The 288358-nt window shown below is 42.6% G+C and overlaps 1 protein-coding gene across 3 annotated transcripts; it reads right to left on the reverse strand.

The window, feature by feature from the left end:
* Positions 1-9894: 9894 nt before the first annotated feature.
* On the reverse strand, positions 9895-169223 carry FYN (FYN proto-oncogene, Src family tyrosine kinase). Of its 3 annotated transcripts, none has more exons than XM_044288684.1 (14): positions 168747-169223; positions 112168-112280; positions 78718-78790; positions 49120-49377; positions 43251-43347; positions 30817-30915; positions 29595-29698; positions 27061-27210; positions 22903-23058; positions 19897-20076; positions 17895-17971; positions 17661-17814; positions 12652-12783; positions 9895-11515 (listed from the first exon to the last, which is right to left on the reverse strand). In XM_044288684.1, exons 4-14 carry the CDS (start codon positions 49364-49366, stop codon positions 11307-11309), a joined length of 1605 nt encoding a protein of 534 aa, XP_044144619.1. In that variant the 5' UTR covers positions 49367-49377; positions 78718-78790; positions 112168-112280; positions 168747-169223; the 3' UTR covers positions 9895-11306. The 3 variants fall into 3 exon arrangements, with proteins under 3 accessions (XP_044144619.1, XP_044144618.1, XP_044144617.1); XM_044288683.1 differs by lacking the exon at positions 22903-23058 and adding an exon at positions 23311-23475 and having other exon boundaries at positions 112183-112280; positions 168747-169218; XM_044288682.1 differs by lacking the exon at positions 22903-23058 and adding an exon at positions 23311-23475 and having other exon boundaries at positions 168747-169217.
* Between the last annotated feature and the right edge of the window lie 119135 nt (positions 169224-288358).

The raw sequence follows: 288358 nt of genomic DNA on the forward strand, positions 1-288358 counted from the left end.
TGATTGGCCATAATGGAGCTGTTAGTAGGCAGTTAGAAACGTAGAATGTGTCGGCAGATAAGAACCATTTGGCCCATCTAGTCTGCCCAATATACTAAATACTATGGATAGCCCCTGGCTCTATCTTATATGAAGGATGGCCTTATGCCTATCCCATGCATGCTTAAACTCCTCCACTGTATTTGCAGCTACCACTTCTGCAGGAAGGCTATTCCATGCATCCACTACTCTCTCAGTAAAATAACTTCCTGATATTACTTTTAAACCTTTGCCCCTCTAACTTAAAACTATGTTCTCTTTAGCAGTTTTTCTTCTTTTAAATATTCTCTCCTCTTTTACCTTGTTGATTCCCTTTATGTATTTAAAAGTTTCTATCATATCCCATCTGTCTTGTCTTTCTTCCAAGCTATACATGTTAAGGTCCTTTAATCTTTCCTGGTAAGTTTTTTCCTGCAATCCATGTACCAGTTTAGTAGCTCTTCCCTGAACTCTCTCCAAAGTATCAATATCTATCACGATCGGCGTAACTGTCACATACGTGACACGGAGGGAGGAAAAGAGGGAGGCCCTGCCCTAGTGAGAGGGAAGGTGGTGACCCCTGACTCACCTTGCGGCTGGCGCCTGGCTGCCCTGTCGTCCCTAGACGGGTTCCTCACCCGTACGCCGATCACGTGCCTAAAACCCTGGCTTTCCCTAGGATGAGCCCTAGATAGTGAACAGGGCGGTGGGAACACTAGTCCGCACCACTAGCTCTAAAGGAAAACACCAAGGGGAGGACAGACAATACAAACTAAACATATAATCCCAGGTGGGCAACAACAGGAGACAACAAAAGCCCAACAGGGATCCGGAGGGTAGCACTCTGGAACAACAACCAGATTCTCAGCTCCAGTGGGTCAGCATAGATGTCCAGGCAGGAAGCTCTATAACTGGCAACAAGAGAAGTGTGAGAGGAGAATATAAGGAGTTTGGGAGTGGCAGACAAGAAACAGCTGAGGAGGAGAAGCTACGGATCCCTGAGTGAGACAAAAAGGATAGCAAGGCAAACACAGAAAACAAACACTAAGAAACACCGTGATCTTTAGACATAGAGCGCGCAGCCACCCGCTGCGACTTCCTGACCCCGGGTATAACGGAGTCAGACGTGGCTCTTGACACCCTCGTGACAGTACCCCCCCTTTCACGAGGGGCCTCCGGACACTCAGGACCAGGTCTCTCCGGATGAGAGACATGGAAAGCCTGAATCAACCTGTTGGCGTTTACCTCTGACGCTGGAACCCACATTCTTTCCTCGGGACCGTAACCCCTCCAATGCACCAGATACTGAAGAGAGCGGCGGACCCGACGAGAATCAACAATTCTGGATATTTGAAACTCCAGATTACCATCCACAACAACAGGAGGAGGTGGCAGCGGTGATGGTTCTAGAGGTGGAACATACTTCTTGAGCAACGACTTATGGAAGACGTTATGGATCTTAAAAGTCTGAGGTAGCTCCAGGCGAAAAGCCACAGGGTTAATGACGGCTACAATTTTATAAGGACCAATGAACCTAGGACCCAGTTTCCAAGAGGGAACCTTCAACTTAATATTCCTAGTAGACAACCACACATAGTCATTCACTCCTAGGTCCGGACCTGGCGACCGTTTCTTATCGGCCATGCATTTGTATTTACCACTCATATTTTTCAAGTTAGCTTGCACCTTCTGCCATACCGATGAAAGCGATGAAGAAAACCGTTCCTCTTCGGGAACCCCAGAAGACCCCCCCTCTTTGAAAGTACAAAATTGGGGATGAAAACCGTATGCACCAAGAAATGGTGACTTGCCAGTGGATTCCTGACGGCGATTATTTATGGCAAACTCGGCTAACGGTAAATATGATGACCACACCTCTTGGTTTTCAGACGCAAAACACCTTAAATATGTTTCTAGGTTTTGGTTGGTACGCTCAGTCTGTCCATTCGACTGAGGATGGAAAGCTGAGGAAAAGGATAAGTGTACCCCTAAACGGGTACAAAAAGCTTTCCAAAACTTAGAAATAAACTGGGTTCCCCGATCCGAAACCACATCGGAAGGGACCCCGTGAAGCTTCACGATTTCACTGATAAACACCTGAGCAAGAGTCTTAGCATTAGGAAGTGCGGGTAGCGCAATAAAGTGTACCATTTTGCTAAACCTGTCTACTACTACCAAGATAACTGTTTTACCCGCAGACAAAGGTAAGTCAGTGATGAAATCCATTGATAGATGTGTCCATGGTCTATTGGGGATGAAAAGTGGCAATAAAGACCCTGCTGGACGTGTATGAGAGACTTTCGCGCGTGCACAAGTAGAACAAGTAGACACGAAATCTATTACATCCTGACGCAACCTTGGCCACCAAAAACGACGAGACAATAGCTCCAAGGTTGCTTTACTACCCGGGTGCCCAGCAAGTGCCGAATTATGAAGTTCCTTCAATAACTCAAGACGCAGGTTTAACGGTACAAACAATTTCTCTGAGGGGCAAGAGGCCGGGGCGTCCCCCTGGGCCTCTAACACCTTTCCCTCTAGAACAGAGTGTACAGCAGAGACAACCACTCCTCTTTGTAAAATAGGTACCGGATCACTAACATTACCCCCTCCAGGGAAACTACGAGACAATGCGTCTGCCTTGGTATTTTTTGCCCCAGGACGATAGGTGATTACAAAGTTAAATCTGGTAAAGAATAGCGACCACCTAGCTTGTCTAGGGGTGAGACGCTTAGCCGATTCTAGGTACAGAAGGTTTTTGTGATCCGTAATTACCGTGACGGGGTGGATTGCTCCCTCTAAGAAGTGACGCCACTCTTCAAACGCCAGTTTAATCGCCAACAGTTCCCTATTTCCAATATCATAGTTCTTTTCTGCTGCAGATAATTTTTTGGAAAAGAAAGCGCAAGGACGCCATTTGCCAGGAGACGGACCCTGAGACAATACAGCCCCCACTCCCACCTCCGACGCATCAACTTCAACAATAAAAGGCTGGGAGACATCAGGTTGAATTAGGACAGGTGCCGAGGTAAATCTCTCTTTTAGAGAGGAAAATGCAATTTTAGCGGCGTCAGACCATTTAGAAAAATCAGTCCCCTTCCTAGTCATGTCAGTAAGGGGTTTAACGATCACTGAATAATTTTTAATAAACTTTCTGTAGAAATTTGCGAAACCCAAAAACCGTTGTAGAGCTTTAAGGTTCTCAGGAAGATCCCAATCTAAAATTGCCTGGACCTTCCCAGGATCCATACGGAAACCTGAAGCAGATAATAGATATCCCAGGAATTGTATTTCCTGAACGGCGAAGACACATTTTTCAATTTTCGCATATAATTTATTCGTCCGTAGGACCTGCAGTACTTGCCTGACATGTACTTCATGTGTTTTCAGATCAGCCGAATAAATTAAGATATCATCTAGGTATATGACTACAAACCTGCCGATGAGATGACTAAAAATATCATTAACGAAATGTTGGAAGACAGCAGGGGCATTGGTCAGACCGAAAGGCATGACTAAATTTTCATAATGCCCCTCAGGGGTGTTAAAAGCTGTCTTCCACTCATCCCCTTCCTTGATACGAATCAGATTGTAGGCCCCCCTAAGATCAAGTTTGGAGAACCACCTAGCACCCGCAATCTGATTAAAAAGGTCAGGAATGAGAGGAAGAGGGTATGGGTCTCGGACGGTTATCCGGTTTAGCTCACGGAAATCTAGGCAAGGACGCAGGCCCCCATCTTTCTTTTTAACAAAGAAAAACCCTGCAGCCACGGGTGAAGAAGAGGGTCTGATGTGTCCCTTGGCCAGACTCTCGGAGATATAATCTTTCATGGCTTGTCTCTCGGGACCCGAAAGATTATACAACCTGGACTTGGGTAATTTTGCACCGGGAATCAGGTTAACCGGGCAATCATAAGGACGATGAGGTGGTAGCTTCTGACAACCCTTTTCAGAAAAAACGTCCTCAAAGTCCGAAATAAATGTAGGTAGGGAAGCTATGGAGGCGATTAAGCAATTGTTATTTAAGCAATTCTCTCTGCAATGCTCACTCCACTCCAATATCTCCCTGGCCTGCCAATCCACCACTGGATTGTGCGCTACCAACCAGGGAAGACCCAATACCACAGGAGAGGGAAGGCCCTCCAGAACGTAACATGAAAGACGCTCCTTATGGTGGTCCCCTACCCGAAGATGTAAGTTATGGACAACGTGAGTGAGGTTTCTCTGAGACAGAGGAGCAGAGTCAATAGCGAATATGGGAATGGGTCTCTGCAGCGTACAGAGAGACAAACCCATAGTGCGGGCAAAATGGGCATCTATCAAATTTACCCCTGCACCACTGTCTAGAAAAAAAGAAATAGACTCCGTCTTAACACCAAAAACAATAACCGCTGGCAACACAAATTGAGATGTTCGTATGGAGGAAACGTATACCCCCCGGCTGACATCCTCCGCACAGCCTGGGGTTAGTAGTTTTCCGACGGTCTTTTGTTTTTGGGAAAGGAGGGACAGACATTAATGAAATGACCCTTCCCCCCACAGAAAAAACAAGCCCCCCACCTACGGCGAACCTCAGGAGGACGGACCTGACGAGAAGTTCCTCCTAGCTGCATAGGCTCATCCAAGTCAGTACAGACTAACTGCTGCTTGGGAGAGGTTACCGATTGCTCAGGAATTTTCGATCTCTCCCTAAGACGTCTATCTATCCTGATAGAGAGGGACATAACAGCATCAAGGGAAAGGGGGGTCTCATACAGCGCCAGCGCATCCTTAACCCTTTCAGATAACCCAGAGCAGAACTGACTCCTGAGAGCCGGGTCGTTCCACTGAGTATCCGTAGCCCACCTGCGGAACTCTGAGCAATATTCCTCTGCTGGCCGATCTCCCTGTAGGAGTCTCCGTAACTTCGACTCAGCCAGGGCGACACGGTCAGGGTCATCATATGAGACCCAAAGCCCCAAAAAATCCCTCCACTGACCGGAGAGCCTGGGAACCAGGGGGTAACGAGAACGCCCAGGATTGCGGGTCCCCCTGAAGCAGGGAAATAACAATCCCCACCCGCTGTTCTTCATTACCTGAGGAGTAAGGGCGCAGCTTAAAATATAATTTGCAGGCCTCACGGAACAACACAAATTTGTCCCTTCCCCCAGAGAATCTGTCAGGAAGAACAACCTTGGGTTCTGTAACAACCTGGTTACCCATAGCAACCGCTGGGCTTACGGTCTGCTGCATTTGCTGCTGCTGTTGGAGGACAGACGCCTTCAATCCTGCCACCTCCAAAGACAGGCCTTGAAGCTGTTTTGCCAAAGCAGCAATAGGATCCATATTGGATTCTAAGTAGAGAAAAAAAAAAAATGATATTTTTTTTTTTTTCTCAAAAAAAAATAAGGGCCAGTTATAATATCACGATCGGCGTAACTGTCACATACGTGACACGGAGGGAGGAAAAGAGGGAGGCCCTGCCCTAGTGAGAGGGAAGGTGGTGACCCCTGACTCACCTTGCGGCTGGCGCCTGGCTGCCCTGTCGTCCCTAGACGGGTTCCTCACCCGTACGCCGATCACGTGCCTAAAACCCTGGCTTTCCCTAGGATGAGCCCTAGATAGTGAACAGGGCGGTGGGAACACTAGTCCGCACCACTAGCTCTAAAGGAAAACACCAAGGGGAGGACAGACAATACAAACTAAACATATAATCCCAGGTGGGAAACAACAGGAGACAACAAAAGCCCAACAGGGATCCGGAGGGTAGCACTCTGGAACAACAACCAGATTCTCAGCTCCAGTGGGTCAGCATAGATGTCCAGGCAGGAAGCTCTATAACTGGCAACAAGAGAAGTGTGAGAGGAGAATATAAGGAGTTTGGGAGTGGCAGACAAGAAACAGCTGAGGAGGAGAAGCTACGGAATCCTGAGTGAGACAAAAAGGATAGCAAGGCAAACACAGAAAACAAACACTAAGAAACACCGTGATCTTTAGACATAGAGCGCGCAGCCACCCGCTGCGACTTCCTGACCCCGGGTATAACGGAGTCAGGCGTGGCTCTTGACACCCTCGTGACAATATCCTTCTGGAGATATGGTCTCCAGTATGCGCACAATACTCCAAATGAGGTCTCACCAGTGCTCTGTAGAGCAGCATGAGCACCTCCCTCTTTCTACTGGTAATGCCTCTCCCTATACACCCAAGCATTCTGCTAGCATTTCCTGCTGCTCTATGACATTGTCTGCCTACCTTTTAAGTCTTCTGAAATAATGATCCCTAAATCCCTTTCCTCAGATACTGAGGTTAGGACTGCATCACTGATTTTATATTCTGCTCTTGGGTTTTTACGTCCCAGGTGCATTATCTTGCACTTATCAACATTCAATTTTAGTTGCCAGATTTTTGACCATTCCTCTAGTTTTCCTAAGTACTTTCCCATTTGGTGTATCCCTCCAGGAACATCTACCCTGTTACAAATCTTTGTGTCATCAGTAAAAAGACACACATTACCATTGAGGCCTTCTGCAATTTCGCTGATAAAGATATTAAACAATATGGGTCCCAGAAAAGATCCCTGAGGTACCCCACTGGTAACAAGACCTTTGTCTGAATATACTCCATTGACTATAACCCTCTGTTGCCTGTCCCTCAGCCACTGCTTAATCCATTCAACAATATGGGAGTACAAGCCCAAAGACTGCACTTTATTGATAAGCCTTCTATGTGGGACAGTATCAAAAGCCTTACTAAAGTCTAGATAAGCAATGTCTACTGCACCTCCTCCATCTATTATTTTAGTCACCCAATCAAAAAAATCAATAAGATTAGTTTGATATGATCTCCCTGAAGTAAACCCATGCTGTTTTTCATCTTTCAATCCATGGGATTTTAGATGTTCCACAATCCTCTCCTTAAGTATGGTTTCCATTAATTTCCCCACTATTGATGTCAGGCTTACTGGCCTATAGTTGCCAGATTCCTCCGTTCCTCCTATGTCACAATTATGTCACAATTATGTCAGAAAGTATACATAGAGCTGATCAGCTGATATGAATTATGAAGGCAGCGGCAGACATGATTTCTGGTTTGTGCTGTAGTTTTAAATTAATTAATTTTTTTGTGTTCACTATATTTTCTCTGATCTTTACAGCCATGAAGTGTAACTCTGTACATTTTATTATTAAACAAGTTGTATACAACTTTGTTCACACTTGCATTAGGGTTTCCGTTTTTCTGATCTGTCAGAACAGAAAAAAAAAAATCCACTTTATGGTGACCATCAGTTGTGCTCAGTTTTCATCAGTTTTTGTAATTTCTGTCAGGTTTGAGTTATTTTTGACGGAAGAAAAAAAAAAAATACAGCAGGCAGGACTTTTCCTGCCATCAAAAATAATATGGGGGACTGACAAAAACTGATGCAAACTGAGTAGGGATGAGCGAATTTCATATTTTGAAGTTCGTGTGCGGGTTCGTGTTGTGGTATTTACTAAATTGCGTTATGGATTCCGTTACCACGGACCATAACGCAATTCCATGACAGATTGCATAACGGAATGACTTTAGAGGCATTCCGTTATTTATTTAGTCATAATAGAAGTCTATGGCCTGCATAACGGAACCGTCCGGTTTACGTTATGCAGGAGAGGACTCCAGCATAACGTAAACCAGGGATCCGTTATGCAGGCCATAGACTTCTTTTATGACGATATGAATAAAGGAATTCCTCTAAAAGCATTCCGTTATGGAATTGCGTTATGGTCTGTGGTAACGGAATCCATAATGCAATTCAGTAAATACCACAACACGAACTTCAAAATATGAAATTCGCTCATCCCTAAAACTGAGTATAACTGATGCCTATTCAAACAGATAGGGATTAAAATGGATCAGTTTTTGTTCTTTTTATTTCAGTTTTTATGACGGATAAGTGTGAACACAGCCATACCTTATAGAGAAGGATAACCCTTCAAATAAAATAATGTACCTAAATGCAAGTTTTAAACGACACTGTATAGGCTTGATTTTAGAGGTACCTGTATGTTGACTGTGTCATATGCCTATTGTCATCTATTCAAGCTGGTTTCTTATTGCTATCTCACAAGCATATCATTCTTCATGTTGCTAGGGAGATGGCCTTGATTCAGGAGGGAAACATTGTACTGTCTGACAATAAGTGTTATGTCTACTGGGAAACGGTTTTGTGGCAGATATGAAAGACAATGTAAGCTTCCTCATCAAAGCACCATATGTCTAATCAAAGCATTAACATGTATAACTGGCACTCAGGGCTTAGACAGCATACAGTTTTTTTACTATGATACTTCAGCCTGGCATTGGGAAGATTTTAGGCTACCTGCATACATTGCGTATTTGTATGCAGAAAATCCTCATGAAATCCACACCAAAACCGCATAAAATCCGCACTGTTTATTGGAGTTTTGGTGCAGTTTTTGTTGAGGATTTTCTGTCTATGTTAAGAACCCCATTGATGTCTATGGAGAAAACCCCTATATATACATGACGCGGTATTGCACAAACTATTGACATGCTGTGGATTGTAAATATGCAAATTGTAAATGAGATATGAAAGGTGGATGGCATAGGAAAACTGGATTAACATTTCTAAACAGTTTAGTCCGGTAGCACACTTCTCGCCATGTTTGGCAGGTTGCGGCCAGATCTCCGCCGGTCACCTTTGTAGAGAATGGGGCTGGCGGGTGGCAGGCAGCATCTAGCAGTGCCGGATCCAGACATCTCCGGCAGGCTGCTCCCAGCTGGAACAGCCTGCCGGAGGGAGATATAAACATACGGTAAGTGTGAAACTTGCCTTAAAGATGTGCCATGTATTTCAATAGTGTGAATCTGCGACAGAAAAAAAACTCCTTTGACCTAAATACAGGGTGAGGCAAAAGTCTGGACATACCTTTTGGTGTAATTTGTAGACAATTTGTATTCCAATGTGTGAAAGTATTAATTGGGTGTACTATTTGGTGGATAAAACATTTTTTCGACAGCCACAGCCTGGTAGGGACAGGAGCCTTATGTGTTCAAATTAAATCTACATTACCCCTTTTTAATAAATATGAACTTGTACACTATGTCTATGCCCACTGACCAGCGTGGCCAGTGCTGACACTTAGCCTCCCCCCCCCCCTGGCATGCTGACTAATGAACCAGCCGCCGGGAGCAATGCCTGACTAGTCAGTGAGAATATACATAGTGTACAAGTTCATATTTAATAATAAAGGGTAATGTAGATTTAATTTTAACACATAAAGGCTCCTATCCCTACCAGGCTGTGAGAGAGCAGGGCAGGCAGAAGCCCGCAACTCCCGCACAGCCCGTCTCTCCTATGCTGATAGAAGACGGATGGACCTTAGTGACGCTCATTTGAAAGAGCACTGCTAAGGGACATTTCAGCCCCAGTCTACCACAAATAAACGTTTTCCCTAAATAAAGTATATTACAAAAATGTTCCCTGTCACTGTCCCTACACATTAGCAAAAAAAATTATAATAAAAAATTAAACGTCAGTAACTCTTTAAACGACCCCAAAGATAAAAGATAAAGCAAGCTTGTCGTACATTTAAAGTCTCTTGTGTATGCGAAAAAAAACCCGCAATATGGCTTACCTGAAATAGTGAATCCTACAGATTGTTTCCTCTGCCAAATAATGCAGCTTCCCTTCCAATTAATACTTTCAAACACTGGAAGTCAATTTTCTACAAATTACACCAGTTAAAAGGGTGTGTCCAGATTTTTGCCTACATCTGACCATCAGTAATTTCGGCAGTACTTTACCACTGTCTATTATAAAACTAGAGCTTTGGCAGAGATTTTAATATAACAGACAAAAATGATGTGATCATTTCATGACTATAAGAAGAAACAAGCCAACAAAGTAAGATTAGTTTTATTTCCCTACCTCGCATTAAGATACCGATTTTTACCTTAGAGTGGTGTGACAGTCTCCCAGATTTTTTTATAATTCTGTTCTGGGCAGAGGAATAATAACAAAATAATGATGCAAAATGTTCATATTTAATTACTAAATTAATAAAGTTAAACAGTATTCCATGAAAAAATGTAAAGAAATGATAATAGGAAATTAGTTAAGACCTTAAATTGATAACATGATGTAAAAACCAAATGGAAAAGTCAGTTGTTCAATAAACAGAATAAATCTAAGAATGATACAAAGAAACACTGTTTTTATGCATTCCCCATGAAATGTATAGTGCATAGTAATTCCATTGGAGAACGTCTCAAGACAAGTAGAAATAAGTTTTATCAGCTTTTTTTACATTGGTAAATACTACATAGAAAAAGATGAACAATCTGCTTATGTACTCCTGGGTGGTCTTCAGATTGGCAAAGATTACACAGTTGTGTATTGCAAGTGAAAAATAGAGAGAAGTTAAATGTTTTTAAAAATTAAGAAAAAAACAAAACATTTTGTAGGTAGCTATTGTGACAGATGAATTTCCCAGAAGCCACATTTATACTAATTAGAGGGATGTAGAATATAGACAATAAATGTATTAGTCATTAAACTGGCAAATTTGTGGCACTGGTGTGCCACCATTTACCACCACCACCGTCATACCGCATGTTAAAAAGGTATGAGCGTATCCAGTTTATACTATGATTTGGATCAATCTTGAAACCAAGATGCAATATAAAATTGCATTCTTCTAGGATCCTGTGAAATGTTTCTTTGTAATTGGCATTAATGACCCAGACAGGACCCCCCACTCCTTGCGGTCAGTATGTATGGCTGTATGTATGTACCAGATGTACTGCATGGTGGTATGTATGTACAGCTTGCATTATTTATAGGTACATGTACAAAAAGCAAAACAAAAGCATCTACATATTAAATAAAAAGCCATAGAAGTGTATGAGGGCACTTTGAAAAGTAATACTTGTGTAGACTCAAAGGGAAACGCGTTAAAAATGCATGAATTCTTATTTTAAAAAAAACTCTAATATTGGGAATTGGCACAGAGTTAATATTTACAATGAACAGAGGTTTTGCAGTTTACATAACATCAATACAATGCATCTTTCAAGTCTTTGCATGAGAAGTTTTGCCTTTTTTTCCTTTTCCCCATAGTTTTACTGTTTTCAAAAGAGAACATTCAGATTATTATAATTGGCCATGGAAAAAAAAAGTTTTCTTGAAGTTCTGAGCTTCACGCCTACGTGCAACCCACACTGGAAGAAAGAGCTCCTTGTTAAAGGCAGTCATTAAACTGGAAGCAAATTCTAGGATTTCAACCTGGAAATGGCTTGGTGCAGGCAGAACTTTACAGGTTGTCTCCGGGTTGGTACTGGGGCTCAGTGGCAGTGAAGTAGTCTTCCAGGAAACCTTGAAGATATTCAAAAGTTGGGCGCTCCTCTGGGTCTTTTTTCCAGCAGTTAAGCATGAGCTCATGCAGAGAATTGGGACAGTCCTGTGGACATGGCATCCTGTAGCCACGTTCCACTTGTTCCAAAACTTCTCGGTTATTCATACCTGGAGACAAATAAGAGAAACTACAGTAGTATCTTTCAAGACACAATAAATATACAATATATATCCAAAATGCAACTAAAACAATGCAATGATTTGCAAATCTCATAGACCCATATACTTTATTCACAATAGATCATGGAACACATATCAGATGTTGAAAGTGAGACATTTTACCATTTTCAGATTTAAAAAAATAATAATTTAGAACTTGATGGCAGCAACATGTCTCAAAAAAGTTGGGACAAAGACAAAAAAAAAACTGTTGGAGGAGCAATTTGCAGTCACATGACTGGGTATAAAAAGAGCATGTTAGAGAGACGGAGTCTGTCAGAAGTAAAGATGGACAGATGGTTCCCCAACATAAAATTGCAAAGATTTTGAACATCCCACCATCTATAGTACATAATATAATCAAAAGATTAAGAGAAAATGGAGACATCCATGTGCACACAAGACAAGGCCTAAGTTTATGGGGTGGGGATTCACCATGGGGGAATATTTCAAGTCCGTTTCGCTTGAGTCTGCATTGGTGTACTTCATACACATTTAGCAAATGTCACATGTATTTTGATAAATTTGTTTTATCCTTAAACCTAACGCATTTGTCTAGAAAAGCTACTGCAGTTTTCATTCTCTGCCCTCCTCCTGGAGGGATATTGCAACTTATTTTGCGACTTAAAAAATAAATAAAAAATCCTCAGTGATAAATCTGGAGTGCAGCTAGCTCATTAACACACCTAGCCACAGCCACTTTTCCACCCATATTTCAAAACTGGAGCGAGTGGTGTAAAATGCCAAAAGTCACAAAGAAAAGTGAGTCTAAAAAGGAGCAAAAGACTCATTTTGGGACTTTTTGAAGCCAGAATATATTTCTGTGTGTGTGTGTGTATATATATATATATATATATATATATATATATATTATATTTTATTCAGTAGTACATTGAGTGATGTAGAAGGAAAGGAGGCATATGTACAAATCATTATATTCAGGCTTGTGATAATAGGAGGCGCTATCGCACTTTCAACTTTGTATCAAGCAGAAAATTCAATGCATATATATTTCACAACCCAACATACAATTTTATATGGTATTTCTTACAGTTTGGAGAATACATGGAATAATTTGCACTCACCAGGATAGGGAACTCTTCCTTTTGTTACAAGTTCTGTAAGTAAAATACCAAATGACCACACATCTGACTTGATTGTGAACCTTCCATACAGTGCTGCTTCAGGGGCTGTCCATTTTATGGGAAACTTTGCACCTGTGGAAATAAATCACATTCCGGTATCCTATACTGTATCCCATGTAAAAACATATTCCACAGAGCAAGACAAAAATAGGCAACTACATAATAACCTCTACATAATCGCTAACCGGGGGCCGGGCACAGTAATAATGCAAACCTGTCCATTAATTTCCATAGGCCGATATATTACCTAGATTGTAAAGCACATCTATGACTTATTCATGGACTGTTATAACACAATCCATCAGATAAAGAAAAGAGCCTACCTCCGATTTTAAACCAATAACTTGTACATGTCCTAATATACATATTTAATCACAATACTGTGCACTCAACACTAACACGTAACATTATTGATGTATAATTACTATTCATAAAAAAATGTAAAAAAAAAAATCTGGAGATTTATCAAAGACCTGCGTTTTACGCCGGTCTTTGAAATCTCCTGTGCTGCTGAAAAATGCACCTAATCCCCCCCAATCCTCGCCACTCCCCCTGTTCAGAGCAAGGGCGATGAAGAAATGCCACTTGCGACAAACTTTCGACAACAGTGTTTGAGACTTTGTTGCACCACAACAAGTAGCACAAGGAGGTGATAAATCTCCCCCTCTGTGTTTTCCTGCATAAATCTCCATAAATAATTAACAGGAACATAGACTCTCTAGTAACCAAATGTGTTCACATGAAGAATCCTCAGCATAGCAGCGGCTGTAAAATATAGGCTTGCTGTAATGTAAGAATAAGGCTACTTTCACACTTGCGGTAGAGGATTCCAGCAGGCAGTTCCGTAGCCGGAACTGGCGTCCGGATCCCTTAAAACGTATGCAAACGGATGGCATTTGTCAGACGGATCAGGATCCTGATCCATCTGACAAATGCATTGAAATGTCGGATCCGTCTCTCCGGTGTCATCTGGAAAAACTGATCCGACATTTATTTTTTTTCACATTTTTTGCGGTCTGAGCATGCGCAGACTGCAATGCCGGATCTGTTTTGCTGGAACACTCGGAGCTGGATCCAGCATTAATGCATTTCAATGGGAAAATATGACGGATCCGGCATCCCGGCAAGTGTTCCAGAATTTTGGACGGTGATAAAACCGTAGCATGCTGCGGTATTATCTTCGTCCTGAAAAGTCAAAAAGACTGAACTGAAGACATCCTGATGCATCCTGAATGGATTTCTCTCTATTCAGAATGCATTAGGATAAAACTGATCAGTTATTTTCCGGTATTGAGCCCCTAGGATGGAACTCTATGCCGGAAAAGAATAATGCTAGTGTAAAAATACCCTAAAGCAACTATGGTACCTATACTGCATCTATGTTACACATTTGTGAAACCTATATAAAGTACCGAACGCAACGAACAGATGGATTGATGTGAATAAGATGGAGAACACTGGTCCATATGGTGTCATAATAACAACCGAATATCTGTGGGACATACAGTTCATTGTATAATTCTTGATTCCACTGTTTAATTTCATCATATTTCCTACAGTATTAGTCCAGGCTCAGGCACATAAAATATTAGTGACTTAAATAATAATCACGTGTAAACCTAAACGGCGCCCTGTCAATGATAATGCCAGATAATAACGCTAGAGAGCTCAGCAGAGGAACAAACACCATCTGTCAGTGGCAGAAGGTGGGGACCTGAGTGTCAGACAGGACGTGTTTGAGATAATGACCACATACTGTAATTATCAGGGAGAAATATGGCCAACTGTGATGTGTTCTGCTGTATTACAATGAGCAAAAATCATGCAATATTAACATAGACTCGAGGTATACAGATGTAACAGCTATGTATGGGATCGGCTAGAGCTTTGTCTGCTTTCACTCCTACAATTTGGAGTAATCACTTTGAAACAACCTCATAAAAAAGAGAGAAGGCGCCTTAAAATAAGACTGCTGGCAGCTGTGTAACTTGACATGGGATCAAAGCTAGCATGCCTGACAAGCGGCAGAGCGCAGCAGGAGGACACTTATGAGCTAGACATACTTCTCCAAGCATTTCATCACACCTTCATCCCTTTAATTTGTCCGACTTGTTGCAGCATCCACCAATTTCTCTGGCTACTTCAAAGCTCTCTTTAGGTATTTTGATTACTACCTTCAGGAGTAACTGGTTGTTTAACCTCTTCATAACTGGGGACTGTTTATACTTGACAGTCATCAAACTCAAAGGCCTTTCTTGTTCACAGATCAGGGCATACAATGAATGCTGCAAATTTTTGGTGATGTTATTTTTAATTTTCCATGTCACTATATACATTTCAAAAAATCCTAAAATATTGCATGCAGGAATTCTTTTCTACGCTTCAAAAATCTTCCTCTGAGCGGAAACCTAATGACCCTATTAAAGTCTGGGGTCCGTAGGTTTCATTCGGCGCAGTTGTGTGCCAAATTCATCCTGTCTGTTCTTCTGCTCCGAGTGTCTATTAAATTAAATGGGCATTAAAGGGGTTCTCCGGGCTCTCCTATATTGATGACCTTTCCTCAGGATAGGTCATAAATATCAGATTGGCGGGGTTCCAACACCCGACACCCCCACGCATGTGCCGTCTCTCTCTTTCTGCTCAACGCTACTGTCTATGGCAAAGCAGCGGTGAGCAGGAAGAGAGAAGGGAGATGGCACTTGCATGCCGTCTCCTCATACAGCCGTCGATCTGATAGCAATGACCTATCCTGAGGAAAGATCATCAATATAGGAGAGCCGGGAGAACCCCTTTAACCCTTTTCTAAACTTACGGTTTTCACTGTGAGGTCATGCTAGTTAAAAGTGAAATATAAGATGGAGGGGCTGGGAGGAAGAACACATTTCTATGACTTCAGGATATATGCTAACACTGGTTGCAGATGCTTATACAGAAAGAGTTATAGACAAACTTTACTTTGCATGTTATGCTTCTTTTCCGCTCGTTCCACAAGTGGGTGTGGTTTAGCAGGAAATTGGCGTGTTTGCAGAAATGAGGGCTCGGCTTAAGTTGCAACATTATGAGGGGATTTATCATCTCCTTGCACCTCCTTTTTGAAGTTGCAAACAGAAGTTTTTTTAATCGCCATTTGTGCCAAATTTGGTCCAAAGTGGCGTTTCTGCACCATCCTTGCCACTTTCTGAAAAGGTGGCGTGGCAAGAGTGGGGCTAGCGGGTCTGCCACATTTATCTTCATTTGTGAGCTGCCGTAGATTTTATTCTGGCGTATGGACTGCCAGAGGATGCACCTAATTTACCACTAGGCCTATGCTGGCAATACAGGAGATTTCAAAGACCAGCGTTAAATGGTGTCAAAGTTGTGCCACAAAATTCTGGCATAAAATAAGCCAACTTGGTATAAATGTAGACTAGACATTGCGCCAGATAATATATTTGATGCTTCTTTAGACTGTTTCTGGTCTAAACCTAGCCATATACATTAGACACCTGTTGGCTTTCTATCCCGATCCTGCCATGCACTTTATAAACGTTAGATCTTCGGCTGAACCCTCAAGTTTACACTGTACACATATTAGACAGTATTAGTACATCTCCCCCTGTATGGCTATAATGGACACATTATTCTTATGGTAACTGATCTGATGAATAATTTGAGGTACTGTATGTTTTTGGCTGCATACCCATCTCAGTGCAACTACACAAAGTATAGATACAAATTAAAAAACATACATCACAAGGCACATTATATTTGGCACATTTCCCTTTCTTATGCCACTTCATAGCTGGCATACATAAACACCAATAAATTACACCAAAAATAGTGTTTGACTTTGAGGTACGGTAGGTGTAAAAGTGTCAAAAACACATTGAGTTTGGCATGATGAACCGATGGTCTGCATTTTCCATATGCTATATATTTCCGAGACTCGTTGCATTTCACAGTATTTGCATAGGGTTTGTAATGAGTCAGAATAACCTTTATTGACAGGTTATTATCTGCAATGTTATTGGCATGCAATGACAATGCTTCTTGTGATTCTCAGGACTAGAGCTATTTGTTATACATGAGGCAGACTTTCCAGAGATGGCCAACCTGTGGCTCTCCAGCTGTTGTGAAACTACAACTCCCACCATGCCCTGCTGTAGGCTGATAGATGTAGGCAGTCTGGACATGCTGGGAGTTGTAGTTTTGCAATAGCTGGAAAGCCACAGGTTGGCCATCTCTGGTATAGCATATCCAGCCTCTCCACAGACAGTTTACAACTGTACTGCTAATGTCGAAAAGATATGGGCAAGCCGCACTACAACTTCAATATCCCTGTGAAAAATGTAACCAGTCCATATTGAAATGAATACAACCTGCTGCTGTAACAGTAAAGAATAAAGTCTCATGTACATGGCCATGAATTGCAGATTAGTCCTACTGTGCCTGCAGATTGCTATGGGTCCGCCATACTGTAAATGTTTTTTTTCCCCCACATTTTCTCCCTTACTCTCTAGAGGAATGTTCCTGCCCTATCTTGTATACTTCCGGACTGACGGGGTCTTGTGGGGCGCTGCAGCCAATTACTGGCCTCAGCAGTGACGTGGCAGTTTACACGTCTATCCATGGTGTTATGCTGGCCAGCTACCTGTGTGCTCTCATATTAGATAGTGTTTCTCTATGAGATAAGGATATGATCAGGCACAATAGGAAATGTGTTAAGAAGATATCTTGTGTTCACTGTACCGAGGCAAATCCAATTAAAAATGATCTGGCTGCTGATCAGACAGAAACCCAGGTATGGTGCCAATATATGAAATAATCCTGTTACTGAATCAAGAATACAGAGTTAGCCTTTGTGTGGCTAGCTTTAGTGCAAATATGTTCTTTATACACACTGCCCATGCTGATCTGTTTTGCTAATTTTCTATCCCCTTCACAAGTGAAGTCAATGGAAATCCTCTTACCTTGCCTCGCTGTGTACTCATTGTCTTCAATTAATCGAGCAAGACCGAAATCTGCAATTTTGCAAATCAGACCATTTCCAACCAAAATATTTGCAGACCGTAAGTCTCTGTGTATGTAATTCATACGTTCAATATAGGCCATCCCAGCGGCAACCTACAAAAGCAAGGAGATAGTATCTTAAAATGACGTTCTATGGCATTCATGCGGCTTTTATAAAGAGAGAATGGTTTTACCTGGGCAGCCATATCCACTAGGTTTGGCAGTTTCAGGGCTCGTCCTTCGCCATCCTTGAGGAACTCTAGCAAGCTCCCTGCATGAAAACAATATACAAGTATTATTATAGGGCCGTACATTTATAGGGGTGTAATTACATTAGGGTGCAGGGGGCCATGGAAGAAACACCTGCAATTAACCCCTCCCCCACCACCACCTTATAGCTTTGCTGAAACCCATAGTGTACCATTTACAGTTAATACAACCACAGAATATGTTTCCGATGTAAAATATATGAAATTGAGCATCTCATGGAAACTGGAATATAATAAGAACTATGTTATGGAGATGGAAAACTTTACTAGGACTGCTCTTTGGATAAAACCGGTATATCGTTTTGAAATAGCATGCTAAACAACCACAGTGATGAGTGTTACACTCTTCTTGTCATGAATGCATTTGTTGCTAAAGGTTGGCTTTTTACATATCTCAGCTTGTAAGAGGGCTGGATCTCCTGAGGATAACTGTCAAAATGATGATCGGGAAAGCTGGAATCCTTCTTTTAAGGCCTCCTGCACACGACCGTATCTATCTTGGAGTCTGTAAACTGCAGATCCACAAAATATGGTTGTGGTCCATACGCATCCTGCATATTTTTTCGGACCCCATTGTAGAAATACCTATTCTTGTCCAAAAATAGGCCATGTTCTATAACTTGATGCACAGATGTGGATGACATCCACATTTTTGTGCCCTCATAGACATGAATGGGTCTGCTTTCCAAAACGAGGATGCAGACCAAAAATACGGTCATGTGCATGAGGCCTAAGGCAGATTTACACAGGCCTATTATTGGCAGCAAATGTTCATGCAAACGCTCGTTCCTGATAATCGACCTATGTAAAGATGACACAAATCAGATCAGTTGAGATCATCGTTTATGCGGACACCTAAATCATCATTTCTGGGCAGCAGAATGTGCTGTCCTCATACAGAGAAACAATGACTCTGTATGTGGACGAGCTGTAGCAGTAGCATGCACTAGTTTTTTTGCGGTGCAGACCGCGCACCCATTGAAGTGAATGGGCCCTGCGATCGGTGCCCGTGCATTGTGGCCGGCACATGGTCGTATGCATGAGCCCTTAGGCCTAGTTCACACAAACGTTTTTTTTGCGAGTGTACGGGCCTTTTTTGTGTGTTCCGTATACAGAACCATTCATTTCAATGGTTCCGCAAAAAAAACTGAATGTACTCCGTATGCATTCCGTTTCCGTATTTCCGTTCCGTTGAAAGATAGAACATGTCCTATTATTGCCCGAAAATCACGTTCCGTGGCTCCATTCAAGTCAATGGGTCAGCAAAAAAAAAGGAACACATTAGCAAATGCATCCGTATGCCTTCCGTATCCGTTCCGTTTTTTCTGAACCATCTATTGAAAATGTTATGCCCAGCCCAATTTTTTCTATGTAATTACTGTATACTGTACATGGCATACCCAAAAACAGAACAACGGATCCGTGAAAAACGGACCGCAAAAAACTATAAAAGCCATACGTTCATGTGAACTAGGCCTTAAACAGCCTTTCAAATTCTAGAAATTTCTCAACGTAGGGTTTAGCCAAAGGGCTGATCAGGGTCATATACTCATCGGAAACAAAAAAGGTACAATTACACTAAATTTCCATTAGTGACAGAACACGAAAATGACTAACTAAAAGCATCTTTCAGCCAGTACTGCCACATTATTGACAACACTGCTTCATGGATGGATTTTTACAGTGTTGTTATTAAATCATATATTGCGATTACGTTTGTTTATACATTGTCATCATGAATGGTAATTAATATGGTGTAGATATAAACTGGATTTACACTGTAAGCAAAGAAGTGAATGCAGTTTGAGGGGCATGCTGTGAAAATGACAATATTCAGCTTGACGTATTTGATCTATTGCATTTCTATTGATAGTCCACGTTCTGGCAAAAAAGCAACATGTAGACACTACTGATGAGAAGTTCTGACCTTTGCTCATGTACTCAGTTACAATGTAGATAGGCTCTTCGGACACTACTGCATAAAGCTGCACCAGTTTATCATGCTTCAGCTTCTTCATGATCTGAGCCTCTTCCAAGAAAGACTCAGGAGACATGGTACCCGGCTTCAGAGTCTTTATTGCCACCTTGGTATTTCCATTCCATGTACCTGGATTTAGTAATATGTATAAAATTTATATAGGATCAACTCACATTTTCCCTGAATGCTGGACAGCAATGCACAGATCCATGCATATACACACCATTTTACATGCCCAAGGCCCCAACATTAGCATCTGGACAGATCAACTTTCACTTGTAGGTAATGTTTCACTTCTAACACCTCTCCCGTGTACAACTGTGGGCTCATTCAGAGAACCGTATGAACGGGTCTGCATCCATAGTGTCAATTTTCTGTTTATTTTAACAACCCCATTGAAGTCTATGGGGAAAACCACTGTACATAAGGTGCAGAATCACAAAAACAACTGACATGTTGGTGATTTTAAAATCCTCACAGCCGGTCAAGTTCCAGACAGATAGAAAAGGCAAAGTAGATTTGTCAAATCTTATTCACTTTGTTGGTACTGTATTCCACTGTAATTTTTCTACACGAAAAGCCGTGCGGAAAAACTGCATTTAATCCACATTGTGTGCAGTTACCCTAACGCTTTCGCCATCCTAGACCACCAAGGATGCTGGCATTAACCCTTTTTCCAACCTCTACTGCTAAGGATACTGACATTTAACACTTCTCTGCCCTAGACTACCAGGAATGCTGACATAACCCCATTACTGCATTAGATATCCAGGGATGGTATTGGTATAATTAAGGCTACTTTCATACTTCAGGGTTCCGCTTGTGAGTTCCGTTTGAAGGCTCTCACAAGTGGCCCCGAACGGATCCGTACTGCCCCAATGCATTCTGAGTGGATGCGGATCCGCTCAGAATGCACCAGTCTGGCTCCGCTTGGCCTCCGTTCCGCTCAGCAGGCAGACACCCGAACACAGCTTGCAGCGTTCAGGTGTCCGCCTGGCCGTGCGGAGCCAAACGGATCTGTCCAGACTTACAATGTAAGTCAATGGGGACGGATCTGTTTGAGTTGACACAATATGGTGCAATTTCAAACGGATCCGTCCCCCATTGACTTTTAATGTAAAGTCTGGACAGATCCGTCTGACTAACAATTAGACTGAGAATTTTTTCTCAAATATAATGCAGACGTTCTGAACGGATCCCATCATTTGCATTATAGGAGCGGATCCGTCTGTGCAGACACCAGACGGATCCACTCCGAACGCAAGTGTGAAAGTAGCCTAACCTCTTCACTTCCCTAGACCACCAGTGATGCAAACATTAACTCCCTTTTCTAACCTAGACTACCAGGAATGCTGACATTAACCCCTCCACCGCCCTTGATAACCATGAATGGTGTCATAAACCCTTGTTTGAACAGAGGCCATCTGTATTTAACAGTTGTTATACACAAATTCTTCACACGAGCGAGTTTTCCACGTGGGTACAATGCATGATGTGAACGCATAGCACCCGCACCATTCATTTAACTGGGTCTGTGTACAGTTCTGCGTTGTGTGAAAATCTCAGCGTGTTCTATATTCTGCGTTTTTCACGCAACCCTGGCCCCATAGAAGTGAATGGGGCTTCAGTGCAAAACGCCTTGCATCCGGAAGCAAGTGCAGGTGCGATGCGTTTTTTACTGATGGTTGCTAGGAGATGTTGTTTGTAAACCTTAAGTTTTTTATCACGCTTGGTGAAAAACGCATCAAAGCGCATTGCACCCGCGCGGAAAAAACTGAACGCAATCAGACAAAACTGACTAAACTTGCTTGCAAAATGGTGCGAGTTTCACTGAACGCATCCGGACCTAATCCTTATTGGCTCGCTAATGGTCTATGTCTGTACGAAGAACTAAAGCAGCACAGCCATATTAAGTGTATTATGAAATGCTCCACAATATTAATGTTGCTATTTCTGTAACAAATGTGTGTCCAGATATTAATGGTAAGGCAACATATATAAGACTACTGTTCTACTACATACATGCAATCACATACAATAAACAGCTATAAAAGTTAGTTATTAAAGTCCATGGCATGGGATCTTTATCTAGAATTTGATTTGAAATTAAAAATGATTAATGTTCAAAAAATGACCAATGACAATGTTTGCAGTGTGGAGTTGTGCTAACCACTTAACTGGGTTGAGCATGTGGGTGCAACCATAACATAAAAATCTTCAGAAAACCCACATACCCCATAAATACCAGTTAACAGATCCCATACCAAGTTCTGAACGCCAATAAACATAACAGACAATGCATACACAAGAGCACAATACTTTTAATGTCAAATGGTTCTGAGCTGAGGCACGAACAGAAGTCAAGAAATACGACTCGTTTAATGTTTCTACACTTCTTCAACTCATAGGTTTCTCAAAAAAATTCACTTTCTACAGAGTGTTTTATACAATTTCTGCATCTTTGTATATTAGATAAGATGCAACTCATGATAAACACAGAATTAACAAAAAGGCTAGGTTAACGTATTTGTTGGAGACTCCATCCAGGGTCTCCATTGCAGAATCCTACAAGACATGATGGTGCACATGTTATGAATAGATTATAACTAGACGTAGAGTGTAAAATGGCGTTCAAATGTGAACATATTCATCAATTATCTTTCATTTATTTACCTTCTCTTCTGTTTGTAAGAACGATTTTGAAATTAACCAATGTAAAGATGGCCATACACACTACACAAAATTGGACAATCTAATGTGTATAAGGCCAACTGACTCTAGCTAAATGTCTTGTTGGGAAAAAGAGGTACCTTGGATTTCAACATACCAAATTCTTTGTTCCCATGGTAGACAGGTCGCTGTCAGAACTTTGTAAAGGTAGCAACTCTATCTTTGCCCTTTTTTGCTGGAAAAAGTGTCTAACATCTCCTAAACAAAGCAACCGGTCCACCTTACCATACCACACTTCAGCGAAACAGCCCTGACCGAGCTTCTCTTGCAGAAGTATTGTGCTCCGTGACACTTCCCATGCATCTTTAGCCAATCCAACAGTTTGTGGGACATAATTCGGTGCAATCATTGTAAAATTATAACACAAACCATCAGCTTGCTCTAAGGAAAAGGAAATTATGGAAAACCATTAAACCTATAGCATGCAGTAAGAAAGATGGAAGGTGCTGTATACCAATTTAACTTACTAAACAATAAATATTCATTTAGAAGGAGCTAATGTCATGTGACTAGCATGATCGATGTGGAAATACAGCAAGTAATAAAGTTCCCCTTTGGTGCCACTTTCCATCTTTCCTTTCGGTGCTCCACAAAAGAGCAGTTGACTTGGAAGTAATTGTTTTGACTGCGTACCCATCCATACTTCCCCAAACTGCCCATTGCCCAGCCTCTTGATTAACTGGAGGGATTCTCTTGGAATTTCCCAGACATCTTTGGTTTTGACAGACAGGTCAGTAAGCCTTGGCATTCCTTTATGGCAGGGTACTACCAAGCGGCAACACAGACCAGCAGCTCTCTCTAACAGGCATGAAAAAAGAAGGCAGAGTAAAGAAACAATGTCACACACACAACTGGAGCAAGGCAAGATATCTCAAGACAGAAACATATGAATGAAGACAGCTGAAAGCAAAAGGTCATGTTTAGGATGCCTACTTTTTAGGGACCAGGGAAACATGATATTTTAAGGGGTTGTTTGGCACATATATTTTTAACAGTGTAAAATAATAAGAAATGTCATACTGTACCGATCCTCACTCCTGTTCTAACGCATACCGTTCCCCGGCTGATCTCTACTTCCTGGCTTCTCTAGACACACAAGAAAAAGCCTCCCAGCCAATCAACGGATGAAGCTGGTCACTGCCAGTGATTGGCTGAAAGAATATTTCCCGCTCGTTGAGAGTTACCAGGAAACAAAGACCCTCGAGAGACCTGGCAAGCATCTAGACGGGTGTGATGGGGCATAACTTATATTATACCATGCAGAGCCTTTTTAAAAAAAATACATTTAATTTGCTGGTCAACCCTTTGACTGGTTTAAATTTACTGTGGGTAATATAAAAGCAACCAGCATTGAGATTCTTTAAATTTTAAAATAGGTGCACTATTTTCCACATGGCTAAATGGCTATACTATTAAAAGCTGGTGACATTTTGTGTGTGAAAATGTCTATGGCATTAAATGTGTGACCCTGGAATATTAATGAGCTGCTTTACATTCTGACTGATAGCTACTTATAACTGTGTGATTCTCAGTAAGATGAGATGTGAACAATCATGTGTGAGTGAAAGATAAATATACGGTTTGTATAGTTGGTATAGGCTTGTACAACGTCTCCTGCGATTTGGTTTGAATGATAATCAGATGATTCTGAACTGTTGAAAAATGCATTGCAAAAAATGTGTCCTTGGACCAATTTTCAGTGTTAAGGTATATGTCTACAGTAGCTAACAATTGTAATAACTGTATATACTTTTATGCTGGAGGGTAAACATGGAATATAGCATCCTGTGATTTGAGGTCATAGTATATGCTTCCTAATTTACATGCAATGCTACTTTGAGACAGAAAGTAAATTGAGACAAAATGTTAAGCACGCGGGGGCATTTATCATTTATGGCAGTTTTTGTCGCAGTTATGCGTGTCTTTTGTTTGTGCACCTGTGACAAATTTATCAAATAACCCTCGTGGTAAATACATTTAAATGAGCTTATCTAAAAAGCTGCCCTAAAACAAAGACCACTTTGAAAAGCTGCGTGAAATAATGGCAAAACTCAACGTGCGCCAAGGCACGCGGCTTTTTACCACCAAAAAACAGTCGTACATAGAATGATAAATGTCCCCCATTTCCCATATGGACAGAGGGTGGTCCTGCAGAAGATAAGCAGAAGCTTTAGCGTGTGACTGACATATATATATATATATATATATAAAGGGTCCGTAGATCATTGCATTTTGTAGACCAGAATAGGACATGTTCTATAATATGCGGAACAGACATAGAGATGCATAGCAGCAACATAGGTCTCATCTTTCTGTACTACTTTGACTTGAGGTGAAGGTATGTAATAAAGGTGGAAATTGTCCTTAAGGGTGCCCTCACACATTGTTAAAAAAATTTCCTCAACAAAATCATGATTTTCTACAACGTTGTGGATTTTTACACAAGGGAATAGGGCATTTGTTTTCAAATGATGTTGTGGATATATATCTGGATTAAATCTCCATTGAAATTAATGGAGACAGTCAACTACAGGAAATCCACAACAAAATATTATTTGTGTTCTGTTCCGCTGCAGAATTAATACTCCACAGCGGAACAGAACACAAGTATTGACGCTTTTTCTCCCCATAGGCTAACACCGGGGATGTCTTTATGTTCTGGATTTTGTTGGCGGAAAATTCTGCAACATGTGAGGGCACACTTACTGTTTCAGGTTTCCAATGCAATTAAATTTCAAATAATTAATATTTTAGCTATGGTTATGCTTACAATATACAGGGTGGCCCATGAAAAAGTAGCTTCCCTCCAGCAATAGTATGACAAGATGAACACATTCTCACAAGATTACCCACAAGTCACATTCTGAAAGTGGTCCCACGTCTATGCATCTTTGGGCAGGTCGGATTATGTCGGCTGATACTGCTTGTGATGCTACGGATAGTGTTTGTGATGTTTTCCTTGGGTTCATCCAGGGGATGTGGATCGTTAGAGGACACTTTCTGGTTTACATTTCCTCGCAGATAAAATCACACATGGACAAGTCTGAGGATCGTGGTGGCCATAACCCCTTGCTCACAGTTGGCTCCTCCGTAAACAGTTCATGAACCCGTCCAGTGAGTTCTGTGAGGTGCGGCATGTTGTCCCATCTTGTTGGAAAAAGCAGAACATTTTTCCTTCTGCAGCATCACTGCTGAAGACGTGCCCATAGATGCATGGACGTGAACGGGGACCACTTTCAGCATCTTCTGTGACTTGTGGGCAATTAAAAAAACAATCCACTTGCTCGTTCAGCTTGTCATACTATTGCTGAAGGCAGGCTACGTTTTCGTGGGCCACCCTGTATAATATTTTATATCATGTTTCATTTTAGATTTTGCAAGTAAATCTGCCATATACTTCCTTGGACGTTATGTCCAATTTCCATGCAGACAGCTCCTCTAGACTCCAGATTCAGTATACCGATTTGTGAAATCAATACAATGTGTTCTATGGATCTGTACACTGATACACTAGGAACAAGCACCAAGAAGAGTAGGGGGAGCGTAAAAAGGAAATGAGGGGCAGCATAAATGTGTAACACGAGATAACCTTCAAAGATTCAATTAACACAACTGGCAACTAGCAAAAGATTGCAAAACATATTTTTCTGCTGAAAGCTTTGAGTGAACAGCAAAACAGATTTGCATTATGAAATATCTGCCTCCTGGAAACATCTGGTTCAACACATTAGAGGATTCCAGACTCTAGAATCCTGATATGACCCAGGGACTCAAACAAAGGCTGGTAAAACTATAAAATATATATTGTGTTTCCACTGCAATGGAAGAGATGATATCACTAGCTGCGCGAATGAGTCACCAGCAGACAGAAATGTCTTATGCTTGATGATGAAAGCCGAGAACGGTTTCATGGGAATCACCATAAATATAAAGCTGCCCTACTGTTTCAAAGAACAACTTGAACAGAGTTACAATTTATCAAAGAGGATATAAAAAAAATAATCTGTGAGAGCAGGGAAAATGATAAAAACAATATCACTCACCTGATAAATCCCCCACCGATCCAGCACCGCCGCTCAAGTATTCCCTGCTGGCCTGTTTACTTTGCTGTACATACATGGGACTGCTGCAATTACTAGCCCCAGCATTCTCCTGCCGTACATGCAGACATCCCTGCTGAGACTGTACATATGTGATTGCTGCAGCAAAGTAAAGACTGGCAGAGATGAGTAGCGCTGGAGTGGCGGGGCATTTACCAGGCAAGAATTAATATGATTATTTTATCACATTCCCACTTGCACATTTTATTTTTTAAATAATGGATGACCCTTTATGGTTTTTGTGTACAGTACAGTATACCGGTAATATTGATAGGAGCGATACCTGAATAGTGATGAACAAGCTGCTGAAGGGTTTCAAATTGGGCCCTCGTTGTTATGTAATATCCGCCACTGTCAAGTTTCCGGATCTTATAGTGTTTGACATGATCTCCTTTCATGTCATCCCAGTCACGAATAGACAATGAATAGGCACCTGGAATGTTGGTCAAAGGGGGGTTTAACCACATTGTTAGGGACCATTGATATTTAAAAAACATTCACTAATAGACAGTTTCATGTACAAATAATCTGCCCTGACGGTGTTTCCTGACTAGAGATGAGCAAATCGATTTGTACGAATTGATTCATCTCATTAAGCAGAGTGCAGCACCTGTGAAGGGGTGTCCCCGAAGCTGAGGACGCTCCCCTGCTGCGTGATTTACAGAGCCGGCCCTGCCAGTCTCACGCCTGCCCTCCTGCTCTGAGTAACGGCACAAGCACAGCGACTCTGCTTCTGCTACTCGGAGAAATGGAGAGCAGCAACAAAGGCGTCAGATTGTCAGGGTTGGCTGAGATGTCTGGCACTGTCAATCAGGCAGTAGAAGAAGTGTCCTTAGCTTCGGGGACATCACAGGCACAGGACGATTCACAAATCGACTCACTCATCTCTATTTCTGGTCTTTTGCTTTAGCGGTGAAAAAAAAAGCATTATATATGTTATATATATATATATATATATATATATATATATATACAGTTGTGTTAAAAATAATAGCAGCGTGATTAAAAAAGTTAATAAAGCTCAAAATCCTTCTAATAGCTTGTATTTCCATACACACTAATGCATTGGGAACACTACACGTTCTATTCCAAATCAAAACATGAAGAAAAATATATCAAATTTGTGTTGTTCCTCAAAAAAATTTGAAGAAAAGTGAATATTAGACTGTTCAAAAAAATAGCAGTGTTTGTATTCTTCTTTACAAACTCAAACATTCTCTATATAAACTGAAAAATGTTTGTAGATTTTGCTTTCCTTTGAATCACTTAACTAATATTTAGTTGTAGAACCACTGTTTCTGAGAATTGCTGTACATCTGTCTTGCATGAAGTCAACCATCTTCTGGCACCTGTGAACAGGTATTCCAGCCCAGGATGATTGGACTACATTCCAGTTCTTCTCTATTTCTTGGTTTTGCCTCCGAAGCTGCATTTTTGATGTCACCCCACAAGTTTTCTATTGGATTAAGATTCAGGGATTGGGCTGATCACGCCATAACGTCAATCTTGTTCGTCTGGAACCAAGATGTTGCCCGTTTACTGGTATTTTTGGGGTCATTGTCTTGTTGGAACACCCATTTCAAGGGCATTTCCTCTTTAGCATAAGGCAGCATGACCTCTTCAAGTATTCTGATGTATTCAAACTGATCCATGATCCATCCTTGGTATGCGATAAATAGGCCCAACATCCCCATATCATGATGCTTGCGCCACCATGCTTCACTGTCTTCACAGTGTACTGTGGCTTAAATTCAGTGTTTGGGGGTCGTCTGATAAACTGTCTCCGGCCACTAGACCCAAAAAGAACAATCTCACTTTAATCAGTCCACAAAATGTCTCTTTAGACCAGTCAATGTGCTCTTTGGCAAATTGTAACCTCTTCAGCACATGTCTTTTTTTCAACAGTGGGACTTTGCGGGGGCTTCTTGCAGATAGCTTGGCTTCACATAGGCATTTTCTAATTGTAACTACTCACAGGTAACTTCAGACCTTCTTTGATCTTCCTGGAGCTGATTGTTGGCTGAGTCCTTGCCATTTTGGCTATTCTTCTATCCATTTGAATAGTAGTTTTTTCGCTTTCTTCCACGTCTTTCAGGTTTTGGTTGCCATTTTAAAGCATTTATGATAATATTAGCTGAGCAGCCTCTCATTTTCTGCATTTCTTTATATGTTTTCCCCTCTCCAATCAACTTTTTAATCAAGGTACGCTGTTCTTCTGAACAATGTCTGGAACTACCCATCTTCCTCAGAATTTCAGAGAGAAATGCACTGTAACCAGCATGTACAACATTTGCCGCCTTCCTTAAATAAGGGCAATAATTGCCACCTGTTTTTTTTAAAGAATAAATTACCTCACTCATTGAACTCCACACTGCTATTATTTTGAACATGCCCCTTTCAATAAGTGATTGAATTACACAGAATCATCAGCATGCATGGCATGACTGTTGGGTTTCTATTACTCTACTACACCTGCTAGTAATTTTTTTGCCATGTAGAAATATAATTTCTATTAAAAACAGTGATTGATCAGGTTAGTGATGTCTGACTGCTATTATTTTGAACACAACTGTGTGTGTGTGTGTGTGTGTGTGTGTATGTATGTATATATATATATATATATATATATATATATATATATATATATAAAACTACATTCATGGTGGTAGATGAATCACATTACTGCAGTCTACATCCATACACTGAGTGGTATGGAGTATACAGTTTACTACTAAGAATTATATCTGTAGCAGCTGGAAATGGCAATGGCAAATTGAAGCTACAGCAAAATCGGTTTTAGCTATTATGTCCACTCACCTTTGGTGGTTTCACTTTCACGTATTAAGTAGGTTCCCCTTGGATTTCCAAAGGATAACAATTGTCTCTCTGCATCCTTTCTTCCCAGTTTGCCAAAGTACCATCTAGAAAGATAGAAATTAAGAAATGTGAATGATTATAGTATTAGTTTCATAGACAATATATTCTTCAGTATCTTCATATGATGAATGTATCATGGCTTCCATTTATAACAAAGCTATGACAGATGCTGCTCTGTAACTATGGCCTGCAGAAGGACTCCATAGGAATGGATTCAATCGCCCATATGGGACAAGCAATCTAACAATCGCATGTTCAAGTTCCTTGAGCGGATTTAATATGTGTAAAAAAAATATAATAAAAAAAAAAAATAATAATAATAAAAAAAAAAATAATATATATATATATATATATATATATATATAAATTCTAATTGCCCTCTGTCCCCATAATAAAAATAAACAATAATAAAGATAATTTGCACTGCTGCATCCCAAAATGCCCATACTATTAAAATATTTTCCCCTGCAGTGAATGTCGCAATCTAAATATTTTTTTTTAACACATTACGGCCTCATGCACACGACCGTTGTGTGCATCCGTGGCCGTTGTGCCGTTTTTTTTCGCGGACCCATTGACTTTCAATGGGTCCGTCGAAAAATCGGAAAATGCACCGTTTGGCAGCCGCATCCGTGATCCGTTTTTCCTGGCCGTGAAAAAAATATGACCTGTCCTATTTTTTTCACGGCCAACGGTTCACGGACCCATTCAAGTCAATGGGTCCGTGAAAAAACACGGATGCACACAAGATTGTCATCCGCGTCCGTGATCCGTGTCCGTTTTTTCCTATCATTTCAATGGCAAACTTGACTTAGATTATTTATTTTTTTTTCATGTCCGTGGATCCTCCAAAAATCAAGGAAGACCCACGGACGAAAAAACGGTCACGGATCACGGACGTACGGACCCCGTTTTTGCGGACCTTAAAAAAAAAACGGTCGTGTGCATGAGGCCTTAAGCACAAGAAAAACTATAAAAATTTGGTATTGTACTGGCCTGGACAATGAAGGTAACAGGTCACACATAGGGAATGCATTGTAGGTAAAAGATAATGGGGCTTTTGGAAAGTACAACTTATCCCCCCCCCCCCCCAAAAAAAAAAAAAAGATAATAATAAAATAGTTTCTACAATAAAGAATAAACATATAAAACAAATACATACTCTTCAGCTTGAATGGAATCCACTGGCGCCACATAGTTACTTGGGATATAACCAGTCCCACCAGTTGTCAACGAGCGCGCTTCCCACCAATCGCCTTCACTGCAGAGAGACATGTAAAAAGAGATCAACAGAAATGTACAATACAGAAGGTATATATGGACTACAATAGTATTGAAATAGAAAACATCCATGCAAAAACATTTACTCAATGATCATTTCTCAAGTAAGTGCATTTTAACAGTCAAAGGAATCTAAAATAAAAACCACTGAAGGAAGCAACAATCCAAATAATCTACTGTTCTGTGTACACAGCAACTATGTCAATTTAACCGGCTTCACGATTACAGAATAAATATGAGCGCCCCACAAAGAAACCCTCTGCGATTAGACCTATCCTGCAGTCATCTGACATTCTCCTTTAGCTGTCCCTCCCCGCTTTTCTTGTTAGCCGACTATGTGTGGTGGAATATTAAAGGGGTTATCCCACGACTGATGAAAAAAATGAAACTTGGACATCACATAGTACGGGACAATCTCTTGCAAAGCTAGAAAGAGCCCTGTACTTCATATGGATCCTGAGATCCCCCATATTTTGCTCTAGTGGCCTCCTATATTTATTTCAAGCTGGCAACTCAGGGAGCATGTCCTTTCTCAGAGGTGTGTGTCCTTTCTGCTACAGCTCAGGAGGTGCGTCCTTTCTGCTACAGCTCAGGAGGTGTGTCCTTTCTGCTACAGCTCAGGAGGTGCGTCCTTTCTGCTACAGCTCAGGAGGTGCGTCCTTTCTGCTACAGCTCAGGAGGTGCGTCCTTTCTGCTACAGCTCAGGAGGTGCGTCCTTTCTTCTACAGCTCAGGAGGTGCGTCCTTTATGCTACAGCTCAGGAGGTGCGTCCTTTCTGCTACAGCTCAGGAGGTGCGTCCTTTCTGCTACAGCTCAGGAGGTGCGTCCTTTCTGCTACAGCTCAGGAGGTGCGTCCTTTCTGCTACAGCTCAGGAGGTGCGTCCTTTATGCTACAGCTCAGGAGGTGCGTCCTTTATGCTACAGCTCAGGAGGTGCGTCCTTTCTGCTACAGCTCAGGAGGTGCGTCCTTTCTGCTACAGCTCAGGAGGTGCGTCCTTTCTGCTACAGCTCAGGAGGTGCGTCCTTTCTTCTACAGCTCAGGAGGTGCGTCCTTTATGCTACAGCTCAGGAGGTGCGTCCTTTCTGCTACAGCTCAGGAGGTGCGTCCTTTCTGCTACAGCTCAGGAGGTGCGTCCTTTCTGCTACAGCTCAGGAGGTGCGTCCTTTCTGCTACAGCTCAGGAGGTGCGTCCTTTCTGCTACAGCTCAGGAGGTGCGTCTTTTCTGCTACAGCTCAGGAGGTGCGTCCTTTCTGCTACAGCTCAGGAGGTGCGTCCTCTCTGCTACAGCTCAGGAGGTGCGTCCTTTCTGCTACAGCTCAGGAGGTGCGTCCTTTCTGCTACAGCTCAGGAGGTGCGTCCTTTCTTCTACAGCTCAGGAGGTGCGTCCTTTATGCTACAGCTCAGGAGGTGCGTCCTTTCTGCTACAGCTCAGGAGGTGCGTCCTTTCTGCTACAGCTCAGGAGGTGCGTCCTTTCTGCTACAGCTCAGGAGGTGCGTCCTTTCTTCTACAGCTCAGGAGGTGCGTCCTTTATGCTACAGCTCAGGAGGTGCGTCCTTTATGCTACAGCTCAGGAGGTGCGTCCTTTCTGCTACAGCTCAGGAGGTGCGTCCTTTCTGCTACAGCTCAGGAGGTGCGTCCTTTCTGCTACAGCTCAGGAGGTGCGTCCTTTCTGCTACAGCTCAGGAGGTGCGTCCTTTCTGCTACAGCTCAGGAGGTGCGTCCTTTCTGCTACAGCTCAGGAGGTGCGTCCTTTCTGCTACAGCTCAGGAGGTGCGTCCTTTCTGCTTCAGCTCAGGAGGTGCGTCCTTTCTGCTACAGCTCAGGAGGTGCGTCCTTTCTGCTACAGCTCAGGAGGTGCGTCCTTTCTGCTACAGCTCAGGAGGTGCGTCCTTTCTGCTACAACTCAGGAGGTGCGTCCTTTCTTCTACAGCTCAGGAGGTGCGTCCTTTCTGCTACAGCTCAGGAGGTGCGTCCTTTCTTCTACAGCTCAGGAGGTGCGTCCTTTCTTCTACAGCTCAGGAGGTGCGTCCTTTCTGCTACAGCTCAGGAGGTGCGTCCTTTCTGCTACAGCTCAGGAGGTGCGTCCTTTCTGCTACAGCTCAGGAGGTGCGTCCTTTCTGCTACAGCTCAGGAGGTGCGTCCTTTATGCTACAGCTCAGGAGGTGCGTCCTTTATGCTACAGCTCAGGAGGTGCGTCCTTTCTGCTACAGCTCAGGAGGTGCGTCCTTTCTGCTACAGCTCAGGAGGTGCGTCCTTTCTGCTACAGCTCAGGAGGTGCGTCCTTTCTGCTACAGCTCAGGAGGTGCGTCCTTTCTGCTACAGCTCAGGAGGTGCGTCCTTTCTTCTACAGCTCAGGAGGTGCGTCCTTTCTGCTACAGCTCAGGAGGTGCGTCCTTTCTTCTACAGCTCAGGAGGTGCGTCCTTTCTGCTACAGCTCAGGAGGTGCGTCCTTTCTGCTACAGCTCAGGAGGTGCGTCCTTTCTTCTACAGCTCAGGAGGTGCGTCCTTTCTGCTACAGCTCAGGAGGTGCGTCCTTTCTTCTACAGCTCAGGAGGTGCGTCCTTTCTGCTACAGCTCAGGAGGTGCGTCCTTTCTGCTACAGCTCAGGAGGTGCGTCCTTTCTGCTACAGCTCAGGAGGTGCGTCCTTTCTGCTACAGGTCTCTCCATGTAACTGTCACAAATTCTAACAGTAGATATGACTGGTGGCAGTTGAAGGATGTGGATGTGCACAGAATTATACAGATTGAAAACCAAGGGTAAAGAAATACTCACAACTGAAACATTTTTGTAACAGAAAGTAACTTACAAAAGGAACTATTTTTTCACATTGAAGTATGTTAAAATGACATTTAATTGTGGCAGTACACCTTCAATACCTATCTCTCCTGACTGTGTTTTCAAATGGGCGAGAGGAGAAAGCTGCTGCCAGACACCCCTGGTGACTGCTTATCTTCTGGGGAAACAAGAGGATGGGGCATTGAAATTCAACAGGCCTGATCCTTCTCTCCCCAGCGAGGAGACATTATACTGCTAGACAGTAATGCTGAAAAAGGTGGTTTTGGCTGACTTTTTTAGATTTCTTATGTGAAGCTAAAATATGTGACAGGTGGTCCAATGCAGCAATCGGCACTTTCTTGAAGGAAGTAAGATTACCGTGTATTGTGTTCTATGATGGCAGCTCATCATCCTAAATCATGAAATAATGATGGCAGCTGCATGGATCTCAGAAGATGGAATGAATGGGTAGGGTATTTTTATAAGGCAAGCTTTCAGCTCTGTGCTGAAATAATGTAACTATATTATGAGGGTTTCTCCAGAAAGGGCACTGTGCCTCTTAAGACTATCATGTACTATGACACAAATCTAGCACATTTCTACTGTTCTCCTACACAGAAGACAGCAGATAAAGAACCACCTACTACTAAATGTTACAATCTTACCAGAGTGTGCGGATTGGATTCTAACCACAGCAGATACTTATAGACACTTTCTCAGCAAGTTTGACTGCAATTTTCAGTTTTATCTGAAGCCAGATTTTTTAAAACCTTTTTTTTTTTTTTTGCATTTGAGGAGTAAATAAAATGCTGCCTTAAAGGGGTTGTCCAGACAACATAAAAAATAACAGGTTTATAAAAGAAGTGATACTGACCTCACGGATCCACATCGCTGCGGGTTCCGCGCTTCTTGGGTGCCCACTGGTATTTACTTCCCTCTCAACATACAGGAAATAACCGCTCAGCCAATCACTAGCTGAGGCAGGTCACTGACTGGATGAGCTGTGCTGGGTGGATAGGTCCATACCAGCTTTACATTTGTGGACAGGGCATTTTTCACGTGATAAATCCTTTACATCATTATAATGCTGCCCTTGGTGTTCAATCTGTATAGTAATGTGCACATCCACCTACTGAGGTGGTCGCACATGCTCAGTTAAAAAAAAAAATATATATAACAAACTGGCATCTCACCTAAGTCCTATGTTCATTCCTCCTCCATCTCATAATGCATGGAAACAAAAGCAGGGCTGGTACGATATGAAAGGTGCACGTTCAAGCACAAGTCCAATAAAATTCCTATATTTTTCACATGGAATAAATCACATTAAAAACACTGAAAAGACCTACCCGTTTCCTGCGCACAAAGCGCTCTTGGTCACAGTGTTTTTAATGTAATTTATTCCATGTGAAAAATAAAGGAATTTTATTGGGCTTGTGCTGGAACGTGCACCTTTCATACCGCACATGCTCAGTTCCATCCTTCAACTGCTATCAGTCATATCTACTGTTAGAAGGTGTGACAACTACATGGACAGAGCCATGGCAAAAGGACATGCCCCCTGAGCTGTAGCAGAATGGACATGCCCCCTGAGCTGTAGCAGAATGGACATGCCCCCTGAGCTGTAGCAGACTGGACATGCCCCCTGAGCTGTAGCAGAATGGACATGCCCCCTGAGCTGTAGCAGAATGGACATGCCCCCTGAGCTGTAGCAGACTGGACATGCCCCCTGAGCTGTAGCAGAATGGACATGCCCCCTGAGCTGTAGCAGAATGGACATGCCCCCTGAGCTGTAGCAGAATGGACATGCCCCCTGAGCTGTAGCAGAATGGACATGCCCCCTGAGCTGTAGCAGAATGGACATGCCCCCTGAGCTGTAGCAGAATGGACATGCCCCCTGAGCTGTAGCAGACTGGACATGCCCCCTGAGCTGTAGCAGAATGGACATGCCCCCTGAGCTGTAGCAGAATGGACATGCCCCCTGAGCTGTAGCAGAATGGACATGCCCCCTGAGCTGTAGCAGAATGGACATGCCCCCTGAGCTGTAGCAGAATGGACATGCCCCCTGAGCTGTAGCAGACTGGACATGCCCCCTGAGCTGTAGCAGAATTGACATGCCCCCTGAGCTGTAGCAGAATGGACATGCCCCCTGAGCTGTAGCAGAATGGACATGCCCCCTGAGCTGTAGCAGACTGGACATGCCCCCTGAGCTGTAGCAGAATGGACATGCCCCCTGAGCTGTAGCAGAATGGACATGCCCCCTGAGCTGTAGCAGAATGGACATGCCCCCTGAGCTGTAGCAGAATGGACATGCCCCCTGAGCTGTAGCAGAATGGACATGCCCCCTGAGCTGTAGCAGACTGGACATGCCCCCTGAGCTGTAGCAGAATGGACATGCCCCCTGAGCTGTAGCAGAATGGACATGCCCCCTGAGCTGTAGCAGAATGGACATGCCCCCTGAGCTGTAGCAGAATGGACATGCCCCCTGAGCTGTAGCAGACTGGACATGCCCCCTGAGCTGTAGCAGAATGGACATGCCCCCTGAGCTGTAGCAGACTGGACATGCCCCCTGAGCTGTAGCAGAATGGACATGCCCCCTGAGCTGTAGCAGAATGGACATGCCCCCTGAGCTGTAGCAGAATGGACATGCCCCCTGAGCTGTAGCAGACTGGACATGCCCCCTGAGCTGTAGCAGAATGGACATGCCCCCTGAGCTGTAGCAGAATGGACATGCCCCCTGAGCTGTAGCAGAATGGACATGCCCCCTGAGCTGTAGCAGAATGGACATGCCCCCTGAGCTGTAGCAGACTGGACATGCCCCCTGAGCTGTAGCAGAATGGACATGCCCCCTGAGCTGTAGCAGACTGGACATGCCCCCTGAGCTGTAGCAGAATGGACATGCCCCCTGAGCTGTAGCAGAATGGACATGCCCCCTGAGCTGTAGCAGAATAGACATGCCCCCTGAGAAAGGACATGCCCTCTGAGCTGTAGCAGAATAGACATGCCCCCTGAGAAAGGACATGCCCCCTGAGCTGTAGCAGAATAGACATGCCCCCTGAGAAAGGACATGCCCCCTGAGCTGTAGCAGAAAGCACTCTCTTGAGGTAAAGCTAGCAGACCACTAGAGCAATAAATGGGGGATCTCAGGATCCATATGAAGTACAGGGCTTTTTCTAGCTTTGTAAGAGATTGTCACGTACTATGTGATGTCTGATTGGATAAGTTCAGACCACTCTGGCTATATGGGTGAGTGTATAGCTATGCAAACATGTATTGTTTATGCATTTATCATTATTTTTGGTTTAAAAAAGTATATGAGTAAATGATATATGCATGTCCTGAAGTAGTGGCCTTCGCTACTGAGTATCCGTATAGAAACCCACCAAATGGACACTCCTCGGCCCACATCTGCCCCACAGAAGCCTATATACTGTACAATATACTTTTATCACTATTGCACCCTCTAGTCACTAGCTTTTTGTGCTCTGCCATTATTTAGTGTTGCTGCATAATAACACATTAAGAAGTCCAAGCTGAAGGGGAGCGCGCCACTGTAAATCATAGGAAATACTTGCCCACAAGTGAATGAGTGCGTTAGTATATTGGCAATTATTTGCTGGATAGAAATATCCAATACACTTTGATGTTTTAGACAGGTGACTCGACATTTACTGCACATCAGAATTTACGGATCAATAGCTGGCAGCTCTGTTGGTGGATTTTAAAGGTGATTCCGTGAGCGATAAAAGCAATTTAAAAAAGGTAATAACATGAAGTTAGTATCTCCTGGGAATGGCAGATATTACATTTTCTGCACATGACTGGAATCTGACAGTGACTATGTAGAAACATACAATGCTGTAAAAGGATGGATCACTGATCCATCATTGATGTCACATTTCTCGGTAGTCTCTGTTTTCCTACTAGGAACCAGAAAACACTCAGGACGCATGCTGGACGGTAGCGACACAACAGTCCTGGAGTCATAACTGGAGGGAGCTCCTTATTCCAGTATTATCTATATGCAGCATATACCACCCTGAAAAGGTTGTGACTGTGAAAGATGGAGTCCCCCACTATGAGTCGGAGTGGAGGCCTGCTCAAAAAGAAAGGCTCTTGTGGATCCGTGTGTTACACGGCTGGCCATTCATTCATCATGTCTGGCCAGAGATGGTCTATGCATTTTCAGATGAAGGCCAGGCCTGCTTTAATTTTTAACATGGGATGTCCGCTTGAAACAATCCCCGAAACTTTTTATCTTTTTTAACTAGTAATACTTTTTGCTTCGCCTAAAGAACAGAATATTATTATTATTACTAATTTCAAGTTTATTACAGAGTAGCAACCACCATGCGCTACTGCAGAAACAAAAGGAATAGACAAAATCCACAGTGAAAACGCATGAACCGTACACTAGATGGCAGTATTTTACTACCGGAACGCTAACACCTATTACGGCTCTTTTACACATCATGTCTGCAGTGTATGACATGTAGAGCAGGACAGCATATCAGTCAGCATTTTGGCAGGGTGCTATATTTATCAGTGTCTGCTGCATGCTGCAGAAAAACTACAAGCTGGCACCAAACACTTCCAGAATTTTCATTTGCATAAAACACAAAGGTATGCTTTTGAAGACTGAATGACAAAATTAAAGATTTTCTATGTATGCCTTCCAACAATCAGAGTCCCAATAAACAATATAGGGCTCCCAAAAATGACTGCACTCCGTATCTTACATATCAACCATAACACCTACAACAGAACACAATGTAGCGCTATCCAGATATAAAAAATAAATTTTTATCAATTCAAATAAATATACATAAAATAGTAGAAACGGTGGCGGTCAAAGACACGGTCAGCAAATACATATCAGAAACTACTGGAATAAGAATAGTAATCAAATTACTAATCGCTAGTCCCCAGACCTAGTGTCCCAAACAACATAATAAGGTGCATAGTGCAAGACATAATATTCCCAATGGTACATAAGATCAGGAAAAAATAGAAGAATAACACAATACTCAAAATTCCAGCAGCAAATTACATAAAATTCATACCGACCAGTGATCATATACCCCGACGCGCGTTTCGCTTCTTCAGGGGATAAACAATCAAGTAGGGCTTGTTCACATCTGCAAGGGCTCCATTAGGGGCCTTGGTTGCACAAAGTAGTGCAGCACGTTGTGCTTTTTCTTAGGAAAATATCAGACACCATAGGACGAATCCCATTACAGTAAATAGGGTTAGTCAGGCACCACTGGTGACCATCATAGGACGGATCTGGCGCTGCCGTTCTTTTTATCAGCTCATTCAAAGTAAATAACGCTGATGTGAACGAGCCATCACAAAACACAAATATGACCAATATGTCTACCGCTATAGAAAACAGAGAATCTTGTGTCAGGCTTTGGAAAGAATCCAGAAACAAGCGTCCTGCACTTCTGGGTCTGAGCGCAGTAAGGAACAGGGTGGGAACAATAAAAATGTCACGCCAATGTATAGGCACATTCTATTTTACAACCACCACCAACATTCTTGTTAAATTTTATGTATTTTCTTTTCAAAACACTGCCGAATGTATTCTCATTGATGATGATGTATGAGAAATGAAGGCTAGCCTCGGCCTTCTCTATCCCGCTCGCACTGTACATCTGTGCTTTTATACTGTATGGGCCACCGCTGTGGGTTCGCAGTGTGACTGTGGGGTATCAGTGCTCCTTTTTGGCCAACATTGTAATTAGGTGAAAACAACTGTAGGGGGTTTGCCTATCTCTTGGGGTGCAGCTTTGTTGCCAGTCATGATCTCTGTTGCTCGGTAGTGAATATAAGGCGGCTCTGACGGGCACTTAACGGTAAGCATGCAGAGAACTGCCTGGAAATTACAAGGGGGTGAACAGGATGTAGTGCATTAGGGAATTTAATGTAACTGCTTTGCTTGCTGCACTGCAGAAATGTTGCTCCAGCAGCTTACTAGAGCATTGGAGGACTAAGGGAGTATATTTGGGCTACCTAGTAGATGACAAACAAAAATAAAGTAAAAGCAGCACTGTGTAAGGCTTCAGTATTTTGAATCCATGTCCGATCTACATTTTTGGCGGATCGCACGCCGACCCATTCTTTTCTATGGGGCTGCAAAAAATGTGGACACAGCAACACGAATATCGTCCGCATGCTGTCCTCATCCATTCGAACATGTCCTATTCTTTTCCGTTTTGCGGACAAGAATAGGTATTTCTATAATATGGACTGAGGAAAGTGCGGGATGCACACGGCCATTACCCAGTGTGCATGAGGTCTAAAAAAGATTCAGGGTACTTAATACAAGGACTAGGACCATGCAGTCCCATCAAATATCCAAACAACTGAAGAATGGCAGCACCCCCTAATAGGAAAAGTGTTTATTCAAACATTGCTAATTGGAGTGCTGCCGTACTTCAACTCTTTAGTAGAGAGCACAGGTTAAAGCGGTTCTCCGGGAATTAAGAAAATCAAAATATATAAATACCGTATTACTTTATTATAAATATATTTGCGGACCACAAAATGGCCAATGGTTGTGTGCATGATCCCTTAAAGGGAGTCTGTCACCAAGTAATTAATTGTTAAACCAGGCACAATGCCTTGCAGGGCTATCTCAGTTGAATGTAATGATACCTTCGACTTAGCAATCCATCACTTCATTCTAGAGAAAAAATACTTTCAATCCTTATAGAAATTATTTACATCAAGCTGACAGCTCCAGGGGGCGTGTCTTTTCTGCTGCAGCTCAGGAGGCGTGTCCATGCTCCCCAATCACAGCTCAGGAGGCAGTTGAAAGATGAAACTGAGCATGTGCGGCCTTCTCAGTGAGCAGGTCAAAGAAATAAGAAATTAAGTGGAGATATACAGATACACTTTACTGAATAATTTAGTAGCTATACAACATTTTTAATTACATGCAATTACAAAAGTATTCAGATCCAGGTGCCGGTCTGAAAACTGTAGAATATTTGAAGCAACAGATCGCTAAGTGAAAGGTATCATTCATTACATTCAGCTGATCTAGGCCTACAAGGTATTGTATCTGGTTTACCACTACATTTCCTGGTGCAGACTTCCTTTAAAGGGAACCTGTCACAGGGATTTTGTGCATAGAGCTGAGGACATGGGTTGCTAGATGGCCGCTAGCACATCCGCAATACCCAGTCCCCATAGCTCTTTGTGCTTTTATTGTGTAAAAAAAACCTGAGATGTGTCCTGTACGTGAGATGAGTCAGTGACAGGACTCATCTCAGGTTAATTTGCATATGTATCAAATCGTTTTTTTTACACAATAAAAGCACACAGAGCTATGGGGACTGGGTATTGCGAATGTACTAACGGCCATCTAGCAACCCATGTCCTCGGCTCTATACACAAAATCCCAGTGACAGGTTCCCTTTACTGTACAATTTATGCAAACAGGCAAATCAGGACAGTTCAACCAGAGTTGAAGAAGAAAAGTTGAGGAAGTGACCAGCAGGGCTGTGTCCATTATGCTGTGACCCCATCTACAAATGCACCATGTGTTTTCTTCTACAAAGATCATGTTTTTCAGCCTTGTCATGCATTCCACAAATATCTCAAATGTGAGAGGAACACATAAAAAGACAATTGTGAACACAGCAGTGTACGTACTGTATGCTGCACGGCTGCCAATGTCCCACAGGTGTGACATCTAAAGTTATATCAGATAGGTTAAGTAGGCAATAGGCACTGCTCCTACAGGTATGTCACAGATGTATGGCAGACCCTGGTAATGCTCAGTGGTATAGGAGAAGCTCCAAGCAATCCAGCATAAGGGTACATTCACATGACGACTGTTAAAAACAGCAAAACAGTCAATTTTTAAAGGCCATTTTTTTTCACTGATGCCTTTCTGGAAAACGGCCGTTAAAAATGGTCCCCTTCAAATGTGTGGGGGCAGTTGGGTTAGTGAAAACAGAAAAAATAGGACGTCTTTTTTTTTTTTTTTTAAGTCCATGTGAATAGAACCATAGACTGCAATTACTGCAATGGTTCTGAAGGCAGCTGTGTGACATTGTGTCAGACAGATTATCACGGCACTCAACATGAGAGATGAGTGGAAGTCTGTATTGCAGCTGCTACATGCAGGTAATACAAGTGGGAATCAGATGCAAAGTGTTAGCCATCTAAAGTTACGTCTATTTGATTTACTTTTATATGCAACATATCTATCTATCTGTCCATCCATCTTTCTTATCCCATATCCATCCATCTGCTGGTGCATCCTTCGTTTAGGCTTGGTTAGGTAGTTGAAGCTATCTTGAGGCATTTTGTACAATGAAATAATGCAGAGGAACAGGCCAGACCTGTTGTAGTCATTTTACACATGAAACGGCAGTTTGTGCACGCGGTATTCTGTGCCATGCAAGAAATAAGCAGAGGCAGACAGCCAGTGACAGCTGGCTAAAGCCTCCTTCACGCACATTTTTCTGTGCTTTTATAGTGTTTTGGGTAGCACTATTTTGTGGGACAAGTTGTATTTTTTTTTTAAATCAGATATTTTTATTCGATTTTCACAAGCATATTTAGAACAAAGGTAACCCTATTCCCCCCCACCGCAACTCCCTCCTCCTTTTGTTTAATTTTTTAAGGAGCACAGCAACAAAAAATAGTGAATTTCGATTTACATTTTTTCCTCTCTTATGGCATTCACCGTACAGCAAAAATATGATTATGTTTTAATAGTTCAGATATTTTTGAATGCGGTGGTACCAATTATGTTTACTGTTTATTTTTATATGTAAAACTGGGAAAAAGGGTGATTAGAATTTTGTGTTTTTTACATTTTTTTAAAATATTAAAACATTTTTTTTTACTGCAATTTTAGTCCCCTTAGGGGACTTGAACATCTTCTGATCACTTGTACCACAGAGTATGCTATTGCAGTCTATGGGACTTGCAACCGACTGGAGCCTAGCAATTTTGCCACAGGTATTCTGATCAGAGGGCAGAGGGCCTTCCCTGTGTCTAACGACTCAGATGCTGCGGTTGCTATTGATGGGGGCATCTGAGGGGTTACATTACTGGGAATAGAGTTATCTCCAATCCCGGCCATTGCGGCCAGGTTTCAACTGTATTACACAGCTGTCATCTGCCACATATGGAGCGGGATCACTCGCTCTGCCCACCCATGACGGATATATCCATCATGGGCTGTTAAGGGGGTTACTATTATTACATTTGTATCATTCAGTTTTTCTGGTGTTTTCCAAGCCATGTAAGAGAAGCCAATGGAAAAAATGCCAGGAAAAAACATCATGCTAAGAGAATGCTGCAAACCCCAAAAACTGCCACAAACCTCAAAACAGCTAGAAACCAAAATGTTTTGTATGTGGTGTGTTTTATATTTCACTATAGACTTTAATATAACTTCACGTTTCCTCTCTTGCTGTTGTTTTTTTCATGACTTGTAAGTTAAGCAGTGGCGCAACATGAAATGATATAAAAAAAAATTATAAAAAAAAAGAAAACCAGATCAGTACTTACGAGCTATTCAGTATCTGGAACTTCTCTCCTTTTTGAAAACTTAGGTCATCTTCCGTTCTTGCTTCATAGTCATAAAGAGCCACAAAAAGTGTAACTCCTGGGGAATGAAAGCAGATCACATATTAAGTGGCATTACTTTAGCTCATACATTAAGCAGTTCTGGCACCGATCGACGGCAGCAGTTACATATAGCTCATTCTGATTCAAGCCATATGTGATGGCTTAGTATAGCCTCTACCGGTTTCGACAGGCTCGTGCTGAACGTAATTTCTCCTTTAATCGGTGGAGACTCATTTTCTTTGCGGAGATTTTGGACTGTGTAACTATTACGTTTAACAAAGATGGAATTTAGAATCTAGGATTTTAATTCACTAAATGTTCTGCAGAAAAACGATTAGTATACTGGAGCCATTTTTTATTTTTTCTGGGTTTGGTTGTCCTGGGTAATGTCTTGGCAGCAACATTTTTGTGCAAGCACAAATTCTATTCTAGTTGGGACCATATTTATCAGAAGAATTAAAGGCTCATGTTCCATATAGTTTTACCTAAAATGAGAACATGGTTATTTATCATTGTCACCAATGTGAATAATGTCTCAGAGCCAGGAGCTACACCAGAATGGATAGTAAATTGCTAGATAAATACATCTTCTATTATTCAGGCTTGTTACTATGTTGTTGCTTTTTCTTTTTTTTTTTTTTTCTCCATGATGTTATCAAGAGTAGGATAGGCGAAGTTTCATGTTGTTTACTGGATTGTCTAGCATTAGAAAAATGTAGTGTCTGTTCCAATAGATACTTTAAAACATCTGTGCACATGTGGACATTGCATTTGTGTGCAGACATATGGTTCGTAGAATGACACAATGGATGCTGCTGATACTGGATGGAAAGTGCACTGAATACAGTCATATTCCACTATCCAGCACAGCCTGATTAGAGGGAGATAATACCATCTCTGTTTAAACTGTACAATATCTGGCCACTTCATTCATCTATCCCTTGTGCAAGCTGTAACGTATATACTAGCTGCAGTAAATCTATGTCTATAACATTGGTTATGTACATTATATTAAAGCTGGCTGATTGGTTGGTGACCTAATTAACTATCCCCCGATGGCAGACGTCAGAGGAATGAAGAATTGGCACGGCAGTTTGTTCTATTATTCTCATTGAAATTAAACATGTACTGAGCATGCAGGCTTTGTGTAGAGTCGGGAGAAATATCCTTCACCTAAAATTTAGGGCGAGCTCAAAAAGTACCCACATTTTTGTTTATAATATTGAATGGATGACTACCACCCCAACCGTCCATCAGGATTATAGCAAAAATGTATTGAAATCTGTACTTACAAAGGAGAATATAAGTAGTAATATATAAAAGGCCTTTAGTGCACATTAAAAATGTAAAAGCTCCGACTAAAAGAGGCTTTTTCCAGGCTACAGATATTGATGACCCAGCCTTAGGATAGGTCATCAATATAAGACAGGTGGGTGTCCAACACCTGGCAGTTGGTGGAAGTTTGGGAGGCCCATCCCAATATAATTGGCCAAAATGTATCTAACGTGTAACTGACCATAACAATCACCCAGATTTTAATGTTCATATTTCATATCACTTTGGAAAATGGCACAGCAACCTGATTGATAGCTATAGGCGGTTTTGAGTGTATATGTCAGGACATTAAGATAGATTGTTATCTCAGTCCTCAAATTGCCTGTATGGGAAGGATGGACAAGACAGAAGATGTAAGGAGAACCTGGAAGCCTCTGACTTTAGCCTACTTACTGTAAGAATGAGTAACTCAGCATAGAAAAAATTTAGATACCAACAATAAGGCCTCTTGCACACGACTGTATGGCTTTTTCAGTATTTTGCATCCGCAAAAAATACAGATGACGTCCGTGTGCATTTCCGTTTTTTTGCGGAACTGAACAGCTGGCCCCTGATAGAACAGTACTATCCTTGTCCGTTATGCGGACAATAATAGGACATGTTATATCCTTGAACGTAACGGAAATACGAAAACGGAGGGCATACAGAGTACCTTCCGTTTTTTTGCAGATCCATTGAAATGAATGGTTCCGTATACGGAACGCCCAAAAAAATGGAACGTAAACTGAAAAAGTAAACGTTCGTGTGCAATAGGACTAAGGCCCGTTGTGTAAAAAAAACTCTGCTCCTAATATGCCATCACTCTGCAATCTGGGTGCCATCTCTCTGTCCCCAGTATACTAACACTGTCCTCTGGCCCCTGGGTATTCCACTACTATGCCCTGTGTGTCACCACTCTGCCCCTGTATGTTGATTGTGCTAAAAAATACAATGGGCTCTAGAAAACTCCTGTTGGTAATTTCTTTGGAAGCATTTACAGGATGATAATCCTCCCACGGCACAAGATGTGGAACCCCTTCCGTGTGTTGCTTCATAGTTTTTTCTATTTTATTCTATTTTTATATATTTTGTTTGCTTCCCCCATATTTATTTTACTGACTGTATCCACACACTGACCTCCAGATAGTGATAGAAACCCCCCATTTGTGACTTAATTCTTAAAGAAGGCGGCGCAAGGCAACCTGCTCTTTACCCATGCCTGGAGCTTACATTGCTTAAAGGGAACCTGTCACCAGTTTTATGGTGTCCTAACTAAGGGCAAGATAAATAAGTGACTGATTCTCTTAGCAAAATGCTGGGTCACTTTCTTTAATTGACCCAGTCAATCTGCCAACATCTTGTATTGAAAAGCTCCAGCTGATAATGATGAGTCATGAATATTCATGAGCTCCTGACTCTCCCTGCCCACCTGCTGCTGAATGACAGTAATTTTCCATATGAATCAGCAGCAGGTGACTCAATGACATCACGCTGGACTCCAATCAGCTCATTAGCATGCGGCATGCGGCATCTTTGTGTGTATATTATGAGGTAACCATCCCACCAGTAAGTGAATACATCTAAGGCACTTTTTAGTAGTTAATGATTGTATATAATTAGTTAGATTATAATCAAATATCCACATGACAGGTTCCCTTTAATACCCTTTTGCTGGTGTAATGCAGCTTACTCTAACGCCACCCACCAATATACTTATTGCTGTTGCGAAGGACTAAAGGGAAAAAGGGTTACTGAGTAGTAGGCTCCTGTCTAAAAAAGAGTAGTAGGCTCCTGTCTAAAAAAAAAATGTTTATTGCCCCAGCACAGCCCGGCTTTCATTTCTTAAAATGCTCTGGTAAAATGAAAGCTGTGCTGATTGTTTGCTGCGGATGTTTTTGATAAATCTGCTGTGCCAAATAAAGTTTACATGTCAAACAGCACATTTATTAGAACAGTCCATGCAGGGAGATGATTGGCAGGCTGAGAAGCCTTGCCTAAGCAGTTATAGTTAGCACTGGGTATGTCAACAGGCCACTGGATAGCTGAAGAGGTTACACCATGTGACTGCTGCAGCCAAACAACGAATAAATGAGTCCTTGGCAACAGGGCTTTCCTTTTATATACTAGTATAATTCTTAATGGACCTGAAAATATAGGTGTTACTGCAGTTACCCTGGTATACCTTTTTATATCATACTCAGTCGCCCAAGAAATAATAACTATATATTTATTCTACAAGAAGATCTTATGTGTATTGGTAATATTCTTTCCATGACAAACAAAATAATAGGTCTACTAGGGCAAAAATCCATTTTTGGCTCCTTAAAGTTTTCAGGTCTTTAATATTGATGACTTATTTCATGCATGTGAATGGAAGCAGTGCTGTAGTAATCAGGAATGGCCGCTACATAGTGGATGGTGCTGTTCAATTGCCTAGTTCTGGTGGCAGAGCAGTTCCTGCAAACAGATGAATGGCAGGGGTCCAGGAATCAAACTCCCGCCTATGTTTAATTGACAACCTAAGGCTAGTTTCACACTAGCGTTCGGCTGTCCGCTCGTGAGCTCCGTTTGAAGGGGCTCACGAGCGGACCCGAACGCTTCCGTCCAGCCCTGATGCAGTCTGAATGGATGCGGATCCGCTCAGACTGCATCAGTCTGGCGGCGTTCAGCCTCCGCTCCGCTCAGCAGGCGGACACCTGAACGCTGCTTGCAGCGTTCGGGTGTCCGCCTCGCCGTGCGGAGGCGTGCGGATCCGTCCAGACTTACAATGTAAGTCAATGGGGACGGATCCGTTTGAAGATGCCACAATATGGCTCAATCTTCAAGCGGATCCGTCCCCCATTGACTTTCAATGTAAAAGTCTGGACGGATCCGCTCAGGCAAATTTCACACTTAGCTTTTTTTGCCTATATAATGCAGACGGATCCGTTCTGAACGGAGCCTCCGTCTGCATTATTATGATCGGATCCGTTCAGAACGGATCCGATCGAACGCTAGTGTGAAAGTAGCCTAACTTAAATATAAGTTGTCAATATAAAGGTCTTGGAAAACCTCTTTAAGGCCTCATGCACACGGCCGTTGTTTGGGTCCGCATCCGAGCCACCGTTTTGGCAGCTCGGATGCGGACACATTCAGTTCAATGGGGCCGCAAAAGATGCGGACAGAACTCTGTGTGCTGTCCGCATCCGTTGCCGCTGCTCCGTTCCTTGGCCCTGCAAAAAAAATAGAACATGTCCTATTCTTGTCCGTTTTGCGGAAAAGAATAGGCATTTCTACAATGGGCCGTCCATTCCGTTCCGCAAATTGCGGAAGGCACACGGACGGCTTCCGTTTTTTTGCGGATCCGCGCTTTGCGGACCGCCCAAAAAAAAAACGGCACGGTCGTGTGCATGAGGCTTAAGGCCCCATGCACACGGCCGTGTTTCACGGCCGTGTGCGGGCCGTGGAACCGCGGCCTGGATCCCTCCTGAGAGCAGGAGCGCACGGCGTCACTGGTTGCTATGACGCCGTGCGCTCCCTGCTGCCGCCACAGTACAGTAATACACTGGTATAGATCATACCAGTGTATTACTGTATTGCGGCGGCAGCAGGGAGCGCACGGCGTCATAGCAACCAGTGACGCCGTGCGCTCCTGCTCTCAGGAGGGATCCAGGCCGCGGTTCCACGGCCCGCACACGGCCGTGTGCATGGGGCCTAAGCCTGTAAGACATTTTAGCTTCATAAGCCTTCTGAATGTGACATTGGTTAGGTCATACTGGGATACAAATCTATTTTGTTTCTAGGGTTTTGAGTAAATCTAATAATTTCACCTTTCCATATGTGTCTAGTCAACAGCACTATAGAACACCAATGATACCAATATTCCAATTTTTTTCAGAGTACAGGCTTCCAACTCTGTCCTTCCTGGTTGCAGCAGCCATGGATGGTTGAAACCAAAGAAAGCAGTCAAGAGCTCTTTCTGTGACTCCCATAGAAGTAATAGGAACTACAGAAACAGAGTAGCACAGTCCTAACCAACGCTGGCCGCTACATCCAGGCAGAAGGAGGTCAGAGGAAAGGGGGCGTTCTGAGATGGGAATGTCTCTTTAAGGATTAATGGTTCTTTTAATATGTGTATTTTTCTATTTTACTCAAGCCCAAATACACCTTCCCTGAGATCTGCCACTACAATTCCATTACTGAGATTTGGGAGCTCAGAATACATACTGCCACTTTTCTCACCATGTGTTCTTACAAGTCAGACTGTAGCCAGATTCTGAACCTCAAATGTCAGAAATGATATAATCATGTAGATAAGGTGGACTTGAGCTTCAAATTGAATTCTTACACTTGTCCAGGCAAATTGTCAGTTAATGTAAAGGTTGACAAGTGTCACCAACTCTCCAGTATTTATGACAGCTCATCCCGTACTGTAGCTGTAATTGGGTCACTTGAGTTAGTGCAAAGGCTTAGGTTAGTTTGAGCCACATGAAAATGACACAAGGATTGGTCTTACCTGTTCCTCCTCTTGTACGCAAGGTTCCTGTGTGTGACGAGGAGTTCACGCCCCCAAAGACTGTAAGTCCCTGCCCTGCATTTCCATGGAAGTTGTTGTAATTTGGAATAGTGGTCACAGGGAAGCTGGGATAGTGCTGTGGAGTGGGATCTGTCCCATAGCGATACCCTAAGCTCTGAGTTAAACTGTTATCCCTCTCATCTGTCAGTTTGGTTGCATCTTTATCCTTACATTGCACACAGCCCATTATCTATATCCCTGAAAAACATAAAGATAAAACATGTTGTTAAGCAATTATGTGTCACTGTGAAACAAAGGCCTTCAGCATGGCAGGCTGCTATCACGATGATAGTAATTACATTCTGCGATACATTACTAATTCTGTTTACACAGCACGCTATCTATCCATTAGAAACCTACATACGGCATACGTACCATATACCGCTGAAGCTGTGCTGCAAATGCTATAATTCTGTACATGATATGAACACTGGACTAAAAATATGTGCCTTAGGTAACCTTAAAGATGAGCTGACCTAGAAAAGAATGTTAAAGGGAACCTGTCACCGGGATTTTGTGTATAGAGCTGAGGACATGGGTTGCTAGATGGCCGCTAGCACATCTGCAATACCCAGTCCCCATAGCTCTGTGTGTTTTTAGTGTGGGGAAAAAAAACCGATTTTATACATATGCAAATGAACCTGGGATGAGTCCTGTCTCTGAGATGAGTCAGGGACAGGACTCATCTCAGGTTAATTTGCATATGTATCAAATCGTTTTTTTTACACAATAAAAGCACACAGAGCTATGGGGACTGGGTATTGCGGAGTGCTAGCGGCCATCTAGCAACCCACGTCCTCAGCTCTATACCCAAATACCCGGTGACAGGTTCCCTTTAATATATAATATTACCGTATATTATATTTATAATATAATATGCTACACAACCCCATTCTTCTTCATTTAGAACAACATATGCTCCCATCCAGATGCCGTCTCTTTCAGGGAAGGCCAGACAATGCTAAGCCACATACTGAATCCATCACAGCAGCATGACTTTACAGAGAAGAAGAGTCCGGGTGCTGAACTGGCCTGCCTGCAGTCCAGACCTTTCACCAATAGAAAAAAATTGGGCACATGCAAAATCCAGCAAAGATGGAGGAATGTTGAGCCGCTAGAATCCTACATCACACAAGACTGATACAATATTCCTCTCCCAAAACGCCCAGTCTCCGCACATTCCAAAGGTTCACGGACTGTTGATAAAAGAAGACATGCCCCTGTCCCAACTTTCTTGAAATGCGCTGCTGCCATCAAGTTCTAAATCAGTTATTTTTTTCATGAAATGGTAAAATGTCTCACTTTCAACATCTGATATGAGCTCTATCATCTATTGTGAATAAAATATGGGTCTATGAGATTTGCAAATCATTGTATTCTGTTTTTATTTCTTTTTTTTTTTTTACATTTTATACAGCACCACAACTTTTTTGGTATTGGGATTGTATTTACTCTTACGTTTTTTTCAGTCTGCTGTATTTTCTGCATGATCCTGACATAGTTTAATCATCTGCTGATCTCTTCCGTAATCGGCTGGTGGCTAGGTAAGAGGTGGAGCTTAGCAAAGGGGGTGGGGTTTACCAATCGTTTTGTCCTACTCTGGAAAAGGGCACAGCAGGAAGGCTTCTGCTCAAGTCAGTTTTCTCACAGCCAGACAAGAAAGTGAGGAGGAAGAAGGGGGATATGGTTGAGCTTTAAGGATCCATACACGATTTTTTGAAGACATTTCTCAGTTTTAATTGTAATTTGAGACAAAATAAGAATAAAAGAAAGGATGAGAATGTAGTAAGAAAGTGCTGAGCTAAATTTTTGCATGCTTTTTCTGTGTTTTGTGTTAAGGATTATTACAAAACAAAGTTGTTTTCTACTCTACAGAGAAAACCCTTTCCTGAGCCTTCGTCTCCAGGTTTCTACTGGTACCCAAATGAAGAGAACATCTGCAGGCCAATAATGGTCTGAAGGTTGTCTACCTGTAAATATGCCATCCACACCTTAAATCTCCAATAAATATAGACTAGCCCTAGGTGAAAGAGACTCAAGTTGTGTCCACTTGATACTGTACTGAATTCTGTGAAGATATGGCAACTCAATAAAAATATAGCTCCATGAGGCACAGCAACAACCAGACTTTATGTGCCTTCAACATTCTTCAAGTGTGTTTGATACTGAGGGTAACTAATGATCTTGGGATCTGCTTAAAAGGTGTCTTGTTTCAGATTCCATGTAGTGTCCCTTTCTCAAGATCTAAATTGACGATTTTCCTGCAAAAAAGAACAACTCAGTAGACAATGCATAATACATTTGCAGCCCCAATATGATATGTGAATTACCCTTTCACACAACACAGAGAAAAGTAATCCTAAAATGTAAGCTGTGGGGTTATTACTTGCATCCACCCACTGCTTAAGGATGACAATTTTACTCTGTGCCAAGTGAAAAGCAGCCAAAGGAGTGAAATGTGTCTGCAGGAGGCACTTTGCCACGCTATATACACTAATGAACGTGGGATGAGGCAAGGGAATGTTCTGTACAAATCAGCACTCGGAGATCATGTTATTCTCTAGCAGGATGCCATCATTTACTGCCGTGAATATAGGCAAGAGCACTGACAATCATGTATAGAGGAAAATAACACCCAGATGCTACAGCACCTGCAGCGTTTACATGGCTGCGCTGTGTAGAAATGTCACGTACCAGTTATGTAGGTGTACAGAACGTGACTTTCTTTCCCTGACAAGCAAAATAGCTGCTTAGCAATGTTAACGCTGACCTGCTGGTCTCACATGTCACCCTATCTAAATGCAATGTGTGATAAAGAGAAAGATAAGGCATCTCAGAGAAGATTGATACGTATTTAGAAACACAGAAGATTGACGGCAGAAAAAAATAATCCTATCGTCTTTATATTATTTCTTATTTATCTTGGGATAGACAGTGGGGGAGATTTATCAAAGTGGTGTAAAGTAGAACTGGCTTAGTTGCCCATAGCAACCAATCAGATTCCTCTTTTCATGTTTCACAGCTCCCTTGGAAAATGAAAGGTTGAATCTGATTGGTCGCTATGGGCATCTAAGCCAGTTCTACTTTACACCAGTGTGTTTATACCATGGTTAAATTCACTCACTGTAGATTTCTCAACCACATCTGATCACAGCTTCTTCAGTGTAATAATATTTGCTGACATTGGTTTTGGTTCCCTGCAACTAGTTTCAGATTGTGCCCCCTTGTTCTTGTGATTAGTTTTTATTTAAAACACTTATTTATACCGTAAACATATTTACAGGTTTCGATCATGCTTACCCTTTTCCTTTCTTCCTCAAGGCTATACAGATTAAGTTCTTCAAGTCTTTTCTAATATGTTTTATGCCTCAGACCCTCCACCATTTTAGCTGCATTTGAACCTGTTCCATTTTAGTCTACATTCACACGAACGCATTTTGTTTCCCTGTCTGTTCCGGGTTTTTTTTGCGGACAGTACACCATGTGCTATCAATTTGCGGACCGCAAAACACGTTCGTGTGAATGTAGCCACATCCGCCGTTTTGGTGGCGCGGATGTGGACCCATTAATTTCAATGAGGCTGCAAAAGATGCGGACAGCACTCTGTGTGCTGCCCGCATCCGTGGCTCCGTTCCGCGGCCCTGCTAAAAAAATATAACATGTCCTATTCTTGTCCGCGCTTTGCGGACAAGAATAGGCATTTATATTGCCGGCGCCCGTTTTGTTCCGCAAATTGTGGAAGGCAACACGGGCGCCTTCAGTTTTTTGCGGATCCGCTGTTTGTGGACCGCAAAAAACGGCACGGTCATGTGCATGAGGCCTAATCCACATATTTTTATAGGTGGGGTCTCCAGAACTGTAGACAGTATTCAGGTGTGGTCTCACTAGCGCTCTAGTATATATTCTTTTTATAACGTCAACTTATGAAAATATAGCTGTCATGCACTAGGATGTGTCTCAGCTTGGCTATGCTGAGGGTTGGTACTAGTTAAGGCCACATTCACACAACCATAAGTGTTTTGTGGTCCACAAACTGTGGATGCACAATACTTAGTTACCGGATGTGTGCACGCCGCATCACCCATCTGACCTAAGGATAGGTCACCAATATTGAAGTCCCAGAAAACCCCTTTCATTTTCTGCCTGTTATCTTTGTGGTGACATGTTGTTATGAACTTGGGTGGTCTCAATATGTGGACTACTTATTTTTATATAAATAAGCTCTTCGGCATTTATAACAGAGGATGCTGGAGAATTACTTGCCAGCAATCTACAGTGCATTTTGTTAGCTACTTGTGCAAAAGTAAATAAATAAATAAATAAATGTTCCAATCAAGTTTTCCCCATCAATATGCACTCAATCCCACATAATGAGGAAATGAAAAAAGAATTTCAAAAAATGTTTTCTAATGTATTAAAAAAAGAAAAACTTAAATGCTATCACATTAGAAATTTAGCTCTAGGGGTCTCCTTTTTCTCTTGAGATATTTCTAGACCTTGATTAGAGTCCATCAGTGGTAAATTGTGTTGATTGGACATTACTTAGAAAGACATGGCCCTGTCTATATAAGGTCTCCCTCATTTTTAGATAGAAGAGGTTTGAATCAACCAAGACTCTTCCTGGAGCTAGCCTCCCCACCAAACTAAATAATTGGGGGAGAAGGGCCTTGATAGGAAAGGTGACAAGAACCCAATGATCACTCTAGCAGAGTCCCAAGATCTTGTGTTCAGAGGGGACAAACTTCCAGAAGGTCAACTCACTGCAGCACTCTACCAATAAGGGCTATATGGCACAGTGGTCAGAAAGAAACCTCTCCTCAGTAAAAGACACATGAAAGCCCACCTGCAGTTTGCAAAAAGCACCTATAGGACTCTCAGACTGTGAGAAATAAGATTCACTGGTCGGATAAAACCAAGGTTGAACTGTCTGGCCTCAATTCTAAGCATCATATCTGGAGGAACAATGCACTGCTCATCATCTGCCCAGTACCATCCCTACAATTAAGGGCTCGTTCACATGAACGTATTTTGTATTCCGTATATGGGCTGTTTTCTGCGTTCCGCATATGGTCTGTATACGGAACCATTCATTTCAATGGGTCCGCAAAAGATGCGAACAAGTCCTGTCCTATTCTTGTCCGTTTTGCGGATAAGAATAGGCATTTCTATAATGGGCCTCCTGTTCTGTTCCGCAAATTGCGGAAGGCAAACGGGCAGCATCCGGTTATGGAAAGCCTGAAAATAATTGTCCACTGACGGTTCCCATCCAACCAAGCTTGAGAGCATCTGCAGAGAAGAATGTCAGAAAATCTACAAATCCAGGTGTGCAAACCTTGTGGCATCATACCCACGAAGGCTGTAAGCTGTAATCTCTGCCAGAGGTGCTTCAAGTACTGTAAAGGGTGTAAATATTTGTCATTGCAAGATTTTAGTTTTTCCTTTTCAGTAAATTAGCAAAGATTTAGAAAATTATGGGGCACATTTATTAAGACAAGCATTTTAGATGCCAGTCTTAAGGAGCCCTATACCTGGGGTGTAACCGCCGGAGTTATGAAGAGACGCCGAAATAACTTTGGTGGATCCACCACCGCTTCTAAATGTAATATGGCTTCCTAGCTGTCTTACATTTAGACCAATTTCTACGAACAGGTGTAGAAAATGTTAAATGTCGGTCCGTCCCCTTTCCCGACACACTCACCTTTTTAGACCTGTTAGCGGGGAGAAGTCGCAGATTGCGCCACAAAGAACTTTTGTGCCGCAATCTGCACCAGAAATATGTCTAATTTAGGCGTATTTCTGTTTAAAAAATGACTCCCTATGTTTTCACTTTTGCATTATGGGGTAGTCAGTGCCAGTTGCGTAACTAGAAATGAATGGGCCCCACAGCAAATTTTTGAACAGGGCCCCACAGCAAATTTTTGAACAGGCCCCCCCAAGAAACTTTTTCGCAACCCCCTCCTCCCGTGTAAGATCGTTCTCTCAGACGAGGCCCAGCAGCCGCTCCATCCGTTTCCTACAGTATCACTATTTATAATGTCATTGTGTAATACTGTTGCACTGACTATAAAATCTTTTAGTCCTCCTCCTGGTTTCGGGCCCCAAAGCAGCAGCTTCCCCTATAGCTACGCCCCCCTGGTGAGTGCAGAATGATGGGGGAAAACTAGATTTTTTTCATTTTGGCACAGATCAACAATCTAAAAAATGGAAAAAACGTGAAAAGGGTCTGAAGACTTTCCGAATATATAGCATTCCCCTGTTTTGTGTTTCCACATGGATCTTAGCAGATGGTCTTATAGGGTAGTCATTAATTGTCATTTGGCAACACCTCACTATGACATCACTATGTGTTATCTGTTCTTCTAAAAATGTGGGTGTCCGCGATTAGTTAACCATGGCTAGTTTCTTCCAGATAGAGCATCTGGTATAGCTCCACTAAAGTAAATAAGGCTGAGCTGCAATACCACATGCGTGGACTGCTGTGGGGCTGTTTCTAGAAAACCTCAGCCGTGTTTTTCTAATCCTGGACAACCCTATTAAGTTTTCATCCAGAATTAAAAGAAGAAAATAAAAGCTGATTTTTATTTATTTTCAGAAAAACACCACATTTGTCAATGGACTGTGTATGTTCTAGGAGTCCAGCCTCAAGTGAGTTACAATGTCAGATAGAAACTATGGACAAGTGTGGTGTGTTTCTATAATTCTGGACAATCCTTTTAATCCAGAGAGTCACTACATTGCACATAAATTCAACCTTCATATCTCTGCATCCATATGCATGACATCCTTTCTTTGGACTGTTAGCGATCCATAAAATAAATCAGCAAGCAGAAATAAAGGGACTGGTCTTTTCAGGAGCCATGCATAATGGGGGACACAAAACTGGTGTAAAGGAAAACTGGCTTAGTTGCCTACAGCAACCATTTAGATTCCACCTTTCATATGCCAAAGGAGCTCAGAAAAATAAAGGGTAGAATGTGATTGGTTGCTATGGGCAACTAGGCCAGTTTTTTTTTACACCAGTTTTGATAAATGTCCCCCAGTGAGTCATAGATGTACACAGAAGCCATATAGCTATCCACTTAGAATAACTTACAAATTAGCATAGAGATTCTCAGACACTGACAGACCAGTCTTACATGCGTGACCGGACAACTGGAGCAGTCTCTCAAAGCAAAACCACAACAGGAAATCTTGAGGGCAACTGTGAGAATTGCCTGAATGTCTGCTCATCCCCTTAAAACATTCAGTTAGACCTCAATTTAAACTTTATAGCAAGGATTGCACAAGTAGGCCCATTGTATAACTGTGTGGAAGAGTTTACCGGTCAAAAAAACTATAAAACATAATTCACTGTTTAGTTTAATATTAGACCCTAATGTAAGTCATTTGGATTGACACAATTGTGATGCTAAGGTACCAAGTGTCTAAGTACTAATGGAAAGAGTGACTGTCTCTAAGCGCTGTGTAGCATATTATAAATTCATCAGCAAGGTTGTGGAACATCAAGAAAATACGTTTGGGCTACAACTGTCCTCACTACTGTAAGTCACAAGGAGTACGGGCAGCCACATGGCTAATGCTGTTGCCCTGCAGTTCTGAGTCCGAATTCACCAGTCCTGACATGTCTGTTTTAATAGTTTCATGCATTCCCTATGTAATAACAATTCTGGAACATCAATTCTTATGGCTCTATGGTGTGCCATTCCTTTATTATTCCTGCTAGAAGTTATGAATGAATTGCTAGCAGTCTGCAGAAAGGGTACAGAGGGAGGTAACCAGTTGGTGGGTGCACCTGCACAGTCTGACTCTATCCAATCAATGCTGCCATTTTCAGACTGTGCAGGCACCCCCCCAACTGGTTACCACCCCACTGTACCCTTACTGCAGACTGCTAGCATATCACTCATAACTTCTAGTAGGAATAATAAAGGAATGACACAACATACAGGCATAAGAATAGATGCTCCAGAATTGTTATTACATGGGGAATGCATGTAGCTATTAAAATTGGCACGTCAGGAGTTGACCTAATATGATAACAGGTCAACACCCCTGCTGTATGGCGGCGCATACAGCAGAGGTCCGGCTATCAGTCACTGCCGGACCCTGCAGCTGATTAGGAGGCGCAGCTCCTGCACCCGCCCGTTCAGCATGCCATAGTACTAAGGTGCTGGTATTTAAGCCAGAGCAGCCACCGCTGGTAGGGAACGGGTTTATCTTTATTTGGCTTCATGTAAAAATACATCTCCACAAGGAAAGCGGTACGCAACCAAAGCGTTTCAATCTAACAGATCTTAGTCAGGATGGGACCAATAATCTCAGGATCTCACTAAGGCCTCATGCACACAAACTTATTTTGTTTCCGTGTCCGTGTCCGACACCGCGTGCTGTCCGCATCAGTATGTCCGTTCCGTTGCTCCGCCCAAAAATTGTGCATGTCCTATTTTTTTCTAGTTTGCGGACAAGGATAGGCATTATTACAATGGATCCGCAAAAAAAAAACTGATCCGCAAAGAAAAAACGGATGCCATACGGGATGTCCATGCGGACCGCAAAACACGTACGGTTGTGTTCATGTAGAGGGTTCATTCACACTTCAGTATTTTTACCTTTCCAGACGTTCCTTTTTTTTGCGGATCCGTTTTTCCGTACAACCTTCCGTTTTTTTCACTAAAGTGCTTCCGAATCCGTTCTGTGTTTCCGTTATTCCGTTTTTTTGTTTTGTTTTTTTCATCCATTTTCCTGTCAACGGATCCACAAAATCGGATGACATTCGGATGGTTTCGTGCATGTCATCCGCATTTATGCGGATCCATTGACTTGAATGGACAATGGACCCGAAAAACGGACAGAAAGTAGGACAAGCTTAATTTTTTTTCAGGATCCGCATACTCGAAATTAGGAAAACGGAATGGATTCCGTGATTCGGACAGCACTATGATTGGTGTCCACATTTTTGCAGAGGCAATTGAAATGAATGGATCCGAAAAAAAAAATCTGATTTAAATCGGAACGGAAACGGAGTGTTATAACGGACGTGTGAATGGACCCTAATCCTGAGATCATTGGTCCCATCTCTCCATCAGAATAGGGAACATGGGACCAATGATCTCAGGATTAATGGGGTTCACAGCGCTCTGACCCCCACTAATCAGTTAGTTATTCCCTACCCCTTTAATAACTTTCATAGACGCCCATGTAACATCTGGATCTGGCATGTGTTGCCTAAATTAAATGTGTCACCAAAAATCTGTTTTTATTTTCTAATTACAGATAGTTTTATTCTATTTCCTGAACCTGATTATAGGGGCGGTGATCATGTGTGAGCTGTTCTAAACCGCATTTAGAAAGCATTAAGAAAATTGTTTTACAGCAGCCACATGGGTCACAGACACAGTGCTCTGGATCTGACTCTATGGGAGCGTTTTCTAGGCATTCTCTTTGACCTGTGCAGAGGCCATTGCACAAAAACAAAAAGAAAAGATAACCTTTGTGTCAGGATCACCTTCTTAGGTTCAGGATGGGTGCCTGCAGAGTCACGCAGGACTTCCCTCTGTCAGCTCTCTCCTCATCAGAAACTAATCAATGTTAGCTGCCACCACTCATTATATCCGGTAATAACGCCCAAGTATACTCTACAATTAGCATTCACAGGTTAATAAATCAATATAGGTAACGCTTCTTCTAAGGTCATGGACCCGTTAGAATACAAGACTCTTGTTTAAGTGAGGTTTTTATATAGAAAAAAGGACAGTGCGTACAAACAATGGGGTTATTGTAGAAAATACAACATAAAATACATAGACATATAATGCAACATAACAGTTTTGAAAATAAAAGGGATTAAAACAGAACTTAATACAGTACGCAATGGAAAAGTCCGATTGCCTGAGGAAGCACAAATATCGTCAGTCCATCAAGCTAGTGATCCCCAAAGAAATGACAGTTTTCTATCCTGCACATGTGTTAAAAAGGATCAGCAATATTGTTTGGTCACGTGCCGCATCGGATAATGTGACTGCTGAGGACAACAACTGGATGCAGCAGTGCATGTGACCACAGATGGAGCATCACACTTCTGGTCACACATCCAGCAGGGATGGCAGCACTACTGCTGGAATGGAGCGGCATTCAAAAGGGGATTGTCTTATTGTCTTTATTTTAAATACTTTCTGGCCCCTTTATTTTTTTCTTATTTCAACGCTTTATCATTTTAATATTTAACCTGGAATGGTTTGTGTCTACAGTCATGTTCAGACTACATAGTTAGCCATACAGTGATAGAAATATAGCTAGTTAGCCATACATGTAGATTTTTTAGGGCAGATATCTTAGATTTTGACAGGAGGTGGGTGAAAGAAGAATAGTGTATTCTATGCATACATGGTGACAGCATCGTTTTTTTACCCATAGGCTGCTTTCACACAATCCGTTTTTGAACTGTGATTTTCATCAGTGATTATGAGCTAAAACCAGGAGTGGAGCCTACACAAAGATAAGGAAGAATGGAAAGAGTTCCTTCCTCCTGTTCTGTGTTTTGGACCTGTACCTGGTTTCGGATCACAATCACTGAAGGAAATCACTGATCAAACACTGACCAAACACTGGGCCTCATTTATCAAAACTGTCTAACCAATCAGAGCTCACCCCTTCATTTATTAAAGTGTTCTGAAAAATGAAAGGTGAGCTCTGATAGGTTGCTATGGGCAACTAAGACAGTTTTCCTGGTAGACAGTTTTGATAAATGAGGCCCACTGTCTGTATGAAAGAGGCCCTAGCTGGGTATGCTTGTGAGGCAGATGTCTGTTGGACTATAGCTATCCTTTAAAACACCAAATTTATATGGAAGAAAAAAAGAAAAAGATTCCAAACGAAATGCTGCAGTTGAATCTGCTGAACATAAATATGACTTAATTCATGTGCAAAATATTTGTATAAGAAAGTGAAATATCTTACAGCTACACAAGAAGATAAATGAACACCACAAAACAAGTAAACAAGGAGGTAAGATGCTACCACCTACATGCTGTGTTTCTAAATGTCCCTTCTCATAGGTTTTAGGTAGAAGAGCTATTTACTGCACATGGAGAATTCTCAAGGGATCCTCTATAATAAGATGGTTTGGGAGCTGACTGCGACCTGCGCTTGTGATGCCGATATCAAAACCCAGTCTTTGTCTAAAGGGTAATCACAACAACACTCCAAAGCCATACTGATAGGGACCTTAGATTGTGAGCCCCATTGGGGACAGTTGGATGCTAATGTCTGTAAAGCGCTGCAGAATATGTCAGCGCTATATAAGTGCATAAAATAAATAAATAAATATATGCCATGGACAGCACATAAACCAGCAGTGAAAAGAATCTCTTGGTAGTTGTAGGATTCATTTCACTGTGCAAGAGAATGAAACATGTTAGACAATAAATGCTAATTTAATTTACAATCAAAACTACATTGCTAGTTGTGTTGATATACAAACAGAGGAAAGAGACCCCAACACTGTTCACTGACCACTGTATGTGTACTGCTATAGGACCCCCAGCACTTTTCACTGACCACTGTATGTGTACTGCTATAGGACCCCCCCCCCCAACAGGTTTCTATGGGCAACTGCTTCTATAGGACCCCCAGCACTGTTCACTGACCACTGTATGTGTACTGCTATAGGACCCCCAGCACTCTTCACTGACCACTGTATGTGTACTGCTATAGGACCCCCAGCACTCTTCACTGACCATTGTATGTGTACTGCTATAGGACCCCCAGCACTGTTCACTGACCACTGTATGTGTACTGCTATAGGACCCCCAGCACTGTTCACTGACCACTGTATGTGTACTGCTATAGGACCCCCAGCACTCTTCACTGACCACTGTATGTGTACTGCTATAGGACCCCCAGCACTCTTCACTGACCATTGTATGTGTACTGCTATAGGACCCCCAGCACTGTTCACTGACCACTGTATGTGTACTGCTATAGGACCCCCAGCACTCTTCACTGACCACTGTATGTGTACTGCTATAGGACCCCCAGCACTGTTCACTGACCATTGTATGTGTACTGCTATAGGACCCCCAGCACTGTTCACTGACCACTGTATGTGTACTGCTATAGGACCCCCAGCACTCTTCACTGACCACTGTATGTGTACTGCTATAGGACCCCCAGCACTGTTCACTGACCACTGTATGTGTACTGCTATAGGACCCCCAGCACTCTTCACTGACCACTGTATGTGTACTGCTATAGGACCCCCAGCACTCTTCACTGACCACTGTATGTGTACTGCTATAGGACCCCCAGCACTCTTCACTGACCACTGTATGTGTACTGCTATAGGACCCCCAGCACTCTTCACTGACCACTGTATGTGTACTGCTATAGGACCCCCAGCACTGTTCACTGACCACTGTATGTGTACTGCTTCAGGACCCCCATCACTCTTCACTGACCACTGTATGTGTACTGCTATAGGACCCCCAGCACTGTTCACTGACCACTGTATGTGTACTGCTATAGGACCCCCAGCACTCTTCACTGACCATTGTATGTGTACTGCTATAGGACCCCCAGCACTGTTCACTGACCACTGTATGTGTACTGCTATAGGACCCCCAGCACTCTTCACTGACCACTGTATGTGTACTGCTATAGGACCCCCAGCACTGTTCACTGACCACTGTATGTGTACTGCTATAGGACCCCCAGCACTCTTCACTGACCACTGTATGTGTACTGCTATAGGACCCCCAGCACTCTTCACTGACCACTGTATGTGTACTGCTATAGGACCCCCAGCACTCTTCACTGACCACTGTATGTGTACTGCTATAGGACCCCCAGCACTCTTCACTGACCACTGTATGTGTACTGCTATAGGACCCCCATCACTCTTCACTGACCACTGTATGTGTACTGCTATAGGACCCCCAGCACTCTTCACTGACCACTGTATGTGTACTGCTATAGGACCCCCAGCACTCTTCACTGACCACTGTATGTGTACTGCTATAGGACCCCCAGCACTATTCACTGACCACTGTATGTGTACTGCTATAGGACCCCCAGCACTGTTCACTGACCACTGTATGTGTACTGCTATAGGACCCCCAGCACTCTTCACTGACCACTGTATGTGTACTGCTATAGGACCCCCAGCACTCTTCACTGACCACTGTATGTGTACTGCTATAGGACCCCCAGCACTGTTCACTGACCACTGTATGTGTACTGCTATAGGACCCCCAGCACTCTTCACTGACCACTGTATGTGTACTGCTATAGGACCCCCAGCACTGTTCACTGACCACTGTATGTGTACTGCTATAGGACCCCCATCACTCTTCATTGACCACTGTATGTGTACTGCTATAGGACCCCCAGCACTCTTCACTGACCACTGTATGTGTTCTGCTATAGGACCCCCAGCACTCTTCACTGACCATGTATGTGTACTGCTATAGGACCCCCCCAACAGGTTGCTATGGGCAACTGCTTCTATCGGACTCCCAGCACTCTTCACTGACCATGTATGTGTACTGCTATAGGATCCCCAGAACTCTTCACTGACCATTTTATATTTTCTGCCATGGTTTCTTCCCCCAGGCCATAAAACAAATGAGAACAATGGGGGTCATTTATCAAACTGGTGTATACTAGTAGAACTGGCTTAGTTGCCCTTAGCAACCAATCAGATTCCACATTTCATTTTTGACAGCTCCTTTGGAAAATGAAAGGTGGAATCTGATTGGTTGCTATGGGCAACTAAGCCAGTTCTACTTTACACCAGTTTGATAAATGACCCCATATATGTATTCATCACAGTATTTTGTCTGTCTGTCCTAGATTTACTCAATGTAGTATATAACACCTGGAAAAGCAGTGATCTATTTTTAAGGTCTTGAAATCAAGACAGAAAGAAAGAGAACATCATTATTAATCAGTTATTACTGAAATCTTGCTTTAGAATAGTTTTTCATGCTTGAAAGTAATATTCATCCACCCCAAATTTCGGTAAAAATGGGAACGCAGCCTTTTGAACAGATGCTCCTTATTAGTTACACAAAGAGACAATGACCTTCCCATGACGACTGCACAAATAAGCTGGACAAGATAAAACCCACAATGTGCGCAGCGGCTGTGCTCACTTCAGTGGAGTTCAGCAATAATGTAACATTTGTAAATGTCTGGCAGAACTACTATATTTCAGGCTTTTCTACCAAACTTATAACCCAGCAGAAAAGTTTCATGTACAAAATGTCATACAATAAAACCCGCCACCCAAAATCTATGTAATAAATGCTATTATATAATGCTTCAAATGCACTTTTCACTTTCGTGTTAAAACGCTAAAAAGTGTGTGTTCAGGAGCCCTAAAGAAAAAAAATGTAGGCAGTCCTGTGGACAATTCCTACATTTCCTACAACATCTTCTTCAACTGGTTCAGGCCCATGCTATTTTGGGTCTTAAGGACCAGATACAGTTTAGCCATTTTTAATAGGTACTGGTTTAATGGCTATACCTTTTTTTTATTTCTGTTTCATTATCAGTTTTTTTGTGGTATTTGTGGTGACCCTTGCAGTTGTCCTTATCCACATTTTTGCATTTTTTAAAAAAAAAAATCTGACTTTTACTTTTGAAAAATAAAAAAAAATCCAACACATTCTAGTTAACTTCTCTGGTAATCATTCAGAGTTACCCTAATGTTGGGCTTTTTAATTTGTGTTAATTATTCATTATTTTATATACCAATACATTTGATGTCTTATATATACCAATACATTTGTTGTCTCTTTTAGGGCGTTGTGATACAGTGTTACCACAATAATTGGTAGGGACGGTCTTTTTTATTTTTATAGTCTACCTCACAAAAAAGGAGGTAACAGAATCTCTTTAAAGAGGACCTTTCACCTGGAAAAACATTGTGAATTAAGTATCCTGACATATACAGCGGCGCTGTCACCACCAGTCATCTGAGAAGCTCTGTCAGACGTTCTTCAGAACCTCCTGCTTGAGGTTCCTTTTGTTTTGCTTTCGTTTTCTCATCTCGTTAGCCTCTCTCAGCTGTCATGTAGTTGCACTGATTGCATCCCTTTAAATGCCTTCCCATACTGCATCACTTTGCGGTTTATACAACTTCCTGGAGTGTGTGCATGCTGGATGCTACTACTGAGTCTTCTACAGATAAGTTTTGTTCATTCATTTGTGTTTTCCTGTTTGCTGGATCCCAGATGACCCTGACTCCCTCCGTGTCAAGTGTAGGGAGCCGGTGGTCGTGTCCCCTCACTATTATAGGGTGTTCAGGTGTTATACAGTCGAGGAACGAGGATATGCGATCATCTACCATTGAGATTTTTGCATAGGCTGAGCAGTTAGGGAGAGAGCCAGGTCTGTTGCAGGGCTTTCCCTTTGGTTCCTTAGTTTTGGATCCAGTCAGTCGGATCTTCATTTTGTGTCTTCTAGTTTTCTGTACACCTTCCGTGACAGGCGTCCAAGGATCTCACTGCACTTACTATTATCCCTGGGCACCGCTCCGTTCTCCCGCTATGCCCTCCGGTATGTTCGGGACTTGGTTATAGTAGGAGGAGACTGCCCTTGTTCTGCTGGGCGTCTCCTCCTCCTAGGCTGTAGCGCTGGCCAATCGCAGCGCAGAGCTCACAGCCTGGGAGAAAAAAACCTCCTAGGAGGAGGAGACGCCCAGCAGAACAAGGGCAGACTCCGCCTACTATAACCAAGAGTCCTAAGTCTCCGCCTACTATAACCTACTGAGCGAAGATACCGGAGGACATAACAGGAGAACGGAGCGGCGCCCAGGGATAATAGTAAGTGCAGTGAGATCCCTGGGCGCCGCTGTATATGTCAGGATACTTAGTTCACAATGTTTTTCCAGGTGAAAGGTCCTCTTTAAATATATTTGACGTATTATTTCATTGTATGAATTTATACTAAAATCAAAGCATACTTAAAGGGGTGTGATTATACCTCTGAAAAAGTGACCATAAGACTTAAGGAATGGAACAAGAGGATGTTGGGCCCATGAAGTGTGCCCCTATGAAAGCACCTATATAATATAAAAAGTGTTCCTTCCTGGAGAGAAGTAAGGGGGTGGCTTGTTCCCCACAATTGGGGCTGTGTGTATATTATATAGTAGCACCCCATTGTAATTCCAGCCTATCTTGCACTGTTTTGTAATAGCATAGGACCCCATTAAAATCTGTACTGCGCAAATCCTATCGCCATGAAAAACGTCTACCTATGTACATAATTTTTCTATTGATTTATTCTAGTTTACAGAAAATAGAGCACATCTTTAACACATTTAAATGGAATCTGTCACCAGTTTTCTGGCATTCTAATTAAGGGCAACATAATTAAACAGATCCCCTGACCAAGTCATTTTCTTTAATTGCCCCAGCTATTTTGATAAAGTGATGTACTGAACGGCTCCAGCCCATGCCAATGAGTCCTGATATTCATGAGCTCCCAAATCTCCCCTGCCACCTGCTGCTGACTGTAGTGTGAAAAAGCTGTCAATCAGCGGCAGGGTGCAGGTAGAGCCAGGAGCTCATGGATATTAGCACTCATCCGCATGCCCTAGAGCAGTTAGGGTTTAAAAAATTAGAGTAGCCTAAAACCGGTCACAGGTTTCCGTTAAGAAAAAGCACCTTACTATAGACAGAATATAATTGATCGGCATCTCTTATTGTGTCTGATTTGCTCAGTATGAGCTGACAATAGTCACATACAATAAATCAATGTGTAATATGAAGGAGGAACCACGTAATTCATACACATTTCATCAGCACATAACAAAATGCATGCTTCAAAATAACTAAAAGCTGCTGCTTTCCCGAGCTACGAGTTGGTATCAAGTCAACTGACCGTATAATGGTGCCCATCATTGCTGCTCTAGGGGTTGGTATCAAGTCAACTGGCCGTATATTGGTGCCTATCATTGTTTAGCTGCTCTCCCGAGCTAGGGGTTGGTATTAAGTCAATTGACCGTATATTAGTACCCAATCATTGTTTAGCTGCTCAAGGGGTTTAGCTGCTCAACTTACTGTATAATGGTGGCCATCATTGTTTAGCTGTTCTCCCTAGCTAGTGGTTTCAAGTCAACTGACCGTATATTGGTGCCTATCATTGTTTAGCTGCTCTCCCGAGCTAGGGGTTGGTATTAAGTCAATTGACCGTATATTAGTACCCAATCATTGTTTAGCTGCTCAAGGGGTTTAGCTGCTCAACTTACTGTATAATGGTGGCCATCATTGTTTAGCTGTTCTCCCTAGCTAGTGGTTTCAAGTCAACTGACCATATATTGGTGCCTATCATTGTTTAGCTGCTCTCCCGAGCTAGGGGTTGGTATTAAGTCAATTGACCGTATAATAGTGCCCAATCATTGTTTAGCTGCTCAAGGGGTTTAGCTGCTCAACTTACTGTATACTGGTGGCCATCATTGTTTAGCTGTTCTCCCTAGCTAGGGGTTTCAAGTCAACTGACCGTATATTGGGGCCTATCATTGTTTAACTGATCTCCCGGGCTAGGTTTTGGTATCAAGTCAACTAAACATATAATGGAACTCATCATTGTTTAGCTGCTTTCCTGAGCTAGGGGTTGGGATCAAGTCAACTGACAATATAATGGTGGCTATCATTGTTTACACTTCTCATCATGATATCTCATCTGCTCTACTGTGATAGCAAAACCTGGACTAGTGAGGCCTACTTATTAATACTCAATTTTAGGCCTCATGCACATGTGTTCCGTTCCGCAAAATGGGGTTCCGTTGTTCCGTGATCCGTTTCCGTGTGTCTTCCTTTATTTTGGGAGGATCACCAGACATGAAGGAAAGTTAAAAAAAAGTCAAGTTTGCCGTGCAAATGATAGGAAAAAACGGACGTGGGTACGCGGATGACAATCTTGTGTGCCTCCGCGTTTTTTCGCGGTCCCATTGACTTGAATAAGTCCACGAACCGTTTTCCGTGAAAAAAATAGGACAGGTTATATTTTTTTGACGGACTGGAACCACGGATCATGGATGCGGATGACAAACAGTGCATTAGCCGAGTTTTCAACGGACCCATTGAAAGTCAGTGGGTCCGCAGAAAATCACGAAAAACGGAACAACGGACACGGAATGAAACAACGGTCGTGTGCATGAGGCCTAAATGTGCAGTAGGGGGCAATGCCATATTCACAACGATTAAATATGAGTCACTATTGTCCAACACCTCTTTCAGCTGTGTACCAGTTTTCCTGACAGCCTTAAGAGGATGATATTGCTCCAGGCTGTGTCATGGACGATTAATTAAACTTCACTAAGATGTACATTTATTGATTGCTGTGAAAGCTAGAGCTCCTCTTCCATCCAGCACTAGCACACTTGTATGAGGTATGCGTGGGAGGTAATGCCAACAACATGCAATAGGGACATGTACTATATATGCTGTACTAGAAGGACTGTGCTGTAATGTTGGATCAAGATGTTCCCTGTAGGTAGAAATTACTGTATTTTAGGATTACCTCTAGTCAGCCCCTAAGAAACTCACACTGAAATTGTTTCAAATTGCAAAGCGTAAAAATGATTTGTATTAATATATTGCCCAAAGAAAAGTCACTGTTGCATCCGGTCCCTAACAGAGGCTAAAACTGACTTCACTTGGCGAGATTATTTAAGGAACAGTTGTTGTGGCAGAACTGGCCTACTGCCGAAAGGTCAGGGGGTTGGCTGGCAAATCCGTGCGGAAACACATTAGCACAAAGCTGCTGTTTGAGCAGGCAGAATCCCCCCCTCCCCTTAATGGAAGAAATGAAAGACGAGTAGATTTTACCCTCCGGAAATACAACAAAGAGCCACTCTGCCGTCTTTTCTTTTTCGTTATTACTTTTAAGGAGTCCCCTTGTCAATGGATTCTGTGAATATTATGCGATCATCTCTTTTAAAACAATGGAGGACTTCTCCTACTCAGTGGTATAGCTGCTGCTGTCCAGAAATCAGCTAGGCCCGAGCATAATGGTGGCTGATGTCTCCACAAATATGCTTACTATTAGCTAATCTGTAAAATACTGCTGGAGAGAATATCTCCCTAAACCCAGCATGAGTCCTCAAAGATCACATGAGGGAAAAGCTCCTGTCGTAGACATCAAACAAACGCACTTTGGCAGTATACGATCACTTAAGAGGGTGAGAGAGCGGTCACGTCTTTATCCTTAACTCTCTAGTAAAATTCCAAGCAATGATATAAAGAGTTTAAAAGGCTACATAAGTGTCCAAAATAATTACCACAATCATTTCTCTAAGGCTTCTATAATAAGACGGTTCTGTCTTGCACCATTACATTACTATTAAATTACACCGCCTTATAGCATAGCTAGCTGGACTGAGACCTGGCGGTTCCAACTGCTACCTGTGCAGCCACTAAAGTTATGCCGCTGATTTCTTATTTCAGACCTACATATAACTTGGCTAAGGCTAGATTCACAAAATTCCAGCATTCTGTTCCAGTATAATAACAGAAGATCGGAATCTCCAAATCCGGCCTATGCCGGGAATCACCAATGCCTGATGGATCCTATTCACTATATTGAAGTTTGTCGGGTTTCCTTCATTCTGCTGGACAAAATACAGTTGCACGCAATGGTTTTTTATCCTGTTTTTTGCCATTATTGCCAACGGAAGCTCCTTCTGGAACCTCTGCTGCAGAACCCAGAGTAACTAGTAAGGGCTCATGCACACAGCTGCATTATGGCTCCATACATCCTGTCAGTTGTACAAAGCGTGACAAAGTATAAGGACTCTACTATAACTCCGGTTTTTATATAGAGAAAAACAGAAATTGGGGGCTGATGAGAGGCAATAGGGCTCATATGGGGGCTGATGAGAGGCATGGAGGCTGATGAGAGGCATGGGGGCTCATATGGGGGCTGATGAGAGGCATGCAGGCTGATGAGAGGCATGGGGGCTGATATAGAGGGCTGATGAGAGGCATGCAGGCTGATGAGAGGCATGGGGGCTGATATAGGGGGCTGATGAGAGGCATGCAGGCTGATGAGAGGCATGGGGGCTGATATAGGGGGCTGATGAGAGGCATGCAGGCTGATGAGAGGCATGGGTGGCTGATATGAGGCAATGGGGGCTGATATCAGGCAATGAGGGGTGATGAGAGGCATATGGGGGCTGATGAAAGGCATGGGGCTCTTTATCTGAGGTCTAATTGGGGGTCATTCACATTGGGGTCTGAGCTGAAGTCTGATTGAGGGTCTGATCTAAAGTCTTATTGGGGTCTTATTAACATTGAGGGTCGGATTGGGATTGTCAGCTGAGGTCTGATTAACATTGGGGGTCTGATTGGTGGTCTGACCAGAGGTCTAATGAAAAATATTTTTTTCTCATTGTCCTCCTCTAAAACCTAGGTGAGTCTTATGGGCCGGTGCGTCTTATAGGGCGAAAAATACAATAAGTATACTTGAAAGTGAAAAAAGAAAAAAAAAAAAAAGCAAGTTTATTCATACAATCCTTTCACCTTGCTCCAGTCCATGTGGATCAGAGATCTACACTATGATAAATTTGGTTCTGCTTTATTTCAATATAATAACATTTGCAAATAGAGGTGCACTCTGCGGTCTTACTAAACCCTCATACTGATGTTAAAATTGAGAGATTAGCCAACATATCCTACTGTGGAGGACATGTCTGAGCCCGAACACCACGCCAAGGTTTCTCAAGTAGCTCGGGACCTAACACTCACCTACCTATGCCATATGGGCAATACCAGGAGTCAGTTGGCGAATTACAGGAGCGTAAGGTCCGACTCATAGCCAACTCCCCAGTTACCTCCAGATCCTGGTATTGCCCATATGGCACAGGTAGGTGAGTGTTAGGTCCCGAGCTACTTGAGAAACCTTGGCACGGTGCTCGGGCTCAGAAATGTCCTCCACAATAGGATATGTTGGCTACTCTCTCAATTTTAACATCAGTATGAGGATTAGTAAGACCGCAGGGTGCCCCTGTCTTTGCAAATGTTATTATATAGTTATATTGGTTATCACATCCACATAATTGCTATCTTGTGTAGTATGTCTATTGTGGTACTTGTGGTCCGCTGCGGGCATCCTCCACTGTATGCATTTTTGCTTGGGAATGCCATTAGCAACGGGCTACAAGTGCAGGATTTGCTCCCCTGTATACACATCCACAACTGCATATGGGCTTGAGCACTATCTGCCTGTTTAACACCACACCATTTTTTCTGTTGGTTTGTATATAGATCTGCTTTATTTCAGTTCAGAATAGTGCGGTGTAAGAGTGAAGAGATTTAAATCACTCAGCCGTGGGCAGTTGTTCAATATTACAGATCTGTTGTGACAGGAAAGAGCGCCATACAAACAGCACGCCGCGATTCTTGGTCCTTACAGAGTACACAAGAAAGACATCATAGAAGATGCAACTGTCTCCCAGGTGGCATCCTATTAATCATGTAGCAGAATGGAAAACACTTCATACAGAGAAGGCCACAGGTGGAAGGTCACAAGCTTCATTCTGCATTCATTTGCCATCGCAAATCATGCCCACAGTTACTGTATATACGTAAAGGGGTTCTGCAGTTTGCTTAAACTGATGATCTATCCTTTGGATAGATCATCAGCATCTGATCGGCGGGGGTCTGACCCCCGGGACCCCCGCCGATCAGCTGTCTGAGAAGGCAGCGGCGCTCCAGCAGCGCCGCGGCCTTCTTACTGTTTACCCCTGGCCCAGTGACGTCACAACTAGTATCACTGGCCTGGGCAGGGCTAAGCTCCATTCAAGTGCAGAACCCCTTTAAGTCATTCAGAGACAGTGTGGTCCCCGCTGTGCAGTTTGTTACAAGATGTACTAGAAAGTACCTATATCGATTGATTCATCAATAATTACAACTGTTACATGCATACGATCAACAAATTGAAAAGTGAGGACATCCTTTTCTAGATATTTTAACTGCCCACAATATAGTACGTGTATATTTAAAATATTTCCACCCAAAATGGAAAAACAGTCGTATATTATGAAATCAAAGTGACAACAGAAACAGTGATGGCCAGTTCGCCGTGTTGTCACATTTGAATTTCCATCTCAGTAACTGACACCAAACTTTTCAACATCTGTGATCTATAAAAAAAAATTAACTAAAAATTAAAACATGATAGATGCATTACCAATCCCTTAGGGCTCATGCACACAAACATATTTTTTGTCCATGTCCATTCCATTTTTTTGCGGCCCCTATAAGGAATCATTCACTTCAACGGTGCTGCAAAAAAAAACGGAAATGACGGATAGGACTGTTCTATTGTGGCCCTGATGTTCCATTCCAAAGAATACAGAACGCACGCGGCCGGTATCCGTATTTTGCTGATCTGCCATTTGCGGAACACAAAACAGGCAACAGTCGTGTGCATGAGCCTTTATATAGTATGCTAGGAGATAAAAATAAATAAAAAATCCTAGTATAAATTGACTTGTGAAGCAGATTTCATGTAGTTACTATCTGCATAAAATCCACAAGAATAACGTCTAATATGGATTTTCTGGGAATTTGCCAAGGATCTGGATGCAAAAAAATAATAAAAATGTATCAACCATGGTGAAAACACACTGACAAACATCTGTTATACTGGAAGGGTTTATATAAGAGGTCATAAAGAGAGAGTATGGCCCTGATTTATCAACGCCAACATGTACTACAGCCTTGATATCGGGCCTCTTCTGCCAAAGGAGGGAGGTACAAGCTGCTGTAGATTTCAAAGCCCTTACTCTGCCCTCGCCATGCCCCCTTTCTGTAGACTTGGCAACCGCGACATAAAATGCAGATTGCGACTAGAAAAGTCACTAATGCGTTCAAAAGTCGCAAATCCACCAGATTTGCAACTTTTCTATGCCAAAAAGAGGAGAATGACAAATTCCCCCCTATGTCTGATTGCTCTGAAGCCTCCGAGATGCATACTCTGCCTAGTTTGGTGAGCTGTACAACAGACATCACCTCTGGTCTGACAGACGGAGTCACACCATTAGCTACTATGCTGCAGAGCTCGGCCTCACTAATACACTACTGACTAGATGAATATTAATTCGAAATCTTGTGTAAAGCCTTTCTAGAGGAGGCAACCAATTCCATATCAATGCCCATGGTGTTGCAAGGTTACATGGAATAAATGGATGAAATGTTCCATTATTCACATACTTCTGAGTAAAGAATTAGCTGGGCATGGAGAGAAGATAAATAGGGAGAGACTCATCATTCAAACAGACCAGGTCTGGTAAGCGCCGCACGGCTGACTCTTCTCCTAGTGCCTGGTGGTTTTCAAACCTTTGCAGCATGGAGCAGATGATAGGTCCCTGCTTTCTTTTTGTGCTGACACATGCATTTGAACTGATTTAGGTCGGTTTCATTTCTCTTTTATTTGATTGCCTTCCTACTTAACTTTGGGAGGAGGCGCAGATGGACGCTACTCAATAAATAACTCATGGAAAACAGATTTATCTCTTCAATGATTTACAAACATTGATTGCCAATTGGCCACACAGACTTTTTCACTAATCTTGTGCAAGTTCTGCATACTCTTCCAATGGATCGAAACACAGCAGAAACATATAAAAGGCAATCTACCATAAAATCACCAGCAAATATTAATGTCTCGCGTCTTCTTCTGTAAATGAAAATACTCTTCTGTCACTTCTTGTTTATATCTGATACTAGGAAAGCTATTTGACGACCCCATGGCTGTCTTTACAACTCCTATAGATAATTCTGACGCTGACAGAAGAAGACAACTGAAAGACTTTGAAATTCCCTTCAGGTAGCATAGATTTTCCAACTTCTTAGGTTTATAGCCTCTGTCACATAACATGTTTTTTGTGAGAAGGAGTGGGCAATATGGACCTTGAATGAGGCAGCTTGGGTCCACTTCCATGTCCCACATACAAAACCGTGAATGAACATGACTGAAAACCAGACGCATTTGCACAAACAACACCATAATCCCACACCTTTTTTTTTACACTTAACTGTAACTGTTCACCCTCACATGAAGACAACACAAATATCATACTGCAGGAAAATATATGACAAATGTATGTGGGCGCAGGCCTCTCTTGATGACTGTAGCTTACTGTGTGGGTTTTAACGATAATGAAGTAATAAAATTTGTTTTGATATAGCTTTTAGGCTACTTTCACCCTAGCGGCAGCCTTCTTCGGCGGGTGACATGTCGTAGTCTTATTCCGGCCGCCTCTCGGCATGTTTGATGTGATGCCGTCGGAACTCCAGTATTATAGTCAATGGGGCAGGAGCGGACCTCCGGCGACCCTCGTGCACTAGCGGCAGCACGGAGAAGGCTGCTACTAGTGTGAACGTAGCCTTAGTTCAAATTGTAATGATATATCAAGAGATGACTGTATTTAATACAGATACATGTCAATTACAAGTAGAACTATAACTCTATACTAGAATGACACATAATACCAGTGGCAGAGTACAGAAATGAGAAGACATTTCATCTATATCTTCAGCAGTTACGTTAAATAGGCAAAATGTATAACAACATAGTATTATACATTCTTGGAAACAGAAATATGCCTTGGCATTAAGATGGTGCTGGCACATCCCTACCCTTTGCTATCCTATCCATACAAAGAAGGTAGGCTGAAGATTTGTGATTTGAGGACAACACATTTTCCAGGTGTTCATGCAAGTCTTAACAGAAAGCTACATATCACATCTTCATATGTATTCTGATCTATTATTAAGTACCCAAGATAGCAATGCCACAAAACATTTATAAAAAAGAATACAACCAATGCCCCATGACAGAAGCACCAAACATACATCTTTGACTCACTGAAGCCATCCTAAAGAACAGTAGGGATGAGCGAACTTGTGGTTTCAAGTTCGGCGTACAAGGTTCGGGTTATCTAAGAATTCCGTTATGGATTCCGCTACTAAGGGCCATAAATTATGGTTCGTGGTAGCAGAATCCATAATGGAATTATTAGATAACCCGAATCCGAACCTTGTGCGCCGAACTTGAAAACACAAGTTCGCTCATCCCTAGTAGAATTCCATTTGACACCATCTTACAACAACCTCAGGTCTGAACTGCACTTCCTGCTTTCATTTTCAGACTAGAATTTACAGGTTTTAGCTTCACCTATGTACACCAATTTAGTTTCCATCTAGATATAGTGTAAGCTGTAATAAAAAGGATCAATACATATTTTGCTGAATGTCACTGGAATCTGTAGAAATGAGGGAGATTTACATAGCTAAGGCTACTTTCACACTAGCGTTCGTCGGTCCGCTCGTGAGCTCCGTTTGAAGGAGCTCACGAGCGGACCCGAACGCCTCCGTCCAGCCCTGATGCAGTCTGAATGGAGCGGATCCGCTCAGACTGCATCAGTCTGGCGGCGTTCAGCCTCCGCTCCGCTCGCCTCCGCACGGACAGGCGGACAGCTGAACGCTGCTTGCAGCGTTCGGGTGTCCGCCTGGCCGTGCGGAGGCGTGCGGATCCGTTCAGACTTACAATGTAAGTCAATGGGAACGGATCCGCTTGAAGATGTCACCATATGGCTCAATCTTCAAGCGGATCCGTCCCCCATTGACTTTACATTGAAAGTCTGAACGGATCCGCGCAGGCTACTTGCGCACTTGCGAATTTTTTTAAAGTTATTAATGCAGACGGATCCGTACTGAACGGAGCCTCCGTCTGCATTAATATGATCGGATCCGTTCAGAACGGATCCGATCAAGCGCAAGTGTGAAAGTAGCCTAAATAAGTTGTAATTTTGGCTCAATTTGCAGCAATAATTTACTTAGATACATGACTTTCACTACATTTATGTTTTAGACACTTCTGTATCTCGCTAGATAAGCGATGTGGCTTTAGGGGAAATGGGTTTGGATTAGCAAGGAGTGACTTAAAGGGGTATTCCCATCTCAGACAATGGGGGCATATCGCTAGGATATGCCCCCATTGTCTGATAGGTGCGGGTCCCACCGCTGGGACCCACACCTACAACGAGAACGAAGCGAGGAGCGCTGTGGCTGGAGGACACCGGATTTCCCGGGGTCCGCCCACCACCAAGCACTTCTCCCATAGAAGTGAACGGGAACGCACCGCACTGGCTATGAGCGGTGCGCTCTGATTACATGTGCTCACAGCCAGGGAGAAGAGAATCACTCCAGTCTCCGCCTAGTATAACCAAGTCGGCTAATTAGAATATAAGGTGCCGAAATCAACGGGGGCCAACAGCGGACGGTCTTTGAAAAAATCTAAAAGTGTGATGACATCAGTGGGGGCGCCCTATAAGGTAAGACCCTAATTAGACTAGGGCTAAACAGATGAAAGGTCCTCTTTAACCTTGTTTGAATATTCCTAAACATTAATGGCTTAGCTTTAAGGGGTTAGACCATCTCGCAATTTGGTGGCAGATCACTAGGATATGCCACCAATGTCTAATAGGTGTGGGTACCACCTCTGGGACCCTTATGTATCTCTAAAACTGGGCCCTCAAAGTTAACAAGGGTGCACTGCATAAGCACGGCCACTCTCCACTCACTTCTATCGGAGTGCTAAAAAATGGCTGAATGCCGACTTGACTATTTCCAGAATATCCAGGCGGTTCACTCTCAATTCACTTCCATGCGAGTTCTGGAAATACTGTAACTCAATACGCTGAACTCCAATAGAAGTGAATGTGCAGTGCACTCTCCTTCGCTTTGAGGGCCCTGTTCTAGAGATAGATATGGGTCCCAGAGGTGGGACCAGCACTTATTGGATATTAATGGCATATCTTAGTGATATGGAAATGTGCGAGATCGACTAACCCCTTTAACTTTAGCTTTGCAATGCGCCTTGCAGTCTTCCACTTTACATTACTATACAGTAGAAAGATTTTATATCCAGAAAGAAAATGAACAGAACATACACTGTGCAAACAGTAAATCTGTAGGTAGTACTGGGAGATCAAGTCAGCTTAGGATCCCGGAGAACTGTAAATGCATGAGCTATAAGGGTCCATTCACACGTCCTCAAAATTGCGGAACAGGTGCGAACCCATTCATTTTCAATGGGGCCGGAATGTGTTGTCCACATCTGGATCACGCTTCTGGATCCGCCCTTCCGGATCTGCCAAAAAATCGAACATGTCCTATTCTTGTCCGCAATTGTGGACAAGAAAAGGCATTTTCTATGAGAGTGTCGGCGATGTGCGGTCCGCAAAATGCGGAATGCACATTGCCGGTGTCCATGTTTTGCGGATCCGCAAAACACATATGGACGTGTGAATGGACCCTAATACAGATTGTAACACAAGACCAGGAAAAGGCTGTGCTCGTTTTGTCGTGGTATCTGACTGTTGCCTATCGAAGCTAATGGGATCTGTGATGCAGCCGCTAAAGCAGATGGAAACAGACAAAGCTTTATTAATGGGACGTATTTGGAAAGTTTCAATTCAACATGCTATCAATTCTTAATCTAATAGCAAATGAATGTCAGCTATAGAGACTGACTGCTTAAAGAGGACCTGCCACCTCTCCTGACATGTCAGTTTTAGTAACTACTTGCATTCCCTATGTAATAATAATTCTGGAGCATCTTTTCATATAACTCTGTATTGTGCCATTCCCCTATTATTCCTAGTAGACGTTATGAATGAATTACCAGCAATGTGCAATAAAGTCCAACTTAGTGTTACCAACTGGTGGGGGGTCCCTGCACAGTCAGACACTATCCAAGCAGTGTTGCCAGTGTCAGACTGTGCTGGGATCCTCCTCTTCAATTGGTAATGCCCAGTTGGACTTTTTGCTGGCAATTCATTCCTGAACTGCAGGTAGGAATAATAAAGGAATAGCACTGCACACCATAGTTACAGTATATATATATATATATATATATATATATATGTATAATGCTTTAGAACTACTTTATGGAGGATGTAAGTAGTTACTAAAACAGACATGTCAGGAGAGGTTACAGGTCTTCTTTAAGATTGGCAAATACATCTCCACTATGTCTTACAGTATACTGACAACAGTTCAAGCCCCTTACTATTTTGAAACTATTATCTGCAGTTGATCAGAAGAAGGGTGAGCTGTCCTAGAGGGAGGTAGTGACTTTCTTCACTCATTTGATTCAATAAGTATCTTACTATGCTAATGAGGGAGGATAAGTTGTTAAATATGTCTCTATGAGGCAGAAAATTATACATTCAGCCCCTAAATTAAATTAATAGATGATGTTTTTGGAAAGAAAGCCGGTAACTGTAGACAATTCTGGATACAGAAAGTGAGCCCCCATTATTACCTCTGAATACTTTAATAAAGAATACAGGAAGAGGTTGTCCTCAGAGTCCACATCTTTATTTTATAAAGAGATTAATTAGTAATGGATGGATAATAGTGGAGTACTACTAAAGTCTAACCGTCTAAGAGAGGTGCAATTTAAACCTGAGAATAGATAGTTATACATTTACTGCCTGGTAGGGCTCATTATGCAGATTACAACGGTACCTTTCCCTTGTCTGTATGATAAACAGCTGCAGAGAAATCAGTGTTTTTATTTTCTGTGCACAATTATGGGGGCAGCCATCTTCCTGAGCTTCTGTTAACAGCATTTAAAGATGTGCTTTACAGTAGCCACACGGACTACAGAAAATTGCAGACTGCAGATGACTCATTGACTTGAGCATGCTGTGGCCTGTGCAGAGGTCTACTTGCAGGTGGGGAGGAGCAGAGCTGTGAACATCAGCTATTGTTAACAGTGTTATTCATAGACAGATGTTATCTTTCACTGTAATCCTGCATATGATCATAATGAGATGACTGTGGAAACAGTGATAGAACTGATCTCTACAGAACAGGGAGTGTCAGCCTATTATGAGGCTCAGTGGCCAGCATGAAAACTGCTGTTTTTTTTTTTTGTTGTAATATAGTGATATGAAAACCTAATACAACATTTTATAAACAATGGGGGTAATATATCAAGCTCTATATACCGCTTTTCTGCCATAAAAATAGCTAATTTTAGGGCATACCATTTTTGTGCAAAAAAACAAATCAGCTTTCTGTGCTTTTACACTGCTCTCACCATTTCTGGATATTGGGTGGGAAAGTAGCCATGGTTAGCTCAGCGAGTACCGTATATATGCTAGATTTAACAAATGTGACAAAAAATGTTGCAGTCTTTCTCCAGAACAGGTGACGTACAAACGGTAATAACATCTCTAGCCATATTTAACGAGGGGACCAATTAATCAAACAACGGGCAACAATTCACACATTTGGTGCAAATTATGGAAATGTAGAATCAAGCAAAAATTCCCCTTACTATAAATCTAACCCAAACACTTGATTTAAACAAGAGGTTATTTTCTGATTATACATTCCTTTAGCTATTCATTGTGACCAATTATATTATCCTTTCGGAATTTTCTATCAGCATCGTAGATGACATGTACACATGTAATAATAAGTAGCAATAATTATTACGAAAGCTGTGACTTACCAATATTTCCTAAACTACTGGTACTATAACTTGATTTCACCACATTTCTTCAAGTGCAACTGTAGTAAAGACCCTGAAAAGTAATACAGGCATTTAGTTTTCATATTATTCACACAATCCACCATCTACTTACACCAGAAAATCTGTAAGAATAAACTGAAGGAAAAGAAACTCATTCATAAGTCGTAGCACATACGCAGATCATATTTTATTGACACTGCTAGGTAAACCCCACGGCTCTGTCAGAATACTGATATAAGGCTATGGCGAGTAAATATAGAGTAACATGGGTGATTTTTTTTAATGAATTGAATTCAGATTTCAATTTTTGGAATAATATACATTATACTAGCTGCAAGAGTATTCCTACATATGTAAAAATAAAATAAAAATTATTGGGTGGTGACAGTGTATATTTAGGATTTTCATGCCATGTTACTGTGTAAACAGTGAAAGAGATGGTACAGTGTTAGGGGCAGCTCACATCTCATTTTAACTTTTTTTTGAGCATACATATGTTTGAAAGCAGTAAAATCACATTGAAGCGTATCTCTTGATGTCCACATACACTATGAATGACATAGTGCACACTACGTTCATCCATGTTCATGTTTCTGTATGCTGTTTTTGAATAGCATACCACATTATTCTTAAAACTTATACTTGACGTATACTTTTTTTTAGCATTGCAGTCTTACGTTTCCATCCGCTCAACATATCGTTTTTCAACTATTAGTGTCTGGGAAATTTTGCTAAAACATCTTAATTTCCACGTCCTCCCTTCTTCCTTCGTCTTTATTTAAAAACAGGTTTTTTTTGCAAAAAAAAAAAAAAAACAACAACAAAAAACAGACACCAACATATCAAACTGTATGACAATATGTTAAACACGTGCATGAAATTACATACATATATGCATGTAAAACATATACAGAAAATAGGTATGGCATTTCATGCATGTGTCTTAGATTTTAAAACATACCGGTATATAATAAATGTACAAGAAGTGGTCAGCCCCTTGGAGAAGATCAGTTATAAAACGTTAAATCGTCCATATATTGGAAATATTAATTTCAGAAGGTGATCACTTTTAGCGCCTCTGAAACGACAGTACATCACTCTTTATTTGGAGTGCTTGTGTGGTTCAGTCTATATCTGACTGGCCTAAAAGTTTTGCATAAAAATAATTTCCTACGGTGGAATATTATGTCTAAATGAACACAACTAGGTCACAGATGAAGAAGAGGATCAGAATGAAAGATATTCAGAATAGTAACCTTCATCAAGTACGCTGCGTTTCATTCATAGAGAAATCATTGGTGTCACTTATGCCAAGACATGCGCCCACCTAAGGAGCAATTTAGGCCAAAAGAACTGACTCACTTTCTTCCCTCCTACTCTGACATGTGTATGGTGTTTTTGCACAGGCCGGGTAGGCAGCATGGCACATGTCAGTGGAAAAATATTAGTTGTTACTGCATCAAGGCAAAATGTACTATTAATATGCAACTTCTCAAGGTTCATTTATTTTCAAAATGGCTTCTACTACAGATTGGTATACTGGTATGGCTGACATACTGTGATATATTTGAAAGCCAAGTTATGGTGATACTGTAAATGATGTGCAAACCTGAACCTAATTTGAATGACACCGGGTCAGAGGAATGGAACATAAAAATCGCCTTGAAGTTTTACTGGTGTAGCCAGGATAATAACACGTTAGGAAATGGCAAACATTTCAAGAGTTTGATGTAGTTTTCATCATTAAGGGGTGGTTTACAAGTATGTTTTAATGGCATTTTTGTGCATTTTTACTGTTCTAGTGATTTTTTTTTCTTGCACCTATGGTTTTTGGTATGGTTTTGCAGTAAAAACATGAGATCCAGGTGTTAGCAGAAAGACAATGGGAAATATGAAACGCAGGAGACACAAACTATTTTTTGCTACTGGAGTTTTTGTTAATTATGCAGCAGTTAATGGGTCCTTTTTTTAAATAAAGGATGTTAACTTTTTGGCGTTTTGACATCTCCTCTATAGAAAAAAATATGTGGTTCATACAGTTGTTCAGAAGAGGTATTTAGAAAACCCATGTAGCATGGCAAAAATGTATCTGTTTCTATGGTATTTCTTTAGTGAGCAAAAAACACCAACAAAAAGTTGTGTGTGAAGACTCCCTACAGGTGCCTTAACATGCATCGATAACCTATGCAATTTTGCAGATCTCTTGTGGATATCAATTTTGGAAACTTGAAAAATGTGAATGACGTGTTTACAGGAAATTGGTAGAACAAGTGTGAAAGGAGCCTAACAGATCACTCATCGTAGTTTATGTATCTATACATTCAACTAAGCCTCCTCAACCTCTTCTACAGTGTATTATTTTATGCTGAAACAGACCAAGTGATATAACTCAAATATTAAATATAAAAAAACAACCATCAGAGCTTAAATTAAATTTTCTAAACAGCACTGGAATCACCAGCTCTGATTTCTATGGGATACTTTTCTAGTGGTTTTAATAAAAAAGACTCATAATATCTAATCCCATCATTCTTTTCTGGCCATTGTATGCAGTTTTCCCCTGCTACCATTGTAAGACTTCTAATATTGAATTCCTCCAACATTGTAGCAGATGTACAAGTGTTTTTTTTACTTCCTATATAATCTGCTAATTTAATAGCACAGAAGAAAACAAGTTATTTTTTCCAAGTATTTTTTCTTAAATGTACTGGGGGACAACTGCACATCCGTTCTGAACGTCTGGTAGAGCTAATTAAAAATGAAATGCTTTCCTATTCCCTATATATGATGTAGATATAAAGATATCTAACCTCAAAGATCAACTGATTTCACCCTCCCAAGATTCTTACAAGTTACTGATGGCTCCTAGAGGTTGCTGCATGTTTTACTATATGAATCTAATCCATTTACTCCTAAACACTGATGTAAATAATATAGCCAATTAGATGAATACCAGGGGTCCATAACTTATTTTAACCCATTCTTTTGATTTCAGATCGTTATTTACTCAGTATAATCACACTGACCATTTAATACATAAATCCTACTTTACAAGAATGGATTAAAATATCAACATCTTCTCTCTTTACGTCTATTCTCTGCACAAAAATGACCTTGGGTCCATTCATTCTGCATCCAGCAGAGGTAAGTCTGCATTTACAAAATGAGCTTAAAGTCTACGTACACCTTTGGGGGCATTCTTTTATTATTACATTGTACTTACTTTGAGCTAAAAATATTTTTTTCTATTGGTCTTTATTAAAAATGTGGCATCCTTTTTTCTGTATAGAGCTGAGATGCTCTAGTAGCACCCTTTGGATTTTCTGTCTTTTACCTCAGACCAGGAGCTGACGGACTCCATATCTCTGCTATCTGACATTATAAACGCTCATTATAGCTCAGTTCTTATCTTACTGATAAGAATGGGGCTTAAATAAGTGTTTATAACTTCTCAATAGTTTAGAGAAAGGTTTATTAGATGACCAAAGTGAAAGTGAAAGTTAACCCTTTCTGACAGAACAGCTCAATATTTTTAATAAAGGCCAATTGAAAAAATTATTTTGAGTATTATTTTGCCTCCGAAGGTGTACAAAGCCTTTAATTCTGAAATATTTGTTAAAATTAATTACATTTTCCAACTGTAAGCAAAACAAAATTATTTGAGCAGTGTACAGTGGATATAAAAAGTCTACACACCCCTGGTGAAATGTCAGGTTTCTGTGCTGTAAAAAATTAGACAAAGATAAATCATTTCAGAACTTTTTCCACCTTTAGGCCGAATGCACACGGCCGCTTTTTTAACGGCCGTGAGCGGTCCTTGGAACCGCGGCCTGGATTCCTGCTGAGAGCAGGAGCGCACGGCGTCATTGGTTGCTATGACGCCGTGCGCTCCCTGCTGCCGCTGCTGTACAGTAATACACTGGTATAGATGATACCAGTGTATTACTATATTGTGGTGGCAGCAGGGAGCGCATGGCGCCATAGCAACCAATGACGCCGTGCGCTCCTGCTCTCAGCAGGAATCCAGGCCGCGGTTCCACGGACCGCTCACGGCCGTGTGCATTCGGCCTTAATGTGACAAACTAGAATCTTTTAGGTGGAGGAAACAAAACAAAACAAACTATAATAATGTGGCTGCATAAGTGTTCGTAACTGTGTTCATAATTAAGAAATCACATTCCAAATCATGTTATATAGGAGTCAGCATACACCTGCCATCATTTAAAGTGCCTCTGATTAACCCCAAATAAATTTCAGCTGCTCTAGTTGGTCTTTCCTGAAATGTTCTTAGTCGCATCCCACAGCAAAAGCCATGGTCCACAGAGAGCTTCCAAAGCATCAGAGTGATCTCATTGTTAAAAGGTATCAGTCAGGAGAAGGGTACAAAAGAATTTCCAAGGCATTAGATATACCGTGGAACACAGTGAAGACAATCATCAAGTGGAGAAAATATGGCACTAAATTGATGAAAAAACGAGAAGAGAACTGGTCTGGGAGGCTACCAAGAGGCCTACAGCAACACTAAAGGAGCTGCAGGAATATCTGGAAAGTACTGGCTGTGTGGTACATGTGACAACAATCTCCTGTATTCCTCATATGTCTGGGCTATGGGGCAAGACGAAAGTCTTTTCTTACGAAGAAAAACATCCAAGCCAGGCTACATTTTGCAAAAACACATCTTAAGTCACCCAAAACCAAGTGGGAAAAGGTGTTATGGTCTGATGAAACCAAGGTTGAACTTTTTGGCCATAATTCCAAAAGATACAGTACAGACCAAATGTTTGGACACACCTTCTCATTCAAAGAGTTTTCTTTATTTTCATGACTATGAAAATTGTAGATTCACACTGAAGGCATCAAAACTATGAATTAACACATGTGGAATTATATACATAACAAAAAAGTTTGAAACAACTGAAAATATGTCATATTCTAGGTTCTTCAAAGTAGCCACCTTTTGCTTTGATTACTGCTTTGCACACTCTTGGCATTCTCTTGATGAGCTTCAATAGGTAGTCACCTGAAATGGTCTTCCAACAGTCTTGAAGGAGTTCCCAGAGATGCTTAGCACTTGTTGGCCCTTTTGCCTTCACTCTGCGGTCCAGCTCACCCCAAACCATCTCAATTAGGTTCGGGTCCGGTGACTGTGGAGGCCAGGTCATCTGGCGCAGCACCCCATCACTCTCCTTCATTGTCAAATAGCCCTTACACAGCCTGGAGGTGTGTTTGGGGTCATTGTCCTGTTGAAAAATAAATGATGGCCCAACTAAACGCAAACCGGATGGAATAGCATGCTGCTGCAAGATGCTGTGGTAGCCATGCTGGTTCAGTATGCCTTCAATTTTGAATAAATCCCCAACAGTGACACTAGCAAAGCACCCCCACACCATCACACCTCCTCCTCCATGCTTCACGGTGGGAACCAGGCATGTAGAGTCCATCCGTTCACCTTTTCTGCGTCGCACAAAGACACGGTGGTTGGAACCAAAGATCTCAAATTTGGACTCATCAGACCAAAGCACAGATTTCCACTGGTCTAATGTCCATTCCTTGTGTTCTTTAGCCCAAACAAGTCTCTTCTGCTTGTTGCCTGTCCTTAGCAGTGGTTTCCTAACAGATATTCTACCATGAAGACCTGATTCACAGAGTCTCCTCTTAACAGTTGTTCTAGAGATGTGTCTGCTGCTTGAACTCTGTGTGGCATTGACCTGGTCTCTAATCTGAGCTGCTGTTAACCTGCGATTTCTGAGGCTGGTGACTCGGATGAACTTATCCTCCGCAGCAGAGGTGACTCTTGGTCTTCCTTTCCTGGGGCGGTCCGCATGTGAGCCAGTTTCTTTGTAGCGCTTGATGGTTTTTGTGACTGCACTTGGGGACACTTTCAAAGTTTTCCAAATTTTTCGGACTGACTGACCTTTATTTCTTAAAGTAATGATGGCCACTCGTTTTCTTTACTTAGCTGCTTTTTTATTGCCATAATACAAATTCTAATAGTCTATTCAGTAGGACTATCAGCTGTGTATCCACCTGACTTCTCCACAACGCAACTGATGGTCCCAACCCCATTTATAAGGCAAGAAATCCCACTTATTAAACCTGACAGGGCACACCTGTGAAGTGAAAACCATTTCAGGTGACTACCTCTTGAAGCTCATCAAGAGAATGCCAAGAGTGTGCAAAGCAGTAATCAAAGCAAAAGGTGGCTACTTTGAAGAACCTAGAATATGACATATTTTCAGTTGTTTCACACTTTTTTGTTATGTATATAATTCCACATTTGTTAATTCATAGTTTTGATGCCTTCGGTGTGAATCTACAATTTTCATAGTCATGAAAATAAAGAATACTCTTTGAATGAGAAGGTGTGTCCAAACGTTTGGTCTGTACTGTATGTTTGGCGCAAAAACAACACTGCACATCACCAAAAGAACACCATACCCACAGTGAAGCATGGTGGTGGCAGCATCATGCTTTGGGGCTGTTTTTCCTCAGCTGGAACTGGGGCCTTAGTTAAACTAGTGGGAATTATGAACAGTTCCAAATACCAGTCAATATTGGCACAAAACCTTCAGGCTTCTGCTAGAAAGCTGAACATGAAGAGGAACTTCATCTTTCAGCATGACAACGACCCAAAGCATACATCCAAATCAACAAAGGAATGGCTTCACCAGAAGAAGATTCAAGTTTTGGAATAGCCCAGCCAGAGCCCAGACCTGAAGCCGATTGAAAATCTGTGGGGTGATCTGAAGAGGGCTGTGCACAGGAGGTGCCCTCGCAATCTGACAGATTTGGAGTGTTTTTGCAAAGAAGAGTGGGCAAATCTTGGCAAGTCAAAATGTGCCATGCTGATAGACTCATACCCAAAAAGACTGAGCGCTGTAATAAAATCACAAGAGGCTTCAACAAAGTATTAGTTTAAGGGTGTGCACACTTTTGCAACCATATTATTTTATTTTTATATTTTTTCTTCCCTCTACCTAAAAGATTTCAGTTTGTTTTTCAATTTAGTTGTACAGTTTATAGGTCACATTAAAGGTGGAAAAGTTCTGAAATGATTTATCTTTGTCTAATTTTTTACAGCACAGAAACCTGCCATTTTACCAGGGGTGTGTATACTTTTTATATCCACTGCATATACAGCATAAAAGTTAACTGGTACGAAAACAGAAGACAGACATACTTGAAATGGTGGAACTGACAAATTGTCCTGAAGAGTTAATCAAGTGAGAGCTCTTTGTGAAGCTATTTGGAGGAGAGCTGCTCATAGACAAGGCTATCATAATGCACTGCAGTTTGCAACCCCCCAATTCGTATTCAGGACTCTGAAAAGTGGGCCCTTTTGACGCCCACTTCTTTGACTCTTGATATACATTATGAACATGATACTTATATTGCGCAGAAGAAAGTAGAAAGGGAAGATGTACAGCGGGTTCTATTGGTTCCTACCACTATGAAAAACCTTAAACATCAAGGTCGGACTTGGGTTCCTTGGGCCCAACAAAGAAAATTATTCTTGGGACCAACCTCCATAACATTAATAAAGTCTAATATGTTTTGATTGAAAGAAATAGACCATAGTGGCAATTCAAATATTTTCTTTCTCCTGGACCTTTGGAGCCCATCAAGATATCAGAGCCTGGGCCCACCAATGGATCCTTTGGAGGGCCAGTCCGATGCTGTTAAAGAAGACCTGACACCTTTTCTGACATGTCTGGTTTAGTAACTACTTGCATTCCCCAATAACAATTCTGGAGCATCTATTCTTATAACTCTATATTGTACTATTCTTTATTATTCCTGCTCAAAGTTATGAATAAATTGCCTGCAGTGTGCAATGAAGGTCCAGCTGGGTGTTACCAACTATGGGTGTGTCCCTGCATATTCTGACGCTATCCGATCAGTGCTAACAGTTTCAGACAATTTCAATTTGACTTTAGCATATGGGTTAATACTGGCATGTTGTCTTGTGTACTGGGGAACTCATGGACAATTTTATTGTCATGCAATCTTTTCCAATCTCTGCTGCTCATGGGAGCGCTAGGCACCAGGATGACAACCGTCACTTTCCTTCATTATGATCTCCTGAATGATGAAAATGACATTCAGCTTCACTGCGGTCATTCTAAAACAGGAACGTGATCTGGTCATGCAATCTATAAATACAGATATGAAGGAGGGGGAGTTCTGCAGATATGTATAAAGTAAATATAGGTTTTATATGTAGTCTATTGGTAAAGCTCATTTCCCTAACTACATCTTAAAAGCAAAACAAGCGGGTGACTAAACCGTGAATGAGTCCTACCGTATCTATTTTGACACTTTTAGAATATAAATTAAATATCATTTTCCTCTTATCTTGTTCTGACTTTGTTTGAGTCACTCAATACTCTATTAACAGCAATCCACGATGAGTCACTTAGCTTTGATATCAAAGCATCTTCAGTGACAAACATGTATTGCCTTGGAGATGATACTATAAAATCAAACTATGAAAGGAACATTAAAGGAAATCTAACACCAAAACAGACCTCTTTATGTAAGAGCAACTATTAGAAAGCTAATGCACCGGCTGAAGTGTGCCTCAAGGTCTCATTTGGACTAGTAATTTAAAGCACAGTCTATGTGTAAATTGATGAGAAAAGTCACCAACATGTGATGCCTCCTGGCAAATCAGATCTTGAGACACCTTAATTTACATGCAGCGTACACACTAAATGGGTGCTCCAAATGAGGATTTAGTGCCCTGCTGTACCCGTAAGGTATCTCTAGACTGTTATGGTCACGCTCAGGGGCAGATTGGCCGTAGACCCTCATGGCCGTCAACCAGGTACATAATGATCTGATTCTCTCTTACGCACCCGGCCAGCAGCCACAGGGGCCCTCCTGAATTTGACTGTATCAACGTCCTCAGGACAGCTATACAGTTGAAAGCCGCGGAGCAGGTGGCAGTATTTTGTGGTGCATTGTGGCATTTGGTTCGGCTGGGGTGGTATATTGCTCTGCCCTAAGGTATTGCTGGCCCTGACGACTTCTATTGCCCCAGCCTTCATATATTGGCTTTGCCTAATTATGTTGCCTTGTCAATTTGGACCCGCCTGCAACACGGGGCCACTTTTACGTTATTTTCCAGGGCCACTTTTGGTTCCCAGTCCGCCCCTGGTCACGCTGGGTGACATCTCCTCTCCAAACCTAAAGTCTATATTGTCAATGTGCATAAGCTGTTAACTCTAACCTGTCTATACACTATAGATAACTGTTGTGGAATGACTGTTCGGCCATCAGTTATTTCTCCCAACTCACCAAAGACATGCACTCTCAGCTTGGACAATTGTACATGTGTTTTCCATGGGGAGAAGGGAATGAGACGCTACCTTCAACAATGGCTTATCTTCCACAGAAAGAAGAGATCAGACATGTTGATACTACCATTGTGGTACAGTCTGGTGATCCTGACACACATCACATGAGCTTTAGCTAATGCATATGGGCATCTTTGGATATGCAGCTCCAGTACAACTTTACAACGGGAAATGGTGTGCACAGTATAAAACTAGACATGCCATGCAATTGACGGTTTAATGATATCGCGCTGAACAATCTGAGATCAAAACAACCTAAATACAAGAGACACCGACTGCTGAAAATACAATCTGTAACAATACGTGTGGAAACAAACACAAAAATATTTGAATGTCTCGAGACGTGTTTGTAAGACAGGAACATATGGACATTATGTTTAGCTTGTTTATTATCAAAAGCATGCAGGCGGAAATTCCATTTCACAGCAGAAAGGGTTAATCGTATTCATAGATGCCGCCCTGCTGGGGTGAAGGAGACCGCTGCTGCATCAGGCCTCTGTGGACATCTGAGATGGGATTGAAAGCACTAAGACTTCTGCAGCCACATCTGGATGAGGAGGAGCTCGCTTTACACTTGGGTAAACGACGTAAATGCTTGATTTCCTACAATCTAACATTCAATGCTTCAGACCCAAAGGGCAGCAGGAACGTGCATTTACATCTGAAGTATGCTTGAGATCTGAAATGGGAGGAGAGGAAACTCGGATTTTCTAACCTTCCATTAAGACTACAGAGATAGAATCTACATGCTTTATGGAGATGAGCTGTCACCCAATATTACTTTATGTGACACATAAACATTAGAAAAGATATTATGGATAGTGTTATCATGATGGATCGGTCTTCAGCAGGGAAATTTGAAGGGATATTTTTTTTAACTAATATTCATAGAAAGCATTTTGGCTGTGTTTCTTTTTCATTTTGGCAATACTATGCCATTGAGAGTTAACACATCCTGTCCTTCTGTAGAAGTCAGCACAAATGATAAGACCTCCTATATGCAATCCATTATCAGTTTGCTGCTGCTGTGAGGGGAAGATGTTATCTGCAAGCTAATCCTCATTATAATGGAAGGTGTAGAATTGGGATAACAGTATGACAGCTCTATTGTTCTGTTGATAGACATGGATAAAGATGCCCACAGAAGAGCACTGCATCGGTGCTATGTGTGGTGCACCTTGGGCCCACCAGAGGAAATTATTCTCAAGGCCGAATCGCTATATCATTAATAGGTTTTGATTCAAAGAAATTGAATTGGCTCCAATGATAGTCCAATGTTTTTTTTTTAATCCTGGACCCCTGGGACCCATTATGGTAACAGGGCTCTTCAGGGGATCCTCTGGTTTTCTAGTTTGATCCTAGCTGTAATTGAGTCACTACAGTGCTATCTGGTTGCAGAAAAACGTGAGACTGGTGTTCTCAAAGTCCAAAAGCCAGGACATGAAGCAGAATATATCAAGTGACTTTAATGAGGTTTACTGCAGGATTTCACATTAGTTTTGTTACCACCAATGAATAAAACTAAGGAAAACTGATGCAACATAATGTAAGCTCTGGCATGCCATGAGTAAGACCGCACAGTGCGGTTGAAACACGTCGGCTCTGGAGTGTTAACAGGAGCACTAGTGTATGTGGATTTTATTATGTGGAAATAAATTATAAAGAATTTATTGCATGCTGGATTCAACACTTTTTTTTTTCTTCAGTTTTGAGCGCTTGAACACGCGATTGGATCCGTAGTGTGAAATGCAAAAAAGATGAGCTGGCTATTTGTTACAATAATTTCTGTGCTTGCCTGGACATGGAGTAAAGGCGCTTAGGATTAGGTAAAGGGACAACTAATGGGGGGATCCTGCCCACTAACACCACAAACCTCAGCTTCCTTGACTCTGATGAGTCTGGCTTACAAAAAGAGTAGGCCCCTAGGCTGTCAGGTGTAGCTGGAGATAAACTTTAAAAGGACTCTTCCATAAAAAATGGGGAATTTTTTTAAACTCAATAATCATAGAAATGTTTTTGCTATTTTTTATCTCAGCATTACTAGGCCATTAGAAACTAAATATGACATACTGGGGGAGATTTATCAACATGCTGTAAAGTAGAACTGGCTTAGTTGACTATAGCAACCAATGAGATTCCACCTTTCATTTTTCACAGCTACTTTGGAAAATGAAAGGTGGATTCTGATTGGTTGCTATGGGCAACTAAGCCAGTTCTACTTTACACCAGTTTGATAAATCTCCCCCACTGTCCTTTAGCAGTCAGCATAGAGAGATAAAACTCCTGTAGGGATAGGGATTGCATTGTTATTGTACTGCTACTGTGAGGCAAAGATGTTATCTGTTAGTACAATAGTACATTAGTAGAATTGGGATAGCCATATGACAGCTCTATTGTTCTCTTCATAGGCCAACGTAAAGATGAGCACTGTACTTATCAGTGTAACCTATGATACTCTAGCTGAGTCACTGACCCTCTTCCCTCTCTGGTCACAGTGGACTGTCTGAGAGAGACTGCTGTGCTAAAAGTCTGAACAAAGGAGGAAGTGCATACATGGAGTTACTTTAAAAAACTTTATCCAGAAAACCATCAACTATTTTTTTTTTTAATACATAGAATATTCACATATGGGCAGTTAATTTTGTGATTAAACCCATCTAATGGTAGTGTCCTTTTACAAACCCAATAAAGAAAATGTATTCAATAAATATTAATGTTTTCTTAGAAAATTAATGTGGCAAAGAAGAGGTTATTTACTTCCCATTTTCTGACCTAAGATTAATTTTGACCCAGACAGAAGTGCATCCTGTTTGCTAAAATACTTGAGGCAATGGCTTAAAATGTTCAGACTTTGCAGTGATGCCACGGATGTTGAAAGAGTCACCAAAAGGAACATTCAGCCATGAAGTATTGAGCACAATTATCTCAGTAATAAAGACTACAATGTGCTTCTGTTCTAAATCTTGACGGAGATAGTGGAGTATTTTACGACAGACATTTCAAGTCGTAGCGTTCCAGTATACTACTCATGAACCCAAAGGGGCTATGAAGCCACGTCTATGTTTTATGACACTGAAGGCCTCGAGAGAAATCAGCGTCTCTCTTTCATTTTATTAGTGTCATCCCAATTAGGACACAAATGAAAACCAAATACAGAAGAATGAAGGACCATCAACGACTGTCACCTAACCATTCATGGAACGTCATGAACATTCACAGTCTATACTAATCATCTCTCTGACCAGTATATAATCCTATGTAAATCACTGCATATGGCATATCATTTAATGAATATTCTTGGTTAAATCCGCAGGAAATGAACACTGCAAATGCAAACGATTATTTCTACTGGGAACTGCAAGTAATGCTGCCCAGCTAATGGAAACGAATGCCTACCTTCCAATGAGTGTCTTCAGGGAAATTAATTAGTATAGATAATTGTCCTATACCTAGGTAAATTTCATATTAGTAGAGCAGAAAACCCATAAGAAAAACCTCACATGTATCTTCTTGATATACCATATCGACTGCACTTCTACATCACAAGATGCATAAAATAAAATATTGCAGCTAAAGGGGTTTTCTGCGATTTTTTTTTACTGATGACCTATCCTCTGGATAGGTCAACAGTATATGATCGGTGGGGGTCTGACACCCGGGACACCCGCCGATCAGCTGTTTGAGAATGCAGCAGCACTCCTGTGAGCGCCGAGGCCTTCTCTCTGCTTTTCCTAGGCGAGTGACGATCACGTGGCCTAGGAGCAGCTCAGCCCCATTGAATGGGGCTAAGCTGCAATACCAAGCATAGCCCCCATAGCTATACAATGTACGGCGCTGATACTGATTACCTATCTAGAGGATAGTAGAAAAAGCTCTGTGAAAGCAGCACTAGTATACCTTCCAGACCTCTTTTGGAATGCCCAGCCAGTCAGCAACCACCGATCCTCTACGGTTGCTCCTTACATAATCCAAACATAGTTGACGGCAGCATGTCCTTCAAGGATTTCTTGAGAAAGACTATGCTATAGTCAAAACGAAGCACAATCTTTGGCACTTTTTGTAAATTTTTATGGACTCGATTTGAATATTAAAGAAATCCTTAAAGGACATGCTACCGTCGACTATGTTCGGACTATCCAGAGGATAGGTCACTATTAAAAAGTTCTTGGAAAACCCTTTTAAATACTGATACATTGTATAGCGGTCGTGTTTGGTATCTCAGCCCGATTCACTTCTTTGGAGCTGAGCTGCACCCAGGCCATGTGACCGATGAACGTGTTGTCACTTGGCCTAGGGAAAGCTGAGAGAAGGTCGCGGCGCTACTGCGAGCACCATTGCCTTCTCAAACAGCAGATTGGTGGGTGTCCCGGGTGTCGGACCCCACCGATCAGATATTGATGACCTATCCAGAGGAGAGGTCAACAGTATTTAAGTCTCAGAAAACTCTTTTAAAGATGTATAAAGAATGAGTGAACCTAAGGAAGTTTCTTCCTGATTTTCGCCCTATAATATAGACAAACATCTGTCTAAACATGTGATAAGGGCAACATTTCAAATTTAATAATACTCCATATTGAATACAACAGGTTCAATTCAACAAGTGAAGCAAGAAGCAGGTGGTAAATGGACAACTACTCAACAGGTGATACAAGTAGGTGACAAACACCTTTGCCTTACAGTACTGCTGACCGATGCTACCAAAACTTCCACTCTCCTATGATGATGCCAGCCAGTACTAGTACTGGAGAGATGAGATGTGGTATTTTGGGCTATTGTAATTTTTTCAGTGGGGTCTAGAAGGTGACATCTCCTTTCTATTAGAGGTTTTCTAATAAACTTAGTCATAAAGGAACAGATGCTAATGAATGCAATTTGCTGTTGTTTGAAATTAAATTAAAATGATACATTTTAAAATTAGATATCCATTTTTTCCACAAGAGAATTAACATTATATTAAAGTGTAACTGTCATTTCAGTTTATTTTTTAACATTGTGTAAGACATGGATGTTAGACATCTTTGTAATGTACTTTATTAGGGAAATCTTGCTTTGTACTAGAAAACAAGGTATAAACAGTCTTCTTAGCAAAGCTCTAACTGAGTGTTGCTAAGGATAGTCTATCTTCATTGTTCTACTGAGTGCTGAAGATGCCTGGGTGATGGGCAGTGATAGTTATGGCACATGTTGTACAAAAAAGAGCAAGGATTTAACAAGGTAAAAAATCTCATTTTATTCAATATAAATCACATGATCATTACAGGTGAGACTCAAAAGGGACAGGACATGGAGACTGGGCCACAAAAGGGCTCTACAATGTGGAGACTCACAATGGGGGATAATGTGACCATATAAAGCAGGTAACAGACAATTGACAGAAGCTGTGAATATTGGAGTAGTTGCGGGTGCAATTGCTGTTCCCTAGTGTTGAACAACTACCTGACTCTTATTCACAGCGTCCAAACAATGGATGCTGCAGGGTATACTAGGACGGTGCAATACTACTCATAAAGATGGCATATAACAATAACTGCAAACCACTAGTCCCACCCTAATCCAGATACCATGTTACCTACCCATGTTGCTGCTGAAAAGTGGTGACACGGTTCCCCCACTGCTTCAACCTCGACACGTGTTTCGCCACGTAGGCTTCGTCAGGAGGTATAGTTATGGCACATGTACATGGATAAGTGATAAGAGGCAGCCTGGAAGCCTCTGTATGTTACAAACGGGTGTCTTCAGAACTCAACAGAACTGAAGACTAACTCCCCTTAGTAACACTCAGTTAGACCTTTGCTAAAAAGGCTTTTTATATCCTGTTTTCTAGCACAAAGAAACCATCTTTCCCTAATAAAGTACCGTATTTTTTTATTTTACCCCCAAAAGTGTGTGTGTGTGGGGGGGGGGGGCAGTGCTTCTTATAAAGCGAATACTAATACCAGTGCACGTAGATGTGCACTATGACCTGATGCTGCACGATGTCAGATCACAGCGCGGGGCCCAGAAGAAGACCACGGAGAGGAGAGTGCAGTAATACTGTGCCATCCAGAGTAGGTGAGGTAATTTCATTTATTTATTTTAAGGGTCCATTCACACGTCCTGTTTTTTTTCATCCTGAAAAACGGTCCGTTTTTTGCGGATCCGTTGTTCCTGAAAATGTTTCCGTATGTCATCCGTATGTCATCCGTTTTTGCGGATCCGCAAAAAACGGGAACATGTATACATTTCAATAATCAAATAAAGTTGTTTGGATTTCTTTGAAAAAAAATTGAAAAAAAAAAATAAAAATAAAATTTGTTATGTGTTTCCAGGAACGGAATCCGCAAAAAACGGATGACATACGGAATGACATCCGAATGTCATCCGTTTTTTGCGGATCCATTGACTTTGTATTGTACCAGGATCCGATTTTTCAGGACAAGAATAGGACATGTTTTATATTTAAACGGACATGCGGAACGGAACAACGGAAACGGACAGCACACATTGTGCTGTCCGATTTTTTCCAGGACCCATTGAAAATGAATGGGTCCAGATCTGGTCCTGATCTGTTCCTGAAAAAACGGAACAGATCAGGAAAGAAAAAACGGACGTGTGAATGGACCCTAAGTCTGATCTGCGGTCTGATGAGGATTGGGGGTCTGATCTGAGGTCTCATACAGATTTGCTAGTCTGATCTGAGGTTTGATACAGATTGGGAGGTCTGATCTGAGGTCTGATACAGATTGGGGGTTTCATTGAGGGGTGTGATCTAAAGTCTGATACAGATTGGAGGGATCACATCTGAGGTCTGATAAAGTTTGAGAGTCTGATTGGAGGGTTTGATAAAGCTTTGGGGGGGTCTGATCTGAGGTCTGATGAGGATTGGGGGTCAGATCTGGGGTCTCATACAGATCTGAGGTTTGACAGAGATTGGAAGGTCTGATCTGAGGTCTGATACTGATTGGGGGTCTGATTGAGGGGTGTGATCTAAAGTCTGATAAAGATTGGAGGGGTCTAAACTAAGGTCTGATAAAGTTTGAGAGTCTGATTGGAGGGTCTGATAAAGCTTGGGAGGGTCTGATATGAGGTCTGATGAAGATTGGGGGTCTGATCTGAAGTCTGAAATATTTTATTTTCAGATTTTTATCCTCTAAAACCTAGGTGTGTCTTAAAAAGCGAAAAATACAAAATATAACAAAAATATTTAACAGTTAAACTTTAAGTCTTAGAAAGTATTGTTCAGGACAAGAGGTCTGATCAGCAGTGAACAAGCTAAATGCTGGACTGTAGGAAGCAGATGCTATGATGAACACACAGTGAGTGATGGCGATATCAATGATGCACTTATTCTGTTATATAAAGCCCCGGCCTCTTGGGTATGGGAGTGAGCTGCACTTGTACTGCTCTGTCTCTCATTGACACAGATTGTCCCCTTACAGTGACTCTGAATAAATCTACTCTGTAGTCTACAATGTGTAATTTGTATCGTCACATACAAGTGCAATAATAATATTGGGAAATATTATGAACAAAGAGGTGAGTACAGCAGAAGACCAGCAGCATGTCTACTCAAGAATGCAGTGATACTTGCAGATCAACATTTTTGTCAGTTCTACCACAATGGACGTTATGAAGTTAGTGCATGACAAGGGCATGATAAATATCACAGCAATGAACCAACAAGAAAGGTAGATCATACTATCTAACATGTAATCCGAAATATTATGTAACAGTGGAAAAGTCCATGTCTTTCTTACTATGATACACACCTTACTGATACAGAGAAAACAGACAATTATGTGAATCACTTTAACTTGTCATCTGTCATTAATTTACAGATTGAGAACATATAATCGGTGTAACGGCCTGGAAGCTATGAACTGGCAGACATTTATTATTTATGCCAGCTTATGGCGTTAATGATAGTAAACCTATAGGGCAGTGGGAGGTCACAATAAATGTGCCTAAATGTGTCACTTTTTACTGCACAGTCGAACGGCACAAACATGATCCCTGGAAAACAAAGGTGCAGTTGTGTGTTTTCCCCGTTGTATAAGAAGCTGCTGCTCACTCCTCTGAGCCTCTTCTTTTTTCGGTACAAAGCAAATATCTGGCATGGAAACGGATCATCAAGCTCCACAGATGGGTATCTCTTCTCTACCCAACCTTCCTGTAGGTAATCAAGGAATCACAACCATAGTGAAGCACTGACTTCCTCCATACATTAAAAATGTTTTATTATACTCACAAGCAAAAACTTGATTAAAATGTATGTATAAAATCACAAAGGTGCACAATCACAGGTATCACGCGACCCGGGTTTCGCTTACACTCTTCTTCAGGAGAGAACACCTGCACTCCAAATGACCAACCTTATAAACCCCTCATAGTCCCACCCCTTATCCACATTATTTAATCATACACAATTAAAACCACAAATCAATATAAACAAAGAAATTAAAAACAAAAACATCCTCACTAATCTATTTTTACCCTACACTCTTGTACATAATATTAGCTATAAAAGAAATACGCCGGTATCATTCACAAAGGTAACCGGTCACATGATAACACACGTGATCCAGGTCACCTGACAGAATCCAACCAATCACTGCTTGGTACCACCCCTTACAACCGCAGGTCCTACCTCAATAGAACTGCCGGTATGTAACATATAGAACTAAATTAAGCATGGTTTCAAATTGCACTCAATATTTAGTTCATTGGGTTGTAGTGTCCCCAGATTATACAGGTCCTTCAAAAAAAATTAGCATATTGTGATAAAGTTCATTATTTTCTGTAATGTACTGATAAACATTAGACTTTCATATATTTTAGATTCATTACACACCAACTGAAGTAGTTCAAGCCTTTTATTGTTTTAATATTGATGATTTTGGCATACAGCTCATGAAAACCCAAAATTCCTATCTAAAAAAATTTGCATATCATGAAAAGGTTCTCTAAACGAGCTATTAACCTAATCATCTGAATCAACTAATTAACTCTAAACACCTGCAAAAGATTCCTGAGGCTTTTAAAAACTCCCAGCCTGGTTCATTACTCAAAACCGCAATCATGGGTAAGACTGCCGACCTGACTGCTGTCCAGAAGGCCATCATTGACACCCTCAAGCAGGAGGGTAAGACACAGAAAGAAATTTCTGAACGAATAGGATGTTCCCAGAGTGCTGTATCAAGGCACCTCAGTGGGAAGTCTGTGGGAAGGAAAAACTGTGGCAGAAAACGCTGCACAACGAGAAGAGGTGACCGGACCCTGAGGAAGATTGTGGAGAAGGACCGATTCCAGACCTTGGGGGACCTGCGGAAGCAGTGGACTGAGTCTGGAGTAGAAACATGCAGAGCCACCGTGTACAGGCGTGTGCAAGAAATGGGCTACAGGTGCCGCATTCCCCAGGTCAAGCCACTTTTGAACCAGAAGCAGCGGCAGAAGCGCCTAACCTGGGCTACAGAGAAGCAGCACTGGACTGTTGCATGTCATTCGGAAATCAAGGTGCCAGAGTCTGGAGGAAGACTGGGGAGAGGGAAATGCCAAAATGCCTGAAGTCCAGTGTCAAGTACCCACAGTCAGTGATGGTCTGGGGTGCCATGTCAGCTGCTGGTGTTGGTCCACTGTGTTTTATCAAGGGCAGGGTCAATGCAGCTAGCTATCAGGAGATTTTGGAGCACTTCATGCTTCCATCTGCTGAAAAGCTTTATGGAGATGAAGATTTCATTTTTCAGCACGACCTGGCACCTGCTCACAGTGCCAAAACCACTGGTAAATGGTTTACTGACCATGGTATTACTGTGCTCAATTGGCCTGCCAACTCTCCTGACCTGAACCCTATAGAGAATCTGTGTGATATTGGGAAGAGAAAGTTGAGAGACGCAAGACCCAACACTCTGGATGAGCTTAAGGCCGCTATCGAAGCATCCTGGGCCTCCATAACACCTCAGCAGTGCCACAGGCTGATTGCCTCCATGCCACGCCGCATTGAAGTAGTCATTTCTGCAAAAGGATTCCCGACCAAGTATTGAGTACATAACTGAACATAATTATTTGAAGGTTGACTTTTTTTGTATTAAAAACATTTTTCTTTTATTGGTCGGATGAAATATGCTAATTTTTTTAGATAGGAAATTTGGGTTTTCATGAGCTGTATGCCAAAATCATCAATATTAAAACAATAAAAGGCTTGAACTACTTCAGTTGGTGTGTAATGAATCTAAAATATATGAAAGTCTAATGTTTATCAGTACATTACAGAAAATAATTAACTTTATCACAATATGCTAATTTTTTGAGAAGGACCTGTATATCCACTCCACCTCCCTCTTATTAATTTTTGTTACATAATCGCCCCCTCGCCAATGAGTTTTAACTAATTCCACACCCATAAAACGCATTCCCTTAGGGTTCTTCTGATGGCATCTCGCAAAATGAATGGGAACACCATGCATTTCTAGTCCTTTCTGTATATTGTGTATATGCTCTTGGAGTCGGACCAGAGTCTTAAGTTTCCTAGTGGTTTTCCCTACGTACTGGAGGCCGCAAGAGCATTCCAGTACATAGATCATCCCTATACTTTCGCATGTGATGCTCCCCTTTACCTTAAACACTCGTTCACTTCTACTGGCACATATCACCTGCATTGTCTGCAATCTATCATTCCTGCTCCTATTTTTGCAAGGGATACAGAATCCACACCAGGTACATTTATCCACTCTTTTCCTCTCATCACTCTTACATTCAGCACTATGTACTAACTGCTGCTGAAGATTGTGTTTTTTTTTTTTTTCCAATTTCACCCCATTTAGAATATTAAATGGTGCCAACAGAAATTACATCTTGCCCCACAAAACACAAAGCCTCATAAGGCTATGTGATTGGAAAAATAAAGCTGAACCCGGACATACCTCCATTTTCACTCCGGCAGCTAAATCGCGCAGGGCAATCCGGTGACGTACCGGGGCTCTCCATGGGGCTGCCAGGAACCCCGGTGATGTCACCGGCACTGATGGGCGGGATTTAGAGCTGCCCTAGCCAGTAAAACGGCTAGGGCAGAGCTAAAGCCCGCCCATCAGAGCCGGTGACGTCACAGAACACATGAGATGCTCCGATGCTAGCCTCAGGGGGGCTGCCTGGATGAAAATAAGGGTATGTCTGGGTTCAGCTCTGAACCCGGACAACCCCTTTAACCTATAGAGTACTGCCAGTGAGTAGGAAGCATCTGTGTCCACAAGTGCAAATTTACAGACGTCTCCCATGGTGTATATACAGCTCTAGTTAAACATTTCATTAAATGGACATTTTTTTGGAGATATAAAAGTGAGATAAGCCTACATAATATGCCCTGTAGCTACTTGCAGTACTCTTCATACACAAGGGTGTGCCTATTGTAGAACTAATGACCTTTCTGTGAGCTCTGAGAAACACATGTTAACATACTGAACAAAAGGGGATGAGATTCATTTTATTCCTTAAAGGGGTTCTGTGGGAACATAAAAAATCTTAAAACATCATCTAAAGATCATACAATCTGCTATGGATTAGAACCTTGTAACTGTCAAGCAATTTTGCTTCCACAATTCATACTTCATGTTCCCAGTAAATCCTGTTGTTTACAGCCCTGAAGTACTTGGTAGTGGGAGTGGATTAGCTTCCAGGCATGCTCAACCTGCGGCCCTCCAGCTGTTGTAAAACTACAACTCCCACAATGCCCTGCTGTAGGCTGATAGCTGTAGGCTGTTAGGGCATGCTGGGAGTTGCAACAGCTGGAGGGCCGCAGGTTGAGCATGCCTGGCTTAGACCAAAACAATTCCCATAGTTCTGTGAGCCTCCAGTTCAAGCCAGTTTGTAAACGCCCACTACACCTTTCCTGTTAGTGAAGTTTAAGCCACTACACCCTCTGTAAATCAGCCCGGGCTGTTTCCTCCCACACAGCTTCAGAGAAAGTGGACTCCGCCCACCCCTGCTTCTGGAACAGCAAGTAAATTGGTAAGTAGCAGGGCATGGCTGGGGAGAGTGAATGGAACATAAAATAGTGAAAGTGTAGAACCCCTTTAAGTCTCTTAGTGCTAAGTAAAGGACAGCTTGTGCAGCCTGCTTTGCAGTTTTAGCACAAGCTTTTTCTTTATACAGCACATTTCTTTCTATGAGATGTTTGTTTCTGAAGGATAAAAAGCTCAATTGTATTATACTAAACAAAGCTTACAAAAAAAAATCTCCTTGAATATTAAAATGTCTTCGTTCCATTTGGCATACACTCACATCAATAATATACTCTGTACAAAGAGATGATGCCATGTTCCGTTTAAATGTCTTTTCTTGCAATTTTTGCAAAAACTCCACCATACAATAACTTAAGCCAGAGCTGTAGATATTTCTTCACCTGGGGTAAATAATCTGTGCGGTGGTTCCTCACCCGCAACTGAAAGGTAACCTAGCACATGCAGTGCATACCTATAATACAAATTATACAACACTGTACTTTTTTAATTATTTTAATTTAACAAAATTACATAATGTCATAATACAATTACAACCCACTTGCACTGCGCAAAGTTTGTTAGAGATTTCCATGCTGTGGGTAGAGACCCACAGCATGGAAATCTCTAACAAACTTTGCGCAGTGCAAGTGGGTTGTAATTGTATTATGACATTATGTAATTTTGTTAAATTAAAATAATTAAAAAAGTACAGTGTTGTATAATGTAAATATTCAGGGAAATCCCCAAATGGATTGCACTATTCTACTACAGTGTTCACTTTCTGGGTTATATGTACTTTATCATCATGATTATGACATGACAGTGAAGAGATTCTCCCAGGCACATTCCCAGAATTCCATTGTCAAACTGGACCAAAGCAGGGTTCCCTTTGAACTCTCAGCATACGCAATGTAATTGGCCAGGATGTCTACAATGTTTGGTAGAGTACCTCCACATGGGATGTGTACACTCTGGATTTGCTGTTGCGGATTTGTCATAGCACTTCTGTAGTGTTTAAAAGTACCACAAAAGCAGAGCGGACTGGGAACTTAAAGTGGCCCTGGAATAAAAAAAATAAATAAAAGTGGCCCCATGTTGGAGGCGGGTCCAAATTGACAGAAGGCAAAGCAGCAGAAGTAGGCGGGGCCATCAATAACATAGTAGAGAACATGCTGCCTCCCACGCCTCAGTATGAAACTATATCATCCTCCTGAGGACGGCAACACGGTTGAATTCAGGAGGGCGGCCGCTGGCCAGGTGCTTAAGTGCCTCATGCTCCGACATTAATTAATGCTGAGAGTATTAGATCTTTAAGTACCCGACTGGTGGCCAAAAAGAAGGCATAGGCGGCGCTCTGGGCATCGGCCCACTGGGAAATTTCACCAATGCAGCAAAGTAATACAAAAACATCTGCAGTGTCAATAGAGCTGCGAAACAGATTTCAAATCCACAGCATGCCAGTTTATACAACTGATTTCCACTGCAGATTCCACCCTTTGTAAATGGAATGTACAGCAAATCTACAACAAAATCCTTGGAAAAGTCGTTCTCCTTGTAAAATCTCCTGTAGAAATTCCATTGCAGAAAATACTCCTTGCGTGGCCGTACCTCTAGGAAAATTACAGTAGCCTTGTGTGAAGAAAATCCACAGCATCTACAAGGGTAGTAAAGTGGATGAGATTTTCATAAATCTCATCCACAGGCTGAAGACATTTTCAGCATTTTCACGCGGTATTGACCTTAAATCTGCCAGCCAAGTTATGTGTGCCTTTGTGGTTGTGGATTTCTGCCTTGGATTTCACTGTGCCTTTGTGGTTGTGAATTTCTGCCTTGGATTTCACCCTTTGTAATGCAAAGGGTGAAATATGTAGCAAACCTGCTGCATTTCCACAACAGAATCCGCTATAGTGTGGCCGCACCCTTAGGGTCCATTCACACGTCTGTGTCCATTTTGCAGACAGCAAACTGCTGATCCAAAAAAACCTGAGATACCAGCCGTGTGCACGCTGCATCATGGTGCAGATCCATTGACTTCAATGGGTCTGCAATCCGCAAGATGCGGCCAAAAAATAGGAACATGGCTTATCTTTTGCTATGCTGCCGCACAGACCCAAGAAGCACATGGAAGGGCTTCATATCCGTGTTTTGCTGTTTGCAAAATGGACACGTCGTGTGAATGGAACCTTGCACACAATTTTTTTCCTCCCTAATATGGTGTTATATGAGAAATTTGCTTCCTTTTCTCACTCTAAAGAAATATCATATAAAATTATATAGACCTCTGATTATATTTATAACTCACAATGTATATCTATGTAAGAGACTGCCACAGGCCAAGGCCAATCCACCAGTTGCGGTCTAGCTCTTCACATCATACAAAAAGGTGAATATACAGTATGTAAATCAAGATACTGTGAATGGAAATTAAACAAAGTAGGGGAAATTCTTTACAAGCACCCTTTTTGATAGCGATTATTCAAGATGATTTCATCTGCATTTCTAAAGCTAAGCATCTTCCATCCTATTAGGCAACAATTGATATTTTTTCCGCCCAGATGTGGGTCTCTGTGTGTGACAGATGGTACGGCAGCACTGACACGGCACACAAAGGAGAGTTAAAGGATGCTTATTTCAGATTATACGTGGAACAGCTGACGCTAAGATTTACTAAAGGACTGTTAATTGTTTTTGTCTTATGCCTGGTTTATATGTAAAGATTTTAGTCCTAATCAGACAGGCATCCTGATAATTACTGGAAGGACTTTTTTTTCGGAGCCTCTCAGTAATATTTCTGTAGGATTCATACAAACTTGCGAGAAAAAATATTCTCAATGTGGCAAGCAGGTCCCTGTCATTGTAAAAAACGGGACTGGATCATAGTTTTTATGCAGGTCTCCCAACTAGTACAAGCGACTGACATTACATGCGTGCATATAGCGGCTCAGTGGTCAACACTGTTGCCTGCTGCACTGGGGTTCAAATCTGACCAAGGGCAATGTCTGCATGGAGTTTGCATGTTCCTCCCACACTCCAAAAACTAATCATTTGAAATTTAGATTGTGAGCCCCAAGGAAAACAGTGAGTAATGACAATCTCTGTACAACGCCGTAGAATATGTTGGTGCTATATAAATGCATAATGCAATAATAATAATAATGTTCCTCCATTTCGATGTATCCATGCATTTTGCATAGTAAATTCCGCATGGCCGTGTACACAATGGGTACTGACATGCAGGTATGGTAATGCTTACCTTTCCATCTGGTTTCTATAATTATAGATCCGGAAGAACTGAATTTTGAGCATGTAATACAATTACTCCGCACTTTGTACACAGTATAATAGATGAAAGAGTAATGCCATGATTGATGTAAAAAAATGAAAATCGGACATCATATATTACTTGACAATACCTTTCTAACAAAGCTACAACCAGCCCTGTACCTCACATGGATCCAGAGATCTCCCCATTGCCCCAATTGCTCTACTAGATTATCTTCCGCCTGGCAGCTCAGGGGGCGTATCCTTTCTGCTGCAATTCTCTCCCTGTAAGGGTACTTTCACACTAGCGTTAGTGTGATCCGGCAGGCAGTTCCGTCGTCGGAGCTGCCTGCCGGATCCGCCAATCAGTGTGACAACTGACCGCATTTGTAGACGGATCCAGGGATCCCGATTGGAGTAGCGGGACAGGTCACGCATATGCCTGCGGAATCTTCGGCTCCGACTCCTTTGCTGGCGGACGTGGTTCGCTTAAGCGTCCGTGTCCACGCTTGAAAGGAGGTTTGCAAAGGGTTATGCGGCCGAACGTACCCGCATCTTATTCGCTACGCTGGCCGCTGACGGGGAATATACCTGTACATAAACTTAGTAGATTATTGGGCAGGCATGGGTTAAGTGATCAATGACCAGCGAGGCTGCACGAGTGTCAGGGATTAGGATCATTATATGACCTATGAGGAATAGACACATGGCACTCTGTGATTGTCTAGCAGGTGTGTAAGAGGTGATCTCCCTGGCTGCTCAGTGCCCACTGTTGTTTTGACAACCCGGGTGTATGTTGCGGTTCATGTTCTTTCAGATTAACTCTGCATGACCTCTGACTTCCTCAAGCCATCTCTAGAGACTGCCTGTGGGAAACTTCTATACGGAACAGTTTGTCTCGTGTTGGACCTCGGATCGGACCCTGGAAATGTCTCCTCCCTGGGTACTACGTTACACGGACTATTTCTGTGCATATGAACTTTGGCCCGGTCTGGCTGTCCCTTGTGAGTTTTCCTGCACAAGTTATTATTTGGATTGATTACCTGCAAATGATTTCTGGACTGTACTGCCGTCATTAACTAAATCCACCATTGTTTGGGGGTCTGCACCATTACATGTAGAATGTTTTGTGACACAACCCCTTTAATTTTGTTGTGTGTGATAAACCATATGCACGTGTGATATTTAACTATTATAAATTTAAAGAGGACTAGTCACTGCTTCTGACATGTCGTTATTAGTAAATATATGTATTCTTTATGAAATTACAGATCTAAGGAATCATTTCTTAGAACTCTGCGTTGTGTAGCTCCTTGGTTATTCCTCTTAGGAATAAATGATGGCTGAAGAAATAGGAGCATGTGAGTGGCTCCAATCCCTCCCGCTGGTTTTGTCTGACTGCAGCAGTGACACGCTCTTTACCTCCCAGCCTCTTACTGAACTGCTGAGACCAGTGATTGGCTGCAGGGGTCACCACTGCAGCCTTGTAAACACAGACTGGGTGACAGCACTGGAAATGGCAGGAAATATTTTACTACATTTAGTGACTTTGGGAAGGTACTAAAAGAACTTGGATAACCCCTATAAGGGTGTGGATAATCTGCATTCAGATAGTGGGTCAAAGGGAAACAGTAATAGAAAGTGTACATTGCGGTGTAACCTTTTACATCAATATGTGCCCACTGTTTCTGGAGAAGATAGCATACCCTAAGTACTGCAATTTGATCTTTGTATTCGCTTTCCAGAAACATACAAGCAGTAACCCTAGATAAAATGTCATGGAGGTTAGGGGGAACCTCAGTAGAGTCATTCTGCTCTAACTGTGGGCAATATGAAATACAGAGCAGCATTTCAGAGAAGAGCTGGGCACAGAGAGGGATGTCTGCAGGACGGCATCGTCTACCACATGCCTCAGCTTGGTTGAAAGGTCCTTGCCTATGTCCTAATCGAGATAGACCTGTCAATCTAACCATTTTTGGCTCAGGACCAGGATTGTGATGATCGTGTAACCCCTAAATATAACCAATGGAAAGCAGTCGGAAGTTGACAGTCCTCTAAAAAATAAAATCTATGATTGGACAGTTCCTTACTTCTAAACCAACCATTTTACTTTTAAGAAGTATTGTTCCATTTGTATCAAACCATTGGAAACCATTGATCGTTTTCCATTAATTCAAAATATTAGAATCCATTATACTGGATGTACTTTACACTGTCTGCAAAGCTTTCTTGGAAAATCAGCCTAGATCAATAAGATGTATAACAGGGACAGTATGTATTAGTGCAAATCATACACTTCCACATATAGACAAGAAAGACACTTACTCACTTCCTTATACAGGAAGAAACATATTAGCAGACCGTCGTAGTGCATGCCTGTCTGATTGCTGGGGAAACTATTATTAGAAACGACATATCCAAAATCGTCCACTATGTATGTGTGTATATATAAATACATAGTGCTGTATATATAGTCTGTCTATCTATCTTCTCTCTATATTAAAAAGATGAGATAGCACTCCACGTTGGGTGAAAGGGTGTTGACCCATTTATTCCCAAAGCAATGGTTCAGCCCAGTTTTGGGAATAAACTGGTCAACACCCTTTCACTCTATTTGGAGTGCTGCCTCATCTTTTGAATTTGAATGTATTAGTGGATGACTAACCTATCTACCCAGAGGGATTGCACCCAAACTTTCACTAATTGACTGTGCTGCTGTTTTCTTTGCTTTTCTAAGTATCAATATATCTATCTATTCATCTATCTTTCCTTATCGTGCTTCAGGCAGCACACACAAAGGGTTAATATCTTACTCCTCCCATCTAGGACGGAAGACCAACCATTAGTAAACTAGTCTAAGGCCTCTTTCACACTAGCGCTTGCGATATGGCAACAGCCTGCCAGAGATCTCTTTGCATTCTGGCATTGCTGGAAGACTTTTTTTTTTTTTCTTCTGTCCAGGATCTATCTATCTATCTATCTATCTAATATTATATCTATTATCTATCTATCTAATATTATATCTATCTATCTAATATTATATCTATTATCTATCTATCTAATATTATATCTATCTATCTAATATTATATCTATCTATCTCATATCTATCTAATATTATATCTATCTATCTCATATCTATCTAATATTATATCTATTATCTATCTATCTAATATTATATCTATCTATCTAATATTATATCTATTATCTATCTATCTCATATCTATCTAATATTATATCTATTATCTATCTATCTAATATTATATCTATCTATCTAATATTATATCTATTATCTATCTATCTCATATCTATCTAATATTATATCTATCTATCTCATATCTATCTAATATTATATCTATCTATCTAATATTATATCTATTATCTATCTATCTCATATCTATCTAATATTATATCTATCTATCTATCTCATATCTATCTAATATTATATCTAATATTATATCTATCTAATATTATATCTATTATCTATCTATCTCATATCTATCTAATATTATATCTATCTATTTTATATCTATCTAATATTATATCTAATATTATATCTATCTATCTCATATCTATCTAATATTATATCTATCTATCTCATATCTATCTAATATTATATCTATCTATCTCATATCTATCTAATATTATATCTATTATCTATCTATCTCATATCTATCTAATATTATATCTATTATCTATCTATCTCATATCTATCTAATATTATATCTAATATTATATCTATCTATCTCATATCTATCTAATATTATATCTATTATCTATCTATCTCATATCTATCTAATATTATATCTAATATTATATCTATCTATCTCATATCTATCTAATATTATATCTATTATCTATCTAATATTATATCTATCTAATATTATATCTATCTAATATTATATCTATCTAATATTATATCTATTATCTATCTAATATTATATCTATCTATCTATATAATATTATATCTATTATTATATCTATCTATCTAATATTATATCTATCTTTATTACCGCAACAATGTTTTTTCTATACAGCAATAAGTGGGACACAATGTCCTTGTGAGTGATCAGCTATAAGGACATAAAAGCCACAAACAGCCATGGTACTTACAACCTGCTCCTAAGGCCACTTTCACACTTGCATATTATGCTCAGTAGTCAAATCAGTATTTGTATTTGACAAAATCAGGTTTGGAACGTACACAGAAAAGGTATAATGAAAATGGCTTCTAAATACTGATGTAAAATACGAGGCAAGTGCTGCTGTGTGAAAGAAACTTAAATACGTGAAGACTTTCTTATTGAAAGAAGCTGGAAAGCAGCATTCTACTACTATTTATTATACTCACTTGTGTAGCGCTGACATATTCTGCAGCGCTGTACAGACTTTAGCATCAAACTGTCCCCAATGGGGCTCACAATCTAGTTCCCTATCAGTATGTCTTTGGAGTGTGGGAGGAAACCTACACAAACACGGGGAGAACATCCAGACGCCATGCAGATGTCCCACATGCCCATTGTGGATAGATTTCCTGTAGAACACTGCATGCTGCTCTGACAGGACTTCATGAATGTAAAATAGCGCCACTAACTAATTCTAAAATGTAATTTACTAATATATAGCCAGTTATAGTATTTATTAGGAAAACCTAGTACCAAGGTTGAAAACAGGCCTTTGGAGTCAGAGTTGTGAAGTTGGAAGGAATGTACTGACTCCAACATATCACAGGATGGTGATGAAAAGATTGAAAATCCTGATGTTTCCATCATTTTAGTAAACTAAATGTATTATTACTAAGTAATATGAGTGAGCCATTTAGGAGGGAGTTGGAGCTGGATTCAGAGTTGGAAGTTTGGCTTACTGACTCCTGGTTGAGAACCTAGACAGTGGAGCAATAAAAAGTCTCAGTGTAACCCTACCTTGACATACTAAGTATAATGCTCTAAAACTTCTGTGAAAAATAACAGGCCAGATGCAACTAAGGCTAGTTTCACACTAGCGTTCGTCGGTCTGCTCGTGAGCTCCGTTTGAAGGAGCTCACGAGCGGACCCGAACGCCTCCGTCCAGCCCTGATGCAGTCTGAATGGAGCGGATCCGCTCAGACTGCATCAGTCTGGTGGCGTTCAGCCTCCGCTCCGCTCGCCTCCGCACGGCCAGGCGGACAGCTGAACGCTGCTTGCAGCGTTCAGCTGTCCGCCTGGCCGTGCGGATCCGTTCAGACTTACAATGTAAGTCAATGGGAACGGATCCGCTTGAAGATGACACCATATGGCTCAATCTTCAAGCGGATCCGTCCCCCATTGACTTTACATTGAAAGTCTGAACGGATCCGCTCAGGCATCTTGCGCACTTAGAAAATTTTCTAAGTTATTAATGCAGACGGATCCGTACTGAACGGAGCCTCCGTCTGCATTAATATGATCGGATCCGTTCAGAACGGATCCGATCAAGCGCTAGTGTGAAAGTAGCCTAAATGGAAACACGGACAACTTTTCCAACCACTGAAGAACAGCTTGTATTCTGAAGAGTCATTTTTAGGGATTTGGATCTTCACCTCAAAGCCTGACTTCTACCTATTGCTCTAGTGGAAGATGTGGGCAGCCAGCTGTGCCGATGGCAAATGTAAATGGATGACCTTTCTATTTACCAAATGTGTCACTGGTAATGAGGGTTTTCATCATGGCACAATCGATAAAGATCAGTGCTAAACAATAGTTTTATTACTGATGTTTGATCTTCTGTATGCGCACTGGACAATTACTATTACGACTGCTAGAAATAAATTCCAGCTTCTTGTAAGTAATGCTAATGACAACGTCTATTGTCAATCACAGTAAATATGACTTTGATTTGTGCTTCCAAACACTTTTCAGAAATGAATTTACCATGCTCTTATGGAAAATGTAATTAAAAAGATAATTTGAAATAAATAGGTTTATGTTTCTTCCATTAAATGTATCAAGGCAAACTAATTACATATCTCAATTCATTTCATGGGTAGCTTTATTTTAGCTTTGTTATGACTTTGTTAAATAATACATCTTATTTTCATTTTTGTTTTCTATATTACTTTGGCATAATAGTTAATTATGGGCAAAATGATTTCCATTCCATCTTCAGAGTATCCTAGACAACAAAAACATACTCAAAATCAGGCAGTATATTTTCTCATGGTTTGTGGCTGCATAGAGCCAGCAAAAATGGTGTTCATAAAATAAAAAGGTAAACTATTCCCTTCCTAAAAGATTTGATGCATGTAGACTTCATCTATTACAAATTTTCAAAAATGAGCTGGTGTCTCATAGTTCCACAGAAGACACTGGTCGTCTGTGGAATGCTAATCTCATTCAGGTAGGTAGTGATCCTCCATTGAACTCCATGGTACATTTGTAGTTATAGGTTGGGTTTTGAATAAAACCTTAGTCACACGTCAGTGCTTTGGTCAGTGATTGTGAGCCAAAACCAGGGGTGGACCTCCACAGACATAAGGTATAAGGGAAAGATCTGCACCTGTTCTGTGTTTAGAAACGCACCTGGTTCTGGCTCAAAATCACTGATAGAAATCACTGATCTAAGGGCTCGTTCACACAAACGTGTGATTCCCGTTGCCGTATTGCGGACCGCAAATCCGGACATGTGGAACGGAACACTACGGAGTGCTTTCTGGGGTTCCGTTCCGTGCTTCTGTAAAAAGATGGAACTCTAACTTTTTGCGGAACGGAAGGATCGCGGACCCATTCAAGTGAATGGGTCTGCGATACCCATGCGCCTGCCCCACAGACGGTGCCCGTGCATTGCGGACCGCAATTTGCGGTCCACAGCACGGGCTTCACACGTTCGTGTGAACGAGCCCTAACACTGACTGTGTGAATAAGGCATAAATTAAATGAGTTGAAGTCAAACAACTATTGAATTACTGGAATAAAATTTTAGTAACCTGGAGATGTATCGGGAAACAGTTTCCCAAAATTTCAATTTTCATTGCACAAAACAGAGTGACAATTTTCTAGAATGTGACCTGTTGTCGATCTACTCTACAATACGTTTGAGCCAACATTTTCCCAGTTTACTGACATTTTCTTACTTTTACAAAGAGGGGACAAGATTGTAAAGCTTCAGCTGCCAGTCCTTGCTTCTACTGTTGCTCACGTTCTTTTTCATTCCTGTTGTGCTGTTTAAGCAAAACGCAATTGAAAGACTCAATGTATGTTCCTACTGAAAAGAACAGCAAGGTACATCTACAAGCACAAAAGTGCTTGGCTGGCAGCTGAAGTTCACTAATGGTAGTCTAGAACAAAGTAATGTTTGTTATCTAAGTCCTTAGTGTACAAAGTAAATGACTATTGTAATTAAACGCTTCAGTATCCAGAAAGCCTAAAGAATTCTTCAAGTGTTTCCAAATGCTATGTTTTTTTCCCTTTGCGCAGATATTCACACAGCTCAGCAAGTCTCGCCGTCAAAGAGACATGTGGCATTAAAGGGAACCTGTCACCTGGAATTTGTGTATAGATCTGAGGACATGGGCTGCTGGATGGCCGCTAGCACATCCGCAATACCCAGTCCCCATAGCTTTGTGTGCTTTTATTGTGTCAAACAAACTATTTGATACATATGCAAATTAACATATAAGAGTCATATCTTACTTGTGTGACCAGAGAAGAGTCATATTTTCAAGCTCTGACTCATCTCAGGTTAATTTTCATATGCATCAAATCGTTTTTTATACACAATAAAAGCACACAGAGCTATGGGGACTGGGTATTGCGGATGTGCTAGTGGCCATCTAGCAACCCATGTCCTCAGCTCTATACCCAAAATCCAGGTGACAGGTTCCCTTTAAGGCTACTTTCACATTAGCGTTTTTACTGGATCCGGCAGGATTAAGCAAAAACGCTTCCGTTACTGATAATACAACCATCTGCAGCCGTTATGAACTGATCCGGTTGTATTAACTTTAACATTGCCAAGACGGATCCGTCATGAACTCCATTGAAAGTCAATAGGGGACGGATCCGTTTTCTATTGTGTCAGAGAAAACGGATCCGTCCCAATTGACTTGCATTGTGGGTCGTGATGGATCCATCTTGCTCCGCATCCCAGGACTGAAAGCAAACCGCAGCATGCTGCGGTTTGCTCTCCAGTATGAGAACAGAATGCATTTTGGAACATTCCGTTCTGTTCAGTTACGTTTTGTCCCCATTGACAATGAATTGGGACAAAACAGATGACGGATCTCAATACCAGAAAATATTAACGCTAGTGTGAAAGTAGCCTAAGACTTTACATTCCCTTTACCAAAAGGAAACAAGCTGTACCTAAACTAGCTGGAAACGTGTGGATCTTAAATGTTTTTCTGTTTAAATGCTTGTGGATCGTATATGCATGTGTTTAGTCTAATGGTCTGTAACTATTTAGTTGACTTAAAACCACAACTTCCAGCATACTCTGGCAAACAACTGGCTAAGGCGCTGTTCACACTAGCACTGTTCTCTATTCTCTTGGGTCTCTCTTCAGTTTTAACAAGAATAACGTAGTTCGCAGTGCTAGTTTTTTGGGTAAAAAACACTAATCCTTGATGTTGTGATCTGTCACCACCCAGGATGGTAGCCAAAGTGAAGAAAGAATATTTATAGGCTGTATTCTGTATGGAGCGAACACAGGCCACAAGTATGGGAGTGTAAATAATGTGTGTGAATGCCTCCTCACTGGTGGATGGCTACCATATAGTTAAAGCAGATCTGTCATCAGGTCCTAATTGCAAATAGATTGTATAGTGCATTAACTTTTATATGGAAAATCGAAAAAGCAGAGAAGAGAGTGGAAAATAAGAAATTACTTTGAAAGCTCTGACCAAGTCTTCAGTGAAAATGGATCTCCCGTTGATCTCGGCGTTGAAGTCAGATGTCAGCCTCCCACACTGTTGACATGATAGTTCCGCCTCTTACAAACCTTTAGGAATAGAAAAGAAAAGTCAAAATGTTAAAGAAAACGCCTATTCAAATGGATGTAAATGAGAAGCAGATATCTGTCAGCTCCAAAACATCCTCCAAACTAGATTAATTGGTCAGTTAATTGGTCAGTTATTTAGCGCCAAAACCAGTAGTGAAGCCTACTCAGAGATAAGGTATAATGGAAAGATATTCACCTCTTCTGTGTTTTTGACCCAAACCTAGTTTTGGCTCTCGAAAAAATGATGGAAATAACTGAAGTGTGAACTCAGCCCTAGCGACGTATAATGTAAGTGACGTAGAGTCTGGTAATGCAGTAAAATGCAGTGAGCAGACACTTCGGTGCTCACGCACATATTTGAGAGGACTCAATGAGGAGTCCTCTCAATGCATTTTACTGCTGGTTTGTGGGAACACAGAACTGGAATACAAGTGAGTATGAAGATAAAAATTACATAATCAGCCTCAGCACCACTTACACTGCTTACTCTATTTTGGGGGGTGATTTGGAGCTGACAGATTCCCTTTAACATTGCCGGCTGCAATCATTTAGAAATATTGTGAAACAAAGCAACATTTGGAGTTAAGTGTAACGGTCATTTAATTTATTTATTTTTTGCAAATTAATAGTACATATATCTTATTTAAAAAAAGACGCTTTCTCTCCTGCTCCCCTTCCACTTTATAAAATCCAATGCTCAAATCTGTGTTCAGTGGAGATGGCCTGCCTGCTCACTGAAAGATTAGATTACATAAAGAGACTAATTTAGTCAGTTTTAATTAACTTTTGTAGTTACATCTGAATAAATATGATGTCCACCACTACTGCTGTTGCTTTTAAGGGTGTGCTACACAGAGTCAGGAAGCAGGATCCCTTATTTATCTATGTCCTCTGTATGGGCAGACATAAAACAAGCTAGTCCAGTGGTGGAAAACCTATGGCACGGGTGCCAGGGGCGGTACTTGGAGCCCTCTCTGTGGGCATCTGCGCCCTGGAAAAAGTCTATGGTGTACCAATATGCCTTAGACTTTTCCTGCCATTCATCAGCGCAGGACGTAATATGAACAGCACAGGCAAGCGCATTGAATGTAGGCAGGCTATTATAGCTAAATGATAAAGTACATGGAAGATATACTATAGTGGACTGTAGTAAAATTGCTGTGTTGGCACTTTGTGATAAATATGTGGGTTTTGGGTTGCAGTTTGGGCACTCGTTCTGTAAAAGGTTCACCATCACTAGCGCATAAAAAAATAAAATTACTGATTGCAGAGGGAAAACATATATCAAATCATATAATGTTATTCCTCATGTACACCCAAATGACAGCTTAATCTGAAAAATTACACTGTAAAAAGGAGGATGTGAGCCATATTGTATAATCTTTAAGAATCCATGGAGATGGCCTTTAGTTTGTGATGTGATTCTGTTTAGATTTAATTTAAAAAAACGTGGGTTGTGTACAGACACGGCAAAAATGATTGGAGCCAGGGATGCAAGTAGGGAGAATTATGCATTTTAGCTCAACAAAACTGAAAATAAGCATATAGAACACATATTTAGTCACCTTCACTATAAGGTCCTGGTAGAAGTCAAAATGTTAGGATCCCGAAAATCCCATTTGGAGGGATCTTCATGGGATTATGATTATCCCCATAGTTAGTGTAGATAATTTTTGGCGAGAATTTTCGGTGTGTCCATGTGTGTTTTTTATTTTATCATTAGTAGGTTCAAGTTGGGTGAATGGGGTTCAGTATAATCTATAATCCCATGATATGTTTTCGCTGTTAGGTAATTGGAAAGTGCTATTAGGCTTCAAACTTTCATATGAATCAGGTCTTAACTCAGGGTTAAGATCTCCTTTTTACTAGGTCAAACTTGATGAAGGCAAGTCTTGGAATAAACTAAAGGTGGCCATACATTTTAGATGAATTTCAGCAGAACCTACAGTTTTTGGTGAGAACGGCCAACCCTCTAATGTTTGTCGGGGAGTTCTGACTCTACCCCAATAGCAGATGTCCCAGGAAATAAGGAACCATAAAACTTTAAATGATTGTCAATTGGGACATCCCTTTCCATGCACTCTTTTAGGACATATGGACATCATACGAAAGATCGGCTTCTTCTATGAGCCAGAGCAGTAAGCCACTGCAAAGAGACATGGCGTAACAGTTCGTAACAGTGAAAATGAGCAGCTGCATGTAGCTTTCCCCACTAACCCTAACAATTGATAAGTGGAGATTAGATAAGCGATCAGCTGGTAGCTTGGACAGTTTCATCTTATGACGAGGTTGTCCAGTTGAGACAACCACTTTAAAGAGTCACTGTACTGTCACACATTATCAAAATATTCATAAGAGAATGGTGTAAGTAGCAAATTTCAAAATGACCTTAAAGGGTTTCTACCACTTCAGTTTGACCAAATTAGCTTTCAGACACTAGTGATCTGCTAGTGTCTGATCTCCATAACCATGCAATTCTTAGACCTTTGTGTGGCGCCGTTTCATTAAAAAACTAACTTTTATTCCTATGCAAATGAGCCTCTAGGTGCTATGGGGGCGTCTTTTCATCACCTAGAGGCTCGGTCTACTCACACTGTATGCCCGCTCATCTCGTCTTGAATGCCTGCCTCCATCACAGCCATCGGACGAATTCTCGCGCCTGCGCCGTTCACTTCTGTCTTCTGACTTCATGACAGATGTGCGCCGACTACGTCACAGTGAGGAATGCCGGCATCAGGAGAGCGGCCTTCACTCACTGCGCCTGTGCCTAAGACAGAAGTGAATGGCGCAGGCGCGTGAATTCGTCCGATGGCTGTGATGGAGGCAGGCATTCAAGACGAGATGGGCGGGCATACAGTGTGAGTAGACCGAGCCTTTAGGTGCTGAAAAGACGCCCCCATAGCACCTAGAGGCTCATTTGCATAGGAATAAAAGTTAGTTTTTTTATGAAACGGCTCCACACAAAGGTCTAAGAATTGCATGGTTATGGAGATCAGACACTAGCAGATCGCTAGTGTCTGAAAGCTAATTTGGTCAAACTGAAGTGGTAGAAACCCTTTAAAAAACCTGCCTGCTTCCACCTGTAAAGAAGCTGTATGGCCACTTGGGGTCTCACTTCCACCTAATTTGCAGTTCACTGCCTGTTGTCAGGCAAGATCTTTCCCTAGTAAAAGAGACAGAGTTAGCGAGAGAGAGAGAGCTAGCTGAGATCCTGAGTCTGGTAAAAGCACTGTTTCTACACTGCTTCTGAAGAGCAGAGAAGCTCCTGTGTGTCTGATTTCCACCTCCTTATCTGTTCTGAGAGCTGAAAACAAACATAGTGGGAAGTAAGGGAAAGGACGTCACAGTAGTACAGTGCTGGCAGATTTCACGGAAGGGATACGCCTCCTGCTTATCAGTGAAATGCATCTAGCTGCGCAGCTGAAACTGGGAATAATATGGCTGAAAAAGGCTTTAGGGAAGCCCAAAAAAAAAAAAAACGTTCCTTCACATTTATGATAGTACAAAGGAGCATAGCCATTATGCAAACTTTTTTGAAAATACAGATACGCTAAGGAAAAAGAGTCTGCCAACTTTCGAAACCATGCTAAAAGTAGCCATAAAAACACAAAAGGAGAAATTTAGCAAAGACCAATGTTTTACACCGGTTTTTGAAATCTCCTGTGCTGCCAGGGGATGCTCCTAATTTGTGACGAGGCTTACGCTTCATCATAAATTTGTCACATCCTCCATCAGTCTGTGTTTTGAAATTAAATGTACGGGAGCTCAGAGCTGCCATGGATTCCTGTCATCATTTGCTCCAGGCGCAAATGAAAATAAGTGTGATGGGCCGGCAGGCCTCACCCCTCCCTCACTTGTCACGCTCCTTTTTTGGAAAGTGTCAGGGGTGGTGTAAAAACGCCACTTGTGACAAAATTTGTGAGAAGTTGTGTTTTACACCAGAAAAGTGGCACTGGAAGATAATAAATCTCCCTCAAGGGGTTTTAAGGGAGTTCCTCCTAATGTGTTCAGCCACATGTACAATAAACTAAACATATGTACATAAGATATGCTTAGTAAATAAGGGGAAAGGCACCAGGACTTTACATAAGTCAGGGATCAGCAACCTTCAGCACTCCAGCTGCTCTGAAACTATAACTCCTAGCATGCACACTTTCTTGGCTGTTCTTGTCACTTCCAGAGAAGTGAAAGGAGGACTCTGGGAGTTGTAGTTTCAGAACAGCTGGAGTGGCGGAGGTTGCTGACCCCTGACACGGCTGATGAGGGACACCAAATAAAATCTCTGCAAACATTGTGCTCAATGTCTAAGCAGTGAAAATAGCCTTTCAGCACAACTTAGAAATAGGGTCAATAAAATAACACTTAGAAGGAACATAAGCAGCCTGCTGACCCATGCAAAGTCATTTCAAATGTCATTAGCGCAAAAAACGCAATTAGCAGCCCGCGCCGTTATCACCGCTGTATGCAGCTACTGCCTGGAACAAGCAGATAAATAACTTTATTTATAAGAAAACAAATGACATTAGCTTTGTCATTCGAAGTTCATACATCACTCCGACATCTGTCCACGCTTCTACCAGGTAGTGAGAGCGTACAAAAAAATCAAAAGATATTAAATTACAATTCATTTAATTAACACGACATGGCAGAATGAATCCATAGATCTGTACTCATTATACTCAGGCTTCCAGCATTTTCTTCTTTAAGAGGAGAACACAATGCGTCGCCTTGCAATGTTTTTTCCCCTTTTTTTTTGTTCTTCTTTTTGCCAGAAGGTATTTGTGTTCTGTGACCCCGCCATTTAAACCAGGACAGAGCAGCCTGTTTCTTTTCACAGATGGCAAAAGATGCAGGACATGTCTTCCCTTCCTGTTCCTTTCATCAGCCACTCGCTATTTCCTACAATACAATTCCCTCCGTTTTTAACGGAACTCTTCCACGGTTTCTGACATCGCTGCTGCATACTTGGGTTGCCATGTGTCAGGGAAATCATTTGGCAGCCTGGAACAGGACAACAGTGACTGAATGTGCCTAATCTGCAGATTTGCTTAAAACGCAGCCTCGCATTTCCTTAGAGGACAGTGAGCTGTTTGTTACAGAGATTTTGCTGCAGCCAGTCTAATCGACAAACAGGAGATTTGACAAATCCTGCAGAGATTATTACCACGCTCCCCCCCAGACCACCCCCCAACCATGCTGGAGATTTGTACACACATTTATCTAAAACAGAAATGACACTTCTATTAAAATGTAAATTTAATAATGTACAGTACATTTTAGGGTGCTTCCCCCCTGTATTTTGCAGTCCATCAAGGGTATTTATCAGGAGAGCTTGTAAACGATTACCGTTCAATGGATGCTTCTGCAGATTCCATTTACCATCAGCCGCTCCCATGTCTACTTACTGCATGCCTCTGTAAAGAACAGCACAGCCGTCTGCATTATTCCACACAGCAAAAAAAAGATGGAGGACACACGTCGGGGGAATGGGAGCTTAGGAATACATTTGATGTAGGCGCAGTGAACCTTCCTGCACTTACGGCAGACACTACAAAGCACAGTGTGAAAGCACTTTAATCCTCAGGATAGGTCATCAGTATGTGATCAGTGGGAGTTCAACACCCAGGACCCCCACCCCCCCGCCAATCAGCTGTTTGAGAAGGCACCAGCGGTCGCAGTAGCGACACGTTCATCAGTCCTGTGGCCTAGGAGCAGCCCATAGAAGTGAATGGGGCTGAGCTGTGATACCAAGCATAGCCCCTATATAATGTATGACACTGTGCTAAGTGAGCAGGGAGAAGGCTGGGGTGCTCACAGGAACGCTGATGCCTTCTCAATCAGCTGATCGGCAGGGGCCCTGGGTGTTGGACCCCCACCGATCAGATATTAATGACCTATCCAGAGGATAGGTCATCAGTATTAAAGTTTTGGAAAACCATTTTACATTTTTAAAGGGGTTCCTCATTTATTGCTACATGGATATTTGTGCACACAAGAATCATATAAAGAACCTCATGGACATGGCAATATCTCTATTGTAAAGATCGAAAAAATTGAGCCAGTAGACTGCTATGGTTCCATACTATACTTGCCTCAAATTTACACGTGTATGATTATGAAAGTCATAAATAGTGAACTGAAATCCACGGTCCTCAAGACTGGCTGGAACCTAGGTATTCAAACTAGATGTATACAGTCAGGTCCATAAATACTGGGACATCGACACAATTCTAACATTTTTGGCTCTATACACCACCACAATTGATTTGAAATGAAACAAACTAGATTTGCTTTAACTGCAGACTGTCAGCTTTAATTTCAGGGTATCTACATCCAAATCAGGTGAACGGTGTAGTAATTACAATAGTTTGCATATGTGCCTCCCACTTGTTAAGGGACCAAAAGTAATGGGACAATTGGCATCTGAGCTGTTCCATGGCCAGGTGTGTGTTATTCCCTCATTATCCCAATTACAATGAGAAGATAAAAGGTCCAGAGTTTATTTCAAGTGTGTTATTTCCATTTGGAATCTGTTGCTGTCAACTCTCAAGATGAGATCCAAAGAGCTGTCACTATCAGGGAAGCAAGCCATCATTAGGCTGAAAAAAACTAAACAAACCCATCTGTGAGATTGTTTGGAACATTTTTAAAAAGAAAGTGAGCTGAGCAACACCAAAATACCCAGAAGACCACGGAAAACAACTGTGGTGGATGACCGAAGAATTCTTTCCCTGGTGAAGGAAACACCCTTTACAACAGTTGGCCAGACCAAGAACACTCTCCAGGAGGTAGGTGTATGTGTGTCAAAGTCAACAATCAAGAGAAGACTTCACCAGAGTGAATACAGAGGGTTCACCACAAGATGTAAACCATTGGTGAGCCTCAAAAACAGGAAGGCCAGATTAGAGTTTGCCAAACAACATCTAAAAAAGCCTTCACAGTTCTGGAACAACATCCTATGGACAGATGAGACCAAGATCAACTTGTACCAGAGTGATGGGAAGAGAAGAGTATGGAGAAGGAAAGGAACTACTCATGATCCTACTAATGAACTACTTCACAGTGCAGATGGACAATGACCCAAAGCATACTGCAAAAGCAACCAAAGAGTTTTTTTTAAGGGAAACCATGCAATGGCCAAGTCAATCACCTGACCTAAATCCGATTGAGCATGCATTTCACTTGCTGAAGACAAAACTGAAGGGAAAATGCCCCAAGAACAAGTAGGAACTGAAGACAGTTGCAGTAGAGGCCTGGCAGAGCATCACCAGGGATGAAAGCCAGCCTCTGGTGATGTCTATGCGTTCCAGACGTCAGGCTGTAATTGACTGCAAAAGATTTGCAACCAAGTATTAAAAAGTGTAAGTTTGATTTATGATTATTATTCTGCCCCATTACTTTTGGTTCCTTAACAAGTGGGAGGCACATATGCAAGCTGTTGTAATTACTACACCGTTCACCTGATTTGGATGTAAATACTCTCAAATTAAAGCTGACAGTCTGCAGTTAAAGCACATCTTGTTCATTTCATTTCAAATCCATTGTGGTGATGTATAGAGCCAAAAATGTTAGAATTGTGTCGAAGTCCCAATATTTATGGACCTGGCTGTATATTGTGATGAGTGCTTTAAAGGGCATCTTATGAAACTGGCTGAGCTGTTACATGTGCACTTGGCCGGTAAAGGCATCTGTGTTGGTCCCATGTTCATATGTGCCTACATTGCTGAGAAAAATGAAGTTTTCATATATACAAATGAGCATCTATGAGCAATGGAGATGTTTCCATTACCCCTGGAGTCTCAGCTTTCTCTGCAACTGCTGTGCCCTCTCTACTTTGATTGACAGGGCCAGGTGCTGGGGTAGTGAGTTCCAGAGTATGGAGGGCGCATGTGAGAAATCTTGTAGACGATTGTGTGAAGAACAGACGAGAGGAGAACAAAGAAGAAGGTCCTGTGACGATGGGAGATTACGCGTGATGATATATTGGGAAGGCAGGCAACAGATGTAAGGAGGGGACAGGTTGTGGACAATCTTATGTGTAGCTGTTAGTATTTTAAACTGAATTCGCTCAGGAATGGGGAGGCAGTGAAGGAATTGGCAGAGGGGAGTGTCAGAGGAGAAACAAAGGGAAAGGTGGATTTACCAGGCCGCAAAGTGGAGGGGTGATAGATAGGAGGCTACAGAGTAGGCTGTTGCAGTAGTCTAGGCGGGAGATTATGAGGACATGCCCTGGCAAATTAGTTGACTCAGGGGTGAGGAATAAGCGAAATCCAGAGATGTTCTTGAGTTTAAAGTGGCAGATGGAGGTAAGGGTTTGGATGTGTGGCTTAAAGGACAGGGCAGAATCAAATGTTTACCCCAGGCAGCGGACCTGTGAGACTGGAGAAAGCCAATACATACTTACAAATCCTGCAATTTATGGACCAGTATGCCTTTTCCTGTTAACTTTGCTGTCGTTCTTTATTGTGTGCGTCAATGAGCAATATGAAGCTTGACTAGCTGATCTTCCTGAATTAAAGATTTCATTTGGTTTACTATTTTAGTTGATAGATTACCTAACTCCACAAAAAATGGTTGTGAATCTGTGTGGCCATCATCTGATCTAGTATCATTTCATGATAATATTGCATAAGCATGAGGTTAAATATGTGGCGTAAATTCTTATTCTAAATGTTTTAAGTTGAAAGGAACAATTTCAAACAAAAAATATAGCTTACAAAAGAAACCCGTAGTCTTATAGGAGCTGAGAGTCCATTTCCTACAACTTTCCTATGCTTAGCCTCATTTAGGTAGAATTATTTTCTTGTTTCTTTTTCTTAAAAACAAAAATAGCAGAAAAATGATAAATCAATCAGAAAAACAGAAATCACAAGACATCGTGTGGGGAAAAATCATTTGCTCTGCATTCCAGTCTTTTCCTGTTTTTTTCAAGATAAGGAATACACAAAAACAGTAAAAGCATTCTGTGCACAGGCCTACTTTATATTCAGTTCCATGCGGCATTTTTTAACGTCACGTCCTGACTCATAGAAATCTATTTACTCTTTGTCTTGCCAAAGTGCGATCAGTAGAAGCCTACTAAGGTTGAGGCTATAAGGCAACATTCATGGAGCAAGACTATTGTCTCATAAATCAAATGTGCCCAACAAGCAGTGTAGTCACAGGAGCTACACTACCACTGCTGCCAAAAAGAAGATCATCCAGGTGCATCCAGCAAAGTTGGCAGTCGCAGCCTGAAAGCTCTCTCCGTGTGATGAGAGTACACTACCACTTTAACTAATGTCCATCCTCTAACAATATATCAGAATATATTTACATTAAGTCAGGCCCAAAGATGTGGACTTCCTCTGTCTATATGCTCTTTTAGAGTCCAAATATCAACTAGAGAGGAGGGCTGTGACCTTAGAGTGACCATGCATTACATGCTTATTCATTCATTTGAATGGGTGCTGAATAGTACTACATTTCTACTGGTAATATAAGTTGATGATCTGGGGCTTTTAGCATTTGAACTCCATCTGTCCGCCCCCAGCATCTCCATAAGCAGCTAAACACCATGTATGTTTCATTTAAAAATAGTGTTGGCCTATCTAGATGTCCCTTTTGAGTGCATGTTTTTTAACATTTAACAATCCATGCTATTGTGATGTGGTTATTAGATCGACTTGAGCATCGCTATGACTCGAGTCAGTGTATTTAAATCTAATTTAGCCTCTATTTCTATGCAGAAGATTGCTGTACAGTGAGGGAATCCCTCGGTGTGAGTCCCTGCTCTGACTCCATATATAGCTTTGTCCATATATAGAGTCAGTGCTTGGGGACACCCCAGTGTATTTAAATCTAATTTAGCCTGTATTTCAAAAAAGTTTCTGCCAGGATTCGAACTCACGACCTTCTGTATTAGAGGCAAGGCACTTAACCACTCAGCTATAATAGCTGCATAGCCAGTTACTTTAAAAATAAAAAATAAAATATGAGACTTCTACTGTGCTGTACTTCTACCGAGACCTATACGGTAGAAGTATCATTATTTCTGAAGTTTGTGACAGGATTTGAACTCACAGCTTCTGCATCACAGCCCAGAACTTTAACCACTACACTATATAGCTGCATAGCCAGACACTTAAAATAAAAAAGATACTTCTTTTTTTTTTTTTTTGTAACTGGCTATGCAGCTACTATAGCTGAGTGGTTAAATGTCAAGCACTGACTCCATATATGGACATAGCTATATATGGAGTCAGGAGCAGGGACTCCTAAGCCGAACTAGATTCCCGACACCCTCCCCTCTTCAAAGCAGGGGGTGCCTGGGGTTCTCCAATTGACTTTCATTGTGCTCGGGTGCTCAGTAGAACACCCGAGCATTGCAAAGTGTTCTATACGAGCACTTTGGTGCTAAATCAACACTAGTGGTTATGCATTGTCTTGCTGAAATATGCCAGGCCATCCCCAAAAGAGACATTGTCTAGATTGCAGCAAAATCTCTATAGATACTGTTCAGCACTGATAGTGCCTTTCCAGATGTGTAAGCTGTCCAAATCATAATACAACCTCATACAGAGATGAAGGCTTTTGAACTGTGTGCTCATAAGCAGCTGGTAGTCCCTCTCCTCTTGAGTCCACTGGCCACAGCGTCCATGGTTTCCAAAAAGAATGCCTCAGTCCATTTTAAATAAGCTTTGGTCCAGAAAAGACTAATACGTTTCTGAATCCTGATGACATGATACAGTTTTAACTTGCATTTGTGGGTTGCATTGAGAGCTGTGTTCACAGACAATGATTTCTGGAAGTGTTCCTGAGCCCACGCACTGATTTCCAGTACAGAATCAAGTGTTTTTAATGCAGTGCCATCTAAAGGCCACAGATCATAAGCATCCAATACAGACTGTCAGCCTTGTCCTGTTCGCATATGGATTTCTCCAGATACTCTGAATCTTCTGATGATATTATGTACTGTAGATGGTGGAATATTCAAAATCTTTCCAATTTACGTTGAGGAACACTTGCCTATCTTTGCTTCTGAGGCACTCTGCCTTACTGGTAAAGGTAGCTTTACACTGCCTGATTCTCAAGCAGACTATCAGAGATGAACGTTTGTACGAAAGCTCGTTCCCAATAATCTGCCTGTGTAAGGTGCCGAATGAACGAGCATCGGGTGAAACCATCATTCATATAGTGTCACAACCAGACAGCTGAGAAGCTCTGACAGAAGCCTTTCAGAACCTCCTCCTTGAGTTTTCTTTGTTGTGGTGTTCAGTTCCTCATCTCGTTAGCCTCTCTCAGCTGCCATGTAGTTGGACTGATTGCATCCCTTTAAATTCCTCCCCATAATGCATTACTGGGCGGCTTATACAACTTCCTGGAGTGTGTGTATTTCCCAGTCTGCTACAAAGTTAAGTGCTGTACATTTATCTGTTATTTTCTGTTTGCTGGATCCCAGGTGACCCTTACTCCCTCCGTGTCTGGTGTAGGGAGCCGGTGGTCGTGTCCCCTCACTATTGTAGGGTGTTCAGGTGTTATATAGTCGAGGTACGTGGATATGCAACCATCCACCTTTGGAATTTTTGCATAGGCTGAGCAGCCAGGGAAAGTGCCAGGTCGTATGCAGGGGTCTCCCTTTTGGTTCCTTAGCTTTGGATCCAGTGAGTCATATATTCATGTTGCATTGTGTTGTTTCCTATACACCTTCCGTGACATATAGACACCTAAACCATTGTTTCCCAACAGCAGATTGTGCTGTCTAAACAGTGATCTGCTGTCCAGAAGCAATGAATCTGTATGGAGATGATAATGGCAGTACTGATCACTTATCCCCATACAGTGGAGGGGATCGCTGCATTTAATTTCAGGACTTCAACTCCACTAACAAGAAGGCGATTGCCAGGAAGGAAGCGTTCGAATCGCCTGCTTTATCGGGCCGTGTAAAGGGGCCTTAAGTATGTTGTGTGGATATTGTATCAATATATATTCTACTAGTGTTTTCCTCATTACATGCATTACAGATGTATTTCCTGTTGGAAACCACCCTCCTCCCTGCAATGACGTATTGCATTTCCTGTATTCTTCCCATGCTGTATTAAGCACATAGTAATCTCTATAAGGACAATGGAAAATGTGGGTTTTGTTGTGTGAAATAAGCATTTCCTTTTGATTTTTCTTATGAAAAGAACAACCTACACATTACAGCATAATCTTCTATCGGTTACACACATACATAACTATGCTGCTACTGTATAATGAAAAATAAATGAGTAAAAAAAAGAACATGCAGACATTGTCATATTTATTGTCAGGCTCAGTGCGTGGAAATATACATCTGACATACAGATCTGCATAGGTATATATATATCACTTAACCACAGAGCTCAGGAGCTCATGTTCCTCTCCTCTCCGTTAGGCTCCAGTCACACCTCCGCAAATGGGTCCGCCTCCGTTCCGCAATTTTGCGGAACGGGTGCGGACCCATTCATTCTCTATGGGGACGGAAAGGATGCGGACAGCACACACTGGGCTGTCCGCATCCGCATTTGCGGAGCGAGGCCCCAATCTTCCGGTCCGCAGCTCTGCAAAAGATAGACAGTGCATTTCTATAGGGGCTGCATGCGGGGTGTGTTGCGGATCCGCAATATGCGGGTCCGCAACACACCACGGACGTGTGAATGGACCCTAATATATATATACTGTATATAGATAGCCTGCTGAGCTGTTAACAGGGTTAGTTAGATGTTCATGGCCTATCCTCAGGATTGGCTCTCAATATCAGATTGATGCAGATCCAACACCTAACATCCCAACCGAACATCTGTTTCTCTGTGAGGCTAACTGGGCTGTTAATGGAGTTTTCCGGAACTTAGATACTGATAGCCTCTCCTCGGGATCAGATCAGTGCAGGTCCAACAGCTTTTTGGGGCAGATGCCAGAAAAATCTTGAAGATAGGCCATCAATAACTCAGTACCGGAAAACCCCATTAATAGCTGCATCTATCTGTCTATCTTGCTGTGAAATTGTATTCAACCCTATAACTTTATTTCTCAGGGTCCCTGTGTCTTATGTTACATTTTGTTTTAAGAAACCATTTGGTGTGACAAATACACAGTCCCATGAGAAGGGCTCAGAAACTTCCCACTGAATTTAACTATGCACTATGTGCTCTCCGCATCCGCATTTCCGGAGTGCGTCCCCAATCTTTTGGTCCGCAGCTCCAGAAAAAAATAGAACATGTCCTATTCTTGTCCGCAATTGCAGACAAGAATAGGCAGTTCTATGGGGGTGTCGGCCGGGTGCATTGCGGATCCGCAATGCACTACGGACGTGTGACTGGACTCTAAGACAGCAGCACTGTACGTGTCAAAGAAAAAGGATCCGTTTGGCTCAGTTTCGTCAGACGGACACCAAAACGCTACAAGCAGCATTTTGGTGTCCGCTAAACGGAACGGAGGCAAACTGTTGCATTCTGAGCGGATCCTTTTCCATTTAGAATGCATTAGAATGCAAACTGATCCGTTTTAGACCGCTTGTGAGAGCCCTGAACGGATCTCACAAACGGAAAGCCAAAACGCCAGTGTGATAGTAGCCTTTTCCTTGCTGGATCACCTTTCTGCAGCTAATTGTCTATGTTCTGTAATATAGAAGATTTAACATATTTCAAATAAAAGTAATAATAGTTAATTACAATAGTCTTCACGTGTATAGACTCGCAGACGACTACTATAGATAATTAAGACAGCGACCAAAAAATGCTGATATCAGCAAATCACAGCGTATAAATTCAATACTCTATGATCGCGCAAAACCACGATTTCTCCTTCACCACAATAATGAATAAACGTTGCTTAATTCTTTAACATGAGCTTCGGTTGCGCATATTCCACACCAAGGACATTGTCTTGCCCACTGCTCTACTCAGTAAATGTCACAGCCTCACTGTCTGTGGGCATTGTCAGGTTTCATTATATTTGTTATTTGTAGTATGATTTAGGGCACTCGAAGCAGCGGTGCCATATATTGCTGGCACTCGACATTCCTGTCTGTAACTGCCAAGAAGCGTCTGCATGTTGAATGGACTACTTCACTTTTCAAAGATATTTAGCAATATTACAGTTTAAAGCTACAGAAAAAGTAATATGACTAGTGACGCTATTCCACTGTCTTACCAAGCATTCGTACATTCCGGGGCTCACGTGACAATTCTACACTGTTAGGCCCCTTTCACACGAGCGAGTTTTCCACGCGGGTGCAATGCGTGACGTGAACGCATTGCACCCACACTGAATCCGGACCCATTCATTTCTATAGGGCTGTGCACATGAGCAGTGAATTTCACGCATCACTTGTTCGTTGCGTGAAAATCGCAGCATGTTCTATATTCTGCGTTTTTCACGCCACGCAGGCCTCATAGAATTGAATGGTGCTGCGTGAAAAAAAAGTGCGAATGCGGTGCGATTTTCACGCACGGTTGCTAGGAGATGATCGGGATGGGGACCCGATCATTATTATTTTTCCTTATAACATGGTTATAAGGGAAAATAATAGCATTCCTAATACAGAATGCATAGTACAATAGGGCTGGAGGGGTTAAAAAAAAATGATAATAATAATATAACTCAACCTTATCCACTTGATCGCGCAGCCCGGCTTCTCTTCTGTATTCTTTGCTGTGCACAGGAAAAGGACCTTTGATGACGTCACTGCACTCATCACATGATCCAACACCATGGTAAAAGATCATGTGATGAGCACAGTGACGTCATTAACGGTCCTATTCCTCAAAGAAGACAGAAGAGAAGCCGGGCTGCGCGAACAAGTGGATTAAGGTGAGTTAAATTTGTTTTTTGTTTTTTTTTAACCCCTCCAGCCCTATTGTACTATGCATTCTGTATTCAGAATGCTATTATTTTCCCTTATAACCATGTTATGAGGGAAAATAATACAATCTACACAACCTTGAACCCAAACCTGAACTTCTGTGAAGAAGTTCGTGTCTGGGTACCACATTCAGTTTTTTATCACGTGCGTGCAAAACACATTGCACCCGCGCGATAAAACTGAACAACGGAACGCAATCGCAGTCAAAACTGACTGCAATTGGGTACCTACTCGCGCGGGTTTGCCGCAACGCATCCGGACCTTATCCGGACACGCTTGTCTGCAAGGGGCCTTATGGTGGCCATATACCTTCTAGAGCTGTCAGCCAAACACTTGCTTAGCTACAAGCGGTTCCTCCCAGCCCTCGGCTCAGCTCCCGTGAGAACAATGGATCGGGCATATTGTCATCCAGCATGCTCATTATTTCCTTCCTCTGGCATCTGTCGGGAGAAATGGGACTACATCACAGTTAGAAATTCAACCTGTCCGCCAATCCGTGGGTTCAGTTAATGTTATCTACTGTAATGTCTATGGGCATCTTTAGGTTACATGTCAGACACCAGAGTAAAGATAAACCAAGGGCAACAATCAGAATGTAAAAAAGAGTTAGGTATCTAAAGAAAGCTAGATAAATAAGAATAAAATATGTAATGCTAAGTATTTGCAAGTGTACTTAAAGAGGTATTCCGGTTGGTTGAAGTTATCCCCTATCCGCGCTGTACTCTGCTATCCCCAGAACTCCCATAGAAATTTATATATCGGCTTCACGAATGTGCAATCGGTCGCTCCGGTCATTTCAGGGGAGCTGCAAGGGTTACGGGGCCCCGTTCTCATATCTGGTGGGGTCCCAGCAGTAGGACCCCAACCGAACTGATAGTTATCCTGTATCCACATAATTTTAAACAACCGGAATACCCCTTTAACTTCTAATGGAGATTTGGAGTATAAGGGCTCATGAACACAAATGTATTTTCTTTCCGTGTCCGTTTCTTTCTTTTTTTTGTGGACCGTATGTGGTACCATTCATTTTAATGGGTCCGCAAAAAAAATGAAGTTACTTCACTCCTAGAGGTGCAGCTCTCTCTGCAACTTTTGGGCCCTTTGCACTTTGATTGACAGAGCCAAGTAGCGAAAACATAATCACGTCTGGCCCTGACTTCTCCTATAGTCAAAAAGTGGAGAGGGAGTGGCAATTGCAGAGAGAGCAGAGCCTCTAGATGTAATGAGAACGCGTTTCTCCTAGAGGCTCATTTGCATATATTAAAACTTCAGCTGCCAAGTGCACATGTAACAGGTCAGCCAGTTTTATAGGTACACTGACAGATGCCCTTTAATATGGCATGCCATGGAGTGTGCCACAAATCCCTGAGAAGAAAACGCTTATGTGCTGTAAAATGGAGGTACAATATGGGCCTACAAAATTCTACCCTTGAAATCTAAACTCTGACTGGTTGCTGTGGGTGGCAGATCTCACCCGACATAAGAGTGCAATGCCGTCCTACTACATCCCAACTAGTGACTGTGAAAGTAGTCATGTTGTGAAATGTAACTTTCTGTGACCATGACCCAATAGTGGCCAGAAAACCAAGCGTCACCAGGTTCACTCTCATTAGTTCTGACTGGCAGCATGGAATCTGCCATTTTGATGTTGCACAATCACAAGTCTTATGGTGGGTTAAGATAGGGCCAGGAGCAGCCAATTATCAGGATGGAAGCATTCTTTCCCGACAGTTGGCTGCTTGTTCAGTGGAAGTGAAGCGTTGCATTTGCATGCAGCAATCTCCTCCACAGTATGAGGAATCGGTATTGCGCATCCTGATATAGCTGCATTGTGGCTGGGCAGCAGATCGTTGTATAGACAGCACGATCTGCTGCCCACAAAGGATAATTTATTTGCTTCCACAAACAACAGTTTTAGGCCCCATGCACACGGCCGTGTTTCACGGCCGTGGAACCGCGGCCTGGATCCCTTCTGAGAGCAGGAGCGCACGGAGTCACTGGTTGCTATGACGCCGTGCGCTCCCTGCTGCCGGCACAGTATAGTAATACACTGGTATAGATCATACCAGTGTATTACTGTACTGTGCCGGCAGCAGGGAGCGCACGGCGTCATAGCAACCAGTGATGCCGTGCGCTCCTGCTCTCAGGAGGGATCCAGGCCGCGGTTCCACGGCCCGCACACGGCCGTGAAACACGCCCGTGTGCATGGGGCCTTACCCGATGAACGAGCGTTTCACTCATTCATCAGGTGATCAGCTGCACCTTTAGACGGGCAGATTATGGGGGACGAACGTTGGGCCGTGTAAACCCAGCATGAGTGTTAAAGAAATGGCCGTTTGATTATGTGGTCTGCCATTACGATTAGGTCTACTTTCCCACTTTTCCGTTTGTGAGATCCGTTCAGGGCTCTCACAAGCGGTCCAAAACGGATCAGTTTGCATTCTAAATGGAAAAGGATCCGCTCACAATGCATCAGTTTGCCTCCGTTCCGTCTCGCAGACACCAAAATGCTGCTTGCAGCGTTTTGGTGTCCATCTCATGAAACTGAGCCAAACAGATCCGTCCTGACACACAATGTAAGTCAATGGGGACGTTTTTACTGGCACAATAGAAAACAGATCCGGTGTTCAAGACGGATCCCTCGTGGCTATGTTAAGGATAATACAAACGGATCCGTTCTGAACAGTTGTAGGCGGATGCATGACGGATCCGCACAAAACGCGAGTGTGAAAGTAGCCTAACATATGACATGCTTCTTCACTAAGAGAATTTCAAGGACACATTGCTTAATGATTCTTATAAATGCCGATGCTAAAGCCCCCACTAAAACCTTTATTAACATAACGGTCGTGATGTATAACTGGTGGTCTTGTGTGTGAGTATTTACTTCATGGATTTTTCTTCTACAAGTCTGAATTCACTGAAATGTCACCAAATTACTGGGAAGGGTACAACGGTGAATGGTCAATACAATTGGCAGGCCTGTGTTTCTTTGTTTTTCACATGGACGACTTCTATCAGCGGAGTCACCTTCAAAAGCTTTTTGCATTACAAGAGATATTTCCTTCATTTTTATCTTAGGAGCATCTGTTGCCGCTTTATGGTAGTGTTTTATCTTACACTATATTCTCTTGAGACCGCTCACTGAAATGAGCTTTAATTAATGATGTCCTTTTTTATAGACATTTTACTATCTCTGAACAAGTCTGTGGGGCGGAGCTTGTAAATGTGTTTAGCGAGGGCCCTGACTAATCATATTCACTGTTACTAAGAAGTGAATATAACGCCACATGACAAGCCAATCAGCCGTCATCATGTACATACATTCTATGAGGGCCGGACAAGAGCAGAACCCATATTCATCAGTAGCCGTACAGGAGAACTGATATTCTGTCTTCTACAACAGACCACATTTAGGGTCCATTCACACGTCCGTTTTTTCTGGACCCATTCATTTTCAATGGGTCCTGGAAAAAATCGGACAACACAATGTGTGCTGTCCGTTTCCGTTGTTCCGTTCCGCATGTCCGATAAAATATAAAACATGTCCTATTCTTTTCCGCAAAATTCGGATCCTGGTACAATACAAAGTCAATGGATCCGCAAAAAACGGAAGACATTCGGATGTCATTACGTATGTCATCCGTTTTAAATCCTGAGGTAACACATACACATAACTAGACTTTTTTTTTCAATTGTTTTTCAAAGAAATCCAAACAACTTTTCCAAAATTTATACATGTTTCCGTTTTTTGCGGATCCGCAAAAAACGGATGACATACGGATGACATACGGAAACATTTTCAGGAACAACGGATCCGCAAAAAACGGACCGAAATTCGGGATATAGAAAAATACTGACGTGTGAATGTAGCCTTATTCCTTGCTTCATTTACTTATTTACTGGCAATATCTGGGGTAGATTTATCAAAACTGGTATAAAGGAAAACTGGCTTAGTTGCCCATAGCAACCAATCAGATTCAGCCTTTCATTCTTAACAGCTCCAGCTCCTTTGGAAAATTAAAGGCAGCATCTGATTGGTTGCTATGGGCAACTAAGCCAGTTCTACTTTATACCAGTTTGGATAAATCTCCCCATTATCTTACTCTCGATTATTAATCAGCACTACCGAATCATTAGTCAGCACTTTCTTGGATCCTTAAAGGGACAGTGCCAACCAAAATGAATCATTATTTATATACCAAACTTCCCAAGTCTCAGACACAACCATTTACAATTGTAAGAGTACTGTATGGCTTCTACAGAAGATACAACTAGTAAAATGTTCATGTTGCAGCTCTAAAGAGCCCATAAACCTTTGAAGCTCTGCCTATAGTTTTGACACAACTTTAGGCAAAGGCCTAGTGATTTCAATATGTAAAGCAATATTTAGAAATTAAAGGCTATGTACACCTTCGGGGGGAATTTTTCAATGATTGCATGTTACTCATTTTTGGCTACAAATCTTTTTTTTTTTCAATTGGCTTCTATTAAAAATATTGAGCTGTTCTGTCACGAAGGGTTAACTATTTTTCTAGCTGTGTGACAGGTATTTTCACTTTGTGCTGGTCATCTAATAAACCTTATCTCTAAACTACTGAGAGGCCATAAACACTTATTTAAGCCACATTCTTATCAGTAAGATAAGAACAGAGTTATAATGAGTGTTGGTAAGGGCAGAGAGCAGAGATAAGGAGTCCGTCAGCTCCTGGTCTGACAGAAAAGACAGAAAATCCAAAGGGCGCTACTAGAGCATGTCAGCTCTGTACAGAAAAAAGGACTCCATATATTTAATAAAGACTAATTAGAACAATTATTTTTAACTCAAAATGAGTACAAAGCAATAATTAAAAAATTGCCATGACTCTTGGGGTCATTTAGCAAACTGGTGTAAAGTAGAACAGGCTTAGTTGCCCATAGCAACCAATCAGATTCCACCTTTCATTTTTGACAGCTCCTTTGGAAAATGAAAGGTGAATCTGGTTGCTATAGGCAACTAAGCCAGTTCGACTTTACACCAGTTTGATAAATGACCCCATCTGTTCTCTATGCAACTGCCGCACCCTCTCCACTTTGACAGGGCCAGGCAGTGAAAACATAATCTATGGACCTGTCAATCAAATTTGATGTGCAGCTAGACACAATCTGACTTGGTTCACTTGGTGAGGGATCACATTTGGTGGGGTTGCTTGAAATTGTCTATTAAAAAGTATATATACTGTATATAGTTATACTGAAAAACAACGTTTCAATACATTTAAAGCAACATTGTACCAATGTATACTGACCACACATACGATATTAACATGTATAGGTTTGGTGATTTCCAGACAAATACACCAAACATTCACCTCCAATCTAATCAGCCCCCTTGATCAACACACATATTGCTGCGCGTATCACAGATACTTGAGCCTCCAGAAACATTTTGCATACGTATTTGAGAATCAAATTAGCAGCTGTATTTAGGAGATATACTTGTAGACTGCAGGGCTAATAACTTGACTCTTAGGCCTCTTGCACACGAACGTTGCGGGTCCGTTTTGTGCATTGGGGACCGCAGTTTGCTGTTCCCAATGTACGGGCAACGTCAGTGTGGCGGCTGGGACGGATCGAGACTAATTCAACTTGAATGGGTCCATGATCCGTCCGCTTCCGTGGGGTTCCGATCCATGCTTCTGTTCCGCATTTCTGTGATTGTGGACCCATTCAAGTGAATGGGTCCGCATCCGTGTATTGCGGACCCGGGCACACAACGTTTGTGTGCAAGAGGCTTTATCCTTGCAAAGTCTCTTTCATGGAAAATAAAAACTGTCAGAAATATACAAATTCGAAGTTTTATTGTTTTTACAATCTCAGGTATTATATAAAATGTGCATTATTGCATGCTGACTATGAACTTATTAGGAAGTCAACGGGGGAGGGATATTTCATCTTTGCTATGTTTTACCTGCATCTGTACCTAGAACAAAAGAGAACCAGACTGAACAAACATACAAAACGACGTGACTCTCAAACGTGCTTACAAATGTAAAGCAGAGGGTCATGGCACTCTGTGTAAGAATCAAAGTCAAGAACAATTGCTGTCACGCTTCAGTGCTCTGCCACTGGGATCTCCAGGCTGGTCCGGAGGTAGGGGATGGTGCACACGCCATCCACAAATGCATTCCACAAAGGCCAGACAGCAGGTTCAGAGGGAGAAACCAAAATGCATATGTATGTCATTAAAAGCTGGCGTGCACACGACCAGGCAATGAGCAATAACACTCTAAACACTATCAAAGCGACACAACTGCTTAAGCAAAACTAATCTAATAAGCCAAGAAGTAAGCATTAGTGAAATGACTTCTCCCGTCAGGTCGCAAGACATTCAATTCGCGTATTAGTCAAGCGTGGCTAGGTTCAGTGCCTTTTATACTGTTATAGAGAGATGCACTGGAAACAGGCAGCGTGATAACGTGTAGGCCTAGAAAGCTAGACAGCTTGTAGGTCATCTGGTAACCACTCAGAATCCGGTGAAGCCCTGATTGTAAGCACAGGCTTTATCCTTCCTGTTGCATTACTATTTAAAGTTAAAGTGCTATATTATTTAAAGATCAGTCAGATTAGTTCATGTAGTAAAGGGACACTGCCATCAAAATGTTATGGCTTATTAGCAATATATATGTGAATATTCTATGCATTTTTTATTTATTTTTTACAATAAATGGGTGAATATTTTTCTGGAGAAAAGTCACTTCTGTGGACATCTTTATCTAAGCCTATCAAGAGCTAACAGAGCTATCATACTGTCACCATAAATTCTACATCTACTATTATACTATCAGATAACAGCTTTCACAGCAGCAGTACTATAAAGAAGGACGATATCTTGTATTCAAAAGAATTGTGTCAGTGTTAAATGCAATTTTTTTCCAATTCAGAATACTTTTTTACATTTTGCTCCAAATATGCTTCAATTGCGAGATAATCTCTTTACTTCATTATAATGGCACCCCCTGGTGTTTAATCTCTATCTAAATGTACATGTCCGCCTACTGAAGTGGCCACAAATGCTCAGTTCCATCCTTCACCTGGCACGAACCATATCTATTGTTTAGCACTTTCACAGTTAAAGCATGGCAGATTTTGGCCCTGGAATCTTGGTACAAACTTTGCACCAAAATACCGGCAGGGGCCACGTGATGTTAACCTTCTATTGTTTTCAATGGTAGACAATGCTGCAGTTCACGTAGCTGGTGCTTTAAAGCTGCAACTACACCAAGAAGGGAAATGTCCCTCTTTGGCACGGCGTCTGGACAGATGGAGCTTGAAGCCATTGGAGCAATGAATGGGGGAAGGGGGGGGGGGAGGGGGGATTCTAGATTCCTGTAAGCTCGTAGCTTTGGTAAACAGAGATAGTAATGTACTATATGTCTGATTTTCATTAATTTTTAATGGCAAAGTACTGCCAAAATTAAAAAGAAAAACAGCCTAAAATGATTTAAAAAATTGTTTGCTATGAATCTGGAGCTTAAAGAAATATCCCTTTCTGATGGAAATGTACTTTTGAAGTAAAAGCAAAAGCAAACACAGTGTAACAGAACTCTGCAAACACAGAACATATACTACATATACAGGACTAATACTATATTCACTATGTAAAATGAATATGAGGTACAGATATTTTCATCAAAATCATCTGTGCCCATCCACCACGGCAAGGTAAACTCATTCTGTATGGCAACCTACGATACCTCTCTCTCTCTCTCTGCCAATCAGTCTCTTAATTCAGGATAAGCAGGCTTCAAATGTATACATTTTGAGTTATACAAATGTCTGCTCAATTTGTTACTTTTCTTTGTACCAGCAGGCCTTAAGTGTATTCAGGGAGGACAGACTACAGCTACTGTATATATACTGTACTTATTAAAAACAGCCTGTGGAAAGGATAAGTTACTTAGGAGTGCATGAAAATGGAAACCGCCACACCTCCAAATGCTTACTGCAAAGACAAAAGTTGGTCAGCACCTCCTGCAAAATGAAGTAAATGTGCAGGTGCATGCCAGCCATTATGGCTGAAACTGCAAACTGCAGAAGTAAAAGCAAACACGATACAATAGCACTCTGCAAACATACAATATAAGAACTAACACTATATACACTATATAAAATTGAATATGAGGTACTGAGTAGGTATAGTATACATGTGGAGCCTGCTTACCCTGAATAAAGAGGCCGGGTGCCATAGAGAGAAGTATCATAAAGTTCCCATCCAGATTGAGGTCACCTTGCCGTGGTGGATGGGTACAAATGATTTTGATCAAAATATATTTGCTAAGGCCTGTTACTGATTATGAGTTTCGCTTGATCGTTCAGTTCCACTTCACTTCCATAACAGTGTACAGAAATCTCTGCTGCTGAAATGAAGCATATCTGCTTGTACAACATTCAGTTCACGCTTTGCATTGTTAGTAAAAATAAGACTAATAGAAAAACTCATGAAGCTTGTAATTATAAATCTCTTTCTTTTCAGCTCTACTCTTGCTTTTTGCCTAGAAAAATAAGCATTCCTGGAAAAATAAAACATCAAAACTGCAAATTGTAGACTGGGTTTAAAACTGTTTTCTGATGACCTATCTTTAGGATAGGTCATCGGTATGAGATCAGTGGGAGTCCAATTTCTAGCACCCCACTGATCATCAAGGGGGTGGCCTCTTTCTCACCCTATGACACCACATTCACTGGACACATGGGTCTTCTGTAGCTTAGTCCCATTTTAGTGAATGGACTGCCTTGGACTAACAGGCACAGCAGCTGCACAATGTCTGGTATACAATGAAGAGGCTGCAGTGCCACAGGCCCTTCAAAAAGCCGAGTCGGATCCCCGCCAATCTGATACTGATTATCTTAAGGACTGGCCATTAATATTTAAGTCTTGGAAAATTGAATTTGCTTGGAATATGTTTTCTTCTAGAGGTTTTGGTGAAATGATATTTCCATTCAGAATAATGTTTTCCAAATTATCCCCTCCAATACCTTTTGGTATATTACACAATTGTTAGAGAAGTAACTTCCTGATATATTCACTAGACTAGAGGATTAGGCAATAAGGAAGAATACAAAGTACTTTCCTAGGCTTTTTTTGGAGGGGATTATTTGGAAAACATTATTCTGAATGGAAATATCCTTTCACCAAAACCTCTAGAAGAAAACATATTCCAAGCAAATTCAATTTTCCAATATACTTATGTTTCCAAATAGAGAAATGTACCTAACTTATTGGTCTAATAGGCTTGTATTCTTGTAAAACATGTATATCTTCAGAGACTAACCTGTCGATCAAACCAAAGTGGCAACCACAGACCTCAGTCAGCTCTGTGCATTGTAAAAGGAGTAACAGCAAGTAATGATGCAGATGGAAACACATTTTAACCCCTTAATGACCAGCTGATTTTTCATTTTTTGCCTCTTCATGTTTAAGCAGCCATAACTTTGTTCTTCATTAACATAGCTGAATAAGGTCTAGATCTATGCAAGAGAAATTTTATTTTTTTGTAAGTACGCATAAATTACTCCATAATTTATAAGTACTCTTTTTGCGTTACAGATACAGATAAAGCAATATTTTGACATTGCTTTTTTATTATTTATACATATTTCACACTAAATAACTTTTTAAATGATATGTTCAGATTATTTTGGTCACGTGGATACTTAATACGTTTTTTTTTGCTTCTAAGTATGCACAATAAAATGTATTTTCTGAAAAAGAATTGCCTAGTTGTTATTTTTAGCAAGCTTTTTAAATTAAAAGATTTTCAATACATTTTTGTATTCCATTTTTTATAATCTCTATAATCTACTGTTATACAAAATGATCTTACATTGATAACGTATTAGCCTACTCTTGTATAGGGAGTCTGTCACCACATTTTAGCATGTTAGACCGTTAAAATAGGGTTATGTGATCCAGCCAGAACATAAAAACGGTACCTTTGTGGTAGAAAACGGACTTTTCAATTTGCAGAAAACGAACTTATAAGATTATCTTCTGAGCCCTCTCAAGTGCCCAGGGCGGTCTCTCAATCCTCGGAGCCCCAGGCAGGCACCTCCTAAACGGCTGATAACTCCGCCCTCCGTGCGCCTCTGCCTGCCCGTTTACTCCCCTCCCCTGTCCCTTTCCACTGCGGCTGTGCGGTACAAATCGTAGCGGGCGCATGCGCAATGCGATGCCCGCTCCTGGCAGGGCATCGCAATACCTATTGCGCATGCGCCCGCTACGATTTGAACCGCACAGCCGCAGTGGAAAGGGACAGGGGAGGGGAGTAAACGGGCAGGCAGAGGCGCACGGAGGGCGGAGTTATCAGCCGTTTAGGAGGTGCCTGCCTGGGGCTCCGAGGATTGAGAGACCGCCCTGGGCACTTGAGAGGGCTCAGAAGATAATCTTATAAGTTCGTTTTCTGCAAATTGAAAAGTCCGTTTTCTACCACAAAGGTACCGTTTTTATGTTCTGGCTGGATCACATAACCCTATTTTAACGGTCTAACATGCTAAAATGTGGTGACAGACTCCCTTTAAGTTATGCTCTGTGTCTCTATGCCACAGGCTGTGGTTAGGGCAACACTAGGGTGCCCGAATAGCAGGATTACTATACTTACAAATCTGTGGTCCATTCTAGGTCCTCAGGCCTGACTGCAGAGGGTTTTACTCAGCCGACGATCAGATCAATGGGACCCAATCAGAGGGGGAGATCCCCTTTGATCATGCTTTGGTCACAGACAGTGGCAATCAAAGGGTTAACAGTTGGGATTGGAGCTACGGTCGATCCTGGCTGTAGAGTAAAAGGCTGCTCTAAGAACAAACACGGTGGGTGGTCCTTAAAGGGCTTGCCCCACAAAAAAATATTTTACATTTTTCCAACCAGCACATGGATCTGGATACTTTTGTAATTGCATGTAATAAAAAATGTAGTACAGCTACTGAGCTATTTAATTAAACATATACCTTAGCTACCTGAGGTGGCCACACATGCTCAACTTTCACCAGTCATATCTTCTGTTAGAAGCCGTGACAGTTACAGGGAGAAAGCTACAGGAGAAAGGACACCCCCTGAGAAAAGATATGGCCCCTGATGCCAGCCTGAAATAACTGCAGCAAAGAAATTGGAGCACTGAATGAGGAGAGCTCTAGATCCATGTCAGGTACAGTGCTGGTTCTAGATTTGTTAGGAAGATATTGTCCTATACTATATGATGTCTGATTTTCATCTTATACATAAATCATGGCATAACCCCTTTAAGGGGTTAAAGGTGCTTGTAGGAGCTAATTGTGTAAGATGGTAACTGAGCAAAACATCAACCTAGCAAGATCCATTAGCTTGCCTAATGTAATGCTTCCAATGAATATCATACAACATAGCTTTTGGGTTATTTTCAGGAGGGAGGACAGGACCAGGGTTGAGCCGACTTCATGCCATAAATAAAAGTCACTGATGAGATGTAGCTTGCTCTGAGGAATTTATAAGGCCATGTTCACATGATTTTGAATAAATGAAAACACCACACTTCTCCTGTTTTGGATCCAGTCCTGACTTTTACAAAAATGCATGAAAAGCCACAAATGTCACCATCGCCTACACCGTTTTCAGTTCATGTATCTTACCTGTGTTTTAGCCATATTTAGGTTTCTAAAGGCTTAAGCTATATATTTAAGATGAAAGTGATCTCTTAAAGAGATGGTCCCATCTGAGATATTCATGGCCATAAGTATCAGAGTACTTGGCTATTTTCAGAGGTGTCGATGAAGTAAATGGAGAGAGAAGTACATGCACATCCACCTCTCCATTCTGGCCATGAAAGGACGCTGTTCTGGAAATAAGAGCGGGTCACAGAAGTGGACAGAAATCGGACATTTATGCATATCCTGTTGATATGCCATAAAAGTCCCAGATGGGAATATCTCTTTGAAGTGCTATAGCGCATACACCAGTGAATGTACACAATGGGTGAGATTTACAAAGCGAAATGCTCCAGAATTCTGGCTTTATTTATTTTTTTACAATGGAAATCAGGTAGGTAGGTTCCTGAAATGACCGAAGCAGCTGGTTGCACATGCCTGCGGCAGTTCCATTTACTTCTATGGGAGTTCCAGAGATGGCCGAGTACAGCGCTCACCTATCGCTGGAACTCCCATAGAAATGAATGGAGCGGCCGTGAGCATGTGCGACCAGCGGCTCCGGTCATTACAGGGGAGCAGCAGTGGGCCTGCAGGGGGTATGGGGCCCTGTTCTCATTATAGGACCCCCACTGATCTGATAGTAATCCCCTATCCTGTGGCTACCTTCAGGAATAGCCCTTTAAGCTCAGCGCCATACTCATTGACATCTCACCATCTAATGTGTATGGGGGCCTCCCGATAAAGGTTGGGCAGGTAGGATTTCAAATGACTGATCCTTTTATTCCTTGAGAATCGGGAGAGGCAGCTGTTGGTGAAGGAGAGTTCAGCTGACAGATATCTTGTCTATAGGATAAAGTGCACCAGGTTGTGGAATACAACAGGGCACGTCATTGCGGCAGGACACTGAAGTAACGGTAAGACAAAGCGGTATTATTGTCAGCAAACAATGCTGTATCTGTAATTGCCATCTACAGGGGCCTCGCTGAATAGCTTTCATGTGAACGGTTCAATCAAAATAAGCTTTTTCTTTTGCTAATGAAAAGACAACCCACGAATATTGACTTTAGTACATACACTAGACTGCATTGTATCGCTATATAAACAAGATAATAACTTGATCAAATGTCATTCATTGCTGAGTAAACAAAGTTTCACTGGCAACAATATTATGGGGAAAAAAAACACATTTTACATTGGAGAAATCTGACTATATTAGGCTACTTTCACACTAGCGTTCGATCGGATCCGTTCTGAACGGATCCGATCAAAATAATGCAGACGGAGGCTCCGTTCAGTACGGATCCGTCTGCATTAAAATTCTAAGTGTGAAAGTAGCCTGAGCGGATCCGTTCAGACTTTCAATGTAAAGTCAATGGGGGACGGATCCGCTTGAAGATTGAGCCATATGGTGACATCTTCAAGCGGATCCGTTCCCATTGACTTACATTGTAAGTCTGAACGGATCCGCTCGCCTCCGCACGGCCAGGCGGACAGCTGAACGCTGCAAGCAGCGTTCAGCTGTCCGCCTGTCCGTGCGGAGGCGAGCGGAGCGGAGGCTGAACGCCGCCAGACTGATGCAGTCTGAGCGGATCCGCTCCATTCAGACTGCATCAGGGCTGGACGGAGGCGTTCGGGTCCGCTCGTGAGCTCCTTCAAACGGAGCTCACGAACGGACCTATGAACGCTAGTGTGAAAGTAGCCTAAGTCTTCTCTCTCTCTCTGTCAATATACATATATGGGGTCAAACTGGTGTAAAGTAGAACTGTTTTAGTTGCCCATAGCAACCAATCAGATTCCACCTTTCATTTGCCAAAGGAGCTGTCTAAAATGAAATGTGGAATCTGATTGGTTGCAAGGGGCAACTAAGCCAGTTCTACTTTACACCCGTTTGGTCAATGACCCCAATAGAACAAACAGCAACAATAACGCCAGAAAACGGAATGAAGGGGAATCCGTCACCAGTGACCTCCCTGTCAAACATAGCAGTGGTTCACCTTTTTAAAATGCAGTTATTTTTTTTGTTCCATTCCAGAGTTATGATTCATATTTCTTAATATGTAAATTCAGCCTTTGGTGCAATGAGGGCGTCACCATTGCTCTTGTTGCACCCAAGCTCCAGTCATTGTTGTGCCAGCCCCTCCCTTGTTGCTTTGCCACTGCCTGTCCTTGCCAATCAAAGCACAAAATAACAATGCCTCATATGGCTATGTGAATGGAAAAATCTAAAGCGAAGGCAAGGAGGAAATGATAACGTAAAAAAAAATGAAAATTGGCTGTGATGGGAAGGATTTAAAAGAGAGCTAACCAATCAACTAATACGCAGGAGATGATGAAACAACAGGAGAACTCCTGCTGCTCATAAGTAATGGGGGTTCTCAAAGCTATTTAGGGGGCACTAGGGTTTCTGTAAAAAGGGGCATGCAATGTACCCATCCCAGGTCAGGCTGGCAAGTCAAATAACTTAGCCCTTACAAAAATAGATCCCATACTAAAAAGTCTGGCCACTCCTCATCTCTTTTAGATGTGGAGAAGGTACGGTATTTCTCTCAGGAAATATATAGAGAATTTATTTCCTTTAGAAATAAAAAGCTAATCTGAAAATTACCAGATTGAAGGAAACGGGTGATATCACAGTAGTTATTTTTTAACTTAGTGTTAGCATGTTAATCCAACCATATCTTTATTACAAACCCCCCAAGCTGAGTGCAGTAATTGAAGCTTAGAACTCGGCTGAGCGTTGTGGTGTATGTGCCTTTCACATTCCAGTATAACAACCCACATCAACCATTACTGCTTCTGCAGAAATAGCCTAGTATGTGCTTTACCACAAATGATAAAGTCAAACAATACATGTCCTAACATTATCGACAACTAGTAATCACTGAATATATGTGCATTACCAATATAGTCACTAAGGGTACTTGCTTGGCACTAGCGGCAAGAAACTCCGGCAGGCTGTCCCGGCGGGTGAACATCCTGTCGGATCCGTGCCGTGCTATGTCGTAGTTTTATTCCGGCCGCCCCTCGGCATGTTTGCCGTGCTGCTGCCGGAACTCCAGCCCGCCCCCATTATAGTCAATAGGACCGGAGAGGTAATCCGGGGGCCACGCGTGCGCTAGCGGCAGCACGGATCCAACAGGCTGTTAACCCGCCGGAACAGCCTGCCAGAGTTCCTTGCCGCTAGTGTGAAACTAGGATTTAAATGACAAAAATACGTGGTCTCAAAAAGCAGGAAATGCTCAACCCCAAATGCAGCTGTGCATTTATGCTCGGGGGAGGAGATACTGCGCTTGTGGTCTGTTGCTAAGGGCGATCCCCAGCAAAAAATGCATACAGTGGAGGATGCCCGCAGCAGACCAAGTGCCACAGAGACATCCTACACCAGATGGTAAAATGTGTGGATGTGGAATGAGTTGGAATAAATAGGTACAAGAATAGCTGCACTACTGTGGCGGATGCAAACAGTAACATCTGACTAAACCCTCACACTGATGTTAAAAATGAGACTCTAGCCAGTATATCCTTATATTAAGAACATACCTGAGCCCGCACACCACGCCAAAGTTTCTCAAGTGGCACGGGACCTAACGCTAAACCTACCTGTACCGTATGGGTAGTACCAGGAGCCAGTGGGCAAATTACAGCAGCGTAAGGTTCGACTCACAGCAAACAGCTCCCAGTTCCCTCCAGTGTGACTAACCACACATACAATGGGAGGAGGCTTAGAGTCCTACCCATGGCTGGCTGATATGTTGCAGGCCTCACAGGTGCACCTAAACAGACCACAAGTGCAGTATCTGCTCCCCCAAGCATAAATGCACAACTGCATTTGGGGTTGAACATTTCCTGCCTTTTGAGACCACATATTTTTGTCATTTAAATTGTATATTTATATGTGGAGGTGTATAAACTGCAATCTAAATGCACCTTGATTACCATCCATAGGCACCTGTGGGGCCTGCAACATATCAGCCAGCCATGGGTGGAACTCTTAGCCTCCTCTTATTGTATGTGTGGTTAGTCACACTGGAGGGAACTGGGAGCTGTTTGCTGTGAGTAGGACCTTACGCGAAACCTTCTCTTTATTGTTTACCTGCTCGCCGACAACATTGCAAGGGTGAGCAGGTGTAATTACAAGAAGCCGTCCCATTTACTTCAATGTGACTGCTCGTTCCTATACACTTGAAAGGGAAGGATCTGTCCCACTGAAGTGAATGGGACGGCTTCTTGTAATTACATCTGCTCACCGCTGCTGTTGCAACGGCGAGCAGGTAAACAATGAAGAGTAGGCTGTGCTGGCATGGCGCGCACCTTCTCTTCAGCTTGATAGGTCATCAATAGAAATAACTTGGACAACCCCTCTACTGTTTCCTGCTGTGGGTCCGAGGCTGTTTTCAAAGCACTTTGGTCCCCACATGTAAACTTCTGGCACAGACAGCTCGTGTGTGCGGCTGCAGTCAACGACTGGCCTTAGCGGTGATGTGTCCCCAAGTGGTACATGACCCAGCAGTGCTGCTTTGGGACACATCACTGCTGAGGACAGTGTCCATGCCATGTTTTCATTACTGAAGTGCCATATAAACAGCCTGGGTCCCACAGAGCTAGAACTGAGCGGCAGGGAACAGCTATCTATTCTTCACTGGTCTGGCAAGGTTGAAAAGCAATTTAAAGAGTCGATTCTAGACAACCCCTTTGGCGTGCTTATACACATGAGATAAAAACCGGCTAAGCTCGAGTGGCCAACCATCTAATGTGTAAGTGAGTCTTTCAACTCTCCCCCAATGGCAGATACCGGGGCAAAGAAGGATCAACATGATAAATGTTGACACCTTTGTTTTCACAGAATATAAGTCACTGCAAAAGATGCGTGGCAGTAACTTATATCCTATCTACTGAGAAAACGTGTACTATGGGGGGGATCAGGTGGAATAACTGTAGACACAAGTCTAAAGTGCATGACCCCCTTACAGCATATACACTATCAGCTCCTAAATCTAGTGGCAGCTTGAAATGTGTGTACTTAGATGAGAAATACACAAAAACATCTCCTCTCTTACCCCAAACCATTAATTCACTGAATTTGTGGTTCCCAATATAGTCAGTCAATAGGGAAAAGTGATAGATTTGTTCTAACAGACGGTGAAATGAACAAGATGACTTCTGAGAGGCGTAAAACCCATATACAGGGGTAATCCCATAAACCTCAAGAAACTACCAAAGAAATTCCTACGGAGGTCAACATGCATATCAAACTCATCTTTAGAGGGCTACATACAAAAGCAATGGAAGATTTTGGCTCGGGACAGGGCTTTTTTCCATTTGGAAACAACAGATTGTGGTCTACGGCAGCCAATGGGTGCCAAGCTGTTCTCCTCTGATCTGCATTGAAAAATGAGGCATGGCTGATATAGACATGAAGGCTTGAACACAGGGTGGATTTGATTTAAATCAATTTAAATCACGATGTAAATTGCGATTTAAATCACTAGTCAGTAAGGCTTGATTTAAATCATAGTTTTCTACATAAAGACTAATTCTCGCTGGTATAACTTATAATATGCAAGTAGTCGTAGATGAAGATTTTTAGAATAACAACTTTTCATATTAGTTTGATTAGGTTGATTCTGTATTCATAGGTTTGTAGAAGTTAGGATTAAGGTATTTTTCTCAACTCTGTTCATGTTATAACATTTTTGCTGTAAAGAAGAGGCATGTGATCTCTGCTGAGTCAAATTCAGTTTTGAGAACTGCAAAAGTAAACCAAGCATCTGTGATAATATCTTGTAGGCAGAGAAACTGCCCAATAATCTTACAAAAACCTCTGGAAGAGCATGACATTGTGAATAGATTGATGGAATTTATTTACCAAAACAATTAAACATATACAGTGGTCCCTCAAGCTACAATATTAATTGGTTCCAGGACAACCATTGTATGTTGAAGCCATTGTAAGTTGAGTAATCGCTTCCACAGCCCCAAAATGTCATCCAAGATAAGAGAAAATGAAGATTTAGGAAAAATAAGCAGCTACCTAAGACAGATAAAACAAGTCTTTACATATAAGGGCTGTTTCACACGAGCGGATGCCGAGTGTGACATCCGCTGCGTGAAAGAGTGCCAAGACCCGATGCGGACAGCAGAAGCACGGAGCATAATGCTCTGTGCCTCTCTGTGATCTCTTTACTACGAAATCACAATGACAACTTTATGTCTCTGTGATTTCGTAGTAAAGAGATCACAGAGAGGCACGGAGCATTATCAATCGTGTTAATGCTCTGTGCTTCTGCTGTCCGCATCGGGTCTTGGCTGTCATTCACGCAGCGGATGTCACGCACGGCATCCGCTCGTGTGAAACAGCCCTAACAGTCTGGAATAGCTGCTAACTAGCTACTAATACAGCTATTTTACCAGAGAAGTGGACAAGATTCGTTGGGTCTGAGTCTGAGACATTGTATGTTGAGTCTGGTTTCAACTTAAGATGGGTCAGAAAAGACCGTTGTATGTTGAAAATATTGTATCCTGAGGCCATTGTATCTTGAGGGATCACTGTACAGTCTTATTCTACATATATAAAAAACGGATCTTTTTTTTATGATGGAATAACCTTTGGATGGTAATATATTTTCCTCAAAAAGCATTTAATATAAAAAAAATCCGGAAAAAAAAATCCGATTTAAATTAATTTTTTTTTTTTTTTTTTTTTATCATTGATTTTTATCCACCCTGCTTGAACATGAGGCTCAATGTATTCTCAGGGTACCCATAAAGAAATGACTGCATTCCTCAATAGAGGTTGTATATTAAAGTTAGACCCAAATCTGAAGAGTGAAATCATCTGAACAGTCAAGGTTCTCCTTTTTGGCAGAATGGTAAAACAAAATCACACGTTGTGTCTTCCTACTGTGTTCTCTAACAGCTTGCAGAACAGAAGGTCTATGTGTGTGCACAAAACGCTTCTTCATAGACTGCAGTGCATAGCTAATATCCTCAGTTGTAACAGGTTCCTGAAAACTATTCATATTTAATAGCCAAATAGAAAACGGATGAGTCACCGAAAATGTTCCATTCTCATAAGCTACCAAATAGGTTCCGTATCGATAAGTCCAAGTGGTTTCTCCAGAAGTCTCCTAGTCTGTGCCCATTACAATGGAGTTTTAGGCAGTAATGTGCGCACATTCAGTCGTGTATTGAGGCACTGTCAGCAAATCAATACAGGCTCACAACAAGACGACATGTAGAACATGGTACATGTGGATAGTAAAATCCTGGGAAGAAAAATGATTCTAGGAAGCCGGAGACAGCTGTGCAGAATCATTATTCAAGACGTGACTGCAGTCGAGTAACCACAGCCATTTTAGAACAGCAAGGTGCATTTCAGGATATTGATGAGACCTGAAGTCAGCACTTTATCTTCACCATATACACATAGTTTAAGAAATGCACTACCTTACGTTAGGTTTAAAAGGGTCTCCAGAATTTAAATACTCATGAACTATGCTCTGGATAGGTCATCAGTATCTGACTGATGGCGGTCCGACACACGGGACCCCTGCCAATTAGCTGTTTGAGAAGGTACAGGGTCTCCTGTGAGCACCGCAGCCTTATCCGTGCCCATTAAGCACAGCGCCGTATATTGTATAGTAAAGGGTAGTGATGGCTAACCTCCGACACTCCAGCTGTGGTGAAACTACGACTCCCAGCATGCTCCACTCATTTCTATGGAGTTCTGAGAACAGCCAAGCAAGTGTACATCTTGGGAGTTGTAGTTTTACCACAGCTGGAATGCCGAGGGTTAGACATTACAGGCCAAGGGAAAGCTGAGATAAGGCTGCACTGCTATTATGAGCACCGATCCCTTTTCAAACAGCTGATTGGTGGGGATCCTGGGTGTCGGAACCTCACCATTCAGATACTTTCTTTCTAACAGCCCTACTAATCTGAGAGCTATAAAGTAAATCTGAATACAGTGGCATTGACCCAGGGGCAGAGTAGGATATCTGAAATCACAGGCTATTAGTGCTCCATGTGGAAGCAACAGAGGTTAAACATGTTCTCGACTTACACTACTTTTATTTTTGGCAAAATCTGATAAATAAGGCTGGGTGAGAATGCTATGTTTAAAGAGGAGTTGGGAGTAGTGTCTCGGGTGTATTCGCTCCCTGATAGGGGTTTCCAGCAATTAAAAGAAATTAAGCTAAAAACAAAGTACTGTGACAAATGCAGCCGATCACGGGCCTTAGAGGTCTGGTGCCAAACATGCAGTCATCACCGCTGAAGCCAATGACTGGCTGCAGTAGTAACGTGGGAGTATGGTACGTCAACGAAGACCATCAGAGCGGCACTGCTGAAGTGGCAGGAAATATATCAGGTAATACTTTCTTTAGGGCCTCATGCACACAACAGTATTTATGTTCCTCATCTGATCCACATTTTTTTGTGGATTGAATGCGGACCCATTCATTTCAGGGGCCGCAAAAAATGCGGACAGCACAGATTTAACCCATCTAACTTAAACATTTGCTAATGTCCAGGCTCTATTTGCCCCAAAAACAGGTTTTTAAAACCTGTCAATCACTTACTTAAGGTGCCCAAGGGGAGGTCCATTAATACAGGGTGCCCGGCCGCACCCCTCGCCGTCCGGTGCCCAGCGCCGCCTTCCCTGTCTTCAGCTCTGCCTCCGCAATCCTCCCCGTCCCTCTGCCAGATCCCACGCCTGCGCACTAGGCTCAGCCTGATGCGCCCGTGCGGACTCCTGGCAGCGGCTTCGTTGAGCAAAGTGCGCATGCGCCGGCATGATGCGCACTTCTCTCAACCCTGATATAACCTGCAGATTGGCGCCAACCTCTCACAGCCCAGGAAAACCTGTCAGGAGCCGGATCACGCCCACAGACAGCAGGAGACAGGCTTGTTTTTGATCCCTTTCTATTTCAACAAAGCCGCTGCCAGGAGTCCGCATGGGCGCATCAGGCTGAGCCTAGTGCACAGGCTCGGGATCTGGCAGAGGGATGGGGTGGATTGCGGAGGCAGCGCTGAGCTCTAGAAGGTGGCGCTGAAGACAGGGAAGGCGGCGCTGGGCACCCTGTATTAATGGAACTCCCCTTGGGCACCTTAAGTAAGTGATTGACAGGTTAATAAAAAAAACTGTTTTTTGGGCAAATAGAGCCACAGTGAGGTTTAATAAGGCCAGCTTAGGATTCTTCTTATTAGTCTGGACATGAGCATATGTTTAGGTTACAGGGGTTAAATCTGATGACAGAATCCCTTTAAATCACACTACTTCCCTGAATCCAACAGGTCCTTTCAGGTCCCCCCGCCCCATTACCAAGATATGGCCCACAGTTTTTATGGCGCCCAAAATGTAAATAGGTCTGTGGTCTGCCAGGGGAGTTGTCTAGAGTCCTTTCTCTCCGGAGGTGGAGTCTTGCTGATCACTCTTGCGCTGTCTAATAAGCAAAGACAGAATCAGAGTGGCATCCTCCCGGCTGGAGTCAGTATGCAGGGAGCGTGATTTAAGGCAGGTGGATGGTTTACTTCCAAACTAGCGACAGGTCCCCTTTAAGGCAAGGCTGCTTTTTCTCACCTCTCCATACATTTGTTTCTGCAGTATGTCTTGAATTTCTGTTAGACCCATTTGGATAAATGGAATAGTTGCAAACACTTCTGCAACAAGTCTGCCATGTGTGAATATATGCGTGAGATCTGGAATCTGTCATGTTCAATATGCGGTCGTATCTCCGGCAGCAGCTCATGGAGCAGAAAATGCTGAGCAGATTGATATATAGTTTTGTGGGAAAAGATTGAGTATACCTTGTATTTCATTCATTCATTCACTGGACTCCTAAGGACTGAAAGAGCAGGGATTTAAAGGAATATATTACAAGATACACAGAATCTTCCCCTATATATCACTCGGTTCAGCTCCTTTTGCTCTGCCCATATCTTGCCCGCAATTCAGAATGTGACACGTTTCCCTCAAGTTATTGGAAAAGACAGAAAAGAAATTGGGAAAGGTTGTGTAGGATAATGAATGTCTGTCCATTTAAATCAAATGCAATTGTCTGTGTGATAGGGTACTAAAATATTAGTAGAAATTAAAGTAAAATATAGGGTTAATACAGGGGGTGCTTAGTGCACCCACTAAATGGCACCTTGAACTGCAGTTTTGGGAAAGCTCAACTAGGGGTTAAATTGACCGCTGGAGGCAGAGCGATGTAAAGGATTCCCTTCTCACTCCTGCTCTTGGCCAGTCATCTCTCTAAGGCCTCCTGCACACGACCGTAGGTGTCCCATTGCCGTATTGCGGACCGCGGATCCACAATACATGGGCACCGTTCCGTGTGCATTCCGCATCACGGATGCGGACCCATTCACTTCAATGGGTCCGCAAATCCGGAGATGCGGAACGGAAGCACGGAACGGAACCCTACGTAAGCACTACGGAGTGCTTCCGTAGGGTTTCGTCCCGTACTTCTGTTACGCAAAAAGATAGAACATGTCCTATCTTTTTGAGGAACAGCGGGGACCGCGGACCCATTAAAGTAAATGGGTCCGCGATCCGCTGCGGCTTCCCCACGGACGGTGTTCGTGCATTGCGGCCACGGGGCGCCCATGTTCATGTGTCGGAGGCCTAAGGGTACGTTCACATCTGCAGCAGGAAAATCCAGTAATCTGTTCCGGCGGAGGAGCAGACTACCAAAGTTACCATTATCTGACATAGCCAGACACCATCGGATCCCCATTCGCTGTAATTCGCATTCTGCCAGAAAAATACCGCTGATATCTCACATGAACTGTGAAAAACTGATGTTTTTGCATGCAAGTTTAATCCGTTTTGTCTGAGACTGCATTCAATCTTTCAGTTTTTCCATCAAAATTGAATCCGTTTTTTACATGCCTGAAGAATAGCACACAGCAACTCCTGGCAACCATCAGTAAAACTGGACTACACCCAGATGCTTTCCGTTTTTTTTTTACTGATCTATTGACTTGAAGGAACCAGTCCGGTGTGAAAAATGGATTGAACAAGCTGTGATTTTTCCTAAACGGACAGTTGGTCATTGAAAAACAATGCTCATGTGCATGTACGCAGTGAAATGAATGGGTAGGAGTTGGAAATCTCACTTGTGTGAAACAAGCTTAAAAGGGTTTTTTGAGATTTTTACACTATGGATAGGTCATCAGTATCTGATCAGCAGGAGTCCAACACCAGGGAACCCTGCCGATCAACTGTGAGTGCCGCGGCCTTCTATGGGCTTTTGCTAGGCCGAGTGACATCACGTTGATCGGTCACATGGCCTAGGTGCAGCTCAGTCCCATAGAAGTGAATGTGGCAATACCAAGCACAGCCGCTATACAAGGTAAGGCTACTTTCACACTGGCGTTTTGAATTCCGTTTGTGAGATCCGTTTCAGGGCCCTCACAAACGGTTCAAAACGGAACAGTTCAGCCCCAATGCATTCTGAATGGATAAGGATCCGCTCAGAATGCATCAGTTTCGCTCCGTTCAGCCTCCATTCCGCTCTGGATTCGGACACCAAAACGCTTGCAGCGTTTTGGTGTCTGCCTGGCGATGCGGAGCCAAACGGATCCATCCTGACTTACAATGTAAGTCAATGGGGATGGATCCGTTTTCACTGACACAATATGGTGCAATTGAAAACGGATCCGATCCCCATTGACTTTCAATGTAAGTCAGGACAGATCCGACTTTAAAAAAAAAGAATAATGCAAATGGATCCGTTCTAAACGGATACAAGCATTTGCATTATAGGTGCGGATCCGTCTGTGCAGATACCAGACGGATCCGCACCTAACGCAGGTGTGAAAGTAGCCCTAGGCTACTTTCACACTCACGTTTACATTTTCCGGTATTGAGATCCGACAGAGGATCTCAATACTGGAGAAAAACGCTTCCGTTTTGTCACCATTACTTGTCAGTGGGGAAAAAACATAACTGAACAGAACGAAATGCTCCAAAGTGCATTCCGTTTCATCTGGTTGCGTTCCCAGACCGGAGAGCAAACCGCAGCAAGCTGCGTTTTTTTTTTCCATCGTGGGATGCGGAGCAAAACGGATCAGTCGTGACCCACAATGCAAGTCAATGGGGACGGATCTGTTATCTTCATCTTGGCTATGTTAAAGATAATACAACTGCATCCGTTCATAACAGATGCAGACGGTTGTATTATCAGTAATGGAAGCAGTTTTGCTGAACCCTACCGGATCCAGCAAAAACGCTAGTGTTAAAGTGGCTAAGGCGTTGTGCTTGTTAAGCTGTGAGAAGGAAGCGGTGCCTTCTCAAACAGCTGATCAGCAGGGGCCCCGGGTGTCGGACCCCTACCGATCAGATACTGATGGCTAGATAGGTCATCAGTATAAAAATCTTGGAAAACCCTTTTAAGGCTCTTTTTACAATGCATTTTACATTGTCCCCTGGAATGGAAAACTCTGATTTATATCTCTATGATGGATGTGACTGTACAGGCATACAATAGTATACATCACACATCTCGTTACAAAAATACCACGCTTTATACTTTTTTGCTATGGAATAGCATAGCAGACTGGGAAAGCACAGTCTGCTCTGCTATTCCATACATCAAAACATCAGTATCCCTGACCTATAGGAAGGTGGCCACAAGGATACTGTTTTTGTAGCTTCCCTGGGGGATTGTCACACTACAGTGTTCAGCTGCTTAGTCTTGGGGTGGCTGGGGGTTTTGTGGGTGAAGTTAGGGCCTTCTTCGCCAACAAACTTCAGAGTGCATCTGTTTGACGATTAGTTCACAGGGAGGTTTTTTCCTTACAAATTCTGTCGTTTCTCTGAAATCCGAGCTCTTCAGCTGTTCCCAAACCACATGCACCAGTGACACAGTACAACGGCAAGCTGATTTATACCATTTTATACGTCGCCTAGAAATATGGGAGACTTTTACCTGTCTTCAGGTACACTTTTCAAAAAGATCCATTTTTGCTCTTTCAGAGGGTCTGATAAAGTAAAAGAAAGTTGCACGCGTTTCAGTCACGTAGACGAAAGAACCATGTGCTCAGTTGAACGCTAGACCACAAATGTAAAAAAACACCCAGCCTTGCCAAAGGAATGCTCAGGATGGTTTATTGTTACAAAGACAGGATCTGTGTGTTCAAGCCTTTTAGCTGTAAAGGGAGGAAATTCACCCAACAGGGGAGCAACAGTTTGGGCAGGAGTTCAAGTTAAAAAATTACTATGAATGGCATATAACATTTATCTTATTACTATTTCTCCTTGACTTTATTTGGTAAAATGCCTGCCTACAATAGATGTACTGCACATAGGATAAGGGATGTCAGGTACAGGACACATCTAAATAGGTTCTATATTATTACTGTAATTAATGTATCTACCTGTATACAGGTATCTATGGTGTTGGTGTCTATGATGTTTTATGTCAGGCCACTTAGCAGTTTTACTTATCTGTATACTGTGACATGTTTTTTTTTCCCCATTTGTTTGCCCTTGATGAACTAATTGGGGGGGGGGGGGCAACATGTGAGGACATTATGGGTGATTTAACAGGGTCCATAAGGGAAAGGACTGTTGGCACAAAGAGGAGTGAGAATCACCTTGCATTGGTGGACGGGCACAGATGATTTTGAAGTAGCATATCGCTAGGATATGCCCCCATTGTCTAATAGGTGCGGGTCCCAGAGGTGAGAACGAAGCGGGGAGAGCTGTGGCTGGAGGACCCCGGATTTCCCAGGGTCTGTCCACCACCAAGTGCTGTTCCCCCACTGATCCCATAGGAGTGAATTGGAGTGCACATCGCACTCGCGGCACCTGCTTCCATTTATTTCTATGGGGCAGACGGAAATAGCCGAGCCAGCGCTCGGCTATTTTCAACGGCCCCATAGGAATGAATGGAGGGCGGCTGCGCATGCGCAGCGCGCCCTCCGTTTATTTCCCCACTCCGTTCTTATTGTAGGTGTGGGTCCCAGAGGTGGGACTCGCACCTATCAGACAATGGGGGCATAGCCTAGCAATATGCCCCCATTGTCTGAGATGGGAATACCCCTTTAAGGTGACCACTAAATTATGCTATAATCTAAGCACAGATCTGGAGGTCACACAGTTTGTTGCTACCGTATGTAGTGCCAACCAGGAATTGTAGGAATATATTGTTATAAAAAAATAAAATGAAATCATTGAAAAAAGACGACACTATTTAAGTCCATGTGCTAAAGGAAAAACATTTCTGGGAGTGCTTCCTTAAGCAACATAAAAAAACCTAAACGAATGGTAAATCTTTCAGATACCTTGGAATGTTAAGCAGCTTGTTCTTGAGTATTTGCTGCTGAATGACACTTTACACATAATGTTGCATGGCAGGAACACCTCAGTCGAGAGCTTGTACTTGACTATCTCCAGCATTTGGCTCGTTCATCGGATGATCTGCGGCACATTTAGATGGGCAGATTGTCGGGAATGAGCATTTGCAGAAACGTTCCTTCCGGATAATTTGCCCGTTTATCAGACAGTGTAAATCCATAACATGGTTATAATGGAAAATAATAGAATTCTTTAATACAGAATGCAAAGTATAATGTCAATTAAGGGTTAAAACATAATAAAAACGTAAGTCACCTCATCCACTCGATAGCGCAGACGGCATCGTCTTCTTTCTTCTTCTTTCAAGACCTGCAAAAGGACCTTTGATGATGTCACCGCGCTCACCACGTGGTGAGTGCGGTGATGTCAGCGCAGGTCCTGCTGAATAATGATAGAAGATCCTTCTATCTTCATTCAGCAGGACCTGCGCTGACGTCAACGCGCTCACCGCGTGGTGAGCCCAGTGACATCGAAGGCTTCTATCTTCATTCAGCAGGACCTGCGCTGACGTCACCGTGCTCACCACGTGGTGAGCGCGGTGACGTCATCAAAGGTCTTTTTGTAGGTCCTGAAAGAAGAAGACGATGCCGACTGCGTGATCGAGTGGATGAGGCGAGTTAATCTTATAATTTTTTTTAGCCCCTCAAACAACATTTTACTAAGCATTCTGTATTAAGAATGCTATTATTTTCCCTTATAACCATGTTATAAGGGAAAATAATAACATTTACACAACACCGAACCCAAACTTCAGTGAAGAAGTTCGGGTCTGGGTACCACATTCAGGTTTTTATCACGCGCGTGAAAAACGCATTGCACCCGCGCAATAAAAACTGAACGACGCAACGCAATCGAAGTCAAAACTGACTGAAAATGTGTGTGCACTTGCGCAGGTTTCCCGCAATGCACAACGCATCCGGAACAAATCCGGGACCCCGTCTGAAAGAGGCCTAAGAGTCCTTTAACATGGGTCGTCGCCAGACCATAATGAGCACCAATCAGTGATACAAAAAGTGGATCAGCACTTTAGACAGGCAAATATTACTATGATGATTGTTCATCCCCAATACAGTTTGAATATTGTCAGAAACACATTCCTATTTATGTGGCGATATGCTGCCGATAACAGTGATTTTGAGGCCTGCATAAAAGATGTGATCAGCCAACAAATGCACAATTGCCGGTTATCACTCTGTAAAAGGACCTTGTGGTGCTTATTCACATTAGAGCACAGGCAGAATATGCCGATGTCAGACCAGCTAAATGGCTTATGTGACTGGGGGTGTGTACCTGAATCTGAAATCTTCGACAGTCAGGAGCAGGTGTACTGTAGATTTCAGGTGTAGCTTGCTGCAGAAAACTTGTGCAAGGCATCTTAAGGCCTCATGCACACGGCCGCTGGGCGTCCGTGGCCGTATTGCGGCCCGCAAACGGCGGGTCAGCAATCCATGGCCGCCGGCCGTGTGCACCCCGCATTCACTTGAATGGGTCCATAATTCCGCAGATGCGGAACGGAGTCACGGAGCGGAACACCGGAAGCACTACGGAGTGCTTCTGTGGTGTTTCTTTCCATTGTTCCACAGCGCAAATAAATATGACATGTCATATTTTTTTGCGGTGTGGACAGACCAAGGACCCATTCAAGTTGAATAGGTCTGGCCCGCTGCACGGATGTTCCCCGTGAATTGGGGACCCTCGGAACGGCCGCACAACGGCCGTGTGCATGAGGCCGTTGCTCCGTTCCGTGATCCGCAAAAAAAATATAACCTGTCCTATTCTTGTCCGTTTTGCGGACAAGAATAGGCAGTTATATCAATGGTTGTCCGTGTCATTCCGCAGATTGCGGAACGCACACGGACGCCCTCCAAAACACACAACGGTCGTGTGCATGAGGCCTAAATCTGTTGGTCCGCGTAGGACCTGCCTCCTGTCTGCCCACGTTGTATAAAAGAGGCAATGGTGGCGTGAAAAGTCGCTAGTGGGCTTGCACAAAAATTTGGGACTTTTCTGTGCCAGAAAACTGGCATAGATCCTTTAACACACCCCTGCATTGTGACTTTATTTAAAAAATTATTAGTAGCTATTTTTTAGGATAAATGACAGATTTTTTTTTCTCTTAGATGTGCTCTGTATATGACACATCAAACCAGTCAGGGCCAGAAGCGCAAAATTAAAATCATTAGAAATTTTCTTTATCTGTGATAAAAAGATGTCAAGAGTAAGCGTTCATGACTTGAAGATGATACATTTTAGGAAAGAAATCACAAGACAGAAAAGCCTCCGAGAGAAGCTGCTGGATTTTTTCGGGGGAGAGAGTTGGCTGTTTCCAGACAGATTAGTTGGCACTGGTTTGTTCCGAAATGCTACTGCAGCACAATTATGACATAAAAGTGATCTTTAGCTCTTTGATACAAAACCAGGAGTGTATAGTTAAAGGGGTTTCTGGTACTTAGGATAAGACATCAATATCAGACAGGCAAAGGTCCAATTCCCAGCACCCCGCTAATCAGCCGACTGCAGAGCACACAGCACACCAGAACCAGACACCTCTCCATACACTTCATATGGTTGTGCTTGGTTACTGCAACCCTCTCGCCATTCACTTGTATGGGACTGAGGTGCAGTAACCAGGCTGCTGATCAGCAGGGGTGTCCTAAGGTCATTAATAGAAAAATTCTAGAAAATCCCTGTATATAAGTGGTCTGAGTTTCTTTATTTTACCAAAAAGCCAGAAGCCTGGTAAAAAAAAAAAAAACATACCTTAACTTCCTGCACCTATTCCAATTCTGCATTGCCTCTCGTGCTTCCTTCCTGGGCTGCAGGCAGTGCTGTATTATTGGGGCTGTAGCAGTGACATCCCGTATGGTGCTGCAGCCAATCACCAGCCTTAGTGGTCTTGTGCTGTACACTGGTAAGGCCAGTGATTGGCTGCAGGGTATACAACACATTACGGCTGCAGCCAAAACAGTACATCACTGGCTGCAGCACAAGGAGGAAGACAGAGTGGCTACACTGGATCGGAGCAGGTACAGGAACAAAAGGTGCGTTTTTTTTACTTATTTTCCCCATGCAAAAAAACTTGGATAACCCCTTTAAAGAGGACCTTTCACCTCTCCTGACACTACTGTTTTTATAGCTTTGTGCGTTCCCCATGTAATAACAATTCTGGAACATCTATTCTTATACCTGTATGTTGTGCAATTCCTTTATTATTCCTGCTAGAAGTTATGAATGAATTGCTAGCAGTCTGCAGTAAGGGTAACCCAACTGGTTACCACCCCACTGTACCCTTACTGCAGACTGCTAGCATATAATTCATAACTTCTAGTAGAAATAATAAAGGAATTGCACAACATACAGGCATAAGAACAGATGCTCCAGAATTGTTACTACATGTGGCATGTATGCAGCTATTAAAACGGACATATCTGGAGTGGTGAGAGGTCCCCTTTAAAGTTTCTTAGAAATTGACAAAAATATTTTCTACAGGAGAAATATCTGAGCAGTGCATGAAAGGCAATTCCCTAATAAATTATTGGAATTGTTCCATTTACAAGTAGCAGTGATGGGAAAATAACCTGCAAGGGCTATGGGGAAGTTCACATTTCCAATATTAACCCTGTGCAGGAGCTATCAACTGGATACAGGCTATGTTCTCAAATCGATGCTCACAGAGAGAGACGAGATTTTTATCCTACTTCTGATGGGAAGGAATCTGACAGTGGCTATATAGCGTATAAGGGAATTGCTAATAATACAGATCTCATATATAATCTTTACAGAGACTAAAAACCAGAAGAAACCTTCCAAGCTTCCAGACATACCAGGCATTGATAATAAATACAATGTAACCTTCAACCCCTCAAAGCTAATTTCATATGACACAAGCATATAGTAACTATGGATGAAATGAAGACCTTGGTTTACCTCCCACTGGTGTGACTTTTGTATCACTGCAGGAATCAGATCTCAGTTTTTATGCCTTAATATTTTTAGCATAGAAATAGAAGCTAGAAATATTACCTTATTAATTCAAAAGTAAGTACTACCACTAATCACTTATACCTTCCCTTAGAGAACAAATATAGGACGGAACTTATAACAGCATTGAATTGTTTGAAGAGGATTTCCCTCTAAAAATCTAGAAATATAATTCTCAATTTTCCTTTCTGCAAGGTCCTTCAATATTCTATTCAGCTCTTTTATCCTGGTCCTCACAACCGTGTTACAGATGGTGGCTGGCATCCACTAATGATAGGCGTCCCTAAGGTTTATTTTCCAAAGACAATAGCAAATAAAAAAGGGTAGTCTCTAAAGACAACCCCTTTCCATATGTCCTATTAGATGACATGGACATCATAAAGGGAGGCCCCCTCTCAGGACACCCTCTATGAGCCAGCCGCTCTACAAGAGTGGTTCCCTTTCTGGTGGACTTCTTCAGCCCTCTGTGCATTACACTTATCTGAATACCGCCATGTAATACTTCACCTGCAGCAACCGCAACAGCTGCCATTACTTAAAGCTGCATAAAATCACAGCTGATTGGTCATGTCTTCCCTAAGGAAAATCACCAGTTGGCTGGAGCTGAAGGGAGAGAGACCCTGGATGATCAGCTGAGTGTTCGGCACCCGCATTCTTAAAACGGGCTGTCTCTGATGAGACAAACCTCTAAAACCTCTGAGGGTGAAGTACATAAGATTATCTCATAAAAAAAGTACACATGTTAAGGGCTGGCATATATTAGGCAGCAAATGAAAAATCAGTTCTCAAAGCTGATAAGTTGTAAGCATGAAAAGTGATCGAATATAAGGGTCTGAACAAAAATGACAAGAGCCAATCAGTGATGGCTAGATAGCTGGGTCAGAACATCTACAAAATAGCAGGTGTGGTGGGGTGTTCTCCGTTTCCAAAAACTAGTACATACCAAAAACTGTCCAAGCAAAAACAGGGTCATGAGTGCCCAAGCCAATTGTAATGAATGGAGAGCCGGTGGTGCACGACCCTATCCAGCTATGCCGGATACTGTGAAATCTGTTAGGATGTTCCTCTGCTTGAAGAGACACACGGGACCAACAGCGGGTGTCATGGTGTAGGACGCCATTAGCTAACATGGCCATTCTCATCTGGTATTCGTGGAGGGAACATTTGGTATGTCCAGAACATTGTGAAACAAATATTACTGCCTTTTTTGACTAAGGAGGTGCGCTGTTCTAACAAGGTAACATAAGTCCACACACTGCCCGAACTAGACAACGTGATCTTCAGGTTAACCAGCAGGTCTCATCACTCGATCAACGGATCTCTCCCCTATCAAGAATGTCTGGGACCAGATGGGGTGATGGATCCTCCATGCACGGTGGAGGAAAACCACCTTGCCTGAACTACGGCTCCAAGTTGAAAGAGCTTGGAATGACCTACCACAGGAGGATATCCAGCATCAGCATTACCAAACCAGCAGTGTATCACACCAAGAGGAGATGCCACCCAGTATTAATGTGACCCTGCCTCAATATATACCCTGCTGTAGAACCCAAAATAAAGGGTGCGACACCTTGGTTGTGTTCTCACTGACCGAGCACCACTAGCAGTGATAGAGATACATTACCGTAGATAGACATGTTTAGACCCAGGTCTTTAGAGAGCTCTTTCACTTTGGAACAATTTACAGTCTCCACATGCAGTGCGGCTGTCAAGACGACTTCCTCTGGTATATCTGCCTCTTAAATAAACATCACAGACCTGGTTGCTAAACCTGAAGCAAAATAAGCCACCTGTCTTTCTGGAGACATTTTCTGACAGTTTGCCAAAAGCAATAATGAAGGCATTCCTATACGATTCCGATTACCTGCAGTAATATCACAGGGTCCAGTGTCTCCTTGTGCTTGATACTATTGCAGAGAGAAATTCCAGGCTGCCAGCAGTGACTGGAAAGATAATAAGATGTAGAGAGCAAATGTCCCCTGCGCTGAGAAAGGTCAAATGCAGGATGATCCGGCCAGACGCAACATCACAGAACATGGCCCTAGAAACCATCAGAAACACTACAAAATACATTTCCTGCATGGCTGTGTCTCCAAAGCACTGGATGGAGGTTTCAGATCAGACACCCAAGATCACTGACCTCCCAGAAAACCTCATGTAAACTGAACAATCCATTAGAAGACTTAATTATATATAGACATCGGGCAGATGTATAAAAAGTGTCTAAGACTAAAACTGCCCGAGGCCACCAATCACAATGCAGCTTTCATTTTTCAAGAGCAAAGTATGAAATGAAAGCTGCACTGTGATTGGTTGTTAAAAACCAACAAAAACATTTCATCTTTTTGACAGTTTCATACATTATCCCTTTAATAATCTATTCATAAAGAATTAAGTAAAAATGTTGAGAGCATGTATCTTTCATTCAGACAGCTGAAAAAATGGGACAGCTGAAGAGACTGTACGGCCATTCTTTCAAAGTGTGGGTTCACCTTAAAGGGGTTGTCCCTACAGTTTTCAAACCAGCACCTGGATCTGAATACTTGTGCAATTGCACGTAATTAAACATTAAGTGCTATTCAATAAAATCTACCTGTACAGCGCCACCTGCTGTTTGTTTTTTTCTTTGTCCTACTTACTGAGAAGGCCACACATGCTCAGTTTCATCCTTTGACTACCTCCTGAGCTGTGATAGGGAGAGAGCTACAGAAGAAAGACACACCCCCTGAGAAAGGACACTCCCCTTGAGCTGTCAGTTTGGTATAAATCTAGCAGAGCAAAGGGAGCAATGAATGGTAAATCTCTGGACCCGTGTGAGGCAAAGGGCTGGTTCTAGCTTTGTTAGAAAAAGACTATTATGTACTGTATTATGTCTGATTATTTTTTTTTCGATTAATCATAGGATAACTCATTTAAGGCACTGTTCACACAGCAGATTTTGCAAAGGCAAAACCGCCACATATTCCATGGCAGAAACTGTTGTGATTTCTGCTACAGTTTGTCAGTTTGAATGCCACAGATCCACTTGTGGTATATCCCCATTGAATGGATCTAAGGTGCCGAACGGACACCCACCACAGCTTCCAGCAGCATCTGTCTGGACACCACGCCATGATCGCGGCTTTCAACCGCCAACCTCACAAATGGCAGTGTGACCTCCCACAAAAAACAATAGGAGGTGGATTAGGCAAAGCTGCTGCAGAAGAGGGGGGGGGGGGGAGGCTTAGGGTACATTCACATGAAGCAGATTTATTGTAGAAATTTCTGGGACTGAAAATCAGTTCCATTCATCTTAATGGGGTTGGCCTGGTATCAAATACATGGATTACATGCCCTATTCAGATATTTGCAACATTTCAAGATCAACTCTGCCAAGTCTGAATTCAGCTGTCCCTGGGCGGGGCTAACCCAGTCCGTAAGTAGGCATTTCCAGGCAGAATTGGGGCATCACCAGGGGTGTGATTTTGGGTTCCCTGATTTTACCAACCTAAACGTTGGTAAGTAGGTAAGTATGGTATGGGGGTCTGATACAGAGGTCTGATGGAGCTTGGGGGTCTGATCTGAGGTCTGAGGAGAAATAGGGGTCTGATCTGAAGAGGAATGGAGGAGTCTAATCTGAGAAGGAATGGGGGTCTGAAACAGAGGTCTGGTGGAGTTTGGGGGTCTGATCTGAGGTTTAATAAAAAAAAAATTTTTTCATATTTTCCTCCTCCTCTATATCCTAGGTGCATTTTATGAAGCGAAAAATATGGTAACACACACAAGGTCATTGCTCTTTACTCCTGTCTGCGGAAGCACGGTACAGGCTGTCATAAAACATCTACTAGTACTGCTGGTGAACAGAAGGCTATAACAGGGAAGTGTGACGTTTTCAACAGCATTTCATAATCATAACCATTTTAGTAGCACATTATACTATAGTACGCCCCATATTCTTGACAGTAGGATGAGTGTGACCCTACAGAGCAGCCCCTCTGCTCTGTAAATGAAGAAATATAGCAATATATTGTGGGGTAACTAGGAATGTAATAACCTAATATATGTTTTATTGTCTGAGAGGTGGATCTTAATTTTAACGCTACATTACCTCCCTCATAACTGTATGATCGCTATGTCTTTATGGTGTAGGATTATGATGATTACCATGGTACATCAGAGAACTTCACAATGTGGGCTAATGAATCATGAAATTAGCCCAAAACACATATACAATATGTATACGCAACATCAGTGTAACTGTAATTCATTTATCACATCATACCTGATATGGGAGTGTAATAACACACACTATACCAGAACAGACATCCAAAATGAAAAAGGACACATACATATACACAATGGTCACCAATGGCGTCTCATTACTGTGCATTACATCCGGTTACTGGCTGATGTATGTCAGTAATCACACAGAAATACCGCCACTGGCCATTTGTCAGTAATTGTGCAGTGGAGCAAATAATTCCATGCGCACAGGCGCATGAAAATAAAATAGCACCCGCAATAATAGTATAAAAGAAACATTCCCACAGAAAAGTCCTATTTAGTAGGCCACACACTAGAAATGGTGAGGGAAGGGTATTTTCACACAGTGGGGTTTTGGCACTGTTTTTTTTACCATGGTTTTGATGTATAAAAATGGAAGGCTGCGCTGCAGTTCATGTGGCCAGGGATTTTTCACGTGCGGATTTCCAGCCCACGTCATGACTATATATGACCACCAAAAAAAGCTGAGACGGCTGCCTGCTCATGATTTACCTCCATTCAATGGAGCTACACTGAAAATAGACCTGCAGAATGAAAAACCACAGCAGGAACCAAAGCAGTTTCTGCCATGAGATACACGTCATGGAAACATACTCTAAGATGTCCATTAGAGGCTTTGTCAAAGCATTCTGACAAACACATACCAGCATATAGGGCCCTTTGGCTGGCCATTAGATGGCTATCAACCGAACCTCTGGGGACGTGAGGATTGGCCAACTGGATCTCTACAAGCCCAATCCTTTAGTTCTCAGAAGATAAAGTGCCATCAGAGATGTCTACCAGCAGCTTTCTCCACTCTAATTGTTCAAAACTAGAGATGAGCGAACTTCTGTTTTAAGTTCGGCGTCTAAAGTTCGGGGGCGGGTTAGCGGAGAATCCCGATCTGGAACCGGATATGGATTCCGACTTCCGTTGTGGTCCGTGGTAGCGGAATCAATAATGGCCGATTATTGATTCCGCTACCACGGACCACAACGGAAGTCGGAATCCATATCCGGTTCCAGATCGGGATTCTCCGCTAACCCGCCCCCGAACTTTAGACGCCGAACTTAAAACAGAAGTTCGCTCATCTCTATTCAAAACCCATGTAGAGATCCCGAGAATCCCATTTGGAGGGATCTGCATGGGATTATAATTATCCCATAGGTTGCTTAGGGCATTTTTGGTGGGAGTTTTCCTGCCAAAAATCAGGGTAAAGAAGGCTAATTTTAGTATGGTTGCTGGGTTGGGGGGGGGGGCAGATTACAGGGATTGGCTAGTTGGGTTGTCCTAAACTGGGATTGTAGCTGAGGATGGGAAGTTTAGGGTGCCCAGCAACAGTTAGGGCACTGGTGGATAGGTTTGGGGTGGTGTGGAAAAGGTGTATATAATGCGGTGGCCGCCAGCATTAGGCTGTCTGCCAAGCCACATCTTTGTTCAGCTGCCCCTCCCGCCCTCCCCATTATTTTGTCCTGTCACGGCCACTTTATTAGAAGGAGGGGTAAAGTCGCTCGTCAATAAGTGGCGAGTGGACGAGTTTGTTCAGGTATTTAGGCCGAGCTTATGGCTGGTCTAATTCAGTGGTTGATATTAATCTTAAATGTATGTGGTTATTTATTGTTTGAGCTGTTCTTTAATAAAGTTGGCCGTGGCCTAAGTTTATCCATTTATAATTGTGTCCATGTGTCTTATTTGTAGCATTATTGGTTTAATTTAAGAATGGGTGTAATTTAATCTATAATCCCATGCCTGCTCTATATTTGTATGGGGTGGGTTTGGGGTGAGACAGCTTGTTCACCTGAAGGGTATCTCTTGTGTATAACCAGCTTTAAGTTCAGGCCTAATACCTGTGGACACCGCTTCCACATAGTGTTTGGCAACAGCTACCATTACTTACAGACGCATACAATCAGGCACACAGACATGCGGTCTCCATAGACAAATATTAGCAGTAGAATGTAATGGGAAGCTCAGTGACTTTGAATATTGCACATTAGGAGGTCACCATTCCAACAACAAAGTTTCTGCCCTGGTAGAGCTTCCCTGGTCAAAATGAGAGCTTCAATGGTTTCAATTGGCGAGCAGCTGCACACAAACGTATGGGCCCCAATAGTACTGCCATACAGTGGTTGCCGCTGGACCCTCTAGATTGGACTCGGATTAATATATACTTATCTTCCTGGCTGCAAAAGAAAACTGCTCCATCAGCCATCAAGGAATTGAAATGGGTATGCAAGAAAAACAAGAGCTAAAAGATATATAGCATGTACTGTACATTGTAGAGAACACCAAGATACAGTAAACTCATAGGGAGGAATGTATTAAAACTGGCACTTCTGATTCCAGTCATTGGTGTACAAAGGCCCAAAATTATTAACCAGCATGCCTGTATCCTTAGGGGATCAATGATCCAGAAAATTGAATCAACATCAGCAAGGATCTGGCATAGATTTCCAGTGTAATGTGTGCCAGTTTTCCAGTGCACATGTCGGGCCATGGAAGTTGGGCCAGCCACCTCCAGGACTTCCACCAATAATCTGCTACTTTTCTTCTGACATAGAAGTTTGATGCAGCTACAACAGTTTTTTCAAGATCAGCCAAGTTCTGGCCTCCGAGAAGTAAAGCATGTTTCCGTTGAGACTCTATAGTACTCATCTCCCTTGCAGTCAGGATGTACTGGCAGTTCATACAAGATATATTTCATTAGATAAAACACCACATAAAAATATAGAAGTCTACTGCCTACTCAAGAACATGTCTTGCAGAACCTGCAGGGCATGACAGGCGGGAAAAATGTATAAGAACCTAAGAATGACAGTCATGTTGAGACAACCCTTTGTTAAAATGAAGAATGCCACCAGATGAAGTGGCGGCCGGCCAGACATTTGCTTTGCAGTGGTTGGAGAAATACAGTATCATATTCGCCCAATCACATAAATGATCCAACATGTAATACAGGTGTAAACTCTATTGACTCTTTGCTGTGTAGGACTCACCTCTATGATGTCTAGATGTCTATCTATGTGGCGGTGCAGGGTAATCGCAGCTTTCTCACCCATTCAAGTGAATGGGCCAAAAAGCTGTAACCTGCACCATTACCTCAATATGGTCAGGCGTGCAGGCAAACACTGTGGAGGATGGAGCACTTGAATGAGCACTGCGTTCTCTTCAAACATCTGATCGGTGGGGGTGACAGGAGCCACGCTGATCTGATATTGATGACTTATCCCGAGGATATGTTATCAATATCATGACACCAGAATACCCCTTTAGTTTTTTTTTTGTGAAGGTATGCAGATATAAAAATTTGTAGAATATACTGTTTTGTAGAATATACTAGCTTTCAATCCAACATAATCCTAAATATGTTACAGCAGCTTTATGACTATAGTACAAGATAAAAAGGGGTATATGAACAGGGGTTAAAAGGGTATTCCCATCTCGGACATTGGGGGCATATCGCTAGGATATGCACCCAGTGTCTGGTGCGGGTCCCACATCTGAAACCCGCACTTATACCTTGAACGGAGCCTGCACAACGCCGGTGGGCACACCGCACATGCGCAGATGCCCTCCATTAATTCTTATGGAAGCGCCGAAAGTAGCCGGATAGCACGCTTGGTTATTTTTGGAAGTCCCATTGAAATGAATGGGAAGTGCCCTGCGCAAGTGCAGCCATCTCTCCATTCACTTCTATGGGGCTAACGGACATAGCCGAGAAAGCTCCTATAGGTATGAATGCATGCGCGGTGCACCCTCCAGCACTTTGCGGGCTCCGTTCTAAGTATAGGTGCTGGTTCCAGAGGGGGTACTCGCACCTATCAGACATTGGGGGCATATCCTAGTGATATGCCTCCAATGTCTGAGATGGGAATACTCCTTTGAACTCCTTGAACGCAGCATTTCCATACAGCCTCCACTTGGGGGAGCTCGATGCAAAGCGATTTTTACAGCTTCCATTGCATTCAATGTTAACTGTATAAATTCCTATGGACTGAGCCCCCCCTAGTGGTGACTTCAGGGAGACAGGTTTACAATATAGCAGCAGACATAGAGCTGTATGGGGAGATTTACCAATGTAAATGCACTGAGAAATCTGGTGTTTGGAATGAGCGCCATCTTTATGAAGCACCTATTCCACATAGACGTCGGGTAAAGTGGGCGAGGTTGAGCTTAAATTTCTTATTTTACTAAAGATTTTCTCCAGTTGATAAAAAATAATTTGGCAGAAATCTCATGGGAAGGGGGGTGGGATGGGGTTGGCTATGGAGCGCTATGCTATCTGTGTAGGCCCTGATGCCACCATCTGATCAGGAACACACCTCCTTAAGAAGGGGAAGGGTAGCACTTGTCAACTAATTCATGCATATTCAGGAGGAATAACAGAGGAACGACACAACACAGAGTTCCGAGAATAGATGGTCTTGAATTGTTATTTCACCAGGAATGCAAGTAGTTAATAAAACTGAGAAGTGAGGAGAGCTGACAGGTCCTCTTAAATCACAGCATTACCTAAAGCCATGTGCAAAAAAGGATCTAAATGTGTTTATAAGCTGAAATTAGATGTAATGGGGACACTTGAATCTCATCTGCATTACTTATCCAGACAACTACCTAAACTGCCATTCATCATCTTCATCACTGGTTAGCCGCATTAGAAAACTGCCTTCTGCGCAACGCTGTAAACTGTCGCTACAACAGAATACAGGCTGCCATAAACATTGCCTGCGTTCTGCTGATGGCGCTTACATTGACCTTCCTCACAGCTATGCAGATGTATTAGGCTACTTTCACACTAGCGTTTTCAATTCCGCTATTAAGATCCGTCATAGTATCTCAATAGCGGGGGGGGGGGAAACGCTTCCGTAATGTCCCCACCAGAATGCATTCCGTTCTGTTTGGTTGCATCCCCAACGTGGACAGAATAACGCTGCAAGCAGCGCTATTCTGTCCGCGATGTGGTGTGGACACACAATGTAAGGCAATGGGGGCGGATCCGTTTTCTCTGACACAAAACAGATCCATCCCCTAATGACTTTCAGTGGTGTTCATTACGGATCCGTCATGGCTATAGAAGACATAATACAAACGGATGTGTTTATGACGCATGCATGCGGTTGTATTATTGTAACGGAAGTGTTTTTGGAGATCCATGACGGATCCACAAAACAACGCTAGTCTGAAAGTAGCCTAAGGGTTCATTCACACGTCCGCACTTTGGGTCCGGATCCGTTCCGCAATTATTCAGAACGGGTGCGGGCCTATTAATTTTTAATGGGGACAGAAAATATGCGTCCGCATTTCCAGTCCGCAGCCCGGAACTTACAGTCTGCGGCTCCGCAAAAAAATAGAACATGCCCTATTCTTGTCCGCAGCTGCGGACAAGAATAGGCATTTCTATTGGAGTGCCGGCCCGGTGTTTTTTTGCGGATCCGCAAAACACTGCGGACGTGTGAATGGACCCTTATGTGAATTGACCATTCCTGTAAAAACAAGGATTCTGGCGTTAAGGGATCCAGAGGTAAAAATCTAGATTGTTTCCGCCAATGGGAGTTTTGGAGCGACCTTCAAACACTTCCTATGCATTAGCTAGTGAGCCATCACCGCTGATATCATCTGCTCAGAAAAGCCAATGGCTAGATATAATGATCACTTGGATACGGGTTTCCTGGTCTACTTTAAGGGGTGGTAAAAATGATTGGGAAAAGGTTAAAAAATCAAAAAAGATGTGATAGGGTCTCCACCAGTTTCTCCTTCCTGGTCCCATCTTGGCATAGGGCAACTGTCAAGCCAGTCACTAACCGCAGGGCGGCCATATCCTGTGTGTCGAGACGGGACTAGGAAGTAGAGGCCAAAATCGGAGCGGGATCTGTGAGGTGAATTTTTTTTTTTTTTACCCCAATAATCTTTCCCTATTGGACAACCCTTTTAATTATACGTATGTGCTAAAACTTTGTAATATAAGATGTTCTATATTTTGGGTCCCTCAGGGACCAAAATCCAGCTTGTCCATGGACAACCCTACTGACCCATCCCTCATCCATGTACACGTGCAAGTGACAAGCACAGTCGTCTGTAGTCATGGTCCTGGCGGTTGGCACTAGTGATCCGTTAAATGACCCTTATTGACTAGGTTCGGAGAACCCTTTAGATCTGCTGTCGTCATAAATTGCTCTTAAAAATGGAAACCAATTTGTTAAAGTAGTACATTTGATATGGGTGTGGAAAGGACCCGAGGAGAGGAAAAAGTAATGCTGGAAACATAGCTTATCGGGGGAGGAAGGATGTGGGAGTTGATGAGTTGAAAACAAGCAGGAAGACACAAGGTCTCAATAGGCTGCTATACTCCACGTCTTGTACGGTTCGTGTCCCCGCTTACATTGTTACTCAGACTTTTTGCAAATCTTGCACTAATAGAGGCACTAGTCTCGACCACGGGTGCCCCTTCATACTGTTTGCCCCTACAGAGAACTAAACTATGAAGAGGAAAGAAATCTCTCGGCTTCCTCTGCCCACGTCTAGCTCTGAGGAGGATGACCTGGAGGAAAGCTGGGTGACAACCCTTGGGTTAGGCTGTGGCGGTTGTCACCCAGCTGGAGATGGTATGGGCACGCTTTTTACTGTGCCCAACAGGGAGGCCAGGATTTTGGAGATAATACACATTCTCCTGCACCCACCACCCTGGGAAGATATCAGAGAGCAATGGAAGCAATTTACATGAAACCCCCCCTTCTGCATCTAGACTGCAGATGGGCAATGACAGCAATGGGGCAACACATAGGAACCAGCCAAAACAACAAATCCTTGTATAATAGCCCACTGCACTGGGCATTTTGTGTCGGGAAATGAAAGGGGGTTTTGTCTGCCACCCAGATTTAACTGGCAGCTATGCCTCCTTATTCCTGAATGAAACCTCAGGCCTATATACGTGTGTGGGATCTATGGCAGAGCCACCATGTAACACTCCGTCCGCATGGTTGAAAATACTGCAACGTGGTGCTTGCCCCATCATGCCAAGGTGCCACCTGCTGAGCCTATACACCTTGCCCGCAGAGCAATAGATACTGTAGATAAGGTCATCAGTCATAGTGTGCCACAGGGCAGAGCAGCCAGTGCCTCCAGAAACAAGCAGTGCCCACTGGTCAGCAGCAGGGTGGCAATACAATAGTATCAGCAATGACAAATGCACCCATTCACAAGGCAGACAATGCTGGTACCAGGCTGAGGGCCCAGGGGAGACTGGGCGGCTGTGCCCTGTCCTCAGCCACGTCTATTGTACACAAAGGAGCAGGAACACGGGGGACAATGAGGAGACAATAACCCCCCACCCGGGCACAGGGTATTAGCTGGGTACCTGCAGCAGACGGGCCGGCTCTGCAATCACATCATCATCGTCGTGTGCTGCCGCAGCTGCTGGGAGTCCTCCTCTTGGCGGGTGTAGCGGGCGTCACACCCGGAGCAGTGAAGGGAGAAGCCCGGCTTGTCGTGCAGTGGAGCAGCGTCTGACAGCAGCTCCCTCCTCCTCCTCCGCCGTGTGTGTGACCAAGAGAGGGGGCTGCAGAGACCAGGCGCGTGCCCCCGCTGGAGGAAATCCCTGGATCCCGGCTCCCCTTCCTCAATGCCACCACTACAGGCGGGTGACAAAAGCCGCGGATCCCCTCGGTTGTTTTTTTTTTTCTTCTTCTTGCTTTTCCAAGGCTCTGAGTATGATGGGCACTGAACCAACCCCAGCCCGTTCAGCCCACTGCTAGGGAGGGTCTTCCTCATCCTATGCATCACATTACTCCTCCTCTGCTACTCGCTGGAGACCACCACTCTCCCCCTGTGCTGGCTGGGAGCACAACCACATCTGCCATGGATGAAAGGAGAAGAGAGCAGCCATGTGAGGGGGTGGCAGCATGGCAGACTTTTCTGTGGAGATGCCCTAGACACTGCAGGAAGCAGCCATGTTGTCATAGCTGGCTGTAGATAGGGATATGTATTGCACAAGCAAGGGCTTCTTCCATGAGGTGAGGCTTGTGCCTCAGGTGGTACTTTCCTGGCTGCATGGGGACAGCTATATAGCCCACCCACAGACAGCCCACCTTCCTGACTCCGGCTTCATGCATATGACTGTGTGCTATCTGCACATATACATATACATTCATTTCTTTGTAGCATATTTTTGGTGGCTCTACATGGCTTTTTCACACATTTTAGAACATGGTCACCGTATGGCCAAAAATAGCGCTTTTCTTTTCACCATCTGCACATGTAAACTATCGGAATTTTGCTGATCCCTTTGCAGACTGAAATATGGTGTGTCCATGAAGCCTTAGGGCATATGTTGGTCAAGAGAAATATATGGTAGTAGGTAGGGTTGTTTCGATACCATAAAAAAGTATTGCGATATTCGACCCCACGGCAAAAAAATTAAACGCCAAAAAAGCCGCGTGCATTCCGCATTTTATGGAACGTCCGGGCCATAATCAAACAGTCCACTCCTATTTTTTTGGGTGGACAAGGTGACTAAAAAATGGCGAAATACGCAGTTTTTTTTTTTTGACGGCGTTCACCACATAGGAGATTTTTTTAATATTTTAAATAGTTTGGACTTTTCGGACATGGCGATATGTAATATTTTATTTTATTTGATGTTTATAAATTTTATATGTAAAATTGGGAAAGGGGGTGATTTATACTTAAAGGGGTTGTCCGGGTTCAGTGCTGAACCCGGACATCCCTCCATTTTCACCCCAGCAGTTCATGCTCTGATGCTCTCCTTTGCCCTGCGCTAAATTCCGCAGGGCAAAGGCATTTTGTTGAGTTCCGGTGACGTACCAGGGCTCTCCATGAAGCTGCCAGGAACCCCGGTGATGTCACCGGCACTGATGGGCGGGATTTAGCTCTGCCCTAGCCAGTAAAACGGCTAGGGCAGAGCTAAAGCCCGCCCCTCAGAGTCGGTGACATGACCGAACACACTGCCGGGCGGACGTTTCCGCCCGGCAGTGTGTTATTGAAAACAAAAGAGCCCGTGCCCTGCGCGATTTAGCGCAGGGCAAGGGAGCGCATCGGAGCATGAAATGCTCCGATGCTAGTCTCAGGGGGGCTGTCTGGGTGAAAATAAGGGTATGTCCAGGTTCAGCTCTGAACCCGGACAACCCCTTTAATATTTTGGTGTTTTTTTTAACTTTTTTTGCACAGTTTATTTAATAACTATTTCCCCCCTTAGGCGCTAGAACAGTGATGGGCAAACTGCGGGCCGTATATGGCTCGGCGGACCTTTTTATCCGGCCCGCAGAGCTGTCCGGAGGCAGCAGGAGTGGAGATGAGCACTTCCATTGTGGAAGCGCTCATCTCCATATTCATCTGTATCGCCGTCCTCAGGACAGCTGTACAGATGAATGGTGCGGAGGAGCAGGGGAGTCTCCCTTGCCCGTTCCCCTGATAGGCTACAGGCCTAGTGCCTGTAGCTTATCAAGAGGCTGGTGCAGGTGGCACGATGAGGTCATCTTGCCATCTGAGCCGTACATAGTGGGACACAGGTCGGAAGAGGCCTGCATCGCATCACTGACAGCAGCATAAGGTAAGTATATGTGTTTACTGTTTTTATTATTTATAGTATACTGTGGCAAGAAGGGGGGTGGGGGCCCTATATACTGGCACAATATGGATTGGTACTATGGAGAAGAGGGGAAGCACTATGGGGGCCACTATGGAGAAGAGGGGAAGCACTATTGGGGCCCTATATACTGCCAAAATATGGGGGGCACTATGGAGAAGAGGGGGAAGCACTATGGGGGCCACTATGGAGAAGAGAGGAAACACTATGGGGCCCTATATACTGGCACAATATGTGGGGCACTGTGGAGAAGAGGGGAAGCACTATGGGGGCCCTATATACTGGTACATTATGGGGGGCATAATGGAGAAGAGGGGAAGGAGCACTATGGGGGCATCTACTGGGGGCCCTATGTACTGGCACGCAGTATGGGGGCTCTATGGAGAAGTGGGGGGTAAAGGAGCACTATGGGGGCATTTCTGACAACTGTGTACATGAACTACATTATGTTTCATCTTGGATGATAGACATAGCATGATGTCATAATCCCCCCAAATAAACTTGGAAATATAGACTACCACACATTGAAGGTTTAACAACGAATATATTTATTTGTTGGTACTTAAAAGGTACTTAACGATTAATTAACCAAACCAAATATATTAATTAAACTCATCAGCATTAACCAATTTTACCAAATCACCATTATACCTTACAGTCCACTCAAGAGAGTGACTTAACCCCCACATCGCCAAATCGCAAGCGAAGTGGCCGAAGAAGCATTGCAGGCCAAATCATACTTTTCAATCATATTCTGGAGGTCAGAGACGAATATGTTGCAACCTATGTCGGATAAACGGTCCTGTTTAGAATGATAAAGTCCTCTCACAACCCCTCCAGTTCAACGTGTCTATAAGAATATTGACCTATCTCTCACATGAAATTCTCCATCTTTTTGTTGATTCTTATTCTGATCTTTTCCATAAATGATTGGTCTGACTTGTACCAAGCATAATTGGGGATGATATCAGAAAATAACGAGAGAATTACTCAGTAAGTGGCGTATTCTACCCAATGTCTCTTTGAGTTCGTAAACAAATAAATTAGTTTTGATTCTTCCTAATTCATGTGCACCAACGTGTAAAATAATTTAGTCAGGTATAGGCATATTTGACAACATGTATTTTACTTCATAGAATATTTTAGAAATTTTTAAATCCGGTAATGCTCTCCAGATTATTTTATATTCGCTAGGAAAACCCAAATTTAGAGTAGATTGTCTAACTGCAGATCTTCTCTTTGCAAAAGCTATGAGTTCATCACCCAGAATCCACACTACTTTCTCATTTCCTGAGATTCAATTAACAAGTAGATTAGGTTGGATGTAATAGTTAAAACAATTGAATTTCTATCGGCCTATACGTTTTATGTTGTTATGGTCTAACCCAATTTGAGCTGCGTAAGTCGCTGCTCCTATTCTAAATGAGTGTGCGGAGAATTTGAAGTCATTGTATCCTAATGTATTCAAACAGTTCCAGAGAACATAATTGAATTGATATTTGGATAGGTGTGAGCCATCGGACTGGACAAACAAAGAATAAGACTTCCAAATTCTCACCCGCAACCAATTCTTTAAGTTTTCTACAGGACAAATAGATTTTACAGGAAAGCTATTCATGTGTAGCCAAATACCTTTTCCCAATTGATCCGTCTTGGATTTCTTGACCAGTAATTTTATATGGCTGTTTATAATTACTATGTCAGAAATTAACAATGGCGGATGGGAATGTTTATTCTCTGCAGCAAAGAATGCTAATGAAAAAGCTGCTGTAAATAAATGAACTTCATATTCAGAATAGGAGACGACAGATAATTGACCTATAACTTTCTGCAATAGGTCAATAGATAAAGGTCTTGTTTTTGCCCTAGGAATAGACAGTTTTTTAATACCTTTAATAATCTGTTTAAACTTGAAGTCGTTCCATATGGAGTTAAAACCCCTCAATTTAAAGGAAATACCAGATATCTTTTTAGATATGGATTCGGCCTGTAGACCCTTTTCCCGCATATATAGAATAAAATATATAAATTGCTTCTATATGAATTCATAAGGGAATAAATTATTAAATTCACAGAATTCCTTCCATTCAAGCCATGCGGCAGAATAAGCTGTCCATGTATTCTTGACTAACGAGTTGGATATTCATTCGCTAGTTAATCTTCCGTTATGTTCCATAACTGAATTGGACATGGAACTCCTGTTCGGGAGGCTTGTGGTGCCATTGTGAAAAACTCGCTGAAGCGCTTTCGAGATAGTCAGCGAGAGAGTTATCTTTCCCTGGAATAAATTTGGCTTTTATCCAAATATTGTATTTTAGGCAATGAAAAATTAGCTTGCGTAACAAGGAATAAACTATTGGAGATTTGGAAGATAAGCAGTTTATGGCGAACACTACTCCTATATTGTCCGAGTGTAAAAGAATTCTCTTGTTCTAAAATTCATTAGACCAAATTGTCAACGAAACCAGAACAGGGAACAACTCTAGAAAAACTATATTTTTTGTGTATTTATTAATGATCCATGTGTCAGGCCTCCTTTCTGCAGACCAAAATTTGTTGTAATATGCCCCATATCCAATTGCATCGGTGTGCAATGATAACATATCGGAATTAACAAACTCTTCTTGCCAAATTGTATGACCATTAAAATCGTTTAAAAATTGTAATATTAAAAATATTAATATTGTCTTTTAATTGCTTTGTGATACGAATATGTGAATGAGGTGAAGACTTACCTGACGTGGCTGAATATAATCTTTTAGAGAAGACTCTTCCCATGGGAATCACTCTTGAAATAAAATTCAAAGAACCTAGTAAAGACTGTAACTGTTTGAGGGTAGTTTTTTCTTTTTTGCATAAAACCGTTAACGACTGAATAGTTTGGACAACTTTTTCTCTTGGAATACTGAATTCCATGGATTCTGTATTAATATAAATACCCAAAAATCTTAAACAAGTAGTAGGGTAAACCGTTTTGTCCATAGCCAAAGGGAATGTTAAAATAGTTGGCAATTACCATGAATTTGTATAAAACATTAGCACAATCCTCAGAATGTTTACGACCCATAAACAAGAAGACATCCAGGTAGTGTAAAATGAATCCAACTCCTGAATTTATTTCTACTACCCAATGTAAAAATGTCAAGAAAGCCTTGAAATAGTAACATGAAAGAATGAATCCCATGGGAAGGGCCATATCGTATACGAACCTGTCTAGGAAAGAAAATCCCAAGGAATTCTATCCTATAGGGTTTATTGGTAATAATCTGAATGCTGACTTAATGTCTACTTTGGCAACAAGAGCATGCTGACCCGCCTTTTCAAGAAATGACAAAGCTTGGTCAAAAGACGAATATTTAACACTATCTTTTTTTTTTATCTACTTCATCGTTTAAAGAGTTCTGTTTTGGGTAAGATAAATTATGGATTAAACTATATGAATTAGGTTCTTTGTTTGCTACTAAAGCCAAAGGGGATATGCGAAAATTGGGAAATGGAGGGGAAACAAATGGACCAGCTATTCTACCTGCAGAGATTTCAGGTAAAACATTTTCCTTAACTATAGCTACATTTTGTTTAACAGATAACGCATTGTCGACAATAACACAACTTTGGCCAGTAAATTCAGGTATGAAAAAACCTTTTGAGAAGCCTTCAATTAAAAGAGTGGCCATCCACATGTTTGGATAATGTCTTAGCCACTGGATTATTCTTGACAAATTTAGAGGAGTCACCTTGTTTAATTGATTGTAAGTCTTTGTTGGAGTGTGATAAGTGAATTCCATGTTTTTTAAAACATTTGGAAGCCAGATGCGATCCCGATGCAGAGAACGAGCATTCGTGGCGATATTTACAGTTTGACTGCCATCTACAAATTGATTCGTTGAATGCGAAACAAATACCTTTTTTGACTTGTGAGGGGATGTTTGGTTGTTGACAAAAAAAGATTATTTTTATTTGGGAGCAGGAGGCTTAACCATAGCCCTTAGTCTTTATTACCCCAATTGAGATTAGGCTATACTGATAGTTTCTGACGAAAGGATCCGTTGTATAAATACCAACCAAATCCCCTGAAGTTCTTATAGGCTTCTAAAATAGAATCAATGTGATAAAATAAGCCCGTTCAGAGGTTGGGATATTTTTCTCCCAATACAGCTGCATATACAGAATGCTTGCAGCCAGTTTAAGAAAGATTTCTGATGCGGTCTCTTTTTATCATCATTGTCAGATTTTTTTCCCCTATCTGTGTCAGTTTTCAAACTCTCACTGGAAGAGGGTAAAAGGGAAAATATTTCAATGTAATCCCTCTTCCAGATTTTTTCCTTTACACTTTGTGGTAAGTGGAACCCTAAAAGTGATATCTGACAGGCTAAAACTTCTTTTACGGATGTTTCTTTGATACCTGTGCCATGTTCTAGCTCAGGAATAAAGATTAGGTCAGGTGATGTAGTAGCTAAATTAACCGATGGTGTAGGCAATGAAATGGGCTGTGTAAAATTGGAGGGTTCAGCCCAAACATTACAAGATGTATCAGACTCTTTTGATAAAATTTTTTAAAATTCTTTAAACAGTTGAATCTTCTCAGCTGCTGGATACCCTGAAGAGCATGTTGTGTACTACTGGCAGTGTGTGGGTGAGTGCTATCTTGGTGAAACACCACATCTGACTGAGTCAAAAAAGGCAGTAGGGCTAGTTTTATGATGTTCTGGACATACCATAGGCTTGTCAATGTTTCCTCCAAGAATACCAGACAGGAGTGGCCATGGTAGCTAATTGCGTCCCACACCATGACGCATGTATGTACAATGCACTTGGAAATTCTTCCGAACCTTTAGCTTTTTTTATATATATATATATATATATATATATTTTTTAAAGTTTTCCCCCATCATTCTGCACTCCGTAACCCATAATGAGAAAGTGAAACCAGGACTCAGGACTTAGTTGAAGCACTTTTGGCAGTGATTACAGCCTCCAGTTTTCTTGGATATGATGCCACAAGGTTTGCTAACTTGGATTTGGGGATTTTCTGCCACTCTTCTCCGCAGATCCTCTCAAGCTCTGTCAGGTTGGATGGGGACTGTTGCTGGGCAGCCATTTTCACATCTCTCCAGAGATGTTCAAATGGGTTCAAGTCAGGTCTCTGGCTGGGCCACTCAAAGACATTCAGAGTTGTCTCTAAGACACTCCTGTGTTGTCTTGGCTGCAGCGGTGGACTGGCCATAGACCCTACAAGAAATTTCCCGTTGGGCCGATGCCCAGGGGGGTCGTCCGATCCCTCCTCACGGCAGCCGGCTGGGTACATGACGATCTGATGCTCTCAGCATTAAAGCAAATGTGTCACAAAAAATTGTATCTGCCAGTCAAAACCAGATAGTGAGACATCTCCTTTTTCAAATCTGTTTTTATTTTCCGATAGTAGATTTTGTATTCTATTTCCTGAACATTTTTATGAGGGCAGGCCATCTTGATTGAGCTGTTCTTAACATTTACACAACATAAAAAAAATGCTTTACAGCAGCCCCTTGGTCCATAGACACAATGGTCAGGAGGGGGCCCTATTGACTTCTATGGGAAAGTCTTCTAGGCATATTCTGTGACCTGTGCAGAGGTCATTGTACAATAAAATAATAGATAAGATTGGGCAATCACTGATTGTGAATGGAGGATCCTTTCTTATCTATGCACAGAGGTGATATCTCCTTATCATTACAGGCAGGTTTAGAATAATATATAACTGCAGTAAAATTATCTAAATAGACCAAGTGGTGCCAAATATTCGACATAGTGGCCAGTGGGAAAACTGCAGGATTTTTAGGTTTTAGTTTAAATATAAAAAGTGACGTGAAAAATTAAAAACATAATAAAAAAAAATATATATTAAACATAGAAATGTGATTTAAACAGCAGGACACATTCCCTTTAGTTAATACTGGAAGCATCGGGTACCTATTCACCTGGTCAGCAGCCATGTGCCCTCCTGCATTCAACTGTATCACCATCCTCAGTGTGGTCATAGGGCAGTATTTTATGCTGCACTGTAGTATTTGGTTTTGCTGGTGCAGTATTTAGTGCTGTAATGTGTTTTTTTTTTTTTTTTTTTTTGCTCCACCTACTTCTTTTGTCCTTGCCTGCTTGTGGCTTGTGTTGGACCTGTCTGTGTTGGCCCGCCTTCTGAAACTTGGAGCCACTTTTATTTTTTTTACATGGCCACCTCAGCTCCCCTAGCTTAAACCCCCTTAATGACCAGACCACTTTTTACAATTCTGCACTACACTACTTTCACGGTTTATTGCTCGGTCATACCACTTACCACCCAAATGAATTTTACCTCCTTTTCTTCTCACTAATAGAGCTTTCATTTGGTGGTATTTCATTGCTGCTGACATTTTTACTTTTTTTATTATTAATCGAAATTTACCAAATTTTTTGCAAATAAATTACATTTTCACTTTCAGTTGTACATTTTTTTAAAATAAAACTACATTTATATATACATTTTTATCGAAATTTATTGTTCTACATGTCTTTAATAAAATAAAATGCAATAAGTGTTTATTTATTGGTTTGCGCAAAAGTTATAGCATTTACAAACTATGGTACAAAAATGTGAATTTCCGCATTTTGAAGCAGCTCTGACTTTCTGAGCACCTGTCATGTTTCCTGAGGTTCTACAATGCCCAGACAGTAGAAACACCCCACAAATGACCCCATTTCGGAAAGTAGACACCCTAAGGTATTTGCTGATGGGCATAGTGAGTTCATAGAACTTTTTATTTTTTGTCAATTTAGCGGAAAGTAATGATTATTTTTTTCCTTACAAATTTTTTTTCCTTCCTCTCATATTCCACTAACTTGTGACAAAAAATAAAAACTTCCATGAACTCACTATGCCCATCACGGAATACCTTGGGGTGTCTTCTTTCCAAAATGGGGTCACTTGTGGGGTATTTATACTGCCCTGGCATTTTAGGGGACCTAAGGCGTGAGAAGTAGTCTGGAATCCAAATGCGTAAAAAATGCCCTGTGAAATCGTAAAGATGCTCATTGGAATTTGGGCCCCTTTGCGCACCTAGGCTGCAAAAAAGTGTCACACATGTGGTATTGCCGTACTCAGAAGAAGTAGGGCAATGTGTTTTGGGGTTTTGGGGTGTATTTTTACATATACCCATGCTGGGTGAGAGAAATATCTCTCTAAAAGTCAACATTTCCCATTTTTTTATGCAAAGTTGTCATTTTAGAGAGATATTTCTCTCACCCAGCATGGGTATATGTAAAAAGACACTCACGCTTTAGGGCCCCTAAAATGCCAGGGCAGTATAAATACCCCACAAGTGACCCCATTTTGGAAAGAAGACACCCAAAGGTATTCCGTGAGGGGCATGGCAAGTTCATAGAAGTTTTTTTTTTGGCACAAGTTAGTGGAAATTGTTTTTTTTTTTTTTTTTTTCTCACAAAGTCTCCCTTTCCGCTAACTTGTGACAAAAAGTTCAATCTTTCATGGACTCAATATGCCCACTCAGCGAATACCTTGGGGTGTCTACTTTCCAAAATGGGGTCACATGTGGGGTATTTATACTGCCCTGGCATTTTAGGGGCCCTAAAGTGTGAGAAGAAGTCTGGAATATAAATGTCTAAAAATTTTTACGCATTTGGATTCCGTGAGGGGTATGGTGAGTTCATATGAGATTTTATTTTTTTGTCACAAGTTAGTGGAATATGAGACTTTGCAAGAAAAAACAAAAAATCTATTTCCGCTTGTGACAAAAACTATAATCTTCTATGAACTCGCCATGCCCCTCAAAAGTGATCTTTTTATAGCGCCGCAGCGATTTTACGTTGTTTTTGCACTGATCAGAAAAAAAAAATTCTGTCACTGCGGTGGGGCAGACTGAACGCAAGTGTGCACACAAGATCAGACCTGATCGGGCAAACACTGCGTTTGTTGTAGAGCCTATAGAACATGCCCTATTCTTGTCCATAATTGCGGACAAGAAAAGGCATTTTCTATATAGTTCTTGCAATGTGCGGATCCGCAAAATGCGGAAAGTACATTGCCAGTGTCAGTGTTTTGCGGATTCGCGGTGTCCATTTTTTGCGGATCCGCGGATCCGCAAAACACATCCGGACGTCTGAATTGAGCCTTACAGGGGGGTGATCAGGGAGTCTATATGGGGTGATCACCCCCCCTGTAAGGCTCCATTCAGACGTCCGTATGTGTTTTGCGGATCCGCAAAACACATACGGACATCTGAATGGAGCCTTACAGGGGATTGATCAATGACGGGGGTGATGAGGGAGTCTATATGGGATGATCACCTCCCTGTCATTGATCACCCCCCTGTAAGGCTCCATTCAGACGTCCGTATGTGTTTTGCAGATCCACAGATCGGATCCGCAAAACACATACGGACATCTGAATGGAGCCTTACAGGGGGGTGATCAATGACGGGGGTGATCAGGGAGTCTATATGGGATGATCACCTCCCTGTCATTGATCACCCCCCTGTAAGGCTCCATTCAGATCCCCCTGTATAGTGAAGAAAGCCAGGATCTTGTCTCGGCTGAGACAGTGATCATATACCCAGACTGAGCCCTGCAGCCTCAGCTGGATGACAAGAAAGCAGACGAAAGCCTTCCCTGAGAAACTATCTGTGAGTAAAGTCCAGAGATCTAGGAGAAGTCGTATTCCTCCTAAGCTAGTCAGTCCCCACAAAGCAAAAGATAGAGAGAAGCGCAGAAGTTAAATTCCTGCCACAGTTATAGCGCTACTAAGCAGACGTCTTTTCCTGCAAGCTCCCGATTTATAGTGCAGAAGATTTATTCCTGCCAACCATTACCAAAACCTGCTGGGACCAAAGACCAAAGCTGTATTTTGCTTGGATACAAGTTGTCTTTAGTAAAGAAAAGTTTGAACTTCATCTAAAGGCCTGGACAACTTATGCTGCAAAACTCCTCTATTACTCCTACTATCACTACACTCAATTTATTGCAAGTGAGCCAGGAGTCCGGCCGTTCCCAGGTAGGAGATACCGTTGACACCATTATCATCACCATACAGAGACATTATAGGCCATTACACCACTCAGGCATTCCTACTCTGGGACGTGCGTTATAACACCTTCTGAGGACGCTGTGATAGTACCCTGTGCACGCTGCAATTGGCGTCACGAACAAACTATAGACTATTACCACCTATATCCTGACCCACTGCATAAGTGGCGTCAGTGCGTTCCTCATGTCCGGTCACTGCATGTACCGTTCCTGAGATATTCCCAAAAAATGACCTGCATTAGCCAATACAAGCCTGCAAGTCTTTCTCTTCATATCCCAACTGCCATACACATGGTCACATATCCCTTATCAGCCAATAGAAGCTCACAGGCCCTTATTTTCCACATACACACAGTTTTACTCCAGGTTTCCATAACAACCCAGCCATTTTTCTTCACTGCTGTAGGTCAGCTTAATGCTAGGGCTACACAGCAACATGTGTTACGCGACAATAAGTCGCATGACACATAGGGCACTACTGCACTGCTACATGTGTTGCGCGACATTGATGTCAAACCAATGTAGCGCAACAATTTTTTATAATAATAGTCTATGGTGTTGCACTGCGACATGTGACATACTGCGACGCGACAGTCGCAGAAAAATCAATCTTGGATGGATTTTTTGCAACTGTCGTGTCGCAGTCGCAGCATATCACATGTCGCAGTGCGACATCATAGCCTATCATTATAAAAACTGTTGAGGCAAAATGTTGTGCGACACATGTCATCGTGCAGCCCTAGCATTAACCACCTGCCGCCACGCTAACGCCGAAAGGCGTCATTGCGGCGGCTCTCCCAGGTCACACTAACGCCGATTGGTGTCATCTCACATGAGCCGAGATTTCCTGTGAACGCGCGCACACAGGCGCGCGCGTTCACAGGATCGAAAGGTAAGCGAGTGGATCTCCAGCCTGCAGCGGCGATCGTTCGCTGGCAGGCTGGAGATGTGATTTTTTTTAACCCCTAACAGGTATATTAGACGCTGTTTTGATAACAGCATCTAATATACCTGGTCCTCTGGTGGTCCCTTTTGTTTGGATCGACCACCAGAGGACACAGGTAGCTGTGTAAAGTAGCACCAAACACCACTACACTACACCCCCTGTCACTTATTAACCCCTTATGAACCCCTGATCACCCCATATAGACTCCCTGATCACCCCCCTGTCATTGATCACCCCCCTGTCATTGATAACCCCCCTGTAAGGCTCCATTCAGATGTCCGTATGTGTTTTACAGATCCACACATCCATGGATCGGATCCGCAAAACACATAAGGATGTCTGAATGGAGCCTTACAGGGGGGTGATCAATGACAGGGGGGTGATCAGGGAGTCTATATGGGGTGATCACCCCCCTGTCATGTATCCGTGGATCCGTAAAAAAACATATGGACGTCTGAATGGAGCCTTTCAGGGGAGTGATCAATGACAGAGGGGTGATCAGTGACAGGGGGGTGATCACCCCATATTGACTCCCTGATCACCCCCCTGTAAGGCTCCAGTCAGACATTTTTTTCTGGCCCAAGTTAGCGGAAATACTTTTTTTTTTTTTTTCTTACAAAGTCTCATATTTCACTAACTTGTGTCAAAATATAAAATCTCACATGAACTCACCATACCCCTCACGGAATCCAAATGCGTAAAATTTTTTAGACATTTCTCAGACTTCTTCTCACGCTTTAGGGCCCCTAAAATGCCAGGGCAGTATAAATACCCCACATGTGACCCCATTTCGGAAAGAAGACACCCCAAGGTATTCCGTGAGGGGCATATTGAGTCCATGAAAGATTGACATTTTTGTCCCAAGTTAGCGGAAAGGGAGACTTTGTGAGAAAAAACAAAAAAAATCAACTTCCGCTAACTTGTGCCAAAAAAAAAAAATTATATGAACTCGCCATGCCCCTCATTGAATACCTTGGGGTGTCTTCTTTCCAAAATGGGGTCACATGTGGGGTATTTATACTGCCCTGACATTTTAGGGGCCCTAAAGCGTGATAAGAAGTCTGGGATCCAAATATAAAAAAATGCCCTCCTAAAAGGAATTTGGGCCGCTTTGCGCTTCTAGGCTGCAAAAAAGTGTCACACATCTGGTATCGCCGTACTCAGGAGAAGTTGGGTAATGTGTTTTGGGGTGTCATTTTACATATACCCATGCTGGGTGAGATAAATATTTTGGTCAAATGCCAACTTTGTATAAAAAAATGGGAAAAGTTGTCTTTTGCAGAGATATTTCTCTCACCCAGCATGGGTATATGTAAAATGACACCCCAAAACACATTGCCCTACTTCTTCTGAGTACGGCAATACCACATGTGTGACACTTTTTTGCAGCCTAGGTGGGCAAAGGGGCCCACATTCTAAAGAGCACCTTTAGGATTTCACTGGCCATTTTTTACAGATTTTGATTTCTAACTACTTACCACACATTTGGGTCCCTAGAATGCCAGGGCAGTATAACTACCCCACAAGTGACCCCATTTTGGAAAGAAGACACCCCAAGGTATTCCGTGAGGGGTATGGTGAGTTCCTAGAATTTTTTATTTTTTGTCCCAAGTTAGCGGAAAATGATGATTTTTTTTTTCTTACAAAGTCTCATATTCCACTAACTTGTGACAAAAAATAAAAAATTTCATAAACTCACCATACCCCTCACAAAATACCTTAGGGTGTCTTCTTTCCAAAATGGGGTCACTTGTGGGGTAGTTATACTGCCCTGGCATTCTAGGGGCCCTAATGTGTGGTAAGTAGTTTGAAATCAAAATCTGTAAAAAATGGCCGGTGAAATCCTAAAGGTGCTCTTTGGAATGTGGGCCCATTTGCCCACCTAGGCTGCAAAAAAGTGTCACATATCTGGTATCACCGTACTCAGGAGAAGTTGGGAAATGTGTTTTGGGGTGTCATTTTACATATACCCATGCTGGGTGAGATAAATATCTCGTCAAAAGACAACTTTTCCCATTTTTTTATACAAAGTTGGCATTTGAAAAAAATGTGATGGGTTTCAGCCCGCACTACCTGTATGCAGGTGCTCATTGCTATGGCGAAATACAGATACAAACGTAAAAACACAAATGCAATCGCACTCTGCAAACCAGCACTCTGCCCTGCCTTTAAGCTGGATGTTAAATGAGGCATTGGTGTACATTTTGGCCAAAGCGTAATAAGCCACTCACCGCGTCAAGGTCGCCTCATGAGTGGTCCCTAACACTAGTTCCTACCTGTTGTTGGCCACAGCAGCCACACAAAATCCAGGGAACGCAGGTACAGCATACACGCCAGGCACACTCTGCTTCTAACCCCGTCCGGTGCCATTACAGCTTTCATCGGATCCAGGGATGCAAGTACCGACATGCTTGCTGAACCCACTATATACTTCTCCTGGAGCCAAAATGGCTACTGGTAGGTGCTATATAAGCAGACTCAGTTTTATACTGACTTTAAAACCAGCCGCCAGGGCAAATTAACTAGTCAGGTGTGCACGGCTGCATGGAGATCGCCACGCCTCCAATATATACTGCAAAGAAAAAAATGTGATGGGTTTCAGCCCGCACTACCTGTATGCAGGTGCTCATTGCTATGGCGAAATACAGATACAAACGTAAAAACACAAATGCAATCGCACTCTGCAAACCAGCACTCTGCCCTGCCTTTAAGCTGGATGTTAAATGAGGCATTGGTGTACATTTTGGCCAAAGCGTAATAAGCCACTCACCGCGTCAAGGTCGCCTCATGAGTGGTCCCTAACACTAGTTCCTACCTGTTGTTGGCCACAGCAGCCACACAAAATCCAGGGAACGCAGGTACAGCATACACGCCAGGCACACTCTGCTTCTAACCCCGTCCGGTGCCATTACAGCTTTCATCGGATCCAGGGATGCAAGTACCGACATGCTTGCTGAACCCACTATATACTTCTCCTGGAGCCAAAATGGCTACTGGTAGGTGCTATATAAGCAGACTCAGTTTTATACTGACTTTAAAACCAGCCGCCAGGGCAAATTAACTAGTCAGGTGTGCACGGCTGCATGGAGATCGCCACGCCTCCAATATATACTGCAAAGAAAAAAATGTGATGGGTTTCAGCCCGCACTACCTGTATGCAGGTGCTCATTGCTATGGCGAAATACAGATACAAACGTAAAAACACAAATGCAATCGCACTCTGCAAACCAGCACTCTGCCCTGCCTTTAAGCTGGATGTTAAATGAGGCATTGGTGTACATTTTGGCCAAAGCGTAATAAGCCACTCACCGCGTCAAGGTCGCCTCATGAGTGGTCCCTAACACTAGTTCCTACCTGTTGTTGGCCACAGCAGCCACACAAAATCCAGGGAACGCAGGTACAGCATACACGCCAGGCACACTCTGCTTCTAACCCCGTCCGGTGCCATTACAGCTTTCATCGGATCCAGGGATGCAAGTACCGACATGCTTGCTGAACCCACTATATACTTCTCCTGGAGCCAAAATGGCTACTGGTAGGTGCTATATAAGCAGACTCAGTTTTATACTGACTTTAAAACCAGCCGCCAGGGCAAATTAACTAGTCAGGTGTGCACGGCTGCATGGAGATCGCCACGCCTCCAATATATACTGCAAAGAAAAAAATGTGATGGGTTTCAGCCCGCACTACCTGTATGCAGGTGCTCATTGCTATGGCGAAATACAGATACAAACGTAAAAACACAAATGCAATCGCACTCTGCAAACCAGCACTCTGCCCTGCCTTTAAGCTGGATGTTAAATGAGGCATTGGTGTACATTTTGGCCAAAGCGTAATAAGCCACTCACCGCGTCAAGGTCGCCTCATGAGTGGTCCCTAACACTAGTTCCTACCTGTTGTTGGCCACAGCAGCCACACAAAATCCAGGGAACGCAGGTACAGCATACACGCCAGGCACACTCTGCTTCTAACCCCGTCCGGTGCCATTACAGCTTTCATCGGATCCAGGGATGCAAGTACCGACATGCTTGCTGAACCCACTATATACTTCTCCTGGAGCCAAAATGGCTACTGGTAGGTGCTATATAAGCAGACTCAGTTTTATACTGACTTTAAAACCAGCCGCCAGGGCAAATTAACTAGTCAGGTGTGCACGGCTGCATGGAGATCGCCACGCCTCCAATATATACTGCAAAGAAAAAAATGTGATGGGTTTCAGCCCGCACTACCTGTATGCAGGTGCTCATTGCTATGGCGAAATACAGATACAAACGTAAAAACACAAATGCAATCGCACTCTGCAAACCAGCACTCTGCCCTGCCTTTAAGCTGGATGTTAAATGAGGCATTGGTGTACATTTTGGCCAAAGCGTAATAAGCCACTCACCGCGTCAAGGCCAACAACAGGTAGGAACTAGTGTTAGGGACCACTCATGAGGCGACCTTGACGCGGTGAGTGGCTTATTACGCTTTGGCCAAAATGTACACCAATGCCTCATTTAACATCCAGCTTAAAGGCAGGGCAGAGTGCTGGTTTGCAGAGTGCGATTGCATTTGTGTTTTTAAGTTGGCATTTGACCGAGATATTTATCTCACCCAGCATGGGTATATGTAAAATGACACCCCAAAACACATTGCCCAACTTCTCCTGAGTACGGCGAGACCAGATGTGTGACACTTTTTTGCAGCCTAGGTGGGCAAAGGGGCCCACATTCCAAAGAGCACCTTTAGAATTTCACAGGGCATTTTTTACAGATTTTGATTTCAAACTACTTCTCACGCATCTGGGCCCCTAAAATGCCAGGGCAGTATAACTACCCCACAAGTGACCCCATTTTGGAAAGAAGACACCCCAAGGAATTTCGTGATCGGCATAGTGAGTTCATGGAAGTTTTTAGTTTTTGTCACAAGTTAGTGGAATATGAGACTTTGTAAGGAAAAAAAATCATCATTTTCCGCTAACTTGTGACAAAAAATAAAAAGTTCTATGAACTCACTTTGCCCATCAGCGAATACCTTAGGGTGTCTACTTTCCAAAATGGGGTCATTTGTGGGGTGTTTGTACTGTCTGGGCATTGTAGAATCTCAGGAAACATAACAGGTGCTCAGAAAGTCAGAGCTGCTTCAAAAAGCGGAAATTCACATTTTTGTACCATAGTTTGCAAACGCTATAGCTTTTACCCAAACCATTTTTTTTTTTTACCCAAACATTTTTTTTTTATCAAAGACATGTAGAACAATACATTTAGAGAAAAATGTATATATGGATGTCGTTTTTTAAAATAAAATTTACAACAGATAGTGAAAAATGTCATTTTTTTTGCAAAAAAAACGGTAAATTTCGATTAATAACAAAAAAAGTCAAAATGTCAGCAGCAATGAAATACCACCAAATGAAAGCTCTATTAGTGAGAAGAAAAGGAGGTAAAATTAATTTGGGTGGTAAGTTGCATGACCGAGCAATAAACCGCTAAAGTTGTGGAGTGCCGATTTGTAAAAAAGGGCCTGGTCACTAGGGGGGTATAAACCTGTGGTCCTTAAGTGGTTAAAGGGGCAGGCAGCTAAGGAGGTCCCCCGCCAATCAGCTGTTTGAGAAGGCAGCGGCGATCCAGGAGCACCGCAGCCTTCTCACTGTTTACCGCAGGCCCAGTGACGTCACGACTAGTATAAACTGGCCTGGGCGCAGCTAAGCTCCGTTCACTTTGCCTACGGTAAACAGTGAGAAGGCCGCGGCGCTCCTGAATCGCCACTGCCTTCTCAAACAGCTGATCGGCTAGTCTCCCTGTCCCAGCCACTGGAAAATATCCCTACAGCATGATGTTGCCATCGCCATGCTTCTGTCATGGTAGGGGAAAACCCCCCACTGTACAATGTCAGGTATAATAGGGAGGCAGCTAGTCCAGGATGCCAGAAATCAGGTAGCAGATCACCTCCTAATGCGTCCCTAATCCTCACCCTAACTCCTCACTGTATGAGCAGACCTGGATGGTAGGAGGGCTCATACCAGGATACCTTTGTCCCAGAGTCGCCCTGATAATCCCTCACATAGAAGCAGGGGAGAGACAACCTGTTCTTCCCAGACACGGATGAACAGGAGTCTCAAATGGCCTAGCAGCAGGGAAAGGAAAAGACCATATGCAGCAACAGATTCGGCAGGTAAGAACACCAGAAACACACTTACCTGCCGCAGCCACTACGACTGGAACCCGTGCAAAAGTACAGGTGCCCACACACCAAATAGGATACCATACAAACAACACCACACACAGGTATCCAGCCCTCCTGATTCTGCCTGGGCCTGAAACAGCAAGGTGCACTGCAGCCCCAGGCAGCACTACATACAGACTTATGGTTCACCCCTCCGGGAAACCAGCCCCCTTCTGGAGGTACAACACACACAGGGTAATGTCTTGCACACATGTAGGGAAAAACACCAACAACATCCCAGACATGTAACAACAAACAAGACATACAACAAACCCTAAACATAAATCCACACCTAACATAAAAAGTGAGGTTGGGTACATAGGGGATACAAGGGAGACAAAGGAATGACATTGCAGATGACATCGATGTCCTACAAGGTGGCCCTCAAGGACTGGTCAGATAGAACACCTTGGACTGGAGCAGAGCTCCAGCACCAACGACAGCTGAAGTACAACTGACTCCAGCCAGGAATCCACAGGAGATAAAAGCCAAGTGACCACACCCAGTCAGTGAGTTAACCCTTATAGCACCATACAGAGGGAGGCTACAACTTAAAGGGGAAGTGCACACACAAGCATAAAAAACAACCCGTTGACGCAGGCAACAGCATGTGTGGCAACCATGTCACGGCGCACACAACAAAGGCTGTGACACTGCCCCGACATGCCATAACAACAATACGTTGCCAACAGCAACTGCAAGTGTGGCAAAAGTGTCAAGGTGCACACAGCAAAGGCTGTGACAGCTTCACTGTGCGCAAGTTTTAACACCAGTGTAATCCATACAAGCTAAATCCACAATAGTCCCTTAAAATGCAGAAAACTTGTGCGGCTATGAGTACCCTTTAGAAGAAGAGTCTGGCATAGACTCACATGCCATAGCTATGTTTCAGAGAAACACCCCCTTTTTACAAGCACAGATAGGGACATCCCACTGTGGCATTCAAAGGTCAGAAAAATATAACAATGAAATAACAAAGAAACATGCACAAGTAAAAATTGTGATTCTGTGAACATACGTCATATAAAAGTTGAACAGAAAGTTTCATTTTGGTGTTTTGGAGTCTCCCCAACAAGGGAATAGATGAGAAGGTTACCCTTGAATGTCAAATGAGTACCAATAAAGAGATCTATTTGATATAGTTTTACTAGAATATGATGACTGTAGAGAGGATGGGCATCTAAACTTGATGGACGTAAGTAAAATAGATGAAGGAATGCCCATTGGCGTCTCCATAACCTGGGCAACCTCTGGATGTCTAAAGAAAGCCAAGTGAGGGGAAAAAAGGCGAAAACGCATTCACACATGCCTGATAGAGCCAAGACTAGCATCTTTTGGGACCAAGCTGACCACTAAGGTAATACAGATCAGTACGTAGAGTGTGCCACAAAATGGCTGACTAAATTCTAACTTCAAGTACACCGTGACAGTTTCAAGTGTGAATACCAGCAATGGGTGTCACGTCTGTACTGCTTATTTCTGGATGACTCGGCCTTCTTTATCAATAAGCTTCTTTGTTCGAACATCAGCATCATTCTTATAACAGAGATGAGTGAAAGGGAGAAAATATCTTTAACATGTCAGTTCCTCCCAGTTACTGCAGATATGTACTATCAGGTTTGTTTCCATTCTTTAGCTTGCTGGACTGCTCTTACCATGAATGGGATAGTGACTTATAACAATGGAACAGTATTATCCAGTATGCAAACTCATATATCGCCCCTTTTGTCATCCAATCTAACTAAAACTAAATTTAAAGGGGTTGGCCATTTTTTGGTAACAACTGACCAAGATGATTATATGGCACTTACTAATATAGTCTTTGTTGAAATTATGTGCCATTTTCTATATTTCCTAATATATGCACCCTTGTTTTCTGTCTTTTGTGCTGTCCTCTAAGAGGCCTTTCCATAAGATGGCCGCTGATGGAGGGTCATGTGACCAGACATATCACTCAGTCTCCTCCATTCAGAGACACTGCACTGCAGTAAACTCCCAGCAGTGTAAGTATGCATGTTGGTACTTGCATCCCTGGATCCGATGAAAGCTGTAATGGCACCGGACGGGGTTAAAAGCAGAGTGTGCTTGGTGTGCATGCTGTACCTGCGCTCCCTGGACTTTGTGTGGCAGTCATGGCCCATAACAGGTAGGAACTAGTGTCAGGGACCACTCATGAAGGCGACCTTGACGAGGTGAGTGGCTTATTACGCTTTGGCCAAAATGTACACCAATGCCTCATTCAACATCCAGCATAAAGGCAGGGCAGAGTGCTGGTTTGCAGAGTGTGATTGCATTTGTGTTTTTGCGTTTGTATCTGTATTTCGCCATAGCAATCTGCACCTGCATAGGGTTGTGCGGGCTGAATCCCCCATATTTTTTCTTAAGTATGGAAGGTGCAGTGTTTTTGATTGGAAGAGACATCACATGGAGGTGATTTGACCGTCCATCAGTAGCCATTTTATAGTTAAGGCCTCTGTGTGGACAGCACAAAAGACTTGGCAAACAAGGGGCCAAATCTAAAAAAATATAGAAAATGGAACAGAATTTCCACAAAGGTTATATTACTAAGCACAAATTTATCTTAAAACACAATAATAACCACAAAGTGACCAATCCCTTTAACTGGAGAACCCTATTAAACGCTACGGTAATTGGATTTCGAGTTTGGACTGATCGAGATGATTGGTTAGATCAGTAGCTTTGGGCTGAGGGAGAAGCTGTCTAATAATAAAACTGTCTTTTGCCTATAGCAACCAATCACAGGACAGTTTTCATTTTGTATTGTCATCTTAAAAAAAATGAAAGCTTCACTGTAAGTTTTTCCTGTAGACAGTTTTCATAAATCTGACCCTACTAATACATTTTCAACTACTTTTAGGCTACTTTCACACTAGCGTTCGATCGGATCCGTTCTGAATGGATCCGATCATATTAATGCAGACGGTGGCTCCGTTCAGAACGGATCCGTCTGCATTATATTGGCAAAAAAAAGCTAAGTGTGAAATTAGCCTGAGCGGATCCGTCCAGACTTTTACATTGAAAGTCAATGGGGGATGGATCCGTTTGAAGATTGAGCCATATTGTGGCATCTTCAAACGGATCCGTCCCCATTGACTTACAGTGTAAGTCTGGACGGATCCGCACGCCTCCGCATGGCCAGGCGGACACCCGAACGCTGCAAGCAGCGTTCAGGTGTCCGCCTGCTGAGCGGAGGCTGAACGCCGCCAGACTGATGCAGTCTGAGCGGATCCGCATCCATTCAGACTGCATCAGGGCTGGACGGAAGCGTTCGGGTCCGCTCGTGAGCCCCTTCAAACGGAGCTCACGAGCGGACAGCCGAACGCTAGTGTGAAACTAGCCTTAGCTTGTTGTGGTTGAGAGGAAAAGGCCAAAACTTTGCTCTCTATTCCCATAAATTGTATTTTAATAAGATGTCCCTAATGCCCTAATAAAACTTTTTCTAATATACTTTATTCATGGATTTTTTTTTAAATTATACTTTTCCCTACCTAATGCTCACCTTTCCCTTTGCGCCTAAAACTGACATTTCCGTACACCACTGACAGCGATGAACGGAGTAGGGCTCTACACATTTTATGAATGGGGCCGCAGCGCAGGGAGTACGGGCAGGAGCGCATATTGCTGCTCCTGCCCGTGCCCTCCGGAGGTTTACTAACTCCTGGCATAGCACATGGGTACCCTGTATCCATATACTATGCCAGGATTAGCTGAGCACAGCGGGCTCCTGCTTCTCCCTGCTCCGCAGAGCTAAGAGCTGTGCCCAGCTAGTTAATAGCTGCTATGACACGCCCATGGACATAACATCACAGGAAGTAAGAAAGAGCTGTATGGACATGGTCATGTGACCACATCCCAGAACGGAAGATAGGAGCAAGGAAGGTAAAATAAATACATGACAAAATTACAGCTTCTTTCATAAATGATTATTTAGCAGGATATTAATGCAAACTGGAAAAACTCCTTTAATACTGTATATTATTTGAATAAGAATGAGAAATTATGATAATTTTTTCCTGAGAGAAGCCTTACATGTCGACAATGTTGACGTACATAATAGGAGCTGGCCATCCCTTTTGAAGAGCCAGCATCTAAGCCTTTGATGTAAGACATACATACACCATATTTATATAGTATATCATTATTCTGCTATATTTGTAATCTCTTTCACCACAACTGAGTGACCATAAGTTACCACAGTCATATGTCTACTCTGTTATTTCAGGCTGATGTGGAGCTCTGTGTGATAGAGAAGAAGTGAGGAAACATTACTAGTAAGCTTCAGTGAATTGACCTTTGGATCACAGATATGAAGACGATTCGTTCAGATACTTCGATTGTAATGCTGTTTCTGTACGGCATTAAAATGTATTGGCTCCGTGGAGCCAAAGTTTGTTTCAATCGAAGTCGCGCACAACTTCAGTGAATTACTACTGTATTCATATCTGCGTATTTAAAAGTAGGAATCCGAAGTGGGCTTTGGTACTTGCTGGTACCTCAGTACCAAAGCCCAGTTCAGATTGCTATTTTAAATAGTTTTTCAATACGCAGATAGGAAAACACTAGGAATTCACCAAAGTCTTGCGCAACTTCAGGCGAGAAGAACTTTAGCTCCACAGAGCCAATACATTTTAATGCTGTATGTAAACAGCAGCATTTACAGTACAGGCAAAAGTGGCTGAAATTTTAGAAATCCTGTACACACGGTGCAGAGAAAACCTGCAGTGTAAAGTGACTTTCACACTGCAGCATGTCAGTTCAATTGCTATGCAAAGTTTTTAAATTTGTATTGGTTTATAATATATTTTAAAGTTACATTAATTTATTTTTATGTGGTTAATAAATATTAATAAGCAAAACTTTTACAACAGTTTCTTTGGTTTTGTGCAAAGGTTAAAAGCTGCAGAGAATCTGCTGCAATCCCAGGGGCGATGCCAAAAACAGCCCATTTCTGGTGCTTTTGTGGCAACGTGTTTTTCTCCCAAACCACAGCAGATTTTCTAATTCCCTAAGGCCCCTTTTACACGGGCGAGTTGCGTTGAGTGAAAATCGCAGCATGTTCTATATTCTGTGTTTTTCACGCAAGGCAGGCCCCATAGTAATGAAAGGGGCTGCGTGAAAATCGCAAGAATCCGCAAGCAAGTGCGGATGCGGTGCGATTTTCACGCATGATTGCTAGGAGATGATAGGGATGAGCAACCCCAGACCCCATTAAAGTAAATTCAGTGTTCTTACTATCTTTATTCAGCAGGACCTGCGCTGACGTCACAACGTGGTGAGCGCGATTATGTCATCAAAGGTCCTTTTGCAGTTTCTGAAAGAAGAAGAAGAAAAAAGACGATGCCAGCTGCGTGATCAAGTGGATAAGGTGAGTAAATATATATATTTTTTTAACCCCTCAATTGATATTTTAGTAAGCATTCTGTATTCAGAATGCTATTATTTTCCCTTATAACCATGTTATAATGGAAATTAATAAAAATCTACAGAACACCTAACCCAAACCCGAACTTCAGTTAAGGTTCGGGTCTGGGTACCACTTTCAATTTTTTATCACACGCGTGCAAAACACATTGCACCTACGCGATAAAAACTGAGCAATGCAACGCGATTGCAAACGGAAATGCATTTGCAGCTTATTTCTTGTTCCTTCCTTTCCATTGTACCTCTGTATTAGTAACTTGCCTGCAGTAAAATGTTTATATTTATAATGTCCAGGTGAGATACCTTCCAATAATGCCCAATGCACACAGCAGACCGGTGACCACGCAGCCTGTACTGCTCCCTAGTACAGGCTCGTACTTCCCCTGCCATACTCGCTCTGTTGGTTGTGGTATGTAAGGCAATGCTTCTGGGGAGAAAACCTCTGTACTGTATATGTTACAGCATGCCACTTTTCATTTTTTTGTTGAATTTATACAGAATTTAGAATCAACCATGACAAATCTTCCGCATGGGAATACAGTGTAAACCCTTAGGCCCCTTTCACTCAAGCAAGTTTTCCGCGCGGGTGCAATGCTTGAGGTGAACGCATAGCACCTGCACTGAATCCTGACCCATTAATTTCAATGGGTCTGTGTACATGAGCATTTTTTTCACGCATCAGTTCTGTGTTGGGTGAAAAATGCAGCATGTTCTATATCCTGCGTTTTTCACGCAGCCCTGGCCCCATAGAAGTGAATAGAGCTTCAGTGAAAAACGCCTTGCATCCTGCTACTGAGGAAGGGGACAGCGTTTCCCCGAAACGCGTCTAGCGTCACACCTTTGGACGAATACCCCATCTTCTACCAAGTGCACTACAAAGAAAAGAAAAAGAAATCCTTGGATTTAGTGTTGGAATCATCACAACACGTCATCCATCAGCGCTGATAGAGAAGGACTTACCATCCTTGCATCCGGTTCAAATTTCCCGCGGAAGACACGTGGGACGCGAGCAGCTCTATAGCCGGGACGCCGGCCGATTTAGCAGAGCAGGAGCTCGCATTCAAGCCTTTACTTTTGCCCGACGGTTCCAATAAAGGTAAGCCCACAACTCTAGTGGGTATAACATCCAGATTTACCTTCCTGAACACCGACTGAATATACTGCTTGTGACGACTGAAATAATCTGAGCAGCGATAAACCACAAATACAGTATAGCAGTCGGCAGGTGCACACGTGCAGCATTGGCTTGTGGTGGCCGAGTTGTGCGTATCCTTCTTGGTATTGACATTGTGTCCAAAATTGACTTGCACAGGCTATCTGAGCCATATGCTATAGCATTAGGAGAAAGAGCGGACAGAATCTACTTTCTATTCACAAGGGAGTGGGATTACAACCTTGTTATATACATGGACCTTTGATATATCCGTTGGAGACCTATCCCCTACATCATATGGCTGATTGATTCACTCGATACTGTATCTAATCACCGGGTGGATACTACTTGTATCAATCTGTCTCTCACACATCAGATCACTGAATCTAGGTGGAGACATTTTGACGCTGTTATTGTCCAATATTGGAATTGTCATTATCTTTTGTCATATAAACCATATGACAATTGAATAGAGAACAGATATAGGATATTGTTTTATATATGTATGTATCTTTTATTCATGGTTCTGTATTTTAATATATATTAATAACAATATTAATAAAACAAACACCCTATATTTCCATATAAGAGTGACCAATCCGTTTTTTTTTTATATTTTATCCAATACTTTGAGGGGTGACTCAATTTTGGATTGGAGCACCTGTCCTGAGAGAAACAGAAGTGAGCGGATCCCCTTGTTTTTACATATATGCAAAGATGTCAGTCGGTTTTGTTTTACTGACAGTTCCAGGAACTACATCCCTTGAGTGTCACATAGAGGAAGGAGAAGGCGCTAAAGGCATGGCCTGTCTTCAGGAAAACAACGAAAAATGTCCAGCATGGAGATGCATAAACGTATTCAATCTTTATTCCATAAATTTAAAAGAATACAATTCTTCACATGGACAGCGGTAACGCTACCAATGCATTTCGATCCATCAGATCTTAATCATGGTATGGGTCAAATGCAAGTATAGTACTCTTACCTGGTTTTCTACAAGATAGCAGAGACGTTCTGTGCAGTTTTTCTGATTTATCATGGAACAGAGAATTCTGTTGGTTGACATGTGATGCCATATCACTCTATGCATCAATACCTTATGATGTGACACTTGTAGCACTGAAACATCAGTTGGAATTTTGGAGTGATTACACCACAGATTTATGTGAATACATAATATAGGCAGTTGCTTTTTTAATAAAACATAATTACTTCTTCTTCCATGTTCACTTTTATATGCAGGTCTCAGGTGTGGGGGCAAAATATTCGCCTTCGCTGGCAAACCTGGTAATGGCCTATTGGGAGAATCAAGCCATTTCAGTTAACAAGGTTAATGAACTTTATTTCAGCGGTTTAAAAACTTCCAACACACGGATAATCTTGTGACGCGTTTCAGACCACTCTCAATATAGGTCCTTAATCATGACAATTTGTCATTTATATGATTCTGTGTTCTCTTTGCAATAAAAAATATATATGTTGCACATCACGAAAACTTAAAACCTGTATTTTAGAACATCTTAATGACATCATTAATCAAAAAACTAATAGGAACATATCAAGTATATCCAAACATTTTTTACAGGCACATAAAGGTTCACTAATGGGGCTGCAAGTGATTTGTATGGAAAAAAATAAAAATGTTTTAGGGTGGGGGGGGGGGGGGCAATGTCAAAGATCTATTGCATAATAGGGAGGCACATTGGATATTTCAATGCAACACAATAGCCCCTAACGGTCTAAATATGAAGCGTGAAATAATGTATCACTACTAACCCGATTGGCCTACAAAAATAAAATATAATATTTAAAACACCCTGAGGTCATTCGCCATTGTACACGACACACAATTTAATTTTGGAATGTATCTTGTGAAAAATGTATGGGGTATAGATGAGTTGCTGTACAATGTCATGGAATTCAATATAGAGGCCCTGATATGCTTATGTGCTTCAGTAGACCCTGCCCGAGTCAGAGAAATAATGTTATTTCCCAGAGCTATGCATGCTTATATATGCTCATGTAATATCCCCGTTTATAAAGGGCAATTTCCTTGTGGATGTTTGGATTTGCTTCATCAAAGTTTAACAGGGTGTCAGATGTTCTGTTTATTTTATTTTATATATTTAGACCAACCAATAAGAAAAACTCTGATAAAGTGCATACAATACACTGGGGTCTAGCATAAATTACTATAACCAAAAAAACCGAACCAATAACCCCATAAGAAATGAGGAGAACACTCATATAAAATCTATGTAGTTTTATTAAGATATAAAGTAAACACACAGTGACATAAGACACAAGGCAATGGGGGGATGGGGCACCCCGTGTATTGGAGCCGTCGAACCCCCACCCTCACATATAGCGTACTGACAGGGGAACGTGCCAGAAACACAAGGTGCTGAACCACACTATAGTGGGTGAGATGTAAAATCACCACAAATCACATGTAGATAAATGCATACCACAGATGTACACGGAATAACCTAATCACACATACCATGGTTGCCCACCACAATAAGTGGCAGCTGTGGCCTGCCTATATAGTAAAGCAGAAAACCAGGTAACAATAGATGATAAAATCATAACACAGCAACAAAGGCATGTGCAAGAAGTAACAGCCAAATAAAAGCACAGAGCATAAGCAAGTTAAATTGCCATGTTGGCACTTTACTATAAATGTGTGGGTTTTGGGTTACAGTTTGGGCACTCAGTCTGTAAAAGGATCACCATCACTGTGATAGACCCTCAATCGCTTTTATCGACAATGCCCATAGTGCTCATAAGGTCCTGATGCTAGCCTAGCATCAGGACAATCTGTGCAGGCCCAACCCTGACTCTGCCTCCTCCTTCTTGCCATGCTGAGTAGGAGGTCACAGCAGAACTGCAAGAAGGAGCAGGTGGCACCAGCAGAATGTCCTCCTCCTGTTGACCTTACCGAGCATTGGGCCACAAGGCACAGGCCAGGCTGAGGTAACATCTACTACATTATGTGCACTGAGAGAGTTATCACTGTGTTATCTGTGGTGTTACATAGGACTGCAGGTGATATCTGCTACATTATCTGTACTCAGAGAGTTATCACAGTTTCATCTGTGGTGTTACATAAGACTGCAGGTGATATCTACTACATGATTTGTACTCAGAGTTATCACTATGTTGTCTTTGGTGTTACATAGGACTGCAGGTGACATATGCTATATTATCTGTAGTCAGAGAGTTATCTCCGTGTGATCTGTGTTGTTACATAAGACTGCAGGTAACATCTACTACATGATCTGTACTCAGAGTTATCACTTTACTGCATGTGGTGTTACATAGGACTGCAGGTAAGATTTTATGGCACATCCACAGGAGTCTGATGGATGCAGGACAGGTCCCACCGCAGGTCTGGTTCTTCCAAAGACATAATTGGAGAAAGTCATGCAGGTGGAGCCACATCTCCATACACTTCCGTAGACAAATGAAGTCAGAGATGGGAATACACCTTTACATGATGATGATCACACAGGATTGCAGGTTTTCCCCGTGGTTGCTTTATGAGAATGCACTCTTATTAACAGCTTGCCCACCTTTCACAATGTATTGCCCAGCAGCTACAAAGCCTTGGATGGAACATTGGACACCAGTGCACCCAGTGATCAACTGCAATAGGCTACATGCACACGAATGTTGTTTATTCCCGTGTCAGTTTTTTTTTTTTGCGGATAGGATGCGGACCCATTAATTTCAATGGGTCAGCATGTCCGTTCTGTAGCCCCGCAAAAAAAAAAAACTGAACATGTCCTATTCTTATCCGTTTTAGGCATTGTTACAATGGATCCGCCAAAAAACGGATGGCATATGCATGGCATCCGTTTTTTTTGCGGATCTTCAATTTGCGGACTGAAAAATACATACGGTCGTGTGCATGTAGCAATAGTCACATGTCTGTGTTAAATACCAGCAGCAAAGGCCAGGATACAGAGACCATTGGATGATCCAGAGAGTGGCAGCACTGGAGCCGTAGGTGATTGGTAAGGGAAGTATTCATTTATAGCATTCTAAACATTTTGCAAAAAAAAAAATTCAGGAGGCCGGACACCGCATTTTATAATAGTAAAATGATTCATAATACATAACATTTGCCTTTTCTATATATTTAGTATTTTCGAGACCTCCTTGTATGTTACATTCTACAATACTGAAGATTTAGAGGAAGTGGTGAGTTTTATCAAAGCTGTAAAACCAAGTAGCGCTTTAGCTGCTGACACCTCACCTTGCATGCTTTGCACATGCTTGAAAGTGTATGCTCAGTTTTTGGGTTAGGCACCTATCAGAGAGTTGACTAATCTCAACCAGCTTGCAAACTATGCATGAGAACAATACGTTCACACTAACCACATTTAACACATTTGTCGACTATACCTGACCTGAATTCTTTAAGTTTCATTAGTTATGAAATTTGTCTTGCTGGCCTTTTGAAATAAATCATTCTAAAGAGTGAAAGATAAAGCCTGGCTGACCACTTTCTTTTTTAGGCAATATTCAAAATCTTTTAAAAAGAATCTCTATTTTGCTATAAATATTACATACATGCTATAATACTGCAACCCTAATGTGGCAACGCCTGCATTTGAATGTTGAGCAGTTTCTGTCTTGCACAGGGGTCTGAAAATAAAATATAAGGGGTATTAACTGAAATACTGTATATATGGCAAATTAAACATACAGTATATACCATTAATGGGTAGTTACGCCTCCAGGATTCCCATCTAACGGGAGAATACATGAAAAATACAAGTGAGCAACCACAAGACATAAACATACATGCCTATTACCAGATGGTTAAGGGCCGCACAGAATGGTATCATGGGCCGCATGTGGCTCCCAAGCCTCAGGTTTGCACAACCCCTGAAGAAAAAGTGTGCAATTACATGTAGCCTTTTTATATCACTGTTGAAAACTATTAAAATATTATTTTAGATTGTATATTCAAGTCAAACACTCTTTCTGTCACGGTCTCTCCTGTGACAGTGATCAGAAGATCTAAGAGACTGGCTGCACGTGATGCGATCTGACAGCCTCTTTGATTTCACTTGTTTCTGTGTTGTTGCTGGGTATGACCACACCTCTTGTCTCAGGTGTAGCTTAAGTGGTCATTCCAACTACTCTATTTAATCTGGCCTCACCCTTCATGCTATGTGGTTGATAGCTCCTTTGAGCTCTCAGTTCTCCTCTGAGTTCCTGCTCGTCCGTGTTCTTCAGATTTAAAGGGTTTCTGTCATCAGAAAAATCGTTATGTAGCTGGCTGACATTAGCGATGTGCTAATGTCAGCAGAACATAACTGTATGACTTATATCTTCCTGACGCCGTTCGCGCTAAATAATGACTTTTATAATATGCAAATGAGCCTCTAGGTGCTAGTGGGGCGTTGCTGCAGAACCTCGAGGCTCCGTCCTCTCACCCTTTGGCACTCCCTTGTAAAGGTCCATTTTAGTATTAGGTGCAGGCGCAGTGAGTAGACAGCAGCGGGCGAGTGTTCTTCACTCACTGCGCCTGCGCCTAATACTAAAATGGACGGCGCAGGCGCGGGATTTGCGGGCACGGAGGAGACCGAGGATGTCAATCACCCTTACAAGGGCGTGCCAAACGGTGAGAAGACGGAGCCTCTAGGTGCTGCAGCAACGCCCCACTAACACCTAGAGGCTCATTTGCATATTATAAAAGTCATTATTTAGCACGAACAGCGGCAGGGAGATATAAGTCATACAGTTATGTCAGCCAGCTACATAACGATTTGTCTGATGACAGAAACCCTTTAAGTGTCTTCCCTTATTTCTTGTTTGTTGTATTCCCCTATTTTTTGGCGTTAGGCCAGAGGGAGTCTCCTGTTCCTTCAGCTGGGAAGGAAAAGGACTTCTTTGTCCTGATACTATTTCCAGGGCACTTTAGGGTCAGATAGGGCTCTAGGTTCGTGCATATGAACATTCCTTTCATTGTGGTCTGTAGTCAGGGCTCGGTTTAGGGATTCACTAGGTGGCGACCTTTTCCCTTTCCCTAGTTTCAAGGCCTAGTACCTTTTCCCTTCCCTCTTGTGTTCGGTGTGGAGTTTATTACCCACACCGCGCGGTGACACTTTCATGCCTAACAACATATTTTCAAAATTCTCACTAGGGATGTACGAAGCGAGCTTCAAATGCTACACCTGAAGTCACTGCATAAGGGTAAGGATACTTTCACACTTACGGCAGAGTGATCCGGCAATGTGCATGCAAACGGACAGCATTTGTAGACGAATCCGGATGTGGATCCTTCTCACAAATGCATTGCAAGAACGGATCCATCTTTCCGTTTGTCATACGGACAAACGGATCCGTTTCTATTTTTTTTTTACATTTTTAAAGGTCTGCACATGCACAGACCGGAAGGACGGATCCGGCATTGCGGTATTTTTAATGGAAAAAAATGGCGGATCAGGCATCCAGGCAAGTGTTCTTTTTTTTTTGGGCCGGTATTATCTCCGTCCTGAACAGTCAAAAAGACTGAACTGAAGACATCCTGAATGGATTTCTCTCCATTCAGAATGCATGGAGATAAAACTGATCAGTTATTTTCCGGTATAGAGCCCCTAGGACGGAACTCTATGCCGGAAAAGAAAAACGCTAGTGTGAAAGTACCCTTAATAAATTCCTACCAGCTCTCAGTTGGAGTTCCTGAGAGCATATGTGAAGCTTTGACAACTGTTCACATGGTGGTAGCCATCGCTGCTGCGGTGCTGGTGGATTGGTGTTGTATGGCTGCTGTGTCCCGCTGCCTTCTGGCACAGTGCTGCGGCATCAGTGGTTGCCATGTGGTGTCAAATTAGAGTAGGTTCCCATTCGAGGAGGCAGCCTTGTCGTGGTGAGCGGGCTTATGCTTTTTGATTAAAATGTATAGTAATGCCTCATGTAAGCATGCAACATATGGGCCCGTATACTATTTATGACGCTGAGAAGCGATGTTAATTATGCTGAGAAGCAGTTATAGATAGCATGTGGATGTGTGATCCAGGTTCTCTTTCTTTTTTCGTATACATCTGAAGTCACTTCGCTAAAAATTCGTTTTGATGCTGTATGGAGATCCGTCTCTGTGCACCATTAAAATGTACAGGCCCTGATGAGCCGAAGTCAGTTATTCTCAAAGTCGCGTGATACTTCGTTGAATAACTTTAGTAGTTGATTTTTAAAGTGGAAAACCACTTAAACTTGGAACTGAAATCGGCTTCGATTCCGACTGGTACATCGGAGCCAAAGCAGAGTTCGGTTCCAACTTTTAAAGTGGTTTTCCACTACCGAAGCTATTCAACGAAGTCTCGCGTGACTTTGTGAATAACTGACTTCGGCTCACCGGAGCCCATACATTTTAATGCTGAACGGAGATGGATCTCCCTACAGCATTAAAACGAATGTTTTTAGCAAGGAGACTTCGGATGTAGCATCCGAAGCTCGCTTTGCTCATCCCTGATTCTCACCTCTTTCAACAGCGTCTATCGTTCTAGAATTTTCTGCATAAGCTGTTGTGTGGGTGTACTTGAATAGTAACAGTGTTTCTGACTGCACGGTCATCTGTATGGTACAGTTTCTCAGCAGTTTTCCCGCTCTGCAGGCTCCATTCCTAATTATCAGTTTATCCTGAGTTCCAGCTCCTGGAGTGTTGCTTCCTGTCTCAGTGCTAGACCAGTTTAATCTCTCCCCCACTTGGTATAATATAGGGGACTCCTAAAGTTTGAACTACTTTCATGTTGTTTTTCAGTTTCTGAACAGCTAGTGACAGTGTAGTAGCTTGTAATGGTGGAATAGGTCCTGATATGTGGACAAAGAGGAATTTTTAGCGAGAATGATCATCTAAAATTAGCTTATCACAGGGTATCTAATTAAGTTTGGAGTCTTCCAGAGTCAGAGACTCTTCTTTTAGACACTCTTCCCATCTTTAACTTGTTATCTCACTTCAGCAAATGGCATTTATCATGTAGACAAAGCTATTACAAAGCACTTACTAATGTATTGTGATTGTCCATATTGCCTCCTCTGCTGGCTTGATCCATTTTTCCATCACATGATACGCTGCTTGTTTCCAGGGGTTGTGGTCACTGCTGCAGCGCAGATACGAGGTGGTTGGGACAGAAGCTGCTGCGCATGTGAGCTTCCATGGTCCCAGCCACCAGAGAGGCCAGCACTTTTTCCTATAGTGTACAGGCACAGCCACCACTGATGGATTGCAGGGTGGTCTTAACCATGGAAACGAGCAGTGTATAATGTGATGGAAAACTGAATCCAGCCAGCAAAGGAGGCAATATGGATAATAACACATTAGTAAGTGCCTTGTATCAACTTTCTCTACATGATAAATGCCATTTACTGAAGTGAGACAACCTCCGGCACTGGAATCAGAAAGCTCTTTCTTTCAACTTTATATTGAATTGTGCTTGCCACTACTTGCTACTCCCATTGATCATCGAGGGTGCATAGTGTCGGACACCTGCCAATCAGCTAATGATGGCCTATCTGGGGATAGTCCACCACTTAATAAAAGGTGGACAACCGCTTTTAAAGGAAAACTTCTGAAAGGGATATTTTTTGTAATCTCAATCGCCCACATTTACAAATGCGCATGTAGATTCTGGCGTAAATTTGGCACATCTAAGTTTATAGAAATTATCTGTGCCTAGCCTGACAAGGTGGCATGACTAACAGAAAAAGGGGTGTGAATTGAAAAAGGCATGTCCTAATATGTGACATTCAACACAATTCTGGTGTAACATTTTTGTCTCAACTAAGCCAACCAATAGCTGGTATAAAGTTAGACAAAAGTGTCTATCCTTGCACCATATTTATCATCCAGCCTGAGCATCTAGACATTCTGTCTAAGTTTACACCATCTAGTAAATGTGCCCCAATACACATAGAAATTTTATTGAACATTTTTTTGTTTTTTAACCCTTTCGCTACCAGTGCCATACATGTACGGCGCTGGAGAGGTAGGCAAACATGGCGCCCGCTCGCACGTGCGGAAATAATGCTGATCGCGGTAATTAAAGCCTTTAGATGCTGTGATCAAATGAGATCACGGCATCTACAGTGTCAAAAACCAATGAGGATGCTGGTAATTGGTTTCAATGAGCTCAGCCTCGCTGAAGAGGCTGAGGGCATTGAATGTGTAATTCTTATTTTGGCCAGCATAAGAAATGGGGTATCTTTGTAATCATACTGACCCAGAGAATGAAGGGCATGGGTCAGTTTTGCTACAAACGGAAAACCGTGGGAATTAAAACCCCAAACCGGTGGAGGGATTGCGTTTGTTTTCCAATTCCACCCTATTTGGAATTTTATTTACCGCTCTCCACTACATTGTATGCCATAATTATTGGTGGCATTAAAAAGTTCAACTTGTCCCGCAAAAAATATGCCCTCATACAGCAATGTGAAAGGAAAAATAAAAAAGTTATGGCTCAAGGAAGATAGGGAAGAAAAATGAAAACGCAAAAACGAAGAAACCTCTGGTATCCTAAGGGTTAAATTATGACAGTAGTAAGTCATAAAATTAAAATGCAACATATTGTCCTTCTGTAGCAGGAAATCCTAATTAGAATAATAGGTGTGGGATTGGAATTACTGACAGAATGACAGCTCTTTTGTTCTGTACTGTAGTCCTAGCAGACAAAGGACTGCACATAGATTAGTGTAATATGAGAAGTCCTGACATTCCACACTACTGGTATAGCATATAGGAAGTGTTGTTATCTCATTTAGCCATCATCCCTTACTCCTCCTTGGTCTGACTGATAGTATTCAGTACTGGAAGTCTAGAGAAACAAGAAATTAAAGAATCTGGACTTGAACAATTATACATGGGGTGACTTACATTTTTTGTTATTTGGAATCCATCCACCTTTTAAAAAAAAAAAATACATAGAACATTTACATACACATAAGGCTGTTCACAACCTGTCCCTTCTGAGCATATCTGAGCTACTTTCCCTACACGCACTCTCCGATCCTCACAAGACCTCCTTCTCTCCTCTCCTCTTATCACCACTTCCCACAATCGCCTCCAAGATTTCTCCCGTGCATCCCCCATACTCTGGAACTCTCTACTCCAACATATCAGACTCTCACCTACAGTGGAATCCTTCAAAAGAAACCTGAAAACCCACCTCTTCAGAGTAGCCTACAACCTACAGTAACCCTGCTGCTGGTATACCCCTATGACCAGCTTTACCCTCACCTACTGTGTCCTTCTCCCATATCCTGTAGATTGTAAGCCCTCAAGGGCAGGGTCCTCTCTCCTTCTGTACCAGTTTGTAACTCATCTTGTTCATGCTTATTGCATTTGATTTATATTATGTATGTACACCCCTTTTCATATATACAGCACCATGGCACTATAATAATAAATAATAATTGACATATAGGTAATGTGTGATGAAACATTAATGGAGGTGTCCCTTTAAATACATCAGCACAGTCAAATTTTCTAAAGTTCCTCAACTAATATTTAATAGTATGCATTCATATTTGAAGAGCTAAAATCTCTAGTCTACAGTATTGGAGATACAGATGAGGGGACTGCGTTGACCACTTCAATTTTCATTTTGCCAATATTTCTTTATTTTAAAGGGGTTTTCCGGGATTCTGATACTGATGACCTATCTTATTGATAGGTCATCAGTATCTGATTGGTGGGGGTCCAACACCTGGGACCCTGCCTATCAGCTGTTTTGAGAAGGCACCAATGCTCCTGTGAGCGCCTTCTCCATGCTTACCAAGCACAATGCCATACATTGTATTGTGGTTGTGCTTGGTATCGCACTCAGCACGCAAGCGCCAGTACCTTCTCAAAATGGCTGATTGGTGGGGGTCCCGGGTGTTGGACCCCCACCGATCAAATACTGATGACCTATCCTGAGAAAACCCCTTTAATATTGACATGGTCTAGAAAAATTACCCAATCTGTAACACATTTTCTAAAATATACCCAGTTTGAAACTTTGGATATTCTAGTGAATGGAATGTTACCGTTTCCCATTTGTGTTAAACAAGAAACACTACACTTATTCATGTTAGTTTCTTTCATTTCTAGATATAGATTAACTGAAACTGACAATAGGAAATTACTCTTTAAATACAGGAAGACACAGTTTAAGATGTAAAGTGGCTCATTTTTCTTGTCTAGTAATTCTGAACACTTAGTCTTATTTCACACAGGCAATACAAAATGAGTCAGGTTCTGTTCAGGGAGAATTGAAAATAGTTTTGAATCAGTCTGCAATTGCTTTTAGTGTTTCAGTTTTTTGGCACTGGAGAAAAATGGAAGAATAATACTTAACATCTCCTAGCAATCATCAGTGAAAAATGCACTGCATCCGGATTGCATCTGGATTTCCGTTTTCACCAAGCACCCCATTCGTTTTTTATGGGGCCAGAACTGTGTGAAAAATGCCCAATATAGAACATGCTGCAATTTACACAGAGCCATTTAAAGGGAACCTGTCATTAACTTTATACTGACCTCACTGAGGGCAGCCTAAATTAGTGAAAGAAATGCTGATGTCAGCGGTGTGTCAATAATGAGCTAAAGTAAGTGGTTGCCAAGAACCAGCATCATAATCATTGCAGCACAGGCCTTGAAAAGAGTCAAATCTACCTGAGAAGAGTCCTGGTTATTCCTAATCTCCTGCTATCTCGCCCATCTGCTGATAATTGGCAGTTCTCTCCTAGAGAGAAAGGGAGAAAACTAGGTAGAAGACTGTCAGCCATCAGCAGGTGGGCAGGAGAGCAGGAATTCATGAATAACCAGGACTCTTCTCAGGTGGCCGGGAATCTTTTCCAGGCTCAGTCTGCAATGATTGTGGAGTTGGTTCTAGGGAACCACTTGCTTTTAACTTTTAAATGATGGACCTCTGAAATCATCTCACCTGTCTCTACTTTATGCTGCCGTTAGAATGGGCAGCATAAAGTTTATGACAGGTTCCCTTTAAATGAATGGGGCAGGATTCAATCCAGATGCTATCCATTCACAAAATGCATCACATCCGGATAGAAAACTCGCTTGTGTATAAGAAGCCTTAGGCTAATTTCACATGCGTGAGTTTTCCATCTGGATGCGTTCTGTTTTGTGGATCATCCGAACTGAATCTTGACCCATTCATTTCAATACGTATATGTATAGGCATTGTTTGTCATTGACCATCTGTGCGTTCAGGAAAAATCACAGCATATTGAATATTATCTGGATGCAATGCATTTTTCATTGATGGTTGGCTAGAGAAGTTGAGTGCTTTTCTTCAGTTTTTCTTTATGTGTGTGGAAAAAATGAAAACACTTAATACAGTTGCACACAAAAGTGATTGAACTTGCATGAAAAAACTGCAGTTTTTCACTGAACATACCCTGACACATTCCATATTGTTTACCGTATTTTTCACTCCATAAGACCCACTTTTTATTCCCTAAAAGTGGGGGGAAATGGCAGCGCATCTTATGAAGCAAATAATAATAAGTGCTTCCATTACAGAAGCAGTCATTAGTATGCAGGAGGCATGGTGTGCGTTTAGTGCAGCACTGCTAGTGCTCGCTGTACTCACTGCTCCCTGTTCTTCCTGGGGACATGCTACATGTGTCCTGACTGCCTAACAGTGTCAGTATATAGGGCACGTGGTGCACACTATGACCTGACGCTGTACAACATCAGCTCACAGTGTAGCATGGGCTGGAAGAAAACCAGGGAGCAGTAAATGTGGGACAGACCATCTGGAACAAAAGAGGTTAGTTAATTTATTGTTTTTTGTCTGATCTGAGACCTGATAAAATTTTAGGGATCTGATGGGGGGCTGATTTTGGGGACTGATGGATTTTGGGGGTCTGATTTGAGGTTTGATGGATCTTGGGGTCTGATCTGAGGTCTGAAGGATCTTGGAGGTCTGATGAGAATCTGTACTGAGGTCTGATGGATCTTTGGGGTCTGATGTGAGGTCTGATGAATTTTGGGAGCCTGATTAGGGTCTGATCTAAGGTCTGATTGATCTTGGGGCTCTGTTCTGAGGTCTAAAACATCTTGGGGGTTTGATGGGGGTCTAATCTGAGGTCTGATGGATCTTGGGGGTCTGATCTGAGGTCTGATAAGGGTCTGAACTTTAGGTCTGATTGAGCTTGTGGATCTTCCCTGAAGTTTGATGAGGAATGGGCTTCTGATTTTGGGGTCTGATCTGAGGTCTGATGGGAACTGATGATCTGATGAAGATTGGGGGTCTGATCTGAGGTCTGATGAAAAATATCTATTTTTTTACATTCCTCCTCTATATCCTAGGTCCTTATGGTCTGGTGCGTCTTACGGAGCAAAAAATACGGTATGTGAAAGAGGCCTTAGAACGTGACGATCAGATAATGTAAATCAGTCTTTCCCAGCAAGAGTTTTGTAGACTCTAATTATGAGTTCCCTGGCAGAAAGTATCACTTTAAATGGAGGGTTGATTTTCAACTTGTGATTTTCCCAGAAATCCAATGTTGTGACTAAATAGAGTTCCTCAATCCTTTTTTTTTTTTTTAAAGAAAATGGCTCTTCAACTAGAGGATCACTGTCATATTTCCAAATTTTCTGCAAATTTGCATCCTAAAATATTGTGATGAGCTAATATGGTAATGTGATTATAAGATTAGTATCTTAGACAAGCAAAATAAGATAAAGCCCAGAGTAAATAGCAGAACTTATCAAGGGAATGGAAACGTGGCACTATCGCCCAACAGGAATTTCAGTCTACACCAGCAAGAAGTTAAATACAGAAAAAAACCTGCAATTTTCTCTTTAGATGCATTTGAATAATAGACCAATTGCCAAAGTAGTGTTATAGAAGTGTAGCCTTCTGATGAGCTTTAGGCAGATCAGATGACTATAAATGTATTTGTTCATCAGTGTAGAAAGTTCATTTGTCTGAAAAATCCATGCCAATGCACACTGCCGACATTCAGAACATATTTCATACTATGCAGTATTATACAATGGGGTCACTGACATTGTATATTTAAAGTGACTCTGGTTCAAGAAAAAAAAATTACCATTAACTGGGGAACGAACAGAACATTTATATGGTGACCTCATTTTCATCTTTTCAGATGCAGATCCACTAATCCTCAGGCTCTTCTTCTGTCATCCAAGATTGCCGCACTGCTTTTCAGAATATCTGATGCATACTGAGCCCAAGACACTTCTTATTTGTCCAGCCCTGGTCTTGGATTGGCTAACAGTATTCACATGAGCAGTACTGGCCAATCCAAGAGCAACAGGAAGTGTATCTTGGGCTATCATATGTGCAGAATGCATGAGTTTGTGTAAGAATCAGTGCAACCATCTTGGATGGCAGAAGAGGGGTCTGAGAATTAGTGGATCTGCAAGTAAAAAGATGAAAGAGGTCACCATTCAAGTGTTCTGTTGATTCCCTAGTTAAAAACGTTTTTTTTTTTTTTTTATTAACTGGGGGGTCGCTTTAATTTATATTATATGCTTTTGTGGGAAAGGAAGGCTGGGGGTTGTGATATGGTGAATATCATCCTTTATCTATCAAGGTAAAGTTCAATATTATGCCCATTTAGTGAAGCAAGAAAAAAAAGGATAAAACCAAAACTTATGGTGCAATGTTTGCCTATAGCAATGGGAATACTTCTTGATTCTAACCAATATTCTCATTTTGTGTAGTACAGGCCCACTTATATATATGTCCTTTATATACGTAACTGCATTTCCTTGTACTCATGCAAGTCTGTTGGATTGGTTGTTGCCAGTGCATTTAAGAACTAGCTGCTATTTATCTGCCATTTTCATGCAAGAGAGATTGCTAATTCCAAACCCTTTTAGATATTGTCACAATCGGTAGGGATAAGGGCAGCCCTGAGCTCCACCCACACCACTATCCCTACCTACTTGCTTGGTCTGTCCTAACCGAAGGTGCACAACTGGATGGCAATACCTGGCTTAAGTACGTGCAGGGGCCTACAGGAAAGGAACAAGGTGGAAGAAAACAAGAGACTAAGACAGAAAGGTAAGCTACCAGGCTGGGTAGAAACTAAACAAGCAAATAACAAACCGTAAGCGAAATTAGAACACAATGGAGGTCAAGTGCCAGGAGGTCACATCAGTACAAAGGAATAACAAATGATCAAGGTCAAATACAAATCGAGGTCAGGAACCGGGAGATCACGTCAATACAAAAGGATTACACAAGATCAAGGTCAAATAGAAGCCGAGGTTGAGTTAAAAAAATCACACATGCAAGAAAAGTGAGTAGAAAGACCAATCACAGGCAACTTGTGGCCAGCAAGTTGCTTGTTAAATAGGCCAGACTGAATGGTCACATGACGTGGCCACCGTCATGTGACCCTCGTCAGCCCCAGCCAAAACTCTGAGTGCCGACTCATATCCGTTGGTGCTCGTCCCTGCCCCTGCTCGTTGCCTAGGGGATGGAGGACGCCGTCCGCGCTGAGGAAGCGTGCGCCGCTGGGTCCTCCCCACCCCCTTGTTACCAGGGAGATGAGGACGCCGGCCACGTCCGAGGCTCCTCCTCCTTCTCTATCAGCAGGACGGCGGTGGTGCTGCAAGGATGGAGCGCACCGCCGGCTCCCTGTTACAGATATAATGTCTTCTTGTCACCTGTGACTCACAAAGAACCAGGTGACGACTCGGGAGTTGTTCATCCATATTATCGGGTGCAATAGGTGAAATTGTGTCATCTGGTTCGATCGTTTTCTGAACATTGGTTCTATAGCATTTTGACCACACAAATTGTTACATAATGGAAAATTGACTACCTCATTGTATCATATGAGACTATTTGATAGTGGAGTTTCGCTTTAAATGGTTTCTTGGAGTTTGGGCAAAAACATTGCTGCTCAAATGTGATAAAATGATGAAAGTGCCATTATACCCCACTGTTCCAGTGCCCCCACTCTGGCCTTCCCAGCCGCCAGTCTTTGTATACTTGCAATTGTGTCATAGTCATATACCCACGTGAATGTCGCAGCCAATCACTATGGCTAGCATTGTTATACACTCTACCTAATCATTTAGCTAAATCCCCAAATTAAATTCTCATACATTACAAGCTTAGAAATAAATCGAGCTTGAGCTTCAGTGTGTTGTAGAGCATGTAGCCTAGTATCGACATAGTAGTAGTTCAGCCCAGCGTGTTAAAACTTCAGGATTAAAAAGGTCACTGACCAGACACCTGGAGGGTGGTTAGATGTGAGTTATAATATTCTGAAAAGCATGTAGGTGAAATAGGCAGCTTTACGGCAAGACATCAGCCTAGCATGTTGAAGTTTTAGGTGAAATACTTTGACCAGAGACTATCATGACCAGGGGCGTTGCTAGAGTCTGAAGAGATCTGGGGCACGAGCCCAGGTGAAGCCACGCCCCCAACCCATGAAGCCACACCCTCATCACCACCGGGGGGGCCTTAACAGTAGTTATTAACCCCTTTCAGCAGTCCCCCCTTCAGTGAATGGGGGACTGCTGAATGGGGTTAATAACTACAGTGACCCCCAGATCATCCATAACAATGTCATCCACAGCTCCCCCCATAAGTGTCATCCACAGATCCCCCATAAATGTCATCCACAGATCCCCCATAAGTGTAATCCCCAGATCCCCATAAGTGTCATCCACAGATCCCCCATAAGTGTCATCCACAGATCCCCTTCCTCTGTAATCTCGCACAGGCGCACTGGCAGAGGCATCGTCTAACGAGGTGCACTGGAAGACGGTGCATGCGCACTTTGCTCGACGATGCCTCTGCCAGTGCGCCTGTGCGAGATTATAGAGGCAAGTGAAGTGAATACATTAGCTAGGAGGCAGCGCTGGGCGGGGAGGGGATCTGTGGATGACATAGGCAGTGAAGTGAATAAATTAGATAGGAGGCGGCGCGGGGCGGGGAGGGTATCTGTGGATGACACAGGCAGTAAAGTTATTAAATTAGCTAGGAGGCGGCACTGCGGCCCCCTGCCGGCCCTGCATTCGGGGCACTGAACAAAACATCCGGAGCTCCAGCCCCGAATGTTTTGACCTGACGCCCCTGATCATGACAGTAAGGCTGGGTTCACATCACGTTTTATGCCTCCATTTGACGTATATGTTACAAAAAAAGTATACAAAAACGCAGCACGCCACGTTCTTGTATCCTGCACAGTCCTATGTTTTTTATATTCGTTAAACGGTTCAGAAAAACGTGATGTGCACCCACCCTAAGGCTGGGTTCAGACCTGAGCGTTTTACAGCACGTTCCTAGAACCAATGATTCCCTGTGGGAATGGTTCTCACCTGAGCATTTTACAGCGCGTACGACCGCACTGTAAAACGCCCGACGCCCCAAGAAGTACATGAGCTTCTTTGGGGCGTCTTGTCGCGCGTTCCCGTACATAGACTTCCGGGAATGTGCGACAATGGGCGTTCGCTTGTCTCTGTATGCGCGATTGCAAACGCCGGTACAATCGCGCATACAGAGCGCTCCATCGCGAAAGCTCAGGTCTGAACCCAGCGTAAGACACGACAAGTAGCACACCTGTATATTAAGAAACCAGGTCTGACCGCACATTGACAAAGACTTGTGCCTGTTCTGTGTTTTTGATCTGAACCAGCTCTGAGTGCACATTGACATAATTGGTTTGCTGGACAGAGCCTAGGGCAGGTTAACATGAATCTGAGTCTGTGTGGTAACATATCGCGGGGTAACATATCGCAGATCTCTGCAGTCTTAATACTCCTACACAACTTTGGAGGGTCATTGAGACAAGGTAGATTCCTAGGTATCGATAGAGGGACTCTCTATTTCTGCGATGTGTCTACTTTTAGCCCAAATGTGGTAACATAGGGCTATACACAGATGATTTTATATTTAACTGAACAATAAAATAATTGAGATTTTTTTGTGGTTTTTTTGTGTTCAGGGAGCTAAAACCAAGAGTAAAGGCTACACAGGGAAAAGGTATATTTAAAACAATTGCACCTGTTTTTTATGTTTTTGACCTGATCCTGGTTTTGGTTCACAATAACTGATGGAAATTACTGGTCAAACATGGACTGTGTGAAAGCGGCTTTAGTATTAAAATACCTTCTGACAATTAGCATTGGTTACTCCACCCTTTGGATCACTGTTCACTCTTTCCTGATTTCCCATCTTGATTTCCTTGGCTGTCCTTTTTGAAGGGAATGTGTCATTAGAAAAAGACCTATTGCTTTAATCAAGTTTTTAAGGTAAACATATATTTTTTAATTTAAATATTTTCTTGCTATGTTATTTAAAATAATATTAAAATCGTGTAGTTTTTGCACTGACCACAAAGCCTAAAATATATCCAGACTTCTTGTTTCTTTGAGAGTAGTCGTATAGGCCATAGACACAACAGATTGGAAGGGAACACATTGACTTCTATGGGAGAATTTTCTAGGCATGTTCTGTGACCTGTGCAGAGGTCAGGAGGGAGCATATAAGTCTACTTTCACACTCCTGTTTGTGAGATCCGTTCAGAGCTCTCACAAGCGGTCAAAAACGGATCAGTTTGCATTCTAATGCATTCTGAATGGAAAAGGATCCGCTCAGAATGAATCGGTTTGCATCAGTTCCGTCTCCATTCCGCTTTGGAGCCAGACACCAAAATGCTGTCCGTCTGATGAAACTGAGCCAAATGGATCCGTTCTGGCACACAATGTAAGTCAATGGGGACGGATCCGTTTTCACTGACACAATCTGGCACAATAGAAAACGGATTTGTCTCCCATTGTCACATTGGCGTCTTGGCTATGTTAAATATAATACAAACGGATCCGTTCTAAACTGATGCAGACAGTTGTATTATCTGAACGGATCCGTCCATGATCCATGAGTGTGAAAGTAGCCGAAGTTGTGATATCACCTATTGTGAATGATGGGTCTTATGTTCCCTATACAAAGCTGATATCTCTCATTGTAATTCTGCCTGTGATAATAATGTGATGATATACCATAAATAATTATTTAGGTTTTAGGATTTTGTTTTAAACATAGACAGTGCCATACATGAAATAAAAAAAAAGTGGCAAAGATTGTAAAAAAATATGTTTAACATAAAAATGTGATTTAAACAATAGGTCTTAACACATTCCTTTTAAATATGAGTTAATTATTCTATTGCACCCTTGAGGCTTCATGCACAGACCAAACAAGAATCGTTTACGGACATCTTCATAGATGAACCATTGACCATCTTGATACAGATGTCACAACAGACATGGATGTGTGTAAAAGGCCTTATTGTACTGCAGAATATTTGGTTTCTTTTTTGTGTGACTGATGGGGCTTTCTTATTATTTACAATTGCAGGGTTATCAATTAAATTGGTAAGTTTTAAAGTAGTTTGATATTATAATAATAATTATCATCATCATCATAATAATATTTACAGCAAGAATTAACCTTATGTAACAAATGACGTTGCTGTATTGACAAAAACAAAAACCCTATTTAGCTTTACATGGATCGTCCTCTCTTAGCTTTAGATCCCACCTCTGTATATGGATGATAATCATTAAGATACAGAAATATTGAAGTCACAAATGTAGATATGGCCAAGGAAGAACAGGCACAAATTAGTGGCCGAGGAGAAATATTATTAGTTTGACATAGCAGATTCTGACTGACAGGAACGTATTAATGCCTGAGCACATGACACCCATGCAAAACCTGTTTTCTTTCATGCAGAATTTGTAAAAATGGTGAATGTGGGTTTTTCACATTTATTCATTTTTATTTATTTCTTATATTTTTTTTTACTTTTACTGAATTAATTCATTATTTAATTACTATTTTACTATGGAGGCACAGGTGAGCAGGGAACATATTATCGATTTGGTCCTTGCTATCACATATGCAGAGAATATGAACAGTTGGTAAGGGGGTGGCAGCACCCACCTTGCAATTGAATGTTAATTTCTGCATTCCATTTAATGTGTTGATGTGTATGGACATGTTGCTGTATTTCACCATCTCTTAGAAAGGACTCTCTGGGTTGGAGAGGGTTAATCAGTTGGCAAAATGTATGTTTACTAAATATTTGTAGACAACGATGCCGGTTCTTCACAGGGTATATACTGGAATCGGTAGCATAGAGGAAGGAGTGGCCCTCCTAGTGGCCACCTACTGCTTGCTGTGATGTTGGAGATGTCTCCCACCAAAGAGGATGGTGGCACAGTGCAATGAAGTGTAGCTGCTGAAGAAAATATGTAATTACTGTAGGGGTGGAGCTCTGGTAGCGAACCCATATTGTCACAGCTCCTGAAGAGAGGTCCGGTAGAGAGAGAGGGTCTAGAGTGAGAGACCCGAAGAAGTATCAACTCACAACAATCAATGAAAGTAACCAATGCACCATGCAAGAACACTGTGAAGGACCAAGAGATGCCAGCCCAAGAGAGCCATGATGTCATAGTCAGCTCCAGATATACTTGAATTTCTGCCATCCCATTCTTTGTAAAGTTTGTTAAGGAGCTGTACCCTCATCTGTAATCATTATGCTTAAAGCCTCTTCGTAGTAAATAAGACAGTTCATATTGCAGTATTCTGATGATTGTGTCTTCTGCTGTGTGCCAGTTCTGGACTTATCAATGGCGGCAGTGCCAAAATTGCAGTACCTGCCGTCACGTACCATTACCCCCCCTACAGGCCCAGACTGAGACTGAAATTAAGCCCTGGCATTTTAAAATCGACAGACCAACTTGCTGTGTGATGTATTTAAAATATGTTTGTGCGTCTCCCCCCGAATCAACCGCCCCCTCCCTGCCCACCCCAGTGCTAATGGCATATTTGGATAGACATTATATTCAGCACTACAAAAAATGCAGAAGTATATAGCACTACTTACCTATTACATCCAGAGAGATCTCCTCCCCTTGTTCTTCATCTTCTAAATTGACAGCAGAGTGCACTGATGACATCTTTCAGCCACATCTTTTCTTTGTGAAGTTTTCCACTTGGACATCTTAGATTTCTCACTTTCCCATCATCCTATCCCTCCCTCTTGGTGTCCCAATGGTGTTATCCTGCTACTACCCCCAATACTGCTGTGCCTGCTGTGTTCCCCAATGCTATCAAATATTATACTACGTCTCTCACAGAGTGCTCTCATTCCGAATAGTCCCCCCTACAGTGACAATGCTCCCCCATTACTAGTAGTGCCCTCCATATTGTGCCCAATAATAATAATGCTCCCCACAGTACCACTGTTAGTAATAATGCCCCATAGTGCCCCCAGTGGCGATAAAGCTCCCCAAAGTGTTCTCAGTAGTTAAAAAGTGCCCCTAGTAGCAATAAGGAACCATAAAATGCCCCACATAGTAATGTAGCCCCTAAAGTGCCCCCAGTAGTATTAAGGGTCCCTAAAGTGCCCCATTAGTAATAAGGCCCCTTACATTTTCCCAGTAGTAATAAGGCTCCCTAAAGTGACCCCAGTAGTAATAATGCCCCCCTAAAGTGCCCATAGTAGTAATAAACCTCCCAAAGTAGTCATAAGCCCCCCTGTATTGCCAAAGTACTTATGTCCCCCTATATTTCCCCCAGTAGTTTTAATGTCCCCATGTAGAGCACCCAGTATTTAGAATGTCCCCCTTTAGAGCCCCAGGTAGTTATAATGTCCCCATGTAGTAACCCAAGTAGTTATATTGCCCCAATAGTTATAATGCCCCCTGTATTGCCCCTTTAGTTCTAATGCCCCCCTGTATTGCCCCAGTACTTTTAATCATGACCCCAGGTGTTATACTGTGCCCTGCCATGCCCCCAGTAGTTATAATTTTGTCCTGTTGTGCCCCCCAAAATACTCACCCAAATCCTGCTTCATGTTTTAATCTGCGAAGCACTGATGTCACCATAACCGCCTGAGACCCGGCACAGGTGGTTGTGATGATGTCATCCCTTTGGGACTGCCTGCGCTGTTTTATACAGTGAACGGCGGGGTCAGGCGCCATTGGCTTCTGTGCCTCACCACACTATTCAACTGTATCACCATTATGAGCAAAACATTCAGAGCCTAAGCTCTGGATCTTTTGGCCAGCAATGCCCAGAGTGGCCCTCTCCAGCACTGGCCCATCTGACAGATGGGCAGTCTGACTCTGGCCCAATACAAGCCCATAGATCACTGCTACCAGTGATCTTCATAGACACCATGCAGGGAAGATACAGATTGCATCTAAGCCTCCTCTGCATGGTGAATCCCTGTGACTTCATTACTGATGTCACCGGGTTTCCTAGCAACCACCTGAATGTGGAAGCAGCAGTTTTACATTCAGTTTGACAGCTCAATCCTGCTGATGGCACTAGGTCAAGGAGTGCACAGTGGCATTAAACTCACTACATAAATTAAAGGGGCACCGGAATCAGTTCATCAGTTTATTAATTTATCTGGTGTGGTTGGAAAGAAGTTAAAGGTTACACTTGAGACCAGGGGTGTAACTGAGATTTTGGTGCACCTGAGGGGGCCCAAATGCCCCATTAGAGGACAGTAGGACACTAATACTATTATAGATTTGTCACTTCTTACAGATAATTCATTGGAGTCCTAGAGCTTTACGATATTCCAGTGCTGGTGAACTTTTAGACATACTGCTTTAAAAAAAATTCTATGTTGGGTGCGCAAAGAAGTACTCTGATGTGGTATGTTTTCAATGCCAGGTTCCCAGTTTTGAAGTAATGTATTCATCTATTTGATAATTTCACCCTCAGTTTTCCATCTGTAGACAGGATCTCTCCTTCTACCTTGTGGAAAACATAAAATATGACTTGTTTTGTGCTGGTACTTTAGCTAAATATTGCAAGAATTCATACTTGGTCACATTTGTGTACTAATGCCCTGTCGATGAAACTCATGGGAGAGATAATGGACCACACTGACTTTTTGTATGGGAAACACCTGCAGCAGATAGGAGAAGGAAATGAAGAACATCTGCATTTTCCTGACATGATCATCATGGAGGGAATTTCTTTTATAAGCCATTTTATGTATCTGAAAAAAAAAAATGTTAATTGGATGTTCTTCTTCCACACACGGTTGTGCACCCCTGTATCCACCATACTTTTCACTTCCACTTACGTGGTCTTTCCCACGCTATAGGCCACCCATCACTTCACTTTATTTTTCCCTTTTAGGTTCGTCACACGCCTTGGATCATAGAATTGGGTCCTCGTATGTTTAATTCTATTGTTTATTATTATATATCATCAACTTGCTCTGTAGGAAAGTATATTGATATCATGGCAAGGATATGATTGTATATATTTATTCAATTCTCCATGATTATTTCATGTATTGTACACAGGATGTGAGTCATGTATGTATTTACTGCTCAATGCTTGACCCCTTATATTTGCATTCATATCTATGCATTCATATCTATGCAGATACATGGCTGCTTCATTATAGTGCCTTTACATATATACAGTGGAGGAAATAATTATTTGACCCCTCACTGATTTTGTAAGTTTGTCCAATGACAAAGAAATGAAAAGTCTCAGAACAGTATCATTTCAATGGTAGGTTTATTGTAACAGTGGCAGATAGCACATCAAAAGGAAAATCGAAAAAATAACTTTAAATAAAAGATAGCAACTGATTTGCATTTCATTGAGTGAAATAAGTATTTGAACCCTCTAACAAAAAAAGACTTAATACTTGGTGGAAAAACCCTTGTTTGCAAGCACAGAGGTCAAACGTTTCTTGTAATTGATGACCAAGTTTGCGCACATTTTAGGAGGAATGTTGGTCCACTCCTCTTTGCAGATCATCTCTAAATCCCTAAGGTTTCGAGGCTGTCTCTGTGCAACTCTGAGCTTGAGCTCCCTCCATAGGTTTTCGATTGGATTAAGGTCCGGAGACTGACTAGGCCACTCCATGACCTTAATGTGCTTCTTCTTGAGCCACTCCTTTGTTGCCTTTGCTGTATGTTTTGGGTCATTGTCGTGCTGGAACACCCATCCACGACCCATTTTCAGTTTCCTGGCAGAGGGAAGGAGGTTGTCGCTCAGGATTTCACGATACATGGCTCCGTCCATTTTCCCGTTTATGCGAATAAGTTGTCCTGTGCCCTTAGCAGAAAAACACCCCCAAAGCAAAATGTTTCCACCCCCATGCTTGACGGTGGGGACGGTGTTTTGGGGGTCATAGGCAGCATTTTTCTTCCTCCAAACACAGCGAGTTGAGTTAATGCCAAAGAGCTCTATTTTGGTCTCATCAGACCACAGCACCTTCTCCCAGTCACTCTCTGAATCATTCAGGTGTTCATTGGCAAACTTCAGACGGGCCTGCACATGTGCCTTCCTGAGCAGGGGGACCTTGCGAGCCCTGCAGGATTTTAATCCATTGCGGTGTAATGTGTTTCCAATGGTTTTCTTGGTGACTGTGGTCCCTGCTAATTTGAGGTCATTAACTAACTCCTCCCGTGTAGTTCTAGGATGCTTTTTCACCTTTCTCAGAACCATTGACACCCCACGAGGTGAGATCTTGCGTGGAGCCCCAGAGCGAGGTCGATTGATGGTCATTTTGTGCTCCTTCCATTTTCGAACAATCGCACCAACAGTTGTCACCTTCTCTCCCAGCTTCTTGCTAATGGTTTTGTAGCCCATTCCAGCCTTGTGCAGGTCTACAATTTTGTCTCTGACATCCTTGGACAGCTCTTTGGTCTTTCCCATGTTGGAGAGTTTGGAGTCTGCTTGATTGATTGATTCTGTGGACAGGTGTCTTTTATACAGGTGACTAGTTAAGACAGGTGTCCTTAATGAGGGTGACTAATTGAGTAGAAGTGTCTAACCACTCTGTGGGAGCCAGAACTCTTAATGGTTGGTAGGGGTTCAAATACTTATTTCACTCAATGAAATGCAAATCAGTTGCTATCTTTTATTTAAAGTTATTTTTTCGATTTTCCTTTTGATGTGCTATCTGCCACTGTTACAATAAACCTACCATTGAAATGATACTGTTCTGAGACTTTTCATTTCTTTGTCATTGGACAAACTTACAAAATCAGTGAGGGGTCAAATAATTATTTCCGCCACTGTATAACAAACGGCTCCCATTGTAGGTATGATTATTATATTATATCATATCATTTATCATATCTACAACATTGCCCTATTGTGTAGCATGACCTCCCATATCCCCTCCGGCATACTGGGTTGCTTCTGGCCCTCCCTCCTGTGTGTGGAACGCATCGTGAGCTCCACTATTTCCTGTGGAGCGCACCATGCGTTCCACCATGCGTTCCACTGCGGCATCCTACTTCCGGTCATGTGTTCTTACACATCCGGTCTACGATCCCCGCAGTTACATGTTAACCAGCTATGCTGGTACATTCATGGTGCCATATTCAACAATAAAACCTTATAAAATAAATAAATAAGACAAACTTCAATATGGATGAAAAGGCCGCGGTCTTTATTAAATTCTTGGGGGTTACATAACTCAACCATTTTCAAACCAATATAAAATTCATATTGAATAAATATTAAAATCCGTTACTGAAATAATTTAAGTCCAGGGCCGTCTTTACCAAGGGGCAAAAGGGGCAGCTGCTCCAGGCCCAGTTGCTCCTGGGGGGCCCAAGGCAGCTGCCTCTTGAGCCCTGCTAGCTACTGCCCCGGGTGTCAGGCTGTCAGCTACACAGGCATCATGAAGGTCCTACTGTGTTGAAGTTGTGATCTAGGACCTTAATGACATCATTACCATGTGACCAGTAACCTAGCAATTACTGATCACATGGCTATGAGGTCATCACAGGTCCTACTGAGTGTTGCAGAAGTTAACTGTGGAGATTTTTTGTGTAAAGATTACATCAGAAAAAGGTGACAGGGGCTGTTATGTTAATATACTGTAAACTACTGTATAGTGGGGTGCTGTATATTGTGTGGGGGCCTGTATACTGTGGGGGGCTGTATATTGTGTGGTACTGTATACTGTGGGGGGCCTGTATACGGTGTGGTGGGCTGTATACTGTGTGGTGGGCTGTATATTGTGTAATGGGCTGTATATTGTGTGGTGGGCTGTATACTGTGGGGGGGGGACTGTATACTGTGGGGGGGGCTATATACTGTGGGGGGGCCTGTATACTGTGGGGGGGGCCTGTATACTGTGTGGGGGCCTGTATAGTGGGGGGGCCTGTATAGTGGGGGGGCCTGTATAGTGGGGGGGGGGGCTATACTGCTGTACTGTATACTGTGGGGGTCTGTATACTGTATACTGTGGGTGCGGTATAGTGTGGAGTGCTATACTGCTGTACTGTATAGTGTGGGGGGCTGTATCGTGTATAGTTTAGGGTGCTGTATACAGTGAGGTGTTGTATACCGTGAGGTGCTGTATACTGTGGGCTGCTATACTGCTCTACTATATACTGTGGGGTACTGTATAGTGTGGGGTGCTAAACTGCATACTGTGTGGTGCTGTATACTATAGGGTGCTATACTGCATACTGTGGGGTGCTGGGGTGCACTGTAACACTAGGGTGAGCCGAGCCCCGGTCTCCTTCCTGCAGAGCGGTGCCCACTTCCAGCCTGAGCCCAGCTGCCCAGAGCACTGACCCTGAGCCGCTGGAGTCTTCAGAACTGGAAGTATTTACAGTCATTCACTGTACTCTACCAGATGTGTGGATTTTTTGTGTATGTGTTGTGGTGGAGGGCGTGATTGCCTGCTAAGGTGTGGGAAAGCGGGATCCAGGGGGCCCAAGTAAATTTTTGCCCAGGGTCCAATCAATATTAAAGACGGCCCTGTTTAAGTCCACCCAGAATTCTGAGCGAGGGAGGGCGGGACAAGCTTCCTCTTGGCTCTTGACGCGTCGACTGCTCTTCACAGGTAAGATGCCTCAATAAATAGCCTAAATTCCCGCCACAGCTCCCTGCTAACCAATCCAGCATCAAGATAAAAATAGTAACTAGCCCAGCAACCGGACAGCAACAGATTTCACCAATAGAAACGCTGACCCATAAAATAATTGACCAATCCTGAAGCTGTCCAGAATCTCACCGGCTCACTTAACCTGAGGAAAATAATAAGAAAAGAAACAAGGGGGAGGGGGAGGGGTAGAAACACCACAAAAAACATGTTTCAATGGCACCATGAGGTGCAAAGCCCATTCAGGCCATGCCCCTATCATTCTCTCACTACTGAGCATAAGTTTTAAACTTAGACATGTTTCCCATTATGGATTTTATTAGATCACAATGTTTGTTCCTCCCCACTTGCAATTGTCATGTGTGGCTGTGATCTGACAGGTGGAACACATATGCGTTCCACCTGCCGATCATGTGACTTCTACACTTCCGTTTTTTGGACATGGAACACTTGATATGCCTCCACACTGTTTACATCACCCTGCTGCACAGGTGAATCGAATTTTATCTCATTAACTGCCCTTTATACTGTGATACCCTAACATACAGCTCTTTACCCCTGAGGAGGCCGGATCCCTCCGGCGATACGTGTTGGGCGTTTTCTCACTCTTCCAGGTCCACTGCACCAGCGGCTTATGTAGGTTTGGCTCTCTAAATTAGACCTTATCATGGTCTGTTTGCATTTCTAGTGGTCTTACCTTACTTTATATTTGCCTCATGTTTTGTATTGGATTTTTATATGCTGGTTTATAGTGTATATGCCCATTTTGCGGCAACCCAGTGGACCTGTGTGTGTCGGTTACATATATTATATTGCATACCGCACCTTGTTCTAATTGTATACAATTTTTAAATGTGTGTCTGTTGGTGTGTCCAATAAACTTTATATACATATTTTTAATATTGACTTATTGTCGGATGTGCATTCATGGGGTGGTTCTTGTGATTCTCTCTTGGGTGATATTGTATGTTCTACTTGTGTTCATCATACAGTATATTGCAGAGCATACGAGACTGTAAAGTGCGGCAAAAAAGTGCAAATACATTAATAAATGTTAGCAGCACTTACACAAAAATTAGACTGAAGTTTTAGGCTTTTCCTAAACATCCAGGACAAGATTGCTGTGTAGCATTACAGCCTCAATACATGGGTCGCAGTGCAACTCTCAAGTTGCAGTTACCACAACTCATAAATCTAAAAAAATTCACCAGTGTAGGATTTTTTGCTATTCTGGGGTTGCGATCATGTCCATTCAGTTCCATTATGTTCTGAGGTTGTACTGCTAAATAGTGGTCTTGCAACAAAACCCCAGACTTAGGCCCTGTTCATGCATTTTAGTAAGAAAGTTAGAAAGCTACCAAAAAATTCTGTAAAAACTGTTTCAAATATTCAGTAGATGAAAGTTGACTGAAATGATCAATTTTGACCATTTTGCTTGATTGTTGTTTAAATGTTATTCCTTTTTATGTGAATGGATATGTATGTGTGAGCAAAAACCAAGGAGGAGAATCCTACAGAGAGAAAAGTGTAATGGGAATATTTGTGCCTCTTTTGTATTTTGGACCTGTTCCTGGCATGGGTTTTTTGCACCAATGTATTTTTGCCATACTGAACTACAGAGGAAGTGATTACAGGGGGTACACACTTTTCTATTAAAGCAATGCAAGGCATACCAAAAACATCATAAAATGGCAGGTTGTAAAACACTTTATAGGGACAAGATTCCTAAAATAAAACTAAACTAAGACTACAAAAACAATGACCAGAAACAAGTCAGGTGTTTTTGAGGTGTCTTAGGCCCAAAAAGTACAACATAAAACTGTGTGGGAGCACTATTAGGCCCTACTGACACAGTTTTTTTTTTGCCAGCAGCATTTAGCATGAATCAGTGGGAGTTCACACTGCAATTAATGTGGCCATGATTAAAGCTGGGTTCACACCTGAGCGTTTTACAGCGCGTTTGAACGCGCTGTAAAACGCTCAACACATGAAAACCAATGTTTCCCTATGGCCCTGGTTCACACTTGAGCGTTTTACAGCGCGTTTGAAACCGCTGAAAAACTCCCTACGCTCAAAAAAGTTCTTGAGCTTCTTTGGGGCGTTTTGTCGTGCGTTCCCGTACATAGACTTTCGGGAACGCGCGACAACGGGCGTTTGCTTGTCTCCGTATGTGCGATTGTAAACGCCGGTACAATCGCGCATACAGAGCGCTCCTTTCACGCTCAGGTGTGAAGCCAGGGTTATAGCTATGACCGCTTCAAGAAAGGACATGTACACATGCAGTTTAGCTCCATTCAATGGGGTTAAACTGCAAGTAGGTCTATGGCAGTCAATATCTAATTTTAAAATTTGCAATGCAAACTAGCCTTTAGGCCACTTTCACAAGGTCAGCATTTGGTCATTATTTTTCATTGGCTGGAGCATGTGTTTTTGCTGCAAAAACAGACCAAAAACTGCAGGCGCAAGAAATGACACTAAGACTCCTTTCACACGAGCATGACGGATTAGGTCCGGATACGTTCAGGGTGCGTTCAGTGAAACTCGCACCATTTTGCTAGCAATTTTAATCTGCGATTGCTTTCAGCAGTTTTTTCCGTGTGGGTGCCATGCGTTTTGATGCGTTTTTCACGTGCATGATAAAAAACGAAAGATTTACAAACAACGTCTCTTAGCAACAATCAGTGAAAAACGCATCGCAATCCCACTTGCTTGCTGATGCAATGCGTTTTTCACGCAGCCCCATTCACTTCTATGGGACCAGGGCTGCGTGAAAAACTCTGAATATAGAACATGCTGCGATTTACACGCAACGCAGAACTGATGCGTAAAAATAAAAAAAATCGCTTATGTACACACACCTTCAGGGCAATTTTTTAGTCATACATTAGACCTCCTGCACACCACTGTATCCCTTTTGCAGTCTGCAAATTGCAGATCCACAAAATACGGATGCGGTCTGCATGCATCCTACATTTTTCGCTGTGCCTATTCTTGTCTACAAAAAGGACACAAATAGGATATGTTCTATAATTTACAGCACAGGCGCACGGATGTCATCCCTGTGCTGTCCGCATCGCCATAGGAGTTACTGGGTCCGCATTCGATCTGCAAAAAAATGCAGATCAATCGAAAATATTTTTCTGATTGGTCTTTATGAAAGTTTTCCTTCTACACTTTTCAGTTACAGTGTATTTGCAGACTGGCAGGCTCTCTGCTTCACACTGAATCCGTCATGATGCTGCTCTGTTGGATGAATCTAAAGCCCTTCTCTGTACTTTCCTAACAGTTCATAAACACTTATTATAGATAAATTCTTATCAGTTTGATAAGAATTTATCTTAAATGAGTGCTTATGAGTTGTCAGGAGATCAGAGATAAGGCTGTAGATCCAGAAGATTCCTGTTCGTGCCAGTTATCGTCACTTGTCGAAAACTCAGAGGGACAGAATTCTTGACCAGAGAGACTTTAGTCTCATTAGAAGAATGGTGCATAGTGGTGTAGTGATCTATTCTGTTCTGCGAGTAAAATAGGACCTCATAATCCCAAGCCTAGGGTGGCAAACAGTGTCTACACAATCTATCAGAAGGCGTTGAAGGCTGGAATGGAGGTCTATCTTGTTCAGCAGTCCTGCCAAGTTCTGCTTTTGTCTCAGACTCAATGATAGATAGAGATGGGTCTGGAAACCACGTGGGCAACACCATAAAGAGGCTTTCACAAGGGAAAATCACACTGGTTCTACTTTCAGTGCAGTCTAGTACACATTGTGTCTAATGTATGCAGTCCTGGAACAGCCGTTTGAGAGTGCATATATTTGTTTAAATGTGAGCAAATTGCCCGTTTGAAATTGCACATTGAGTATCTAAACGGGCGAGTGTCAACACTGAGAGGCGTTGACAATTTGGAAAAGAGTTTGCTGCTCACTGAGCAAGCACTCTTTGGGGTAAATGGGGGGAGGGTGGTAGCGAGGAGGCTGAGGAAAGTGAGGTAGCTAGCTGGGTAACAGTTAGAAAGTGGGGTAGAGGGAAGAGTGCCAGGGAGGCTAGCCCTGATCTGACACACCCCAACAAGTTTGGAAGGTTGGCAGATGAGGGTGATGTCAGTTCAGAGAGAGCACTGCTGCAGCCGGACACTTCCTCTGCCAATCAGGGGAATGTCTGCTCCAGTAAGCAGGGGACCAGGAGAGCAGGGCAGGTCAGACAGGTGCTGGTAGTGGGAGATTCCATTATTAGGGGTACAGATAGGGCAATCTGTAACAGAGTGGGATCGTCGAACGGTGTGTTGTCTTCCTGGCGCTCGAGTTCGACACATCGCGGATCGGGTTGACAAATTGCTGGGAGGGGCTGGAGAAGATCCAGCGAGCGGTCATGGTCCATATCGGAACCAATGACAAAGTTAGAGGTAGGTGGAGCGTCCTTAAAAAAGATTTTAGGGATTTAGGTCAAAAGCTTAGGGCGAAATACTGCCTGTACAACGAGCCACACAAGAAAGGCAGCGGTAGATTAGGGAGGTAAACAAGTGGCTCAAGAACTGGTGTAGGAATGAGGGGTTTGGGTTCCTGGAGAACTGGGCTGACTTCTCTCTCGGCTACAGGCTCTATCGTAGGGATGGGCTGCACCTCAATGGGGAAGGGGCAGCTGTGTTGGGGGAGAATATGGCTAGAAGGTTGGAGGAGTGTTTAAACTAGGGACTGGGGGAGGATAATTATGTTATAGGATGGGAAGATAGTGCAGATAGAGACCGAGGGCAAGGTCATGGATGGAGGGACTAGAACAGTTCAGAAGGAAAGGTGTAGGGTAAAAATTATACATAAACCTCTTAAATGTATGTATGCTAATGCCAGAAGCCTGACTAAAAAAAAAGTGGGGAACTGGAATTAGTGATGTGTGAGAAGGACTATGACTGAGACATGGCTGGATGGTAGCTATGACTGGGCGGTTAATGTACAAGGTTACAGCCTGTTTAGAAAGGATCGCCAAAACCGGAGGGGGGAGGGGTCTGCCTTTATGTAAAGTCCTTTTTAAAGCCCACAGTCCAAGAAGATGTGAGGGAAGTGAGGGACATGAACATGTGGAGTAACTGTGGGTAGAAATACATGGAAGCAAAAACAATAATAAATTATTAATAGGAGTTTATTATAAACCACATAATATACCAGATATTCCACAGAAAATCTGCTACTAAACAAGATAGACGAGGCGGCAAATCATAATGGGGTTATCATTATGGGGGACTTCAACTACCCAGATATAGACTGGGAAATTAAAACCTTTACATCTTATAAAGGAAACAGGTTCTTGGCAATAACCAAAGACAATTACCTTTCCCAACCGGTTCAGGACCCGACTAGAGGGACGACCATACTAGACTTAGTATTAACCAATAGACCTGACAGAACAACAGATGTGCAGGTTGGGGTACACCTGGGAAATAGTGATCATAAGTAATAACCTTCCAATTATCATTCAAAAGAGTGTTTCTTCAGAGAGGAACAAAAATACCAAACTTCAAAAAAGCTAAATTTAGCCAACTAAGAGAGGCCATAGGCCTAACTAACTGGGACAAAGTCCTCAAAAATAAAAATACAGCCACAAAATGGGGAATTGTTAAAAGCATCCTAAAATCTGATTGTGAGAGGTACATACCTTATCGGAATAAAAGGTTAAGGAACAAGAAGAAACCAATGTGGGGAAATAGAACTGTAAAGAAAGCAATAAATGACAAAAAGATAGCATTTAAATCACTAAAACAGGAGGGTACTGAGGAAGCACTGAAAAACTAAAAGGAAAAAAAAAATAGAATATGTAAAAAACTAATAAAAGTGGCCAAACTAGAGACCGAGAGATTAGTTACCAAAGAGAGTAAAACTAACTCTAAAATGTTCTTCAATTATATAAATGATAAAAGTATAAATCTGAAGGTGTCAGCCCTTTACAGAGTGATGAGGGGGGAGTTGCAGAGAGCGATGAGGAGAAAGCAAAGCTATTAAATATATTTTTCTTCACTATATTCACTGAAGAAAATAAACTGTCAGATAAAATGCAGAATGTAAAAGTAAATTCCCCATTAAAAATGCCCTGTCTGACCCAGGAAGAAGTACAAAAGACAAATCTTAAAAAGATTAAAATAGACAAATCGCCAGGGCCAGATGGCACCCCCCCCCCCTGTATCCTAAGAGAATTAAGTAATGTCATAGCCAGACCCTTATTTCTGATAATTAAGGACTCTATACTGACAGGAAGTGTTCCACAGGATTGGCGCATAGCAAATGTGGTGCCAATATTCAAAAAGGGTCCAAAAACAGAGCCTGGAAACTATAGGCTGGTAAGTTTAACATCTGTCGTGGGTAAACTGTTTGTAAGAGATGCTATCTTGGAGCACCTCAATGAAAATAAGCAAATAACGCCATATCAGCATGGCTTCATGAAGGATCGGTCATGTCAAACTAATTTAATCAGTTTCTATGAGGAGGTAAATACTAGACTTGACAGCGGCGAATCAATGGATGTCGTTTATCTGGACTTCTCCAAAGCATTTGACACTGTACCACATAAAAGGTTAGTATATAAAATGAGAATGCTTAGACTGGGAGAAAATGTCTGTATGTGGGTAAGTAACTGGCTCAGTAATAGAAAACAGAGGGTGGTTATTAATGGTACACACTCTCTGTCACTGTCACTAGTGGGGTACCTCAAGGGTCAGTATTGGGCTCTATCCTCTTTAATATATTTATTAATAATCTTGTAGAAGGCTTGCACAGTAAAATATCAATTTTTGCAGATGACACTAAACTGTGTAAAGTAATTAACACGGAAGAGGACAGTATACTACTACAAAGGGATCTGGATAGATTGGAGGCTTGGGCAGATAAGTGGCAGATGAGGTTTAACACTGATAAATGTAAAGTTATGCACATGGGAAGGAATAATGCAAGTCACCCGTACATACTAAATGGTAAAACACTCGGTAACACTGACATGGAAAAAGATCTAGGAATTTTAGTGAACAGCAAACTAAGCTGTAAAAACCACTGTCAGGCAGCTGCTGCCAAGATAATGGTTACTATGTAGCAACGCCACAATCCATCGGCGCTATCGTGTTACAACTGGCAGTGGGCAGGCAGATCCTGATAAAAGATAGACAAAGAAGGCACCTAAGTGAATCCCTGACGAGGAGCACCTTAGTGCTACAAACGCGCTGGATGATCCCTTTTGGTGTCTGTGAGGAATCGTAGCTCTGGTGATGTCACCCGATCCATTCTGTGAGCGAAAGACGAAAGCAGAATCTGCGCCACCAGCCGGGGTGAGCTTTGAAAAACTGTGAAAAAAATGTTGTCTACTATCAGCGGAGATCCCTGAAGCCCTCTGAAGAATAACATTGAAGCTACTCCACAAGTGGACTTACTAGCAGCCGTGAGGAGGACCAATAAAGAGAATAAGGTAAATTCTTCCCTTATATCTGGCATCAAGTAGTGGCCTCCCATCACAGTGTGCAGCAGTCCAGTGGAGGTGCCCCTACACTTATTAATTAAGATAATGGGTTTCATCAAAAGGGACATAGATGCCCGTGGTGAGAACATAGTCCTACCACTTTACAAATCACTGGTCAGACCACACATGGATTACTGTGTACAGTTCTGGGCTCCTGTGAACAAGGCAGACATAGCAGAGCTGGAGAGGGTTTAGAGAAAGGCAACTAAAGTAATAACTGGAATAGAGCAATTACAGTACCCTGAAAGATTATCAAAATTAGGGTTATTCACTTTAGAAAAAAAAAAACGACTGAGGGGAGATTTAATTACTATGTATAAATATATCAGGGGTCAGTACAGAGCTCGCTCTCATCATCTATTAATCCCCAGGACTGTGACGAGGGGACATCCTCTGTGCCTAGATGCAAGAAGGTTTGTACACAAACATAAAAGAGGATTCTTTATGGTAAGAGCAGTGAGACTATGGAACTATCTGGCTGAGGAGGTGGTGATGGTGAGTTCACTAAAAGAGTTCAAGCTGGATCTGGATGTATTTCTGAAGTGTAATAATATTACAGGCTATAGCTAGTAGAGAGGGTCATTGATCCAGGGAGTTATCTGATTGCCTAAATGGAGTCGGGAATGAATTTTTTCCCCCTTAAGTGGGGAAAATTGGCTTCTACCTCACAGAGTTTTTTTCTGCCTTCCTCTGGATCAACTTTCAAGATAACAGGTGGAACTAGATGGACAAATGTCTTTTTTCGGCCTTATATTATATACCATGTTACTACTATGAGTGGCATAATGTACAGTAGCCTGACCCTTCTAGACTTCATTTGGGTGCACTAGCAGCCCAGTATTACATTGATTTAGTTATGGAACCAAAAGTACAGTAATTTTGCCAAAGTGTCCCAGGAGTATTTTTTCAAAGGACTATGCTAGGCTCCTTTTCGCTTATGCTACTTCGACCAGCCTAGGTGACCTAAACACACTGCGGCCTGCAGCATCGAGCACATCTAGTCATCATTGGCCAGCAATTTCAAAGGGAGCTTCTAGCAGCGGATCTTGATGATTTCCATGCCCAAGTGCATTCAGTGTGGCAAAACATTCCTCGCACAACTATTATTAACCTTATTGATAGTATGCCAAGACGTATAAGCAGTGGTAAAGCATGGGGGGGGGGGGGCCATTGCCCTGGACACCAAAATGCAGGGGGCGCCAGGCAGCAGTAATTTCAATGAGGGCCACGGGAGCCTATGGCTCCCGTCCCCTCTGTTATGCCTCATAGGCTTCAGGCCACTAGGGGCCAGGACTTAGTCACGAGTACCTCATTGTGACCTTCTGTGTCAGATCTCGCAAGATGATGCAATGACGTGGCGCGGGAAGGCACAGTGAGGCGTTCGTGACTGCCTGCGCTGGGACGCTACAAGCTGTGATGAAGAGAGGTAAGTATTTTATTTATTTTTTATGTACCCTACCCTAATTGCAGAGGTACTGGGGGAAACATGGAGGTGGGGGAGGAGCAGAAAGAGGAGGACTACCGAGGACATAATACTAATAAAAGTGGAGTGGCCATTATATTGATAATAATATTAATACAGAGGGGGCCATTATAATATACAGGGGGAATAATATTATGGGGAATGGGGGACTATCTGTATGGCTCTAGCACAGTATTGGGGGGCAGCAGGATGACAGTGTTGAGACACCAGGAAGGAGAGGATGATAGTAAAGTGAGGAACCTTAAAAAATTTCTGTGAAACTCTGCAGAGACGAGAAGCGGCTGAAAGATGGTATCATGGCGGTCTTATCTCAGAATTTTTGGCTTGTCCTGCTTGTCCTGCGTGCTGGCAACCCACTGCGTATAAATGTGTGTATTTCTGAGCATAGTGCTAATATGTATTGGAAGTCTAGAAACTTGCAGATTGAACCATAGTCAGGATGATTATTTTCAAATGGGGAACACTTAGATAATATAAATTGTGAATCCTCACAGGAAATGCTGACTTGCAAAAACTACTTATCTCGTCCAGCCTGAGGTATAATATAGCCAGTTGCTGCAGATCATTTTCTCAAGCATAAGTATTTTTGCTGAGAAGGGCTCCGCCATAAAGGCTTAAAATTGGGCAATTATTGGGAGGGTATTGAACGAATGATTATTCAAAAAGACTCATAAATCTATTGTTTGTTGGCCGATCACTGGGCATGTTTACATGGAGTAATGATCAGGAACGAATGTTTCTATGAATCTTAAAGGCCCATTTACTTTGGCAGATTTTCTGCTAGTAATGAGTCTCGATTAACACAGCAAGAAGATCGCCGTTCGTTTAACTGCATTTACAAACACGGGCCCTGTATGTAACTGAACAATTGTTTGTATGATCATCCGAGTGAATACAGTTTCATTATTGTTGGCAGGACATGCTAGTTTACATGTGCTGCTGACACAGATGATTTTCATGCCTGCATAGAAGATGCAATCAGTCAACAAAGGACTGTTGGCACAGGGCAGTGATCAAGACCATGCAGTTGAAAGCATGATCATTTGTAGTGTCCCACATATGTGTGTATGGTCCACTCCAAATTGTTATGTATAGTATGATGTCATTTTGCGCAATTTTTTTGTCTATGCTGTTGAATCCATATTATAGGCTGGTAACATGTATTACATAATTCCACCACTAGAGGTCACCATCACGCCATTTATATAGTGCAGCCACAGGAGGTTAGAGGGAGATTCGGAGTTGGGGGTTAGGAGGAAGGAGAGGAGACAGGCTTGTCTCTGTTCTCCCAGGCCTAGCCCAGAGAACCAATTTACCTGAACCTTTGAGTCCAAGATTAGGATTATCTGATCCTACACTGTAGATTACCCTTCCGGGGTATAAAGTGAATTATCACTTTGAGAAGCGCAACCTTTTAAAATAATGAAGCAGAGAGTTTGCCTGCCGTGAGGGAGATCGCCCTTTGGTTGCTGGATTACTGAACTATTGACTATTAGCAAAGGAAGATAATTGCCGTTTATCATGTTTTAGTCACCTTGGCATTAGGTGGAAAGTTTCTAAGCTACAGGCTGCCCACCATAATCAAGTACAAGTAAGAACATCACCTCTACTAAAGTGAGCTGGAGCTAACCTCTACACTTCACCTCAAGGAGCCTGCTAATTTGGATTTGCAGCTTTACCCTTTTTTCCATCTGTATGCAAGACAAAGTGATGATATTGGATGCCTTACTATATCTGACAAGTAAAGTTCCTGTTTGGTTTAACTATTGCCTCATTCTTCATTCTTCATTGCTCCATCTCTTAATTGCACCTTGAGGTGCTGATGTCACAAACTACAACACAGGGGGCTCAGCTACCAAATCACCCTATGCTTACATACTACCATCAAGGGCACCTCAACTTCCATTTGGCTGGTGTTCCCTGCAACCGAGAGTGCCCCGGAGGATTTAGTGCTGTCTTCCCATCCACTGCACGCCGGCCCAGGAGACAACTTAACTGTGAGTAAATGAACTACTACACCCACCGGTTCACCACTACTACACTCACTATCCCCTGTGTTCCAGCATGTTGCACATTTAGCTGATCATCAGCCCATATTAATGGGCCTTACGGGGGTTGTCCCCCTTCAAGGAGTTTTTGGCCAGACCATCCAGGTTGGCAGAGTTGTGGAAGGAAGTGTACTTACCTGCTCTCCACAGCCAGTTTACAGTCCATTTGGTCCCCCACTGCCAAGAGCTGCGTAGGCACATGTAACCACTGTCATACCGGATGATGATGATGAGCAAGACCAGAGCATGGCAGCAGGGACTAAAGGAACCCGGTGGCGGGGAGCAGGTATGTGGGGGATTGTCTGTTCAAAAGGCAATGAAAGGTAGAGAACCCCTTTGTAACAGGACAGAATAGAAAGAAAAGTTGATTTGCAAATTGGAACCCTGCAGTTTGACTATAGTACAGAGGCGGTGCAGGTCCATTAGGAACATGGGAATCCCTATTGCAAGCTAGGGTAAGATGAAGAATGTTTTCTCATTTGTAGGACCTTCATCTAAGCCAGATGCCTCCTTTGCATGTTTGTCTGCATGGCAATTTATATTCAATGTGGCGTTCCTTGTATGATAATTGAATAGCAAATGAGTACAATGTGCAACTAATAATCTGCTAATTGGAATCCTTTCATTGAATATTGTAAACTGGACATTATTATGCATCAAAATAAAATGAATTATTAATGTCCACAAATGAGTGTGTAATGGATGAATAAAATGAGAACGCTGCTCTGACTGTACAGAGACATTTTAGTACTGAATGAGTGTTCCTGAATGAGTGCATTGACTTTTTCTGTATTAATAAGTGAAATTCTTTCGAGCAGGACATATAACCCCTAATGGTCAAATGGCCCTTGGCACAAAGAAGAACAATTCAGAGTTGCCCCCAATGACATCACTTACAATCTGCATCTCAGCCTTCTGTCAGGCTCTAAATAATAAGGCACATATTTCTCTCTTTATTTACATTGCATAATTTTCCTGAACCGTCGCCCGCAATATAGGGAGTTCAGTATTCTCCATGGCTACACAACTTTACTGACAGAAAAACTGATGCCATTCCTAAAACTTGTGTTCTCATGATTGTCCAGAGACCGCAAACAGCTTTTCAGGAGACTAGGGTCTTTGTCTTAGCTTCATACATATTCCTCCCACAGGTTATCTTCAATCTTGCCAGTAGAAATATGACTATAGCATATATGCAGCATACACAATACACTTATCAACCAGTTTAATGCAGAATGGAAAACATTTCCAGAGGTATTGTTCTAACAGTTTTCAGTGATGAACAGGGCTGGACTGACCATCTGTCAATTATGGCAAATGTCTGACGGGCCGATGCTGGAGTGGTCCACCTCCAGGGGAATCAGTAGGCCCAAGCCCGGGATGTTTTGCCCAGGGCCCCAACAGTAGCAGCCACCGTAGATACAACTGCATTACCATTCTTTGAACAGCGATACATCTGAATTACCCAATTTTGTGAATTTCCTCATAATGGGACTATAAAAGGATTATCTTATCTTAATAGTGAAGCAGGGCATGGGAACCATTGGTTCACTCTCATAGGCCCATGGGCCACAGCTCACTACTCCTGAAGCTTATGAGGTAGCACAGGATGTCCTACAGCGATGACATCATCTTAACCACCTGTGCTGGATCTCAAGCAGTTGTGATGACTTGGCCACCACCTTCAATGGGACATTAACAACTCAGGATGCAGGCCAAAAAAGGCCTGTGGCCTGATTTACAGACTAAAGCTTGGAGAGGGACTTGGATACGTTTTTTTCCCCTGTCACTTTTAGGGCAATACAGAGGGGTAGTGCAGGGGGCATTATAACTACTGAGAGCACTACAGGGAAACAAGGGCAATACAGGAGGGACATTATAACTACTAGGGCACTATAGAGGGCATTATAACTACTGGGGGCACTATAGAGGGATCTTATTACTACTGGCAGCACTACAGCGGGACTTTATGAGTATTGGGGCAATATAGAGGGGGCATAACTACTTGGGACACTACAGAGACCTTATTACTTCTGGGAGAATTTTAGGGAGTCTTAATACTGCTTAGGGCACTTTAGGAGGCCATATTACTACACAGGGCACTTTAGTGGGTATTATTACTATTTGGGACATTTTAGAGGGCCTTATTACTACTAGGAGCATTTTGGTGGGGCCTTATTACTACTGGGGCACTTTTGGGACCTTATTACTGTTTGGGGCATATCAGGGGGCCTTATTACTACTGGGAGCATTTTAAGGGGGCTTATTACTACAGGGGGTACTTTAGGGGGCTTTAATACTACTGGGTGTACTTTAGTGGGTCTTTGTCACGGCCATGGCTGTGACCGTGACTCCTTAACCGCATGCGGTTGCCTGCGGTTTAGTTTGGGTGTTCAACCACAGGTGAGGGCCGCTGGTGTGTGGCCTCACTTGTGGTTGCCGCGGGCAACTAGTTGTGTTGTGTATGTGTCAGCAGAGCAGCCTGAGCGGTGCTAGGAAGCTTGCTGCAGTGGCATGCGGTTACACCTGACTACCTCTATGTTAGGTGTGTGTGTATGGTGTGCACTGTGTTTTATGTTATTGTGTGCACTTCCCCTTTTAGTGGTGTTTTCCCTTCCCTGGTGGTGGAAGGGTTAACTCCCTTTCTGTGTGTGTGAGACACTGGGTGTGTCTTTGTGGGTGTGGCCACTTAGGCCTATTAAGCCTCTGTGTTTGGCATGGCTCAGTCGGTTGCTTCAGCCATGCTTAGCTGGAGCAGCCTCCTGTGAACTCCTTCTGCCAGTGACTCTTAAGTTTATGTTGATGTCCATTTGATGTTTTCCTTTGTTATGTTATGCACCTATGGATCTGTCTTCCTGTGTGTTTGTGTGTGTGTGTTGTGTCCATTTGTGTTTGGGTGTGGATACTTGCTGTCTTGCACGGGATACAGTCTGAGTGTCTGTGGCAGGTAGGTGTGGAAGTGCTTTTCAGCCTCCTGCCATATCCATAGTCTGTTTATGTTCCTTTCCCTGCAGCTTGGCCAGTGAGACCCCTGTTCCTCCGTGTCCAGAAGGAACAGGCCGTCTTACCCTGCTCCTTGTTCCAGGGCAATCCTGAGGGCTAGTAGGGACCCCAAGGCATCCGGTGTATGAGTCCTCCCACCTTCAGGGTTGACTCATATGGATAGGAGTCAGGGTCAGTTTAGGGACGCGATAGGAGGTGACCTGCTCCCTAATACTGTCGTCCTGGTCAAGCAGCGCGTAACATCATCGGGCATCGCACGGCTGAGGGTTTTCCCCATCCTCAGCCGTGACAGCCTTATTACTATGGGGGCACTTTAAGGAGCCTTATTAGTACCGGTGCCACTTTAGGGGTCATTACTGCTGAGGGCACTATGGGGCATTATTCCTACTGGAGTACTATTATTGGCCACAATATCAAGGGTACTACTAATGGGGGCACTCTGGGATAGAATAACATAAAATCGCATATAAAAGTACAAACAGCCCAACTTGAGTTGCATCTTCCGGGGCTCTTGTTTGTACTTTTATATGCGATTTTATATTATTCCTCTGTGAGCATAATTAAAGCATGTGGATTCTGTTGATTGCTGCAGTGCTTCACTGTGTGGACAATGGTCCTATTTTTCCTTATACAGGGAGACCAGTTTGACTCAGCTAGCAAAGAAGTTGCAATGATCAAGTTTAAATGTGAGGAACAGTGATGTAACATAGTCATGGACTTTGGGATTCCTTGCAAGCGAGACCTTTCTTATACAGCATGCGCCAGTTTATGATGTTTTGTGGTAGAGTATGACCTAGCTCTTTCTGATGCAGCAGCCTAGAGTCTGAATCACTACCAAAGTTACAAATGTGATTTACTGGTTCAAGAACTTGACTTGGGGTCCCCCTCATAGTGTTGGGGAAGTGGAGGTTTACATTACAAGGGTATAACTCGATACACATAGGATGACCTACAGCCGTTTCACGTCAGCAGACGATTTCTCAAGGCCTATTGGAAAGCATCGTAAACCCACCACCTTATATCCTCCTTGCTCCTGTCCAAATGGACTACAGATCTGTACCAAACACAATAAAAAATACAAGCATATCTGATGTATCTAGTGTTAGGTTTGCAGGCATGCAAAGTTTTTTTCCCCGCAAATAATGGAATGGATCGTCACAACAGGGTTCTTCATCAAAAAGCTTTATGGCCATCCTGTGTGTATCGAGTTATACCTGTGTAATGTACCCGAGATAATAAAAGATGGTGGATTTGTCCTAAGGCGAGTGCTGTACTGTTTCTTCTAGACTTGGATGAATTGGAGTACTTTCCATTTTGCACTAAACACCTCTGGACATTGTGGAACCAAAAGTCCCAGGAGATCCACTCAGGCTGTAAGGTCTCTATACTGGATTGGAAGCAAAAGGTGCAGACTGGAAGTACTAGACACTGTGACTGGCAGAGGTGGTGGTGCAGGCACAGTGGCAGGAGGTGGTGGTACCAGAGAGGTAGTGGTCAAAACATCCAGGCAGGCTGAGATGATGTTCAGGTTTTTCATAAGTTGCTTCTGGTGACCACGCTGACTAGACTGATGTATCTATATATTTCACTATATTGGTGATAGGATCTTTCTCTGTCAGGGACTGACCAGGGTGACTAGGAGGTTCCTGACACGGGATGACCCCTATTGGGGCAGCTATTCCATTTATAGGCAGAGTGTAAATAGTAACAGGATGAGAAATAGGGAAATCCTTTTTCCTTCTAGTTCTTCCTACCTTTTTAACCAATTATTGGTAGGAAATGGCAATAAGCTATTTTATGATATATCCATGATTAAAAGTTAAGTTTTAGTGGTGTTTCCTCTGTGACACGACCACGCTGACTAGTCAGTTTCTTATAAACTTCCTGTACACCCATCTTGGGTGGACCAGCGGGTTCTATGGCCTGAGCAAACTGTTACAGTCGTGGGTGTGGAACCACTGTCTCAACCAACAGATTTGACTTTGGAGTACTCCTAAGATCGTTATTCTGGCAGTCCCCTGGCATTCACCCTTTAACCCCTGTACAGGTATCTGGAGTTTGCTACAGGGGAACCACTGGGCTTCTACCTCTTGGAGTAGTTTCTGTATGATTGACAGTTGATCCATTGGGGGTCAATAGATACTAGTGCAGAGCACCTAGGGGTCAGGCAAAAACTACAGTCAAGGACAAGCAGAGGTCAGGGCAGAGTATTTTTAATAAGGTAAACAAAGTGAGGACAGGATAGGCAATGAAGTGTTAATATAGAGATCAGGGCACAGGTCATTTCAGGCAGCAGAGGGTCAGCAGCAGTAAAATGGGCAGATACATGGTACATGGGAAGACAACAAATACAGGACATCTTAGCAGGCTAGTAACCTATTGCTTAGGCACCTTCCCAAAGGGAAAGGTGCCATAAGTACCTCAAGGTGGCCAGCCATAGCCTGGCTGGCCCTTTAAGAGCTGGAGGAACAGCACTGCAAATGGTCATATAGTTAGTCCCATGGCATTTCTAGCTGGTGTCAGCAGTTACATACAGCTGACCTCTTACTGCAACTGCTGGGATTGGAGCTAGCAAAGGTAGCTCAGATTCTGCCAGTTTAACCTCTTAGATGCAGCAGTCAATAACAACCAAGACATCTAAGTGGCTGATAGAGAAAAGAAGTTCCCTCTGTACTGGCCCCCTGCATTCATGTTATTGGTTGCTATGACAACTGAGGCCAAACAATGATCCCTTGGTCTGCTAGCTATAGAAGCTGATTACACCCTGCCAGAGCCTATTGAGCATAGTACACTTCATAGTACAAAGTTACCAAGTATAGTATATGAGGTATTGCAGTATATTATACTTGTAAAGTTCAAGTCCCCTAGTGAGACTAACAAAAAAGTAAAAAAATAAATAAAAAGAATGGTTTAGAAGAATAAAAAAATAAATCATTTTAAGTAATAAAAGTGTTGCAATTATCTCATTATCTATCTCTTGAAGGAGTTGTTCAAGAATTGTATGTGTGTCTATGTGTATGTATGTGGGGCAATTTGGCAACCCCCCTCCCCACTTGGCTGGACCTGTAAAGGGAAACTTGCTTACCTGTTTCCCGGCACTGGTTCCCCTCTCCTTCCACTCCCGGCCTGCGATGCTCCGCTGGGCTCCCTCACTGAAAATATCCTGTTTGCAGCCAATCACTGGCCCTGCTCCCCTTATGTCATGACAAATGATAACATGATGCAAGGGTATCCAGTCACTGCTGCAGCCAGTGATTGGCTGCAGGCGGAAATAAACTGGATGTTTTTAGCGAGGGACCTCAGCAGAGCATTGCACCCCCCATTTTTGCACAAGATGAAAGCCATGAAAAATTACTGTGTAAACCTTCCCTGGTGGTTCAATGATGTAGAGGGATGAAGGTCACTAACTTTGGGGTCATAGCATTAGTTTATAGTCAGCTCCTGTTAACCTTAGTGTGTCATCTGCTGACTATTGAAACAAACAGCAATGGTGCATGTGGTGACCTCATTAAATGATGCAAATGAAGCACCAGGAGACAGGCTTATACAGTTTGAGGACCACTCCAGCAATGCCCCTGGTGCTCAATATAGACGCTTAAATTGTTAAAAACACTCCCCTTACCCTTAGGCCTCTTGCACACGACCCAATGTATTTTGCAGTCTGCAAAAAACGGATCCGCAAAAAATACGGATGACATCCATGTGCATTCCGTATTTCGCGGAAAGGAACAGCTGGCTCTTCACAAAGCAGTACTATCCGTGTCCATAATGTGGACAATAATAGGAATGGAAATATATACGGAAACGGAATGCACACAGAGTAACTTCAGTTTTTTTTCCGGACCCATTGAAATGAATGGTTCCGCATACGGTCCGCAAAAAAAAATGGAACGGGCACGGAAATAAAATAAGTTCGTGTGCAAGAGGCCTTAGACTGATTTCTCGCACCTGTACACTGGTTTGGTAGTAAAGTACATGTGGACCACATCTGCTGCTTGCTGACCAGCGAAGATGAGTGTGCATGTGCCATTGACGTCATTACTAGGGATGAGCAAATCGACTTCGGATGAAACATGGTGCAATTGAAAACGGATCTGTCCCCCATTTACTTTCAATGTAAGTCAGGACGGATCCGTTTTGACTTAGACTTTTATTTTAAAAAGAATAATGCAAACAGATCCGTTCTGAACGGATACAAGCGTTTGCATTATCGTTGCGGATCCGTCTGTGCAGATACAAGACAGATCCGCACCGAACGCAGGTGTGAAAGTAGCCTTAGAATGTATCGGCTCCGATGAGCCAAGGTTATTACTTAGCGAATTCTCACGAGACTTTGCATAATAACTTCAGAAATTGATTTATACTGTAAAAAAACATTTCCCGAACTCAGGTTCTGTTCCAAGGTACCTACTGGACTGTAAGAAAGGGTGAAGGCAATAGACTGATTTCACATGCTGGGTGTTGGGACAAGCCCCACATGTATTGCCGCTCCTACAGCTTCATCAGGGGTGACTACTAGTGATAGACAAACATCGCCGGGACGATCAAATGTTTGCGAACCGCACGTTCGCGGCGGGCCTCATTGACTTTTATGGCAGGCGAACCTGAAAAACCTTCAGGTCATATTTGCAGCCACCAAATACTTACTAGAAGTGCTCAAATAGTCCCACAACATGGGCAGTGACATACCAGAGGGGGATCATTGGCAAAAATTCCCACCCAAAATATGTATTCTAATCAATCATTTTATGTGTCTTAAAGGGAAACTCCCAAAAATGTGCTCTGCTGGAGCCTAGAAAATTTTTCTTTTAGGCCACAGCAGTACGGGTCCCAAAAATTAGGCATTCACCTGACAGAAAAGAACTTGTGATTATGTGGCTGGAGGTATATTAGGCGGTCACTGGCTAAAATTTTACTGTAGGCCAGTACAGGCCCCAAAAATTAGGCATTCACCTGACAGAAAATAACTTGTGATTATGTGGCTGGAGGTACAATAGGCGGTCACTGGATACAAATTCTACTATAGGCCAGTACAGGCCCCAAAAATTAGGCATTCACCTGACAAAAAAGAACCTGTTTTTATGTGGCTGGAGGTACATTAGGCAGTCACTGGATACAAATTTTACTGTAGGTCAGTACAGGCCCCAAAAATTAGGCATTCACCTGACAGAAAATGCCTTTTATGCCACTGTATATACATAAGACAAGGACCATTCTTTGTTCTGGGTGGTGGCGGATATGCGTGGGCTGGCATGAGGAAATTCAATTGTACGTGGTCGTCACAGGTGTTGAATTCCTATGAGATCCATGCCTCATTCATTTTTAGAAATGTGGGGTAGTCCACACTGTCGTGAGCTAGGCGAGTGCGCTTATCGGTCATAATCCCCCCTGCTGCGCTGAACATCCTTTCGGACAGGACACTCGACGAGGGCCAAGCCAAGAGTTCCATGGCAAATTGTGGCTGCTCTGGCCACAGGTCAAGCCTGCACACCCAGTAGTCCAGAGGTTCCTCGCTTTTCAGAACGTCCACATCAGCCATGGGTGCTGGTAGTGGGAGACTCCATTATTAGGGGAACAGATGGGGAAATCTCTCACAAAGACCGTGATCGCCGAACAGTGTGCTGTCTTCCTGGCGCTAGAGTTCGACACATAGCGGATCGGGTTGACAGATTACTGGGAGGGGCTGGAGAAGATCCAGCGGTCATGGTGCATATCGGAACCAATGACAAAGTTAGAGGTAGGTGGAGAGCCCTTAAAAATGATTTCAGGGATTTAGGTCAAAAGCTTAGGGCAAGGACCTGAAAGTTAGTATTTTCCGAAATACTGCCTGTACCACGAGCCACACAAGAAAGTCAGCGGGAGATTAGGGAGATTAACAAGTGGCTCAAGAACTGGTGTAGGAAGGAGGGGTTTGGGTTCCTGGAGAACTGGGCCGACTTTTCTATCGGCTACAGGCTCTATCGTAGGGACGGGCTGCACCTCAATGGGGAAGGGGCAGCTGTGCTGGGGAGAAAGATGGCTAGAAGGTTGGAGGAGTGTTTAAACTAGGGACTGGGGGGGAGGGAAATTACATTATAGGAGGGGAAGATAGGGCAGATAGAGACCTGGGTCAATGTAGTGGGACTGGGGGAGGAATGGAAGGAGGGACTAGAATAGTTCAGAAGGAAAGGTGTAGAGTAAAAAATATACATAAACCTCTCAAATCTATGAATACTAATGCCAGAAGCCTGACTAATAAAACGGGGAAGCTGGAATTAGTGATGTGTGAGCAGAACTATGACATAGTGGGAATAACTGAGACATGGCTGGATGATAGCTATGACTGGGCAGTTAATGTACAAGGTTACAGTCTGTTTAGAAAGGATCATCAAAACCGGAGAGGGGGAGGGGTTTGCCTTTATTTAAAGTCTTGTCTAAAGCCCACACTCCGTGAATATATAAGTGAGGGACATGAACATGTGGAGTCACTGTGGGTGGAGATACATGGAGCTAAAAACAACAATAAATTACTAATAGGAGTTTACTATAAACCACCTAATATACCAGAGTCCACAGAAAATCTACTACTAAACGAGTGTCATGGTCTTACCTTCTTACTGTTCTCCTTCGTTTGACATGTGCTGGCGGCCATCTTGGTTTCTGGGTTTCTTGTAGCCTCCCACCCTGCAGCTTCTCCTTCCCACTGGGAGGAGCTGGATGCCTAGCTCATATATATAGGAGGTCTGTGGCTTCAGTTCCTTGCTTGGTCCTCCTGTGTTCACATGCTTCTAAGACTGCTGCTGCTTCTGGTTCCTGATCCTGGCCTCGTCTGACTACCCGTTGGTTCCTGATCCTGGCTTCGTCTGACTACCCTGCTGGTTCCTGATCCAGGCTTCGTCTGACTACCCTTCTGGTTCCTGACCTCTGTCTACGCAAGACCCTGCTTCGGTTTAGCCATCCGTTTGGACTTTTGCTTACAGCTTGATTTTCCATAAAGCCTTCTTATTTCCACTTATCTCTTGTTGTACGTCTGGTTCATGGTTCCATGACATTAGGACCAAGCCATTCTGACGGTACAGGGCCATCCTCGCTACCTACGCTGGTTGCCAGACTTGATCAGCAGGATCACCTGTTGGGTTGGTTCGCTGTGGCGTTGCAAACCCTGCTTGAACGCACGGCTCATTTCGCTTCCGTTGCCGATGGGTCGGTTGTCGCTCCTGGGCCCGCTCCTACTGCCGCTCCGGTTGTTGCGCCAGAGTCTACCCCGACACCTGTTGCTGCGCCTGCGGTGTCTCGGGGTATGACCGGTTCTGCCCCCCTTCCACAGCGCTTTGGGGGAGAGCCAACTCAGTGCCGAGGTTTCCTTAACCAGGTGGGCATTTATTTCGAGTTGCTGCCACATGCCTTTCCTACTGAGAGATCAAAGGTGGGCTTCTTGATCTCGCTGCTCTCGGACAAGGCCTTGGCCTGGGCCAGCCCTTTATGGGAGAACAACAATCCGGTGGTTGCCGAGTTTTCCGGTTTTGTTGCTTCTCTTCGGAAGGTATTCGATGTGCCGGCTCGTGCTGCCTCTGCTGCGAAGCTCCTTATGTCCATCAGACAGGGTTCACGATCCGTAGCTGAATACGCCATTGAGTTTCGTACCCTGGCAGCAGAGGTGGGCTGGAATAATGAGGCTCTGGTCGCTGCTTTCTCTCATGGTCTCTCGGATGCCTTGAAGGATGAGGTTGCAGCTAAGGACCTACCAGTGGAGCTCGAGTCTCTTATTTCTTTCCTGATTTTGATTGACACCAGACTCAGGGAGAGACCTTCCTTTAAGGAGAGCCTGCGGAGGTCTTCTAACAGATTGGCGCCTACGTTTGCTGTCCCACCCGTTCCTCCCTCTCCTCCCACGCCTCCTGGGGATGACTTGTCTGGGGGTGAACCCATGCAGCTGGGGTTTGCTCGCCTGTCCGAGGGGGAAAGGGGACTCCGGAGACGCGAGGGCCGATGCATGTACTGTGGTCTCGGTGGGCATTTTCGGTTGGCATGTCCGAACCGTCCGGGAAACGCTCGCACCTGAGATCCTGTCGGGGACAGATCTTGGGTGGAGTCTCCTCGTCCCCGGTTTCCCGTGTTGACAAACCACTGATCACTGTTGTCCTCTCCTGGGTCGGGGGCTCGGTGACGACCCAGGCGTTGGTGGACTCTGGTGCTGGTGGTTTGTTCATTGATAGTGTGTTCGCTGCCGCCAATTCCATTCCTCTGCAGCCTCGAGGTTCCCCACTGGCTCTTGAGGCGATAGACGGCAGACCCCTTCTGCCGCCACACGTGACTCATGAGACCCTTCCAGTGGGGATAGCCATTGGTGCCGTTCACAGAGAGTCGGTCTGTCTCCAGGTGATTTCGTCTCCACACTACTCGGTGGTCTTGGGGTACCCCTGGCTCCAGAAGCATAATCCGACTTTCGATTGGAGATCGGCCGAGATCCTCTCGTGGTCACCGCAGTGTGGGGCTAGTTGCATCCATGGGCCTTTTGCAACCCATAGCCACCGGGGAGCGCCCATGGTCACACCTGGGGATGGATTTCATTGTGGACCTCCCTGCATCCCGAGGCCATACGGTCATTCTCATGATTGTGGATCGGTTTTCCAAAATGTGCCACTGTGTTCCTCTCAAGAAGTTACCCTCTGCACAAGAGTTGGCCATGATTTTCGCCAGGGAGGTCTTCCGGTTGCACGGTTTGCCCAAGGAGATTGTGTCGGATCGGGGGAGTCAGTTTGTGTCCAGGTTCTGGCGCGCCTTTTGCTCCCAGTTGGGGATTCATCTCTCTTTCTCCTCGGCCTACCACCCTCAGTCCAACGGGGCCGCAGAACGATCCAATCAGGCCTTGGAGCAATTCCTTCGTTGCTATGTCTCCGATCACCAAGACAATTGGGTTGACCTCCTGCCTTGGGCTGAGTTTGCCAGGAACACGGCGGTGAACTCTTCCTCTGGGACGTCTCCCTTCATGGCCAATTATGGGTTCCAACCTGCCGTGTTACCGGAGGTATTCTCTCCCCAGGCTATTCCGGCTGTGGAGGATCACCTTTCCGTCCTACGTGCTTCTTGGGTACAGATCCAGAGGTCCCTTGAGGTCTCTGCGCAGCGCCAGAGACTCCAGGCTGATCGCAGACGAGCGCCCGCTCCTTCCTACCAGGTCGGAGACCGTGTATGGTTGTCCACCCGCAACCTCAACCTTCGAGTGCCCACTCCCAAGCTGGCGCCTCGCTTTGTTGGTCCCTTCCGAGTGCTTTGCAGGGTAAACCCGGTAGCCTATGCCCTTGCGCTTCCTCCTGGCATGCGGATCTCCAACGTGTTTCATGTCTCCCTGTTGAAGCCATTGGTGTGTAATCGTTTCACTTCCTCGGTTCCTCGGCCCCGTCCGGTCCAAGTGGGCAATCGTGAGGAATATGAGGTGAGCAATATCCTGGACTCACGCCTGGTCCGCGGTCGGTTGCAGTTTTTGGTCCATTGGCGTGGTTATGGTCCAGAGGAGCGTTCCTGGGTTCCCTCCGCAGATGTCCATGCTCCTGCTTTGCTCCGAGCCTTCCACGCACGCTTCCCTCAGAAACCGTTCCTTACTCCGTGGAGGAGGGGCCCTTGAGGGGGAGGTACTGTCATGGTCTTACCTTCTTACTGTTCTCCTTCGTTTGACATGTGCTGGCGGCCATCTTGGTTTCTGGGTTTCTTGTAGCCTCCCACCCTGCGGCTTCTCCTTCCCACTGGGAGGAGCTGGATGCCTAGCTCATATATATAGGAGGTCTGTGGCTTCAGTTCCTTGCTTGGTCCTCCTGTGTTCACATGCTTCTAAGACTGCTGCTGCTTCTGGTTCCTGATCCTGGCCTCGTCTGACTACCCCGTTGGTTCCTGATCCTGGCTTCGTCTGACTACCCTGCTGGTTCCTGATCCAGGCTTCGTCTGACTACCCTTCTGGTTCCTGACCTCTGTCTACGCAAGACCCTGCTTCGGTTTAGCCATCCGTTTGGACTTTTGCTTACAGCTTGATTTTCAATAAAGCCTTCTTATTTCCACTTATCTCTTGTTGTACGTCTGGTTCATGGTTCCATGACAACGAGATAGACGAGGCGGCAAATCATAATGAGGTGGTTATTATGGGGGACTTCAACTACCCAGATATAGACTGGGAAACTGAAACTTGTATATCTCATAAGGGAAACAGGTTCTTGGCAATAACCAAAGACAATTACCTTTCCCAACTGGTTCAGGACCCGACTAGAGGGACGGCCATACTGGACTTAGTATTAACCAATAGGCCTGACAGAACAAAAGACGTGCCGGTTGGGGGACACCTGGGAAATAGTGACCATAAAGTAATAACCTTCCAATTATCATTCAAAAGAGCGTTTCTACATGGAGTAACAACAATACCAAACTTCAAAAAAGCTAAATTTAGCCAACTAAGAGAAGCCATAGGCCTAACTAACTGGGACAAAGTCCACAAAAATAAAAATACAGCCAGAAAATGGGATATCTTTAAAAACATCCTAAAATCTCATTGTGAGAGGTACATACCGTATGGGAATAAAAGGTTAAGGAACAAAAAGAAACCAATGTGGATAAATAGAACTGTAAAGAAAGCAATAAATGACAAAAAGAAAGCATACAAATCACTAAAACAGGAGTGTAGCACGGAAACACTGAAAAACTATAAGGAAAAAAATAGAACATGTAAAAAACAAATAAAAGTGGCCAAACTAGAGACCGAGAGATTAATTGCCAAAGAAAGTAAAACTAACCCTTAAATGTTCTTCAATTATATAAATGTTAAACAGTATAAATCTGAAGGTGTCGGTCCTTTAAAGAGTAATGAGGGGGGAGTCGCAGAGAGCGACGAGGAGAAAGCAAAGCTGTTAAATATTTTTTTCTCCAATGTATTCACTGAGTAAAATAAACTGTCAGATGACATGCAGAATGTAAAAATAAATTCCCCATTAAAAGTGTCCTGTCTGACCCAGGAAGAAGTACAACAGCAAAATGTTAAAATAGACAAATCGCCAGGACCGGATGGCATACACCCCCGTATCCTAAGGGAATTAGATAATGTCATAGCCAGACCCTTATTTCTGATATTTGCGGACTCTATACTGACAGGGAATGTCCCACAGAATTGGCGCATGGCAAATGTGGTGCCAATATTCAAAAAGGGTCCAAAAACAGAGCCTGGAAACTATAGGTCGGTAAGTTTAACATCTGTTGTGGGTAAACTGTTTGAAGATTTTCTGAGAGATGCTATCTTAGAGCATCTCAACGGAAATAAGCAAATAACGCCTGCATGGCTTCGTGAGGGATCGGTCATGCCAAACTAATTTAATCAGTTTCTATGAGGAGGTAAGTTCTAGACTTGACAGCGGCGAATCAATGGATGTCGTATATCTGGACTTCTCCAAAGTATTTGACACTGTACCACATAAAAGGTTAGTATATAAAATGAGAATCCTCGGACTGGGAGAAAACGTATATGTGGGTAAGTAACTGGCTCAACGATAGAAAACAGAGGGTGTTTATTAACGGTACACACTCAGATTGGGTCACTGTCACTAGTGGGGTACCTCAGGGGTCAGTATTGGGCCCTATTCTATTCAATATATTTATTAATGATCTTGCAGAAGACTTGCATAGTAAAGTATTAGGATGTGTGTCATTTTGCCCCGCTTCAGTGCGCTCAGCAGATTGGCACCATTGTCGCACACCACTTTACCAACTGTCAAATTGAGCGGGGTTAGGCCACTGATAATATTACAGGCTATAGCTACTAGAGAGGGGTCGTTGATCCAGGGAGTTATTCTGATTGCCTGATTGGAGTCGGGAAGGAATTTTTAATTCCCCTAAAGTGGGGAAAATTGGCTTCTACCTCCCAGTTTTTTTTTTGCCTTCCTCTGGATCAACTTGCAGGATAACAGGCCGAACTGGATGGACAAATGTCTTTTTTCGGCCTTATCTATTATGTTACTATGTTACTATGATGTAGTCGGACACCTGTCGGTCTAGGCATTCCCTGAGGCTGGATCTAGAGGGCGGCTGTCGATGGGTTGGCTGCAAGAATGATCTCATATACGAAGTTACCAACACATCTTCAAACCGCCCACTTCTTGCAGGCTTGGTAGGATTGTTACCCGCACCTGTTTTGCTGTGGGTGGAAATTCGTCTGCCAGCGCCTGCAACAGAAGTATACAGCATCTCTTGCAGCAAGACCTGGAAATGCTGCATTCTGCCAGCCCTCTGTGATGCTGGTAACATGTCCGCCATTTTGTGTTGTATCGGGGTCTAAGTACGTTGCCTACTGGTCCTTGACCTTGATGATTTTTATACGGGAGTTCCTCTTCAAACACTGGAGCATGAAGGCCCCCATTTGCACTAAATTGGAAGCGGTGGAGCGCCCTGGCTCCTGCTCATCTCCCAGGAGAATGTTGTCCTCGGTCTCCTTCCCCCAGCCCTGGACAACACCAGAGATCCCCGAAAAGTTTAAAGTCCCCCTCAAAGTCTGCTCTTCTTGTTCCTCCTCCCCCTCCCCCCAGCCACCATCCTCCTCTGACTCCTCTTCAGACTCATTCAGCATTGTGACTTCCCCATCTTCCAGCTCCTGCTCCTCGACGGCTTGATCAATGACATGACATAATGCACATTCCAGATAGAAGGCATAAGGTACGATGTCCCTGATGGAGCCCTGGCTGCGACTGACCAGTTGGCGATCTCGTCAAATGGCTGCAGAAGTCTGCATGCGCCGCGCATGAGCAGCCACTAGAGCGGTGAAAAGAAACCAAGCTCCCCAGAACCTGTCCTGCTGCAGAGTTCATGCAGGTAGTTGTCAACGACACGTTGCTGCTGGAACAGCCTATCAAGCACATACAAGATGGAGTTCCAGCGCGTCGGACTTTCACAAATCAGACGTTTGACGGGCAAGTCGTGTCACCGCTGGATGTCATGGCCGTGTAAGATCTTCTAAAATGGCCAGAGATTTTCCTGGCCTGCCACAAGATGTCCTGGACCCCGGGGTATTTGGCAACCAATCGTTGCACGACTAAGTTCAGGACGTGTGTCATTTTGCCCCGCTTCAGTGCGCTCAGCAGATTGGCACCATTGTCGCACACCACTTTACCAACTGTCAAATTGAGCGGGGTTAGGCCACTGATTGACCTGTGACCGCAGAGCTGAAAGGAGTGCAGGACTGGTGTGGCTCTTGGCTTTCAGGCACAACAGCCACAGCCAGCATGGCAACGTCTCACCTGGGACATCGAAAAGGTTCTGGGGAGCTTGGGGGGCGCAGCGGAAGAGGCGGTAGCAGTGGAAAAGGAGAAGTCAGCCGAGGAGAAGATGGAGGATGGAGTAGGAGGAGGAGAAGAAGAGGCAGGCCTACATGCATGCGGGTTACATGCTTGACAGCCGTCAGAAGGTTCACCCAGTGGGCAGTAAAAGTTCTGTACCTTCCCTGCCCGTGTTTGCTATACCATGTGTCTGTGGTCAGATGTATCTTGGCACTGACACTGTGCTAGAGATATATTCACTTGCTGCTGAACGTGGCCATATACTGTAGTTCTGGGATGCCCTTCTGGGAGAAATATTTCCTTCCGGGTCCTTCTATTACAGTGTTCCAATTGCCACAAATTTTCTAAAGGCCTCCGAGTCCATCAGTTTATATGGCAGTAGTTGGCGGGCTAGCAGTTCCGACAAGCCAGCGGTCAGCCGTTGGGCAAGAGGGTTATCCGGCGTAATTAACTTTTTACACTCGAACATTTGGGCCACGGAAGCCTGCCTTCTGCCAGATGAACACGACTATGGCAGGGTGGAAGGTGAAGTGGAGGACAAATGGGAGGAGAGATGAGAAGGAGAAGAGGCAGGACGTGGAGCGCCGGGTGTGTGGCTTTGTGGGTTTTGACGGCATTGCTCCCACTGGGCTTGGTGATGGCCAGGTGCCTTCTTAAGGCGGTCGTCCCTAGGTGAGTGTTGGGCTTACCACGACTTATGCGTTGACAGCACAGGCTGCAGATGGCAACATTATTGTCAGCAACTGACACATTAAAAAAAGCCCACACTGTGAAGTGACCGTTCATGGTGGATGGCTCGCTCCAGATACATTTATAGTCTGCTGTGCCCTGCTTCTCCTCCCTCTCTGCTGCTCCGTCTCTCCCTCTGAACTCCCCTCCTCTTCCTCTTTTGTGGGCACCCATGTGACGTCCATCGACACGGCATCATCGTCACCTTCACCACCACTGACATTTGAGATCTCGGAGTAGGCAGCAACAATGGGGACCGCCCTCCTTGGGATGATCTGGGTACTCTCATCAGGCCTGGGTGGTGATGATCTGGGTGGCGCCGTTGCTACCTCCTCTTACTTATCCGATATCAAGAATGGCTGCGCATCGGTAAGGTCTGGGAATGAATGGGAAAATAATTCCTCTGACTTGAGTGGAGGGGCTATGGTGGTGGTGGTGGTGTCTTTGGAAGTGCACACAGCAGAGAGTGAGGAGGGTGCAGATTCTGAGGAGGGTGCAGAAGCGGAAGGCTGAGTGAGCTACTCAACCAACTCTGGTGCTTCCTTTGAAGTAATCTAACGCGCCTTCTCCAACTTCCCACTTAGGCTCCGGCCTGGTGCAACTGCCCGACCCCTACGACCCCTGCGGAACGGCCTGCCTCTTCCTCTGCCTGTCATTTTCAAAATGACCCTGTGCCTAAGTCCCTAGAGAAGAGCAGTATTTGTGGAAGCAGGTATATCGCAGGCCTCAATCAATATTTGGTGGAAACAGGTATATTGAACCCCTAATCAGTATTTTGTGGAAGCAGGTATATCGCCGGCCTCAATCAATATTTGGTGAAAGCAGGTATATCAAACCCCTTAGGGCTTATGCACACAAACGTATTTTCTTTCCGCTTCTGTTCCATTTTTTTGCGGTCCGTGTGTGGAACCATTCACTTCAATGGGTCCGCCAAAACAACGGACGGTACCGCGTGTGCATTCCATTTCCGTATTTCCGTCCCGCAAAAAAGTAGTGCATGTCCTATTATTGTCCGCTAATCATGGACCAAGGCCCCATTCAAGTCAATGGGTCCTCAAAAAATACTGAACGCACACGGAACACATCCGTATGTCATCCATATTTCATATTTCATCCATATATCGTACCACCCTGTTTATTTGGGGCAACAGGTATATCGCAGCCCTCAATCAGTATTATTAATTTTTAAACAAACTTTATTGTTTTTCTGGTCAATAATATCATTGCGTTATTACAGTACTTATACAATATTCGTACATATTTATGCATATTACACTGTTTTTGTACATCACATAATAACATAAGATATGCTTTCAGTTGGAAATCACTGCAGCAATGTTTTAAATACATATTATATTTGCTAATATAACTTCTTTATTATCTATCTAACCCCCCACCCCTTTCACAACATTAACTTTAATGCTAGTCACCATCCCCTATCTTTGGCAATTAAACTCTTAAAAACATTATCTGAGAATCAGGTTTGTGTGTTGCCTACCAATCCCTATCCTAGGTCCAATTTTCCCAATGTCCTTTTTAGCTGTTCCGTTAGGTACCATGAAGTTAATTTATAAGGAATTATCAGATGCTGCTTTTCATCATCCCCTAATACTTTAGTTATGAACTTCCTCCACCTCTTCATTACCCCTTTGATCATTCTTTCCTTAGATTGTTCCGCAGCCAGGAATTCCAATATTATGCATCCTTTTCCCTGGTTGACCATGTCTGTCAACTGTGGTGTATATGGTTTTAACCAATGTTGTAACAGGCATCTTTTAGCTGCTATTATACATATGTGTACGATCTGTGGCAAATAAATATTATCCACTGTGTTATGAAATAAAATTGACTTCTGCGTTAGAGGGATTTCATTTCTCAGCACATCTTTGGCCCATTTCACAAAAACTTCCCAATATAACTTGGAATGTTTACATGACCATAAACCATGGTATAAGTTAGTATTGTTTAGTTGACATTTTGGACATTGCGTTATCCCGTCTGTTCTTAATGTGGTATGTGACTCATGGAAGCCATATATTGCTCTATGGATAATTTTATACTGCGTTTCTCGCCATACACTACGTGCAGAATTATTAGGCAAATGAGTATTTTGACCACATCATCCTCTTTATGCATGTTGTCTTACTCCAAGCTGTATAGGCTCGAAAGCCTACTACCAATTAAGCATATTAGGTGATGTGCATCTCTGTAATGAGAAGGGGTGTGGTCTAATGGCATCAACACCCTATATCAGGTGTGCATAATTATTAGGCAACTTCCTTTCCTTTGGCAAAATGGGTCAAAAGAAGGACTTGACAGGCTCAGAAAAGTCAAAAATAGTGAGATATCTTGCAGAGGGATGCAGCACTCCTAAAATTGCAAAGCTTCTGAAGCGTGATCATCGAACAATCAAGCGTTTCATTCAAAATAGTCAACAGGGTCGCAAGAAGCGTGTGGAAAAACCAAGGCGCAAAATAACTGCCCATGAACTGAGAAAAGTCTAGCGTGTAGCTGCCAAGATGCCACTTGCCACCAGTTTGGCCATATTTCAGAGCTGCAACATCACTGGAGTGCCCAAAAGCACAAGGTGTGCAATACTCAGAGACATGGCCAAGGTAAGAAAGGCTGAAAGACGACCACCACTGAACAAGACACACAAGCTGAAACGTCAAGACTGGGCCAAGAAATATCTCAAGACTGATTTTTCTAAGGTTTTATGGACTGATGAAATGAGAGTGAGTCTTGATGGGCCAGATGGCTGGATTGGTAAAGGGCAGAGAGCTCCAGTCCGACTCAGACGCCAGCAAGGTGGAGGTGGAGTACTGGTTTGGGCTGGTATCATCAAAGATGAGCTTGTGGGGCCTTTTTGGGTTGAGGATGGAGTCAAGCTCAACTCCCAGTCCTACTGCCAGTTTCTGGAAGACACCTTCTTCAAGCAGTGGTACAGGAAGAAGTCTGCAAGGTAAGAAAAACATGATTTTCATGCAGGACAATGCTCCATCACACGCGTCCAAGTACTCCACAACGTGGCTGGCAAGAAAGGGTATAAAAGAAGAAAATCTAATGACATGGCCTCCTTGTTCACCTGATCTGAACCCCATTGAGAACCTGTGGTCCATCATCAAAGGTGGACAGTACACCTCTCTGAACAGTGTCTGGGAGGCTGTGGTTGCTGCTGCACGCAATGTTGATGGTGAACAGATCAAAACACTGACAGAATCCATGGATGGCAGGCTTTTGAGTGTCCTTGCAAAGAAAGGTGGCTATATTGGTCACTGATTTGTTTTTGTTTTGTTTTTGAATGTCAGAAATGTATATTTGTGAATGTTGAGATGTTATATTGGTTTCACTGGTAAAAATAAATAATTGAAATGGGTATATATTTGTTTTTTGTTAAGTTGCCTAATAATTATGTACAGTAATAGTCACCTGCACACACAGATATCCCCCTAAAATAGCTAAAACTAAAAACAAACTAAAAACTACTTCCAAAAATATTCAGCTTTGATATTAATGAGTTTTTTGGGTTCATTGAGAACATGGTTGTTGTTCAATAATAAAATTAATCCTCAAAAATACAACTTGCCTAATAATTCTGCACTCCCTGTAGTTTGTTTGGCGAAGACCTTCTCAAATCTAACCAACCTCAAAGGATTATATCTTGTAAATTTGAGATCTTCAGTTCTTTTTCCCAAGACCTGAAGACTCTCATGGGTTTGTTGTCCGACTGTTGTGTACGCAATTTAAAAATGAAGAAAAGAAGTTGAGAAAATCCAGCTCCACTTAAAAAGGAATAGACGTTTATTCAGCTTGCGGTTAAAAACTCATCCGAGGATACAAAATAACAGTCTTGTCTAAGCTTTTCGGGCTACTAGAAACAATTCCAGCCCTTCTTCATGACACAGAAAAACATTGAGAGTGAGACCTCTTATAGGGGAGGGTGCACCTGTGTTCACTAATGTTCCCACAGGCCTGTAACCGCCCCCAGAAAGAGGTACCACACCTTCAAGTTAACTCTTCATATGAAAATCAATTTAAAGAAAAAAACGTAAATATATAACCATATGTATGCATAGAGAAAATATATGTGGCCAATAGCTATACACAAACTATGTCATACAAGGATGTACATATATAATGGATACACGAAATATAAACTGAATATGTAACAGTATTATACCAGAATATGATGGAATATAATGGAGATCACATTATCAGAGAATTGAGTACCGTAATACTTCCAGAAAAAAGAGGAGTTCACATATCAGATCCCTGGTATGTGAGTTATTGCTGCATGATCAGATCTAGACGTTTATTGAGCCCCTCAGGTTGACGTGTGTTCAGCGAAAAAATCCAGAAGGATTCTCTATTTAATAGTTTCCTTCTATAATCTCCTCCACGCTTAGGTAGAAAAACCTTTTCTATACCTTGTACTACCATGTCTGATGTGTCCCCATCATGGCAGACAGCAAAATGCAGACTAGCTGCAGACACATTGCGACTGCCATGATGGGGCACATCAGAGATGTGTTTGCGTATTCTAGATTTTATAGCATTAATAGTGCAACCCACGTATTGCAGTTTACATTTAGTGCAAGTGATCAAATAGACAGCATGGGTTGTATTGCAGTTGAGATACGCTTTCATAGGAAAAACTCTGTTATTTACTGTTGAGGAAAAGGTCTTGGATTTAATCATGTGTGTGCAGCAAATGCATCTGTGGTGTCCACACTTATAACTCCCCTTGGTCCTAAGCCACACAGGTTGCGACTTTTTCTCCTCTTGCTATAGACTAGGACTGACATAGTTTGCAATTGTGGGTGCCCTTCTAGCTGCACATTTAACCCCATCTGCAACTATGTCAGTCCATTGACCATCATAAGACAGGACAGGAAAATGTTTTTTTATAATATGGCAGATCTGTTGGTACTCTGTACTATATTGGGTCACAAACAAATTATTCCTTGTGTCCTTGTCCTTGATATTGCAGTTTTTATTTCTGTTTTTGTCTTTACTGTTGGTGTCTATATCAAGAGGTGGAACCTCCCTTTGCAAGGGATCTTGCTGTTTAGAGTACAGGAGGGATCTCCTTTCTATAGTGGAGACCTGAGCTATGGCATCTTTTATGTGTTTTGCACTGTAGCCTCTTTTGCCCAGTCTGTCGGAGATATATCCAGCCTCCTCCATAAAGCTGTTTTTATCCGTGCAATTTCTTCTTGCACGGATTATTTCCCCCCTGGGTATATTGGCAGTTACATGTTTTGGATGACATGATGTTGCATATAATGTAGTATTGCCTGCCATAGGTTTCCTATATGTGCAGGTAGATACCTGACTGGTGGCGGGGTCCCCCCTCAGGCGCAAATCCAAAAAAGCCACCTCCAGTGTGTCATGATGGACACTAAAGGAGATGGTCTCCACACACGAATTGATGTAACCACAAAAGGAAGGTATGGCCGCCACATCACCCGTCCAAATCAGGATCAGGTCATCAATGTAACGGCCATACCACCTGATGTGGTGCCAAAAAGGGTGGGTGTCGATGAAGAGAAAACACCTCTCCCACCATGCCATAAAAATGTTTGCAATGGAGGGAGAGAATTTGGCCCCCATCGACACCCCCGATATCTGAAGATAAAATTTATTATTGAACATGAAAAAATTGCGCCTGAGGAGGAAGTCCACCACCATCAGGACATATTCCTGCAATCCTGCAGTAATGTTGCCATAAGTTTGTAGAAACCAGGTTAATGATTTAATAGCCAGTTCATGGGGGATATTGGTATACAGGGACACCACGTCTGCTGTGATCCAAACACAATTTGAGGACCATTCCATATTATCAATTGTTTGCAAAACAGACGTGGTGTCCCTGAGATAACCCGGTATTAATGGAATAAGTGGCTGGAGTATAGAATCAACCCATTGTGACATTCTCTCCGAAAAGGAGCCAATGCCCGCTACAATGGGCCTAAGAGGAGGTGGAAAAACATTTTTGTGTGTTTTTGGGAGTGCATGAAACACTGGAATAATTGGGGACATGGTATAAATATACTCTGATTCTTTATTAGTTAGGAAGCCTGATTGGATTCCTAAATCCAGAATAACCCTGAGTTCCTTCTGAAAGGAGGGGAGGGGATTGTCGCTAAGAGTGACATACACTGATGTATCACTAAGCATGGATTCAATCAGGGTTCTATATAGACCACTGTCCAGCACAACAACCCCTCCCCCCTTATCAGATTGTTTGATGACAACATCAGCTCTTGTTTTAAGATCCCGGAGTGCCTCTTTTTCTTTTTTAGAAATGTTACTACAACCTCCAGAGTCAAGATTGATCTGATCATGCAGCAAAACTAGATCACGTTCCACTAAATCCTGGTATCTATCCAGTGCTGGAGATCTGGACTGAATCGGGTAAAAGTCCCGATTCTTTGTATGAAAATTCATGGACCTGTTATACAGATCCAGATCATCCAGAACTGTGTTAGATTCCTGTAACTGACAGACATGCATCATCTCTAGAAAACTCATATGCCTATTATATAAGGTATACGCAGCAGCAGATACAGTAGGATCACTATTGGACGCAACAGGGTGATCAGCGTCCCCAGCCTCCGTAGCACAAACATCATTACCACCCACCTGAAAATGCCGACGGAGAGTGAGGGCGCGAGCCAGCCTGTTGACATCCAAGAGCGTCCTGTATAGGTCAAAATGGCAGGTAGGAGAAAATGTTAAGCCTCTTTTTAGTATGCTAATATCATCCGCCGACAATATGGAAGCAGATAGATTGATTACTTCCAATTCATCCTGTCCTTTTTGTATCTTATCGGATATCGGCGGTTTGCAATGTTTTCGGCCTGCTCTCCGTTTTTTGAAGCCGCTTTATGTGAAACAGCAATTTAAAAATATATCTGATAGCGATAAAACATTTGCATTACTTGTCTTTAGTGTGTCAAATTGATTTGTTTTGAATTCCCTGGAAAGGTCCCTCAATCTCGATTTAAAAAAAAAATCATAACCTGTAGATATGCCCAAAAATTTCTTGAGGCCAGCCCAAATTTGCAGCACACTTCCTGGAATGAGAGGTACCTATTTTCTGTGTCATGCCACAAGTCATTCACAATTTTAATACCTCTGACTTTCCATTCCACAAATTGTTTGTTCTGCAACCCTTCCCTAATCTCAGGGTGATCCCATAGGGGCATATGTTTGGACAAAGAGAAAGACAGGTCATATTTTTTTCTGGTTGCTTTCCAGGTCGCCACTGTATCTTTTAGTAGCACGATCCATCTAATTAGTTTGGGAATGTTTGCCTATTTTGTATGTAGTAAGGCCACTAGTGACGATGGACGTACTAGCTGAGATTCAATGGCAAAATTTGAATAATGACTTGACTGAGAAAGCCAATCTATACAATGCCGTAGATTACTTGCTAAGTTATATCTCCGTATGTCCAGGAAATTGATCCCCCCCATCTTCTCTAGCTAATTGTAGTTTTTGGCGTGATATCCAAATAAAATATCTGAAAGCTCTTTCCAAAGTGCTTATATCTGAATGTTTTAGCAGTAAAGGAATTGTTTGCATGGGATATAGTAGTCTGGCAAAGCTGATCATCTTTAATAGATGACATCTTCCCATTATTGACAAAGGCAAATGAAGCCAGTTGTCTATGTCTTTAAGTATTTTTTGAATCAGGGGTGGGTAATTCAGGTTATAAAACGATTCTGGGGTTCGTCCAACCTTAAGGCCTAAGTATTTTATATATGATGCTGCAATTTTAACTGGCGTCCCACCTAAGGCTAGTTTCACACTAGCGTTCGTCGGTCCGCTCGTGAGCTCCGTTTGAAGGAGCTCACGAGCGGACCCGAACGCCTCCGTCCAGCCCTGATGCAGTCTGAATGGAGCGGATCCGCTCAGACTGCATCAGTCTGGCGGCGTTCAGCCTCCGCTCCGCTCGCCTCCGCACGGACAGGCGGACAGCTGAACGCTGCTTGCAGCGTTCAGCTGTCCGCCTGGCCGTGCGGAGGCGAGCGGATCCGTTCAGACTTACAATGTAAGTCAATGGGAACGGATCCGCTTGAAGAGGTCACCCTGTGGCTCAATCTTCAAGCGGATCCGTCCCCCATTGACTTTACATTGAAAGTCTGAACGGATCCGCTCAGGCATCTTGCGCACTTTGAAAATTTTCTAAGTTATTAATGCAGACGGATCCGTACTGAACGGAGCCTCCGTCTGCATTAATATGATCGGATCCGTTCAGAACGGATCCGATCAAGCGCTAGTGTGAAAGTAGCCTAAGAGTGAGGTCAACTTATAGGAATTTTGTTCCTGTCCCAGTGGTAGCAATTCGTTTTTATCTTCATTTATTTTGAGGCCTGATATACGTCCAAATTCCTTTAGAAGTTGTAATAGTGTATTTAAATCCCTTTGCGGATCCTCTAAAAAAACTGAATGTAAGAAGCGTGAGAGAGGTTCTAGTGTCAAATTAAACAGTAATGGTGATAGAGGGCATCCTTGTCTTGTCCCTTTATGTATCGCAAACGCTGGAGAAAGAAATCCTGGAGTAATAATTCTAGCCTGTGGATTTGTGTATAGCGATGTCAGATAATTCCTAAATGGTCCCCTCATACCTATTGAATCCAGCACTTTTCCCATCCATCCCGAGCACACATTATCAAATGCTTTTTCTGCATCAATAGACAGAAGGGCTGGTGATGGATGGGCTGCCGGCCTCAATTTAACCACATCTAAGACCGCCATCACCCGCCGCAAGTTTGTAACAGCCGATCGTCCTTTGACAAAGCCCACTTGCGATGTAGATATTAACTTGGGCAATATGTTGCTTAATCTCTCCGCTAAAATTTTGGACGCAATTTTGATGTCTGTATTTATTAATGATATGGGTCTGTATGAGGAAGCCATGTGCAAGTCCCTACCAGGTTTTGGTAGTAGCTTAATATGTGCCGTGTTTATGTCCCGAGGAATGGCGGCGCCATTTAAGTAACTATTAAATAAGATTGTTAACCCTTTCATGACCAAGGGTCATTGATGCCCCAGTGTCCAGGTCAAAATTTACAAATCTGACATGCGTCACTTTATGTGGTAATAGCTTTGGAACGCTTTTACTTATCCACGCTATTCTGAGATTGTTTTCTCGTGACACATTGTACTTCATGATAGTCATGATAGTCAATATATTTCACCTTTATTTATGAAAAAATCCCAAATATACCAAAAATTTTGAAAAATTCACAATTTTCCAAATTTCAATTTCTCTGCTTCTAAAACAGAAAGTCATACCTAATAAAATATTTATTACTTAACATTCCCCATATGTCTACTTTATGTTGGCATCATTTTGGAAATGTCATTTTATTTTTTTAGGACGTTAGAAGGCTTAGAAGTTTAGAAGCAATTCTTAAAATTTTTTATAAAATTCCCAAAACTCACTTTTTAAGGACCAGTTCAGGTCTGAAGTCACTTTGTGGGGCTTACATAGTGGAAACCCCCATAAATGACCCCATTGTAGAAACTACACCCCTCAAGTTACTCAAAACTGATTTTACAAATTTTGTTAACCCTTTAGGCATTCCACAAGAATTAAAGGAAAATGGAGATGAAATTTCTAAATTTCACTTTTTTGGCAGATTTTCCATTTTATAATTTTTTTTCTTTAACACATTGAGAGTTAACAGCCAAACAAAACTCTATATTTATTACCCTGATTCTGCGGTTTACATAAACACCCCATAAAAGTAATGCTATACGGTTTTTGGAAGGCAGTTTGTGCTGGATTGGTTTTCTGAACGCCATATGTTTTTTATTTTTCTGCCGATCGTCTTGTGCAGGGGTTCGTTTTTGGCAGAAAGAGTTGAGGTTTTTATTGGTACCATTTTTGGGTACATAGGTGACCCAAAAATTGGCTGTTTTGGAACAGTTTTAATTTATTTATTTTTACAGCGTTCATCTGAGGAGTTAGGTCATGTGATAGTTTTATAGAGAAGATCATTACGGACGTGGCAATACCTAATATGTATACTTTTTCTTATTTATTTAAGTTTTACACAATAATAGCATTTCTGAAACCCAAAAAATGATGTTTTAGTGTCTCTATAGTCTGAGAGCCATAGCTTTTTTATTTTTTGGGCGATTGTCTTAAATAGGGTATCATTTTTTGCGGGACGAGGTGACGGTTTGATTGGTACTATTTTGAGGGTCATAAGCCTTTTTGATGGCTTGCTGTTGCACTTTTTGTGATGTAAGGTGACAAAAATAGCTTTGTTGGCACTGTTTTTTTATTTTATTTTTATGGTGTTTATCGGACGGGGTCTATCATGTGAAATATTTATAGAGACGGTCGTTACGGACGCGGTGACACCTTATATGTGTATTTTATTTTATTTTTTCATTTTTTTATAGGAAAAGGCAATTTCAAAATGAATGCATGGGGCGGGGAGGGGCGGGGAGGGGCGGACCGCATCAGGGCAGCTAGGAGATGAGCTGCAGGCGGACCCAAGGGGGGGCACAGCCACAGATCGGGGGCACAGATCGGGGGGGGGTGTATTACGAGGACCTGCAGAGCGCAGATCTGAGCATGAAACCGGCATTTTTTCACTGCAGCGATCTGATTGGTTAGTCTGCACAGACTAACCAATCGGATCGATTGCCGGCAAGGGGCCACTCTGATTGGTCCCTTGCCGGCATTACTGCACTGTATGCTGTCCGTGACAGCATACAGGGCAGGGGCAGAAGCTTTAATCCAAGCGCTTTGCAGCGCTGGGATTAAAGAGCTGCCATAACGTTTATATACGTGGTAGCTGCATGGGGTATGTGCAGCTATCACGTATATATACAGATTGCGGTCGGGAAGGGGTTAATAATGGTGTTATTCGATCCCTCAGTATTTTGTAGAATTCTCCTGAAAACCCATCAGGACCCGGGGCCTTCCCCAACGTTAGATTCGTTATGACCTTCTGGACCTCTAATTGTGTAATTGGAGCATTTAGAGTGTCTAGATCTTCCGGAGAAAAATCGTGTCATTTGAATGTCAATCGCCCAATCGTCGCGTCCTGGGCCATTTACTTAGTCTGCTCTGTAGAGATCTTTATAAAATTCCATCAGGATTGTATTTTTTTCTTTAGGATCATTTTTCAGTGTGCCTTTTTTTGTTTCAAAAAGCATTTATTGGATTTTTGCATATTGAAAAGAAAGTGCCTTTTTTATCTTTCAGGGTCATGATGGGAGTTGATGGTTTATATCCTTTTGCCAACCTGGCTAGTAATTTACCCGCCTTGTTCCCAAACCTATAAAATTGAGCATCTGCCTGAGATTGGAACATTTGTTCCTTCCCCTGTAGCCAAAGATCGTACTCTAGTTTATTTTTTTTTCCATTGTTGCTCCGAATCGATTGTGGGGTGTAATTTAAAAGCTGTTTGTGCTACTCTAAGCGCTTCACTGTGCTTATTTATTTGTTGTTCTATGTTTTTTTTTCAAACCCGAGACATATGATATCAGCCTACCTCTCAATACAGCTTTCCCTGCATCCCATGTCAATTGAACATTATTTGGATTTGCATTGACTTCTAAGTATTCGTCCCACCATCCCATGAGTAATTTGTGGAATTCCTAATTGGCATAAAGGTCTGAGGGAAATCGCCAAATGCAATCTGTCCCTCTAGGTATAAAATCCCTTAGTTTCACCACCAAGGGGGCATGGTCTGATATCACACTCTCTTCAATATTGGATGACAGGCACATTCTAAAGAGAGTCGGCGACATCATCATATAATCGATACAAGACCATGACAAATGTGTTGAGGAATAATGAGTATATTCACGATCATCTGGATGCATTACTCTCCATGTGTCTACCAACTAGTGTTGAGCACGAATATTCGAATATTGAATTTTTTTAGCGAATATTGGCACTTCGCTAATTCGCGAATATTTCGAATATAGTGCTATAAATTCGATACTTCGAATATTCTTTTTTTTTTTGTTAGATTTTTTTTTCTTTCCCACTTCCCTAAAGTTGTTCTTACCTGTCCTTAGGATTCCTGGCTTCCTGGCTGCTCCAGTCAGTGCCCGTTGCCGCTTCTGCCGACTTCCGTGCTCATGGAGCGTCCCCATCACCATGGGAACGTCTCCATATACTAGAATGTACTGTCGGATTTGAGAATTACGTTGAAATCGCAATTCGATTAATTCAAGTTATAATAATCGAATTGCGATTTCAACTTAACACTGCTATATTCCATATTCGTTAATTCTAGCCTAACATGGAATATAGCAGTGCTAAGTTGAAATCGCAATTCGATTAATTCAAGTTATAATAATCGAATTTCGATTTCAGCTTAGCACTGCTATATTCCATATTAGGCTAGAATTAACGAATATGGAATATAGCAGTGCTAAGTTGAAATCGAAATTCGATTATTATAACTTGAATTAATCGCATTGCTATTTCAACTTGGACCTTGTTTACTATGGTTGGCTTGGTAGAATTAGCGACAAAATCGCCTTACTCTATAATTACGTAGTTTTCATTATCGCGTAATGTGATTGTAACTTAAATTGAGGAAGATATAGAATATTTCGCCATAGTAAACCAGGTGCATGTTGAAATAGCAATGCGATTAATTCAAGTTATAATAATCGAATTTCGATTTCAACTTAGCACTGCTATATTCCATATTCGTTAATTCTAGCCTAATATGGAATATAGCAGTGCTAAGCTGAAATCGAAATTTTATTATTATAACTTGAATTAATCGAATTGCGATTTCAACTTAGCACTGCTATATTCCATATTAGGCTAGAATTAACGAATATGGAATATAGCATTACTAAGTTGAAATCGCCATGCGATTGCTTTGAGTCATATTAATCGCATTGCTATTTCAACTTGGACCTGGTTTACTATGGTTGGCTTTGTAGAATTAGCGAATATGACGAATGTATTCGTTATATTCCACAAAACGAAGATAACAAATGTATTCATCATATTCCACAAAACGAAGATAACGCAGTATTCTGCATCTTCGTTTTAGCTACCTATTTATCAACTTCGCTAATTCTAGCGATCATATAGGAAAGTTTACTATAGAGACAGCTAAGTTTAATTCGCTATGCGATTATATTACTTTGCCTTTTTTTTTAAATAAATAGAATAATTATAATACCTGATAATTATTATAATTATTCTATTTATTAAAAAAAGCTAAGTAATATAATCGCATAGCGAATAAAACTTAGCTGTCTCTATAGTAAACTTTCCTATATGATTGCTAGAATTAGCGAAGTTGATGAATAGGTAGCTAAAACGAAGATGGAGAATACTTTGTTATCTTTGTTTTGTGGAATATGACGAATACATTTGTTATATTCGTTTTGTGGAATATAATGAATACATTCGTCATATTCGCTAATTCTACCAAGCCAACCATAGTAAACCAGGTCCAAGTTGAAATCGCAATGCAATTATTATAACTTGAATTAATCGAATTTCGATTTCAGCTTAGCACTGATATATTCCATATTAGGCTAGAATTAACGAATATGGAATATAGCAGTGTTAAGTTGAAATCGAAATTCGATTATTACAACTTCATTGCTATTTCAATAGGAGAGTAGCCTTTAAGTTAAAATCGCAATTCGCGATTATTTAAATCGCATATTAATTGCGATAACAAGAATAATGACGAATATTTCAACAAATATAAAACAAATATTCTATCGAATATTCGCGAATTTTGTCGAAATCTAATATGGCACCTGCCGCTCATCCCTACTACCAACCCAGTACATTTCATCAACTCCTTCAGTATTTTTGTGTTGCGTTGGACAGGAGGATTACTACTTCCACAAGATTTCCTGTCTTCATCCCATTCCACTACTGTATTCATATCTCCCACTACTACCTTTTCTGAATTTTGGTCACTCAGAATTTTGTTGATTACAGATTTGAAAAACTGCTCATTTCTATCATTCGGACCATATACATTATATATGCTTATTCGACCCTCCTTATCAGCAAAATGGGAAATTACAGAATATGGTATATTTTTCCTCATTAGAATAAGCACCCCTGCTTTCCTTGATAATGAAGGGGAACCATATACATTTCCTACCCACAATTTCCGCATACGGAAAAAATCCCTCTCTTCCAGGTGTGTTTCCTGGAGAAGTACTATGTCTGCTCCCAACCTATTTAGATGGCGCAATATCATCATTCGTTTCTGTGGAGAACGAAGACCCTTAACATTCCATGAGATTATTTTAACCATGGTACCATATATGTAGCTTTATCATCTGATAAGGAATGATTATATAGCGACTAGCATCTTTAACATTTGTACCCCATATTATCACCCTTGCCCCACTCCCCTTCCCATTTAAAGAATAACCGTTAACATAAAAAACTAAATCCACGGCACCTGGATGGCACTGTGGATGACACTGTTATGGGGTGGGGGGGGGGGGGGTCTGTGTATGGCACTGTTATGGGGTGGGGGGGTCTGTGTATGGCACTGTTATGGGTGGGGAGGTCTGTGGATGGCACTGTTATGGGGTGGGGGGGTCTGTCGATGACACTGTTATGGGGTGGGGGGGTTGTGGATGGCACTGTTATAGGGTGAGGGGGTCTTTGAATGGCACTGTTATGGGGTGGGGGGGTCTGTGGATGGCACTGTTATGGGGTGGGGGGGTCTGTGGATGGCACTGTTATAGGATGGGGGGTCTGTGGATGGCACTGTTATGGGGTGGGGGGGTCTGTGGATGGCACTGTTATAGGGGGGTGGGGGGGGTCTGTGGATGGCACTGTTATAGGATGGGGGGTCTGTGGATGGCACTGTTATGGGGTGGGGGGGGGTCTGTGGATGGCACTGTTATAGGATGGGGGTGTCTGGATGGCACTGTTATGGGGTGAGGGGTCTGTGGATGGCACTATTATGGGGTGGGGGTTCTGTGGATGGCACTGTTATGGGGTGGGGGGGTCTGTGGATGGCACTGTTATGGGGTGGGGGGTCTGTGGATGGCACTGTTATGGGGTGGGGGGGTCTGTGGATGGCACTGTTATGGGGTGGGGGGGTCTGTGGATGGCACTGTTATGGGGTGGGGGTGGGGGGGGGTCTGTGGATGGCACTGTTATAGAATGGGGGGGTCTGTGGATGGCACAGTGCCATCCACAGATCCTCCACCCCATAACAGTGACATCCACAGATCCTCCACCTCATAACAGTGCCATCCACAGATCCTCCACCCCATAACAGTGCCATCCCCAGATCCCCCATTAACAGTGCCATCCCCAGATCCCCCATTAACAGTGCCATCCCCATCTGGGGGGTTTCTTTGCTGGGCTGGACTTTTATAGCCCCCCAAATTTTACTTGCATCCCTGTTCTCTAAAGGGGCGGTTTTAGGGGGCGGTCCTAGGCATGGGTAGGGGCGGTCCTAGGGGTGGGTAGGGGCGTGGCCAGGGGAGGGGGGTGAGTTCCACCACCTTTTCTCTGAGAAAAAAAGCCCTGACCTGAACATACTGAATGACCAGGTTATTCCATCGATGGGTTTTTTCTTCCCTGATGGCACAGGCATATTCCAAGATGACAATGCCAGGATCTGGCTCAAATTGTGAAAGAGTGGTTCAGGGACCATGAGACATCATTTTCACACATGGATTGGCCACCATAGTGGCCAGACCTTAACCCTATTGAGAATCTTTGAGATGTGCTGGAGAAGGCTTTGCGCAGCAGTCAGACCCTACCATCATCAATGCAAGATCTTGGTGAAAAATTTATGCAACACTGGATGGAAATAAATCTTGTGACATTGCAGAAGCTTATCGAAACAATGCCACAGCAAATGTGTGCCGTAATTAGAGCTAATGGCAGTCCAACAAAATATTTTTGGTGGCGACTTTTTTTTTTGGGGACGGGCAGTGTATATGTGTTTTGTTTTTATTCCATGTATGTGTGTAAGAAAATATATATTTTTTATTCTATTATTATTATTTTTTGTAAATATATGTGTTTTAAACATAAAATATACGTGGATGTATAGGACATCTGCACAAGTGGCATGGGAACACTTGTTCTACAGAGCTGTGAAAACATGCTATAGAGTAAAGTTCCTTTATGACTACTTTAAAAAGTCATATTGTTGGTCATTAAGGGGTTAAAACATAAACTGCACAAAATAAATTTTTATTTAATAAAATCAGCTAACTTACATCTGTGTATTAGAGAAAGGCAAATTTGTTTTTGCTATTACTAAACTTATAGTTAAATATTTTATTATTTAGCTTGTTAACATTATCTGCTAACCATATCTCTATATACTTACAACTATAAAAGAACAAAGACTATATAGATGAATACAAAAGTAATGGGTCTCATGTTATAATAACATACATTTCAGCTTCTGTCCAGATGGAAACGCGGTGATAATTTCTGAAATTTTGCATGATTAAACACAGTGGAATAGTACTAATTTATTATTTTACATTCCTCCTGCAGAAATCTCCTTCAGAAGTCAGTGATGCGGCAGAATATGAACATTTGGCTGAGCGGTCGGAAAACAATGAACACAGGGTGGAGCAGCCTTACAAATGTCTTACAGTGAAACATATCTGTTGTTCCGCAACCTACCCTAAACATGAGTATTTGTTTGCTAAGTCATTGCAGTAGTTGGAAAATGCTGGACCAAATTTACTAATTTGCTTCATTTTTGTGGTAGTATGTCTGAAAATGAAGCTCCAGTCCTTTCTGTCTGCAATACATTTGGCACAGTAATCTTAAATATGCATATATTTATCCTTTTATATTTGCTGAAAATAAATAATTTATAATAATTTATTAAATATGGTTCTTATATAATTTGGAATACATTGTGTGTTTATGTATGAAAAGCCATATGCAATGGTAGGCAGTACAAATTCTCTTGGTGCACAAAGATGGAATTTCAGAATTTTCCTATAAGGAAATACTATGTTCACTGTCTAGAACCACAGCCAGCAAACTAATAAACTTCTACCATTCTTCCTTAACCACTCCAGCTGGCAGAAAGCTAGAGCGACAACCACACAAAGGCTATATGCCAAAAGCCAGGTATGTACTAGCCATCCATCTATCCATGAGACAGATAACCAGCAAACCTTACAATGGCAGCCTTGTACACTACATATCTTCACTGAGTTATTACCTAACTTTCCCAGTGTTAGATTTTATCACTGAGTTATTATCCAGCTTTCCCAGTGTCTGACTTTATCACTGAGGTATTACCCAGCTTTCCCAGTGTCAGATTCTATCACTGAGCTATTGCCCAGCTTTCCCAGTGTCAGATATCCTCCTAGTGTGGTTGTCTATTGTATGTCGTACATAATAGGAGTCTAAGACCCATCCAGCTATTCTCTTAATGCTGTTTCCAAACCATTTTAATGGGGTTTCCATCAATTTCTAACCATTTTTTATGAACCAGACACCCTCTTCTCTTCTGATCAGGGGGTGCCTGGGGTTCTCCCATTGACTTCCATTGTGCTCGGGTGCTCGGTAGAACACACAAGCATACCGATGTGTTTGGCCAGAGCACCCGAGCACTTTGGTGCTCGCTCAACACTAGCTGTACATTAGTATGTTTGAATACCTACCAATGAGTCTTGAATTTCTAGAGACACAATATATCTGTATTATTGCAGTCCTTTTATTAATAGATATTGTGTAGCATCAAACACCTTAAATATCATGATTATACTACACTTGGGACACTTCTTTCCAGCAATGTTGAATGTACACGTGCATCTCAATAAATTAGAATATCAAGTTAATTTATTTTAGTATTTAAAGGGAACCTGTCATCTCTAATTGACCTATTAAACTCAGCCCTAAGAATTAATAAATGCGTTTCCACAGTCATATATATCTTATCCAGACTCCAATCTGCAGCCTTTTTGACCATCTAATCATCTTTTTTAAATTTCCCGCCATATATGCTAATGTGACCAAAAGAGTCATATTTTACCTCTCACAGACAAGAGGAGTTATATCTTTCCAGAGTCATCTTCTTCATCTCCGCCTTAAAAACGCCCACAGCCATGTAATTCCGTGCAATCGCATTACTCTGCATACTGAAAACGAGGTTGTGCTGGTTTTGGAGCTCAACCACGTCATATACGTCAAGGCCAACGTTATTGCACAGTCTCAAATTCCTTCCGGACTCCCCATGCCACAAAGCGTCCTTTAAAATTTTGTCTAATAGTAGTCAGTGGATCGCTGTGAGGTAGGAACTCTAGCGCTGGATCTACTATTGCTGGGGGACAGGATTGTTCGGAACTTTCTAGGACGTTGTGGCGTGAGGGGGAGGATACATAAAAGAAGCTATTTTATTGGTGGAAGGAAAAGAGAGGAGAGAGCATGCGCGAAGAAAGAACGAGCTCTACTGAAGATTCTATGAATAGGGTGCGGGGAATAGGCTATGACGTTCTGATGAAATCAAAAGCATTATGCTAATGAGGATTACGACGGGAAAGCGTTCTGGGGGCCAAATATTAGGAACGGGGGGGTGCTGATAAAATTATGGACGCATCGCTTAAAAGAGTATTAGAAGAAAAGTTTGGAGGTACCTTTACTTTTATATGTATAAACATAGTAACAGGTTCCCTTTAAGTTCAAAAAGTAAAACTCATATATTATATAGATTCATTACATAGAGAGTGATCTATTTCAAGTGTTTATTTCTTTTAATGTTGATTATGGCTTATAGCTAATCAAATCTAAATGTTAGTATCTCCAAAAATTAGAATATAAGACCAATTAAAAATGCTGTGGATCTGCACAGACGGATCTGTTCAGATAATACAAACATCTGCATCCGTTCAGAACGGATCTGTTTGTATTATCTGTAACATAGCCAAGACGGATCCGTCTTGAACACCATTGAAAGTCAGTGGAGGACGGATCTGTATTCTATTGTGCCAGATTGTGTCAGTGAAAACTGATCCATCCCCATTGACTTACATTGTGTGTCAGAACGGATCCCTTTGGCTCAGTTTCGTCAGACGGACACCAAAACGCTGCAAAGCGGAATGGAGACGGAACGGAGGCAAACTGATGCATTCTGAGCGGATCCTTTTCCATTCAGAATGCATTAGGGCAAAACTGATCCGTTTTGGACTGCTTGTGAGAGCCCTGAACGGATCTCACAAACAGAAAGCCAAAACGCCAGTGTGAAAGTAGCCTAAAATGGGTTATCCAGAAATTTAATATTGATGACCAATCCTCAGGACCCTCACTGATCAGCAGTTGGAAGAGGCCGCAGTGCTCCGTGAGCGTTTAGGCTTCTTCCTAGGCCAGTCACATCACCATACATCGATCATGTAGTCTAGTTGCAGGTCAGTCCCTTTCAAGTAAATAAGGCTGAACTGCAATACGAAGCACAGTTGCAATGTACAGTGCTGTTCTTGGTAAGCTATGAAGAGACCGCAGCAATTACTGGAGCTCTGGTGAGCACAGCGCTCTCTTCAAATAGCTGATTGGCAGGGGTCCTGGGAGTTGGACCCCTGCCGATCTGATATTGGTAACCTATCCTGAGGTTAGGCAGTTAACATCAAATTCTTTGATGACCCCCTTAAAAGGCTTATCCTTAGAGAAGTAGTGTCATCATATATGGTGGCCTGTGAATGGGACTTGTGAAGATTCTTTGAATCTAATGATGGGATAAGGTTTTGGGTAAACAGCTAAAATCTATATTAATAGTTCTATAGTTGAAGCTAATCATAAACTTATGTTAAAATTAGGTCCATGTGAAGCTGTCATGCCCTGCTCAGGTTATGTGCAGAGGTCTTCCAGGTTAGCAGCATGTGTGTAGCCTTTTGTTTTTGTTTTGGAGTTGAGCTGTATCCGCCTCCCTTCAGGTGCACTGGGTGGGGTCGTTGGTATGAGTTTAAATTACGTCCACTCCCAGTGTCCTGTGCGGGTTATAGCTTCTGTCTTGCTCAGAGGAAGGAAGGGTTAGATAGATGTATTAGAGAGAGGTGTAAGGTTCCCTCCGCGCAAGGGATCCCCTCTGTGAGTGGTTTCGTCTCATCTGCTCCCCAGGGTGATATGACATGTAACTCTGGGGTAGGGGAGGAACCCATGCAGCTGGGTCAGGTGTCTATCCTTCTGGTAGTAGGAACTTTAGGAGGTTGCATAAACTATGTTATTACTGTGGAAAAAGTGTTCATTTTATTTTTGCTTGTCCTTTTGTTAAACCGTATGTTGATGAGAAAGAAAGAAAGAATCACAAAGAGGTTTACTTAAAGAAAATAAAAAACATCCCTGACTCTTGGTAGTGTGAATGGGGTGGTGGAGCAAGCAGGTATGCAAGCTCCCTGTGATACTCGTTTTCTCCTTCCAGCTATGGTGGCACTAGACTCAAGAAAATTTATCTTGAACTATTCTACCATTGTAAAACCTCTGACTGATATGACTAAGAAGGGCGTCGACGTCTCTGTCTAGTCGTATAAGGCATTGCAGGCCTTTTTGGCTATTAAGGAATGTTTTGCGTCTGCTCCCATTCTGGTGCAGTCCGATGTGTCTCAGCCATTCGTGGTGGAGGTTGATGCATCAGAAGTGGTGGTTGGAGCAGTGCTGTCGCAGGGTTCATCTCCTGGCAAATGGGTTCCGTGTGCTTTTTTTTTTCAAGAAGCTCTCGGTCGAGGAATTATGATGTAGGAGATAGGGAATTGCTGGCCATCAAATTGGCCTTTGAGGAATGGCGTCATTGGTTGGAGGGGGCGTCTCATCCCGTTACGGCATATACTAATCATAAGAATTTGGCTTACCTGCGATCTGCCAAGCGTCTGAATCCTAGACAGGCTAGATGGTCACTGTTCTTTGCCAGGTTCAATTTTGTGGTTACTTTTCGCCCGGGGGTTAAAAAGTCAAGACAGATGCGTTGTCTCGCAGTTTTCCTGGGGGATGTGATTCAGAGGATCCTGCTCCTATTTTGGCTGATGGGGTGGTGGTCTCCGCTCTGTACCCCGAATTGGAGATGGAGGTCTTGGGAGCCCAGGAGGGGGCTCCTGATTCTTGTCCCCCAGGGAGGTTGTTTGTTCCTGATGGACTGCGATACAAGGTATTCAAGGAACATCACGATACTGTCCTTGCTGGACATCCTGGTGGTAAGTCCACCTTTGATCTTGTGTCCTGGAGGTTCTGGTTGCCCGGGTTACGTAAGAGTGTTGAGGATTACGTAGCAGCTTGTGAAACCTGTGCACGGTCAAAGGTAGCTCACACTCGACCTTCTGGTTCACTTCTTCCTTTATCTATTCCGTCGCGTCCTTGGACGCACTTGTCTATGGACTTTATTACGGATCTGCTGAGTTCCTCCGGGAAAACAGTAATTTTTGTGGTTGTTGACCGTTTTAGTAAAATGGCTCACTTTGTATCGTTAGCTAGTCTGCCCAATGCCAAGACTCTTGCTCAGATTTTTGTTGATAATATCGTGAAATTACATGGCATTCCCTCGGATGTGGTTTCTGATAGGGGCATGCAGTTTGTCTCCAGGTTTTGGAGGGCGTTCTGCTCTTGGCTTGGCATTCAACTTTCGTTCTCTTTGGCTTTTCATCCGCAGTTGAATGGGCAGACAGAGCGTACTAATCAAAACCTGGAGACCTACTTGAGGTGCTTTGTGGCTGAGAATCAGGAGGACTGGTCCTCATTCTTATCCCTAGCAGAGTTTGCTTTGAATAACCGTAGGCAGGAGTCCACGGGTAAGTCCCCATTTTTTGGCGCATACGGTTTTCATCCTCAGTTTGGTACCTTTTCTGGGACTAGTTCCTCTGGGATGCCAGAGGAGGAGAGATTCTCTTCTGCCTTGTCTTCTATCTGGCAGAGGATCCAAGTGAATTTGGAGAAGATGGGTAAAAGGTATAAGCGAATGGCTTACAAGAGACGTATGACTGGTCCGGACCTCTGTGTGGGTGATCTGGTGTGGTTATCTACTAAAAATATTGAACTGAGAGTACCATCTTGGAAACTAGGTCCAAGATTTATTGGACCTTACAAAATATCTGCGGTGGTCAATCCAGTAGCGTTTCGTCTGGATCTTCCACAGACTTGGAGGATCCATGATGTGTTCCACAGGTCTTTACTGAAGAAATATGTGAAACCAGTGGAACCATCGCCATTGCCTGCTCCCCCTGTTCTGGTTGATTGAAATTTAGAGTTCGAGATCTCTAGGGTTCTCGACTCAAGAGTTCTTCGGGGTTCCCTTCAGTACCTGGTACACTGGAGGGGATACAGCCCTGAGGAGAGGATGTGGGTTCTGGCTGTGGATGTTAGTGCCAGCTGACTGGTGAGGGCTTTTCATAGATCCCACCCGGATAAAGTTGGGCCGGGGTGTCCGGAGGTCACCCGTAGAAGGTGGGGTACTGTCATGCCCTGCTCAGGTTATGTGCGGAGGTCTGCCAGGTTAGCAGCACGTGTGTAGCCTTTTGTTTTTGTTTTGGAGTTGAGCTGTATCTGCCTCCCTTCAGGTGCACCGGGTGGGGTCGTTGGTATGAGTTTAAATTACGTCCACTCCCAGTGTCCTGTGCGGGTTATAGCTTCTGTCTTGCTCAGAGGAAGGAAGGAAGGATTTGCTGTTCCTGCTCAGTAACAGGATAAGTTGGTTTTGTTTTTCTTGTGGTTGTCTGTCTAGGCTGTTAGAGAGACGCCTGCCCCCTCCAGGTCCTGAGGGAGCAGGCTGCCTCTTTCCCCCTTTCACCATCTTAGGGATTTTAGGGAATCTTCAGCCTAGGCACGGGGACACGTTTATTCCCATCTTTAGGGTCTGAACGTGGGCATAGAAGTCTAGGGAGAGCTGGTAGGGATTTGTCAGGAGGTGACCTTTATCCCCAGCTTCTTGCCTAGACACTTGTTTGGTGGTCTTCTGTGTATCTTGTTTCCTGTCCAGCGTGACAGAAGCTCCACAAGATGTTCCCCTAGTGCTCCCTTAAATGTTATAGGGATTATGATGGTACAGTAGCATATCTGGTGGGAGTGAATAAAGGTGAGGAGGTTCTCGATTAGTGCGTACAATTTTATATATTCATTGACATCTGTGAACCTTAGGAAATCTCCAGAGCAGGCTTAATGGCAAGTTTTTGAATTTTAGCCATCAAAGAACAATAATTTACAGATATCCTTTATATTCCTGGTGGCAAAAATGTGAGAACCGTGGATCCAGTTTTCATGTAGGCAATATTCCTTGAATCCAGGTTATTTTATGCAGTAGATCATGCCATCCATAACCCTTACCTTTTTTTTCAAATTTTTCATTTCTTGCATTTTTGTTTGAGTATGTTAATATAATGTTCCTTGCAGTACGTTAGATAATGGGCTGGGTTGTTGGCAAATTATCACACTGGACAGTGTTGCATGTGAGATACAATAGTCTACATCAGTAACACTGGCTATTCATGTAGGCGAGTACCTTTACATTATTCATCTTTATTTGGTTTGCGATATTGTGTTATCTCACTGTTCTTTTTCTTCTGAAATTCTTTCATACAGATATATTGAAACATAAAAGGCTTGTCCTGAGTGGATTATTCTTTTCATTCTAAAGTGTACTTTATGTTTCTATTTCTCCTGCAGTGAATCCCATTCAACTGACTGGGCTGGCCCTGTAGTGCACAATGATACTGATCTGCGGTGAAAAAGAAAACACGGCGGCACCCCTGGTACAGTACATTAGGAGAGCAGGGTGCCAATTAGACAACTACCGGTAAGTGCTAACCTGAGGTGGTTGTGCAGATAGGCGCAACTCTATGGGTGGGCATCTAGTGATGAAATGGCTGCTGCATATCCCTGGGTCGTCAGATCAGAAGAGACTGTTAAGTGCAGGGCAGTCGCTAAAAGGGAAAGCGGCTGCTTTGGGGCCCGAACTAAGAAGGGACCCACCCAGGCGGAGGACTAAAATATTTTATTGTCAGGGCCCCCTCAACAGTATTATAAAATGACATTACACTGTACAGAGACATTGTAGGAAAGGGACGGAGCAGCTGCCGGGTCTTGTCTGAGAGAGCGATTTTGACTAGCCACATGAGTGGGCACAGGAGAAAGGAGTTATGAAGAAGTTGCTTGGGGGGCCCATTTAAAAATTTGCTGTGGGGCCCAGTCCTGGTTCCGCCACTGGCTAAGTGTGTGATGAACAAAAGTGGAAGCAAAGTGAGCCATTGTTTTTGGATTGCGCTCTCAATGTATTCACACTGTAGGAAGTGGAATGCTTCCTTCATCTGGTCTAATACACCAACCTGAAGGAATTGGACCTAAAGAAGGGAGCGTTCTGCTCCATAAACGTGTCTTCCCAATAAACTGGTTTGTGAGAATTTATCTACAGTGTGAATTTATTGGCAGCGAGATCCAATTGCACTTGTTCACAATGATACTAAGTCTGGGTCTTGCAGAGTGAAAGTTGCACCTTGTTGCAACTCTTTACTTCCGTAGATTGAGGAAATTGGGGAACTGTATGACATGTGAATTAATTATTACTGGCGTCAAATTAGTTTACAGTTTTCCAGTCCTCGAAGTGCCATCTAAAAGAAAAAGTGAAATTATATATATATATATATATATATATATGTACAGTACAGACCAAAAATCTGGACACACCTTCTCATTCAAAGAGTTGTGTTGTGGAGAAGTCAGGTGGATACACAGCTGATAGTCCTACTGAATAGACTGTTAGAATTTGTATTATGGCAAGAAAAAAGCAGCTAAGTAAAGAAAAACGAGTGGCCATCATTACTTTAAGAAATGAAGGTCAGTCAGTCCGAAAAATTGGGAAAACTTTGAAAGTGTCCCCAAGTGCAGTCACAAAAACCATCAAGCGCTACAAAGAAACTTGCTCACATGCGGACCGCCCCAGGAAAGGAAGACCAAGAGTCACCTCTGCTGCGGAGGATAAGTTCATCCGAGTCAACAGCCTCAGAAATCGCAGGTTAACAGCAGCTCAGATTAGAGACCAGGTCAATGCCACACAGAGTTCTAGCAGCAGACACATCTCTAGAACAACTGTTAAGAGGAGACTGTGTGAATCAGGTCTTCATGGTAGAATATCTGCTAGGAAACCACTGCTAAGGACAGGCAACAAGCAGAAGAGACTTGTTTGGGCTAAAGAACACAAGGAATGGACATTAGACCAGTGGAAATCTGTGCTTTGGTCTGATGAGTCCAACTTTGAGATCTTTGGTTCCAACCACTGTGTCGTTGTGCGACGCACAAAAGGTGAACGGATGGACTCTACATGCCTGGTTCCCACCGTGAAGCATGGAGGAGGAGGTGTGTTGGTGTGGGGGTGCTTTGCTGGTGACACTGTTGGGGATTTATTCAAAATTGAAGGCGTACTGAACCAGCATGGCTACCACAGCATCTTGCAGCGGCATGCTATTCTATCCGGTTTGCGTTTAGTTGGACCATCATTTATTTTTCAACAGGACAATGACCCCAAACACACCTCCAGGCTGTGTAAGGGCTATTTGACCATAAAGGAGAGTGATGGGGAGCTGCGCCAGATGACCTGGCCTCCACAGTCACCGGACCTGAACCCAATCGAGATGGTTTGGGGTGAGCTGGACCGCAGAGTGAAGGCAAAAGGGCCAACAAGTGCTAAGCATCTCTGGGAACTCCTTCAAGACTGTTGGAAGACCATTTCAGGTGACTACCTCTTGAAACTCATCAAGAGAATGCCAAGAGTGTGCAAAGCAGTAATCAAAGCAAAAGGTGGCTACTTTGAAGAACCTAGAATATGACATATTTTCAGTTGTTTCACACTTTTTTGTTATGTATATAATTCCACATGTGATAATTCATAGTTTTGATGCCTTCAGTGTGAATCGACAATTTTCATAGTCATGAAAATAAAGAAAACTCTTTGAATGAGAAGGTGTGTCCAAACTTTTGGTCTGTACTGTATATATATATATATATATATATATATATACACACTTTAGAAACATGCTAATATACAATATATTATATATGCCAGATATTTGTTTATTAAATGCATATAACATTTTAGTAGTCCTATCTAATTGTTACAATATTTGAACAGTTGCTGAAGAATGTGTTGCTTCACGTTGCATGTTGATGAATGCAAAGTGTAGATGGTGTGACTGTTCCCTCTGGTGGAAATGAATATAATTGTGTCAAATATGTAACATACACACATTTGTTAGATGAGCTTGGGGATACTATGTGATTTTATTTTTATTTTCTTCTCAACTACCTAAATCAGTGGAGAATCTGGATGGTTGTTCAGAAGTAGGACTATAAGGAGGTTCACATATTTGCTATGTAATTAATATGATTATAGCAAAAACAGTTGTTGAAGAAATAAGATTGTTATGAATATATTTATAAAATGTGTCCAAAAAATAGAATGTGACAAATGATATATAAGGTAGGATAATATAATAATTATGGACACGTGCACTTTTTTTTTTTAACTCGTTTTATTGAAGCATAACAAGTAAGGCATGGTACAGGTACATACTGATCAACTTCGTATAAAATAATGTAACATGTACATAAAATAAAATCCTTGTATAAAACGTTATACATAAATGTGAGCTCAGCTTTATCCTATAACCTCTATTTAAGAAAGTTAACATTTTTATTCATTGAAGTATTCTCCTTTCCATATTGTGCCAGATGTGGGTGGTCCACATGTGAAAGTTAGATAGCGTGAATGGTGATGAGCACAAACCTCCCCATACTTTCCGGAATTTTTCAGGGCATTTCCTATTTTGGAATATTATATTCTCTAAAGGGATGACCTGGTTTACCAAAGATTTCCACTGAATTACCGTAGGTGGTCTATCTGCAGTCCATCTGAGCGCTATTGCTTTCCTAGCAAGGAATAAGGGCTTCCCTCAGGAAAATACTAGTGTGGTGCATCCATATCTCATCCTCTAATATCCCTAGTAAACATATTTTGGGGCATACCGACAATGGATTTGGGACCATGGTGGATAAGACATTTATAATTTCCTGCCAATAGTATTTAAAGGGACACTGACAGGCCCAAAAAGCATATTTAGGTATATATATGACAGTACAGGTCATATAAAGTGTATTAGAATCATCTAAGTATCCCCCCTGTCCACCTTATAAATACAGTAAAAAGAAGTTTTATAACCTGCTTTCATCGTGTTCAATCTGCCCAAGGGGCGGTATTTCCTCTCCACTTGCGCCCAGCCAGCCTCGCCACAACTGCCGTTTGAAGCGCCGCCCAGCTAATCAATATTCACTTCGCGGGGCGGCTACTAGTGTCCCCGGCCATCTTCATCGCATGCGCCCGGCACCCTCACTGGCCGGGATCGCATCGTGCCTGCGCACAGTCTGATTCCCAGAGGCCGATGCAGCCTCTGCTTAATGCGCATGCTTGGGGAACAGTTTTATATCTTCCAATATCGGCCACATAGTGGTAAGATGCAAGTAATGTTGTAGGTAATATTCAGCGTTTGGTAACATAGTCTGTGTCAGCCAGGTTTTCAAAAATCTTAACTGTCCAGCTAAAAAATATAAATAAAAGTCGGGCAAAGCTGCTAGTTTCCGTTTCTCCTTTTTCCATACAAAGGCCGTCATCAGAGCATGTAATCGGTCAAAGAAACTGCGAGAGATAGGTGTACATGCGTGCTCTAAGAGATATAGACCCATAGGTAGCAAAATCATTTTGATTAGGTTTAGTCTCCCCATGACCGATAGAGGGAGAGTTTTACAGGCCTTAAATTTGTCAACAAGGAAGGGTTCTATGGGAGCAATGTTTTTAGTTTAGGACAAATGGGGATCCCTGGTGATGACTATGCCCAGATACTTAAATGTTGTTGTATATTGAAGGCCATCCAGGTGACCAAAGCGGCATAAGGGCAGATTTTGTCCAATTTATTAGAAGTCCGGAAAAGTGGCCATAATCCTCAATGAGTTCTATTGCTCTTGGCAGGGATTTCTCTACATCATCCATATACAATATTAGGTCGTCCGCATATAATCCTAATCTGTCTTCTCTTCCTCCCACAGCTATTCCTTTGAATACAGAATCTTGACGTATTCTAATAGCTAGATCTTCTGTTGCTATCGCGAACAGGAGGGGTGACAAGGGACAACCCTGCCTTGTTCCCCTATTCAGTTGAAACATAGGTGACAAAGATCCATTGACCAATAAATTAGCATTAGGTTTTTAAAAAAAGTATATGAATTCAATTAATGAATACATGGCCAAATCCAAAGCTTTTTAGTGTTTCTATTAGAAAAGGCCATTCTACGGAATCAAACGCCTTAGCTGTATCTAGGGAGTCTAGAGCCCAATATTTATTTTCTTCCCGTCTTATTTGTGCTATGACTTGTACTCTTCTGATATTGCTGGATGTAGACCTGCCTGGGATGAAGCCTGTCTGATCCTTGTGTACTATAGAGGTTATCACTTTATTCAATCTGTTGGCCAGTATTTTGGTAAGTATTTTGTAATCTATGTTTAACAGAGAGATGGGCCTGTAAGATCAACATTCCAGTGGGTTCTTATCGGGTTTTAGTAGTACTACTATTGACGCATCGTACAATGATTCATGGAGATGGCCCTGTTGTAGTGATTTTTTTGTACATTTAATGTAATTGCGGTCCCGACATAAATATGTACTTGGAGCATACTTCCAGCGGGATACCGTCTGGGCCAGGGGATTTTCCCAGATTTCGCCCTTTAATGGCCTCCTTAACCTCCTCAAGCGTTATCTCTTCATCTAGGAGTTCTCTATCCTGATTGCCTAGCTGCGGGCACATTATCTCCTGAAGATAGCTATCTAATTCAGAGTGGGTTTACTGGATCATAGATGTATATAAGTCTTGGTAAAGATTTTTGAATCTATTTAGTATACTATTAGCTTCTTCCACTAGCTTTTCGTCGGCAGTGTGTATACACAACACCGACGGTGCCGCCATATTTCTACGTACTACATGTGCCAAATGTTTGCTGTTTTAAAAAAAAAATTAAGTTCGCATTTTTCTTTAAGGTGTATCATAAATTGTCTCCCTTTTTGCATCCACTCCCTCCTATTATCATCCATAGGATCAGAGGTAAAGCGGTTCTCTGCTTCTTTGCATTAGCCACTTAACTCATTCTCTTTACGCTGAGTAGCTTTTTTGATATAGGATATAGATGATTTAAGGCATCCTCGCAGATAAGCTTTCAGAGTTTCCCATATTAGTAAGTCGTTCGTCTCATCCGTATGTATTTCCAAAAACACATCAAGTTGGTCTGGAATACGATCGTTGTTTGTTATTAAAGTCAACCAAAAGGGATGTGTAACATCCCAGAGCTATGTTACGAAACTCTTTTACCCCGCTACAACCTGTTAAGTGTATTTATACTGTCATCTAATGTGATTTTATCTAATATTCTCACAAATGTGCATTCAAAGCCTTGTAAAGTATATATTGCTGTAATTTTCCATGTTCACCAGCAGGTGGCAGCAATGTAAGCAAGGACTTAGAGACAGTTTAGTATTTCTGAGCTGGAATAGTACATTCCAGTTTGGCTCCTTGCTCTGTGAGGTGTGGAATGTTCCCACCTCCTGCCTCATGGGAGTTAGTGTGTAACTCACCCCTGCTAGGGGTAGGGTGTGCATGTTAGGAGCTCCCAGTTCTAGGGATCCAAAGCCAGGATCTTGTCTCGGCTGAGACAATTGATCATCATTCCCAGCCTGAGCTTTTCAGCCTCAGCTGGTAGAAGCAAGCAATTGGCATCACAAACAAAACTATAGACTATCACTTACACCTGACCCAGCCATTGCATATTATTGGCGTCAGAGTGCATGCCCCCAATCCGGCTTGCTGCAGATGTATATGTATCTTATTACTGATTGTCACTGTATCAGATAACTTCATTTTCATTGTCCCCGGTGCATGGTCCGACAGTCCTTGCGGTTCATACTGTATATCCATCAAGTCTAAATATGTGTTTTCAATACCAAATATGTAGTCTATCCTTGATAGTGCACCCCTTGACGGAGTAAAGCAGGAATACTCTTCTCGTTCAGGGTTTTTCTCCCTCCACATGTCTATCCACTCATTTCAGCAGCAAATGTTGCTAAAATGTTGCTGGATGACCACAGACTGGACCGGCAGGACGGGTCTTGGAATCTCTCTAACCGATCATTCATCACCATGTTATAATCCCCCATACATATCATCCTAGCATTAGCATATTGTACTGCAAATCCCGCCGCAGCTTGTAAAACAGACATGTAAGCGAGTGGTGGGTTATATATGTTCATCACAATATATGTAATACCATTGACATGTGCAAAGACAAAGACATATAGCCCTTCAGAGTCTATCACTGTTTGGTGTGCATCCCATCTAATAGCTCGGTGTATTAACAATGACACCCCTCTGGAATATGAGTTTCCATATGCATTTTCTTTCCATTGTACCCAGGGTTTTCCCATCATCCCTCCAGTATCTGCCGTCAGATGTGTCTCCTGTAATCCTAGACTGTAAGGGTAATACTTGCAAACATGTGCAAATACCGCCATTCTTTTTCTGGGGCCTCCCAGGCCTCTCACATTCCAGGACATTATACAGTGGATATAAAAAGTCTACACACCCCTGTTAAAATGTCAGGTTTCTGTGCTATAAAAAATATGAGACAAAGATAAATTATTTAAGAACTTTTTCCACCTTTAATGTGACCTATAAACTGTACCACTCAATTGAAAAACAAACTGGAGGGAAGAAAACAAAAAAAATTAAATAATGTGGTTGCATAAGTGTGCACACCCTCATAACTGGGGATGTAGCTGTGTTCAGAATTAAACAATCACATTCAAAATCATGTTAAATAGGAGTCAGCTTACACCTGCATCATTTAAAGTGCCTCTGATTAACCCCAAATAAAGTTCAGCTGCTCTAGTTGGTCTTTCCTGAAATTGTCTTAGTCGCATCCCACAGCAAAAGCCATGGTCCACAGAGAGCTTCCAAAGCATCAGAGGGATCTCATTGTTAAAAGGTATCAGTCAGGAGAAGGGTACAAAAGAATTTCCAAGACATTAGATATACCGTGGAACACAGTGAAGACAGCCATCATCAAATGGAGTAAATATGGCACAACAGTGACATTACCAAGAACTGAACGTCCCTCCAAAATTGATGAAAAGACGAGAAGAAAACTGGTCTGGGAGGCTACCAAGAGGCCTACAGCAACATTAAAGGAGCTGCAGGAATATCTGGCAAGTACTGGCTGTGTGTGGTACATGTGACAACAATCTTCCGTATTCTTCATATGTCGTGGCTATGGGGTAGAGTGGCAAGATAAAAGCCTTTTCTTACGAAGAAAAACATCCAAGCCAGGCTACATTTTGCAAAAACACATCTGAAGTCTCCCAAAAGCAAGTGGGAAAAGGTGTTATGGTCTGATGAAACTAAAGTTGAACTTTTGTCCATAATTCCAAAAGATATGTTTGGTGCAAAAACAACACTGCACATACCCTAAAGAACACCATACACACAGTGAAGCATGGTGGTGGCAGCATCATACCAAGGGGCTGTTTTTCTTCAGCTGGAACTGGGGCCTTAGTTAAGCTAGATGGAATTATGAACAGTTCCAAATACCAGTCAATATTGGCACAAAACCTTCAGGCTTCTGCTAGAAAGCTGAACATGAAGAGGAACTTCATCTTTCAGCATGACAACGACCCAAAGCATACATCCAAATCAACAAAGTAATGGCTTCACCAGAAGAAGATTAAAGTTTTTGAATGGCCCAGCCAGAGCCCAGACCTGAATCCAATTGAAAGTCTGTAGGGTGATCTGAAGAGGGCTGTGCACAGGAGATACCCTCACAATCTGACAGATTTGGAGTGTTTTTGCAAAGAAGCGTGGGCAAATCTTGCCAAGTCAAAATGTGCCATGCTGATAGATCCATACCTAAAAAGACTGAGCGCTGTAATAAAAAAAAAGTGCTTCAACAAAGTATTAGTTTAAGGGTGTGCACACTTATGCAACCATATTATTTTATTTTTATATTTTTTCTTCCCTCTGCCTAAAAGATTTCAGTTCAGTTTTTTAATTGAGTTGTACAGTTTATAGGTCACATTAAAGGTGAAAAAAGTTCTGAAATGATTTATCTTTGTCTCATTTTTTTACATCACAGAAACCTGGCATTTTAACAGGGGTGTGTAGACTTTTTATATCCACTGTAGTTAGGGCTGACATGATCGCTGCTTTATATCAATTACAGGAGAAATGCCACTTAGGATGCTCATATGATTCAATACAATATCCCACATCAATTGTAGGTGTGTTCTATGTCTTCTTTGCATATTATAGTTGTACCATGCCTTACAAAACAGAGATGTAAACAGATAACATAACAAAGATAACCAATACCATGAGTACTGTGTCTGAAGCTTAAAAACTTTTTCAGTAGCCATGTGATCGGGACCTGCATAGTGCAATATGATGTTATACCTATGCAGGTGTCTGGTCAGACCCCCGTATTTAATGCTAGTGCTTAGTAACTGAAATATGAACTAATGCTGTGAGCAGTGTCAGTTAGCTTTGTATTATGTAAGGTTGCAAGCATATTACTATACCAGAAGTCCCTTGTTCATAGTGTGAGGGTCAGCATATTTGTTGCTCTGTAAGTCCTTTGCTGAGGAAAGGCGATGCAAAACCCCTTTGAGGTCCTGGTATTTCTCAATTAGGAACTGATCTTCTTGGCTGCGTTGATATCCATTCCTCAGCTTCACGAGGGTTAGTGAAGAATAGTGATTTCCCACCATCTACCACTCGCAGGCGTGCCGGGTACGCCATGGAATATTGGAGATTAAGTTCCCTCAACCGTCGCTTGACAGCTTTAAAGATAGTGCATTTCTTCTGTAATTCTGCTGAAAAATCTGGGAACAGCGATATGTTCGCGTTTCCTAATGTGACGGTTGGCTTGTTTCTCACTTGGCTTAAGATAAGGTCTCTGTCTTTCCAGTTAAGCATACGGGCCAAGAGGGGTCTAGGGGGTGCCCCTGGTGGTGGTGGCTGCGCTGGGACACGGTAGGCTCCCCCCACTGCATAAGCCATTGAGAAGATTGCATCTGGGAACGTGGATTTGTACCACTGTTCAAGGAATGTGGCTGGGTCTGATCCCTCTGCTCTTTCCACCATACCTAGGATCCAGACATTATTTCTTCTGGCTCTGTTCTCCAGATCGTCACATTTCTGCCTCCATAGAGATCTTCCAGGGCTGAGACCCACTCTTCATTATGGCGAACTCTTTCTTTCAGTTGCTGGACATCATGGCGCAGAAGTCCCAGGTTGACTCTGACCTCTTCTATTTTGCCAGTCAGAGATGACTGACATGCTAAAATAGCTGCCATCAGTTGTTCATGGGCTGTTTTCAAGGTGAACTCTGGTTCTGTGGCATCCTCCATCAGAGTTTGCTGTGCTGATTGACCACGAGTGTGAGGAGCACGAGGTGAGGCGGCCGTAGCGGCGCCATGTTGGACGTCCTGCCTGGCATATTCTTTCAGGTCCTCCGCTGCTGCCTGTGCTTTACCCGGGCTCATGTCTTGCCTCCTTGATTTCCTCCTTCTCTGGCACACTGATAAAGCTATGGTGGTAGGTTAATATGTAGCAGGATAGCGCAGGATGATAATTGGGTGCTGGAGCAGACCTTAGATGCGTCCGGTCATGTCGGCAGTTGGCCACATCCCCATTTTTGTTGTTCTTTCTCTTGTTAGACCTGTGAGAGCCTCTTTCAGACCTTTGAGGAACCACATGCTTGTTTTCTAATTCCATACCCCTTCTACAGTATCTTGCATTGATAATGTCTAATAGGCAACAAATACCTGATTAGCTGGTGCATAGTCAGACAGTTTTAAAGGGAACCTGTCATGTGGATATTTGATTATAATCTAACTAATTATATACAAACTAAATAATTATCATACAAACTACTAAAAAGTACCTTAGATGTATTCACTTACTGGTGTGACAGATGGTTACCTCATAATATACACACAAAGATGCCGCATGCTAATGAGCTGATTGAAGTCCAGCGTGATGTCATTGAGTCCAGAGTATATTTAATTCAGAGCTATAGCCACTCCCCTGCCTACCTGCTGCTGATTCATATGGAAAATAACTGTCACTCAGCAGCAGGTAGGCGGGGAGAGTCAGGAGCTCATGAATATTCAGGACTCATCATTATCAGCTGGAGCTTTTTAATACAAGATGTTGGCAGATTGACTGGGTCAATTAAAGAAAGTGACCCAGCATTTTGCTAAGAGAATCAGTCACTTATTTATGTTGCCCTTAGTTAGGACACCATAAAACTGGCAACAGGTTCCCTTTAAGTTTCTAGGGTGTGTTTGATTAAGGCTACTTTCACCCTCGTGTTTTGGCTTTCCGTTTGTGAGATCCGTCATGGGCTCTCACAAGTGGTCCAAAATGGATCAGTTTTGCCCTAATGCATTCTGAATGGAAAAGGATCTGGTCAGAATGCATGAGTTTTCTTCCGATCAGTCTTCATTCCGCTCTGGAGACGGACACCAAAATGCTGCAGCGATTTGCTGTCCACTTGACTAAACTTAGCCACACGATGTAAGTCAATGGGGATGGATCCGTTTTCTCTGGCACAATAGAAAACTGATTCGTCTCCTATTGACTTTCATGATGGATGCATGAGGTTATATTATTGTAATAGATCTGTTTTTGCAGATCCATGACGGATCCGCCCAAAACGCGAGTGTTGAAGTAGCCTAAGTTATTAATTTTATTTTATGTGCTACCATGCCCTGACGGGGAACTGATGATATTTAGCAACTGGGTGTGCCACCAACGCTGCTGTAGTAATGTTGCTGAAGGATGGAGCATTCTCAGTTCTGCTTGACTTGTTATTGCTCAAAAGAGAGCAGTGCACCTTGGTCATCACCCCCCTCCTATAAACAATGGCAGCACTGTGAGTGTTCATAGGGACAACTTGCTGGTGTCTGAAGTTTGGGCACTGAATTTATTTTTGGAGTCTGAATTGACTTTTCATATCTAAAGTCTGGGATCTTAACTGTTTTCCGGTCCAAAGCCTGGGGTCTGAATTAGTTTTGGGTGTAAGAAACTTACCTGCCTGGGCTCCAGCGGTGCGATCCTCAGTCTTGACGCGACAGACAGGATGCAATGCTTTGTTTCTCACCACAGTGGGCGTGTGCTGGAGGAGATTAGCAGTGGGCTGATTGTTTAGCTCCTCTATTCTTATGTGCTGGTGTTTCTGACTAATGGAGCGCCAAGTCATAGACCTATCAGGTTCTGACTAAGGGACTCGATGCTCTATTTAACCACCAGTTCCAGTAATAGTCTCTGCCTCACTAGTGTGGCAGTGTGTTCCTTGTTTCCACAGTTATTGGATTGCTAGTTCCTCTGACCCTGGTTTGTCTTCTGACCACCTTCTGTCTCTTGTTTGGTACTACATAGTTCATCTGGTTCTGATCTCGGCTTGTCTTCTGACCACTCTCTGTCTCTCATTCTCTGTCTCTCATTTGGTACCGCATAGCTTGTCTGGTTCTGACCCATTTACGGGGGGTTAGCTTTTCTCACACAAGTATCGTCGCCAGACACCAAGTTTCAGGTCCAAACATCGCTTTATTTGGCACCTCAGCAAACCAAACATAAATGATACAAAATAAACACCTGCCCGGCTGGGCTCTAACTAAACATATAATAACCTGACTCACCTAAAGGACCGTTCACACACGATCATAACATGCGGCTTTCTCAGCCCAATAGTCAAGCAGCCTCCGGGCTGCAGCAAATGCAAGTCTCTTTGGGGGATTGTGGTCCAGCGTACCCCAAATTCCAGGCTGTCACTTAGCCTCGTGGTCCCTCAGCCTAGCCCGGCTGAGACCACACACACAGAGCCTCAACAGGCCTCTGTTTCTGGAAAACACACTCTCCTTCCCCAGACTGGGAGCCACACCCAAGTCCAGCAACAGAATTAAATACCATCCCTGGACATGGGCCTATTCCAAAATCCCAGGCTGGAGCATGGGGAACAGGCACCCACCCAACACATTGCCTATTCCCAGTAAAAGCCTGCCCCGGACTAGCTGGAGCCAGCTAAGCTAAGTAGCTTGGTGTCCACCAACTCGTTTAGTGGCCACCTATATCTAGGGCCTTTACTCCACATGCTCCTGGTGCAAACACCCCTTTTTCATGCTTCCCCGGGACTTTACTGCATCCTTTGAGCTCACAAGATCATCTATCTCTGCTCTGAGTTCTTGTTTAGCCTCTCAAATTCAGCATGCTCCTCAAGCGCTTCTTCAAGGGCTCTAGCCAAGGAGAGGGCCTTGGTCTCCTTCTCTCAAGCATCAGTCTCCGCTCGGTCACGTTTTTCATCATATCGAGCCGAGATGCATTTCTCTTCAGCCAGGAGCCGATCAAATTTCTTCTGTTTCTTCTCTAGGTTAGACATAATTTGCTTCTGGTGGTCCAGGTCCACCATCAGATCATCCAATTCTCGCTGAAGTTTGTTCTTGGTTTTCTCCAACTTTTCGTATGTCAGACCCTTTTTCTCCAGGCGCTGAACCATCAACTCCATGTTTTTCAACTTTGGAACGCTTTTACTTATCCAAGCCATTCAGAGATTGTTTTCTCGTGATACATTGTACTTCATGATAGTTATAAATTTGAGTCAATATTTTTCACTTTTATTTATGAAAAAATCCCAAAATTACCAAAAATGTAGAGAAATTCACAATTTTCGAAATTTCTATTTCACTGCTTTTAAAACAGAAAGTGATACCTCATGAAATATTTGGTACTTAACATTCCCCATATGTCTACTTTATGTTGGCATCATTTTGTAAATGTCATTTTACTTTTTTTAGGGCGTTACAAGGCTTAGAATTTTAGAAGCAATTCTTACATTTTTTAAGAAAATTTCTAAAACCCACTTTTTAAGGACTAGTTCTGGTCTGAAGTCACTTTGTGGGGCTTACATAGTGGAAACCCCCAATAAATTACCCCATTGTAGAAACCCCTCAAGTTACTCAAAACTGATTTTACTAACTTTGTCAACCCTTTAGGTGTTCCACAAGAATTAAAGGAAAATGGAGATTACATTTCTAAATTTCACTTTTTTGGCAGATTTTCCATTTTAATCAATTTTTTTCTTTACCACATCAAGGGTTCACAGCCAAACAAAACTTAATATTTATTACCTTGGTTCTGAGGTTTACATAAACACCCCACATGTGGTTGTAAACTGATGTAAGGGCACGCGGCAGGGCACAGAAGAAAAGGGAGCACCATATGGTTTTTGGAAGGCAGATTTTGCTGAACTGGTTTTTAGATGCCATGTCCCATTTGAAGCCCCCGTGATGCACGCTTACAGTAGAAACTTCCCCAGAAAGTAACCCCATTTTGGAAACTAGGGGATAAGGTGCCAGTTATATTGGTACTATTTTGGGGTACATATTATTTTTAATTGCTCTATATTATGTTTTTTGAGATCAAGTGCTATTTTTATAGAGCAGGTTGTTACGGACGCAACGATATAAAAAATGTCTACTTTCTTTCTTTGTTTCCGTTTTACATAATAAAGCATTTTTGAAAAAAAAAATGCTTTTGTGTCTCCATTTTCTGAACGCCATATTTTTTTTTTTTTCTGCCGCTCGTCTTTTGCAGAGGCTTGTTTTATGCAGGACGAGTTGACGTTTTTATTAGTACAATTTTTGAGTACGGTACATATGATTTTTTAATCATTCTTTATAACACTTTATGGGGCAAAAACTTGGTTGTTTTAGCACAGTTTTTATTTATTTTTCAGCGTTCACCTGAGGGGTTAGGTCATGTGACATTTTTATAGAGCAGATCGTTACGGACGTGGCAATACCTAATATGTATACTTTTTCTCATTTATTTAAGTTTTACACAATAATAGCATTATTGAAACTTATGTTTAAAATAATGTTTTAGTGTCTCCATAGTCTGAGAGCCATAGCTTTTTTATTTTTTTACCGATTGTCTTAGTTAGGGTCTTATTTTTTGCAGAATGAGTTGACATTTTGATTAAGCGATTTCCTTATGTAGAGGCTAATGTTTTTCTGGATTAGGTGATGGTTTTATTGGTACAATTTTGTGGGACATATGCCCTTTTGATCACTTCGTGTTGCACTTTTTGTGATGTAAGGTGACAAAAATGGCTTTTTTTGACACAGTTTTTATTTTATTTTTATTATGGTGTTTATCGGACAGGGTGGATCATGTGATATATTTATAGAGCCGGCCGTTACGGACGCGGCAATACCAAATGTATCTATTTTATTATTATTTTTCTATTTTTAATTACTTCATTGGGAATTTTTTTTTTTACATGTGAAACCTTTTTTTTAATAAAAACACTTTATTTTTTCTATTTTTTTATTTTTTATTATACACTTTGCGCCCCCCATAAGACCTCTGGGGGACATTTAACATCACTTTTTTTTTTTCAACTATTGATTTCTCCTGTAACTGGGGCTGACATAGTAGCCCCAGTTATAGGGGAAATACAGCCCCTAGAGAGGCTGTACAGCAGAATACTGATCTGGCATGACCCACAATGCAAGTCAATGGGGACGGATCCGTTTTCTCTGACACAATCTGACATATGAAAAAGGACCAGGTGAAAAAAAAAATTTTTTACACTTCTCCCCCTGTCATCATCTCTCTGGGACAGAAGGATGCTCCCCATACACATTAGACAGCCTGCCAAACCCGCCCGTATCGGCAGGTCTGGCCAGCAACACATCATTTTTACAGTGGCTCAGAATGGATCATAAATATAGTAAATGGCTGTGTCTAACTTTCTACTACCTTTCCATTGGCTTACTGTGCCACAGAATTTTGTGCCAAAATTTTGGCGTAAAGTGTTGCATCTTGAGCGACACATAGCATACATCGCAGAGCTAGAGAGGGTTCAGAGGAGGGTAACTAAAGTAATAACTGGAATGGGTGGACTACAGTACCCTGAAAGATTATCAAAATTAGGGTTATTCAGCTTAGAAGAAAGACGACTCAGGGGAGATCTAATAACTATGTATAAATATATCAGGGGTCAGTACAGAGATAACAAGGACAGGTGCACTCTGCGATATTACTAAGCCCTCAAACTGGAGTTAAAATTGAGAGATTAGCCAACATGTCCTACATGAGGACATGTCTGAGCCTGAGCACTTCGCCAAGGTTTCTCAAGTAGCTTGCGTTCTAACACTCACCTACCTGAGCCTATGGGCAATACCAGAGGCCAGTGGGCGAATTACAGGAGTGTGACTGACTCGCAGGCCACTCACCAGTTAACTCCAGCATCTACCATGCTAGCAATAGGAGGAGGGAGGAGTCTGCGAGTCCCACTCAAGACTTTTGACACCAGTTTGATGGCCTATTAAGATCGCAGAGTGCACCTGTCCTTGTTATTAGATTGTTATACTGTTTATCACATCCACATAATTGCTATCTTGTGTAGGATGTCTATTGTGGCACTTGTGGTTCGCTGCGGGCATCCTCCACTGTATGCATTTTTGCTGGGGATCGCCATTAGCAACGGGCCACAAGTGCAGGATTTTCTCCCCTGTATATATG

Source organism: Bufo gargarizans, chromosome 4 (assembly GCF_014858855.1).
Source record: "Bufo gargarizans isolate SCDJY-AF-19 chromosome 4, ASM1485885v1, whole genome shotgun sequence".
Taxonomy (NCBI): domain Eukaryota; kingdom Metazoa; phylum Chordata; class Amphibia; order Anura; family Bufonidae; genus Bufo; species Bufo gargarizans.

Coding starts and splice junctions, on each gene's coding strand:
- FYN (XM_044288683.1), bottom strand. CDS start 49,366: ATGGGCTGTGTGCAATGTAAGGATAAAGATGCAACCAAACTGACAGAT. Junction 17,815..17,894: donor TAGTGGATATGGCTGCCCAG/GTAAAACCATTC, acceptor TTGCTTTTGTAG/GTTGCCGCTGGGATGGCCTA. Junction 12,784..17,660: donor TGAGTACACAGCGAGGCAAG/GTAAGAGGATTT, acceptor TTATTTCCACAG/GTGCAAAGTTTCCCATAAAA.